Source organism: Mastacembelus armatus, chromosome 19 (genome assembly GCF_900324485.2).
Source record: "Mastacembelus armatus chromosome 19, fMasArm1.2, whole genome shotgun sequence".
Lineage (NCBI taxonomy): Eukaryota > Metazoa > Chordata > Actinopteri > Synbranchiformes > Mastacembelidae > Mastacembelus > Mastacembelus armatus.
In genome coordinates, this window is record NC_046651.1 from 2,095,528 (window position 1) to 2,383,885 (window position 288,358).

Consider the following 288,358-nt stretch of genomic DNA (forward strand, 5'->3'; position numbering starts at 1 on the left):
CTGTCCCTTTTCAGGAGTGGAAGCCAAGGGCTATGTTCAAAGATGGATGGGAGAGTTTCCTGTGATGCTTCGAAGCGGACAGCTCCCATGTTTCTAATTTGTACCCTCCCTCAGAGTGCCTGTTCCACCCACCCCTACCCCACCCTACCCAACATGACATACAAAAGCTGTTTATTACAGAGCACAGCCACCGCAAACCACAACTCTACAATGATGTCTGGTAGCAGCATCAGGGGCCACCAGATCTCTGGCAGACAGGACCTGCTGACCTTTTAGCTCTCACAGCAGACTTTAGCACTTGTCAAATATTAATTTCCAGCCTTTCTTCTGATTTCTATTTGCTCAGACAAATGTCAGGACACTTTATTCATATACATTTTTTGGAATCTACAAAATGCAGACAACTTAACAAAACTAGCCAGAAAAGCAAAACTATACTACTGCAGTCCATTAGTGGAAGACAGGCTCAAAAGATTCTTACTATCTGAAGACTACTCCATATTTTCCACAACTACGTAGTGACATGTCTGCTGGATCAGTTATCCCCACACATATTAATGCACACACACGCACACACACACACTCCGCATCATGCCTGCTTCATCCAGCAGAAGGGGAGGGTGGGAGACATCTCCTCACCTCACCTCCCTCTTTTAAACTGTAAAGACACATAGCACACCTTCCTCCAAGATTTCTTTTTTTTTAAACATACTTATTATATTACACACATATAATATATAATATGTATATACATACATTAGTGTTTGCTCTTTTTGAAAATCATGAACTTAAAAAAGTTTACAAAAATAAAATGTTTTATGGTGACCTTTCTAATTGGTCTCCTCCGCTCAGCAAGGCTTGTTTTCAGGGGTCAGCAGGTTCCCCTCTCCTGGACTACAGGCTCAAAGGTTCAGGCTGTGGCCTCAGAGCAGGCCCAGAAACATCCTCCATCCATCCTTTCAGATCCCTTTAAGACTTGATAGGCGGGCTTGATTACAAATCTGCTGTTTTTGTTTTAGTTGATGTTTTTTTTAAAGTCCTTTTGTGTTGTTCTTCTCTTTTTTTAGTTGAAGTCCATCTGAACTCATGCCTCTAGTGTTTTATTTACTAAAAAAGAGAAAACAGGTAAATCAGTGTAAATAAAACATTCATCTATACTGCGGAAGCTGAATTTGCTTTTACACAGTGTGCAGAATACCATTCTTTTTTTTTTTACAATAAAAAGTAAAAAGACAAAAAAAAAACTAAAAAGCAGAGGAAGAACTGCCATATAAAACCTTTAAATTAATGACATCAAAACAGTATTCATTGAATAAAGACACATGTATCAGGAATCTCATAGTAATCTATTAAATACCAGCAGCAGCAGCAGGATTAGACTTATTGATTTGATAACATTGAGTTCTTGAATCAGCATGGGCCTGTGTTCTGTGATAGCACAATGCAATTATCATTGTGTAATTAATGAATGAATGAATTAATTATTATACTACTGATCAAGCACTCGATATCTATAGGGGTGGGGTACACACAGGAAAATATCTGGCTTCATAATCTCTGTGTCTCTACCTGCAACCCTGTCCCCTAGTCAGCCAGACATTAGGCCTACATTTGTGTACAGCTACAGCATTACGAAAATGTAATGCTGCCTACAATATGACATTAATCAACCTATCCGCAAAGTTGCAAAACAATTTGTTAAATGTTTCCTGTCAATATACTTTATTAATTTTCCTAAACTTTCAATTAGATAATTATGTAGTAATTATACATTTTTACGGCTCTGCTTGGCCAACTCAAACTCTGTGGTTAAGGTGAGGGAAAGATGTCCACTATCATCGGAACTGCTGTCAGTTTCTGATGGCACAGCTGGATCAAAACTGTTTTAACAGCTGTGGTGTTGTATCTGTGTTGTTTCCCTTTAAAGAAAGATCTTTGATAAGCATCTGCACATTTATCAAAAACCTGGATTATTCTGAATGTTTACAAAAACAGAAGAACAGAATAAAAATACACAAGAACACACGCAAAACAGAAATTAGCTGATAAATTACATTAAAAATACTTTGATGTAAATCCATCCATCCATCCATTTTCTATACCCGCTTATTCCTTAACCTGGGTCACAGGGACCTGCTGGAGCCTATCTCAGCTCTCTTTCGGGTGGAAAGCAGGGGTCCACCCTGGACAGGTCACTAGTCCATCACAGGGACACATAGAGACACACAAAGACAAACAACCACACACACTCACACTCAATCCTATGGGCTATTTAGAGCCGATCAACTTAGCATGCATGTTTTTGGACTCTGGGAGGAAACCGGAGTACCCAGAGTAAACCCACGCAAGCACAGGGAGAACATGCAAACGCCACACAGAAAGGCCGGGTTGCAAACCCAGGACCTTCTCGCTGTGAGGCAACAGTGCTAACCACTCAGCCACCATGCTGCCCCTTTGATGTAAATAACTTATTTAATATGCATTAAATTAAATAAATCTAAGTTAAAAAAAAGTTTAAAAAGGGTAATTAATCAAAGGTTTTAGGTCTAGATTTAAATGTATCAACATATGGGGCCAATCTTAAATTTTCAGGTAACAGATTCCAGAGATAGGTGGTTTAAAGCTAGAAGTTGCTTCTCCATGTTTGGACTTAACCTGCAGGACAGTCAGGAGACCAGTTGCAAATGTTCCAAGTGCTCTAGTAGGTTCAAACAAGTAAAAATATTCTAAAACTAAAAAAGCCAGTGTAAAGCTTTAAGAATTGATGTAATTTGTTTAATGTTTCTTGTTCTAGTAAGCATCCTTGCTGCAGCATTCTGAAGAAGCTGTAATTCTTTCGTAGTTAGAATAAAAATATTAAGAATAAACCTGCTTTTCCAGGTGGTGTCTAGACAAAAGTTCAAATTCGTCTAAAATTGTTCAAGTGATGATTTCACAACAGACTTGACCTGACTGCTCACACTGAGGTCTGCATCCAACAGAATACCAAGATTCTTTATAGTGGAACTGGTACTGTAGCATGAAGCCCTCAGGTTATCAATTTACATTACTCCCTCTTTTTTAAACCAAACACAGTACCTTCAGTTTTATCATTAAGTTTAAGGAATTTTGATGCATCCAAACAATATTTTGATTCATACACTGCAGCAAGGCATTAAGTGGGCCATGAAAATTTGGCTGAAGTGCTACATAAATTTGTGTATCGTTAGCAAATATGCAATATTATTACATATTATACAACCCAGAAGTAACATATATAATTTAAAGAGCAGAGGTCCCACATTTGACCCCTGCAGTACACCACAGGTCAATTTTTCCTAAAACATTATTTCTTAAAACAGCAAAACAATCTCTATATTCTAAGTAAGGTTTAACCCAATTTAGAACTTTAGATCTCCAGAAATCCCCATCCAAATATGCAGCCTTTCCAATAAAATTCCAGGGTCCACTGTATCAAATGCAGCACGAGCAACAATGTGCAAGAACGAGCAAGATCATGTAGCAGTTTTCTTTTTCTGTATTAATGCAAATATCATTTAAAACTTAAACTAGAACAGTTTCGATACTATGGTACAGTATAGGCCTACAATCCCAATTTGGAGTCATCAAGAATATTTAATCAATATATTAAATAATTATTGAATAATCCAGGTTAAGGCTATAATGTAAACAATGTTTAGAAATTGTTTAGCAGCCTCAATGTTGCATGGGAAAGTGGAAATATACAGTACTGTGCAAAAGTTTTAGGTAGCTTAGATGTTTTAGATTCTTATCACACACCATCATTCATTGTGCATCCCAATGTGCAAGACAACAAGCTCATAAAGTACTTATTACAGTTCATGAAGAACAATTTTCAGGGGCAAGAGGAACCAGGAGTCCTGCAGCAGATGGTCTGATCCCCACAGAGCCCAGATTCCAGCAGTGTGGAGTCAGTCTGGGATCACATGAAGAGACAGAAACACTGGGACAGCCTGAATCTACAGAACTGTAACAGCTGCAGGTCAACTGCTGCTGGTTTAAGGGAGTGCTGCAAATACCGATTAGATTTAATTTCTTTCCCCTTCACTGTATGAAGTTAACTGATAAATGAAAAACTAATATGTCATTTATGTTAAAAGCATCTCCTGTGTATTTTTAGTGCCTAAAACGTGCACAGTACTGTACATGATATATTTCTCACACTAGAAGACGCACATGATTTTCAGTCTTGCAAGTAACTGATTGGAATCGATGACAGACCTGATAAAAATGTCTTTATTGCTGGACATAAGACGTCACATTCCACCTTTTCCTGACAATATTATACATAATAGTGATTAAAGGGGAACATCACAGATCATAAACATATAAATATTTCTAAGGAATGTTAAAAACTATAGTTCTTTTGTTAATTAGATGGGCAGAGCTCATTTTAACCAGCTTAGTGAATCAGAAAACACTCATCTGTAATATACATTGTAGGAGACAAGGTTGCGTTCTAGTAAATGTACCTGTTTATCCAATAAGTCAAATATTTTTAGGCCAACTGCAGATGGATGTAGCTGAGGACTGCCATGCAACTTTTTTTTTTATCAAAATGAGGGATTTATGTTTGTACCAAACCACATCAAATGGAAATATACATTTTTACCAGTTCTGTACAACATAGGTTAACACTGATCAGGTAGGTTGTGAAAATCATAAAAAATCTCAGAGCAACTCTTTCAACAGAACAATATCAGTCTTTAAAATTGCATTTCAATTAATTCCTTAGTACAAGTATAATTGTTGAGAATCACCAGACCAAGTGTGAACTGCAGTTTTTTTGTTCTGTATTAGATGAGGAAGAGGAGGACTAGAGAGAAGGAGAAGGGAAGGTCAGCTATGTCCTGGGAGGCTCTCATCTCAACAGAACCTCTTTAATTTTGGGAGATGAGTTGCTTAAGTGAAGGAAGGAGGTCTGTGTGAGTGTGTGTCTGTGTCTGTGTGTGAGATCTGTAGAGGCAAGAGCACAAGACTGACTTTAATTTCAGCATCACTTTGTAGTTGCACTGCCCCTCCAGAGACACAGAGAGAGAGAGATGGGACCTTTGCAGCTGCACTGCTGAGCCACCAATCACAGTCAATAATGGTGTTCTCTTGTCTCAGCTTAATGGGCCTGCTCGCTTTCCAATGCATTTTTGTACCAGGGCCAGTGTAGAAATGGGGCCTTGTCGGGAAGAGAAGCAGAGAGCAGCAGGGGATGAGCAGAGCGGTAGAGCTGGGACTAAGGATGCAGTGAGCTGAGAGCTGCATTGATGTGATATTAATCAGCTATATATTAATCACTTTGGGTAAATACCTCTGCTAAGTTAATAGGTTAGGAAGCCTTGCCCTGCAATTAAAAAAATCCCTATAGGCTTCCCCCACTTCTCTACATCTGCCTGTGTGTGGGTTAAAATGTGTGTGTGCCTGCACGTGTCTCTGTGTCAATGTGTGTGTGTGTGTGTGTGTGTGTGAGACTGTGCGAGCAAGCATGAGCAATCTTGAAAAGAATGGACAATCTTCAATCAGTCAATCAAGCTGACAGGTGTCTCTTTAAAGACATATATTGTTAATTGAGAATAAACTGTTAAACATAATATTTATATGATGTAGATATAGAGAGATATATGTTTGTTTAATAAAGACAATAAAACCAAATAAATTAGTGCAGGAGTCACTGATACTAGGCAAACGAGGATTCTTGTATGCCCAGAAAAAAAAAATGCAGCCTAGAACATATCCATCAGAAAGAGCAAAACTGCACACAGAAAGTTTTCAAAGATTTAGCAAAGTGTTAGAATAAGCCACTTACATAATTAAGATACATCTGTCAATCATCTAAACCTACAAAAATAAATTAATTCAAAACACATCACAAATGACATATCTTTAAACTAGAACCACAGAGCATTTGTTTGGTTACTTTTTCATATGAAACATTTATCTCTAAAAAGGTCTCTTCACATGTAAACCCATAACTTCAAAACTAGTGAAGAACACAAATTTTAAATCTGTCCTAAGTGAAAAAAAAGTCTACAAATATGAAAAACAGTCTCAGAATTGCAGATGTGGTAGTTTTCACATCTGCAGCTCAACTCTGCCTCTGCTTGGAACATTGCTATGATCATTCCAACTATGGCTTCCTGAAAAATATGCGGTCTTTAAATTGGCTCCACTGTGGCTCCTTTGATAGTAGAAACCCACTGCCTTCATAAGTCTCTTAACTCAGACTCTGTCACACACAGTCCCATGGGGGAAGTCTGTGTTGGCTTAGTACTATAGCCGTAGTCTTTTAGAACACAAACTGACTCTGAAAGTACACCACCACCACAAGAGTGTCATCTGAAAACACCCAACGGTTACAGTGGAGCTCTGTCCTCTTAACAAACTGTCATGTCTGCGATAGTTAGAAGAAGCTGTAGCAGTGATGGAAAACAGCATGACACCTATAGATGTGCTGGATGGACTCCTAAATGACATTAAGCCAAAATATGACATCCTCTCAGGGGTTACCATAAATTATTAATGATTAATTGATTAGTGATTGTTAACATGTTCAACTATTGATTAATATAAATGTAAAATTTGCGAACCTACTTCTAGCACCAAGCTAAACCTCTTCCTCCCTCTGTAAATGCAAATCCATCATGGCTTTTGATCAGAAAGATTCTATTACACATTCCACAGCATTTCTTATCAGGACTGCATTTACAAGATATTACCCTGAAACCACTTGTGGGCAAGAGAATGTGACCAAATAGCAGCACCGTGGAGCAGTGGGATGGAATCTATTCCCATAAGAGCAAGAAAAGCAGGAAGTAGACAGGGAAAATGGTGTTGTGCAAGCCACAGAGGACCAGCACTAAACCCCAAGGGCTAACCTTCTCTTTACTAATTTCAGTCTTTAACTAGCATGTCACAGTTTGATCTAATTAGTTTGCATGCAACATGTTATAGATACATCCTTACAGAGGTGACTGTTAGGTTAAAATGTCTACCCCTTATATGTCAGTGTGAAGAGAAAAAAAAGAAAGTGAGAAAGAAAAATCCAGAGTCAACCATTTTGTATTTGGATGGCGGCCCATGGTGCCATCTTACAAATGACTGCATTAACAGAGCCAATTATACCGGCAATCATTTAATGGCTTCCTACACAGCCATGCAAGATGGAGACGTTCATCAGGTCAATCACCAAAGAGACTGAGACTGTTAGAAGCAGCCTTAAAGTCACAGCTGAAAGCTTTTACAATGCTTAAAACTAACAAATCCTCCAACCTAAACAACCATATATGTAATTTGTCCCTACCCTCTAATACAATCCATAGGACCATTCAGTGTCTCTACCAGCAATAAGAGATGTGCCACAAAATGTTAAAAAAAAACAGCTTTTATGATGTGACAATGCTACGGTAATGGCTTAGGCTGGGTATTTTATATATATTTTATATATATTTTGCATGGAAATAAGTACTTTGTTAAGGTTACAATAATAAGCATTAAGGTTAATTGTAGGGTTATTGAATGATTGTGGCCATGGTTCGAAGAAACAGCACTGACTGACTTCATTGCATTCTTCTGTGTTAAAGACCACCCTGACCCCCACCCCACACCCTACACACACTGACACTACATTACATTTCCTGACTTCCTTTGTTATAAATATTATGCCCACTAGAGGGTGCTTTCACTTGATTATAAACCTTATTTTGCATTTGCTGAAACCACCAATCCTGTGTCACCCAACTGCTTACATCGCTAACAGTAAAACATAACCATGGACATAATAAAATGCATGCACAAATGACCTCTGGGAGTGTTTTTAATGGAGGACCGTCTGGCCAAAACAACTGCATTGTTAACTGGCCAAGGGAGCCCTGGGCTCCTGCTCTGTGGAACATGGAAATGAAACTTGAAAATTATCATTTTAAAAGTAATTGTTTTTTGTGTGTTTTATGAGACACAATGGCAGAAATCCAAAGGAAAGAGTGTTTATATAAACAGTGCTATTAAAAGTCTTTTCTCCCCACCATGTGTCAAATTACATCCCAAAATGAAGTCTTCTTTGCTTCATCTCACTGTGGAGTAGCAGGCGGTAATGAGGAAGCAATTAAAATTTAGGGGGTTGGTCTTTTTTATGCTTGCATTTCACCATCATCATCATAGGAAATTGTTCATTGAGCCTAGTTTCCCTAACAGAGCTGGCTGCCATACCTGGGCACATTTGTGCAGACATTTATCATTCTAAGACAGCATAGCGATCCTCTGCAACCCACCAGTTGCTTCACATCTAAGCACAGATTTAGTGTTTTAGCAAAATTGCAAGTAACAGACTGATGGTCATTTAAACTTGCACGCTCCATTTTTTCCAACTGAAATGAGGTTAAACTGAAAAACTAAACAGAATGACAGCAGATTAAAAAAAATAGTGTCTTGCCTGAGAGCTGGGAGATATAGAGGTTATTTAGGAAACATTGCCATAGACAGTAATAGGCCTATGGTTTAACAAAACACACCTCATAAAGTGTGATCACAGACACATAGAAAGACATCAAATCTGGACATCAAAAGCAGTTAAAGCCATGTCATATAAAATGTCAAATGCAATTATCTATTCCCTATCCACTAATATATAACTGTACAAAAGGAAAAACATATATTTTTCTCTTTTCATATGTATTTTGTTTTTTATAGTATAAGAACCTTATGTCAGTATCGCTCTAAACAAATGATAATGAAACCTACACTATTACATCTTTCTGTCACACACAAAAACAGGTAAATGACTCTCATAACCTGAAGACAGACATACATTTACAAATTGTAAAGTGCATGGAAGAACAATGAACAAACGAAAACACAAAAGTTTTATTTACATTGACATTTATGAACAGCAGCTGATATCCCATTACCACTGAAAGTAGATTCAGCTCTGTGTCAGTATGTTCTGTGTGTCAGAAGGCATATTAGAACAAAATCAAGGTGCTGGACACCCCTTTCTGACCATAGCAATGCAGGAACATGCAACCTACAGGTTGGAAATTAGTGGAAAGTGGAAATTATACAGGTCTTAAAACTTATATGCATCAAGATCAAATGATAAAGCAGGCCCTTATCATGTCATTTATATTGCTTTAATAATGCATATTTCAAAATAGTTAAAATCAAATCAACTTTTTTTTCTAATTATCTTTTCTGTGACATGTCCCTTGGCTCTCTAAAATGGGAATCTGTAAAAGCAACATTTAAAAAAAAGGATCAGTAAGTTCCTAAAAATAACTGTCCACTGTAGACTTTAGCTAATTTTCCTCAAACATACTAAAGATATGTCAGGTATATGATCTGTTCCTCACTGATTCTGCATTTGTAATGGGATTTGTTGATAGTGACAAAAATATCTATTCAATGCAATAAGTCTGAATAGCATATAGGAAGGACTATGGTAAACATGACTGCAATGTATAATAGTCTGACTCACTACTGAGAGGAAACTAAGAGCAGGAAAGTTATACTATTATAGAGTGCAGAGGCTGCAGACATTTGGGATTAAGGCTACATTTTGTTTGTGCAAAGAAAAAAAAGATGTGCTAAAACAGGAGTGGGAGATTTATCCAATCCATATTTACTGTAACAATGGCCTTATCCTCATTGGAAACAGTAAGACAGCAAGAGAACAGACAGTGTGCAGACAGATATACCAGTGACAGCAATAGACCAACTAGTGTGCATGTGTGTGCAAGTCTAGTCAGTCTGATATATCTTCAAATGAGATCAGTGCTTATTGACTGAACTCTGTTATCTCTAATCTGTGGGATAAATTGCCTCAGTTGTAGCTTCTCCTCACATTTCCCTTTCTTCCTGTGCTACAGACTCCCCTCTTTACAAGCCCATCAGACACAGTAGGCACAGATGCTATTTACTGGTGGGAGAATTTGTGTGTGTGTGTGTGTGTGTGTGTGTGTGTGTGACTGGGAAGGAGGAAGTGAGATTGGTGGGTAACTGAATGCATGGGTGAATTAGAGAGTGTTGCCTATGTTATTTTTACCGTATGTCCTGAGCTGTGCAGTGTGTTGAGGCTAGACCATTAAAAGGCTGATACACTGGGCACACCTAAACCCCCAAATTTCTCCTAGTAAATTTATATTTTCATCTTTCTGTATTTGCATGGCCTTCTCTGGTATGTCTTTTAGCCACCAAAAAATCAACCTGTTGCATGACTATGTTTGCTGACTGTAAGTAAATTACAGAAGCGAATGTGTGGAGAGAGATTTTTAGTCACACTTCTCTAAATCTTGTATTAAATGAATGCTGCTTAGTTCTTGCATTAATTTGTCATCAATAGTGAGCTTTGATGAATATTTTGAGACTTGGGGGATGCATTTGAGCAATACAACAAAATCAGGGATTGTACAGTATATTAATGATCCCATATCAGGAAATTAGGAAGCGACAGCTCTGATCCAAAGCAGGTCCTAGAATCCATAAATTTCAGAATGTGCTTGTTGAGGGTAGTATAAATAATATTTGAGAGGATGTAGATTTTATGATATGCCATGGAGTTTCTAACCACTAAATTAACAAACACAGTATATGTGATCACATACAGTATGTGTGATCACATATTCTGTGTTTGTGATCACACATACTGTAAACTGTGTTTGGGAATTTATTGGTGCCAGTTTGGAACAGATTTTTACTAATACTGTCAGACAGAAAGGTGGGAAGCTGCTGGCCAGATCAATGGTTTGTGTGTGCCACATGATTATGATTTTGTTTTGCTAAACACTCAAGCACATGGAGCTTGTGATCACATTATTTGATTCCTCTATAGCACACCTGTAATTTGTCCCCCAGATTAACAACCAAACCTAATTAAACTTGCTCTTCTTCCTTCTAGAAAGCCTAAATAAATGTTAATCAGATTGATGGTTGGGCCAGAGCTGGGCTTCTTTGGTGTGCACATGGCCCTTTATTCATTTTTATTATTTTCTCACAGCGTCTAGAGAATTTGGTACATGGTATTTTCTGCCTTGTGGTCTCATTTTTTAAATCCTTAAATCCACTGTATGAGAGATTTCTCAGTGTCACTGAATTTGAGCAGCATGTTTTTGTATTAACTGCACCAACTGATCTCAGCATCTATCTATGCTGGCTTCACTGCTCTGTTTTGTGTTCCTTTTGCTTTCTTGTTTTTAGTGCTCTTGAATTAGAGTTTGTGGTGACAGCTGATCCAACCGGAAACTGATGAAACTGAAGTGAGTGAGATCTAGAGTTTGCATTGAGAATCCTATATTTCATTCTTTTACTTGACATCCAATAAGATGGTGTGAGGCTGTTTTTTGTGGGTAAAGATGAATATCACTGTTGTCTGTGCCTCCATCATGCTTCCTCGGCATGAAGACAGGTGCCTGGAGACATGGAAGCATTGATTCAAAGTTGTACTTTCCTTTCTGGAACTACACCTGTTTCCATTTTAGCCAGTCTATGCCAAAACACACAGATATTCCCCCTGTGAAACTCCTGAGCTGATTGGGGCAGGTTTAACAAAAATATATCATTATTCCTATATACAGCAAATTTGGTATCACTGCTTAGTATGTGCAGGGCGTGAGGACATGAAACAGTGAGAAGCATTGTGTGGAAGTAATGCGGTTTTCTTCTTTAAAGCCATTCAGCAGTAATGGGATACCTCCTGCCTCTGGCACTATGCCAGCGATCAATGTGTTCTAACACACTGCTGCCCATTTTGCAATAGCTGCTATAGCTCTTGCTCCTCACCCTGCTATACATCACTTCCTCCTGCATTCAGATTCAGTAATGCATCGTGGTCTTCCTCTCAGCTTCTGGGTTTTATAATGCATCACTTCCTGGTAGCCATTTCTTATAGTTTTGCCTCCTTTGGGCTGAACAGCTCAGAGTCCCATTAAGTCAGTCTGAAACTCAACTCCAGTTATTGGCTTACTTAGAATGAAGTAAGTTCTCTCAGGGGGTGGAATGGCTGTATCATTTACTTAATAAATCCAATCTGAAATTTGTTGTTGAAACTGGAATTGCTGAACATTAGTGCTCTTAATGTATATGGGGGAAATGACTAATTGAAACAATAAAGGTAAGGAAATAAGGTGGAATTAAAATTAAAACGCAACAGGCCACCCCAAAGGAGCTGAGTTACAGACTAATAACTTAGTGGAAAAGAATGAGACGGAGGGAGACTCCTGATTTTTTTCAGCTCCTTTTCCCCACAATTCAATGCAAACACATTCAAGTCAATACAAAGCAACAAAATGTTATTTTCCAAAGTACAATAAGGACATTACATCAATAAATGCATACTTTGTAAAAGGGGATGAATAATTCTTGCACTTCAGGGTCACATTTGCCATCTAGAAGCATATTGTTTTTAGTTTTCCATGAAGACTGTGAAGATTTTTTTTTGTTGTTATTTCATTTGTTGTTATTTTTGTCTGTTTTGCGGGGAAGGAAAAGGGGACGTGCCTCCCTCTTTTCTAGTAGGGAGTGAAGCGACTGCACCCTCCTCTGTACAGGCTAGCCTGCAACATCAAAGATGAAAAAGCTCCAATCAGTATTCAAAGTAGAAGCTTTGCTTGTAAGATTAATATTAAAATGAACTTCTCTCTTTCCTCCAAAGAAACTTTCCTCCCTTTTCCACTTGACTTCTGTTTATTTGAGACTGACTTTTGCACAAAGTAGTGTGGAAATTTGTTAAGTGAAAGAATGTAATTGTATTGTTTTTACTGCTGTATATACACAAGCACAGAATTAGCCTTGTAGGTAAGGTAAGTTTTTCGTTTTGATTCAACTAAGTGCATTAGACTAAGCATTAAGCAGTGGAGAAATCTCTTTAGCCCATTCTTTCATAGATCATTTAAAACATTTTTTAAAAAGTGTTAATATCTTGAGAGGCAGATTAGAAAGTACTGGGCAGTTAAAAGAAATGAAAATTATATATTTTCTTTTTATTCTATGCATCGTCTTCCTTGATTGCCCACAATTTAACACTGGAGGCTCAGGTGTGTTTTGCTGGTAGTTGATGATCATGCGGTGCAGGCTGCAGAGATCTGGTAAGCTCACTTCTTTATCTCGTCAAACTTACAGTCTACAGCCTGAGTGACATCATTTGAGGACATTTGTCAGACTTTCCTCTGGAGACAGAGAAGACTTCATAGATATTTTTTCACAGATGCAGTAGTACTCTACATCACCTACAAACCCAATGATGTTTGATGACTCACATTAAAAATCTAGAGTTCCTCTTTAAGGTCAGGTATAGATTATAGCTTTGGCACATAAATTGTGTTTATGGTACTGATGTGACAGTTTTGTACTAACAGACTTGGTTAAATTTTATGAACGATCATATTTACAGCTAATAAAAAGGTGAGTGTTATAACTGCAGGTCTGACATGTCTGACTGGCTACACCCAGCTTCTACATCCATGCTTTCCAACTCACTACTCATAGGACAGACTCCCTACTTTGACAGTCAATGCTGGCATGCAACAGACAGCTCTTTCATATTGGTGTTACCATGACTCTGGTAGTCAAACTGGACTCTAGCTGGGTTTTAGTTAATTGTCCACCTGGTGTCTGAAGCATCACAGCCACATGCACTCAGACCTGGTAACCCAGTCCTGTATCCAGATGTCTGACAACTTTCCAAAAGAGTAGGCCAAAACTAGTGCAGAATGTCTCATCCAGCCAAAAACCAAAAAAGCCCACATGACCTGAAAGAAATGCTAGTAAAAAATATTCTTATTTTATCTCTTAATGTAGAAAATAAACTTGCAACACAAAATCCCCAAAAAACACACAAGGTACGATAAGTAGATACATTAGCATTTCAGATTTTTCACATTTAGAGTAATTAAGGGTACAATAACTCACTTATATAATCCCTAATTGTACCTATATTAGTCTGACGATTATTACTTAGATCTAATCAGTTTGGGCTTATTAAGTTTTATTTGGGGCTGCAGTTAAGAATGCAAGATCCTTTTGAAATGAAATGAGTGTTTTTTCATTATTGCAAATCAGGAATAAAATGTGGATAAAATATGGAAGGTGGGGAAAAGGGAGGAGTAATTTGAAGAAAAAGAGAAGAAAGTGTAGAGCAATAAGGAGGGAAACACAGGCCACTGTTTTAATTAAGTAAATGAAGAAGAAAAAATGGTCGTAATTAATGAAGGCTTTTAGCTAGCAGCTGCACTAGGGGGGAAGGGTGGTGTTTGGAGGAACGCATGAGGGAAATGGCAGGGCTTTCGATTTCCATCACCACAAGCACATCAGCACTCAGCATCAACTCTCATCTGTATGGAGTCCAAGATGCTGCAATGAGCTACAGCTCCTGCTGCAGTTGGTTTGTTTCCAGAAACTCCTTCTACTTTTCCATCTTTTGTAGTCTATCTTTCTGTGTTTCTACTTTAATCTCCCATGGCACGGTGAAGCATGTACTAGATGGTCATTAATCTTTGGAGGAAGTCCCTACCCACACTCACAAAAGAAAACAAATTGTACTTTATGTTTCTCCCCCGTCTTCTGGGGTGCTCTGTTTCTTTTTTTGAACATTTTTTTTCATCTTTGATGTTAGCTGCAAAGCTAGCTAAAAACAAACATTAACCATTCGACTATCTCCCCTTGCACAATTTGAAGAGACTCTTTCCTGTTGGGAGGAATACTCAGTCTCGATTGGATTTCAAGCAAGTAGCTTCAAGCCAATGAAATTGAATGGGGAGTTTGAGAATAAGGCAATGTCCCTTTTTCATTTACTGAAGTGGCAAAGATTCACATTAAACATTAAAATGGATCTCTCAGAGGGAAATACAATTCATAGGAACAACCTGTCGAAAAGTAAGAATAGGCTCTTTTGATGTTGATCTTCCTACTAATATAAAGAATGTCAGCAATTGATTTGATGTGAGTTATTTTTTCTTGTTAATTAGTTGTTTATATGAGTAGTTCTGTAGATCTTTTCTGGTGTAAAATAAGTCTCAAGCAAAATTTATCATCCATGTTTTATGTTGCTACAGTATGTTATCAGAGACAACAGTGTGAAGGTGCCGCACCACTTTATCACATTATCTCATACAGTCTGGAATTATATTCAGATGGTTGGGAGGTAAGAAAGAGGGAAAAGACTCACCATAGTGCCCACACTGTATGTGGTTGTAGGACCAATTGTATGGTGATATGGGTCAGCTGTTGCATAGACTCTGCCATAACTAGAGAGGAGAAAACAAAAGAGTGTTGAATAAAAATGACAGACTCACTGCAGCTGCTCTGAGACCAGTGAACAGACCAGACCAGTGTAGTTAAATATGGACATATCATCAGTATGCTTGTATTTAACAAGGATACAATATCCCTCTAGGGATTGTGAATGGTAGTCCACCAGTACTGAAATCATTGCTCCAGTTTATTCCAGATTACAGTCTGAGCTAGAAACTGTAAAGGTGCCTTCACTAATTAACAACACTAATTAACCCTCCTGTTGTCTTCGGGTCAATTTGACCCATTTTCAAAAGTTAATATGTGATAATTTTGGTTTTCTTCCATATAATTAACTAAAAATGACACTGATGGTTCCCTACTATGAGTGTAAAATATATGTTATGTTGGAAACAAGTTCACTAAAAAGGTGAAACTAAAAAAATGGTGATCATTTTATACCTCATGCTTTATAAGAATGGACAAAAGGTGTGTCATACTGTCTTCAAATTAAACTAAAATGATCAGTCATTTTTTAGTTTCACCTTTTTAGTGAACTTGTTTCCAGCATAATAACATATATTTTACCCTATATTTTACACATTGGCTGATCCGAAGACAACAGAAGGGTTAAAAAGACCCACTGTCTACTCTTCATTGTCTACAACATCAAGGCCGGGCTGGACCAGTTAGCAAGGATACCCAGGGCTAAATTTTGCCTGTGGGCTACTATTTACCCCACACTAGTCCCACTGTCTTTGAACTGTGTGTATCTTGTATCTTTAAGTACTCTTCAGACACTCATAACAGCAAACCTCAGCTTACCCCTGGCAGCATTAATACATTTAGACCAGAGCCCCAGAAACCATTCAGTAATCCTAATGTATATTGAAAAAGGTTCCTGTTTTACTTTATTGTGATTTGATGAAACAGATTTTCATGAAGAAATAGGTACCAGGGGAACCTAATATCTTCTGAAATAATGAAAGTTATAAAACTTAATCAAGTCTTGTGTCAAGGATCATGCATCCATAACAAATTATATGTGATAATACAGTTGTAGGAGATTGCATCCCAAACAACATAAGTTTAAATGCTATCAGTATTTATTTGAATAGACGTATTGTAATTTTAAATGAATTTTATTTTCTCCACTTCCCACAGTGTGAGTGTATATTATTCTGTATTTACTATCTGCTTAGAACTCCAAAGAGAAACTAACAGGTTAGGACAGCTCTGTGTGTTTTTGCTTATGAGGCAGTAGATTTACACTCAGAGTGACATTTTGACTTATTCCCTAAACATAAAACTGTATGGATTCTTTGAACCAGTACAAATCAAAGGTGAATGTAATCAGTTGGGAAATACTGTTAATTGTTTCTCTTTCAACCACTAGACCTTGCACATGTTGGCTCTGATTGAACAGGCTGATAATGGATATGGAGTGCCAACCAACTACAATGCCTTTGCATGAGACACATAGGGCACTGGGTCTTCGATTTTAACTGGGGTCCAGAGGAGAGATCTATAATCATTTCCCTCTCTCACTCACGCTAAGGACAGGCCTATGGGATAAAAATGCAATCAATGTTTCCCTATTAATGTACGTTGTAAGGTGAGTGTATGATTGCGATGATTTGTTTTACCCATTTCAATTTATAAGGAAAAGGAGACAAGTGTCTTATCTTGCAGATGATGGAGAAGCATTGCAATGAAAGTAAAATCAGTCACAGAGAAAAAAAGGGAACGAAAGAATGATAAGAATAGTAGATGGCTGAAGGGGGGGGGGAATAAGATTATGATCGACAAGAAAAAAAGAAAAAGGTTATCCCTTAGGTTGTGGAAACAGAGACAGAAAGCATAGGGAAGAAAGGAAATACATGGTTGTAAAAAGAAAAAAAATATTTAGCAGAAAGACAAAGTTGAGAAGTAAAATAACAAAGAATTTTGCAGAATTATAACATTTCTCTTATGATGTCTCGTCTACATCGGGTTCTTCACCTCATTCTCTCCTTCCATCCTTGATGCCTCCACTAGCTGCCATCTCCCTCTATAGCTCTTTCAGTCTTTCTCAGGAGGATTATTTCCAGTGTTTTCACTAGCACTGATTTGGAACTAATCCTTTCCCTTAACGCCTCTTTCTTTTTTCCAGTCCACCCCTCTATCCCTCTTTGCCTGATGCCAACAGATCACTTTCTTTAAATTCCTTTCACTGTCTCTTGTTCATTTGTGGGTACTGTATACAGAAGACAACTTCAAGAAGGGACAGTATAGGCGGCTTACCGGGAAGGAGGAAAGGAAAGATGGACGTATGTTAATGTTTTAGATGGAAATAACGTTTTTATTCTCAATAATAAATCACTATTATTATTACTATATTATAGCATACTGTATACACAATGCATGCTTCAGTGTGTAGATAGTGATCACTGATCTGATCAAGGCCACAGCTAAATCAGCATGTTATCATCTCAAACAAATAGCAAGATTTAGAGGTCTTGATTGGTCTTCCCAAAGAGACTGTTAGACAACTTCAGCTCATTCAGTGCTTCTCCTCAGTGGATATTCTGATCTCCCTGAGCTCCACCAGGGCTCTTAGAGAGCTCTGGTAAGCCAACAGCTGGTAGAGCCATGAGTCAGAACCAAACAGACACTTTCAAATCCAAACGGCTTTTTTCCTGTGCCTGTGATTGGTTAGCGTCTCTGCTACATTATTGTTAACTCTGGTGCATTCAAAGCAAGTTATTACTGCACTATTGCTGTGTGTCTGATCTGCTATTGTCTTTGTCTTTTAATTTATATTTTATGTATTTTATTTCATTTTAACAATGTTATTCATTTTGTCTTAATCAACTGTATGCTAGTTATGAATGCCTGTTCTTGCTTTTTGCATACATAAAGCACTTAGATTTTCTTGAGTTATATAAATTAAGTTGCCTTGTCTTGCCTAGATTACTTTGTGGTTGGACCAATAGTCCAAAGCCTAAAAACATTCAATTTACAGTCACACAAAACAGTTACAAGCTAAATATTGTCATATGTGTTAAGATGTAATCAGTTAGCTGGTTTTAATATCTTTCTTGATTCATTATTTAATGATTAACTTATTAATTTTTTTTCTTAAATTATTTTCTGGGATTGGCAAAACAATTAACCACTTTCCATCCACTGCTCCACCCATAAGGCCAATATGATGGACTGGCTATGGTCATGTTATAGATAGAACTCTGCTAATTACTGATTCCATAGTCAGAAACAGACAGCACTACTGTAAAAAACCTTAGAGTTATTTTTGACCCGGACATGTCCTTTAACTCACACATAAAACAAATGCCTTCTTTCACTTTTGCAACATTGCCAAAATTAGGAACATCCTGTCTCAAAATGATGCAGAAAAACTAGTCCATGCATTTGTTAATTCAAGGTAAGACTACTGTAACTCATTACTACTACAGACCAGTGGCTCTGACATCTGTGGTCATGAAGTCCTTTGAAAGACTGGTGTTGGCCCACCTGAAGAACGTCACTGGACCCTTCCTGGACACCTGCAGTTTGCCTACCGATCTAATCGGTCCATGGATGATGCAGTCAATATGGGGCTGCACTACATCCTGCAACATCTGGACAAACCAGGGACTTATGTAAGGATTCTGTTTGTGGACTTCAGCTCGGCATTCAACACCATCATCCCATCACTCCTCCAGAATAAACTCTCCCAGCTCTCCGTTCCCGACTCTACCTGTCAGTGGATTACAAGCTTCCTGACGGATAGGCAACAGCTAGTGAGGATGGGGAAATTTACTTCTGGCTCCCACATCACCAGCACCGGCCCCCCCCCCAGGGGTGTGTTCTCTCCCCACTGCTCTTCTCCCTCTACACAAACGACTGCACCTCCTGTGACTCCTCTGTGAAACTCCTGAAGTTTGCAGATGACACCACTGTCATTGGTCTCATCCAGGGCGGTGAAGAGTCTGCATACAAACAGGAGGTGGAGCAGCTGGCTTGCTGGTGCAGTCACAACAACTTGGAGCTAAACACACTCAAAACAGTGGAGATGGTTGTGGACTTCAGGAGAAATGCCCCCACCCACCACCCTCTCACCATTATGAACAGCACTGTGGCACTAGTGGAGTCATTCAGGTTCCTGGGCACCACCATCTCTCAGGACCTGAAGTGGAACTTCCACATCGACTCCATCACGAAGAAAGCCCAGCAGAGGTTGTACTTCCTGCGCCAGCTGAAGAAGTTCAACCCGAGCCACCACCTCTTCCAGCGCTTACCCTCTGGCCGGCCCTTCAGAGCTCCAAACATCAAGACAGCCCGGCACAAAGGAAGCTTCTTCCCTCAGGCCATCCAACTCTTAAACTCGTAGCTCTCCACCATTTCCTTCCACAACCTGCACTATGACACTGGCACCTTTTTGCTCTTTGCACACCAATTAGTTCCCCTTTCATCCTGTTTTTCAGGTTATCTGTGCATTTTTTTCTTTTAGTTTTTTGTAGCATTTCGGTAGCATTTATGTTCATTGTTGACCCTTTGTAGCATTTGTATTTATGTCTGTTTGCCCTGGAGTACCCCCCCCGTACCTAAAACAAATTCCTTGTGTGTGTGTGCACACTCACTTGGCAATAAAGCTCATTCTGATTCTGATTCTATTTGGATGTCCCAGTATGTCCATAAAAAGCCTCCAGTTAATCCAGAATGCTGCAGCCAGAGTCCTGACAGAGACTAGCAAAAGAGATCATACTACTCCTATATTACCTTCTCTTCATTGGCTCCCTATAAAATCCAGAATAGAATTTAAAATCCTTCTTCTCACGTACAAATCCCTTCACGATCCAGCTCCTTCATACCTTAAAGACCTCATAGTACCATATTATTCCAAAAGACCACTTCGCTCTCAGAGTGCAGATCTACTTGTGGTTCCCAGAGTTTCCAAAAGTAGAATGGGAGGCAAACTCCTCTCCTGTGGAACCAGGTCCCAGTCTGGGTTCAGGAGGGAGTCACTCTCAGTACTTTTAAGGCTAGACTTAAAACCTTCCTCTTTGACAAAGCATATAGTTAGGGCTGGCTTCAGGTAACCCTGAACCATCCCTTAGTTATACTGCTGTAGGCCTAGACTGCCCGAGGACTATCGGTGCACTGAGCTCCCCTACCCTAACCCTCCCCTGCCCCCCCCCCCCCCCCCCCCCCCCCCCCCCACGTATATTCCACCATTGAATGTTACTAACCTTGTGCTCTCTCTCTCCCCTAGTTTGTGCTCTCTCCCTCCCTCTCTCTCTCTCTCTCTCTGTACCTTCTGCAGGTGTCCCTGGTCCTGGAGCTGTATATCACTGATGTGCAGTTACTGGCCCCACCAACCTGCAGTGTCTATTTGTTGTTTATTGTTGCTGTTCTTTTCTCTCTCCTCTATCCACTCACCCCCACAAGTCGAGGCAGATGGCCGCCCAAACTGAGCCCGGTTCTGCTGGAGGTTTTTTCTTCCGTTAAAGGGAGTTTTTCCTCTCCACTGTCACCAAGTGCTTGCTAATAAGGGATTTCTTGGGTTTTTTTGTCTTTTGTAAAGTGCCTTGAGATGATTGTATTGTGATTTGGCGCTATACAAATAAAAATTAATTGAACTGAATCGAACTGAATACAAAGGCTTCACGTCTCTCACGACTCAGTTTGTCAGAGTCCTCAGCTTATCAATTCCTCCCTGAACTCTGTTCATTGTCTCAGCATTTACAGCATCTCATGAATATACTAATACATAATTGTATCAATAAAACTAATGGATCTCTCTTCTGTACCTCTGCACTGCAACAAAGGGCTAAGAAGAAAGGACCACCGTTTTTTGCCTGACTACTAACATAGCCCACTCTTGTTCATGTATGATGTGTTAAGTTTTATTGTTAGCCACACAGCTTTAAAGGAACTACAAGGCAATGATTTCTTTGATTCCAATCATCAACCCTCTGGAACTCTTTCATTGCTTCAAAAACACTGGACCCAACCAGAGACACAAGGCCTTTCCAAACTGAGGAGTCAGGAATAACAGGACTGACACTGAGGCAAAGTTAGCTACAGGACTGTATAACTGATGCTAAAGGAGTATATTTTTATGCTGAATTCTTAACAGGTGCAAATTTATTTTGTGTCTTGTGCCTGACCAAGTAGAATTCTTTGCTCATTGTAAAGTTGTCTCTGTTGTAGGCAGAACTTGCATGAGTTTTCTCTCTTTTTCTGACATGCCGTATAAGTCTATACCTCATTTTTGGAATATTGTGGAGTATTTATGACTTAGTATAGAACAATTTGTTCAGAGGAAGGGTTGGACACTTCAGTCTCCTGCCTCATTCACATAATTCTTTGTTGTACTTACTCAGAAACACACATTTACTCTCTCACCTGCTGCTGCTCTCCCTAACTCCCCCACCCTCACACACATGGATGTACCCACTCTCTCATCCACACACGCACAAATCTGTTGGCAGTATCAACCATCTACTCAGGTTTCCCTTTAAATCAGGAGAGCTTAAAAAACAGGAGTGACATAATATAAAAGATGGAATGTAGAGAGAGTGAAGGGGGATATACTCTGTAACACAGCAGGGGGAAAAGAGTGAGAAAGAGGCAATGTCAGGGAAGAGAAAAACAAAGGGAATGAAATAAGTTTTGAGGAGAGAGACCTGCCCCCTCACCTGCTCCACTCTCCTCATAATTCTCCTGAGCACGCTGCTCACTCCTCATCTCTGATAAATCTTACATTATCGGAGGCCTACAGGCTCCTGCTGTGGCTGTTTCTTATCAGGTCTGACATGCTCAATCTCCCTAAGATTAGCTCCCCAAGCACCTTTACACACACGCCAAGACAGCAATGGTAAGCAAGTGTGTGTAGCGCTCCCAGACACGTATGCACACACATTTTTCTCCTTAAACACATATCACTTTTGATCTGGAACAATCACTAGCAGCATTGCAGGCTGTGAGAGCTGAAGACAGCTGCACAGGGATGTGAGCAGCAGTCCTGCGAAGAGTGGGGCCCAGGGCAGGGGCCAGAGCAGGGGTGGTACAGTATGATAAAGACCCTAGAGGTTCACAGATTAGAGGTGCAAGACAACCTGTGCTGTCTTCTCTTCTGTGTATCCACATTGTTCTACAGCCTTGTGAAGGATGTTAAACTGTTTTAGGTTATGGTCACTATCTGTCCTGGTGAGCTTTCATAGAGATTGGTGGGATGTGTAAGGCAACATTTACTCCTGCAGCTTGCATCATAAAGCAAGATTAGTGAATTGAATGAAATAAATGAATTACAGTATTGAGTCAACAATTATAATTATTCCTACAGGATCCTGAAATGGATGCGAGAGTTTTCAAACAAGCTCATTAATTAATAAAGTATGAATAAAAACATTTATAAAATATTTATATCGATCTATCTTCAGTGTTAACATATTTGAAATTTACCAGTTATGTTAATTAACAGCATGTCTTCATTACATTAATAGAAAACTGCTATTTGCTATTGTGTTTCCTACAAAACATAATTGCATAACGCTGCATAACAACAGGGTTGGAATTCCTTCATGCTCATTACTTTAGCCTATAATGATCTAGTGACAGGATTTAGATCTACTACCACTACTATTATTACCACTAAAAAAAAAAAAAATAATACTAACAATATCAAATACAAACCTGCTCTCATTAACCCTCTGGGGTTTAAGGGTGTTTTGGGGCCCTGGACAAGTTTTGACATGCCCTACTTCTCCTTAGGTTCATACGGATTAAATAAAATGTGGTGATTCGTTTTTGACTTGAATTGTTTCTTTTAAAAGAAAACATTTCAAGCTTTCTAGCCATATAGTTCTTATTTTATGAGGCAAGTATTCACTGAGATTCTTGTTTTATTTACGTTTTATTTACGTCTGTGAAGCGAGGTCACAGAGAGAGAGAGAGAGAAGACAGAGAGCGCACCCTGTCTGCTTTCTTTATTTTACAAAAGCACCACGTTTTGTTGTTATTATGATGGTATACAACTAAAACTAGACCCTTTACACATTTGAATGATATATTGCTTTTATCTGTACGATCAAAATTGATGGAGTAATTAAGTTTGTTTCGGTGTTATCAGGAGAAGATGCCACAAAACCCTGGGGGTTAAACCCTACAGCTATGAGAAAGTTCTTCCTCCTTGTTCTATGAATGATCTACATGATGTCATCACATCCAGTCAGTTTTCACATCTTCCACTGAAAAGGACCTATTTTTGATTGTAGCCACTATCAAAATGTTTGTGCAGATCTTTTAAAGCCAACAAGATACACAGTGTGTTTTGAGAAACCTGAGAAGGAAACAGGAAGTAGACATACCTGTCACTGTATGCAGCCGCAGCAGTACCAGTTGGCTGGGCATATCTGTAAGCTGCATACCCTCCCTGAGATAAGACAGAGGAATTCAATACCATCTTAAATTATGAACAAAAAATCACCAAAAGGTACGGAGCCCCTTAAGTATTAGGTGGAAATTATTTTTTTAGACTTTGTTTTGCGTTACCTCGCAAAAAGATTTACATTCTGTGCATTACATTAGCTTACCTAACACTACATTAATAACGTTAATTAGCCACTTGCTAAAAGCCTCCCATTACAACCCATTGCTTGTTGTCACATTTCGTCCGGGTAGGCTATTTTGCTGGCTCCCTTCATTTCAACAAAATGAAAATGTAATATAACACTGCGGTTGCAGATTGACTTTAAACTGTCTTTGTCTTTTTTTAAACCATATATTCGTTTTCATACTAGCCAACTTAGCTGGAAGTAGCCCGCAATAGCTACCATTCAAAATGTGACGGAAGTGAATGTGTCCTGCATGCTGTGTTCAAGGGCTCAGCAATGCTAATGTAATGCACACTATGCAAATCTTTTTGCCAGGTAAGACAAAAAGTATTGCAAGCGAACGCAAAACTATTGCGAGGGAACACAAAACAAAATCTAAAAAAATAATTTCCACCTAATACTTAAGGGGCTCTGTAAAAAGGAAACTGCAAATACAACATCTGACTTTATGTAAAGCACTGGATCAAATGCTCAGCACACACAGTGCCCCACTAACCTTTAAATGAACAACTAAATAAGGAATATACACATATTAAAACATTTTCACTTACATATATTTCTGCCCCATAAAAGCCATCCTGGTAGACCACGCTGTTGACAGAGGATACAGAAACAGTAAGCTTTTTTTAAACACTGAAGTGAAATGAAACAGAGGGGTGACGTGGCCTTTTAGTAAAGAATGTATGAACTTAAGAAAAACAACTCAACTTCAACAATTCTGATTCAGTAGAAATTCAACCTAACATAAAATGCAGGAGATTCAGTTTGTGCCTAGGATTCCTGATACACTCCTCAAAACAGACTGTGCTTTAACAGCCAAAAGAGAGAGAAAGCCATGGAGCAGGATAATGAAAGCTTTTTAGTAGAGGTGGGGAAAATAATCATTTTTTCAATGCATCGTCGTTCACTTTGGAACGATTCTGAATTGATGCAGAAAAGTTAATAATCATTGTCAATATTTGATTGAATAAAGTCCACCAGTCAGATACATTTTACCACTATGGACTACAAGCAGCCTACATTTAGGCTTGTATGTTTAAGTGTGTGAGCTAAATGAGAAAATGGCAGCGCCTTCTTCATTAAAAGCTACAGTTTGGAGTCATTTTGGATTTCATGAAGTTAAATCAGAAGGAAAGCAGGAGTCTGCAGAATCTACCATCTGTTTGTCTGTTCATGGTAAATAAATGGTGAAAACAACCGGAGAACAAACGGAATTAAAACTTTTTAATGAGGACTGAAAAATGAAAGACGATGGTTTTATGGATTTTACTCAAGGATGATATGTCTTGTGGACTAAAAACTTGGAGGCATTTTGTTCCCTAGAGTCTTACGAAAAAACTGATATGCAGCACTTTTTTGAATTTCAGTACATGTGTGGATCTGTACACATCAGCAAGGTAAGAATTACTGTCTTGTTAAACATTAAGGAACTCTTGTCGCTGTGATAATTCCATCCTAGATTGGTTTATACCATTTGAAAGGTTTTCTGCTTTAAATGATTCCGTATATAGTTTGTCTGACTTAATCCAAATTTGGCAGACGATCTTTGGAAATATATTCGGAAAGTTCAGTTTCTGGCTTGAACATGGGCTGTGGGGTTTTAATGACGCATTGGTGCATCGGTACATAGATGCATCAAATTGTGGGCCTCCAAATTGAAATCGAATTGAATCGTGGATTCCCACTCCTACTTTCTACTATGTTGGCATGAATTGTTCATAAGTACAATTTCAGTTATTCCAGGTCCTCTCTAAGGTGGAGAGGAAGTACCCAGTTGAAAGCACAAAGTAAGTAAGTAGGTAAGTTCTCCAGAAACAGTAATTTCTAGTCTGAAAATCTGATGAATAGCTATTAACATGTCTAATATCAACAAATTTCAATGACCAGCTATCAAACTGCACCACTCTTATCTCAGCAACACCCTCCAATAGCAAATTACAAAACAAATGAGTTATGAAACTATAAACAGGCCTAAAGTTGAGTGACCATTCTATTTATTTATTTTTACAGTACTTGGTTATTCATTGCAGCAATAGCTTAATGAAACCTCTCTCTATATTGCTCTTTCTTAATTCCTAAAGGGGTACAAAATTCTAACAGGTACATGACCTCCAAAGCTGGAGGCTTTTGCTATGCTTTGTTTTACACGTCTTTATAAACGCGAAATACATGTCTCTAGCAAATCTTTTAACAAAAGAAGCATTGTTTTGAAAAAAGCTTCATGTGATAGTGTTGTATGGTTTACTGTACAAATAAAAAAAAAACATGGTATAATGTGTTTATGTGCAGCTTATATTCCTACATGCAGCCATCAACACTGAGTCAAAGAAGCACTCTGATTTCTGGAATGTAAGGCGTCATCATTTTGCTAGATTTTAGTTATATATTCACTTACTGACTTTAAACTGAGTTCAGACAGGGCACTGATTTCAAAAGAGGGCAAGTATCTCAATCTCATCTCATCATGCTGTTTAAACTTAAACACAATCACCAAGGACACCACATTGCCATGCCTTGCATGGCATGTAACAGCACTTGTTACTGCTTCACATTTCGTCTGTAGTGTTGCCAGAAGTATGGAAAAACAATGCCGTGTCAATATGTCAAAAATAAAAGGCCTTGTGTGCACTTGTAGCTCCTGCACCACACACAGTCCCATGGAATAAACATAAATGAAAATCTCACAAGTTCAATTTTTACTATACTATATTATATTATTAGCTCTTGTTTTTTTAAGTTTTGAACTATGAAATTTTAACAGCTAAATGAAAGAAAATGCATTTGTACTTTTTGTTTTTTTCTATATTCACATTAGGAGTACCACTGTGCAGTAAATGACTAATTTTACAGTTCTGTGTGGTCAATCTACACCATACATCCATTATTCTTCTCCCATCCCTCTGCCTTTACTCTCACCATCTTGGTCTGCATTCCCCTTGCTCCCCTAAGACACTCAGATATCTGTTCTCTCTCCCCCTTCACATTCACTAGGCTTCTCTTGCTCTCTGAAGCAGGCCTATTGGAGTGTGCAGGAGCAGGTCATAGCAGTCTATTCACAGCTGAATAAAGAATGACACATTAGAAAAAAAGAGACAAATTTGGCCATTCTGGAATCAAAGAGCAATTTTCCGCTCTATTAGAAGGAGGCCTTTTTGTTTCCCACTTGCTATTCTTATATTACTGCATGAGTGTGTATGTGTTGGAGTATGTATATATTTGTTATTTATATTTGTGTGTGTGTATATGTGTGTTTGAGTAAGCTGTGAATTAGATTTGTGCAGAAGCATGTTTTCAGTCTTGAAGACTTGTTGTATAGTGTTCATTTAATTGTGTGTTTGCCTTGGTTGGATGTGTGTGTTAGCAGGGACTCACGCTCCATAAGCAGGAAGAGGTGGAGGAGGGGGTGCAGCACGGAACGTGTTGTATACAGCCCGACCCCTTCCTCTCAAATGGGTCCCTCTATAGGCCATGGCTGCTCCTGTACTGGGGTATGGAAAACCTGTCACTGAAAGAGAGACACCCAGACACACACAGAAGCAGAATGTGTTACAACAGTAACTTCTGTCAAGACTAAAACAGCAATGTGTCAGTGCTTTCCCTACCCTGTCTGTGTCCCTCTCAACCTCAAGTTCATCAGTTCAACAGTGACGTAGTTAATTTGTAAGGTCTACTTCTATACATGTACTACAAAATGCCCTTTCAGGCGTTTTAATTCATTAAGTCACTTTTATTTGTATGGCACCAAATCACAATTCAATCATCTCAAGGCACAAAAAACAAAAAAACCCAACAAATCCCTTATGAGCAGGACTTGGTGACAGTGGAGAGGAAAACCTCCTTCTAATGGAAGAAACCTCCAACAGAACCGGGCTCAGTTTGATAGTGTGTCATGATTCCCTTTTTGGACTTCCTGCCGGGGACCTTTATTTTGTGTTAAGTTCCTTTTTTTCCTGCATTGGTCCCTGGCAGCTTTATGTTATTTAACCTTTATTAGTTTCACCTGTTTTCAATCTGCCTTTTCTTCTTACTCCCTATATATGGACCCTGCTTTCCTTTGTGGGAGATAGATAGAAACTGTAGACATGAGTACCAGCTGTTGTGGATGCTAAATATCTTTGTTTGTATTGTTCCTGTGCCCTGGGAACTCCAGGAAAATAAAGCCTTTTTCTCATCCTGTACTTGGGTTCTACGCCTCTCCTTCACTCCTTCTCTAGAACACCACTGCAACATAACAGAATGTTCCCGCCAAGTATGGACCCAGCGGACTCAACCACGGAGGACCGACTGATCTCCGGTTTCCTGAACACCCTGGATGCTATCATCCAGAACGCCCAGGAATACACGGAGGTACTGAACTTTTGTTCTGTATTGACGAGGCGCTTGATGCACCCTCAGCCTGAGTCCTCACTCCCTCAGCCCGAGTCCTCTCTCCCGCAGCCAGAGCCCAGCACTGTGTCCTCGACGGAGCCCCGAGCTGCCTTCACGCCTCCAGTGCCACAGCAGACCAAGCCTCCAGCACCGCAGCCCGAACCTCCTGTCCTGCAGCCTCGACGACAACGGCGCCACTGCCGTCCAAAGAAGCAGGTTCCAGAACCTCAGCGTGCCAATGAAGCCGTCCCCACTGAGGACCCTTCCTTTCAGCCCCATTAACCTCAGTGTGCCGACAACACCGTCCCTGCTGAGATTAATCTTCAGCATCTCAGTTCCCAGTGGCCCGAAGAAGACTTCACGGAGCCACTGCCCGATGACCACTCGCCGTCCCGGCCTTATACACCAGAGTCTCCACCACCCTGGCTCGCAAAGCCAGAGTCTCCAGTGCCGCCCGCCTACTTGGCCAGAGTCTCCAGCGCTGCCACCTCAGCCAGAGTCTCCAGAGCTGCCGCCTCAGCCAAATCCGTAACAGCCAGGATCTCCAGCGCCGTCTACTTGGCCAGAGCCGCAGCAGCTAAAGCCTCCAAGCTCTGCCACCTCGGCCAGAGTCTCCAGCGCCACAGCCAGAATCACCAGACTCCTCACCAGGCTCCAGGCTCCTCGACGACAGCATCACCATCGTCCCAAGCGACAGAACCTCAGTGTGCCGACGACAGCTTCCCCACTGAGGTTCCACCCAGGCTTCGAGAGCCTCAGTGCGCCGATGACAGCTTCCCCACTGATGTTCCACCCAGGCTTCGAGAGCCTCAGTGCACCGACGACAGCGTCCCCGCTGAGGGTCCCGTCCAGTCTCTGGCCAGCCTCTCACCTGAGTTTCCAGCAGGTCTCTCACCTGACTATATAGCAGGCCTCTCATCTGAGTATCTTTGTTTGTATTGTTCCTGAGCCCTGGCAACTCCAGGATAATAAAGCCTTTTTCTCGTCCTGCACTTGGGTCCTACACCTCTCCTTCACTCCTTCTCCAGCACACCACCACAACATAACATAGTGATTGTGGTATATGTAATTATTGAATAGTGTGAGTGATATAAATAGCCACTGCTGTGCTTAATGGTCATGCGTAATAACAGCTGCTGGAAAACCTCAATTGCACAACAAAAATCAGTAAACCTGCACTCTTGCAATTCTTCTCATTGACAGGTCTAATGAGTGGTGGATTGGGCATAGGTGTTGTTATGGAAATTGATGTTTAAGGACATTTCTACATCCATTTATGGTAGACTATAATTTGATTGCCATGTTAGTTTGTATCATGCTTTTTTGGTTTCAGTGCCTGAAGTAAGCACATACCTGTGGAGAATTTTTGAACACAAGAAAAATATGTATTTTAGAGGGATAGGTGCAGAAATGAGGGAAGCAGGGAATAGTAAGTCTCATAGTCTCATGTCTGGCCTCATATTTGTATCTTGTTGCAATTATGCAAAAGGTTGAAAATTCCATATTATAATCCACCACTGTGACATATTACTAAATAAGAAGTCTTCAAAGCTGTAAAACAAAATTAAGAGTATGAGCCAAAAAGATTTTGTAGACAGTTAAAAGTTATTTTCATATCTGCTGCATTCACCTCATCCGACCCTTAACCTTTTCCACCATTCCATGATGAATACACATTGAATACAATGTGTAATACTGCCTTGTCATCCCTTAATGACAGAATAATATAAAAATCTGAAAAGCTCAGTATGTTCCCCTACAAGTATTCAGAGACCAAAATGCTTTGTATCTCTATTCCTGTCATTCATTTCTCTCTCTCCCTCTCTCTGTGGGGTGATGGAAGTTCTCCACCATGTCCTCTTCCTGCCTGTGCCACTCACGCAACAGCATCGACATGTCACACAGCCAGCACATGTCCATTGGTGACATATTCCTGCTTGTTCTTAATCTCAGGCAACCGTATATTCATTCCTCTGTGTGTGTGTGTGTGTGTGTGTGTGTGTGTATACATGCAACTTTTTGAAGACATGTATATGCATGTCGTATGATGTACAGTATATGAATGCAATTTGATGATGAGCTGTGGGTTCTGCATACTACAGTGCTGCTATAATAATCCAAGAATAATGGCTTGGTCTCTTCCTGACAGTCAGCAGTCCCATAAAACAAATATCATCCACAGAAATACACATGCATAAAGTACTACACAGAGCACACTCAAGGGTAAATACACACATACATGCACACACAATCTTGTAATGAAAGTGGTCAATGAGAATTTGTTTGTAATCTTAGCTGGAGTCATTTACAATAAGAACAAAAGTACAGTCATAAAATATTATTTGTGTGTTTTATGCATTTGTATATTTGTATAGGTTTCACTGTGGTTAATGTATCACACTTCAATTGGAGGACAGTGACAGAACACACAAGTTTCATTGTGGGGCATTTAATTAGGTACAAAATCTACATGCTACATTACAGCAAGACTGCAAAACAATAGAGTGACTGCAAGACATTAGATTATATTTATTTTCAGTGAGCACTATAATCTGACAATGGTCATGTCAACTGGAGTGGCAGAATGAGCTGTGATAAAAACTGAAACATTTCAGGCTTGAGAGGGAGGAAGCAAAATGAAAGGCATTTTTACAATGCACTTTACATAAATTGTTTTACAGAAAGCTCACAGTCTGTCACTGAGAGTTGATAGGATTCCAAATGCCATATCTGACAAACTTGGATGGGATAAAGCTCTAACACACCACCATATTCAATCACTATATCATCTGCACTGTGTCCTATGAATCTGCTGTTACTAACTGGGCCTGCACTGATTTATCGAACAACTGGACTCTGCATATTGGCATTTTCCATCTTGTTTTATCAAATGTTAATGTCACAACACAAATAATGGCTGAATATGTTGAGCAGCATCACTAAAGTTGTAGCAATTCAGAAATCACTGCTTGCTTTTTTAATCAGTCCAGATTGATTCATTTAGATAAGGCAGGGTCAACAGCTGACAGTAATCTCAAGATGGCCTTGGAGCAATGATGGGCGACAATATGACAAAGCCCAGAGTTGATCTAATGTCACCCTTCCAACTTACAAATTTTTCAGCATACACTAAAAAGACCTGAGCTGTTTCACTTGTTACTTCCTTGCCTGTATTTTGCATTTTAATCTTATTTGTCATGTTCTAGAGAGCAGCTCTGCCAAGCTCTGCATACACCTCTCACAACACACACACATGCACGCACGTGCACACACAAATACACACACACACCCATTTGTCCTGCTTTGCATATACCCAGTCTAGGACACAGTCAATCAATCAGTATTACATTTCCCTCATTGTCCTTCATGCCCATGCAGTCTATTTTACCCAGTCACCCAAACACACACACTCTCTGGTCTGTGATGCACACACACTTCACACAGGCTATTATGCAAACTTTGATAAAAAACATTACAGATAGTCTGGACTCATCAGAGTCTATGCCACAAAGCTTCAGCATTACATATTATATGTTTGGGTGTGTATGCACAGTACATCTCCAGCTGTGTTATGCTGGAACACTCAACCTGTCCTATAAAAGGCCATTAGACAGTGTTTTCTTCCTTTCTCTTTTATTCCTCATGTGTTTTTAGTTCATTATATATTTTTAAATTGGCCTCCTTGATTTCTGATCAAATCTCATTTTTCATTTTAAGTTAAGGTCTTTGCAAAAGTAAGATATTGTATGTATCCTTTCTTATGATTTATGCAGCATAAGCATATCCTACAAGATGTGTTCAGTTTCATTATAACAGCCTAATACAGTGAAAGGTTAATGGATTTACTGAATCTAAACCTGTCTCCTGGAAATGCTGTTTAAATAGCACTGCAGTAATTTGCAATACAAATACATTTGAAAGTAAAATGTTGCTGCCTCGATTATGTTTTTTTACTATGACCGGCCTGTGTGTCTGTTACACCCTAGGCAAGATAGAGACCATGGGCCCCCAGTGCACAAACTGTACTGTACAGTGATTCAGAACATAAAATGCTTGTGCAAAAGTGTAAACAAATGAGTTCAAATTAATTTTTCTTTTATTTGGTCCAGATTCAACTTGTTTTTCAGACATGTAGGTGTCACTTCTGGACAAGCACCAATGATGTGGCTCACAGAAGCTCCAAATGTCAGTAATGGTGTGAGGTTTTTTGAAGAATGGATTAGTTCACAGGTGTTCTTATTAAGAAACCAGGAAAGGTTAAACCTGGTCACAGTGGTTAGGCTGACTGGAATATGTTGCAACATTTTTATTAATTACTGGATTTCTGATTTGGATGAATAGGTTACTTTGGTGAGAGACACAGCTTAGAGACTGAGTGAGACAAAAGATCTTTAGTTACTTAAAGTGCAAGCAGTGCTCTCTTATTTCCTACCCTTGGTGGGAGGAACAAACTGAACAAAGCCTATTCCATTCAAATTGGGACCACCTTATACAGTACATGATGGTTATCTACTCTTTTAAAGTTGTCTTTAAGACCAACTTGGAAAATCCTCAGCTTATCCTTTAAAATACATTGAAAGGACTGACAAAGTACATGCATAACACTTAGCTGTGGAAACAAATGTTAGGTTTGCCAGGGGCATATTATAACCAAGAGAGGTTCAGTTTAACGGTCTACATGTAACTATTTTTTTTAAATTGAGAATGCAGAACAATACAACATTCAATGCAACAACAGACTGAAACAACAACAAAACTGGTGTGAGGTGTGAGGTGTGTGGTGTGTGTGGGTGTGTGTGCATGAGTGCATAAGAGAGAAAATGTAACTATTTTAATTTATTAATATAATGACATGTTTAGATTGATTTGGGATTTAATTAGTTTGGGTAGTGGCAGCACGGTGGCTATTGCCTCATAGCATGAAGGCAACAGTTCGAAACTTGGTTCGAAACCCAGCAGGGGTTTGCATGTTCTCCCTGTGCTTGTGTGGGTTTACTCCAGATACTCTGGTTACCTCCCACAGTCCAAAAATGTGATTGGTGACTCTAAATTGCCCATAGGAGTGAGTGTGAGCTGGCCGGAGACTGGATTCTACATAAAATGTAGAATGCCCTTTCATCCTGCTGTGCTGTTGTCACAGTGACACTTTCCCTGTCTGACATTTTTTTTAAGAACATGCTCTCTTGTATCATCAAAACCCCATGTGCACAAGGCCAAGTAAGATGCAATTACTGTGTATGTGCATTATTTGAGCTCCAGCTTTATTTGACAATCCCTACAATATAAGATGTGAGTGTGTAACTATGAATGTCTGGTTGTTTTGGTGCATACCAAAGCATGAATGTACCAGAAAGGTGGTACATTTGTGCTTGCATTCCAGCCTGTGTACTTGCATATGAGTATTCTTGAGTGTGTGAGCATGGGTGTGTATGCATGTGGAGGTCATCCGTCACTCTTCTGAATGGAATTTGTGCACAATAAACCTGTAGCTGAGCATGGCAATGGAGATGGAGTGCACTGTCAGCTGGCCAGGATTTATGGAGGTCGATTCAGCTGATGGGTGCTGGGAAAAGCCGACTGATAAAGGGTGATTAATCGTCCTTACATCCCACTTTACATCCTGCTTTACTCCTGCCCCAAACTAGATTAAATGCAGTCATAATTATTCCAGAAGAAATCCCAATTGCATGCACTTTCGCTTACAGGTGGGAATTTTTCATTTTTCATAGGATGGTGGTGACAGTGTGAGGAGGGTAGCAAGAAATTAGAGGGAAATATTCTGCAACACATGGAAGAACACAGGAAGCCCACCATGCCAAGTGGAAGCATAGGATATAAGCTGCACTGTCTGTATGAATGAAAGCCAGTAGACCTGAGCCACAAGAACAGTCCATATAAGAAATTCTAAACAAATAGAAAACAGAGTGGTAGAAGAATACAGGCATGTAAGTCTTCTCTTTTTTCCATCCTTGTCTCCCTCCCTCTTCTTGGTTCATTTAGGCTTGGCAAACTTTAGTGGTGCATTTAAGACCACTCCAAGCATTGACATCCTATAAATTAGCAAGCTAGACTGAGTATGGGTGAGTGTGCTTTTTCACTGGTTCACTGATCATAGCTCTGTATCCAGCCATGGAAAAATAGAAAACTATACTGACATTACTAAATACTGTCAAGATCAGCTTTAGGGTATGCTGTGCATGTATGGAAAATAACAGATTGAGAAAAGTATTTCATTGCTGACCTTACAATATTGTTGAAGGAAAGAATATTTTGGAACTTCAATCAGAGGACAATGGGGAAACATTACACAGCCAAACATTGTCAGCTCAAGAAGTTGTTCAGCCATTTTAATCAGAGAGGAATCTTGCAGTAATAACATAAGAAATTCTTTAATGCATTTTTTTTCCTACACCCATCACTGAAGTGCCTGCATTGTCATACATCTTAATGAAAGGTGCATTATCTCTCATTGTTGTGGTATGCTTTTCTCTCCCTTATGGTTTGTAAAAAATTTTGCCAAAGGTTTTAAACAAACTTGATACAGAAATTGCAGTCTCTTCCCCTGTATTCTGCAACCCTAATCAAGAACAGCTTTAGGCCAGTTGTGTTGCCATCAGTCAACAAGCGCAAAAACAGAGCTAAGACAAATAGAAAATTATATTTTTATTTAATTTTGAGGATGTACTGCTCATTTGTGAAAGAGTTCTTTAGGTTTGAGCTTAAGAAGGGTGCTGGAAGAAATTAGTTTTACCATGTTTTATTAAAAGAAAGCAAATGCTGAGAGGACAGGTTCAGGCGTAGATAAGCAGCACAAACTAAAGAATCTTCAAAACTAATTTATACCAATTACATGACTAACTTTCATTTACTAGGGAGAGTCAAATCAGGAATCCAGCTAGAACAAGAAAATAAGACAAGTCGGGTACTAAGTAGAAAAAGGAACACAAAACTAGGCCTTGTAACAAGGACCAATCAGGCAAGAAAAATAATATACTCCCTACCTGTCCAGGCTAGACACCTGAACGTAAAAATAATACAAGCTCACTCTAAATCAAAATATTTCCCCAGGTTATGTCAGTTAATCTAATTAGCTTTACAGAACTCACATCAGGCAGCCAAAGGTAAGGTCAATTACACAGAGTCAGGTAATGCCTTTAGGGATCTGATAAGCTCTTCAGATATCAGCTAGTTCTCAGGAAACAAGTTAATCTTTTGAGAGTCCAGCAACCCACAGGTTCCAGTACAGGAAATGAGCTAGGTCCTCAAGGTTGAAGTTGGGACCTCTGGAATCCAGTCAGGTCCCCAGGAATTACATTAGCTCCACGTAAGTCCAATTAAGACTTCAGGAATTGAGTCAGAGCCTCAGGAAACAAATTAGGTCCATGTGAGTCAAATTAAGCCCTCTGGAATTGAGTCAGGTCCTAAGGAATCCAATTAGGTTCTCATGGGTCAGACTAAGACCTCAGGAATCAAGTTGGGCCCTCGTGAGTCAGGTCAGGAATTAAGTTTAATCCTCATGCATCAAGTATTGCCTTTAAAAAAAAAAAAAAAAAAAAATCTCGTTCTGCCTTTAAGTGTCCCTTGAACTGCCAGGTAATACGTTTGGCATTCAATAAACCAATAAGGCATTCAAGGGTCAAGTTTGGCCTTCCAAAACAGACTTGGCCCCCAAGGTTCAGGAATCAAGTGTCGAGGTTCAAATAATGCCTTCAAACATCCAGGTCGAGAACCGAATAATCCAGAGTCAAGTAATACCATCAAAAGTTCAAGTTACAGCTCCAGGAACAAGAAAGGCATTTCCAGGTGCAGGTTAAGCCATCAAGTGTCAAATCGTGGTTCGGCAGAAATCAAGTCAGACAGGGCTGGAGGATGAGTACCATGTGACAACATCACAAACTAGCAAAGACATGTGGCCGCTGCTCTGCACCAGTCCCAGGTGTGGCAGATTCAGGTGATTACCAAGTCAGGTCCAGGTGAAAACAATCAGGATAAATAGATAAGCTACCAAACACTAGGTAACAGGGACACAGGAACTGGATTTTCAAAATTAAGGTTCGAGGCAGGAAGTACAAAATCCCTGATCCTAACAGTTGCAGGCTAAAATTTTGACCAGAACTTTCAAAGCCAAATCAGTATGGCTGATTATTAGAGAAGTGATTGGAACTTCATTTAAAGCAACAATTAGAAGAAGTTTTGGACCTAAGTTTTAATATGTTTGGGATATTTGGAATAAGCCAGATTGTAGTACAGAAAAAAGGAGGACAATCTGGCAATAACAGCAAGTGGACAGACAAAAATAGTGAGTGTGGTGTGGCTTTTTGATTTGTAGAGACAGATCAGGCTGAAGAGGTAAATCAGCCAGAAAGACAGTTATTTAGGTATTCTGGATTCTTACTTTTTAAATCCTGTGTATATAGACTGAATCAGGTTTGGAGGATACAGGATGAATGTTGACATTGTTGGATTAGTTAGTCTAACAGCAATGTTATACAGTATACTGTAGATATATGTGCATGTGCGATAAGACAGATGGAGCAGGTTTTGTTTTGTATGCATCTTTAAAGATGTGCATTAAATGTCTGAATATACACATCAATAATACGCATCAATAAAACACACACACCATCATGCCAGATAAACCCATGTAAAACCTGTCAGCATTCCAAAAGCATACACCTATCACACAGGTCTGCATGTGGATACTGTACTGCAGGACTGGATAGGTAATGAAAACAAACACTTTATCTGGTAATATTTTACTGATCATCAACATATCTGCATATGTTCGTCATTACATTAAAATTATATTTACTTAAAAAGAAGCTGACTATTGCAAATTAGTTGTATATGCTGTAAATGTCATTTCTACCAGATAGACTTTGTGCTACATGGTTTGGAGGAGGGCATCAAAAGTTGCTGTTTGGTGAGGTTGGTGGATGGAAGAATAGAAACAGAAAAGAAGGAAAAGAGAGAAGAAGAAATAAAAGAGATGGATGGCCTCTCTGTCAGAGCGGATATTTAGAGGAGTGCTATAAAGCTGTCTGAGAATGAACAGATTTCAGACTAATGAGCAAAAAGGAGAGCAGTTAAGAGAAGCGGACAGTCTCAGCACTTCTACCAAATGAAACCAAGCTGCCACATCAAAGTACACACACAGCCACACATACTCACACCCACCTCACATGTATGTATACACTGAATAAATTGTTGCACTCAGGTGAGCACACGTAAATCTGTAATCTGTTTCAGGGGTTGATGTCATGCACACACTTCTTCCAAACACAAAGAATAAAAAGAGATGTAGATTTAGAGATGGACTAGTAAGGATTCTACAGTACACTTTATGTTCTGTACTGCACATTTCTTTTCAGAACTGTGTGTTCTTTACCTGCATAAAATTCAGGACCATATACTGCTCCAACCACTGGGTTCAGCTTCCAGCCTGCATGAGACACACACAAAGACATAACAGGTTGAGTGTAATTATGGCTGAATGAAGTTATATCTGTCTGTAGTTCTAAAACAATACACTGTTTTTGTTTATCAAATACAGACTTTCACAATATCAGGCATTGCTACTATATTTGTCCATTAAATAAGATTTTATATTATACTGTATGTCTTCACTATGTCGCATAAAAATGCTCAATCTAAAGTTGTCTCTTCATATGATTTTGCAATACCTTTACTGACTGGTATTTATATTATGTGTGTTTCCATAAAACTTGTCCCACAATTCTATTTAACATTTAAAAGTAGCTTCCCCTGTACTCCAGCATTCAGTCCTCTAGAGATTCATTACAAATCACACACTGACACAAATCATCTTGAATCTTAAAACATTTTTGCTGCTTTGTCAATAAATTTTTAAAAATTTGAAACCAACTGACTCTTCTTGCTCTTTGGTATATACAACAGGTGTGTATGTGCTCAGCATTGTGTGTGTTTGTGCTTTGGGGCCTGATGACAGTGACGAATGAAAAACCCTTCAGGGCTGATTCTCTCTTTCTCTGCACCCTCAAAGAGTATGGATGTATGTGTGTGTGTGTGTGTGTGTGTGTGTGTGTGTGTGTGTGTGTGTGTGTGTGTGTGTGTAAGAGAGGTGCTGACATGTCTGGCCATTTAATTCCCTGCCTTGTTCATCCATCCCCTCACCCTCTTAGCTTCTTTTACTTTTCACAGTCTCATCGTTCTGCTCCTCTCTCCTTCCACCACTTTTCCATTCTATCCACATGAATGACCATCTGTAAGAGAGATGGAGGAGAGAAACACACCCTAAAGGGCCTTCTCTCCCTCTTTACGAAGGACCCCTGCCTCTTTTTATTGGCTCTATTCATTTACCCATTCACTCACTTGTCCATCTTCCAAATTCTCCTCATCTTCCTGCTTCAAATCCATCTCTAATGTTCCTCTTTCTCCGCTGCCCTTTTCTTTTTACGCTTTTTAACGCATCTCCCTGCCAAGTAAGACAAAATTTCACCTTGCTATTTGTGCGATATTTCAAACCAAATCAATTGCCTCTTTGACAAATATTGATTCCATTAATCAAATGTGAACAACTTTTTTTGTGTGTATGTGAAAGCCACATCTACTGACTGACTCCTATTTGCTCAGTCAGTAGAATTAGATCGATGATTTACTTCTTTTCATATATAGCCATAAGATCTGTTTCTCTGTAATGCAGCTAGGTCTGATACTGGCAGTGAATTAAAATGACAAAGAAGAAAACCAGATAGTGGACACAACCTGATGACTGGAAGAAGACAACAGTGGGCCAAATGAAAAGAAGCCTGCAACTATAAGTTATGTTAAAGAGCTTGAGGGATATGAAGAGAAAGCTGAAGTCTTACCATTTGTGTAAGGGTTTGCCACCTTTTTGTTGGTCATTACTCTGGCTGTGGCATTGTTTACCTGTCAGCAGACAGAGAGACGTTAGTGTGTGGACAAATACACAAGACACATAAACAAGCAAGCACAGTACATACTGGTGGTTAATCCACATCAAAACCACGTTCCATGACATGCTGGTGTTTCATCATTTCAGCAAGTGAGGCTACATGCAGTGAATCAAAGATCTGATATTAAAACACAATCAATGACATAACATTCAAGAACCTGTGTGCACCAACTTAAATGACCATAGAGGTTGTCTGCCCCTGCCCCCTGATATGCCCCATTTGATCATTTATTGAATTGCCACTGATAAATGGTTAGGCAACAGATGATAAATGTTGTCATTGATTAAAGAAATAATGTTGACTGTTGGAAACAGTGAACAGCTCAGTGTTTTGTACCCTCCTTCCTATGTGGAGTTTTTCACTTGTTACCTGATTTCCTCCTTCATCCCAGACGACAATGTTATTTTAACATAAACATGTCACAACTGCTAAATATTGTTTAACAATAAAATATAACTATGGGTTGTAACAAGCAGCTTACTCAAACAACCTATACAGTCATTTTTTATGTAGGGACAGACTGTAAAATCAAACAAGTGAGCGAAAATAAAAACAAATAAAAAACTGGAGCAAAAAATCAGACAGTGAAGCTTCATATTTAAGATAAGTGCTTTAACTCCAGTTTTGGAAGTGTGATTGTACAACCTACATCCATTCCATCCATGTGTGATTCACACAGCTGGACTTTGCTGCAGTCTGCTGGAAATTCCATTATTGTTCAGGTTTATAAAGTGAGCATGATCTTGGTGACTTGGAAACATCTAGGTACAAAGTTAAATTTGGCTGCATTTTAGCGTTTTTAGCGGTGGGTTTGGAAAGCCACAGAATTTTGTGTTGCCACATTTTCATGTACAGCCACTGTTACATTAATTTCAGTGATATGCCTCCTGGTGCGACTGAGACATGAAATCTTGGAATCAGGTATTTTATAAGTTTGTTATTGAATCAAATTTGTTGATAATTTTTCAATAATAAATAATAATAAATATTTGCCAGCAGGATATTTGTACATGGGTCCTAAGCAGAATTAACCCTGTGTGAAATTTTGTCTTTAAGAAATCATGTTGCTATGCCAGTAGTTTAGCAAGAGCAAAGATGTTTTGGATGAAATGTATTGCCAGTCGATTAACATAATGTTCATCTACATATTTGCCAATTCACTATAAATGTCAGCATGTCATTATTGCATTTTGTCCAACAATATTTGCTCTTGCAATAAAATATCAGCTCATAGTGACAAAAGCATTATTCATCTTATGGTTCTGTTTAGGTCAAAGCTTTTGTTTGATGTTATATGGCAGTCTGGGTTCAATATTTAAAAAAGTGACAGGGGTGTCTTTCTCTCTTTAATCTTTCTTTAACCTGCTTTAAAGTACCTAACTGCACACACAAGCCTGGGCTCTGGTGTCAGCACCCTCAGCTTTGAACACACAGTAGGAAACACAATGCAGGTGGCATTTATGTTTCCTACAAAGATGATAAATGGAAAAAATATAGTAGCAGTATAATATACAGTAAGTGCAGATTCTAATAGACAGGGTTGCTGCATCTAAGTTTCCCAGGTAAATAATTATTAAGGAAAAAAAAGAACCCTAATGAGATATAAAAGGGAAAAAAATTAAACAGGAAAGTGGACAGATTTTACTCATGCACGAGTATGGTGACATCAAATGGAACAATGCAGATTATAAAAGGTGTGCATCAAAGTAGAAGAAGCTGATAATGCAAATTAAACACCACTGTGATTTCATGCACACACCACAGACACAAACACACAACTCCATCCATTATGAGCAACTGTGTCCAAAAACACTGCAGCACACTCACACACTGCTGAACTGGTCTGTCTTTGTCTTTGTCACACACACTTACGGATCAGGGTTCGGCATGCAGCGTTCAAGGTGCAGCAGGCAGGTGGGAGAGAGGGAATGGATGTAGGAAGACAGGGGAGGGAGGGAGTACTGCAAGAAACGTCAGGCAGGCAGAGACAGGGAAAGAGAGAGTCAGGGAAAGGAGGGGAGTAAAAGAAGAAGAGTGGGGACAAGAAGTAAGGAGAGACAGGAAAAGGAAGGCACCTCTATTTTGCGTCCCTCTACGATTGTACCATTTAGTTTCTCCCGTGCACGGTCAGCATCTGCACTCGTTTCAAAAGTTACAAACCCAAAGCCCTGCAGTGGCCAGGAGGTGGGGTTGAAAATCAAGCGACAGAAAAGGGAAATACAGAAATGACACAATGAAACAAATGGGAAAAGGAAGAGAGAAGAAAAAGACACAAAGCAGAGATGACAGAGCTGCAGATCAGGAAGAGATCTAGATTTAGAAGCAGAAGCCAGAGACAAACATGAGTAACAGAGCTGGAATTACAGTAAGGAAAGTTGGGAACAAAGCACCTCGAACCGCAGACAAAAGCTCTGATTAGACTTAAAATACCGCCTCACCATCATCTGTGTCTCCTATGTGTCTTTCAATTCTCATAGGCTCAGCTGCAGTTTCAGAAACAACTGCACTTAACTGAATTAGCAGATAGAGTTAAAGCCTCCACACAAGCAGCTATGTTTATGTATGTGTGAGTTGTTTCTATGGCAGTATGGACAGATCTTTGTTCAAAGTCACTGCGAGGGTATTTTTCGGTATACATTGTTGTGTCAATATTGTAGCAGGTCCTCATAACTTCTAAGGTCTGGTGGAGAGTTAGGGCTAAGGTTAGAAGAAGGTCTAGGTTAAGAGTTAGGTAAGGCTCCATAGCATAGAATTGTCAGTGAGTGTAGGTGAAGTTGTTCTGTTGGTGTGCTGAGGCAATGTGGGAGAGCAGATAAGTGCTATACAATTATTATCTCCACTGTATTAGTCAGCTGTGACTCTGAGCCCTAGAACAGAACTTGCTCATGAGACCTGGTCTACTTCTCACACTGGGCTTGGAGATGCAGCATAGTCAAAGAGCCCATATGTGGTAAAATATGCCTCCAAACCCTCAAAGCTGGAAGATCATCTCTGCTACAATTGATCACTTTTAAATGTTCCATTCTACCTAACCAGTGTGGTTGAACCTAAATGTACCTATAAAAGACATAAGACATAAAGGCCACTGTTGTCCTCCTGATTGATATAAGCTGTTCTACATTATGTGTACAGTATATGGGTTGTAATAGTTCAGTAACACATACTTAAAATCAAATTTGGAAATCATAATTGTACACCAGTCACAAGAAAAAATACAGATGGCACAGGAATTACTTATAGCAAACTCATAGTAAAAAAACATCAGGTAGAATGTAAACATGTTAATCTCATTTTGAATTCACTACACGATTTGTTCCCAAGCAAAAAAGATATATTATGGAATTGTTCTAGAGTGACTGTTGTAATAAGGTATGTAAACCCTGATTTCTGATTATTTTCTACTGGCTTTAATTTTTTTTACTGCCCTGGTGCTTTCTTGATATAGAAATGTAATAATCACAATTTGTAAGCACGTAGAAATGAAACTGGTTCAATAGCCCACCTAAGGAAACTAAATCCAACAGTGCAGTGATACATACTTTCCCCAGTTTTAGGATGAAGAACTGACTGTTCCTTCTCGACTTCAGGGAAATGTGATTGGTTGTGCAGAGGCTGATGGTTCCTCATCCTAGCCCTACCTTATCAGTCTTTTTACTGCCATATTTACCCTACCAAATCATAATAAAGCTAGATAATTTTTTACTTAAACTCCAGGTACTGGTGGAAATATTTCCCAGCTCTACACAGTTTTCTTCAATTGGATTTTTAATTGTATACTCAAAGTCTATGCTTCATAATATCTTGTACTTTTTACAGTCTATGGTTACATTACCCCATGTGTTTTCTGATTCTGATAAATTAACATTAAACCAACCTGCCCAAAATTACTGATTTGTTTAATTTGATGTTTGAAATAACTACTGCACAGAATGCTCCTTGTTCCAAAACTATTGCAGACCCCTGGGACTCTTTGAAGGACCAGATGCCAGTGTTCTCAGGGAATGCTTTGTCCATGTTATTTTCTACATAACCTGGTGTATGCACTTAGCCTCTGCATATGTCCACAGGATCTGCCTGTGTCACATTCTAGCTGTACTTTAGTATCAGGAGTGGAGGTGTCTGTTCTGAATACATGTTTGCAGTATGTTCAATGGCAGTAGATCGTCTCTGGCAGCTGCAGTGAAAGTGGCATGCCAAGTAGCTGCTTGTTATGGACACTGTTGTTTATGCTGTGAAGGCAGAGAATGAAATCCATTAGATATGCCTGATGGACATACTGTTGGACCAGGAATTGTACCTTTTAGCTTATGCTTCCTGGGCCTGTCGCTGCCCTGTAATTTTGTTTCCAGATAATGTGTGCAAATGGCACCAGGTACTATGATCTTATATGCATATAGAGGACTCACTGCCTTCTGCTGAGCATAAATAAGACATAGACCTGCCCTTGAAATGGGGGAAAGATAAAAAATATATATATAAAGTGCAAATGTAATCCCTGTGACATTTTGTTCCCGCATTTGGCTACATTCACAGCTCTTCACCCTAATGCTGATAGTCTGCTTTATTTTCTTTGTTGTGTGCAAACTATTAGTGTTTCAGGCAATGGGATGTGACCAGACAAACACAGAACTGAAATAAGACCTTTTAAATGTGAAAGAGCTTATGGAAATAATCAGTGGGTGGGTTTGCTAAAATACAAGGCAGGGAGCTGACTGCTATTTTGTCTACCTTTAAATAATCAAGCTAAATCAAAAGCTCTCCTAAAAACATTACAACCTCAAATACACTTTCATTTATGCCTTTTACATTTACTCTACTGTAAATAACCAGTAACCACTTTGTTGTTACTTCCCGGTGTCTGACATGAATATGGTGTTAATCACAACGATAAAAAACATCAGGCTATATAGATGGTGATTAATCAAAAGGAAAAACTGACAGGAAGTGACTTACAATACATAACCGATGTTCTATCTCATTGTAGTACACACACAACCAGAGAGCTGGGCTCCAGTAATGGCCCAGATCAGTGGGTCGCACACCTCCACCTCCACAATGAGTGGTGATCCAAGCATGCAACGGTGGTTTCCCAGCTTTGTCATCCCGCAATAAAAAAACAAAGAAAGGAATACGGGGAGGCCACCACTCAGATGATCACTACTGATGTTCCTGGGAGGAGATCCGCCCTTTGCGCATCAATGTGAGCTTGAGTGAAAGTGTCACACAGTGAGTAAGACAACTGCTCTCCTGAGAAAGGGGAGCCAGCCAACTAACTGACTTTACAGTGAAACAAAATGCTGCTGAGGCCAGTGATTATCTGCTGTGCGATCCAGCACGCGCAGGGCAAGAAGATGAGAGTCTGCCCCCTACTCTAAAGCAAGAGGGGGGAGAATATCTGAATGAGCTGCTGAATGCATTTAGGCATGAAAGCAAGATTAGAACACAGTATAGCTGCATAGCAATCTTATCTAAATTGTAAATGCAAAGTGCGGATACCAATATAGCCAAGAGATCACTCATTCTCTTGCCAAGGCGAAGCCAATATGAGGGTGGCTTTTCAGTAGAGGAAGAAACATGGCATGGCCTACTGCAGGGGCTCAAAGCGCACAACTAAGCACTGCTTGTACACTCCATTCAAAAAAATGCTTAGTGAGGGAGTGACTGAACACTGACCTGTTGCTGGATTCTAATGACAGCAGGAAACAGCCCAGGTGTTAATGGTGCTAAAAACCAACTTCCTCCCCAGGAGTAACTGGGGGGAAAAAACCAAAATCAGAGGGAGCAGGCATTATCCCTGCCTAGCGAAGACATGCAGCAGAGGTGAGAGTGCTACTGATCTCTCTCCATTGAGGTGAGCCCTCATACTGAGCACTTGAGACTCCACACTCAGATAAACAAAAACCTGAATGGACTGAGAAGAGCTCTTTTCCCAACTTAACAGAACACCCAACGCAATCACACTGGGACACTAGCTCTGCAGAGCAGCCTGTGGTCTGTGTGGTGCACAACATGTAACACTAGTGTGTTTTTTAGCAGAGCATAGTTCAGGTGGAGGCCAACATAACGTTAGCTCCCATGCCTAGCATGCTAGCTAGCATGCCTCTGCTCTGGCTCCCTAGATGGAAGGGGAGACCTCTGGAGAGGGGCCAGGAATGGAGGCAGAATTGTCCGATTCCATGTCCAAAGTGAGCTTGAGTACCGCTCTGACTCTTGGAACAGAAGGTTTTAGCGGTGGGGTCACTGGAGGGTAATGAAAACTGTAGTTATGTAAGCTGAGCCCCCAGAACAGCATCAGTGCTCCTTGTTAAAAATTCTTAAAGGATGTGAATGAACAGTACTGAGTACCATACTGAGCCTGGTTCTGCTGGAGGTTTCTTCTGTTAAAGGGAGTTTTTCCTCTCCACTGTCGCCAAGTGCTGCTCATAAGGGATTTTTTTTTTTTTTTTTTGTAAAGTGCCTTGAGATGATTGTATTGTGATTTGGTGCTATACAAATAAACGGAATTGAATTTAATTGAATTAATCTTCGTCAGAACATTCCATTTGTTTTAATGATGGTGGTAAAGATCACTGTAATGTATTTCTCTAAAATATCCAATAAATATCCCGTTGGACTGAAATCTGAAGACCATCCTGTATGATTTTTACTCACCCTCATCAAATAATTTATGTTCGTGGCCCACATGCACGCCTCAAATTCAATACACTTTTCAATCACTTTTTTTTCTTTCACTTGCCAGTTGTTCATATTCCGGAGAATGACTGATGATTCATTGAGAAAATTTCCTATTACAGGCATATAAAAAAAATAGAGAACCCATTACTATCTACAGGCTTTTACTGTGGTGTTTTTGCATTGTATCACCTACAATCACTTGTCATTGGAAAGTTTAAGTAATACCATAATGTCCTGAATACTCAGGGCAGGCTGTCGATGTGTCATGATCCATGTGTCGACTTCCTGTTCTGGATCATACAGGATCCAGTCTTCCTGTTTGTTTTACTTTGACTTTGACTTGATTTTGATTTGTTTCACCTTTGACTTGTTTTACTCTCTTAGTTAAATACCCCCTTCTCCCATAGTCACTTGCCAGGTCGTTAGTCGATGTTGTCAGATGTTATCAGTTTTTCCAGCCTTGCCAGAGTTTTTTCCCCATTTGGAATTTGTCTATGGAGTGTTTTGTTAGTTAAGTAGTCCTTCTCTTTATGTGTGTCTTCTAGTTCCTCACTGTGTATTGTGTTTTCCTGAACTCTTTACCCTTGTCTTGTGTTTCACATTTTCCCTGTCTGAGTGGATGTGCTTTGTCCCTGTGGTGTTCTCGTTCATGTTTTTTTGTGTAGCCTGATGCGTCTCCGAAAGTGTCTGTGACCCAGGCTGTATTCCTGGTTCTTCCGAGTCTGTGTTCTTGAGTTTGTATCGCCTGCTGTGTCCCCGAGTGAGTGTGTTACCAGGCTGTATGCTTAGCTCTGCCGAGTCTGTGTTCGTGCGTCAGTGTCGCCTGCTGTGTCCCCGAAAGTAAGTGTGACCCAGACCGTGTTCCTGTCCCATGTCATGTTCATGACTCTCTGTTAGTCTGGTTGTTCCCCGAAGTGTGTGTGACCCAGACCTTCGTCCCTAGTCCTCTTCGTTCGTGTTGTGTGGTTTCTTCCTTTCTGTTTTCTCTGTGTCTTAAGCCTTTGCTCCCTGTGTTGTTTTCTTTAAATAGTCATCCCCTGTACTGAGTACCAAAGTGAGCGTATTTTTTGGTCCTTTTAAAATAAAACCCCTGCTTGTGACACAATGGTGTTATTTCCTCAAGAAAATAGTCAGCAAGTTTCTGAAATTTTTCAAAACTCACAAGAAAAAAAAGTAAAAGAAAAAAACAAGAAAAAAGTAAAAAGGAAATCTGCAGTGTTAGCTAATGCTGTGAAATATAATGTTAAATGATTCCATTCATATCATTATTAAACAATATTTCAAGTGGTGTCAGTTCAGATATTTACATTTATTGTCCTTATTTCATTTCTTAGTCATGTTTTATTGCATAACTACAAGCAACTACTTTGTTATTATTTGCCAGTTCTAGATTCTAGCTGGGTGGAGCATATGAGCATACAGTTTATTCTTAGTTGGTGTCACTACTGGCTGGGTAAGAGAAGTGGAGGCGATTTGTGGTATGTCAAAATGTATGGCAGGTTGGTGGGGAGGTGTAAAAGCTGCCTGGAGAAAAGTGTCACTGATAGGTCTGGAAGTGTTAGACAGAAGGAAAGAAAGGTCTGAAGACAGTGAGAGGACTGGAGAACTGCAAGAGAGAGGGCAGGAGAGAAATACAGTCACCCAGAAGATGTGTGCGTGTGACAGAGTGTTCATGAATGTATGGTTACAGTGCACTTACCTTGGAGCCTCGCTCATTAAAAATAATCTCCACATCTAAAATCTTGCCGAATTGCTGTGGAAGACAGGAGGGAAAAAGAGGGCAGGGGATAAAATGAAAAGCAGAACAAGGGAGGAAATAATTAGAACATGGTGACCTGCACTGTTCTCCCCTATTCTAAAATTAAAAAACTTATTCTGTAAACCCAAACTTATAAAACACTACACAGCTTCATACTTGAACACCCTCCCCCTTAGTACTAATAAGGTCAAGCAGTCAATGCTCCAAATTAACAAACTCCTCTTCACCCCCTTCACCACTCCTCAGATTAATAAAATATCCATTTACTCTTAATGCTGTTTAATGCTGTGTTTGCTCTGTCATGGTAATAAAGTGTGTGTGTGTGTGTGTTGGGGACTTGGGCTATGCAATGTTAATGAACATTACGATGGTGGATGTGGACGCTATAACAGCACAACGCCTCAACACGCACCACTGATCTTAATGATGCCTATCATCTTGCTTTTCCTCTCCCTTTCAAAAAAAAAAAAGAGCAGAGTCAGAGTATTTTCAGTAGATGCAAATATCCTCTTACTTAGAACAGGAAATGGGGGATTGGGTTAGGGGAACGAGGGGTAACCCATCAAGACTAATGATAAACCATACATTTGTTTATCTGCTTGCAATGTAGACCATCATAGTAATTACCTGCCAAAACCCTCTCTCACCAGTTTAAAGTTGCAGTTGGTGCTTATAGGTTCTCTGATCTGGCTCTTAATGGTCTTGATTAGCTCCATGCTTCACTTTAATTGGCTAATTATGTAGAGTGAGACTCGGCGCTGGCAGGCACGCCTTCTAGCACATGATGCTGGTGCTGAGTGTGTGGCTGTCATACTTAAGGGTTTAAATAGGACCTGACCCTATGCCTTTTAAAACACTCTAGCAACTATTGCAGAGACAATTTCTCTCATCACTGGCTTGAATGTTCATAAAATGTGTTGATAAAATGTGAACTGATCTTTATTTAAATATAGTTTAGTATAGACAAACACAATATGCTTAATAGTAAACAAACCATTAGATGTTCACAGTCATTTGTTACCAGTCATAATTCTTATTGGTAACAATAATCTCAAACAAGCATCTCCTGTAGCTAGTGATCAGACCTGAACAATACTCAGGTAGAATTTTGGTGAGAGGTGGGGTACACTCTGGACAGGTCACCAGTTTACCATAGGGCTGACACAAAGACAGACACTCACACTCACATTCACCCCTGTGGGAAATGTAGGGTCACTGTTTAGCCTAACTGCAAATTGCATGTGTTAGAACTGTGGGAGAAAGCCAGAGTACATGAAGAAAACCCACACAGACATGAGGAAAACATACAAACTCCACACAGAAAGGCCCTGGGTTGAATGTAGCCACTGAAAAGAGTTCAGTCCCATTTGTTTCTAAAACAAGTAACACACTGACGATAACACTATGAAAATGCAAAATTCATTTTAAGTATATTTAATTTCCAAATTAAAGCAGTGTAAAATATCAACTACTTTAAGCTTCAATATAAAATGAGCCTGTGCCGAAGGAGCAACTGGGATGAACTCATGGCTACGTGAAGTGATACTGCCTTGCCAGGCAGTATGGAAATATTCAGCCTTGTGCTCCCAATAACTAGACCTTGACTCAAGTAGTTTATTTCAATAAATAAATAAACATGGAGAAGGCAGAAGAGCAAAGGCAAGGTCACAGCAACAGCACCAGCCATGAAGGAAGTCCATGAGCAGAAAACCAGTCACGTGTCTGATCATATATATGTGCATCTACATACATGCTACAGCTATGTTGTACAACAACACACATTATATTTATATTTTAAGGATGAATAAATGGACACACAGCTAAAGAATACTCTGACAGTATTAGAGTTCAGGGCTGCATATGGCATGGATCAGAGCTCTGTGCTTCTGCCTGCATCTCTCTCCAGCACTGGGTCTTTCTCTGTCTGGGTCTCTCGCCCCAGTGAGATACCAATCCGCAGCTCACTGAACAAGTCATTTAACCCAGCTACTTCTGTTTTCTCTCCACTTCTCCCCCTCCAAACAGAATGCTGCATCTAGGAAGTGTGTCTGATTGTGTGTGTGCTTCACAAGAGGCTGGCCGTTCATGAAAGCGAGGACAAGGTTGGGCTATGAATAAAAGGGGTATGCAATACAAATAGTCCATTTTAACAAGTTACAGAGACAGTGTGTGTATGTTTTCATTATATGTATGTTGATTACTTCCATATTTATTAAAACATATTTATGCATAATTATAACAGAGTAACCATACTGTGCATGTGCAGCATGTGTACAGTTGTAAGAACAGACCCGAGAACTACAGACCCTAAGGGCCTTTTTCTGTTCATATTCACACTCCCAGCAGAAACACTGAAGTTACATCAGCCTGCTGATGGTTGCTATAGTGAAGTCACTGCTGCACAACATTCAACAACAGACTAGTGAAATTTTTCTTGTTTCGTTTTGATTAGTCAAGATCATTTTCTCTCAGTAATGTAGGCAGTCCTGGATTTCTGTGTTGGTACATTTGTTTGTGTTTTTCCCAAGTCAAAAGCTGCTGTTTACACTAAAATGAGCTTTTAAAAATGCTGGTTGCTGGTGCTGCATTGGTTTAAGTTAGTGCTTGATAAATTAACATAAACATATGTCACTCGTGGTTCTTATTGTGATGGGAAGTACCTACTCCAAAGTAGGAAGTAATAAAGTTTCATAAAACAGCGTTCTAAGAACTATTATAGTTCTCAGCTCCTGTGGAGCAGACACACAAAAAAGGGCAACTTCTTCCAAAGGCTCTGAGAACTATGAAAGTATTCCTGTGTGTCCAAAAACACGTTAACAGACCCTTCACTTCCTCCTGTGGAAGTAATCAGCAGCAGTATCTACTGGTCTTGGTCAACTGGTCAAATTTCCATAAAGCACGGCTTATGGTGGCAGCATGTTGTGTATTACTGGCTTGCATCATGTACCATGCTGTGCATGGAATATTTGCAGTGATGGTCTGTAGTTAGCTAAGTACACAAACTCATCATTCACAACATTAAACCAACCTGCCCAATATTGTGGAGGTCTCCTCATGCTGCCAAAGCAGCTGTGACTCTCCACACACCAGGTTCCTTTGGTGACACCAATATGTCAGCAACACATGCTTTAAATCTTGGAAGTTGTGATGCTCCTGTGATCATTGTAGGTGTTTTGGTGTTGGAAAGGGGTCAGCAAGGGCATTTGGCCACTCTGTGACTACATAATCATACAAGGTGAGCTGTGGTGGTTGTGTGTTTTGAGACCTGTCTGTCACAGCCAGCACTAGGTTTTTCAGCACTTGTGCTACAGTAGCTCTGTGGGACTGAACTGAACAGGCAAGTCTTCTCTCTCATGCACATCAATAAGCCTTGTACCTTATCCACTGTAGAACAGGAACATCCAACAAGACCTGTAGATTGGGAGATGCTCTGACCCAGTCATCCAGCCGTCACAGTTTGGCCCTTGTCAAAGTCACTAAATCTTGACAATTTTTCCTGCTTCACCTTCACGAACTAACTGTTCATTTGCTGCTTAATATACAGTACTCCATCCCCCTTGCAGGTGCCATTATAATGACTAATGCAAGACAATGGCCCTCTGGGCACAGAAATACAAAAAGCCACTCCAGCCCTCCTACACTGAAGCAACACAAAGAAACGCACTACAGGTGGTGTAACGCATGTCATTTGTGGTGGTTCTGTGTCTCTTTGTGTTGTTCTGTCTCTTCTTTAAGTCACTTTGCGTTTATTTGGTCATTTTGCATTTCTTTATTATGACTGTCACCATTCTGGTTCTCTTTGTAATTGGATTGAGTGTTCTTGTAGTTGTTTGTGGTCATTTTATGTCTCTGATTATAAGACTCTTATAAGAAACAACTGGGTTCATGGAATCAGGGGGCCCAGTCAGTATTCCTTCCACTGATTTCTGCTACAGTGGGAAGTTTGAGAAAAATAAATATCTTAAAAACATTTTTTTTAGTGTGTCATGCACCTACATATATCTGTTTGTGTGTGTGTGAGTGTAAGAGTAGAGTGGATGTGTCCTTCAGATCACATCATGAAGAATTTAGGAAATAAAAGTGCTCCTCCACTAAACTTAATGAGTGGGATGAAATCTAATTGGTGTCTACTACATTGGCCATGTTATTTCATTAAAAACAATTATTCCATCAGCCATGCCATTTGTCCAGCAGACCAACACACACGCACACACACACGCACACGCACGCACACACACACACACACACACACACACACACACACACACACACACACACACAGGTGCATTCTTGTCACAGAAGTATAGCCCTAATTAGCACAAATTCAATAGTCTTGATCAATGAGCTAGTGAACTAGAAACAAAGAGGTGATATAACAGTGAAGTTTGTTCACTGTTTTCATCTTTAATGCTGTTATCACACTATGGTAATCTTTTATGAAATTAGAGAGAAAGTTAAAAGTTAAAAAAGAGTGAAAGCTATAGAGGGAGGTTATAGGTGTGGCCTTTTTAGTTTATTACTTTGTTTGGGACAGCACTCTGTGTCTCCTCTGCTGCACACAAAGCACTATGCTGTGTAGATGCACAGCTGGAAAACACTGCTGACCACACCCATCCAAAGCCATTAGTGATTAGCGAGGTAAAAGAAACATATAATGCTGTGACACTGCTTTTCAGGCTACTATGTAGTCACTTTTAAAGAAACAGCAGTCTCCATCAAGCTGATAAATTTTAAATCCATACAGCATGTGGAGCAACAGAATTGACAATAGCTGCTGTTACAGTGCACAACTATTTGGAATTAGGGCTGTGCAAAAACAATATTGATATTTAGATATATATCAATATTGTTTAAAACAATAAAATATCAATATTCCAGCCCCTAATATCAATAATCCCTCTGGCTATAAGGGGTTGCTGTAGATTCCCTGGCCAAAGCAGTACCTATTTGGGGCCGGTCCTTCTTGTACAACACACAACGTTGTTATTTTACACCAGAAGAGCGAGTAAATGAGTGAAATGGTGAAGATTTTAGCAGTATTTACAGTCATTTTGATGAGTGTTAGATGGCACTCTTGGCACGATTGACTCAACTGAAAATAATACTGTACTGCTGAAAAAGTAAAAGCAGTTATGTTCACACTAAACACAGGTGAAATTGCCACCCAAAAGAAAGAGCTGTACTGCAGACTTCAAACTGCAGGCAATAAAGTCTGCAGCTGAAACAAAGTTTGGAGTGAGTCGAGGAGATGCTGTTTCATCTCTCCCACACCGATGTTGGTGCAGTTGTTTACGTTATTTGACATGGATAAATAATTTCGTAATGCACTTCTGCTTGTTGTTATGCCTAACCTACATTCTTCATAGGCTAATTTAGACTGTTATTAGTATAATTAGAAATATGACTTCTAGAGGTTGAATCATGGCAACTGCACTTTTAGCTTTTAGGTCGAAACGTTTCACTATTCATCCTAGTTGCTTAATCAGTCATCCTCAAGAGAAAGCTGGTATGGAAACTCAAATTTATCTTTCAGGTTGGTTTCACTCCACCCCTAGCCCAAATATGCTCCTTAGGTGAGCTATGTAAATCCGGAGAGAGTTGTTAGACCCACACTGCTGTTAGTTTCACTTCACACCTGGTCTGAATACGATCGTTAGGTGAACCATAGAAGTGAGCTCAGGTGATGGTCATTAGGATCTATTATTATGGTAGAGTCATGTGACTCCTCTTATTCACCAACTGGCTGCAGAATGTGTCCTCTCTGGAAAACATCTGATGTGTTCCTTAACTTCCTGTGACAGGAAAGGGCAGCCTGGTAGATTGAAGACAGGTTATGTCTGAGCCCTCCACCCCTGTTAAGGGAGGGTTTTCCCACCTGAACATATATAGCTTCTCTAACCCTTCTCTCAAACCACCTGTCTTCTCTGTCCAAAATATGTGAATCACTGTCTTCAAATGAGTGACCTGTTTCCTTTAAATGGAGGTGCACAGCTGACTGTGGTCCTGAGGAGATGCTCCTCCTGTTAAGTGGTTGTTTGGTTTCTCCAATGTAGAGTTCTGAGCATCCTTCTTTACACTGGACAGCATACACCACATTGCTCCTCTTTTGTTTTGGTGTCTGGTCTTTAGGGTGAACCAGTCTCTGTCTCAGTGTGTTGGTGGGTTTGAAGTGAACTGGTATCTGATGTTTCCCAAAAATCAATTTAAGCCTCTCTGAAACACCTGCTACATAGGGAATGACCAGGTTTTTCCTCTGTGGATCTTGAAGCTCAGCTGTGTCTCTTGTTTTTCTGCCTGATGTGGATGTTGCCTTGTTAAAGGCCCACTTAGGGTAGCCACAGGTTTTGAGGGCTGTCTCCAAGTGTGCGTCCTCCTTTCTCTTGGCCTCCATAGAGGTAGGGATGATGTTTGCTTTATGGTGTAAAGTCCTGATGACTCCTAGTTTGTGTTGCAGTGGGTGATAGGAATCAAAAAGAAGGTACTGGTCTGTGTGTGGGTTTTTCTGTAGACTTCTATCTCTAGGTTACATCAGACCCGATGACATCTTCACAGTCCAAAAAGGCCAGCTTCTTTTCTTTGGTGTCCTCTCTTGTGAATTTGAAGGCCACTTTCATGTCATACTAAATTTGAATGTGAGAACATTGACATGCACTTTTTTTCATACCGGTATATCAAACCATACCCCACTGCATTGTATCGAAGTATGTATTACGTTGTGACATACCTAATGAAATTCAGTCCTATTTGGAATATCAGTAAATAAGCATCTTTGTTATCTCCTATGAGTTGTTTATGTGCCCAGCTGCACAACAGCTGTATTGTTGTTTAATAATAATTTAAATTATTATTATTGTTATTGTCACTACACCAGAAATTCTGGGTGCATCTTTTCAGTAGTCACTGCTGTTTTTCTAAATGTATCTCTGCTTAAGTGTGTAACGTAGGCAGGCGGACACAGAGGTAAGTGAAGTCACACCGAAGTTTTATTGACACAGGAATACACAGACTGGAACAAACGGAAAACAAAGGAAACAGGACTAGGAGAATCTTAGTTTGGTTTTAGCTTGCGGGAGTAAGGTCCACATCGTGTTTACGAGATCGGACGAGGATAGGAGTGTGGGAAGTGCTTTTATCTGTGGCTGCGATAATGAGGTGCAGGTGATCGCGGTGAGGACTCAGGTGAAATGGATTGTGCTGATTGTCTGAGGAGGGAGCCTGGTCGAACCGTGACAAAGTGTGTGGTCTCTGATGGCAGTTATCTCCATTAGTCCAAATTAGAGTTGTTTTCCAGGGACAAGTGTAACTCAGCCTCAGTGAGCTTACAGAAGCAGCATGGTGCTCTCACGTTTATTTTTTATTTAATTATTTTTTTAACAGTCTATTTTTCTAATAAGACTGCTGTTATATGTATGCTTTTGTGCTTCTCAGAAGAAAACTGTAACTGCTGATTACAGAGCAAAATATATAACACCTTTGAAAATTACTAGCTAGGTATTACCTTATTAAGTCAAAGGAATTCATGAAAAACAAACATTACTTACAAAACACATCTCAAAATTGATTACACTACCCAAAATCACCAGTAAACAGAGCAATAATTCCTATCATTGTCCCTCTATTCTAAACACTGTGTTGTCTTAAGACAAACACACTGCCACCACAGGGGGGCACAGCAATGGGAAAGCTCAGGTTTTCTAACTACCCACTCAATGCAAAATGGCCCCATTGCTGCACTGATGTGTTGATGTAAATTAGCAGATTTTTAGATTATAATTACACCTTGCCTTCTCAGAGGCAGAGCTAGTTAGAGTGGAGCCTTATGGAATAATTGGGGAAGCAAATGAGAGTGCAGCTATGAACAGGAGACATTAAAAAGAATTCCCTTGCTGGGAACACTGAGCTACCTGGAACGCTGGAAGACTCCAGAACAGGTGATTAGGCAGAAGTAGGTGTCATTAAAACTCCATTAGCACAATACCCAACCCCTGCATGCATGCACACATGTGTGCCTTCACGGACACGCATGCTTGTGTGTATATGTGTGTGACACAGTGAACGCACATTTATGTGTGCTGAGTATCTAATGGCTCATTTAGGACCTCTACCTCTGGGAATGTGACAGTAAGGGCCCTCTTGTGGGTGGCTCACTAAGTGCCTGCTTATTAATTAAACACAGCTGAGGCTCAAGGGACAGCAGCAGTCTGCAAATCATCTCGTCACTTTTCACTCTGTGTGGGGCTAAATGAACATGGCCCGGTGAGTGCAGCCTAGCTGCATCCCCTGGTAGACATTTTGTTCTATGCATCAGAGATAATTACAAAAAATTAATGAAATGCCAACAACAAAAAAAAAAAAAACAAAAACAAACCACACACACACACAAACGCTGACATGTGGTCAGAGTACAATTGTTTCCCCACTGTTTGAGTGATGTAGAAATCCAAATAACCCTGGGTGTATAGGTAAATAAGCCGTATGAGTTCTCAATTTTAGGGAATTATTTGAGGTGCAGTACTAGATTACATATTTCAACCACATCTTGAGAATGAGAGAATTGAATCAGTGGAGTGCTGCTGTGAATGCCAATTATCATTCTACCATTAAAACCCTCTTCCCTGGCCTAGTAATTTCCCACTAAATGTGTTTTTCTAAGTATGAATTAAACTGAAATAAGCTTGGGTAATGAACCCAGTTTTATTCCTTTTGAGGCCGTACTTTTTCTCTTCTCTGTTGCTGCAGCCATACCCAATCTGGCTTTATTCCTGTGTCCTGAGCTGGATTTTCAGAGGTGTCTGAGGGAGTATTACTGTGTATTACTGTGTAACACACAGAGATAGACCTCCAGGTTGTGGCTTCATCACCTCTGATTGAACTTCTTTATATGGCTTTGTTTAATGCTCTCGTATTGCTTTTCTATTACAGCTTTTGCTGAAATGACACAGAATTCCATTTGCTGTAATGCCCCAGCTATTGCCTTTGTTTGCATTGTGGTGGTAGTCTAGCAGAACCGTAATGGGAACTTGAGCCAGTTGCTCACAAGTCCCATTTTAAGTGAATGGAGGAGAGTGCCACTGGAGCCCATTGTGGTGAAGGCTGAGCCCAGATGGAATCTGGCCTGCAATGCTACTGCCCTGCCCACAACCATTAATCCTTAAAGCTGGATCATTAACAGGGAGAAAAGAGAAGTAGGTGTGTGAGAGTGAGTACTGCATGTGCCTGTGTATGTTTGAGCTTTGACAGCCTTTTACATCCTCTGCTAGCAGAAAGCCACCATACACCATAGATCAAAACTGCTAAACTGTTCTGTTGAACTGACAAAAAAGCAGTTTGGGAAGTCACTGGTGGTTAGTTACTTTCAATACTTTTCCAGTAACCCTGCGGCATTCTTAAATAAAAGTTGGAGAAGACAGTAAAAAGAATTGTTTTGCCTCAGTCACACAATTTGAGATGTCTCTGCTGCCAACTAAAATCCATAAAATGAGTTTAAACTACTGTGATGGACTGGTGACTTTTCCAGGGTGTACCTGTTTTGTCTTCCATGTCCTGTCAACATCCTATGTTTTGTCCAATAATATAATTGACCTAATGCTAAACCAACTTTCATTTGATAAATTTGTGATTTCAGAAGTAGATGATAGGTTATCAGATGGGGGATCGGTGGACTTATATTGTACAATGCTGTAATAGCTGTATTGCACACATCAAGGTAATTTCAGTGCAAACCGATCTGATATAAGCATACTCTCCTTCTTAACTCCACAATAGCTCATTCAGTGTTTCGTAATCACCTCATTCCCATCACATTTTCTTTGTATTTTATTTTATTTGTATTTGTATGTTATAAAGTGAATTTGTGCTTTTCAAAAATTTTCTATTTCATTTCTATAATGAAGCTTACCTGAAGAACAAATGTGTACTTGTTCTGATGGAAAAAGTTTCATGGACCTTGTTCTCCTGGAGGATAAGACTTGCATGAGCCTGGTTCTGCTGGAGGTTTCTTCTGTTAAAGGGAGTTTTTCCTCTCCACTGTCGCCAAGTGCTGCTTATAAGGGATTTGTTGGGTTTTTCTTTTTTGTAAAGTGCCTTGAGATGACTGAATTGTGATTTGGTGCTATACAAATAAACTGAATTGAATTGAATTGAACCTTTACTCTTTGTGATCATGCTCTTAACAGGCCAGGATGATCTCTGAGCATTGAGATTGTAGCACTGAGATTGTTCTACAGAATGTCTTATGTCTTTTCTAATTCCTCTCTTTATTGTTATTTTATCACAGTCTTTGTCACTACTGGATGATGCCACGGGTTAACTGTGGTGCAGTTCCATACGCCTTGGAGACCTCACTAGGTGACTTTTTGAGAGAAAGTTTAGACTGTTCAAGAATACACACACTTGAACACAAACATAAACCCAAACACACACACCTTACCCATAACTGCAGCTGTCCCCTTATATTCACCTAATGAGGATAAACTTCCTTTTAACCTGCCTGAGGAATCCCATTAATTCTATCTTCACTGACAGGCCCTTCCATTCTCTCCTCTTCATACCACATCAAGAGCTCTGAGGCTGGGGGTGGCTTGGGCACCTGCAGTACCAGATATTACACTCGACTCCTCATGCTGCCAAAGCAGCTGTGACTCTCCACACACCTCTGAAGGTTCCTCTGGTGTCTGACACGAATATGTCAGCAACAGATGCTTTCATTCCTGGAAGTTGTGAGGTGGGGTCACCATATACCCGACTTGTTTTTTTAGCACACCCTATCTCTTTCCAGGTAAAGGATGCACACGCACCTGGTTGTCTAAGTGATATAAAAGAAAACGTGACTAATCAGACCAGGTCTCCCTCTTCCATTGTTCTATGGTCCAACTGTAATGCTCCTGTGATCATTGTAGGTGTTTTGGTGTTGGAAAGGGGTCAGCATGGGCGTTTGGGCCACTCTGTGACTACATAGTCATACAAGGTGAGCTGTGGTGGTTGTGTGTTTTGAGACCTGTCTGTCACAGCCAGCACTAGGTTTTTCAGCACTTGTGCTACAGTAGCTCTGTGGGACTGAACTGAACAGGCAAGTCTTCTCTCCCATGCACATCAATAAGCCTTGTACCTTGTCCACTGTAGAACAGGAACATCAAACAAGACCTGTAGTTTGGGAGATGCTCTGACCCAGTCATCCAGCCATCACAGTTTGGCCCTTGTCAAAGTCACTCACTTGCCTATTTTTCCTGTTTACTTACCTGTTTTTTGATATTCTCTTCAACCAACAGTGGTTTTATTGCTGTCGCTGATGTATGTGATGTGTATATAATAATGAACCTAACTGGTGGGTTGACCCCAGAGGGTTAAAATACACATTCTATTTTTTAATCTAGAAGTATCAGCTAATGTCGTTAATGTCTTTGATGTTACCACCTGAAAGGTCACATGTAAACCTGCTATGTGGATTACCCCTTTGGGGTCTAAGGGTGTTTTGAGGCCCTGACCAAATTTTGACATGCCCTGACATTTGTGCTTTTTTCAGTTGCTTTTAAACACATTAATGGCTAAAGTCTGATAACACTGTAATCAGCACAAACTGGGTTACAATAATATGTGAGCAGCAAGTTTATACATGATTGTGTTTTTGAGAAAACAGCCTTTATGCATGGTTAGTGGAAAACTAAAATGTTTAAGTCACTGAAATAAGGCTATAAAACACATACAGAACATTGGTTCACAAGACTTTTGAGAACTGGATCTTGTAGCCTAGAGTGTTTGCTTCACAAACAAACAATATACTGATTTAAATTTTCTACGACACTTTTCGTTTAGAAAGGGTAAATGCAAGAAGGCGTGCCTGATCATGAATAATCATGTGATTCACCTGAGAAGACAAAGACCCGCATAATGAGCTGCATAATGAGCCTTTCAGTTAGGAATGTGGCTGAGAGGGAATTACCCGTCAGGAATTGTATCCTCTGCTGCGACTCAAATGTAAACGTTCGTCATCTGAGCCGCGTTTTCCTCTGATCAGAAAGTAAACTCTTTGTAGCTCTCCAGAACCATCCAAAGTGCTTCTTCATCTGCGTAGCGTGCCATCATCCAAATGCGCAGAAAAAGTAAGTAAATTCTATGACGTTTTCTGCCATTTCTCGGGGGAATGCACATACAGTGGGTACGGAAAGTATTCAGACCCCTTTAAATATTTCACTCTTTGTGTCATTGCAGCCATTTGCCAAAATCAAAAAAGTTCATTTTATTTCTCATTAATGTACACTCAGCACCCCATCTTGACAGAAAAAAACAGAAATGTAGACATTTTTGCAAATTTATTAAAAAAGAAAAACTGAAATATCACATGGTCATAAGTATTCAGACCCTGTGCTCAGTATTGAGTAGAAGCACCCTTTTGAGTTAGTACAGCCATGAGTCTTGTTGAGAATGATGCAACAAGTTTTTCACACCTGGATTTGGGGATCCTCTGCCATTCTTCCTTGCAGATCCTCTCCAGTTCTGTCAGGTTGGATGGTGAACGTTGGTGGACAGCCATTTTCAGGTCTCTCCAGAGATGCTCAATTGGGTTTAGGTCAGGGCTCTGGCTGGGCCAGTCAAGAACGGTCACAGAGTTGTTCCGAAGCCACTCCTTTGTTATTTTAGCTGTGTGCTTAGGGTCATTGTCCTGTTGAAAGGTGAACCTTCGGCCCAGTCTGAGGTCCTGAGCACTCTGGAAGAGGTTTTCTTCCAGGATATCTCTGTACTTGGCCGCATTCATCTTTCCTTCAATTGCAACCAGTCGTCCTGTCCCTGCAGCTGAAAAACACCCCCACAACATGATGCTCCCACCACCATGTTTCACTGTAGGGATTGTATTGGGCAGGTGATGAGCAGTGCCTGGTTTTCTCCACACACACCGCTTAGAATTAACGCCAAAAAGTTCAATCTTGGTCTCATCAGACCAGAGAATCTTATTTCTCATAGTATGGGAGTCCTTCATGTGTTTTTTGGCAAACTCTATGCGGGCTTTCATGTGTCTTGCACTGAGGAGAGGCTTCCGTGGGGCCACTCTGCCATAAAGCCCCGACTGGTGGAGGGCTGCAGTGATAGTTGACTTTGTGGAACTTTCTCCCATCTCCCTACTGCATCTCTGGAGCTCAGCCACAGTGATCTTTGGGTTCTTCTTTACCTCTCTCACCAAGGCTCATCTCCCACGATTTCTCAGTTTGGCTGGACGGCCAGGTCTAGGAAGAGTTCTGGTCGTCCCAAACTTTTTCCATTTGAGGATTATGGAGGCCACTGTGCTCTTAGGAACCTTGAGTGCTGCAGAAATTATTTTGTAACCTTGGCCAGATCTGTGCCTTGCCACAATTCTGTCTCTGAGCTCCTTGGGCAGTTCCTTCGACCTCATGATTCAACGATTCTCATTTGCTCTGACATGCATTGTGAGCTGTAAGGTCTTATATAGACAGGTGTGTGCCTTTCCTAATCAAGTCCAATCAGTTTAATTAAACACAGCTGGACTCCAATGAAGGAGCAGAACCATCTCAAGGAGGATCAGAAGAAATGGACAGCATGTGAGTTAAATATGAGTGTCACTGCAAAGGGTCTGAATACTTACGACCATGTGATATTTCAGTTTTTCTTTTTTAATAAATTTGCAAAAATTTCTACATTTCTGTTTTTTTCTGTCAAGATGGGGTGCTGAGTGTACATTAATGAGAAATAAAATGAAGTTTTTTGATTTTGGCAAATGGCTGCAATGACACAAAGAGTGAAAATTTAAAGGGGTCTGAATACTTTCCGTACCCACTGTAATTACTTGGCTCATCTCAGATTATTTCCATATGAACAGTGTGTTTAGTGTGAGGCAGGATCACATTAGCTATAATGAAGTGAGACAGGAGAAAACCGTTACTGCTCCTTACTTTCATACGGATTACATAAAAAGAGATTATTTGTTTTCAATTTGAATTGTTTCATTTAAAATAAGACATTTCAAGCTTTCTATACATACTGTATATTTCTCGTGTTTGAGGCAAGTATTTGCTGAGATTGTGGTTGTTTTATTCACGTGTGAAGAGAGTTGACAGAGACAGAGAAGACTGCTTTCTTTATTTTACAAAAGCACAGTGTTTTGTTATTATGAGTGTATACAAATAAAAGTAGACCCTTTACAGATTTGAATGATATATTGCACTTATCTGTACGGTCAAATCTGACTGAGTAATTTAAGTTCGTTTCAGCGTTACCAGGAGAAGATGCAACAAAACGCGATGGCGCGTACATCGACCCCAGAGGATTAAGTTAAGGCAGATATTGACAGTCTAAGTTTTTTTTTTTTTTTTAATAATATGTTGTAAATTAAGTAAGAGCTGCATTGCTTATTCCCTGCATTATACTTATACATGTTATGTTTCTTTTGCCCAGGTAAGGAGAACTGGAGCATCTATTACTCCAACCCTCCAAGGAACACTTAAGGACGGGCATGGAAGATGAAACATTAATAAGCCCTTCCTAATTTGAGTTAAGGGGCATACAGAGGTAAAGGTGTGAATTATTTACAGCTTTACAGAGTGAGGCCTGTGGGGTACTTCAGGGAGGTTTCTCTACTACATTCAAATATGGCATACTCTACTCAATGGAGAGCCTGTCCCATTAAAGTGTTCCATTTAAAATGATGTTCAGTGATGCTCTGCCACTGCAGCTGCTGCATTTCTATTTTGCAAACAGTGCTATAAAACATCGCTTCTAAGGTGCTGAAAATGCTGTTGTTGCTCATAATAGTGCTTCACTAGCCTTATTTCTGACATGTCCAGATTCTCCTGGGAGGTAAAATTACCACTGTCATTCAGCTTGATGTTTCCTCATGGAACACGATGAGAACAGAGCCTAGACAGCAAACACAGACTTTGATGGAAGAGATGCTCTAAAATCAAAAAACTTATTCCAAATGAGTTCCTAACAGTATGAAGAGGTTCAACCCTTTCTTAACAGGTGCCACTTCTTTTTTTCAAGGTTGCATTTCAACTCCAATGAGGCTTTTAATGACAATCAGCTGTCACTGTAGACAGTGTTTCACTGACCACTGTATGTGTGAGTGGAGTGTCTTGTGACTTTTAAAGCTAGCTTTTTGCAAGATCAGCTTGTGTCTCTTAAGTGTGACACCCACTTGTAAATGTACACAGATGCTTGCAGTACTGCATATTTACTGTATGTCAGGTTGATTGGTGACTCTAAATTGCCCATAGGAGTGAGTGTGAGTGAGTGTGGTTGTTTGTCTCTATGTCGCCCTGTGATGGACTGGTGACCTGTCCAGGGTGTACCCCTGCCTTTCACCCAAAGAGAGCTGGGATAGGCTCCAGCAGATCCCTGTGACCCTGCTTAGGAATAAGAGGGTATAGATAATGGATGGATGGATGGATAGAATTTCTTTTATTTTATATAAAATCATATAGACGCCATGCTTATAAAAACAACTGGAACTGTGTTCATGTGTCTTTCTAAGGTTTCATGGACAAATTTTATTTCAAAACCAACATTACAAAGGCATTTTGAGCAGTCCTCACATGTTCAAAGGGTTCAGACTTGGTTTTCAGGGTGTAGGTTAGAATTGGGTTAAGGGTAAGGGATCGGACTAGAGATTTTGATTGGATTTTATGGTTGAAGGTGATAGTTAGAATTCTGGTCTAGGGAATGCATTATGTTAGGTGATTGCACTCACAGCTATAGAAAGCATCTATGTGTGCATGTGTATGGTGCAATTATCATCTCACCCCAAACATTTGCCGGAGGTCAGGGTCTCGGAAACGGAAAGGGATGTTGGAGACGTGTAACCTCTTGGGCTGCTGCTTCTCAGATGAATCACTGGGCTGCAGGTGAAGTTGCTGGGAGCTCTCCGTCTGTGCACCCTCCTCTGTCTGCTGCATGGAAACACACAGCTTTCATGACAATGTGACACATTTGACTAGATTTTACAAATCTGTTACTATGAAGTTAGCGGCTCTGCTAGTTCGGGAAAGAAACAGGTGAGATGGTTTGGGTAACTGATTAGGATATTTCCATGTTCTAGACAGCAGACACCAGCAGACACCCTGAACAAGCGTGTGGGATTACATATTCCATCTGGCCTGGCATGGCTTCAGGACCCTCCATGAAGTGCTGGAGGATGTGGAAGTTTATCTGTGTTACCATCCCTGGCCTGCCCCCACCACAACCCATACTAGGAAAGATAAATTCACATAATTGTAACTCATATTTTCAATGATTCGTAATCAATTCACATAGGCCAAAATGTCACAGAATAGTCCTCAGACAGTGTACATGACACACACACTAAACATAGAATGCTATTTCATCTTCTGAAAATGAAATGTGGAGACTTTTGAATATACTGCATCACCAACAGGCTAACATTAGTTGAGGAAAGCACTGACCCACCTTACCAAATGGAAGCATCTCAGTAACATTTACTGCCACACTTTACAGAATTTCAGTTAGCTCAAGTGCGAAACAGCTATCTCTGCGAATGCGTGCGGAGGGGGAAAGAAACCCTACAGCGTGATCACTCTAGAACTAGTGATGCATTTAGGCATATATGCAGGGTTGGGAAGCATACAAGTGGGGACATGCGACGGGGTGCTGCCTGCACACTCTCCTCAGAAAACGCTTGGTGAGCAGATGACTGAACATGGATCTGTTGCCGAACCCCTAATGGCATGAGGAAATAGCCACGGCATATGTTTTTATGGTGCTAAACACCAAATTTCTCTCCAGTAAAAACTGGAGAATAGACAGAATCATGGTGACAGGGCATGCAAGAAGAAGAAACACCATTCTCTGTACACCATCTCTTAAACCATTTCTCCCCATACAATGCTGTAGTGTACTGGGAACACGCACCTTGTATGGTGGTGACGACGACGCTTAGGTTGAAGAAAAGAAAGGAAAGAGCTCGCCACAGGTGGGCATAAACGGATTTCTCTTCAGTACGCAGGTGCGACGAAATATGACCCATAGCGATAGCCCAGAGGATTGCATCCTAATGAGACAGAACTGCTGTTATATGCTGGATTGTCTCAGGAGCATCTTTGCACAGCCTGCACCTGGTGTGGTAGACCCCAGGCATGTATTAAAAAAAAATTTCCCTTCTCACCCCTATGGGTGGTGTGTGTCTTCCTCAATCTCGGGTCCTCTACCAGAGGCCTGGGAGTTTGAGGGTTCTTAGCAGTATCTTAGCTGTTCCTAGCACTGCGCTCTTCTGAACTGAGAGCTCTGATGTTACTCCTGCAATCTGTTGGAGCCACTCTCACAATTTGGGGGTCACAGTCTCGAAGGTGCCGATTACCATGGGGACCACTGTTGCCTTCACCTTCCACATCTTTTCTAACTGTTCTTTCAGCCCCTGGTATTTTTCAAGCTTCTCATGTTCCTTCTTTTTGATGTTGTTATCACTTGGGATTGCTACATCTATCACTAGGGCTTTCTTCTGCTGTTTGTCCACCACTTGGTTTATATACACTCCAAAAGTATTGGATAGTTGCAAATCCTTTGCTTACCATAACTGCATCAAGCCTGTGACCCATTGGCATCAACAAACCTTTGCATTCTTCTTTTGTGATGCTTTTCCTGGCTTTCACCGCAGCCTCTTTCAGTTGTTGTTTGTTTAGGGGGGTTACTCCCTTCAGTCTCCTCTTTAGCAGGTAAAATGCATGCTTTATAGGTTTTAAGTTTTGAGATTGACTTGGCCAGTTGAAAACCTTCCACTTCTCGCCCTTGATAAGCTTCTCTGTTTTTTTGGCAGTGTGTTTTGGGTCATTATCTTGCTGCATGATGAAGGATCTACCAATCTGGGGCCTGTTTCAGAAAGCAGGTTCAACAAACTCCGAAGTTAACCCTGAACTCTGGGTTGACTAACCCTGACATGGGAAATGGTTTCAGAAAACCAGATCAGAATAAGTTAAATCAACCCGGAGTTAACTTACTCTAAGTGAAGCGCATGCCTGACAGCATATAAAAGCTCACATCTGTGAAACACAGATGCAATGATTCACCATGGCAACGGAGAAGATGACGTGTTCCGCAAATTCTTCCTCAGTTGAACTTGAAGTTTAAATCGCCTCCTATGCAGAACATGAGTATATATTTTCGTTTTTAAAAAAAGCAATACCACAGCAAAAGAACGGGAGCTGGCGTAGACTGCTGACCGTGTCAATGTGTTTTTTTTTGTTTTCATTTCAACATTAATGTGCTCCTCTGAGCATGTTCAATGTCCATGCAGGTGCAACACTACAGGTGCCAAACCAACGTGGCAGCAAAATACAATGAAATGAAAAAAAACTTCCTTCAAACAGATAGATATTATTATTATTGAATTATTTATCATTACATATTACAGAGTAATGCTGAATGTAGTAATGAAGAGGAGACATCCATCTACATCCATATCCACTGCCCAACTAGCCACTGTAAAATTGTGTCTCTTGTTGAAAAATGACTTGCAATAACACTAAGTGGCTCTGGCACTATGAACATCATTCTTTCTGTGTTCTTCTAGCTCCCAGTGAAACAACTGTATAAATTATACTTGGAACACAAGTTAACGGTGGGTAAGGTGATATGGTGCTACTATGGATGATGGTTTTAACAAAATAAAATGACCATTTGTTGCATCTGTACTTACAGGAAATAAAGAAGACTTGATACATATATGTTCTCTTTATTTTATTCTGTAAAATGATTAAAATAAATTGTGTACCTAATTATTGTGCCATCTGGCACATCTTGAGGGTAGTCAAGATGGACTGTTTCACTTTCTGTTGGAGCAGGACATTGCTCTCTTTGTATTGTTGCTATGTTGTGGAAAACCATATACACAACAATAATGTCACAGGCCCTGTCTGGTGTGACCGTGAGCCTCCAGAGGCACTGGAACCAGGCCTTGACTATGCCTATGTCATTTCAGTTCTGGCCCGTGTCCTGCTATGGCCTTAATTGAAATTGTGCTGTGGGCCAGGTGCAGGATCAGGATAAGGTATTAAATGATGTGGCTGACGGGTATCCTCTGTCACCAGGGAGGTAACCATCAAGCTCTCCTATAAAAAGGAGAGTGTGCAGTTTAACATTTTAATATACGTATAGAGATACATGGATAATGGAACATAGGGAGGTGTATGTTAGTACTCATCACGGGCAAATCTGTGGCTTAGTGCAAAATTTGTGAGAGGGCATAGATCCAGGTCACTTTGCGCCCATGTTTGCTATCATATGTGATGCATCACATATGATCTTAAGCACACAGAACAAAACATCTGCTTTAGCTGTGATGGAATTATCTTTTATAATGAATACTAAAGGCCACTATTTACCTGTACAGGAATGTTGTGGAAGGACTTCTTATTGACATAATCACGGGGAGCCACGACAGGGATATGAGTCTCATCTATGCAGCTGATCACGCCTGGAAACCCTAAAATATACAAATTGACTTGTGCATAAAGTGTCAAAGCTTCAGGCTGAATGTGTCAATTGTTGCTTGTAGTGATAACTGCAATTTTGTAGAATTCCTCTTTGATAAGACGCATGGGTCTGTGATTGGGGGAAAGCACAAAGCCGTACAGCAGATGTTTGAGCACAAGGGTCACATTTCTGACTGTGCAACACACAGTTGCTTTTGAAATGTGTTCTGCATCACCAATGTTATAAAGGAAATGTCCACTTGCAAAAACATGAAGAGCTACTGAAACAATTTGCTCTGACTTTGAAGCGTGTCCACGAGAAGTCATATGGGATATGTAAGGGCTGAGGATATTATGAAGATAATGAAGCAAACTTGCAGAAAACTGTATCGCTCATAAAGATATTCTCCAGGAAAAGAAAAGATGTCTAGACAGGGTTTTATTAGCCTCTCGAATTCTGCGAAATAAAAGGGCACATCATGTCTCCTCCTTCTTCTTCAGTCTGAATGCCAATTGGCTCAGAAACAACTCAGGGTTTGTGAGGATTTTACAACAGAGCAAATGGTCACTGACTTAAACCAATGTGGGTGTTGAATGTTTGCTTGACACTTTCATGGTATGTGGTTCTGTCTGTTTATTGGTTTAGTGTTTTAGGGTAGAAGGTTGTAAATAACTGTCAACAATTTGTTTCTTTGATGGTAAGAAGACTGAAGATAGTACCTGAACAAACATGTGGAGTCTGTTCAAGATTAGTCCACCCCTTTCTTGTCAAAGTGTATATAAACCTGGTGTTGTAAAACAGAGTCAGAGGATTTCTGCAAGGACGTCCTCTCCGGGCCCATGATTAAACCTGAGATGATTCATCACACTTGTGGTTGTTTTCTGAGAATTAGCAACTCTCAAACTTGAAGAAATTTCTACCACAGGTTTATAAAACCTGCCAGTGAGCGGGTTTGGTTCACGGAGTAAGTTACAGCAGTAAGGGATTCAGAGTCACTCTGAACCCGCTTTGTGAAACCAAAAACCCTGAGTATCCCTCATCACAGGGTTAACAAACTCTAAACCTGCTTTCTGAAACAGGCCCCTGGTTGCATCTTTCTTTAAATTGGCAGACTTATGAGTTCATTTTGCTGCTGCCATCATTTGTTACATCATCAATGAAGATTAATGAGCAGTCTCAGAAGAAGCCCAAGACATGACATTACCTCCACTGTGTTTCACAGATGAGCTTGTATGTTTGGGATCATAAGCAGATCCTTTGTTTCTCCAAACTTTAGCCTTTCCATCACTTTGGTAAAGGTTAATCTTTGTCTCATCAATCCATAAAACTTTGTCTCTTGGTGAGTAGTATTCTAATTACTAATGAGTGGTGTGCATCTTCAGGAGTAGCCTCTGTACTTCATGAAGTCTTCTGTGAACAGCAGATTGTGATACCTTCAGTCTTGCCCTCTGGAGGTTGTTGCTGTTGCCATTAACAGTTGTTTTAGTTTCTTTCTTTAATGCTCTCACAATGTTTCTGTTGTCAACTGCTGCTGTTTTCCTTGATCTACCTGTTCGAAGTCTGTAACTTAGTACATGAGTGGTTTCTTTCTTCTTCAGGACATTCCAAATAGTTGTACTGGCTATGGCCAATGTTTGTTCAGTGGCTCTGATTGATTTTCCATCTTCTCTCAGCTTCACAATTGCTTTTTTTTCACCCATAGACAGCTCTGTGGTTTTCATGTTGGTTACTGTAGCGAATTTAAATCTATATATATGTATTGAACATGAAGGTTTATTATGTCTGGTTTATGAATTATGAATATCATGAACCATTTTAATAATTTGGGGCACCAGATCCTTTAATGGCAGACCAAACAGTCAATTAATGAGTAGATATCAGTCTACAATCTGAGGGAGAGTTCTCCCGATTCAGGGATATATTTACTGTGTGAAATAACATTATTGATACCAGTCACAGTTGTCTTTTTAAGATTTATTCAGCTATTTATAATATATACATGCTATTTACATAGGGTGAAATGGGGGGAGAACTGATCAGAGGAATTAGCTGAATTAACAGTCTAACAGTAGGTTGTTTGCAGTGGTGGAAATGAAATCTTAAAAATAATTTATGTTCTGTGTTTGAGTCGAAGGTGTAAACATAGTTTGGAGGAAACTCTAAGTAATTATGGAGACCAAGTGAGATTATGAGTGACACAACCAGCATAGCCACAGGGTACTTGCTTGTTCTCGGGTTTACTGAAGCTCAGTCCATTCCACTGTGCGCTGGTCCGACTGCATTCTGCTGGCGGGTTTCTAGGAGAAACGTAAGCGTTCCCCGGAGTTGTGGGCTGCAGGCCTCGTGTCCGTTCATCGCCCTTCCTCACTCTCCTTCTGGCCGCTGCAGGGTCGTCTCATGGAGTTTGGTTGAGGTGAGCTGCTTGTTGGAGGACAGCCACATGCAAGGAGGATGTATTTGGTTGTATTGTTTGGGCAGTAAATGCAGTCTCTTCTTTTCATCTTCTTCTGTGCGGTGCTCTCTCTGAATCTGTCTAGAACTCTGTCCATTTATGTTCAGAACTCTGGAATTCTCTTCAGCTATTCTGTTATCTTCTTCTTATCAGTTCAGTTCATTTTCTTCAGGGTGTTCAATTTCCAAGTGTGTCTGTCTGTGTACTGTCTTTTGTGTCTTGCCATGCTGGGCAGGGAATGCATCTGATTTGTCACGTGACTGTGCTTGGCATGATGTGATTGGTCTAGGAAGTGCTGCATCCTTGCTGGTGATTGGTTTAAATCTCATTGGTCATATGTGAATCAAGAGAGTAACTTATTGTGCTGTAAGTTTTAAGAATGTTTTTCTAAGATGGGAACAATAATTTCTTTTTCCACCCAGCAAAGTTCAAACATATGACAAATGTAGTAACTAATCAGAGTCAATAGTTCGTCAACAACATAAATGAATATCAGTAACTTCATAGTTATATGGATTAACCCTCAGGGGTCGACGAACGCGCTGGTTCTTTTTGTGGCATCTTCTCCTGATAACGCCGAAATGAACTTAAATTACTCTGTCGGTTTTGATCATACAAATAAGAGCAATATGTCATTTGAATCTGTAAAGAGTCTAGTTTTATTTGTATACAGTCATAATAACTGTGCTTTTGTAAAATAAATAAAGTAGACAGGGTGTGCTCTTTGTCTTCTTTATCTCTGTCACCTCTCTTCACAGACGCATAAATAAAACAACCAGAATCTTGGTGAATACTTGCCTCGTAAAAATAAGAAATATATGGCTAGAAAGCTTGAAAGGTCTTCTTTTAAATGAAACAATTCAAGTCGAAAACAAATCATCTCTTTTTATTTAATCCATATGAAAGTAAGGAGTGGTAACATTTCTCCTGTCTCACATCGTTATAGCTAATGTGATCTCGCTTCGCACTGAGCGCACTGTTCATATGGAAATAATCTGAGGTGAGTTGAGTAATTATGTGCACGCCCCCGAGAAATGGCATAAAACGTCAAGCTTCATCATAAAATTTACTTACTTTTTCTGCGTGTTTGGAAGCGCTTCGTATGTTCCAGACAGCGACAAAAAGTTTACTTTGTCCTTAGAGGAAATGCGTGACTCAGATAATGAATGTTTGCATCTGCATTGCATTGCACTAATTCCCCTCTCAGCCACATTCCTGAACTGAAAGGCTCATTATGCAGGTCTTTGTCTTCTCAGGTAAATAACATGATTATTCATGATCAGGCATGCCTTCCTGCATATGTCTTTTCTAAACAAAAAGTGTCTTAGAAAATTTAAATCGGTGTATTGTTTTCTGTGAACAAGATGACTTTCACATCTTTTTGAAGCAAACACTTTAGGCTACAAGATGCATTTCTTAAAAGTCTTGTGAACCAATGTCCTGTATGTGTTTTTTGGCCTCGAAAATTGTAGTTTTTCACTAACCATGCATAAACACTGTTTTCTCAAAAACACAATCATGTATGTGGTTATTTTACAGTGTTATGAATAATTTCTTTTGTATGTTTGTATGTTTTTGGTAAGTCTTGAATAAGGCAAATCCTAGGTGTGTTTTTAGTAGCCTTAAGAGACAAGGCAGTCACGTGATTTTTGTAATCCCTTCATGGTAGAGAGACCAGTGAGTCTGAGGGGCAGATTCCAGATGACAAAAAAATAATCCTAAAAAACAAAAAACAAAAAGGGAAAAAAAAGAAACGAGAAAACCCCATTGGCTGAGGATTACAAAAGTAAGTCTTCCTTTGGTAAGCAATATGTTTATTAAGGAAACGACCCGTACGAGGGAAACATGAAAATTAATACAGTACTGTAGAAGTAAGCTACTCTTGGTAGTTAGGAGTAAGCTATTATTGTCTATGAGAACCGTCTTAGAATATGTCCCACATAATGAATTGGGCATATGAATGAGGTGATAATTTCATATGCTTTGTGGTGACTTCTCCAGTGTCTTGTATGCACAATGTGTGTACAATAAGGGTACGTTGCTCGGAACAAAAATGTCATACAAACTACCTGGCTGGAGTGAGTCATCCAAAGTTAGTGTTTGTGTGATAAGATCAGTGCTAGTGAGAACTTATTGTGTGTGTATGTTATAAGCCCAATGAAAGTTTAAGCACCCGTCCCAGTGAGTCTAGAAACATGGGGAATAAACCAGGGAAATGAGAAGTCTTATCTGACACTCTTACAGGCCCTGCTAAAATAATGGCAGATAAATTGGGTAATGGTGTGGTTGTGGAATATTGGTACAAGAAAGAAAAGCGGAAGTGAAAAAGAAAAGGGAAGCAAAGAAGGAAAGAATAGATTGGCACTTTTTCCCAAAAAAGTGGGAGAGGGAGGCAGAAGTAAAAGGAAAAAATCTGCTGCAGGATTAATGGTAAAATTAGAAAAGTCTGATGTTGAGGAAGATAAGAAGGATAAATAACAATGTAGGGCAAGAAATAGGAACCTGCCTGCTCCATATACTGTCTCTATGCACATCGCTGTTCTGCCAGCAGCACAGCCTCTCAGACCCAGATGGCTGCATCAGCAAGTACCCAGAGAGTTCAGGAGAAGAACAAGAACGTCTCACCAGCAGCTACATGTGATTACTGGCTGAGAAGCCAAATCAACAAAGGGGACATACACCAGATGCTGTGTGTCACAGGTTCTTCAAACATCAGACCTGCAACATGGTCAATCACAGCAACAGTGGGATCACACCAACTCACTGCTGTACTACCAGCAGGGAACTACACAACCTCACAGAAGGAGCCTGCAATCTCAACAGAACAAAACAAGAGGATGTCAGAGGAATCAAGCATTTCTGCAAAATCAGCTTCAAAGAGGACAGCTTAACATGGATGTAAAGTGTTACACCTGTGAAGGACATGGACACATATCCTATAACTCAATCAACAAATACTGCTGAAATACAGTTGAAGACTGTGAATGATTGGGCCCCAGGAAACCCATATGACAGTGATCTAGATATGGAAATACCATGACTAATAATGTAACATTTTGCTTTCTCTGATGGGTGATGTTTTATGATTACTAAGTGTGTTGACACTTAGGGGAATGTGGTTATTTTACACAGCATAGAACAGGGGGTCAAAAGGTCACTTAAATAGATTGGGCTAAAACATGCATGGTATTTGGTTTTTAAGGGTTTAGTGTTTTATTAGTGTAGTGTTTTAGGGTTTCCACTGTAAATAACTGCCAACAATTTGTTTAGTGCTGGTAGAGGCCTGAAGGTAGAAGACACCTGAACAATCGTGGGGTCTTTTCCAATATGAGTCCACCCCTTTTTGTCAAACTGTATAAACCTGAATCTGAAACAGAAAGAGAGAATTCTGTAGACTTCTCTCCGGGCGCCCATGATTAAACCTGAGATGATTCATAAGACTTGTGTTTGTTTCTGAGAATTAGCAACTCTCAAACTTAAAGAAATTTCCATGACAGGTATGAACATGCTGCTCACATATTCTAGCCCAGTTTGTGCTGATTACAGTGTTATCAGACTTTAGCCATTAATATGTTTAAAAGCAACTGAAAGCACAATCTCAGGACAATTCAAAACTTGTCCAGGGCCACAAAACACCCTTAGACCCCATAAGGTCATCTACAAGCATGAATAACAGATAAACAATAGCACAGCTTCTATATCACACCGTAGTCTGACAGCAATGCTCTGTAGTTCTGTAATCATGAAATCAAATCAAACTGTGAGTTAAGATAACTATCCCCCGCCCATACCCGAATCTTCTTTTCCTTTCAGCTGCTCCCTTCAGGGGTAGCCACAGCGAATCATCCGCCTCCATTCAACCCTATCCTCTATACCCTCACCAACTATCCTCATGTCTTCCTTCACTACGTCCAAGAAACTCCTCTTTGGTCTTCCTCTAGGCCTCCTTCCTGGCAGCTCTAACCTCAGCATCCTTTTACCAATGTATTCCCTGTCCCTCCTCTGAACAGGTCCAAACCATCTCAATCTGGTTTCCCTGGCTTTTTCTCCAAAACATCTAACATGAGCTGTCCCTCTGATGTCCAATCCATCCTCGTCACTCCCAAAGAGAACCTCAACATCTTCAGCTCTGCTACCGCCAGCTCTGCCTGTTGTCTTTTTCTCAGTGCCACTGTCATTAAACCATATAACATTGCTGGCCTCACCACTGTCTTGTACACCTTTCCTTTCATTCTTGGTGACACTCTTTTGTCACACATCACACCTGACACTTTCCTCCACCCGTTCCAACATGCTTGCACACGTCCCCTCACTTCTTTTCTACACTCTCCGTTGCTCTGGACTGTTGGTACTTAAAATCCTCCACCTTTTTCATCTCTACTCCCTGTAACCTCACTGTTCTACTTGAGTCCCTCTCATTTACACACGTACTCTGTTTCACTGCGGCTAACCTTTATTCCTCTCCTTTCCAGAGCAAACCTCTACCTCTAGATTTTCCTCCACCTGCCCCCTGCTCTCACTACAAATGACAATGTCATCTGCAAACATCATGGCCCATGGAGATTCCTGTCTAACCTCATCTGTCAGCCTGTCCATCACCACAGCAAACAAGAAGCCGATCCTTTGTGCAGTCCCACATCCACCTTGAACTCACCCCTCCAGCACACCTCACCACTGTCTTACAGCTCTCATACATGTCCTGCACCACTCAAACATACTTCTCTGCCACTCCAGACTTCCTCATATAAAATCAAAGCTCCTCCCTTGGCACCCTGTCATACGCTTTTTCCAAATCTACAAAGACACAATGCAGCTCCTTCTGGCCTTCTCTGTACTTCTCCTTCAGCATTCTCAAAGCAAATATTGCATCTGTAGTTCTCTTTCTTGGCATGAAACCATACTGCTGTTCACAAACGCCCAGTAGCCCAGTCAAAGTAGCCCAGTCAAAAACTCTACTGCCACTTCACCTAAACACTTCCATACCTCCACAGGTATGTCGTCAGGATCAACTGCCTTTCCACTCTTCATCCTCTTCATCGCCTTCCTCACTTCATCCTCACTGATCTTTGCTACTTCCTGCTCCACAACAGTCTCCTCTTCTACTCTGTGCTCTCTAACATTTTCCTCATTCATCAACTCTTCAAAGTATTCCTTCCATCTTTCCATCACACTTGTGTCACCTGTCAACACATTTCCATCCCTGTCCTTAATCACCCTAACCTGCTGCACATCCTTCCCATCTCTGTCTCTCTGCCTTGCCAACATGTACAAATCCACCTCTCCCTCCTTAGTGTCCAACCTATCATACAACTCCTCTTACGCCCTTTGTTTGGCCTTTGCCACCTCTACCTTCACCTTACACTGCATCTCCCTGTACTCCTGTCTGTTCTCTTCTGTCCTCTCAGTGTCCCACTTCTTCTTAGCTAACCTTTTCCTCATCCTACACACCACCATCCTATGCTGTCTGGCTACACTCTCCCCAGCCACTACTTTGCAGTCACTGATCTCTTTCAGGTTGAAACTCCTGCACAAGATGTAATCAACTTGTGTGCCTCTGCCTCCACTCTTATATGTCACCCTATGCTCCTCCCTTTTCTGGAAAAATGTGTTCACTACAGCCATTTCCATCCTTTTTGCGAAGTCTGCCACCATCTGTCCTTTTGCATTCCGGTCTGCATACCAAACATACACATCACTTCCTCATCACCTCTGTTTCCCTCAAAAAACTGTCCGTTGAAGTCTGCCCGAATCACCACTCTCTCACCACCAGGGATACCCTGAATCACCTCATCCATCTCCCTCCAGAATTTCTCTGTCTCTTCTAACTCACATCCTACCTGTGGGGCATAACCACTGACAACATTCAACATCACACCTTCTCTCTTCACCTCCAGAACATTCCTAGGAAAATCCTCCTTCAGGATAACTCCTACTCCATTCCTCTTTCCATCCACACCATGGATGCTTGAACACCTTGAACCCTGCTCCTAATCTATAAGCCTTGCTACCTTTCCACCTGGTCTCCTGAACACACAAGATATCCACCTTTCTTCTCCCCATCATATCAGCCAATTCTCTAGTTTTCCCTGACAAAGTCCCTACATTCAAAGTCCCTACTCTAAGTCCTACATGCCTTCCTCCTCTCCTTCGACCAACAGTAGTCCAATTTCCACTGGCACCCCGTCAACAGCACCAATGGCAGTCGTTGTTAACCCGGGCCACAACTGATCTGGTATGTAAGTCGTATTTGTGATTCGCATGTTTGATTTGGCTTATATTATACGTCAGATGCCCTTCCTGATGCAACCTTCTGCATTTGCGCGGACTTAGGACCGGCACTTGAAGACACTGGATTGTGCCCCCCTGTGATTGCATTCCCTGCCCATACCCAAATAAAAAGTGGAAAATTAATAGTTGGACGGGTTGCCATACTATGTTACATTCTGGGCATTTCAGAGGTCAATCCACTGGCTGGATGTTGTACAGCACAGCTGTACATTAGACACAAGTGCCAGGAACAGCACTGGGCTCCATGATGACTTTGGCCACAGTGGGAACTGCAGATCATATGATGCTATTAGATTGGAAGGAGCAAGAACACCAGCACTCATAAAATTTTGAGTCTAAAAGACACTGTTTCTTAGCCTGGTCAGCCAGACACACTCACTTTCTTAGCGAACGAATGGGGGTCTGGAGCTCTTGCCTTAAGGAGTCTCTTCCTGTGGCTTCAAATGAGCCAAGCCTATCACAGTGATTTATATGCAATATGGTGGGTTTTATGTGATGAGCCATACTTGAGTGACAGAGAAGAGAAATCCAAAACAACCAAGATGGCGTGTGTAACAAAAACGACAAGTCATAACCTTGGAGTTATTTTTGACCAGGACATGTCCTTTAACTCACACATAAAACAAATCTCTAGAACTGCATTCTTTCACCTGCGCAACATTTCCAAAATTAGGAACATCCTGTCTCAAAATGATGCAGAAAAACTAGTCCATGCATTTGTTACCTCAAGGCTAGATTACTGTAACTCATTACTATCTGGATGTCCCAATATCTCCATAAAAAGCCTCCAATTAATCCAGAATGCCGCAGCCAGAGTCCTGACAGGAACTAGCAAGAGAGATCATATTTCTCCTATATTGGCTTCTCTTCATTGGCTCCCTGTAAAATATAGAATAGAATTTAAAATCCTTCTTCTCACATACAATTCCCTTCATAATCAAGCTCCTTCATACCTTAAAGACCTCATAGTACCATATTATCCCAATAGACCACTTCGCTCTCAGAGTGCAGGTCTACTTGTGGTTCCCAGAGTTTCTAAAAGCAGAATGGGAGGCAGAGCCTTTAGTTATCAAGCTCCTCTCCTATGGAACCAGCTCTCAGACTGGGTTCAGGAGGCAGACACTCTCTGTACTTTTAAGGCTAGACTTAAAACCTTCCTCTTTGACAAAGCATATAGTTAGGGCTGGCTTTAGGCAACCCTGAACCATCCCTTAGTTATGCTGCTATAGGCCTAGACTGCCCGAGGACCATCGGTGCACTGAGCTCCCCTACCCTAACCCCCCCCCCCCTTCCCCTCCCCTCCCCTCTCTTCCTCTCCTCCCACCTCATGTATATTCCACCATTGAATGTTACTAACCTTGTGCTCTCTCTCTCCCCTAGTTGGTGCTCTCTCCCTCTCTCTCTGTTCTCTCTGTACCTTCTGCAGGTGTCCCTGGTCCTGGAGCTGTATATTGCTGATGTGCAGTTACTGGTCCCACCAACCTGCAGTGTCTATTTGTTGTTTATTGTTGCTGTTCTTTTCTCTCTCCTCTATCCACTCACCCCAACCGGTTGAGGCAGATGGCCGCCCAAACTGAGCCCGGTTCTGCTGGAGGTTTTTTCTTCCGTTAAAGGGAGTTTTTTCCTCTCCACTGTCGCCAAGTGCTTGCTCATAAGAAAATTGTTGGGTTTTTAGTTTTAGTTTTTGCAAAGTGCCTTGAGATGATTTGTATTGTGATTTGGCGCTATACAAATAAAATTGAATTGAATTGAATTGAATTCACTAGCCTCACTACTCCAATGCACGCCATGTGGGATTAACGCTAGGTTTGATTGTTGATATTGGTCTCATTGTTGCTTTGCTTGCATAATATCCTTTGTTTCTCTGATTGGTTTATATTGCGTTCACTGGCTCGCCATCAGAAATTCGATCTAAACCTATGAGATTCCACACTAAGTCTTTGTACTGAATAGAAAAAAAGTCCTGCATTTGGCAACTTTGGCAAAAGAAGGACAATAACAAAAATACTCTGCAGCAGTATTTTCATAGGAAATAATTTTAATCCAACTTTTCATTTTAAGTGAATACAGAGAGTCCAAAATAATTTTCCTTCTTTAGCAAGAACCCTTACATAAAGATAAAACTATATCCTTTTTCATTTGTTAATGGGCTATATACAGTAGTAGTGGTTCAAACTGTCACTCTCTGCTGTGGTAAGTTGCATTTACTACCATTGTTCGTCATTTATACCACAGCACAGCATGTGTTACACTATAATGTCTGTAGGTGGCACTCAGCTCTCATGTATAGCGCCCTGCACATGCACAGACCATACTGTAGCCCATACTATAATGAATGTGTACTTAGAAACTGTTAGGTAAATTGGGAAACATTTTCATTTTCTCTAACAGAAACTGAAGTAAAGGTTTGCTGTAGACTGTAATTATTGTGTATGGGTCGTGTTACTTTACTTTAATATTTTGGAAAATTTTGTATGACTTCATAAGGTTAGCCAGCCAACCCCCTTTCCTAAAACATTCCTGTGCAATTGCACTTTGAATGCGGATATGTTTTGTAAGGAACCTATGTAATTGTTTGATTATATTCTGATATAGCTACTTTCTGAATGAATGACATTTTACCTTCTCCTAGAGTAATAATAATAATAATACTTTTATTTATAAGGCGCTTTAAGAACAGCAAGAGCTGACACAAAGTGCCGTACACCAAAACAAAGAATTTACATATACATATATATATATATATATATATATATATATATATATATACACATACATATATACACACACATACATGAATAAGAATTTTAAGAGTAAGTTAAAAGTTTTAAAAAAAATAAAAACAATAAAAACAGTCCATGATCACTCCATCACGCCGATCCAAAGGCTTGAGTATACAAATAGGTTTTAAGTTGTACTTTGAACATAGCTAATGTAGGGGCTTGTCTTATGTTCAAAGGCAAATTGTTCCACAGCCTTGGGGCAGCAATAGAGAAAGCTCTATCTCCACGGAGCTTCCTCCTCGTTTTTGGTACCTCAAGAAGCTGGAGGTCGGCTGATCTGAGGGAGCGGCTGGGAGTATAAGGGTGAAGGAGTTCAGTAAGATAAGGAGGGGCAAGACCATTTAAAGATTTAAAAACAAATAATAAAACCTTAAAATGAACCCTAAAAGACACTGGCAGCCAGTGGAGTGCAGCCAGGATTAGTGTGATGTGCTTGTATTTTCGCGTTCCAGTTAAAAGACGAGCCGCCGCATTTTGGACCAGCTGGAGACGTAAAAGGGATGCCTGACTAACCCCAAGATACAGAGCATTACAGTAATCAAGACGTGATGTAACAAAGGCATGAATTACTAGCTCAAAGTGCTGCTTTGACACTAGAGGTCGTAGTTTTGCCAAACGCCTTAAGTGAAAAAAAAACGGATTTTACCACTGCACCGATTTGCTTATCAAATTTAAGATCCCTATCCATTTTGAAACCTAAATTAGTGACCAGTGGTCTAAGATATGATGTCAAGGGACCTAGATTAACACCGGAAGATACACTAGAGGCACTAGAGCCAACCAACATTACTTCTGTCTTTGCCTCATTAAAATGAAGAAAATTTAACGCCATCCAGGCTTTAATGTCATCAAGACATGCGAGCAAACGTGCAATTGAGAAACCCTCCTTTTTCTTCAATGGAAAATAGACCTGGGTATCGTCTGCATAAAAATGGAATGATATGCCATGTTGTCTAAAGATGTGACCCAGAAGAAGCAAGTAGAGGGAAAAAAGTAAAGGACCCAAAACGGAACCCTGGGGAACCCCGGAGGACAGGGGAGCAGAGGAGGATTCAAAGCTGGCAAGACCCACAGAGAACGTTCTAGCTACCAGATAAGATCTAAACCACTCCAATGCAAGACCACGGATTCCCACAACGTCATGCAGGCGGGAAATCAAAATGTTGTGGTCAACTGTGTCAAAGGCAGCAGATAAATCAAGAAGAATAAGAACCACGAAATCGCCAGTATCAGAACAAGTAAAAATATCATTAAAAACTTTAATTAAAGCTGACTCTGTGCTGTGGTGTGGTTTAAAACCGGACTGAAAGATCTCTAGAATCTCATGCTCATCCAAAAACGCTTTCAGTTGAGCATAAACAACTTTTTCTAAAACCTTTGAAAAAAACGGTAGTCTAGAAATAGGTCTATAGTTTGCCAACACAGATGGATCCAGACTAGGTTTCTTTATAAGCGGTTGCACTACCGCATGCTTAAAATTAGAAGGAACAACACCAAACGATAAACTACTGTTAATAATGTTAAGGACCAATTTGCCTACACAGGGAAAAACTTCTTTAAAAAACCACGGGGGAGCTGGATCATGTGGGGAGCCTGAGGGATTCAGAGAGCCAACCACATCCTCTAGTTGTGACATAGATATTGGTTGGAATTGAACAAAAAAGACAGCACAACAAGGAACAGACACAAAAGGAGCAGAAACAGGCAGTGAGATAAGAGACCTAATAGTGGCAACCTTATCCACAAAAAACTGAAGGAAGTCATTACACAACTCAACAGAAGCTTCTAAGCAAGTAGACTGTGCACCATGAAAAACAGAATCAATAGTGTTAAAAAGCACTCGTAAGTTGTGACAGTTTGAGGAAATGAGATTTGAGAAATGTAGCCTTCTGGACTCTTTAACAGTGTTCTGGTAATTATTCCAGCAGTCCTTCCATATTTGGAGAGAAACTTGCAGTTTGTCCCTTCTCCACGTACGCTCAGCCTTGCGACACTGAGAGCTCGGGTTCCATCGTTGAGCCAAGGGTCAGATTTTGCTTTTGGCCGCATTGGGGCCACAGAATCCAGGACAGAGAGACAGGAAGAATAAAACCAGGTAGTTAAGTCGTCACAGTGAGCGGAGATGGAGGCAGGTGGGGGACCAAGGCACTCGAAAGCAGCAGAAAAGCAACCAGCAGAAGAGGAGTTCAATGCCCGGCAGCGTTGAGCAGGAGCAGGGATTTTGACGGTGTGGGTGGAAAACCCCACCTCAAATAAAACCGGCATATGATCGGAAAATACTGGGTCGCCAATCTCCAAGTTGAGTACGGGCAGGCCAAAAGAAAAATCAAGGTCCAACGTGTGGCCTTGTTTATGCGTAGGGCCAATAACAGACTGCACCAAATTAAAAGAATCAGCAATATTTAAGAAGTCCTTCACCAAGGGTTTATCAGGGCAACACACATGAATATTAAAATCTCCAAGAATGAGGACACGGCCGTAATTCGGCATAATCTCGGAAAGGAAGTCAGAAAAGTCATTAATAAAATCCTTATTATATCCAGGAGGCCGATAGATAACAGCACACAGCACAGGATTAGACCGACCGATTTCAATAGCGGCCAGTTCGAAACTGTGAAATGTAGATATAAAGGAAGGCAGCTTACATTTAAAGTCCTCCTTAAAAACAATCGACATACCTCCTCCTCTGCCTGATGTCCTTGGAAAATTAAAATAGCCACAGCCAGGTGGCAAAAATTCAAAAAGAGCCATGGAGTCTTCGACTGTAAGCCATGTTTCAGTCATACAGAAGAAATCCATGTTTTGAGAAGTGACAAAATGTCTGAGTATAAAAGATTTATTAGTCAATGATCTGACATTTAGCAAGCCAAACCTGGTGGGAAATAGATTCTGGGCCTGAAGTCCAACAGCTGGCGGGGCACGGGGCAGTAGCCTCAGGTGTCGAAGATTTATTCCACGAGGGCGGAGACGGGGAGCCGCCAGATACCGAAACTGAGGCCCCTCATCCTCCAAGAAACCCGCAACTGGAACCAGACAGCCGCAGGTCGGGCCCAGAAGGCGCCATGACACACAAAACCGAGGGGAACATCCACATCCAGTCCCGGAGGCAGTTGAGGCACCACGCAAACCAGCCCTCGATCGCACCAACCAACCCGCACGACATCCGCGTCTCCGTCTTCGCCGCCTAGGTGGGAGCATGCGATGGCACAGGTAGTACGGTGGTCCGGAAAACAGCGGAGGCAGCGGGTTTTGTCCACAACCGTCAGACAACAACACTTCACGGGCAGCCGATCGGAGATTTAGTAGTGTTTGACGGTCATAGACCAGGACCGACGTGATCATTTGAGGGTAGTACACTAAAAATATTAACACAGCAGACATGAGAAGCGAAAGACGGCCAGCCATACACAGCGGCGCCATCTTGGCTTCGCTTGGTGGTGACAGTTAACACGTAGATACTACAGGGAAGGTTGGCAGAGTTGAACAACGTTGCACTTTTATGACGTTCAGTTGTATATTAAAGTCCCTGATTGAAACAAAACATGGCGGGAGGTATTCATCGAGATTTACAGCAACACTATGTAGTTTTTCAACCCTAAGAAAATGTCTCTAGAATTATTTGAGTGGTAGAACAACTCTTAAACATATGAATTCTATCGCTGCTGCAGCCTGACCGGGCTCACATTGGCTGCAACAGCACTACACAACTTTCATGTTCGGGTAGGATCACTTAGCTCCGCCCATCGGCTGCCAGCGGAAAAATGCGACCTGCTTTACGGCAACGTCACATGTTTTACTCATAGACTGGGTGGAGTTAGCCAGCAGCTAACTATAAGACGAAATGGGCTAACATGGGATTCTCAAAACGAACCCCATGGCAGAGCCACTGAAAAAAACAGAGAGGATTTTGTCGGGGGAAACAAAGAAAAGAAAGGGAGAGAGTGATCGGACATGAGCCAGAACACAAATCAATATCGGACGGGCTTACACTCTGGATTCGCCGGTTCCATCAGCTTAGTCAACAAATTCATGTGTATTGCACTGCCCATGGGGAAGCTTCTACAGTGGCAGTATTTAGGACACTGGTAACAGACATCTGCACTTCTCAACCAGATAGGGGAAACCATGAGCAAAAGTTAGTGTTGCTTTAAATGCAGATGTCAAAAAGTATGCACATTGTAAATAAGTAAGCACATAGAGTACAGCATGGTGCAGAAAAATTCCCTGTTAAATCAACACTAAAAAGTGTTTATATGTGAACAGTTCTTAGTGTTAAATTAACACTGATGTAACACTGATTTGCTCTGTAGTTCACGTCTATATCTCAACCATTCAGAATTAACACAAGAAATGAAACTATTTTACTGCTGGTATGTACCTAATGCATAATCTGTGCATAATCTAGCGCAGTTCTGCTTTGAAGTCTAACAATGTGCTATTATTATATATAATCTTATCTACCATGTTTATTCTGTAGCCTATTTATTGACATTCAGTAGGACTTCTGCCTGCAGACTTTAAAAAAGGTAGAAACGCTTATTGAAGTTACAACATAAAGATTTCAGTAACCCCCCTTCCCACAAACACACACATGAACTGTAAAACTCTGAAAATATTCATCTTACCAAACGTAAATAACCAATATAGTTTCAACAAATTGGAAATAACCAATAGTTTCATCATGCCTTAAATGTGAATGCACAATGCAACAAAGTTTCTGTGTAATTTCGACACATTTCCACTTATTTTTTCAGGGTTTATACACTGATTATAGCATATTTTTATTTTATTTGTATTGTGTATATTCTTATTACTGTGGCTGTTATTTTTTCTTGTTACCCATGCATCAGCCTCCTCACTGTAATGAAGTGTATACCTTGGAAAAACCACTGCATATATTTAAAGAAAATATGGTTACAGGTACCAGGTAATTAATGAAGTTACACCATTACATGTGTGATATGAGGACTGCTGCCAGTTTCAGTCTATATGACCTTTTCTGTCGTCTGTGTAAAAATATTAATAAAGAGAAAATAAAACATAAAAATTGACAGCCTTACTGTCAGAGGAGAAATTACGCTTTGTATCATCGCCATCCTCACTGACAATTAGCTGTACGCTGCTGTTTCTTAGGAATGACACGGTGTGACTGAAAAAGATGATCAAATATTAATTTGTGAGTTGGTTTAAAGTAGACAGTGCAGTCTTACACTGTTAATCCTCTACCCTCTGTGTGGTCAGCTATATTGTTTTAATGAAGCCCAGTTGAAAATATTGTTGTTGTTAAAATTAAAAACAACATATGTTTGTGTCATATGTCAGATTTGAAATGAGTGTTCATAAAGTTTTAACTCTATCAAACTGTACATTTTTCACTTTGTGTACATGGCGATTTTAGTAATTTATGGTGTTGTGCTCCATGTTTGTTAGATCTTTGACTAGATACATGAAACCTGGTGTAACAGATTATAATTATTTATCTGCCACAGTGTATATTTGCATATCCGCAAACAGACTAATAAGTTTTATGACCCCTGGTGGCAGAAAGATGGACTGCATGTTGGATTTTCTTTAGCCCGGTGCAGGATTAAAACCACTGGATTCCTGACGGGTGACATTATTAATCACTATATGTGTATAAACCAATTCAATATCAAGAAGACCAGTAATGCTATTGCATAATAGTCTATGAATAAAAATAACGAACAATTAAAAAAAGATGTAAAATAACATTCTGAAAACACCACGAATACACAATCCATAAAACAAATGATAAACAGTCTGAGATATCTTGGAAAAATACATGGAATTTCAACTGTCAGACTAATGAGATAATGTGAAAAAAAGGTTAAGGCATCTCCTGCCTTCCAGTCTTTTACAAACCTTTCCATGAGAAATGTGAATTCATCTTTCCATGATTCCTGGAATTTGCCTCAGTATTTTTGGCTTTTGCTCTCCATCTTTCACAATTTCCTAATAATTTGTTCAGAAAGAGAACCCAAAATATTTCACACAGTCCCTCTACTGGGAGCAGGTTTCCACAGGTTTGTGTGAACACACAGACCCCTTGCTTAAATATACACAACACAAAGTTTAGAAAAACCTTTTGTCAGTTCAAGGAAAGAGGACATCAAAGTGATCAGTCTAAAAGGTTAGATTTAACTCTACATTGGGGTTCTGCCAAGTTCTGTGCCAAATGACTCCTTCCTTTGATATTATGTTATGTAACAATTCATTTTGCCAAATAGGTCTACATATTTGCTGCATCTCAGGATATTGGCATCAGAGAACATAATTTTCATTCTTATGAATTTCACACAAGATTTCACAGCTTTAGCCAATCAACCCACTCTGACTAAAGCTGACCAAGATGTTTCAATGTCTTGAATGTCTTAAGCATTAAAACTTCTTGGTTAGCTTTAGGAAAAAATAGTGACTTGCATTACATCTGTTTACAACCACCACAATCTAACACTCCTCAGTTCCATTCATATCAGGGCTGATGCTGCTAATTTCCATTGACTGCTGACTCTCATTGCCTCTAGCAGGTGTAGTAGGGCCCTAGTGACCTATATATATTGAACTGATGTATGCGAATAACACTTATGAACATTACAGGGTTACATGCTGCTACAGTGTTTTTCTTAAAGACTTTTCTTTTTCTTCTTTTCTTTCTTTGTTTTTTTCAAGTCATCTACATGGTGCTTTTTGCAAATTGCCAAAGAACAGTTAACATGGAGGCTAAAGTACACAATGTAAGCTTTGCTAGTGTTTCACTATGCTGACTCAATTCCCATTGCAAGCCTGCCTGAAGCCTTAAGACCATGACCTGAGGCAATACATCATCAGAATTAACCGGGGAGCAGACCTCTACTGCTCTCTATGATATTGTGTAATGTGAGGTCACTGAAAACAGAAATGGAGGAACTCAGTATGAATACCAAGGCAAGTTTTGATGAATATCAAGAATTACTGTGTTTTTTGGTAACCTAGATCAATCAAGACATCCCCAACTCCATGGTTTAAAAATTACAGTTTCTGTGAGAGAGATCTGATGTATGTATTTATACAGTATAGCACTTTTCATACAAGTTCATGCAATTCAAAGTCCTTTACAGATGACTGTGAAAATGAATAATTACTGTATAAACAATAAAAACAAACAAGCAGCATGCACAAACAGTTTAATATTTCAATTTGTTAACAATTAATTGTAGCATGCAACAGGTTTTTCTTTTTTTATTCTGGGTAACAAGAATAACTGGTTCATAATTGGTACCCCACTTATGAATGGTGTCAAGTACATAAGGAATTTACCCACATAAAGACAATCCACTGCAATAAACATAAAAAAATTGTAAAACTCCAAAAAAAGCTAATATTGTGACGGACACCATCGGAGACAGGAACAAGGAACATGTTAAATGTCTTTATTTCGATACTCACAGAAATCAAGAAACGAGGAAACAGGTACGGTGTGTCCAAGGGAATGTCACTGGGATCAGACAGTGAGTAGGAGTGAGGGAAGTCCATATATACTGGAGGGAGAGTGCGGACGAGGTGCAGGTGAGTAACTAGGGAACAGGTGAGACGGATTGTGGTGATTGCCAGGGGAAAAGTCGGGCAGGATCTTAACAAATATGGAATTTTTATTTGTGAAACTAATTATTTTACAATTCAACAGGATTTTAAATTACAAGTGACAGTGGCACCAGGATTGTGGTAGACTGCCATAACTTCCAGTTCAGACTGACTGCTCTTTCAGTTACAGTATATACTAAAAAGTCCACCGGCACTGACAGTAGCTCTGCCTTTCTAGTGAAAACATGTGCAGAGGATCTGACCCTAGACTTACAGTGCAACATTCCGGATTTACTGTTTGTTTGTTTTTTTAATTAGAATGAAATACCATTCCTCCAAGGCCAACAATGCACTGAAAAATATAAACATATATAAAGTATAAAGTGTAAAAGTTTGAAGGTTTAATATCTTACTGATTGGCAATGATGTGGAAAAAAATGTTTTTAAGTTCATTCATTGAATGTAGGAACTTTTAAATTTTTTGCACTTTGTGAAATTAAGTTTCTGTGTGGCAGTAAAGCTGACCTGGAGACGGATTACTAATTTCCACATGAACAGCTCGCTCAGTGCAAGGTAGGATCACATTAGCTGTAATGAGGTGACACAGGAGAAACCGTACCTCTCCTTACTTTCATACGAATTGCATAAAAAGAGATTATTTGTTTTTGACTTGACTGTTTCATTTAAAAGTAGACATTTCAAGCTTTCTATACATATATTTCTCATGTTTTGCAGGCAAGTATTCACTGAGATTCAGGTTGTCTGATTTATGTGTCTGTGAAGAGAGGTGACAGAGAAGACAGACAGCGCACCCTGTCTGCTTTCTTTATTTTACAAAAGCACAGTGTTTTGTTATTATGAGCATGTACAGATAAAAGTAGACCCTTTATAGATTAGAATGATGTACTGCTCTTATCTGTACAATCAAAGCTGAGAGTAATTTAAATTCTTTTCAGCATAATTAGGAGAAGATGCCACAAAACACATTTCCGTGTTCGTTGACCCCAGAGGGTTAAACTGTAATCAACAGATACTGTTGAAAACACACGTGAATAAGAATCTTTTGCAGGCATGCCTAATGTCATAATAAAATAAGTGTAATCCTGAAGATGTGCATTGCAGAGTTGTATGTGCATATCATATTAGGAAATTGCAATTGACCATGAGCAGCTTTACACATACCTGCAAAGTGATGTAGATATTTGAATTTGTTTTCCTACTGTCCAGGCAGCCACTTGTTTCTATTCACTTAAAGGATCAATATGTAATTTTTAGAGCGATCTATGGAAATGGAATATAGTATTCAGAAATATGTTGTCATTAGTATATAATCACTGGAAAATACCAACCGTTGTAATTTTCCCAATCTTAAAATGAGCCTTTAAAGCTACATAGCGAGCGGGTCTGATTTCACTGAGGCAGCCCTATTGCCTAATTATATTTCTACAGTAGCCCAGAATGGACAAACCAAACACTGGATCTAGACAAGGAATCGACGACCCTATTCTCCCTTGCTCCAGGCCAGTGTTAATTTCGTTGACAATGTATTTTTGTTATAATTTTCATCAACGACAAGTTTTCACTGACGAAAACGAGACGAACGAGAAATAAAAATTAAGTGATGACGACGAAAACTAAATAAAAATATATTGACATTTTCGTTGACTAATAGAAACGAGACGAAAATGTGAGTGAGGGACGTTTTTAGAAAAGATCCAATCAGAATTAATCTTCTTAGACGCACATTTGAAAAGTAACTGATCCACCTAGTGACGTGGGATGCGCGAGTACACGACATCATCATAGCCTACACTGGGTTTGTGTCTGACTTAAACTATAATGAAATGGGTCAGTATATGAGTCAGTTTCATCTTTGATGCAGTGTCATTACTGCTAAATACAGTTTTTCTCTTAAATATTTTGGAGTTGACCTTTTGCTTTAAAGAATGAAGAATGTCATATGCAAGTTATAAACGATGCATATCTAATTTTTGGTCTTTTATGGAAAGGCCATATTCCATATATATTTAATAAAACTTGTTTTTCATTTAATTTTAATTTAGAATATTTTGTATATTACAATAGTTTAACTAAATTACACTTAAATTAAACCCAATATATTTTAGTCAACTAAATCTACAGTAGTTTTAGTCGACTAAAATCTTATGCTATTTAGTCGACTAAAATTAGACTAAAACTAAAACAAAGCAGATGACTAAAATATGACTGAAACTAAAATTGCATTTTAGTCAAAAGACTATGACTAAAACTGAATTAAAATCTGCTGTCAAAATTAACACTGCTCCAGGAAATAGAGGCATGGGGGGTGAGAGGTGCTCAGAAGGTTGCATTCTTGTCCAGAATCCAGGCTCTTCCCTTGACAGATTTGCTTTGTATTGTTTAAGAATAACCTGCATGATAAGAGAAAGTCATATTATATTCTGTGTTCAAATTACCAAAAAACCTACCTGCCTGCAAGTTATTGAATATTGCCCGTGTCCTGTCACTCTCCACCCATTTGCCAGATGTCCCTGGGTTTTCCTTCCAGTCATTTGATTTCACAGATTCATCTGCTCCCTTGCCTCCTGTTACCAAATCACTACACCTTCCCCACCCACCTATGCAACTGTTTCAGTTTTCCTCATTAGCTTCCTGAGTCCTTTTCTTTCCAGATGTTCTGTTTTTCACATTTGTTTTCTATTAAATTGTTCCCACAAAGGTTTTGTTTTGTGACTTTCATTAGCATCTAATATGCGTTTAGATTTCACCCTGAAACCCTGACAACAAATGATTAATAAATAATAAAATGCAGCCATTATTAGTATTACATTGTCATTTACATGGTGAGATGACTATACTTTCAGTATGTGAAATCATACTGTTCAAAGTAGCCAATGCCTTATAAATCCCCAAACAAGTTTCTCTTGTTAATCCCTGTTCCAATGGAGACTTCTATCCAGTATATGTGTTGAGCATGTGCACCTGTCTGTAGTCTTGAAGCTTAGCACAGTTTGGAATGGAACAATTTTAAGGCTCTAAGCCCTGTTTCGCCAAGGTCAGAGACCTAAAATCCATGTAGGCACTTCTTTCTGTGGTCGTCAAGCCACCACCATCCATGGTGTGTGTGCACCCAGGCAGGAAGAGGAAATAATTACATAAATATTATCATACACAAGCAGACTGAGCTTCTTCCCTGTCACCAGGGAAACACTGCCGTGTGTGTTTGAGAGAGAATGAAAATGTATGCAATCCGTCTATGTAACCAAGCTTGATTTATATAAGCTTGATGTATATAAGCAGCCCAAGCTGCACCAACCACCACCTGATTACAAAGGCAGATAAATCTGCCAGCTGTGTCATTACTGTATTTTTATGTAAACACATGTACGTGTGTGTGTGTTTGACTTGCTGAGCTCAGCAGTACCCCCATGAGCTATATTAGAAGTTATCAGATGAAAGTGCTGCCTTATAGGTAGATTACACATAGACAGCTATAGAGCCTTTTCCAACCAGGGATTAGACCAGGATAAGCACACACTCACACACATGCATGTTTGTCTGTAGTTGTGAGGACATTGATGTAACAAAATTTCAACCTGAACCCTAACACTAACTCCTAACCCTCAAACAGCACTTTAAAGGTTCAGGGACCAGACGAAAGGTCCATGCAGCAATGGTATCAAACTAAAATGTGTTCACACAAACATAAAAACACACTTAGATGTAAAAGTAAACCTGATGCCAACTTTTACTTGTAAATACAATTGATCTAGTATTAGTTGTGGGACTCAAAATAAACAGAATAGTCATCTAAGCGAGCTGAGCCTGAAATATTCTTACTTTTAGTTGCTAATTAAGCTCAATGGTCTTCACATTCAGCATGTGAATGACATCAAATGTGACAGCTGTGGGAAACACTACACCAGTGAAAGAGCATGGACCACCAACAAAAGAATAAATAAACATCACAAAGAGACATCATCAGACCAAAATTACCAACAGCATCCATTTGAGAGAGGTCAAAGGTAGAAGTGGAAGATTAAAGAGGGCATTCACTTTTGACACGAGACCATTCTTCAAATGAAAAATAGGGCCTCTCCCCTTAACCCATTAACATTTTGCATACTGTAGGTACTATATGTTATAATTCTGCCTCACTTGGAGCACCAAAGTAAATTGTAAGTAATACTGTTGTTCAGTAATACAGTATGTCTCATAATACCGGTCTCACAAATGATTATAGCTGGAATTTTAATTAACACTTAAAATGAACAAAAAAAAAAAAAAAAAGAAAATCTAGTATAATTATTTGCATTTAATTATAATTTTAATTACATTATAACCAGATTTAAAACAAAAATGGAACACTCATGCATTGATAGTATTTTAGCAGGCAGATGCCACCTGAGGGCTTGAGAGATTACACAGAGAAGGATGAGGAGTTACTGAAATCCTAAGCTTGAGAGGTAAGGGATTTCCAACTCATGTATCTAGATGTTTATTTTCATGTTTTCTCACTCTTCCCTGCGAGTTCAACATGAAAAAGTTTGTATTACACATTAGTTCAAATGCAGAGGGAGTGCCAGGCAAAAACTACCTGATAATAAGAATGAAACCTTAAAGACAACACTGTTTGTCATGACTGTTTGCTTTTAGGTCAGTGACATGCTGAAAGATGAATTGTTGCCTCAGTCTCAGGTATTGACAATTTGAAGGAGGTTTTCTTAAAAGACTATGCTTTATTGTAGGTGTTAGAATAAGGGCATTGTAAATTGCTAACTGTGTTATGAGAATTGTCATTTTGTAGACAGATTTATGTAAAGGGTGTAACCAGGCATGTCATAGTTGAGGAAACCCAGGTTTTCTGTGCAAATCACCAAGACATGCAAATGTATGGATGTGAACTCTGTATGAACTCTGAAGTTAACCTATGTTTCAACTTTCCCCTGTTGTGTAAAGTGAGACGGTGCCTGGAACCCATGTAACCACCTCCAGATATAAATTAAAGTGTTCTAAGCGGGCTCGGGGCTGCAGCCGGGGATAGCACCAAGTGTGCATCTCCTAAAAGTCACGAGCTCAACCTAGAAAAGAAAGTCTCTGTGTAGATGTTTGATTAGAACCAACATTTATTGGTGTTTCCGCCCGGTTTCCAATACAGCATCAACGGTGAAGAGGAGGACGAGGACGCTGGAAAACTGTGCACAGTCGGTCCCATAGGGGACCGAGGAAAATCCACCCTCGTGAATTCGACGGGAGGTCGGTGTCTGCTCGCCTGAAAAGATCCTCTTCACTTCTGCTGCTTGACGGAGGCCGGACAAGAGACGTATCTGCAGAAATAGGTGAGCTGCGTTGACTTCTATGTCAGGGACATAGCAGTGTCAGGGACACTAGAGAGCAGCTGCAGAGTTCGTCAGGGACGAAACCTATGTCAGGGACATAGCAGTGTCAGGGACACTTGAAAAGTAAAAGCGCTATTCGTCAGGGACGAAAAGAAAGTATCAGGGATACTGAAACACGTGTGAGTGAATGAGAGCGTGTGATTGATGGTAGTTGACGGACTATTGTCGGCTGAATAGAGCAGCGTCACTACCTATTAAAACTGTGTGTTATTTGTTGGGCACAAGTAAAAATTGAAAAGTTGAGTGTGGTGGACGGCTGTATCCGCAGGTAATTAGTACCTGTAGAAGCCTGATACAGTGGACGATCCACACGCTGTTGTGACTGATCGTTTGCTTGTGCCAAAGTTGCAACTATGGGAAAGGGAAACAGTAAACCCCAATTAATAGGGGATCCTAAATTTATGAACACTTATTCTCCTGGATCAGCGAGATATTTAGGAGAATGGAAGAAAAAGTATGAGTTTCCTGGAAAATTGGAAACCTGCGCATGCGATAAATTGGTAACTCAGTTAAAAGCAGAAATGGCCATAGTAGAACCTAGGAAAATTGATAAATTTAAACTTCAGCTCATTGAGGCAGTAAAGTGGCAAGAGCAAGCTGAGAAGAGAAGAGAAGAGATAAAAAGTCCCTCATAGCAGCCCTCCAAGAGGACCCAGCTGATTTTGTAGGGCGTCCACAAGCATTAATTCAACAAGAAGAAGCGGCTGCTGCGGCTGCCGCACCTGTGACGGGGGCAGCAAAGGCAGCCGCGACCCCGCCTCCTACGGCTGGACCTGCTCTAATCAGTCCTAGCCGCACTAGATCAGGAAATCTGTATGGTCCTTTAAGTGATGAGGTCCAGGGACTGGCAGAGGCTATGTCAAAATTAAGTCCGTTTAGGGACTTCCAGGGCGATGGGTTAAGGATGGGGCCCCGTCCTGATCCGCCGCCCTGGCCACCATTGATTGACCCAGCCAGCATCTTTCCAGCCATAGAAGTGCCTAACCCTCATTTTGGAGTAGGGAATGACAACAGGCCCCTTCTCCTGGTAAGGAGCTGGAGGATGCAGTAAAAGGGCTAGGGGACCCCTTCGTTAATGTTCGTCAATGGATTGAAAATCTGCAACAACTTAGACAAACTTACAATTTGGACGGGCAGGAGATTGACTCAGTGTGCAGGAAAGCTTTAGGACACAGATATGGAGGAGTGAGGGGAGGATATACAGGGCGGACTCCGGCGGGGGAGGTTTTGGCCCCCGGAGACCCAGTCTTAGACAACCAAGTTACATTACTGACAGATAGAGAAAAAAATGCATTTGTTAAACCTCCTGATTACCAAGCTATTGCCCAATGTAAACAGAAAGAAGGTGAGGATGTGTAGTACTATAGAGGACGGCTAGAGGAGGTGTTTAAGACAAACAGTGGTTTGGATCCCTCTGACACTGTCGCTTCCCCCTATCAGCAACAACTGAAACAGGCCTTGCTGAGTGGGTTTCTTCCGTCCATCACCCACCACATCCGAAAGCTAAATATTAATACACCCACAGATGGAGTGACTCGAATAATGAATTATGCACAGCATGCCCAAGACTTACAGAAACATAAATCAGAACAACAATCAAAAGCTGCAGTGTTTGCACTACTGGATGTCATGGGTGACAGGGGGAGAGGAGGTCCTTCACAGTACAACAGGAGAGGATTCAGAGGAAGAGGCAGAGGTAGAGGGAGCTCAGGAAGAGGTTCTGGAAATAGGAAATGGAAGGATGATGTATGCTATAATTGTGGTAGACCAGGACACTTTGCCCGTGATTGTGATGAGCAGAAACAGAGCTCAGGGAGAGATGAAGGCAGATGATCAGAAGAGTATAGGAGACCAGGACCCTTTAACCCCCAAGCATGACTAGGCCCTACTGTAGATGAAATGCTGGACCTTGAAGAAATTGTAGACACTTATTATAATTCAGAAGGGAATAAGGTAATGCCCATTAGAATGCTAAAAATTAATGGAGTGAAAATAGAGTTCTTGTGTGACACAGGAGCAGACAGAACAGTTTTGAGGGATAAAATTCCTGGAGTGACAAAAGGTGATAAGAATATTTTTGTAAAATCAGCGAATGGACAGGTCACCCCTTGCAGTTTCTCCCAAAGTTTTGTGATTGAGGATGAGGCATCTGGCTTTCAGGAAAAGGTAATGGCAGTTTTGTGTCCTAACTGTCCTGTGAACTTATTGGGCAGAGATCTGTTGAGTAAGTTAAAAATATCTCTAGTGCCTACTACAAACGGGATGGCAGCCATAGGCCCGGGGGAGGAGATCCCCTCTTATGTAGTGCTGAAACAAGGGGCACCACATTACTGGTGGTCCCTAGATCTGCCCATGCCTGACCCTGGACGCACAGGAGAGCAGCTCCTGCGCCTGCTGCCTGATCCTCAACCACCACACTCAGAAAGCCTCTCCCCAGAGCAGATGCATGTCACCCTCTATTATAAACACACTCCAGGTCCAGATTTTGACTATGTACGGAAGTTTGAGAAGTTAGGGCCACAGAGAATAACGCTTAAGACCCTTTATACTGATAGGAAAGGAAAGGCAGTCTGCTCTGTTAGTCTTCCTCCAGAAGCTAAGCGCCTCATGAAGGGATGGTCACCTAATCCTCACTTGTCAGTGTCTAAGACGAATGACATACACTGGGAGGAGTTAAAGCAGTTTTTGAATAAAGCTGAGAGTACTTGTGATTGGCATGAAGAAGAAGGAGGCTGGTTTAGTAATAGTGTGGGAAGCTGTTTTTACAAAAACTTAAATTGGGTTGTAACGGCCACTCCCCGTGCTCACATGGGGGAGGATGACCGAGAATGAGTGTTACTTCTGGAGGAGTTAGATCCGTGTTTGGCTGAGGTGCCTGACAGTTTCTGGTCTCGAAGCAAAACTGATGTAGGCCTAATGACCACAGCTCCAGAAGTTATTATTAAGGCTAAATCTGATTATAGACCTAGGATAAAGCAGTATCCCCTTAAACCAGACGCCCTTCAGGGAATCAGGCCTGTAGTACAAGAGATGCTTGATGCAGGGATCCTGGTGAGGGCACCAGAGGCTCAGTGTAACACCCCTATATTTCCAGTGAAAAAGGCTGATGGGAGGAGTTGGAGGATGATTCAAGACTTAAGGGAAGTAAATAAAGCAGTTGAAAGTAGGGCCCCGTGTGTCCCAGATCCTCACACTTTGTTGAACCATATAAAACCTGAAATGAAGTGGTTCACGGTTGTGGATCTCAGTAATGCTTTTTTCTCTATCCCAGTACATCCAGACTCACAGGGATGGTTTGGGTTCACCTTTGAGGGAAAGAAACTCACCTACACCAGGTTGCCACAGGGTTATGTTGATAGCCCTACTATATTTGCATCAGAATTGGAAAATTGCTTATCTACATTCCATGTGCCTACACATAGCCAAATTTTGACCTATGTGGATGATATTTTAATTACATCAGACACTCAGCAGCACAACAAAGACACGGCGATAGCACTGTTCAAACATTTAGAAAGAACAGGTAACAAAGCATCTCCAAAAAAGCTACAGTGGGCTGCTGCTGAGGTTGTATTCCTGGGTCATAAATTAACACCAGAAGGCAGAGCCCTGACTGAATCCAGGAAAGCAGCTATTCAACAAGCCTGTAAGCCTATCACTAAGCAACAGATGATGCAATTCTTAGGGCTGTGTAACTATTGTCGACAGTGGATTCCAGATTATGCTCAAGTAACACAACCGCTGTTAGACTTGATTTATGAAACACCGATGGCCATGAAGCAGGAAATACAATGGGCTCGCAGAGGAATGAAGACAGCTGGAGGACAGTCAGTTAGACATGCTCCACTTTTGCAGGAGTTATTACAAGCTGTCATGTTACCAAAACAACTTGCGGTCTGTATATGTGCCGCACATACGAGGAAATTAGATCCAATATCTAAAGGAAACAATAGAGCGGATGCTATAGCAAAAGCAGCGGCGCAGGGACAGTTTGGAAAATGTGACCTTTACCTCATGGAAGTCGTGAAACAGCCTATAGACCATGAAGTACTTTCAGACATGCAGAAAAGAGCTCCACCGGCTGAACAGCAACTCTGGCTCAAAGAAGGAGCCATAATTGAGCAAGATCTTTTTAAGATTATAGACAAATTTTGTCTGCCTAGAAGTCTCTATCATACGGCAGCTATTTTGACGCATGGGCCTTGCCATGTGTCAACAGGAGGGATGGTATATGCAGTGAAGTATTTTCATGCACCAGGTTTTAATAACTACTCAAAAAATGTTTGTAAATCCTGTTTGACTTGCTGTAAGCATAACCCACAGGGAAATCTCAGACCAAAGAGAGGGAGATTCCCCAATCCGGACTATCCATTCCAAGTTATTCACATGGATTTCATAGAGTTGTCACAATGTCAGACATACAAGTATTGTCTTGTTTTGATAGATGCATACTCTAAGTGGGTTGAGATTGTGCCCAGCAAAAGTGCTGATGCACTGACAGTGGCCAAAGCGCTATGCAAAAGTATAATCCCAGATCATGGGATCCCACAGCGAGTCTACAGTGATAATGGTCCACATTTTGTAAATGAAGTAGTTACGCAGATGTCTAAACATCTGGGTTTTGAGTTGAAGAACCACTGTTCATACCATCCCCAAAGTGCAGGCCTGGTAGAAAGAACTAATGGCACTATAAAGATGAGACTGAGGAAAACTATGGAGCAAACGGGAAGGACATGGGTGGAATGTCTCCCCCTGGTGAAAATGTATATGAGGGTCACGCCAACAGACAGAGGCCTGACCCCATTTGAAATCCTTTATGGAAGACCTTTTACACTTCCCATTTGTGAAAATGTGTGTGAAAAACCTCAAGGAGAAACTACTCTAGCTGAATGGATGAGCAAGATGTTGCAAACTAGAGAAGTCATGAGTGCAAATAATCTGCCAAGAGATGTTTTGTCTCCACAGGTGCAGAGAGTCAAGCCTGGTGACCAAGTCCTGATAAAGGTCATCAAGAGGAAGACCTGGTCCACTCCTAAGTGGGAGGGGCCCTATACAGTGATCCTGACCACTCCCACTGCAGTGAAGATTCAGGAGAGACCTACGTGGATTCATCAGAGCCACTGCAAGATACTACAGCCACTAGGAGCCGAGTAAGGTGGAAGTCGGCCGGTATCAAAACCCTTGGCTGCTGAAGAGACCATCTGATCCTTACTCCCAGCTATGGCTCTCCATCGGCTGATTCTGTGTCTAGGGACACTAAGTATTGTCTGTTATGTAAGCACAGAGGTGACTGTAAATACCACTTGCTCCCTGGTCGAACGCCTAATACAGCGAGCGTTGGGCCCGGTGGAGCAACAGGTGGATCAGCTGTACCCTCTCCTCACAGCCTTGGACCACTCTGATGAAGATGATAATGAACAGTTTGTGTAAATACTGACTATGTGTAACTGATTGTGCTCTGATAGAGGACCAGAGGTGGTCGCCCAGGAGCCTGGGGGCCGGTTGGGAATTTTTCCTTTACAGAAGGTTTTCGCCCAACCCCTCACAGAGCCTTGCTTCTCCAAATCTTGTTTAGTCATAATGACGAGTTTCCAGAAAATCCTACAAGGAAGATGGAAAACTCTGATACTATGTTGAAAATGACAAACAGGAGGGAAATGTTAGAATAAGGGCATTGTAAATTGCTAACTGTGTTATGAGAATTGTCATTTTGTAGACAGATTTATGTAAAGGGTGTAACCAGGCATGTCATAGTTGAGGAAACCCAGGTTTTCTGTGCAAATCACCAAGACATGCAAATGTATGGATGTGAACTCTGTATGAACTCTGAAGTTAACCTATGTTTCAACTTTCCCCTGTTGTGTAAAGTGAGACGGTGCCTGGAACCCATGTAACCACCTCCAGATATAAATTAAAGTGTTCTAAGCGGGCTCGGGGCTGCAGCCGGGGATAGCACCAAGTGTGCATCTCCTAAAAGTCACGAGCTCAACCTAGAAAAGAAAGTCTCTGTGTAGATGTTTGATTAGAACCAACAGTAGGGATGATATTGGGCAGGTGATGAGCAGTGCCTGGTGCTCTCCAGACACTGTTTTGAGTTCTGCCTACAGAGTTAGTTTTGTCTGATCAGACAAGACAATGTTTTTCCTAATGTGCTGAGTCCTTTTGGCAAACACCAAGCAGCTGTCATGTGCCTTTTAATCAAAGTGGCTTCTGTCTTACCACTTTATCATGCAGAGGAGTTCAGCACTGTGTTAGAAAGGCAGTTGAAGTCTTGCTCACCTCCCTGACTCCTGGTGGTTCCAAACGTCCTCCATTTCACAATTTGACATGCCTAGGAATACTATACCCTTGTCCTGGTCTCTGAATCATTACAATTTTATGATGGAGGTCTACAGAGAGTTCCTTGGACTTCATGACTTGGTTTTGGTCCTAACATGCAGCGTGAAATGCAGGTATTTATATATACAAGTGTGTGTCTTCCTAAAGTCACTTCAGTTTGTCAGAGGTGGATTCCAATAAAGTTCTAGAAACCTCTGAATAAAAATGAACCAGACTAAACTAGCACACAGATAGATGTTGAATTTACAAAAAGTAAAGTTTAATGAAAATGAAAAATAAATGTACTTAGCTTCCACCTCTGCAGAGATCAGAACTGAAATTATCAGATTTTGAGGAGACAGCCAGTTTGTCATAAGAGCATTTTATAAAATATAGTGTGTTATGTAATTGCGTCAACACTGGGATGTCAGAGGCAAGGCTGATTAGCACAAACTAATATACTGCTGGGACAGTATATTTTTGACAATAAATGTATTAAGTGTCTCGGTGAATGTGTGTATGGTGCCTTATTCCTTTATCCTGCAGTAACTATGTCTCTTGACAGTAACAATTACAGTGTGTGAAAAACTCTCCACAGTGACTGTAAAACACTCCCAGTAATGCTGACTGTACTGTGTCTTCTTTTGCTAGGCTCCCTGACTCTGCCATCACTGTCTATATACTCCCATGCCTTCCCACCATTCTCCAGTCTTATTGGGCCTGACAGTTTGAAGGCTCCCCAACTAGAGACAAGTGGCGGTGCAGTTAACTATAGTCTGGACATCCTTAGCACTGCAGGTGTGTGTCTGTGTGTGTGCTTTCAATTCTGTGCTGAAATGCAGCTGATATATGGTTTATTTTTCAGTGATATGCAGCAACCAATGTGTCCATGTGTGGACATCCAAGTATGTGTAAGTATAGTTTGTGCCTGCATTTGCACACTTGCTTGATGTTACAGCGAAGTTCCAAGAGATGATTAAAAATCCCTTCTAAGTGAAACTGTTCTCTTCTCATTTACTTTCTTGTTTTAATCATTTTCTTCTATTAGGAGGAAATGGTAGTGGTACTTTGTTAGTTTCAGGTGTCATGCTGTTAGAAATGTGGTGTCAAAGAAACTTCAGAATGAGTGAGAGCAGTTTCCTTCTCAGCTCCTTGCATGCTTTCCAGCATACACCCACCACTACAAAAGCATTTAGGTTGAGCTGATTGCAGTGAGCAAACTGTCTCAACTATCACCAAACTATAAACATTTCCAAGAAAAATTAACTGAAGATGTACTCACAGTTTTTCATGGACATGAAATATTTTGTTCTTTGTCCCATTTTCTTATGACTGTGTTGTAATGGTCTATACTTGAAATGGTCTATACTTATTCAATTGTCATATTTCAAGAAATCACAAAATAATATGAATGAGACACTTTAATACCTTTTGACTTTGTAAATCAGCAGAAGCTGTTAATACACATTTATGTGACTGAAGACTTTCTCTTGTTTTTGCACTGGCCATCTGATTTAAACTCATTGATGTTAACGTCCTACTGAATGAAAATGCAGAAGAACATGCAACATTCTGTATGGCTCATGAAGTTGGGGTTAGTTTCAACTTGTACCATTGAATTCCATTGAACTATGCACAGAAACAAACAAAAAAACAAAGAAACAGACAAATCGGTATGGCTATAAACTGTGGACTCACCGTTACTGTATTTGCTGTGAGGGTAGGGGTATTGCTGTCGTTTCCTGGCTGTTCACTCTGTGTGTGTGTCGACGTGTACAGCGCCAGGGCATGCTCGGCTACTGTGCTAGGACCTGTATAGTCAGCTGGTGGGTGGGTGTGAGGTGTGGCGTACTCAGTGGGGATCCCATTCTGAGGTGGAGGTGGGTACTGGGCCGGCGGGAATGGTTGGGCCATGGCTTCAGGGGGAGCTGGGGCCTCTTGGTTACCCTGCATGGACAGAGGAGACAGGGAGAGGGAGAAATGGAAAGAAAAGTGGAAATTGAAATGATTTAGTGGTTGTTCTTGTGGCAAAAAGTTTAATCTGGTTCAACCTTTGCTGTAGACAAGGTAATCTCATGTGATAAGGCACTGGCATTGGCCTATCATGAAGCCGTTTACCTCATGTGCGACAGATAAAACAGTTGCTGCTGTAATAACTTTCCAGAGTTATGAAATCCTGTCTCTGAGTATTAAAATCCCTTGTTTTGGCATCCAATAAGCTTTTAACCACATAAATCACTTCCTCAAACTGTACTTTGATCGTGTCATATTTCATTGTCTCACCAGTATGGCACACCATCAAAAATGCACCTCCGTGTGTGCACTGTCAGTGTGAAAGCAGTCTAAAGTCTTAGTATCCCTTAAATTAAGTGATTGTCAGACAATCTAATAGCATCTGACACACCCGTTGTAATGGTGGAATTAAAAGGCTGAATGACCTGGTATGAGCTGGTGTGAGAACAGATTTGTTTGGACCTTACTCTCATTCTTCACACAGCTACTTCTGACACTTTTCATGTGTACAACTGATTGCAACCCCTTCAAGGCTTTTGAAAAGAAAGTATCAATAACTGTGCACTTTGCTATAGTTTAATAAAGCATGCATGTATGCAAAAGCATTCAAACAGCAGAGGTTTTTTTGCTGCAAAATGGGGATTTTCAGAACAAATATGAATGCCATGTATAAGGGCAGAGATATACCAAGATGACATCAAGAGCTAGTGCCGCCACTTGGCCAAAAAGAGGCACTAGAACATAGGCCAACTAGAACATATATTCTGTACCTGAAGAAAAGGAAATAACCCTGCATACTAATAGGTGGTACTAGTCAGTATTCATCATTCCAAAAGGCAAAGTGGCAGACCTATATTGCAGATATACAAACCCTAAGCTATTGTTACACCACTTTCATTCACTACTGATGATTTATATGGGTCAGTTCTCCTGAGGGGATGCCACACGAATGACCCTGGACTCTATCCCGTCAGAGCCATAATGGTGGCTCATTTTGCCATTTGGGGCGTCCTCATGGAGGACGTGGGGGAAGTAGCCTGAGCAGGGAAGTCCAGACTTCCTTTTCCCTGGACACTTCCTCCAGCTCTGGGTCTTTCCCGGGGCCTCGTCCCGGTGGGACATGCGGCAGGGAGGCATGAGCCACCTCAGCTGGCTCCTCTTGATGTACTCCTACCCCGAGCTCCTCCCGGGTGACCGAGCTCCTCACTCTATCTCTGTAAGGTAATGTCCAGCCACCCTGCGAATGAAGCTCATTTCAGCCGCTCATTTCCGAGATCTTGTTCTTTCGTTCATGACCCAAAGCTCATGACCATTGGTGAGTATAGGAACAAAGATTGACCGGTAAATCTTCACCGCAATGGACCGGTACATCGACCGCATTGCTGCTGCCGATGCAATGATCCATCTGGGGTAACTAGGGGTTATGTTATGGCCTAGTGTTTTCTGTTTCTGAACTTAGACTTTTATTTTCATTTCTCGTTTCCTGCCTTACCTAGTAAATAGTCTAGGTAGCTTTGTTTTATGATTCTGGAAAATTTGTTTAAAAAATTTGTTAAAAAAATTAGTTAAATTAGTTTTTTGTTCTGATGGATAAATACCACCTTCTGTCTTTTGTTCTTTGTTGGAGAATTGATAATGTTAGTTCCTGTGTCCGTGAAGGATCGCTATGTTTTGTGTTTCTACGCCAAGTGGTGGAGTGTAGTATGTTTTGTTTCTACCCTGAGTGGCAGAGTTGGTCTGCCCTGGACAGGTCACCAGTCCATCACAGGGCCACATAGAGACCAACAACCTCACACACTCACACTCACTCCTATGGGCAATTTAGAGTCACCAATCAACCTGACATACATGTTTTTGGACTGTGGGAGGAAACCAGAGTACCTGGAGAAAACTAGGGCATCTGTTTTATGACAGTGGCTGATGATTGGCTGGGTGTGTCACAGGCATAACAGGTATTAAGTACATTTCTGCATGGTCAGACAACACTTCATACACACTAATTTGCTAGAAGTACACTAATACATTTAGGATGTACCTATGCTAGTGAAAGTAGTTGAATTTCTAACAGCCTAACAATGGATGATGACTCAAGAAACAATGTGTCTGCACTTCAGTAAACACCAACAGACATGATAAAAAATGTATGTGAAAATTCCAATGCAAGCAGAAGATATTGACCATATTTGTAGTACATAGTCTGCTTGATCCCAACATAAACCACTTCACCCATACTGAAATGTCTCTGCAAAAAGATGTTCACTAAACACATATACACAAACACACACACAAAAGGAATGAGAAACACATAGACCAAAGGAAGGAAATGCAAATTACATTCTTTGTAAGAGATGAGAAAGATCAATTATCTGATAGTCTTTTGATGACAGGCTCTGTTTTGAAATCCATGTTTCTAATGAAAGTTGGCAGTTCCCACTTTTCTCCATTTAGTCTTCACTTGCTTTAGTTGCAGTGATTTCTTTTCTATTCCTAGTTAAGGTGGGAATCATGCTCTTTCACCCTTGTCCAGGCTCCTTCTAATTTACATGCCTGTCAGATAATCATTTCCTTCAACCAATGATGATAAATCCATCTGACATATTAGTATCCCACTTTTCTTCCACACTGCTCCAAAACCTGATGGAAAATGGCTCAAAAAATTTAAAAATCAATCTCTACAACTTTTTGAGGTGGGATGAAGCTCTGACCTTAGCTGTTTCTAAAGGTTTCACAGATCAATAGCAGTATTGAAGTTGGCGATTCTTATGCATGGAGATTGATGGTGTTGAGCATAACAAAGCAGTTTGCCGATGGCTCCCTGACTGTAGCCATCGAGTCATCGTCAACTGTTTTGAAGTTGCAGTTGCAATTTCAGGCAAAGTTATTTTCTGTATATTATCCTTCCAATTAGCTGAGGTTGTGTAAACCTTTATGATCACTTTAGTATTACTAATATTTTCTTATTTTCATTCTTGGGTCCTTGATGAAGAAAGAGAAGCATTGTCACTTCTAAAAGAGCCATGATCAAACCATTTCCCATTCATGATTATCCAGAAGTGAGCATCAGAATTTTACCAGAAGAGCCAAAGTCCTGACATCACTTCCTAATCTCTGTGTTCACCTATTTTTTTTTTAAACTAAACGGTCTCACCTTAATGGTTTCTTTCATTAGCTTTTTACAAATAACTGAAATGCAATTTTACTAGTCTTAAATTTAAGATACCTAGTGAACCCCATTTAAAAATAAAAATCTTTTACATTCTATGAAAACTAAGCAAATTCCATCTGCTGTAGTAGTGGATGTTTAGCCTATTCTGTTGCTTTTCACAGCCACATGACTGGCCTTGGTCTGTCAAACTGTTGACTATTCACCGATGGCAGTTTCCAGGCATGTGAGAAATGGTGGTCCTTATAAGCTGCTAAAAGCAGATTACATTGTGTTTTTAAAAAATGCTATCTTTGTCTTGACAAAATGGAGTGAGCTTCAGCAGGGTTACAATGCATTTCTTACTTCTGGAACAGAACATTAGGTGTTCCAGTTTCACTGGTACCCTATTGTACTTCTACATATGCGTTTAGCCCTGATTTCTCTTATTGTTAGTTTATGCAGGGTGTGGATGTGGCCCAGGGTAAGTCTTCGTTCAGTAAAACAAACAGCCTCATCGATAGGCCTCCCTGCCTTGCAGCATCGATAAAGACCTGAGTTGATATATGGCTCCACCTGGTCAATACACATGCTTCAGAGAAGTACATACACTACCACAACCACACATAACAGCAGTGAGCCATGAACAAAGACAGCTAAGTTAAATAATTGAGTGCCTAACTTGAGAGCTGCAAAGAATATGCTTCCTGGAAATATTCTTTTTAATATGCCTAAATCATGAACTAATATGTGATTCATCTCTCTGTATGCATGCACACACATACGTATACACAGCTTTGCTCACACACTGAGATAGAGATGGTTTTGCTCTACTGGGGTTTAAAGCAGCAAAGGGGGAGCAGGAGTAGAGGCTGAGGGAGAAAGAGAGAGAGCCAGAGGCAGAGTGAGGGAGAGAGTGTTAGAGTCAGTGAACTTCCATCATCCATCAAAATGACTGAGGCGCTGACATACTGAGACATCCCCAGATCCTTGTCAACAAATTGTGCTGGTAAATGATTTCTTCTATCAGTTAAATCATACTATCCATCCCTCTCTCCCTCCATCCTTCTATCTCTCTCTGCATCAGCCACCCATCTCTCTCTCTCTCTTTCTTTCCCTCATTGAGTTTCTTTCCTTTCAGCTCAGTTGAGCACCATGCCTGATGTCTGATGGACTCTTACTCCATTTACACATCAAGCACATGCATGATACACTTGGTCCAGGCAGTTTGTTTTAGAAAGCACTGACAAAGGACCATAAAGAGAGAGTACAGGAACATTATGGGAAAATGCAATCTTATGTGTTGAATACAAACGCTGTGTGTAGGGTTGTATTTCAAAGCCTACTAAATGTGTTAGAAAGTAAATAAGTCAAATACACATACATGCTGCCTACAGATTGGAGTCTTTTGCCTTATGCAGGTTTTTTGGCCAGACTGTGTAAACATGCTAGAAACTTGCTGCTTTGGGAGTGATTAATATAGATGTGCACTGCAGACATCAGACAGAAATGAGGACAGAGGGAAAGAAAACGAGAGGGAGAACGATTGGAGGAAAGCACAGTGTGCTGACCTAAAATGCTGCAGAAATTGTGTCAGTAAACAAAAAGAAAGATTGTTGCTTGCTGGATTCCACTTTATTAGGTTTAACCAGTTGTCTTATCCTGACTGGTGACCTAGGATATGCTCAGCAGATCCATGTGACCCTAAAATAGGAATAAACAGGTATAGATAATGGATAGTTGGAAATTGTCTCACTCAAAGTGCTGTGACAGAAGTTTTGCAGAAGAATTACAATTGAAGAAAAAAAATAAAGCGAATACTGCTTTGTTTTTGCTTTTTCCGATTATTGGCATGGTTTTCATTTTCAGCAACAGTCATTAAGTTCAAACACTTCATGCTAATCCACATAATATTTTGAGTACTACAGTCAGTGTGTTCCACCTCTGGCTTAATAGTTATGATAGAGTTTGATTTTCTGTTTATTGTGTAATTATGACACAATCGATTTGTTTGTGGGGAGCCCTAAATCTGGTCTCTTTGTAATAGAACCCATTTCCACTTGGTATTAACATTCTTCCAGTGTCATTTGGATAAGGAAAAACAGATTAATGCATACACAAAATGTTTTAATCAGAGCGTGGTCTAACCAGCCACACCACATTTGGCACTAAACACCAAGGAATCAGAATGAAGCAGCACTTTCAGTGTAACAAAGTTGGAAACAGTTTGACCCCCAGGGCACATGAGGCATGCCAGGTCATCAGGGTGTAAGCTACACAATATGCAACTGACTGTCCATTCAGTCCAGATGAAACAGACTGACCAGATGCCCATAGCCAATACTTTACCTTTACTCTGTTGTTTTAAATCTGGAACATCCAGTTCTGTCCTGCAGTCAAACTTTGACATACTGTAAAAGCCTGGTGCTGTTTTAACTGGATTATTTCTCACTACTTCTGAAGTTTTATCTGCTCATAACCAAACAGAGGTTCATGAGCAATCTTTAGTTTACAGTTAACAAAATATGGAAATTAGTAGATTTTTGTAGTATCCATTTCACAAAAACATAAGAAATCAGAGCCACTTTAGTGATATGGTCAGCCTAAATGGTGTGTCAGACTTTATCATGCTGAACCATTAAATAATCTTTTGTGAGGTTCTGGGTAACAAAAACATCTGTATCAATGTGAAAGTGGCAGCCTCTCTTGCTTTATGACTCAACTGAGTACCACTTATTTTCTTGCTGTGACTTTGTCATTTTTAGTAATGTTTATTCATTTGTGCTGTATCCTGTTAGCTTTTACAAAACTAACAATGGCCTTAACAATGGCAGCCTAAAGAACAGTTCCAGTTACCTGTACACACACACACGCACACACACACACACACACACATCAGTCCTCTTCTATTATCAGGGTAAGCATCCCCCACTGGTCATATAATTATTAAATAATAACATAACATCTGAAATATACCGGCAATGTAAACTATCCTCCATCTGTTCATACCATAATACAGTCATGAAATTAAACCCCTTGCTGCTAAAAACACACAGATTTTCCATTTGCCTTAATTATGGAAAGATGAGCATTCTGGAGGAAGAGAAGAAGAAAGATGGAAAATAAGTAATCCACATTATGGATTTTCCCAGTGTGTACATCTAAATATTAGCCAAAACTGCTTTACAGTAGCTCTGCATCATCATCATTATTATCAACATAAGGGCAGCTGCAGTTTTGCACAATTACTGATTTACCCCAAGAACAGTCTTCTGCAATGAATATCAGTGTGTGATAGTGACCCAGTCCCTGCGACTGAGTTATGCATGAGTGTGTGACACACTCACATACAAACACACACACACCCACAACTCTGACAGAGAGGCAACGGAATCTAATTTAACACTTGGCTGAGCAGAGATTGGCCGACACTCCCAGTCCCTCGTTGGCCAAGCGGGGACACTCCACGACCCAACTCTTGTGTGTGACTATGAGTGAGTGTGTGTGAGAGAGAGAGCAAGAGAGAGAAAGTGTGAGAAAAATCATGTTCATGAACGAGTAGAGTGGTGGGGCTTGGTGGAGAGGAAAGACTGCTTAGGATTCAGTGTGTGTCACAGGTTTGCTGGCTGCCAGCTCCCTCTAGGCCTGCTACATGATATTCACTAACCTCCATAACAATGGCAAACATATGTAAATCTGCCTGTGTGCCCGATTCAATCAGACCCCAGCACAAAGCCACTGACACTGCTGGCACACCTGGTGGAAGACACATTTAAGGCAGACTCACTCAAATGGAGAAAAGCTGTGCATGTGTGGTTGTCATTTTATTCATACAGGCACACACTGAAAGTCTTGTGCTTGTCTAGTATAGGGTTTTGCAATTAAATTTTTTTATTTATCTTTTATTGTTTTTATTTTTTATTTATTTATTATTAGCTATTCTCAGTCATTCTTGATAGGAATCCAGTTATTTTTTACAAATTATTTTAGTAACAGCCTGAATGAAAGTGTCATTTTTTACTCCTTTGTATGACAATATGCCTTGTACATTTTTTTTCCACTTCAATCAGGAGCCACCAGCCAATAACATTAGATGACAGAAACAGCCATGAGCCGCTCCCCAAACAAAACCACCTCCCCATGTCATGTCATGCACAGAAATGTCAACTGAGCACAGCCGAGGGAAGTCCACTTGACGTCTTGACTATCAAAAGGAGTTTGACCATTCCTTTTAGTCCTCCTACCAACTTCTTCGTGAAAATAAATAACATATTCTCTAAGTTTATCTGGAATAATAGATGGCCTAGGCCATGATTATCTTTGCTATACCTCCCCTCTCTGATAGCCTCCTGAGAACCGAGGAAAATAAGTGTCTTCCAATTTCTTCTTTTTTGTAATTTCCTACCTATTTTTGGTTAAAAAAAAACATGTTACAATTTAGACTTTTTTAAATTTATTTTTATTTTTAATTTTATAGCATGTCCACTGTAGTGGACCATAGGACCGTTTTTGTGTGAACAAACTGTCCACTACAAAGGACACAAGTCAGTGGGCTGGGTCTCAGGAGGATAGAGGTCTGAACCTTCCAAACCTTCAGTGGTATTATTGGGCTGCTCAACTTTCTACCGCATCCTGCTGGACCCACTACCCTCATGGGTAAACATGGAAAGCAACTCTATATCTCTCTTACCTCTCCGCTCATATTGATATTTTGCTAAACCGGACGAATTAAAGAAACGCTCGCACAATCCCTTTGTAAAAAACACAATTCAGTTATGGTATGAAGTACACAGACATAAGAATGACATACAAAAGATTATTGCAGTTCTCTCCCATGTGGGGCAATAGTGCCTTTTCACTGGGTAAAAATTATTTGGATCTTAACCTGTCAAACCCTGGGCCATTTTCAACCTTTGTTTATATAAAATCAACTTATAATCAATCGTCATAATGCAGCATTTATTTCTGCAGTTCTTTGGCTGGTCTTTCACTGAGTATTTGTGGTAGAGAAATAGGACTTGTACTGCTGCTTAGGGTTAGTTTGGGTGTATAGCTTGTCTCATTAGCATGCAATTTGAATTATTATGTTTAAAATATGAAGTTTTATGAAATTGTTCACAACATTTTTTAGATCTTGCACCTTCAGCATATTTTTAATACATGCCCATTTAACTGCTTGTTGTTTGAACTGTGTTTTGTTTTCCTAAAAGCTTTTAGTAGACTTTCTTCTGGTTATGTGGCTGCATAGTATGTGAGTATTGCTACAGATGTGTCATGGCTAGCGTTGTAAAAACAAAAATGCAGCCGCAGGTTGAGTCTGGGCCAATAAAGGCATACATAAAATTGTTGACCTGTTTGATAAGGACATACATGTGTTGAAGAGTTGAGAATATTCGCCCAAATCACTATTTTAAATATTTACGACACAGAAACTCTTAGTATTACCTACTCTTACCTTTTTTGAAAATATCGCAGTGAATCACCACTCTAGCAGTGCTTCAGTTGTCCACTAAGAGAGGCACAATTTCTCGTTTCTATGCCATAATTGTTGCGGATTCCTAGAACTTCTCAGAAAATAACACACTGGGACTTAAATTGTTAAATCTCAGTTGAAGACTAGCAGAAGGACTGTTTGAAAGCCCAGACCATGAATTCCCACTTTAAATTAATCCAACATAAGTAGCTAATGAGAGCTTATGCATGTCCAACCTTTTTGCATAAAATTAATTGAATGTGGATTAAATGGCAAACTAATTCAATGTCTGTGCCAATGCCCACACATCCAGACTTTTAAAGTTTTAAATATGCTCTCGCATGTAACAGGTGTAAAGTTAGCACTATGCCCCAAAAGTTGTATCTTGGGAATTTTTTCCAGTAAACATGACTTTCCACACTGTCTTGGCCCTGGAAAAAGTTATTTTCAGGATCAGAGATAAACCTTCTACCTTTCACTGGATCTGGAAAAAACTTTTTAACATTCTTATTTTCCATTCAAATTTTCCAAACATAATTTTTTGTCTCAGACAACAAATCAAGTGCCTGTTCAGCGTTTTTCTCACTGACACTCATGCTGATACCTACTTTGGACTTTTAATTGAATCACTCCGTGGCATCAATTTGTACACAAATGAACTCTGAATGTCTGTGAATCTTCTCTGTAGCACCTTGCATGTTCTTTTTGTATTTTATGTTGGTGTTATGTGGTTTTATGTATGTTTGTGAAAAGTGTTGTAATATTTGAAAAAGCAATAAAAATTATTTTTAAAAAAGTGTGAAATTTCAGATTTATATTTTTCCCCTGGTGTTTTTGTGCCCTATGGTTTTGATATTGATGGAATGTCATAGTATATAACTAAAGGAATCAAATTCATCCTACATTAATTTCCTGGAGACTAACCCTAACCTTAACCATAACTGCTACTTGCCAAACCCTAACCTCAACCTAACCTGCATCTGGTCCCCACAAGGAATACTGAGTCCCCACAGTCTGAGTGTGTAAAATAAGAATTGGTCCCCATAGTGTGAGTAATGCCAGAAACAAATGCTCACACACACACACACACATATATATACACACACACACACACACACACACTGTATCTCCCTGATCTCATTATGAGGAGGCAGTGAGAATCAGCAGGGCCTTAAGTGTATCATGATCAGAGATAACGGCAGCTGGATAACTATTAGCCATCTACAGCTTCCCTTTGGGACCTACCCAGATATCAGCAGCCCTTATGAGCTACCACTCTCATCTCAATAATGACTGGCCTCATTCTGTTTGGATCTATGTCTGTGTACTCAGGTAAATTGAAATTCTAAAGTATTTGTTTGCATTTGGATTATAGTTTTTCTGTCTCTGTCTGTGTCTTCCTTTAATAAGTGAAAAAAAAAACCCTCAGGTGTATTAGACAATTGGATGACTCTCCTGATAGCATTAGCTGACCTGCCAAACAAGACACACACACACACATTCATACTGTATTGATAATCAGCCATGGCCACTGAAAGCCACTAGGCTAAATGATTCTAACCTGGCTACACAGATAGGCTGTGGTCAGCTAAATCGAACGAGAGTGCCTCGGATAGGGGAACTTCATCAAAAGTGGACAACTGAAACACTGCTGATACAGTTCAATAAAAGAGTAAGGGGAGAATTCAACCCCTCTGAATTCCCACCAGTCAATCAAAGATGGATAAGAACAGGCACAACTAAATGTGTGTTTTCTTTGGTATGAATGACTAAAATAAGCTGTGCTTCTGGAATTATTTTTTTACAAAGATAGTGAGGGTGTAAATATGAATTTAATATTTCTCAAAAATCATTTGTACTTTTATTTCTTCTAGGGCTGCAGCAACTGTTAATCAATTATGTTTACCGATTTTTACAAGGGAATGTAGAGATATCTGTTTTCAATGATTTATTGTGAAAATATAAACCTTAAACAACAGTTTGATACATATGTAATAAAAAAATAAAACAAATGGTAAATATTTTGTGTGATGACATTTAAACAGATCTTAAATTTTATTACACTAAAAAATACACTTGTTTACCAGAATTTCACATTTAAAGCAAAAGTGAGTGGCACATTTGGCAAATGAAGTCACATGCTTTCAGACTTGAACATTGCTAGACATTATCCTAGTGAGCTGCATGTAAAAATGCAACTGTCCAAGAATATGGACCGGACATTAGCCGGACTTTGCTCCTAACAGCTTGCTTGTAAAAAGTCTGGGTAGTACCATGGTGTGAGCCAGTGGCGGATAAACTGTAAGGAACACCGGGACAATTTTTGGTGGCCTGTGGGTGATAACATAACAGGAGGATAATTCAACAGAATCATTGTATCAAGGCTGACTTTCACTCACTGCGATCACAAAAAAGAGTGATAGCATCTCTCAGCAACGCACATAACAACCACAGTGCATAGCAACCATCCACCTGCTTGTCCAACAATACCATTCACATTTAGAGTAGCCCGGGCTGGAGTCAAATTTCCAGCCTGAATCAACTGGATGTGGACTACCTGTGTATGTGAGCCTCATGACATTGTCAGGAATTTATATGTGAAAACAGAAACATTTAACCAACCTGACTCTGACCTGAATCTGTCATCAGAACAGTGCTGTGTGTCCCATTTTCATTTTCAACAGGACAGACACAGGGGTTAAAAAAGATGGTTGACCAATATAGGCCATAGCTGTCTTCAGAAATTCACTATATACCTAATAACTGTGCAGTTTTAGGGTGACATGGGTCTCCTGTTCATGTCTTAGAGTCACTGTGGAATGACATCAGATAAAACAGAGGTCTGTCTCCTCAGTGAGATACGCAAGTTACTATGTGAATTGGCCTGCATGACTGATTATCTGACCACATAACAGAAACACAAACAAGAAGTCACCACCACTATTCACAACAGTGTAATTATGGAAAGTGTGACATTAACTCTTCTCCGCTCCTGCTATTTTCGTCTCTGCAGCTGTGTCATCACAGCTACATCACTAGCTCTAACTAATCTATAAATACTTATTAACTTATTAGTCATGGCTGAACCATATCAATTAGTCTCAGGCTGAAATAAACCAAAATCATCCTTTAACAGTGGTGAGAATTAAATTTTAAGGTTTATAACTGACATTACCTGAATAAACATTATAGCCTGACATACTATTGCTTGTACTACTGGGCCAAGAACATGTTTGAATAGAAAGTTGGATTGCTGAAACTGCTGGCCTAGGCCTCTTCAGGAGTGCCTCTCTTTAATGGAGAGAGAGAGGCCCTGCTAAATGTTTGATGCTTTAAGACCGTTTCATTGTAAAAGGAACCAGAGCAGAGTGATAACAACACTGCATTATTCATAGAAGCCCTCTATAACTGCACTCTTTCTGTCTGAGGCACAGAGATGGCAAGGTAGAAGAAGAGATGAGAGAAACGACAACAAGGAATGATGAAGAGTGAGAGATTGGGGGAAACAGACAGAGGGACAAAGAGCTTGGGAAAGCAGTGAGAATGACAGGGAAAACATACCACTTTCACTTACAAATGAAGAACTGATGTACAAATCAAAAGTCATCAATATCACCAACACTAACCTAAACTCATGATGCAGAGTATGTAATCCAGCTTTACACAATGCTTTAACCTGCACACTGAAGACAAGAACTGGCAAACTGGTCTTTTACATAGTTAACATATTTTGGGAAGAAAATTGAAGTAAAACAGATAATATTCAGTTATTAAAGAGAGTTTAGGACTTCAATACTATCTATACCCACTTATTCCTTAACCAGAGTCACAGGGATCTCATGGAGCCTATCCCAGCTCTCTTTGGGTGAATGGCAGGGGTACACCCTGGACAGGTCTCAAATCCACCACAGGGCTCTGTATGGTCAGTCAACTTAATTTTAGTGACTGCACAAGGTGTATGGCGTGGAATTAGTTCACGGCAGGAAGCTCTTTTCAGTGAAAAAGCTTTGACAAATTTACTATACATCAAGGGTGGCAGAATGGCATGCTATGTACATTACATTGAATGAGTGTGTATAGTCTTTAAGCTGTTCTAAGCAGTGTAGCTAAAGGTGTACTCACACCAGGCATAGGTCCATACCGCACCCAGGCACATATGACCCCTAACGTCCAGTTCGTTTTATTACTGTGCTCTATGCCGTGCCCTGGCCAGCTTGAAGAGGTGGGCAAGTGAGAGTATGAGTACCCCTTAAGGCAACTCCTAAAATGCGTGTGTGAGTGTGTTCATGATCATAAATCATGTCCAAATGTGCAAGACTAAAATGTAGATTTTTTTTGTTACATACTTAATGAATTGATGAGAAAACAATTTAAAGAACCACACTGACTTACAATACCTAAATAGACATTACAAGCTGGGTTATCTGATAATGATGAGCTCAAGATGTTATCTTGCCAGGTAACAAGAGGCCAGTCCCGTACAGCAGAATGAAGCAGAGGAAAATGCTGTCCTTCCTCCCTGATGGTACTTTTATAATTGGATGTACAGCCCCACATCTGTGTTCCACCTTCTGGTTATCACCAATCCATGTACTTGATCAATATACCTGCCCCACAGGGGGCTGCTGGATATGCTAATCAATTGCCAATCTGGGCACAAAGAGTGAAAAGGTAGGCATGCAAATGAGAGGCTTAAGTTCAGACTGCCACAAGGGAACCTGGGACTTTATCACAATTTATCAATGACCAAATTTAGTCACTTACTTTACTGAAGGCCTGCATGATCGGGCTTGGTTTGTTGTTGAAAAAAACTTCAGAACCATTATGGGGAAAATGGCACACATTTTATTTTGTTTGTCTTGTAAATTGTGTCCACAAATGATGGGTGACATTTAAACTTCCCTTTGCTAATTTCTCTAATCCAGCCAAACTTCGTCCCCATAAAAATTGCATCTACATGCTGTGTACTCATCTGCTATAGTAAGATTAGCACTAATGCTAAATCATAAAGTAGTCATTCTGCAAAATGTGGGTAATAACCTCCTTTTTCAAATCTGTACCAGAATAGAACTCCAATATTAGATGATTATTGTTAATGCCCTAATGTTTAATAGATGCCTTCTTTGCACATAACATCTACACTATAGTACAGGTTATGGAAAGCTCAATTTTAGAAGAGTACATATGTTGCACAGAAAGCATGCATACTGTTTGAAAGGTAAGTAAGGAAATGTCACATACACAGAGAAACACAAATTTAAACACACACGTTCAAATTAACACAGGCCCACACACAGTGCATAAGGCCCTTCCACATGAAGTGATACAAGAGATCTGGCACAGTAAATAAAAATACAATTTCCCAAAGTGACACTTCCATTCTGTTCAGTGCCCAGTCAAGTGCCTGTAATTACCTTAAACATTCACAAAAATGCCTGTGTGTGCTTCCCACCCTGGACTATCACATGCACTTACACACACAGATGCACATATAGTCCTACAAAGTCTAGTCCCCCTTCACCACACAAATTCCCCAACACACTCACACTTCATCCCTTCATTTACCCATTGGCCCATTTTTTTTAGAATGGCTCTACAGTTCCCTATAATAAAGAGGGAGTGAGATGCCTGTTCAATCTCCAAGCCATTCACTAGTCAGCCACCCAAATCCACCCTGTCACCCACACAGTGTTTATTACACACAACAGAAAAAATGCTGGAGAGTGATGCGAGGAAAACATCTCTCCACATTGATTTGTTTTATATTTACAGTATTTTGAAACAGGATCTGATCACTGAAGAATTCAGTGGAATTCAAGAGGATCCCAGGAGTGCTTTTAAGAAGTGCCCTGCAAGGAAAATGTCCCAATTCAAGGGCCACAGCCTTCGAATGATGTGGCTACTACTAACTGATAAAAAATTTTAAAAAATAATTGTTTGTCAAAGGGATATATTACAGTATTAGCCCACCATATTTATATTTTTAAGTCAAATAGTCATTCTTTTCTCTTGTCTGATAGACTTTCTGGTGAATTAAATTTATAAAAAACTCGTGATACCTTCTGTGTGTTTACTGAGCAGGACCCATATTAGGAGAACAGAGAATCTTCAGTGTATTTTATAGATTTTGTAATAGTCTCAGTAAGCATGGTGGCAAATACTGAAATAGACCTTCTGTTACTTAGGATAGTTAAGTGTGTGCAACAACACATTCTGTATGGAACTAAAACACTAACCCATTGTTTGCTCAATTTCAATTTTCTGTTGTGGCATGTGTACAGTTTCTGTTTCTTTAAACAAAATCCCCAAATATTTCATGGGTACCTCTAAACCATGCAACCTATTTTTAGCCTCCTTTCATCTCTTTTCCTGTCTCCTCCCTCTCTCTTGACCCATCGTTCCAATGCTCTACTGCTGTCATGTCCCCGTCTGTCTGCCCTGACTAATGGGTACAGAGTGCTTCAAAGTGCCCTGGTGTGCCCTTTTGCATTCCACCCACAGATACTTCATCTCTCTCTCACACACACTGAAGCACATAGGTGTGCCTGCTATAGCTGTGAGGCCAGACATTGACATAATGCATCTAACCCCAACCCCTGTTATAACCCTCAGGTTTGAACATTCAAGCAGCCCTTTGCAGGTATGTCAGAATATAGTACTTGTACTAGTAGTACTAAAATGTCCTCACTGTTACAGTACAGAATTTCAGTAGATCCTCATAAAGATAGCTATACAAGTACACACACACACACATTAATGTCTTAAGGTGCTTGCCTACTCTGGGGGGCTGGGTGGGGGTGGGAGTATGTTGTGGGGGGCTTCCCACCTGCTGAATATATTGCATAATGTGTTTCTGAATAATGCAAAAGATTGTGTTTCCGGGTGTTGGTTACAGCATGTCACATGCTTAAATGACTGCACTGTACTATTTATGTAGAAAACAAAGAAAAGAGGAATGTGGAGCAGAAGTCAAATACTGATTGGTTTTATTAGCATGACTATTTTCGCCAGGGCAGTCTGTATAATTGTCATTGACAATTACTACAACACCTATTTTAAAATAAATGCCAGAAAGCTTCCAAAATATAAGGAACATTGCACCATGTATGAACATATTTCTTCAGACACCCATAGGTGCAGCAATAACAAATGACTTCTGCTTGCTGGTCTTCTCTTTTTGGGTGGTTTGCAACTACATAATAGAGTGAAGCCACCAGAGAGCTCAGATTCATCTTCTGTCATTGTTGGCTACAACAATTCAACATGCAAAACATAGCAGCGGCTCACCTGTTAAGATCCCAGCTACATATTTTTAACTGGACAAACAAAGGCCTATGGAAATTTGTTGGACATGCACCCAATACAGTGGTGTGAAAAGATGTTGGCCTCCTTCCTGATTTCTTATTTTTGTGCATGTTTAAATACTTAAATATTAGTCAAAGATAACACAAGTAAACACATCATGCAGTTTTTAAATGAAGGTTTTTATTATTAAGGAAAAACAAAATCCAAAACTACATGGCCCTGTGTGAAAAAGTGTTTGCCCCCCCATGTTAAAACATAACTTAACTGTGGTTTATCACACCTGAGTTCAATTCCTCTAGCCACACCCAGGCCTGATTACTGCCACACCTGTTCACAATCAAGAAATCACTTAAATAGGACCTGCCTGACAAAGTGAAGTAGACCAAAAGGTCCTCAACAGCTAGACATCATGCTGAGATCCAAAGAAATTCAAAAACAAATAAGAAAGAAAGTAATTGAGATCTATCAGTCTGGAAAAGCTTATAAAGCCATTTTTAAAGCTTTGGAACTGCAGCAAACCACAGTGAGAGCCATTATCTACAAATGGTGAAAACATGGAACAGTGGAGAACCTTCCCAGTAGTGGCCTGCTGACCAAAATTACCCCGAGAGCACAGTGACGATTCAGGCCTCACTTGCCTCAGTTAAGGTCACTGTTCATGACTCCACCATAAGAAAGAGACTGGGCAAAAATGGTCTGCATAGCAGAGTTCCAACACGAAAACCGCTGCTGAGCAAAAAAAACATAAAGGCTCATCTCTGTTTTGCCAGAAAACATCTTGATGATCCCCAAGAGTTTTGGGAAAGACAAGAGACAAAAGTTGAACTTTTTGGAAGGTGTGTGTCCCATTATGTCTGGTGTAAAATTAACACCGCATTTCAGAGAAAGAACATCATACCAACAGTAAAATATGGTGGTGGTAGTAGTGTGATGGTCTGGGGCTGTTTTGCTGCTTCAGGACCTGGAAGACTTGCTGTGATTAATGGAACCATGAATTCTGCTGTCTACCAAAGAGAATGTCTGGCCATCTGTTCGTGACCTCAAGCTGAAGTAAACTTGGGTTCTGCAGCAGGACAATGATCCAAAACACACCAGCAAGTCCACCTCTGAATGGCTAAAGAAAAACAAAATGAAGACTTTGGAGTGGCCTAGTCAAATTCCTGACCTGAATCCGATTGAGATGCTGTGGCATGACCTTAAAAAGGTGGTTCATGCTCAAAAACCCTCCAATGTGGCTGAATTATTCTTGGAATTCTTCAAAGATGAGTGGGCCAAAATTCCTCCACAGCGCTGTAACAGACTCATTGCAAGTTATCGCAAAAGCTTGATTGCAGTTATTGCTGCTAAGGGTGGCCCAACCAGTTATTAGGTTTAGGGGGCCAACACTTTTTCACACAGGACCATGTAGTTTTGGATTTTGTTTCCCCTTAATAATAAAAACCTTCATTTAAAAACTGCATGATATGTTTACTTGTGTTATCTTTGACTAATATTTAAATTCTCCTGCTGAACCACAATTCAAGAGCAATGTCTGATTTTCATTAATTAATTTTCAGTCAATTTTTATGTATTATTTCTTTTGTCAGTTTCAATTTATTTCAGTGACCGTTGTGGGTTTTTCTAAATGTACCTTAAATGAAAACTTTTCAAGTTCTTAATATTGCATGCAGGACACGAACAGACTTTATTTTCCCTGGATCTTCCAGGGCTCAGGCGAAAATGCAAATTATCTCCGCCAGGAGATGGCAGGACAGGCAGGCAGACAAAACGCCAGTTGGCGTACAGACACAAAACAAAGTCTGGAGCTGCTCGGAAGGACGGCCCCTCAGACAGATAAGGTTCTGAAGCCGTTCGGGTGGACAGCCTCGCAGGCAGGCGTGGGTCCAAAGCCGTTCATGTGGATGGCCTTGCAGGCAGGCGTGGGTCCGAAGCCATTCGGGCAGACGGCCTCTGGGACGGGCGAATGTCCCGGGCCGCTCGGGAGGACGGCCTCTGGGACAGGCGAAGGTCCAGGGCCGCTCGGAGGACGCTCCTCAGACGGACATAGGTCCGAAGCCGTTCTGTAAAAGCGGACGGCCCCTGAGGCAGATGAGGACATCGCTTGGGAATATGACCTCTGAGGCAGACGTGGATCCTGGACCGCCTTGAAGATGCAGGACCAGGAGGCGGCACTGGTTCTGAGTCTGGCTCTGCCGCGCTGGACTCTAGCTCGGGTTCTGGCTGCGGAGTGTTGAATTCTGGTTCCGCAGCTCTGGACTCGGGTTCATGATCTGGTTTGGGTCCAGCGCTGGGCTCAGGCTCCGCAACACTGGGCTCAGGTTCGGGTTCTGGCTCTGCAGCGCTGGGCTCTGGTTCGGGTTCTGGCTCTGCAGTGCTGGGCTCTGGCTCCGCAGCGCTGGGCTCTGGGTCAGGCTGCCCTGGAGCCTGGTGCACTGGAGAATGGACGGGGATTTGCCTCTTCGGATGGCTGCTGGTCCAGAGGTTCTGGCTGCTGGAATGGAACCTCAGTGGGGACGGCTACGTCGGTGCACTGAGGTTCTGGATCCTTGGTGGAACCTCAGCAGGGACGGCTTCGTTGGCGCACTGAGGTTCAGGCTTCTGCCTCTTACGGCAGCGGCGACGCCGGTGCTGAGGCAGCTGGACTGGAGACTCGGGAGACTGGAACACCGGGGACCGGAATTCTGGCGATTGGAACAGGGCGAGGGAGCTACACAGCTCCCAGGTTACTTCAATGGGAGCACCACTTAGAATGGCATCTGGTCAGCCCTCTCCCTCGATACGAAGCTGGGTGGGCAAGTGACACTCCGGGTTAGCACTGAGCAGAAATCAAAAATACTCCGGTAGCACAGGGCGTTCTGAATAATGCATGACACAGTCTGTAGTAACCCGGAGATCAGTCGGTCCTCTTTCATAGTGTCCGATGGGTCCTTGTTTGGTCGGAACATTCTAGTAGGGAACTGGATGGTGGTGTGTGATGGTGAAGGAGGAGGTGAGGACCCACGTGCAGGACATGAACGGACTTTATTTTCCCTGGATCTTCCAGGGCTCAGGCGAAAACACAAATTATCTCCTCCACACGGCAGGCAGGCAGGCAGACAAAACGCCTGACATACGTCGGCGTACGGACACAAAACAAAACAAGAACACTCCTTCAGCGATAAACGTCAATGCTATACACCGTGCAATGCTGTGAACAAAAGAGATATATATAGACAAACTAAGACTAATTGACACAGGTGACACTAATGAACTAACGAGGAATAAAGTTAACCGAAACCACACGGAAGAAAAGAGGAGACGAACCAAAATAAGAGCCCAAAACCGGAACTCAGAATGCACATCATAACACATGTGCATGGACAAACATGGATTCTTTATGCAAATGTATGATTATTATTAGTGAAACCACCATAAACATACAGCATAAAGAACATAGACGTGTTTCAAAGACGGTAGATATGTTTTTCAAAGAACTTGTTCATGTCTATTAAACACATGGAAAAAAAAGAACATAGAAAAAAACACAAGTTCCCATTAGTTCTCTTTCTTTGCACTGAGCCAGTTGCTCAAACAGACAAACCTGTTTACATTTTCAGATGACAGGGCAGCTCACGTTTTTTGAACAACATACCCTGACAGTAAAAACAATCTTTCACAAGGTATGTATGTGGCAGGTGTATCTGCAGACATTGTTTTGTAAATGAATTAACCGTTCAGAAGACCTTTTTCTTTCTCCATTTCTGTTTGCTGCTGCATTCTTTACTGTCCATGGCTGCATTTTCAATTTGTCCTACAACAGGCTAGGCCATGGGTCAATCTCGCGTTAATAAAATTAGTGCCGCTAAAATGAGTTTGCGTTAACGCGTTATTAGCGTGTTAATTTTGACAGCCCTATAAACTGACTGGATTTTAGTACTGAGATTTAGCATCCTGTGATAGTACTGGAAAGGCTTTTATTTTCTCACACTAAGGTGGCCATGAACTCTGCCACAGGACATTTACAGTTATAGCATGTGGCAGCAGTGCTAGGAGAATTAGACTTGCCTTTATAGTATAGTGAAATATATATTTTTTAACTGATGTGTATGTGGGTCTTCACCAGTCTAGCCAGCGTTATCTGTATGCTCCTCCCACAATCACAGAGTGGTGATTTTTTTCCTTTAACCGCTACTTTAAATATTTCCACCATCCTCTCTAGCTTTTGTCATTTCTAGAGACTGTCACACTAAGGTGTGAAGAAGACTAGAGGCAGGGAGTGTTTCTTTTTAAAATCCCTCAAAAAAAGCCATTTGTTATCAAAAGCAGGAGCAAAGAGGGTGATAACTCCTGCTCAAGTTTGTGGGAGAGACTGAGAACAATGGAGAAAAAGAGGGAACAAAAACAAAGAAATATTCAGGAAACAGAAGTCTGAGTATGAGGCCAGTTTTGCATGTTGGTCTCATGTGTAATAATCCAGTCCACTGACAATACGGCACAAGTGTCAACTGAATGGTAAATGGTCTTATATTTGTATAGCGTTTTTCCACACTCAAGCGTACTCAAAGCGCTTTTACAGTATTTGTCCATACAATCATTCACTCACACATTCATACACCGGTGGAACAGTCACCAGGGGCAACTTTGGGTTCAGTGTATTGCCAAAGGACACTTCAGCCAGGGAACCAAACCCAGGGAACCAAAACCAGGGAAGCCAATTTTAAGATTGACAAAATATTCTAAACTTCACACTTTAAGATGCTATTGACCATATCCTCCTGTTTTTCATCTATCCTTTTCTTCTCACCAGTGCAGAATTCATCATGTCAGATGTTAATATCCCTAAAGGTCAGGGGTAGTCATAAAAGAGGAAAATATGCTTTGTTAAACTTTCCCTGTTGCCACCCCCACCCTGCTAACCTTATACCATGCATGTGTGTGTAGTGGGGGGAAAGAGGTGACCCGGGCTACTGTGATCTTCAAAGGCTGATTGATAACAACAATAACAGGAGTTGGCGGTCAGCATGGCTCTGAAAAGGAAGATTTTCTCAACCACGCATGCACGCACGCACGCACACACACGCATGCACGCACACACACACACACACACACACACAAGCCAGTGTGAATAAGAAGATGGACAGAAAAATGCATGTGAAAATATGCAAAACAGTTCTTTTTTAAATGAGTAGCTCTGTCCTAGCACTGTAAGATTTGGCTAAATGTGAACTCATAATATGGGAACAAAGTGATTTAGTCATAAGTTGTTTGCTTGAGTAGGAGCAGAGATCTTGGTGTGACATTATAGAGACACTTGTGATTACTATCCAATACAGTGTCTTTCAGGTAGTGAGACACGTGACAGCCATACCAAAGGCCAACAGCCCTTATTTAATCCTCATGGTACTGTTGATGTTTTCATCCACCAAGGGTCATTTTTCACTATTAATTTGGCCATAACTTTCACTGTATTTCAGCAAATGGAATGATTTTTGGTGGCAAATCTTAATTTGATATGCATTTTTGGAAATACGATTTTCCAAAATTTTTTTTGAAATTTTCCATAGGTCAGTAATACATTGGGCAAATTCACTACCCTTTCATTATGTTTGGGATGAAAACATCCACTAAAATAAGCTGCTGTAAAAATATATCAGATAAATATATTTTTCAATTTTTTTTGCATAAATCTGTTAATTAACTTCAGTTCTGACCAAAACTACAAAATGTTTTTAAAAATTCCAGGATTTTAAATGCCAGTTTCATAAGTGATGTCACAGATTTGGGGGAAAAAACACACACACACCTAATGACTTATTTTCAATATAAAAAGTTTTCAGTATAAAAAGTTGGAGGTAAAATTTATGATTTTTACTTTTGACAACCAAGTGGCCCCATTAACCCTTTACATAGGCCTGTGCATAGAAAGCTTAGTTTCTGGCTTTTATATGGACTATATCAGCGTATTATTGTGTGTGTGTGTGTGTGTGTGTGAGAGAGAGAGAGAGAGAGAGAGAGAGAGAGACCTTGCCTGGTGACCCTGAGGTGTCTAAGAAAACCAGAATATGTACCTCAGCCCTCAGAGAACAAAGGCATTGAGCAAACAAAACAAAGTGTATTTATGCACCTGTTGCCTTTTGATGGGAAGAAATACAGATTAAACAAAAACAAGGTAAGTGGATTTAAACACTGGCATGCCATCCTGCTGGTCATTTCATGGTGAGAAGAGCAGCAAGCACCATGAGTAGTGGCTTCACTTGTACCAAAGTTTTGGAAATGATTATGCAGCCTGACCCCTCCAAGCAAGCTGCAGAATATATCGTCTTCTCCCTCTGACACAACAGATTCGGGAGAGTCCTGATTTTGTTGTGGCACCCTCATTGTCCTCTCCAGCTTTTTCCACTGAAAGCAAGGAGGATTCAGATGATCCTGAATCTGGGTGGACTGGGAGAAATGGCAAAGTGTGGTTTCCCACCAACACAGAGACAACTTTCAGCTTGACAGAGGCGTGACGTTATGGCTGATGCATTACTCCATCGTGAGGATGCAGAACGTGGATTCTGCATTCAATCTGTTAACAGAGATGATAGACCTCAGTGATGTCATGCTGACAATGGGCGCCTTCATGGGCACTGCACAGTGAGAAAGAAACTGGACCGGGGTGGACTCCACAGACCTCTATGACTACACTGGGCTACTGATTTTGGATGGAGACTACAGGTCTAGAAGGGAGTACACACGCTGCCTGTGGAATGATCATAGTGGTCGTACGATTTTCAGAACCACTATGTCCCTCTCAAGATTTCATAAAATCAGCAGAGCTCTGTGCTTTGACAATAAGCTGCAGAGACCAGCTTGTCATAGAGAGGACAAGCTTGCTCCCATCAGATCCCTGTGGGAAATGTGGACACATCACCTTCCCCTCCTATTCAACCCCAGCAAAGATGTCACAGTGGATGAACACAAATTTGGGTGACTGCTGATGTTGTCACACCCTATGCCTGGAGGTGTAACATCCATCCATCCATTATGTATACCCGCTTAGTCATTAGGATCACAGGAATCTGCTGGAGCCTATGCGGCACTCTATGGGTGAAAGGCAGGGGTACACCCAGGACAGGTCACCAGTGGAGGTGTGACATTTACTTGGAAAAAACTGGTGATGCTGCAGCGGTAGGCCAGGAGATGACAGAAGGACTTCAGAGGCCTCACTGTCACTTGTGACAAGTTTTACCTCCTACTCACTTGCTCACGAGCTTCTGCAGAAGAAAGTTGCCTTGGTCGGGACAATCAGGAAAAATAAACCAGAGCTTTTGTCTTTGTAGGTTGGCGGCACCTATAGCTGCAGAAGGAGGACCAATCAGTAGCCACAGATATTATTTTTAATTTGGTGGACATATCAGCATAGCTTTCCCTAGAAGAACTGGGAGATTTTCTTCTTTCTGCATCAATATTGTTGAGCACCTCCCTCGCGCACTAGTTGCTGCCACACTGGTGTGAGGGACGCAGTCTTCTGCAGGTGTGCCTCCAGACACAGAGCCACAGACACCAGCAGATACCAGAAGATACCAGCAGACACCAACCGGGGGAGTAAAGGAGTAAAGAGGGGAACGTGCACGTTGTGCAAAGGACAAAAAAAAAAAAAAAAAAAAAAAAAAAGAACAGCCAGCACTTCATCTGTTGTGGTAGCCACACTTCCAAACAGAAGGAGGTGATATCCGGCAAGTCCTGCTAGAAAGACTGAACACACACACACACACTTTAATATGCTGATATAGTCCATATAAAACGCTACATAAAAGCCAAAAACTAAGCTTTCTAGCTTTCTATGCACAGGCCTATGTAAAGGGTTAATGGTGCCACTTGGTTGTCAACAGTAAAAATCACAAATTTACCTCTTCTCAACAGGGGAAACCACCAACCAAGAATACATGATTATATTGTGTCATGGCTGTGCAGTCAAAAATGTTGTTAAAATGGCAGTCAATGGGGCAAAAACATCCATTAGTCAGAAGAAATTTAAATCTGATGCTGCACAAAAACTAACAATGCATCAAAATCAGTGCTGTTACAAATCTTTGACATATCCAAGACTGTAATAAAAGGTAAAAAACAATCACTTTTTATATTGAGAATAAGTCATTTTGTGTGTCCCCCCCCCCCCCCAAAACTGTGACATCACTTATGAAATTGGCATTGAAAGAGTTAAAATCCTGGAAGTTATTTGAACATTTAGCAGTTTTGATCAGAACTGAAATTGATTAACAGAGTTATGCAAAAAAAGTTGAAACAAATATTTATCTGACAGTTTATTTTAGTGGATGTTTTCATCCCAAACATAACAAAAGGGTAGTGTTTTCGAACAGTGCACAAGGGTTAACAACAGCTTATAACATTACGCTGGGAGAAGTCAAACGTCTCAGTATTCTGCAGTGCAAATTTCAAGCTGTAAAAATATGTTTTCACTGCAGCATCACAGCAAAGAAAAAAAGCGAGTGGTAGCTTTGAATCAGTGGCAGCAGCAGACTATGTTACTGTGGTGACACCTGACTACATCTATCCTACCAGACTGTATATCACAAGCATACCATTAACCACGTAATATAATCTCATCATTAAGACAACACTATGTAACTTTTGCTCACGGTTTCCCCAATTTGATTGAGAAGTGCAATTGATTGAGAAGTGCAAGTGAAAAATGTGAATAGCATAATACACGTGAATTTGCTGACTAAGCACATGGAACTGGTGAATCCAGAGTGTGGGCCCGTCCAATATTGATGCATGTTCAGGCTCGTGGTTGATCTTTCTTTTCTTCCCTTCTTTGTTTTCTTCACTGCCTCTGCCATGGCGTTAGTTCTGGGAATACCATGTTAGATCATTTCATCTTATAGTTAGCTGTTGGCTAACTCCATCCAGAGTAAAACATGTGACATATGTCATAAAGCAGGTCGCACTCTTCCGCTGGCAGCAGATGGCGGGGCTAAGTGATCCTACCCGAACATGAAAGTTTCATAGCGCCGTTACAGCCAATGTGAGCCCGCTCAGGCTGCAGCGGCGGTAGAGACTACATAGAGTTGCTTTAAAATTCGGAAGATGGTTAGCAATATGATACAAGGTTATGCCAAGTTTTGCATTATACAGTTTTAGCACTACTCGACTCGGTTTTGGTAATTTTCCATTACAATTGAGTCCCACCTCAACGTTGGCTGGGCCGTCATGGCCCAGCGGTGTGAACTGCTGTGACCACCATGCACAGAAATGTCCACACCACAGTGTTGTTTTGCGAGTAGTGTTGGCTATTTGCCTTACTAAAGACTATAAAAATGGAAAATCAAACGTTAGCTGTTGCCAGTTTTTAAAAATGGTGGGTTTGATTCTTCTGCTCTGTGAAGCTGCTCATCAGAAGTATCATCACTGCTTCTACCATACAACATTTAATCCTCCACAGCTCCACCACAGCATGCATTTGTAGGCCCTGACTCTTAATCTACCCCGAAGGAGACCAGGAGGCTTAAATGTATGCTGCAGGGAGTGGACAGCTCATGCAGAACGGTATCTACAAGCCTTCTCCAGCTTTCCAACTAAGCATGGTTTTAAGATAAATCATTTAAAATGCTTGTCTCTGAGTCAGACCAAATTTCTTTTATCATGGAACACATGAAAAGACTATGTGTTCCACTCAATTTTTACACCAGCTAGTACAGTTACAGTTCAACCCCTCAGAACAGCCTGAGGCTGTTTCCCACAATATGTAGATTTTTGCTCAGCAAGTGTTGCACTCATATTCTTCACAAATTCCCAGCGTCAGTCACTTCATTTATAGATGAAAGACATTAAGTTGGTAGGGTTGAATGCTACACAGAAATGTAGATTTATACAATGAGTTATAGCTTTTCAATATGGATCGCAGGGAAAAGAGGTGGGAGGTGACTGTTGAATTTGCATGGATGTGCTTTTACCCTTTCATTCCCCATTCCATTTTATCATATATCTCTATGTCCTCTGCTGTAAACTGACAGGGACTGTGAGGACAGGCTGAGGAGAAGTACTGAACATGACAATCATGAATAAGACATTAAATAAAAGAAACAGACTGTGTAGCCACCATAGGACCTGGAGCAAATGAAACATTGTTTTGTTAAAAACATATTAAGATCTCCTTCACTTAGTAAGATGGAGCAAAATTGTGAGACAGAAAAATATTTGGAAAATTACAGTTTACTCTGCATCTTAATAGAAAACAGAGTAGGAGAGGGGGAGAATGTGTTAAATATGTATGTATTTCTTAGTGTGTGAGATGCTAAAACACACACACACACACACACACACACACAGCCTAATTAGCGCTAATTTGACCACTTGTCTCTAAGGAGAATTGCTGAATGAGAGAGAAACTTGAGAGGAAAGAGGAAATCAACACAGACATAAATTATATGCAGTAAATACAGCAACAGTAGTCTTCCTCCCCTCTCTGTCCTACACACACAAACACATGGACACCTTTCTATAGTTGTGAGGACACTGATTCACATAATTCATTCCCTACCACATACCTTAATCTTAACCATTACAACTAAATGGCTAACACTAACCCTAAAACCAAGTCTTTACTCTATAATTTAATAACTTACATTGAAGGGGTTTACTTTATAGTCAAGTGAACAGTATAAACAGACTCATGTCCCCATGAGAACACGTAGCACTCATTAAGCAATGATATAAAGAGAACACACACAAAATTAACAAAAATGCCACATCATATTTAGAATACAGGATAATGGTTTAAATCGGACCACACCAAGGTAGGAAAGCATAACTGAACCAGACAGAAAAGAAGATGTGTTCAGTATTCTTCCTTCTCCACTGCTTCTTCATCTCTATAAATCTTAACGAGCTTCACTGGGCCCTATCATCAGAATGTACAGTAGGTGTTTGTGTTGTGTGTGTGTGTGTGTGTGATGGTGTGTGTTGGGGGGTGGGGGTGTTGGGGGAGGCTTGAGTGGCTTCCCTCCACTGCTAAGCAGAGATATAGCACTTCATCAGCATCTGTGTGTGCAAAGGAGGGAGTGAGCTCAGGCAGGATGGGAGACGGGGACGATCAATTATTTAGCAGGGAACATTTTTCACTTATTACTTAACTAAATTCTCAACATCCACTCTGCCTCTCTCTCAATTCATCACCCTCCATCCACTTCCTGTGAAGGACCATTATCACAGGCTTCATATCTGCAGTCTCTCTCTCTCTCACACACACACACACACACACACACACAAAACAAAGGCTTTCCCCAGAAAACGCCATCATTAGCAATACTGCAACTAAACTGTATTTACACTACGACACATAATTTGACAATCACTAACATGAAAAAAAAGCAGTTCTTCTCTAAGAGATGGAGTTCTACACACAGAGGAAGAGAGAGAAATGATCTAAATGAACTGAACCACAGGTATTTTGTTAGCTTAAGGCCTGGTGGAAGTGAAGTGTTATGCTGCCTCACTTTACCTTGTTGGCCACAGTAGTGCAAGGCCAACTAACAGGACATGCAGTTATTGAAGTAGAACTTCAATAAATAATTTGAGTCTTTAGATCTGAGAAACACACACACATCAGTTGTGGTTTTTTGTATTGCTGAAATAATTAGCTGGCTGACAGCAAGGCATTCATCATCGACTGTGTTAAAAATCTATCATTTGTCAAAAAAAATGCTGACCAATTAGTTTTCACTTTCTCAAAAGTAAGGATTGCTTGTTTGCTCTGTTTTTAGAACTTTTGTGTAACTATTTTAAATATACATATCCATTGAACATGAAGGTTTATTATGTCTGGTTTATGAATTATTAAGTTCATAAACCATCTTAATAATGTGGGGCACCAGATCCTTTAACGGCAGATCAACCAATCAGTTAATGAGTAATAGAGGATATCAATCTACAATCTGTGGGAGAGTTCTCCTGATTCACTGACGTATTTACTGTGTGAAATATCATTATCAATACCAGTCACAGTTGTCTTTTTAAGATTTATTCAGCTATTTACAATATATACATTCTATTTACATAGGGGGAAGTGGAGGGAGAACTGATCAGAGGAATTAGCTGAATTAAAGAATAAAACATAACAGTCTAACAGCAGGTTGTTTGCAGTGGTGGAAAAGAAATCATTAAATTAATTTATGTTCTGTGTTTGAGTCTGAGGTCTAAACACAGTTTAGGAGGAAGCTCTAGTAATTATGTGATTAGTGTGATTAGTGTGAGGCAACCAGCACAGCCACAGGTTACTTGCTTGTCCTCGGGTTTACTGATGTTTGGTCCGTTCCGCTGTGGGCTGGTCTGACTACAGTCTGTCAGAGGGTTTCCAGGAGAGATGTAGGTGTTACCTGAAGTCCTGGGCTGCAGGCCTGGAGTCCATTTGTCGCTGTGGGGTCATCTCATGAAGTTGGTTGATGTGCAGGACAGCCACACGCAGGGAGGATGCCTTTGTTTGTCTCCTCTGCAGTCTCTACATTGTTCTTCTGTAGCTCTCTTTCTGTGCCTCTTTCTCCTCAGAGCAAGAGGACTTTCTCTGAATCTGTCTGGAACTCTGTTCATTTCTGTTCTCTTCAGGGTGTTCAATTCTGGGCGTGTCTGTCTGTGTGCTGTCTTTTTGTCTTTTTGTGTCTTGGTGTGCTGGGCGGGGGAATCCATCTGGTTCGTCCTGTGACTGTACGTGGCACGATATGATTGGTCCAGGAAGTGCTGCATCCTTGCTGGTGATTGGTTTAAATCTCACTGATTATGTGTGAATCAAGAGAGTAACGTATTGTGTTGTACGTTTTAAGAATGTTTTTCTAAGATAGGAACATAATTGTTTTTCCACCCAGCAAAGTTTAAACACACGACAAAGCAACTAACCTATGTCAATAGTTCAGTAATATCATAAATGAAAATCAATGAAACTTCATAGTTATATGGACACAAGCATGTATAACATTATTATCATGTTTCAGGTCTTGCCTGAAAGAGAGTAGTTCTAAAGCAATTTATAGCAGGATGTAAAGCAAGGGGGGTTTCTTTGTCAAGAGGGTTCTCTCAGTGGTTTGCTCTTTATCAAATGGAGTCTTGACAGTGCAGTGCTTGTTGGTCAGGGCCTGTGCCATTCCCTGTTGTTTACCTTAGTAGGTCACTAAGAGTTTTACAGCCATAAATTGTCTAAAGGATATCACTCCTGCCTCAATTGGGAATGTGAACATATTCTGCTGCTTTAGGTCCGCTACATTTGCCAATAAAATATATATTTTAGGGTTTTACACTGTTGCACTGAAAATCAAGGAGATAACTGGAAAGAAAATGGATATATCAAACAGTTATGATAATAAATAGCTTGTGGTCCTAGTCTTTTGTGTACTCACAGATCAGCATAATACCAATCTGAGACAAAAAAAAAGTATCACTTCTTTGTCTGAAGAAGATTGCAGTCTGCACTGGCATTAAGTGGACATTAGAGAACATCAAATCAACACAAAATAACTTCAAATACAATGAATTATTTTTATTCCTTATTGACAATAACATTAATACTGAAGAAAAAAAAAAGAAAAAAATTCTGGACCCACAGAATATGTTACCTTAAGGACTCTGGTACTCAAGTCAAATTGGGCATTTTTTCAAAAGGCTGTTGAATACGGCATTGTGTGATAACACCAGTTATATCATACTGCAGAAAGTTGCAGAAAAGAAAATGCTATGTTTCTCCCAGATGAGGACCTGAGATGAGGGATGACTGTTTTCCAACAGGCGGGCAGTATGAATGAAGAGGTGAGTGTGTGCCAGCTGCTTTGATGATCTTCCAAAAACAAGTGACTACTTTAATTAAAAGTCTTTTCCCACTCATCCATCATCTTCAAAATACAATCGGTCACACTGAGAAGGTAATAAACAGTTGCCAAGTAATGAAGTGCTGTTATTTTTTCTTTGCATGAGAAATGCATTAAAACACTACATTTTTGTGCATTGTATTTTATATATGAGGTGTGAGTCATTAAACATTAGATAACTCTAAGTTGCTTTTCATGCTAAACATAATTATCAGCAGGTCACTCCACTTCTACTGACTAAATTCTTTGTGTATGGTTAAGTTGAGCTATTATAAATTAAATTTAGCATGTACATGAAAGTGAAGTTATAATATACATTAGAGCTTTTTAGGCTGTTTCATTTGAACCATACACTGACTTCATTGTCAAGCTATGTGAAATTCACTGATGAAAATAAGCTTAGAGTTTTCCAGGTAGTTTGCATCCATAGCGACAGAGCTGGGAGTTTTTGATGAAAAATTACAAGGTCAGCAGTGACACAAGATGACACGTTTACCTTCTCTGTATGGGAGAAATCTATTTAGTAGAGTTATAGTATATTGTTATCTTTGCACAGGGTTATGGACAGTGTCAGTTTGTCAGAATTAAGTTACACATAGACCTGTATTCACAAACTGAAGCCTGACCAGTACCGGAAAGACTAGGATGCTGAAATGTAAACTGCCAAACTTACATACTGTTCCCACATCTCTCAAATTCGAAGAGTCACATTTGAGTCAGCACGTCATATAGTGCTGTTTTTCAGGTGGATGTGTGAGAGTGTGAAGACCAGTGCAAAAACCACGCAGCAGCTCTAATATTTTAATGTTCCATATGATCTATTACATGGTTCAGTTCTTTCGAGCTACTGGTGGTCTAAATATCAGCTAGTATCTTCTGGCCAACATTCAGTGCGTAAATGACAACTATACAAAACATAAGACATACAAACACCACATATACTCACAGGCTGAATGTCCCAAGAAAAAGTCTTTGATCCACCAATGTTCTAAAGCTCAAATCCACCTACTGCTTTACACTCACACAGTGTGAAGTCTCTCACTGGTTGGTTTCCTTCTCTGTCAGTCTGTTCCAGTAACATTTGTCAGCCCTTATGTGGAAAATGGAGTTTAGTTTTATGGTGTGATGAATTTAAAAAGAAAATGTTTCGTTACATCATTAAACTAGGTGGGGGTGAAGATATCAAGGGACAACAGAAATAGAGGATAAGGTAAGAATAAAGGGAAGGAAGGAGAGAAAGTACTTCAGGCAAAACTAATCTCCATGACCATCTAAAAATCAGTACCCACCCATCTCTCTCCACTCTCATGTGATACACACATACACACACACAGATACATACACACAGCTTTCATTCCCCATTGACACAGACTTCTAATAAATTCAGGACACTTACTTAAGTCTTAAGTCGAAGCCTTGCCCTAACCTTAAGCCCAGTTATCACTCTAATGACTTACATGGCAGGGAGCTGCATCTGGTCACCAGAATGAAATGTGTAAATAGGTTTCAGTCCCCACAGTGTTCACAATACACACACACCCACACATATTACATTCAAATCTAATGTGTTGGGCTCAGAGCACTGTAGCAATCTGTTTTTACATTAGTGTAGTTCTAAGACCATTTCCCCAATTAAAAAGAAGTAATTGCACTTGGAAGTAAATATCTGGGGCTTTGCACCAAATGGTGGATTAGTGATTAGCAGTGTTGCCTCACAGCAAGAAGGTTCCTGGTTTGAAACCCAGCAGGGGCTTTTCTGTGTGGAGTTTGCATGTTCTCCCTGTGCTTGTGTGGGTTTTCTCCAGGTACTCTGGTTTCCTCCCACAGTCCAAAAACGTGTGTCAGGTTGATTGGTGACTCTAAATTGCCCATAGGAGTGAGTGTGAGTGTGTGAGGTTGTTTGTCTCTATGTGGCCCTGTGATGGACTGGTGACTTGTCCAGAGTGTACCCCTGCCTTTCACCCAAAGATCCCCGTGACCCTAAATAGGAATAAGATTAATAGATAATGGCTGGATGGCTTTGCACCAATATACAACAAACTATAGTAAACTATCATATTCACGGTCAAATCCTCATGTGTAATATGAATTTTAACCTGTATGTAAACTCTGACCCATGCATACGCACATTCAGGAGATGAGGGGAATTGGGAACATAGATGGTGAGGTGGTGAACTGAAGTCAGATGGTAGGCAATAAATGTGGGAGGAACGATTGACCTTCAAATAGTTAGAAAAGAAGAAGAAAGCTGTACTGTAGTGTAGATCAGATCACTTTATTACTGAGTTCTGCCACTGTTCGTTCTGTCCCACTGACACAGTTGACAGCAGCAGCAACATGTTGCCACTCGCACTGCGTCTTTTTATTAGTGATCCTGTGGCCATCAAACAACATTGTTTTCTGGGCCTCCACCTCCCCTACAAATGTCTCTGTCTCAGTGTCTTGAAGTTACATTTCTCTGCTCCTTTCTCACCTGTCACCATGATTCACTGTAACAAGAGAACAGGCTCATTAATATGCGGATCAGCATTCAGGAGGTGCTTTGCATTGACTGGTTATGATTAAAAATGGGCAATTCTATGTGATCTGTGATTTGTAAAGAGAACACTGTTTACAAGCATGCATGTGAATTGTTTTATAGAGCTTAATATTTTTTGGTGCATGCCATTTTTCAAAGACTGTTCGACCCTGAGACCTTTCTGTGTGGAGTTTTCATGTTCTCCCCGTGGCTGCGGGTTTTCTCCAGACAATCTTGCTTCCTCACACATTATAATCTCATGCAGTTTGGTGTTAGGCTAAATTTCCCATAGGTGTATATGTGTTTGTCTCAAAGTATCAACTCTGTGATAGTTGGGCGTCCTGTATAAGATGTACCCTGCCTTTTGCCCAGTGTTACCTAGGATTGGAGAGTGTCAACTTTAAGTTGCACAATGTGGGCGTTGTGGCGCAACTTGTTTTCTTTTTACTGTAAATTTGTTATACACTGTTCTACTATCATATGCTGTATGTAACATTCAGCACAAGTGGATTGGAGATGAAACATTATTTGTCAAATAATTACAGCATTTATTTTACTTTGTGCTCACAAAGTATCATAGATTTGCAGACTTACTTTGTCATAATTAAGGATTTTGAGTTTACTGACTTCAGGTATTTATTCCTTTGTGTTTTCATAGTTATCAGTGTGTGTTCTGCTAGGTCTAAATAAAAGCCAGCCAGAGGACAGCAGCCAGACCAGAAACTACCCATGAGGTGCTCAATCAGCATTAGAGGACCAACTTGGGACACTGGTGGCGTGCTGTGTGCAAGAGGAACACCATGGAAATGTCAGCAATGTGATGTGCCAGTGTGTGCAGCTAAACAGAAATGGCCATTCTGCCTGTCACCACCACTGAATAAAAAGAAAACACCAGGGAACAAATCAGACTGTAGACAGTGACTGGGTCCAGAGAACTCACAGTGAAAATAGAGACTTTGTTCATTTTTAACTGTTCATACTAGCCAGAGTTTGATTGCATGGTAATGTTAAGGTTTAACATGTTGATAGCACAGCATATAAATATTTTAACCTAAAAATCACAGCTATTCTTAGCATTAGATTTTAAAGGGTCAACATTTTATTACAATTATTGTGCATTTGCTTGCCTGTTGAAAACAGTCAGTATTGTATAGCTTTACTATTCTCTTTTCCAAAATTTATGGAAACTGTTACAACTGATCACTTACAAAGAACTATTACACGTCACATATTGTATATTTGTAAACAGTTACAGTTACATGTACTGATATGTGAGCTCGCTACATGAGAAATGCTCTTTTGTCCTGACACACAGACAGTCTCCAAATTACATGCAAAAATTATTATAGCACATATATTTGAAAATATTAGAGTGGTATTTTTTTTTGTTTTTGTTTTTCAGATTTCAGTGCTTTTGATAGTCTTCATGTGCACAGTATTTCATTTGATTAGGCTAAATGATGTACAGGTATATTACAGATTCTACTAATTGGACACATTTCCTTAATCTGGTAAAATGTGTTGTATGACATTCCTCATAATTCTATCAGTAGCAGGAGATAAATATTAATTTGTCTGGAGACTGGTGGATTTTAGAGTTGAAGTTAAATGTTACAGATAAACTTCTCTTAAATTTTGATGAGGTTCATAATATCAGTAGCTAAGATGGCAGGTAGAAGGATAACCTGCACAGCTCATTAGTTTTGATTATCCCTACATTTTCATTCTTTTCATTTTTGTTACTACTGTCTTTCACATACTGCTGCTGGTCTGTTTGCCAATATAATATAAACCACTGTACCACACCATCATAAAACTAGAGACCCATGTGTTTTTCTGAAATATTGTCTTCAGGGTACAAAATCATCTACAGTACCTATTCAAGGATTCCCAAGATAACAACTGTTTTCTTAGACTAATTTGTAGATTTGAATCACTTCAGTTTACTCTGGACACCTTTAACCAGCTCCATTCCAAATTAAGCTTGTACAACAATTAAAGATGCACAGCCAAACAAGCAAGCACATAGCTGTGAATCAATCCCAAAAATCAATTGCGTTGACCTCGTCTTACCTTGCTATCTCTCAGACGAACACCTGCATGCACCCCTCCCCCTCCACATTACACACAACTCTCACTCTGCGCACTTTTTCAATAACACATTTATGATGTATACCATTAGGCCTTTTGTTTCTAGTCTTGCCTCAAGCAGCTGCTACGCACCACTGAAAAGTCTATATCTATATATGTGTTTGAAGACATACTGTCTGTGAAACTATATATGACCAGATGAAGATAAGATTATTTTGTTTCGCTATTTTATGCAGCAGCAGTAAGACTAATACATTCAATACACAAATAAATATCTTCTTTTGGTGCATATTTGCATGGGATGTCTTTGAGAGTGTATCACAGGATAACAAGAGGGACATCTCTGTAAATTTGCTTTATTTCATTTTTTAGCCATTATACATGGCTAATTACACTCTTACACAATGTAGTGTTCTTCCTAGTTTTATCACCAACCACAAAGTATCTCCTCTTTGGACAGTTAACATGTTTCAGTATTTTCTTCCCACCATTCCTTAACCACCTCCATGCCAAAACACACAAATCCTCACCCCTTACTTGCGAGAGGTTATGTACAGTACATCCAGGCTTGTACTGGAAGTACAGTATGTGTTTATGAGAAGGTAAAAAAGTGAATAAGAGTGTGTGTGCATGTGTGTGAAAGAGAAAGAGTGTTTGACCATGCCTGATTTAGCAGTGAGTGAGCAAGAATATGATGTTAAAACTAAGTGTGAGAGTGATTAAATGAGTCAATAAACGAGTCTTGAGTGTTTGAGTGTGTATTTACTAAATACGTCAGTAACAGTACACTTCACAGTACAAGTGAGTAAAACAAAGAACAGAGTAGAAATATGTATGAACAAGTCTTTAAAGAGGTGTTTGAATAAGTCAATGTGTGTGTTTTAAATAGCAAATGAAAGTGTGTAAGAGTATGCAAATCACACTCCAGACACACACAGGTTAGGCTAATTCAGTGGTTCCCAAAGTGGGGGGAGAGGAATTTGCGGAACTATTCCAGGAGGGTGCAAAGCATGCTTCAGTACTGACAGTATGACATGAAGGACTTAGAGGACTGGAGGAACTATTTCATAGCACTTAGAACCTTTGGAGGAAGTTCCTCTTTTTTGTTTGCCCCACTACAGTAATTGGGAACGTTAATAGTTCTTAGAACGCTGCTTTGGGGGACTTTTTTTTTAGCCATTACTTTAGAACTAGGTACTTTTCAGTAGAATAGGAACCATGAGTGATGTATTTTTATGTTGATTCATTAAACAATAAGCCAATACACCACCAGCAACCTGCTGAAAATATCCTTATCTAAAAGGGGGGCACTGCAGAAAAGGTTTGGGGACCACTGGGCTAACTGGTGAGTCTAAATACTGGAACATCTGGACTCAAAGGAACAGTGTTTATCTGTTCCTTTGTGTAAGCTGTGATAGACTGACAATCTGTCCAGGGAGTACTAGGCCACCAAATGTCAAATGGGATTGGATCCAGCACCCCCACAACCTCTACAGGATAAGCGGTATTCAGTAGATAATAGATAAGATTGGATGGATGGATGGATGGATGGATGGATAGAAAACCATCAAGAGACTGAAGTTCCATATGGTACTGTATGTCATGTGTTGATCACAGAACAATCAAGGCTATGTTCATAATATAACACAATACCTTCACCTGTTGTTCTCCTCAGTGCTGGACAAAAACACTGGTTCAACTGTTTTCTTCATGGCTCAGGCTTACATGAACACCCACTAAAACAAATTAAGTAGTAGAAGTTAATGTTCTTCACTATACTACTAACCTCAAAAACAAAATGTCTGATTAAATACATTGTCATTTAAATCAATAATTGAATAAATTTGATTTGTTGCACTAATGAACAGCATGTAGCATTTCTGTACTTTTATTTAAATATTGCTAGTTCTTGGAATGGAAAAAAGTAATTATTTATGGACTAAAGGCATCTTTAATCCCATTACAACATCAAAACAACTGGGAAAAAGCACAAATACAGGCAGGCAAACAAGCTGACATTTACAGAAAGGAAAGCTCACGCTAACATATCATTATCAAGAGCTATACAGCATGTAAGTATAACATTAACATCAGCAGCTTTAGTCAGCAGTTTGTGATGCTTAGCCTATAGGCTTTCTTGTCTTTGAATGAGTGCAATATTATAGTTGGTTGTCAACTATCTAAATATTAGATACATGTTCATACTCTGCAGAGAGCACCCCTAACAAAAATATTGCTATGTAAGCAGGATTGACAGTGAGCAAATCAGCTCCGTGTGAATTATTATGGTCTGCTGTGAACAGGTACAGTAAATACTGCCTTAGCCATTAACCTGTGGACAGTGGAGAACAACAAATGTAACCATGATGACTGAGCAGTTGGAGTTGGGGGTTTCGTAATGGCCAGTCAAATCATTTGCTTTGCCCCTTTTTAAAACCAGCATGGAGGTCTCTGAGACAAACAACCTGAAGTTCCAAAAAATACACTGCACAACACTACACTGTGGTTTTGTCTTTGAAAACAAAGAGCCATAATTTGCCCCTGTTTTTACTGAAAATTAGAATCTCAGCATATCATTTTACTGCAGCACCAAACACCAAGAAGAAGAAACAAGTAGTGCCAACTATCCACTACTATGCACTAACAATTATGCACAGCCATTTGAACACAAGAAATTTGGCAGAAGTGGGCTGCAGTCTGCAGATCAACAGTCAGTGGCAAACCTTGTCTCCTGTAGACGTTTGATGTTTGACATGCAGATTGAACAATGGCCCTCATCACAGAGATGATAGAAAAGTACATGCTACCTATTAACTTTATCTGGGGGTTGACTTTTCAAAGGTTTGATGACTGGAGTTTATGGTGCCATCAAGACAAACGGTACAACTGAATAATACATTCTGAGTTAAACTCATTCCTGTTAAATTTCTATCAGTAAAACCTTCAATTCATTATCTATACCTGCTTATTCCTATCCCAGCTCTCTTTGGGTGAAAGGCAGGGGTACACCCTGGACAGGTCACCAGTCCATCACAGGGCCACATAGAGACAAACAACCTCACACACTCACATTCACTCACCAATCAACCAGACATACATGTTTTTGGACTGTGGGAGGAAACCAGAGAAAACCCACACAAGTACAGGGAGAACAAACTCCACACAGAAATGCCCCTGCTGGGTTAAGAACCTGGGACCTTCTTGCTGTGAGGCAACAGTGCTAACCACTCAGCAACCGTGCTGCCCAGTAAAACTTTTCCAGTGTGATATTCAAGAAAACACAGAGCATCCTTTCCTGTTGAATCCTAGCTGATCCTGTCACCATGTCTAGAGATTTAAATAATTAATGAAGCTGCTGCTTCTTCCCCATCCATGTCTTACATTACACACAGCCCCTCTGTCAATTTACACACAGTAAACAATGCACATGTATCATTTCTGCTGCCGTGTGATGAACCTACAAGTGTTTATACCACTGCACAGAAAACACCAGATATTCTGAACTTCTGAACTTTGTTGCAGGCAGCTCAGTCATCACAGTGACAACAGCCATCTAATCAGCATACATCAGTGCAAACAAGTTTGTTTGGTGCCGTAAAATTACAAAATAGGCACAGACCAGTTTGGTTATGGGATATTGTTCAGAGATTCATTAGATGCAGAAAGTACTGGACTGGGTGATTGATCAGTGATGAGGGGCTTGCTCTGAGCTTTATGCTTTAGCAAGCAAGCATCAGTAAGAACACACAGTGTCACTGGGATATCTCGGAGAGCTATGGTGGACTGACATATTTATAAGATTGAAAATGTATCTGCTCTAAGATAGAAAACTGAAGGAAGACTACAATGCTTCAGTGTGGATTGGTCATTATACAAAGATACACTTATGTATTTACACTCTCCCTCTCCCATTCAGCTTGTATAAAACCACTCTAATGGGCACATGAACTGGATTCAATAGGCAACGCAGCGAGAGGAGGCCAGCAGGTCCACACGATGAAAACCATTGTGTTCAGAAAGAATCAATCACTGCTTTTCAGTGTAATTCGATTCCATTCACAAAGGGCTGGGAAGCAATTTTGAAATGGAAATGCCACTTGACTTCAAGTGGAGAAGAAAGGGAGGAGGAGGGAGGACTGAACCTATTCGTTTGATGCTGCTGTATGTTAAGGTATCTCTCTTTCAGCACAGTGTGGTTACACACAGTACTGTGAAACGAGCCGTATGAGGCACCGGCAGCTTTTGCGGATGTGTGTGTTTTTCCACTTGTAGACCATTTGATGCAAATTCACTGTCCTCATGGTCTTTGTCTTTGGCTTGTTCAATTAAAAAATAAGCTGCTGCTCTCTACACATTTTAAACATTTATTGCACATCCTGGTGTTAAAATTCTTTTGTGTGAAAAACACAGTTTAGACAGTTTAGCTTGAGGCATTTTATCATGTTTAAGGTACCTACTAGCTCATCGTAGTTGTCTGCTGCTATGCAGAGCCAGTGTAATGTAAACTATCATTACCATGTGACATGCAGTTCTTGTACTGTCTGTATTGTCATTCAGAGCACCACATATTTAAATCAACAGTCCATGCATTAGGTGGCACCAAAATGAGGCACCAAAATTTGCAACCCCAAGTATCACTGCATCACCATGCTACCATAAAATAGATGTATGAAAATGAAACACTGAGATGAGATGAGACAAACCTTATTAATCCCTAAAGTGAAATTATTATTATTATTATTATTATTGACCGGCAAACCAGGTTAGCTCTGTTTTGGTGTGTTAACAGTGGGATAGACAAACTTTTTTTTTTTTAAATTTACTGCCTAATGGCAGGGAATAAATTAAATCAACTGACAGCATAAAGGAAAAAATCCATAGTCATTGGCAGTAGCAGGGTTCAAACAGCATGACTAATCATTTTATTCAGCCTGAACAAAACCATTGAATGGCCAACCAGCATGTCAGCCTATTTCCTACTTGACGCATTCTGCCCTTGCACTCATCACGCAAGCCAAGAGTTTCCCACAAGGTGAGTAGGTACCCACAGCAGCTTTCGTTCTCTGCTGTTGAGAAAGCTACAACTAAAAATATGTATGAGGCTGCATGAAATAAAACCAGAATGAGTATTGGTTTGGCTTTTGAATTATGGCAACAAATGAGAGAGGCATGAAAAGTGACGCATGGCCGTATTTCTGTTGGACAGGTAATTATCAGTCTCTTTTGTTTGGTGGGACCTGTTATTTTCCTGAAATCTGTAGTTAGCCAACATAACTCTGATGAATATATTAGCCCAAAGCTAATATTACCTTAGTTAAATCTGAATGACCCATTATATTTGATGTGACTCAATGCTCGCTGGAGAAAAAAAAGAAATTACTCCCCATTAGTTGGGCAGCGGGCGGTCTGGTGGAGTGACATTGAAGTGAAGTCTGAACCAAAGCATAGTATTTCCTTCAGTTGTCAGCTTTCAAAATTGAGCCTTGTCTTGCTGGTTTTTCCAGGGTGGCCTGGAAGTTAATTTTGGTAGTGCAAACAAATAATTTCTGACATGGAAAAACTCAATTCACACATAGTGTAAAAGAAGTGGGATTTGTATTTGTTTTTTGTAGGTATCAATTAAAACCTGCAGTTGTGCATTTCTTCCACCAGTTGACAACAGAGAAATCCTACCAGATTAAATGTGTGTGTGTGTGTGTGTGTGTGTGTGTGTTGGATTCAGTGTAATTGTAGTGGGTGGTAGACCTCAGAGGAGTGATAATGTTTCAGAGGAGGTGAGGTAATCGAGGGATGGGGTGGCAGAGTAGAGTAGGTGAGGGGTGTTTAAAAGACATGCAGAGAGAATCTAGTTTGAGGAGGTGGAGGAAGAGAAAAAAGAACAGAGAGAAACTGTTTTAACAGTCAAGAAGTTAAAGCTCCTTTCCATACAACTGCAACTAAGTTTTTGCAAATCAGTGACAAACTGAACCCTGTGTGAGGTCCCTCTCATCTTCATTGGTTTCTCTTGATGGCAGGCCAACTGGCCATAAGCAAATCAGAACCACTCATTTTTCATTTTGATTTTGACCGATTACTTTACCTATTAATTAGTCAGTAGGAGTGATACTGGGTGTGCTCCAAAACCCAACTGGCACAGACCTGGCTCATGCACCACTAGGCATGGCTTGCTACTCCTGCTTTGCTGAACTGCATAAATGGCATGTGAGGCAAAAATGAATAACAGAGCCATAACAGTAACACAAACAGAAACCAGTAAACATATTTCTCACAATGTCCATCATGGCTATGTCTATGAGTCCAACTTGTATTAGCTAAATATGTATTCTTATTTACATGAAGTATATTTTGAGGTTATGTGATTGCATATAGTGTGAAGCACAGGCACAAATTTGCTTTGTGGCATAAATTGAGGGAGAGTTATTCTAGTGTGAATTTTCTGCAATAATGGTCATGATTTATGAATTTAAATAATAAATGGACAGAATATGGAGAATATGTATGGACAGAAATGTGTCATTAGAAAATGAATTTGAATTATTTAGAATTAAATTTGAACTGCTCAACTTGAATTATTACATTCATAAACTGAACCTGAATAGTTTAATTATTCAAATTAATTTTCTACAGGCAAATATTTCTGCCATCAGTACAGAATCAACAGAAAAGAGAAGAGTGATTTGGAGGCAAATCTCAGAGGGATCCTCTTAAATCTTAACAGTGGAAAGAAGGAAAGGCAAGGAAAATTTTACTACATTCAGGCCTGAAGTTCAACAAGTCCTCCAAACTCAACAATGAGAATATCAAAGCTCAAAACGTTCAACTTTGTGACAATTAATTGGAGTAAACAGGCAACTGCAGTAGTTGCTCTGGGCATATCATATTACTGCACGTGGTAAGCAATAGAGTTGATTCAAAACCCTGCATGTCCGTGCAGATGTCCTAGATTACTTTGCATGTATCTGTGAAACACCAGTGGGTTTGACAAAGCATCACCATTTGATGACATGGGAATGACAATGGATTGCACAGTCACACAAACACACACACACACGTGCGGTGAGCAGTCCACTGTCCGGGAGTGCTAAGGTCAGCTGTGTGATTAGTGCTTAGTGCCGGAGGTTAGCACTGGCAGGCAGTTTCCCCTTAATGAAGCCATCACTGCCTAGAGAGACTGAGAGAAATACTACCAGTCAGCCCAGCTGGACCTGCCTGATTTACAGCTTAGCAGTCTACACATCAGCCATGCTAAGGGGATATATACAGTCAGGCTAGAGGAGTAGTTAAACTGTCAGTGAATGACAGACTGATGATATAACGCTAGCTTCTACTTCATCGGCACTTGAAATGTGACACATTAACGCTTTCTTTTTATGCTCATACTATATGATTTTTACATTGAATATGAATGTGCATATTGACTGCATGGTAAACACTTCAGACTGGCGCAATGTTTGAGTGCCAAAAATAAAAGTACAAAATAACAGTGTATTTATTAAACTAGTCATTAAGTATGCAGTCTAAATTTCTATCATTTTAATTTTGTATCAGTGAAAAGCACAATCATTAGATATACTTCATGACACTTGTCATGTCGCTGATGTATTTAAGGCTGACTCTACTGTCTGTAGATGGCTAAATTGGCATTTGACTATTTTTATGCAAGCATAATGGGTAATGCTTTACAGTCCCCTAATTACTAAGCATTTACTTGGTAAATAAACTTACAGTATGTGATGGGTAACTACCATCTGTAACAAGTAGGTAAATACAGTGTAACTATAGATGAAATACTAAGAAAAACCTCCATTGTTACCCATCAAGATCTTTTCAGTTGTAACTGGATTATGTTGGTAATAACTCAGATATATTTATACTAAGTAAAACACAACTATTACCAGCTAGGTAAGTGAGCTGAAACTGAACTGTAAAAGAAACAGATCTTTAATTGAAAGATATTGCATAGAAGTTTAGTTAAATGTTCTTAGAGTGTAAAAGAAAGTCTCATCTGTTTCCCAGAAATTACCGTGTTCTTCCCACATCCTTTGTAATATGTTTTTCTCTTTTCCATGCATTCAACACGAACGTTTACTAAGGTCATTACTAAGTCAAACACAACAATTTACTAGGTAAGTGAGTAAGTTCTGTTATGTATGATCATAACATCAATATGCTTGTGTGATTATGATAAAGTTAAGTTCTATTCTTACAGTATGTCACAATCTCTTTTGTAGTTCAGAGTCCAGAGGATGTTGTGCACAGATACCAAGCTGTCCTAAATGAGTTTAGGCGCACCAGGTTGTGAGCCTCAGCTGCGAAACCCTGAATGTGGACAGGAACACAATTACACTTTGCCTTTGTGTGGCAGCATACTTTGTTAAAAAAGTGTTTTGAAGGGTTCTGGCTCTTTATGTGTTTACACTCTAAGAACATTTAACTGAAGTTCTATGCAATATCTTTCAATTAAAGATCTGTTTCTTTCACAATTCAGTTTCAGCTCACTTACCTAGTAAATAGTTGTGTTTTACTTAGTATAAATATATCTGAGTTATTACCAACATAATCCAGTTAAAACTGAAAGGTACTTGATGGATAACAATGGAGGTTTTTCTTAGTATTTCATCTGTAGTTACACTGTATTTACCTACTTGTTACAGATGGTAGTTACCCATCACATACTGTAAGTTTCCCTTTATTTATCAAGTAAATTCTTAGTAATTAGGTGACTGTAAAAGGAAGGGTTACCAGATAATGAATAAATAAAGAGTTGAGTATTTCATCATCACAATCACATTTCTGGCAGAAAAGCATTATCTATATGTTTGGCAATGAAAAATTATGTTCATGCAACCTTTTTATTGTAGGGAAAAAGAACTGCGTCATTGAAAGTTATTGAGAAAATATGAAGTTATCATGGTTACAACTTAGTGCTTCTGTTGGGTATATGCAGTAGACTTTCAGAGAAAACTTGTCAAAAACATGATTGAACACCTAAAAGGGGGGATGCCCACTGACAGCCTCAGTATTACTAAAGGCCTGGCTATAGCCCTGGTTGAGTGGTTTTATCTACCAGGTATCAGGAACGCTGACTGTGATATTATACCAATATTGTATTGTACTTGTGTTAGGCAACAGGCTACAGGTTCTGCTCCCTGAGGCACTGTCTGTGTGAGCGCGAGTGTGTGGCAAAAAACAAACCTCTGGTGTATACAGAACAGAATGCAGCAGACACACATCACTGTGATACAGAATATGCATAATGCACAAGGCAAGAAATGTCATTACAAATATGATTTAATATATACAGTATAATACAGATGAGACCAGGGAGGCTGAAGAGAAGGAGGAAGAAATGGGTCCAACCAGTAACATCCCTGTGAAGCAGGCAGAATTCCTAGATCCCTAGGAAACATGAGAAAATGTTTTGCTGTTTAAGGAAAGTATGTTGTGGAAGTACATGCCTGAAGATGTTCAGTTCAGCTGACAACTGTTTTTGAGCACTCAACTCATGTTATAACAGAAGACACAAATACTATTGTGCTTTGCTTAGATCACTCTAGTTAATTCGGCTACCTGAGGGGAACTTTAAGTACTAACAGCATTTTAGAATATTCTGATAGGACTATAGCTGCCTTTCGGGACACACTGTCATGTCTGGTGTATTCTTTGGGAAAACTTTACATAATTGGTAAAAGAGGTACAGAATCTAAACTATGATGTATGCATTGTGCTTATACTGTGTGCTCTGCAGTGGAACTCACTATACCATGGCAGCTGTTTATATAAGAAATGTAGCAGTATGGCATGCATACTGAAAGGTGACATGAAATACCCCTATTTAGCTAAATAAAATCATTTCTCTGATGTTCTAAGAAGACCTCTGTCACATGCTTGTGTAAAAAGTCAACAAGGGTCATCCACCACAGCCCACCTCTCAAAGCCCCAAGTGAAAAGTACCATCCAGAATGACTACTTTTTAGGGCACACTTACAGCTTTGAACATGAGCAGAGCAAATCTACACAAATGCACGGACTTTATGAATGCAAGGACAGGGTTTCGAAGGAAGGTATTGAAAAATCTGGACATAAAATCCAGAAATTACACCCAAACTTATAACACAGTGCTCCTGAATAAAGATGGGAATAAACGTCAATAACCAGATGATCTACAAGTTTTATTTTTATACTCCATAAGGCTATTGCCTCAGGATTTCTGGTAGCTGTATTTTAAATGGTAAGAAGGTACTCATACCCCTTCTTTGATCTTGGTAAGGATCTTACATAATCAATTATGCTGTGTGCAAAAGACTGCCTCCACAGACAAAGGCTGTAATTTAGCCACTGGTAAAATTATAGAGGCATAAGAAAAATATGGATACACTTGAGTATTGCAATATTGTGTTGTGTGATACTGTGTCAATTTGTAAAAGCCCTATATTGATTTTTAATTATTAGATGCCATGCAGAAATCTAGGAGACTAAGGAGACTAAGGAGAGGTATGCTGTTTGCTAAATGTGTTGTGAAAATCAAATTCTTGCCAGCTCAAATCTGAGAGCACACCTATGAAAGTTATGCAGACTGTTCCCACTATTCTGACAAAATAAGAATCGCAGCAAATCACCTTATTACAATATTACAACATATTGCAATATATTGAATCACAAATGCCTGTGACATTATAAGTATTGTATCACCAGTACCTTGCCAAAACACAGCCCTGGAACATTGTACCTGGCTCTCCAACCACTTGACAAGGACAGCGGCAATAAAACACTAAATCATGAGCTAAAACTCAACATCTCAGACCGATAGCACTGCAGCAAAACCACCTGCTCATAAACGGCCTTTCTGCATCAGTTGGTCCTGTTTGTGGCCTCAATTCTCTAAATAGGATAAATTAGCATCATGGCACCTCACCCACCACGTTTCCTTCATGACTCTATTCAGTAGTGCTTGGAAGACTGAAAATATGCCATGCTGCAAAATTATATGTCTAGGACTAAACATCCATATATCGCTCTGAATAGGTGAGCTGTGGGGCATACCTAGACTTTTGTCCCCAACCAAATCCATGTTCCCCCAGCCCTGTGTTCACAGTTTCAGCACATGTAGACAACGGCTACATCGTCTGCAGTTAGACCATGCCCACCTCCGCTCTAACAGCACATTCTCAATATTATCAAGTTACTGTATAAACCATGACACTTTCCCTAATATTTAGAAATTTTACAATTTTTACTTCACTGTCTCCAGAACAGTGTGTAAATGGTGATACTATACACTTCCACAGTGTGAACACAATGACATTGTGCTATAGACTGTGAGCTTTGTATGTGTTTTTATCATCCACTGCTGTGTTTGGCACACATCTATTCTGGTCCGCTGGCCTTTTTTCTGATATGGAATCCAAGAGGTGATTGCTCTTATAATTCTCTGTAATGAAACAACACCACAGCAATCCTGGGGCTCAACACTCTGACTACACACACAGATACACACAAAACATGGACTCAATATTTCCAATGGGCACAGAGGAAGTATGTGAAAAAATGTTTTCATAAGGAAGACCACTGGGTCTGTAGGTATTGAAATAGAAACCAATGAGATAATAATAAAAGTAGATCATGTTGGAGCAGGCCGCACTGCCTCTGTCCCTTAATATGGCTTATACAGCCAGTAGGGAGATAAAAACAGACTGGACAAAAGATGGTTTAAATCACACACTCACACACACCCGAGGGTGGGAGAGTGAGAGAAAGGCCAGTGCTGAGTTGGAAGAATTAATTGAGGTAGTTTGTTTCACAGCGGGGAGTCTATTAAATGCCATGTCACCACTCGGCCATGGGGGAGTAACACACTAATGCTGGGAGGGAGGAGGGGATTGTAGTGAAGTCTGATGCCAGTACAAGCTATTTCTTAAATTCAGCACTCACATCTCACCTCATTCATCTCCTGATCCATCTTTCTCGCTCACTGACCACTTTTCTTTCCTTATCCCTTCTTCCTCTGTCTCTTGTTGTCCAACATAATCATTACCACCGTTTTCCTCTCTGCCACTCCTTTATAACTTTCTTGATTTACTAGAGCTTCTTTTTTCTTGTGTATCTCCATCTCTATCCCTTTTACACAGAATTGTAAATGTTTTAAAAATCCTTTTCACTTTCAGTCAGTCCTCCATGTTGCAATGATTCTTTCTTTTCAGTTTTACATTTATTCTCCATCTTTCTCCTTCTCTCCCTCCGTTAACACACAAGACTACAGACACAACACAACAGGTACCACAATGCCTAAATGTCTTCACAGTGCTAAAAATGTCCTTGTTTACAACTAATCTTCTTCTATGCAACTATAGAAGGACATACACACTCACACTGTCAACAATTAATTTCTACAATAATACAATTAGACCATTAACTGCTAAACAGGCGGGATCTAAACAGTGTCAAAGATAATGTATGCAAATTACTGTACATGCAATGGCATGGCAAATGGCATGATTATATGGTTGCCATGGTCACCAACTAGTCATGAAAAAGTACAAAGTAAAGTGCATACAAATACAACTAAAGTACATACAAATAAAAGTAAACATGCAAATAGTAATATCTGAAGCAAAGAAAAACCCTTAATTTTTATATAAATATATATGTTATATAATATAACATTAATGTTACATGACTATGATGTCCCATCACAAGTTGTTAACAAATGTATATAATGAAAGTGATTTTTTTATTTGGATATCAGAAATTAGATATACCTCATAGATATATACATATAATACCAAATCAGAACAGTTTGTATCTTCAGTTCAGTATCTTCTATACAGTATTTTATCCTATAGCCCTAATACTGCATGGCTTGCATTCAGTCACTAAGTGCGTTTGAGGTAAGAAGGGAAATCTGGATGGATGCCCACCACCTGTCTGGAGCCTTACCCACAATCCTATGCTCTTTTCCTTTGCTGGATGGAAATATTGACTGGCAAGCACTCTGCCCAATCAAATTAATTTTCTGCAAGACATGGTAAAGGTGTCACCTGAGAAAATGGAGGTTACATGGGGAGGGGATGATAGGGAGGGAAGGTGAGTAATGGAGACTGGGGAGTGCATGATAAGATATGCATGATAAGAGCTCAGAGCTGAATGTGACAGAAAACAGAAAATTGTGATCTAGAGATAGTGGACGTAGAGAGAGATGAATGGTTAAAGCGAGAAAGCTTGAAAAAATTAAGGAGAAATACAAGGAAAGAGTTTTTCTACCCTATTTATTTCTTTAGCATCCAAACAACCTGCCTCCCAGGAAGAACAGTGACAAGACTGTAAGTGAATTCACTTCCTATTGCAAGCGTGTTGTGCTGTATAGTTCGTCTACAGATTAGTAACAGACTAGCTTAAAAAAAATTAAACTCTCAAAATTCATTAACTGCTACATTCCGCTCGTTAGCCTACCAGTTAGCTTAGCTAGATAGTAACATGGCTTCTCCCTCTCTCTTTCTCTCTCTCTCCTGCTCGGTGTGCCACATGTTTAGTTATTCCTCTGCCTCCTTTAGCGATAAAGATACCTGTAATAAGTGTAAGGTTCGGCTAGCTTTGGAGGCGAGGATCACTGATTTGGAAGTGGCGGCTCAGCACCTTTGAACAAAAGCCAGCTAGCCTAGCCCTGTTAGCAGCTGTGGAGCCACCGAGCTCAGGGTCTGTTAGCGGGTCCAAGAATTTGCCTGGGTGACGGTCCGACGGAAACGTACTCCTAAGCAGAAGCCCATGGCTCATCACCTGCTGTTCACGTTTCTAATAGATTTTCCCCGCTCAGCAACACACCCGCTGAGAAACCGACTCTGATAATTGGCGATTCCATAGTCAGAAACGTGAAGCTAGAGACTCCAGCGACCATAGTCAAATGTTTCCTGGGGCCAGAGCGGGCGACATTGAGTCAAATCTGAAGCTGCTGGCTAAGGCTAATCGTAAATATGGAAAAATTGTTATTCATGTCGACAGTGATGACACCCGATTAGGCCAATCAGAGGTCACTAAAATTAACGTTGAGCGATGACATGTTTAGCCCCATGTCGTCACATGTCTAGGTGGTGTCCAGCAAACGATGTGGGGTTCATATACAATTGGGTCACTTTCTGGGGAAAACCCGGTCAGGTAGCGAGAGACGGCATCCATCCCACTTTGAATGGTGCAGCTCTCATCTCTAGAAATCTGGCTGAGTTTATTAGCCAATCTTTGTTTGACAAGTTTGACAATCCAGAGTGGAGATGCAGAGACAGAGACTCTCTCTCTCTCAGTTTCCTTAGAGCTGTCACCCCCCCCCAGTATGTCCATAAAAAGCCTCCAGTTAATCCAGAATGCTGCAGCCAGAGTCCTGACAGGAACTAGCAAGAGAGATCATATTTCTCCTATATTAGCTTCTCTTCATTGGCTCCCTGTAAAATATAGAATAGAATTTAAAATCCTTCTTCTCACATACAAATCCCTTCATGATCAAGCTCCTTCATACCTTAAAGACCTCATAGTACCATATTATCCCAATAGACCACTTCGCTCTAAGAGTGCAGGTCTACTTGTGGTTACCAGAGTTTCCTAAAGTATAATGGGAGGCAGAGCCTTTAGCTATCAAGCTAGTCTCCTGTGGAACCAGCTCCCAGCCTGGGTTCAGGAGGCAGACACTCTCTGTACTTTTAAGGCTAGACTGTCTGAGGACCACTGGTGCACTGAGCTCCCCTACCCTAACCCTCCCCTCCCTTCCCTTCCCCTCTCCCTCTCCCTCTCCCTATATTTCACCATTGAATGTCACTAACTTTGTGCTCTCTCTCTCTCTGTACCTTCTGCAGGTGTCCCTGGTCCTGGAGCTGTTTATCGCTGATGTGCAGTTACTGGTCCCACCAACCTGCAGTGTCTATTTGTTGTTTATTGTTGCTGTTCTTTTCTCTCTCCTCTATCCACTCACCCCAACCCTTCGAGGCAGATGGCCGCCCAAACTGAGCCCGGTTCTGCTGGAGGTTTCTTCTTCCGTTAAAGGAAGTTTTTCCTCTCCACTGTCGCCAAGTGCTTGCTCAGATTTGTTGGGTGTTTTTTGCTTTTTGTAAATTGCCTTGAGATGATTGTATTGTGATTTGGCGCAATACAAATAAAATTGAATTGAATTGAAAGACGCAAATTTTAAAAAATATGATCATGAAAACATTGATGAAAATCAACACGTACTGTATGATTTCTGCAGATTTTTCATTAAACATTCATCCTTGCCTTCGGCATTGTCATGCACTTTACAAAGCTATACCTTCTTATTGTATATTTTCCATAATTTATTTAATAGCATTAATAATATTAATAATAAGACTTTTATTCTCATTTAGTATAATTTAATATAAATGTTACTCGATGATATATTGTATAACTGGAATTTAGTCAAATTAAAAGCCAGGATATTTGTGTACAAAGCCAAACTAAAAAAAATGCAGTCAGTAGAGTTATATAGCTTTTAGCAGACTTTGCAATTTGGCTTTAGAGCTGATAGAACTTATTTACTGATCTGCTTATGACTTTCACTGTTCTATAAAAATTGTCAAGCTACTTCTAGCAGTGGAAGACAATAGAGAACACGCATAGCACAGAGGTAAGATTAATTGCATTTGCAGAACATAGGCTTGGGTTTAACAGTACAAACAAGATGAAAGATGAACCAAGATGAAAATAGCAGCAGCTCATCAAATTTTTATTAGATAAGTCAGATACGAAAACCGGCCACAGAACCACTGTTCTGTGTGAGGTGTGTATTTGTGTGTGTGTGTGCGTGTGTCTGCTGTGCTGAATAGTATATTGTATGCGTGTCTATTACATGTCTAATTGCTTAATTTCACAAAAACAAGTTTTTTTCATTTATCTTTCAGATTGCTCAACAATGAGACAGAACAGGAGGTCAGGCAAACAAAACAGCTGACATGAGTAGTGAACCCATGAAATATCCCCTACATAAATGGTGACATCACACCATCTATCCATGCTCTTTTACAGACTATGGGTGACATGAAATAATTAGTTGTGTAATTGATTAGTAAATAAGGCAGTTTAGTAGGAAAAAGGAAAATGTAGGGGTTAAAACAAAGTACAGCAAGAAAATAAGATCTGGCACTACTGAATTTGAATTCTATTCTACGCATTTCTTTTTCCTCCACTTTTAGTCATCATTCACAAACTGCACGTTTGTGGTTAACTGCACATACAAATACATGTGTGTGTCAGGGGTAAAAGCACAATGGTAGCAGTCAATCCTGGGCATCCTGGCAGCACCCAGGTGCTAGATGATGCACATAAAAGTTAGCTGAATAATATATGTGCCGGATGCTGCCTGTTCCTTGCTGCAGATGTGAACACACGAACTCAGAATGCACATTTGCACACACTGCTCTCATGGTAACTCATGTATTTGCGCATCCTCGTTGTATCCTCTATAACTGAATACTTTAATTGTTTTATTGAAAGAAAACATGGCATATGGCACTATGGACACACACATTGTTGCACCAGGCCAGTCCGTGTAATTGATCTGGACATGTTGAGAGGAGACCGTTAAAGTAAATTGAGGTGTAAAAAAATAGAATGGATGGAGGCATCTGTTTATGCCTAAATTACACAGCAATTACACAATTACAGACTACACAACCCCCCCATTTCATTTTCTGTTTGAACACATCCCCATCCCCTCTGTGCAAACTGGACTGTACATCTTTCTCAACAGGAGGAATAAGTAAGCTCAGAAACAGAGCAGAGGATTGAAACAACAGACAGGCAGCTTATGCCTGGCTCCTATGTGACTTTAAGTTTTCAAAAATTTTTCCCCTTGGTATGAGACAGTCTGTTATATGCTAACTGGTTTTCTCCACCAACACTGCTATTGCTAAGTGTAAGCATTAGTGCACCACACTGGCTACTACCAATTATTGTTTCAATTAAGTTGACTTTTGATTAAGTAGTAATATCACAACGGCTGGAAAAATCCCAGCTGACATTGTGTCAGAAAGTCACAAGGCTGACTCAAACATTTAATTCACTGGTTTTTACCAATTTTAGAGCAGATTTTAGCTGCATAAAACTGAAACGCTGCTTCTCCCTGTTTAGTCCTGACTCTGGGCACGAGCAGAAGGCCTGTCCCTGATGTTCTCAGAGTTCGAGATGGTTCATATGGCACCAACATGTCAGAGATATAATGTGGTGCTGAGCCATGAAGAGACTTATACACAAGCAGTGCTGTTTTAAAGTCTATTCTCTGAGCGACAGGGAGCCAGTGCAGAGATCTGAGAACAGGAGTAATGTGGTTGTACTTCCTTTAAAGCTTAATGGAACTGAAAAGAAGAAGAGATAACAGGGTATCTACAGGTATAAACACTTGAATGTAAGAGTTTTTAAGATCTTTTTAATACCACTTTAAATGAAATGTAAGACCAAATTTATGAAGGAAAAACATAGGCTACAAAAGTGAAAAGTACTGAAGTCGGTTCAAAATGAACAGTAGGGTAGGAGTTTAAGAACATGTGTTTAATATTGGGATGTACTGATACCGATACTGGCATCGGGTATTGGGCCAATACTGTGCCCATATACTTGTACTCGTACTTCACTGATACCACACACCAATACCACTTAATTGCACTAGTTTGTGAAAGACCGCGACTGCAATCAGAGGGCGGCTTGTCCTTTTTGCTGTAATTTCTAGAAGGAGATGTGGAGAAAACTGGAATCAGTGTGGTTAGGAGAGAGTGAGACTGGCGCCATTAGCAAGCAGGTATTATGTGACGACAATGTGGAGGCTTTTTGTTTACACAGAAAAAGTTTCTTTTAAATGTCTGTTTTATACTGATTTTTTATTTAACTTATCATTTGCTGTAACAAGCAGAGAACAAAATAAACCCTGTCTTCCAGTTCATTGCATTTTTAGCCTAAAAGTTATTTTTGTGATAGAAATATATGGTATTCAGTATCTGCAAGTACACAAATGAAAAAACTCGTACTTGTACTTGTACTCGGTGTAAAAAAATGGTATTGGTGCATCCCTAGTTTAATATGAAAGGAAGGCACAAAAATATTATTTATATTTGTTTTCTTGTGTGTTCCATGGGTTTTATTACACAGTTCTGCACAAGACAGAACAATATTGCTGTTCTGTCAGAGTTTTGAACTGTACATCTTCCTTTTCCTTGCAGGTTCCTCTCTGTGCTCTTTTTAAATAAAGCGTTTCCAATGAGTGAGAGAACATATGCCCTGTATGGATATGAACGCAAGTCTCATACGCACTTCACATGAGATGCCATGTATCGCATACGCTACACTTGTGGTATAGACAAGCGGTTACACCGCATGGGTAGCGTGTGTTATGTGTAACATGCAGGTTATGCATGTCTCATAAACTCAGCTGAAACTCTTAAAGGGTAGACAAATTTTACATGTGGCTGTCACAAAATCAGACTGCACATCTGGTCTTGCTTCACAGCACATCATTTGGGAATGACTCATTTAAAATCACCTAACTTGTGGGACTGTGAGAGGAAGCTGGAGTACCTGAAGAAAACCCACACAAATACAGTGAGAACATGCAGACCCTACACTGAAAGGCTCCACAATATTCTTGCTGTGAGGGGGTAGTGCTAACCACTGCTCCACCTCTCTATGGCTACAACAAACCACACTTTTAACATTAAGTCACATTCTTTAGATTTCAGATGCTAGATATCAGATACTGGTGGTAACAGATGTTGCCTTTCATGACTCCCTGTCCTCCCCTTCCTCTGTAACACTCCATTGGACTGTAATTCCTGACCCCAACATAGTAGGAATAATATACATCTCAGGTAACGGGCACGACATCTATTATGAATGAGACATACACATTGCTGCTAGCACTGGTAATAGATTGACTGGACCCAAAGCTCAACACACCTGCCCACACACGCACACACACACACACACACACACACACACACACACACACACACACACACACACATACTCAGTGGCTAGGGATAGCAACACTAAGTCATGTTTGGGGTTATAGCAGGGCTGACAGCCTTTGCCCATTCAGCAGGACTTGTTTCTCACTAACAGAGAAAAAATGTGCGAGAGGAGGGGAACAAAGAGGAAAGATAATATGAAATTTGGGGGAAGTGCTTTGGGCCAGACACAAAATGGGAAAGCGCTCTCTCTCTGTTTCTCTCTTTCTCTCTCTCTCTCTCACACACACACACACACACACACAAACATACACTCAATTAGTACTATTATATTTCCCAGACTATCAGTCGCACTTCTTCTACTCCTCTGGCTTGTCCTGCAACTTATATGTGTCGAATTTTGTCGAGCAGCCACTAGCATTGATGGCACTCTTGACTCAACGTACTTCAGAAAAAGTAAAAACATTTATGTTCACGCTAAACTACAACTCCTAGTGTCACAAATGAAAATGCCGCCAAAAAACAAGCTATACTGCAGACTTCAAAGTACAAGTAACAAAGTCTGCAGCTGAAACAAAGTTTGGAGTGAGTGTCGACATTCAGACAACCTGAGAGAGGAGGAGGACACTCTGCTTCATCTCCCCCTTCCCTCCAACCTAGACCTCCAACTCATAGCTGAAAAGAAGTGTGTGTATTGGACAGTGTGAAATCATAGATGGACCTGAGTTCAGCATAAATAGAGATCAGGGTGCAGCCATAAGGTGGAGAAGAGGGAAGCTGCAGTGCCAAGAAAACCTGCCACAGCAAGAACCCTGACAAAGGACAGGATTGAAAAGTAGCCAAGAGGATGGTGAGATGTGCAGAAGCAAAGGCAGGTGACAGGTCCACATGAGAATCACAGGAGCAACTTTCTGAAGTAACAGACTGTTTGAACACAAAAGGCAGACCAACAAAGAAAGTGGAATTTAGTTGAAGAGTGGAAGACCTGAAAATGTAGATCTCAAGGGATCTATGAGGCAAACTGAGTATTGTTGTCACTGAGTATTATATGAATCAGCTAAAGTAATGACATTAAAAATGTTACATGACACACACACAGACATTTGATAGCCAGCACTTAGTTAAACGCAGTATCGCTTCAAAAAATATCCCACAGATGTACATTGCTGCTAAAATTCCACTCTTTATGTTCTCAGGGTCCTACAGAAAATTTCAGCAAAGAGTTTTGACAAGTTCATCATGCCCCACTACGGTTACAGGGAATGGTGTTGTACCAAGCAAACACGCCCTACTCAAATTAGTAATTTTATTGGTCTGACATATTAATGCATAATAGCAATTGCTCAATCCTTCAAGCCATACATATTGATCACAATCTGCCTTCTATATTATCTGAAAGCTATTGGGTTCATAAAATGAGGGCAGCAGTCCAGCAAAAAATAAGGTGGTGGACCCGCTCCTTCAGTATCTTTTTGTAACTATCTTTATTCTGCTTTTTACTTTGATTGTCACCCGTTAATAATCTTTTTGTTATTCTCAGCATTATATTGAATTTTTGCATGTGTAAGGCCTTTCTGGCATCAGTGTTTCCTCAGTCAGTGGTGAAACTTCATTTGAAAAGGATGTTTCTAATGAAATGTGTTGATTAAACACTGCAGTGCTTTAAAACTTTTATTATTTAATATGGCTAATTTATAGTGAAACAGTGTGGACAAAATGGTACAATGATTTTGGGTCTTTATATCTACTATTCCCCAAATTGTTTTACTCTTTGGAAAGTTATGTAATTAACTTTTGTAATTTTTATATTTTCTACATTGTGTTGCAAGCAGCTGTTATTAAGAAGCATCAGGTCAGTGCAATAGCTATATTTTTTTCTTTTGATGAACTTGCCATAAAACAATCACTTTTCATAGCCCTTTTGCTTGGAAAAGAAACACACAGTAGCCCCCTGGTTTTAATAAAACAACCTCAAACTAAACAACATTTCAACATCTTGTGTATTAAAGCCCCAGCAGAAAAAAAAGTAAGTCTCTGACTTTAAAACTTTAAACACCTGCTTTACCTCTGTCCCTTTATGAGGGCCTGTCTGTTTATCTATGCAGTCTCTGTTGTGAGGAAATTAAACCTTTAGATCATCACAGATGCTCTGCTCTACTACTACAGTGAAAGAATGACTCTGCAGGGAGGGAAGAGGTGAAGGGAGGATGGGAAAGAAGGTGATAGATGTAAGGTAATGCATATCAATCTATCCACAGCATGTGGAAGTGATTCAAATAAACCAGTGAAACAATCCAACATGAACCGGTAAGCGACATTAATTTACTGGGGTGGAAGATTTATTTGTCTTTTAAATAAAATAATCAGATTTAACAGAAAAGGGTCTATACTATTTGCAGTGCACACACATGCAAACACACACACACACACACACACCATCTCTCTGTGGTGTGCTGTGGTCTGATCTGATTGCTGTTTCAGCCATGGACCACCAGTGAAGTGGTGGTCTAATATTATCAGATCTATTCAATTAATATAATCTCATTTCCTCTTAAGTGCTGCTCCTCTAATTAAGTATGGGAAGACGCAGGACATGGACCGCCTACTGGTTAGCAAAGCATGACAGAGTACATCTGTGTGTGCGCATGCAATGCAAATGTGGAAAAGAAGATGCAGTACATTTATATGTGTGTATGCACTGCTTGCACACACTCACATTAATAGGACTGGTACAGATGAAGCAATATCTGGAGGCTGGTGTAATTAGAGCCAATTCAATTGGACTCTGATACTTCATTATACACCTGCCAACAACACCAGCGATTGATAGCCATATTTTCCTACTCCATTTCACTTTCTTGCTCATTAATGGCGTGGAATTAATGAAAATGGCTCTGAGTGGCCTCACTCACTGCTGGAGGAGAGCTTTTTGCACTGCATGGTCTGCATGTGTGTGAAAGTGTTTTTGTGAACTTTTAACCCAAAGGGTCTTAATCACACTGTTTTTCTAAGATAGAGAAAACTTTACTACATAAGATGTGCATACAATAACACACAAACCAGTACGCACAGATGATGGTATCACACCTTTACCCACACAGGATGTGCACATAACCACACACTCTAAAGTGTATCAGTAAAATGATATGGGGCAGCATGTATTTTCTTGTGTGACTCCCCCCCCCCACAACAAAACAAAAATTCATGATACTGTTTCAAAAGGACTATAGAAATAAACTTTGATTTGACTTGATTCGATTTGATTTGATACTATGTGTCCACAAGGTAGGACAGGAGCAAAGTTAAGACATTCTCTGCACTATAGCATCTATGTTAAAGGGCAGTTTTACTTTTTTTTTAAAATAACTTGCATTTCCACTAGCACTTCCAGACTGTTTCCAGGCTTAACCCCTTGTAAACTATTGTTGCACATTTGCCTCAAACCACTTCTGCTGTGAATGCAGCAGAGTTGAAAAAAAAAAACAACAAATTATTTAAAAAACAAATAATTCATTATTTTTGTATAATTGTAAATAAATTTGAGCAGTAAGGGTTTAAGAGCAACTGGACAAAGTTGGGAAGGACACCTGAATGGCTTCATCTCTACCTTCTACAGACTTCCAATTCTGTCTTGTGTTTATAAAAATATTATTTGTGATAAATACAAAATAATTTGCATGATAAAATTATTTTAAGATTGCTACATTCTTTACATCAATGTAAATATAAAGTCTGTTAAGTTTTTCAAAAGATTTTTGCTGAATTCCATGGTTTTCCTGAACAGTGAGGAGTTTTGAAGTCTAATCAAAAAGGCATGGACATGGCACTTCTCACTGTGAAATAAAGCCAAAGTGCATGTGATATGTGATTTTACATTTTACATGTGATTTTTCAGCCAGCTCCACAATCACCATTCATCTAAGAACATCTGGAACATCTGTGCCACTCTCTGGAGCAGGGGCGGTTCTAGGATTCCATCCTTAGGGGGGCTTAGCCCTCACTATTGTTGCTGATGTATGGTTAATTTTAGATGGAAAATTTCCATAGACACTGTACAAATTGATTGCACAAATACAGGCTCAAAAACAAACAAACAAGAAAAAAAAAGAAAATACCTTCTATAACCACCTACGCGTCGCAAGACACTTCATCATCTCCCGCCTCCGGCTGACATACAGCACAAGCCGTTACACTTCTAAGGAAGAGCTATCACACGTGCAGAATAGCAAAGAGAATTAAAAAAAAACTTGGATCTTTGTTTTAATCGACATGTCCTGCATTTCTTAGTTATTTTCATTTTTATTTTAAAAAGTAAAGATTATACTTTCAATAAATTTTGATAGTTTGATAGTTGATCGTTTTAGGGGGCTGAAATGACAGACAGGGGGGCTAAAGCCTCCCTAAAAGGGTGTAGAACCGCCCCATTTCACTGTTGTCAAGAATTCATTTAATTTTAGTGCCACCATGAAGTTAACACCTTTGGTTTTAATCAAAATAGCACAAACGTTATTGGCTGGATTTAAGGGAATATATGAGTAGACCTTAAGTGGATGGTAAAATAGATTAACAAGAACTCCATGCTTTTTTAAATATGTCTGAACACTGATCAATATGTGAGCTTTATGCGGTTGCCAGATCAAAGAGGCTACCTGTGCATGGTTGCTAGAGTCAGGAACTTGATGCCCTTTTCATGAGCCTTAAGTGCCCCAAAACATTGTGCTTATTAGATTGCACTTATATGAAAGACACAAACACTATCATGCGCCTTCACACCCCTACGTCTCTAACTTTTTATAGTTTGCAAGGTAGGAAAGAAACTTTCAGTCTCATTGTTCATCCATTGTCTGTCACAGTATTCTGAACGCAGGGTTTTAATTTTAGTTTTCACTGTGAACACACACACGCACACCCACAGAGCAGCAGCAGCCAGCAGTGAGGTCAGGTTAGCATCTTAATTCCTAATTGTTACTAATTACTAATTGGAGTCTTTTGGAAGCACTGGGGCAACAACGCATCCTAAAAACAGCTTTGTCAATTAAAATCAATATTTGCCTTCTTCTTTTGATTCAATTTAAACCTTATTCTTACATCAATGGACATTTAAAACTAATTATGGAGAAACAGAGCTATACTTGGTTAGGCTTGTACATGAGTCTATCATGCATGTAAGTCTTTATGTTTATGGGAGCAGAGTGGGACTCTAAGATAAACTAACAATATTATGATGACACACACACACACCCGCTCACAGATGATTTCATTCCTGATGAAGACTTTACCTTCACTTGTAGTACATTCATAGCCATAACTACTACTTGCCTAATCTTAACACTTACATTGACCTTTAACCAAGGTGGTGGGAACCAATATCTGGTTCTTACAAGGTTGTGTCCACACAACGTGTGTGTGTAAACAGATTATCTCACCACAATGTCAGCAATAACAGTACTGTACACATGCACACACACAGTCATGCAGCACCTTGACCATCCACTCGGTCAGCTGTGTGAATCCAGAGATAAACACTGGGAGTAATTCAGCGCTGCCTCCCTTCAGCACAATTGGAAAAACCTCAGGACTCGTACCAAAGTGTGTAACCTTAAACAAATGACAGCTGGGTCCTCCCCAGATGTCTCGAGGTTGCGACCTGTGACCCTGCAAAACCTCTCTACTGTTTGCTGTCATATCACTACTGCACTAACAAGCTGGCTTGTCGAGATAACCTTTAGCTGTACAGCTGTCCGACTGCCCTGAGACCTTTAGCTAACACAATACCTGAAACCTTAGGTGTGAGAAACTAGGGACACCTGCCTTCATCCCTCTCTCTGAGATTTACCTCTACCTTCTTTCCATCTTCCAGTGTTTCCTCTTGTTTCCACTGTATTTTTTGTTTTTTTATTCATCTCATTTTGTTGCAATCTGTCAGTGCAGCTCTTTTTATTGCCCAGAGACAATTTTTCTAACCTTTATCTAAGTGAACAGAGGCTCATGCTCTTTTCCAGCAAACAAACATTCAGCTGGCACATTAAACATATAAAAGAAAGTACAGATTACAATGTAATTTGATTGTGAAATGAGGAGAGCTGGTTATGTTGAAAAAGCACTAGCTTGTAGGATCACACTGGAAAGCAGAAGCATTTATAGTTGCTGTGAACTGTCACACTAGAAGATATAGTAAAAGCCTGACTCGCACAGGCTGGAACTTTGTTATAAACTTTATTTTGTTGAGTAATAGATACTAAATGTATTTTGTAAAGAATAAAAAAGGTTTAAGGAACAGGTACTGTAATAGAATAAAACTAGAGGAATGGAAATTTCATCCATTGTAATGCCTTGTATTTTCTTCAGCCTGAGGTAGCAAGCCTTTGAGCTAATGCAAAACTTCTTATTTCACAATTTCTTTACTCAGGAGAGGGCACTTGCTTTTATCACGCCATTCAATGGTTTGTTATCACTTGCTATTTGAGCCACAGTTATGACTAAATCAGGCCCTACTCTACCTTCTAAAGGTTGTTATTGAGCCTCAGACTGTTGTTGTCATTGATACACTAATAAACACAGAGCATACTATCTTTACACACAAAAACTCAGTTAGGTCCAAGAACAAAAAGGACTTGGTTATGGTTGAGGGAATTATCATGGTACCACCCTCATAGTTCATAAGTACTTCTTTTATGTAAAAACATGTTTCACACCAACCTCTTTCTAATGTGGACTTTATTGCTCTATATCCTTCCTCACCTGAATTCCTTGTTTACACATAATTGGAAATAGAGCCTACTAGTGCGCCGTGTCCATGCTGAACCATACCCACTGCCATGATAACAAGTAATAACCACTGAATGGTGGTTCGAAAAGGGTTAAGTGAACGGAATAACACTTGTTTCCATGTGAGTGCCAACATGGTACCATGGGGTGAACCTCCAGGGTGGGAAGAGAGTAGATGCAGTCAGAAGCTGGCCGTTGTCATGACAATGTTTCTCTCCCCTTTTGGACAACCCGACCCCCACCCAACCGAGCCGTCATAAATAACAGCTGAACAATGACAGATTTATGAGACAAAAATGTCCCAGTAGCAGCCTATCATTTCAGCATGGCTGTCATAGTAACTCTCAGCAGAGCAAGACAGCATGGTGTACACACACACACACACACACACACACACACAATTTTAGATATACACAAAGATATTCTATGTTTTTTGCTTTTCACGTATAATTATCTCAAAAAAGTCATCTGTTTTTACTGTTCATTAAGCTACATGTAAGTTATTTACAACTTTGGCAGTGTTGTGTTTTTTAACCAGTGAGACTAATATATCAAATTGGACAGTCAAGCAGCATACAATGAAATTTTCTCTCCACATCAGAAATGTTTGAGGACTGAGCCCTATAATTCTAAAAGCCACATCCTTAGTTGTCCGCTATTAATAAAAGCATGACTTCATATCTTCATATATATATATATATATATATAGAGAGAGAGAGAGAGAAAGAGGAAGGGACACAAGAATAAAAATGAAAATGAAGCAAGAAAGAATAGACAGGAGATGGGCGAGCAGGATGAACAGAGGTACAACTTAAGGCCAGGGTACAGTCCAATTACATTGTTCTTGTTTTATAAATTGGGACACGGGTGAGAAAAGCTAATGAGAAGCAGAATGCATTGTCTGATGAAGATGTGTAAGCATGTTTAATCAAGTGTTTGTACCTGTGTGTATCTTTAAAGAGGGTGAAAGAATGACATTAGCAATTCAGCTCTAACTGTGAGATGTAAAACATGTTCAGTGTTAGCCTGGCCTCAGAACAGATGGGCTTATCAAGGCTTAGGAAAGACGGATCAGAGCAAGGGGGAGGATGGAAGTGGTGGAGACAGACGGAAAGACAACATCAAAGAGAAAGAAAGAACATTTTTTATCAGTTTGCCATATCTGTAAACTCTTCACTAACGACACAGAAGGTCTATACGAAGTATAATCTATCTGCTAAATATTCACAGGCCAACAAAATGGATTTCTCTTCTGCAGTATCCTTTGAGGATAATCAACAGATTTTTTATGGTTCTGGCTGCTATAACACTCCTTGAAATTACATCAATGTAATACTTATTTGATATTGTGCTCTTTTTTGCACACTTCTAACAACCTTAACCATTACTGATAACAGAAAATCCCTCTTCAGTTGAACCCTCACCACTTGGGATAAGGGGTCTAAGCTCTGACATTACTTGATATTAACAATTCACAAGCAGAAAAAAATAGTGAGGCTGTAGGAGACAGAGCTGATACATAAGAAGCAAAGTGAGAGTGGGTCAGACATGGAGAAGCCAGCAGGTGGAGGTACACACATAGTGTAGGTGGAGTAAGTGATGACCTGTACTGGCACTGAAAACCTAAATTACAAAATGAGACATTTATACATTATTATTATTATACAAGTATTGTATTTGTAATAAAATATGTACCTTATATGGAACTACATAATATAATAATAGCCATTATTAAATAAATACATGTCTTTAATGAATATGGGAATACAGAAAAAATAAGATCAATCTGTATAAAAATCTATATATCTATTATCAATATGCTTTTAATGCACAATTAAAGGGAATACTTTGATCAGGTATTTGCAACTATGTGTGTGCTGTGTTTAAAGCTCCAATTGAGAGATGTAAAACGTTTTTGTAAAGTGCCTTGAGATGATTGTATTGTGATTTGGCACTATACAAATAAAACCGAAATGAATTGAATTAAATTAAAAGGAATCTTTTACTCTGTTTTGGTTAATATTCAACCACATCAAAACACTTCATTTATTATTTGCTCAGATAGTTTTTGATCTTCTTTATAATTGAATGACTATCTTTACTTTACAGGACCTTTACATTTACTTTACTATCACTGTTTTACATGTTTAGGTGCATTTATATTAACAAAGACAGATAATATTATATTAGATTGTGTATTATGTAATAAAATTCTCACAAGTGATGCACATAACTGGACAGTGACTGTGACTTTAATGAGTCAGTGACTAGCCTGTGCTGAATCTATCTAGAAAGGGTTAACATAATGGATCAGCTGCTCTTGTATTGTGTTGTGTGTGAGCGCGCATGCACCCAGAAATTGACACACACTCTCTTCCTCTCTCTGCGTATGCAATTGTACACCTTGCAGAGAAAGACACAAACACACACAAGTGGTGTCACAGATGAAGAGGGAGGCAGTTCTTAATGGGTTATAAAATAATTACAGCACAGAGAGATAAATCACTTTGTTCATCAATAGAAAACACTGGGACTCCTCACAGGTTCATCTCCAGTCTGTTGTCCATATCTATGAGAGAACTATCCTTGGTTCTGAACCAACCTCTCTCTCCCCCAAATCTTTGGCGCTTATATTTTCTCTTTAATCAGTATCTATGCTCTTTTTCTGAGATAAAAATGGTTACATCTATGCAGTGATTAAAATATATCAATAAATGTGTACATGTAGTATCTAGAGTATTTAAAAATACTGTGAGTTTGATGGTATCAATTTTGTGAGTATTCTCCTTATTTTAATAAATATCCAAACAAATGTCCACATAACATGCAGGCACAAATAGTGTCTGCTGCACAAAGCAAATCAGGTTCTAAAAGACAAAGAAAACAGAAAGCACTTATAGTAGAGATGAGTGGGAAACAGAGAAAAAGAGCAAAGAATGAAGTGAGCAGTGGGCAGTTTATTTCTCCACATTCCTCACAGTACTCTGGCCTGCAGACAGAAAGTGTTTAACTATTAGGTGCTCCTTGGTAAAGATTCTTCCCTCCCTCCTTGGGGAAAGCAGAGAAGCTTGCACAAGCAGATTTAACACATAGTATTGACTTAAGAGGACTTTTTATTCCAAGGCGATGTCTTGGAAAAAAAAAAAAATTGAAAGAGAGACAAAGGGGCGTATGGAAGAAGGGAGAGAGAATTGAAATCCAATACACAGGGATGGAAGAGATGAATGCATTGGGGGTAGGTTTAGCTGTGATCCATGTTGTCTGTTCAAATGGATGGATAGAGAAGAAGCAAAGAGATAAATAGTGGGATCCTACTGAGGGTTTAAACAGTGTCAGAGGCAAAAGCAATACACACACTGCTTAGTCAGGAGTCACACTGGCTGATACGGGCTATTCAAGACTGACACAGCTAGATTATTACATGAAGTCAACAGGACTGACTTTTTATTTTTGTTTTTGACCTGAAAATTCTAAATTTCTTGTCATTTCAGTTTTTCAAAAAAATCCATCATTGAAACATGTCTACATATTTTAACCCTAACCCTAATATTTAAGCAACTGAGATCCATCAAGGCATATTTGGTGCGTACAGTACAGTATAACTGTGGACTGTTCCATGTCCCTTCTACCTCCATGTTTCTTGTCTTAAAATATCTTAAAAAGCAGGCATTTCTCTATTCCGTGCACTGCCATAGTGTGCTCACTGTGTAGCGACTGATTCTGGTTAGTTTAGGAATCCTGTATAAAAATCTTTGAATTGCTGTCATGTCAATATCTATCTCTCAGGTTTTTACTCCACACTTAGTTGATGATGAAACAAAAAAGCTTGAAGAAAGAAACAAATATATGGAAAAGTAACTCGAAATGTGAATCTTACCCTTCTAATTAAATCTAACTGCAAGAAAACATGACAACACATTTTTCTCTAAAGCAGAGAATTGTGAACTCCATCGTGGAAAGAGAAGATGTAGCATAAGCAATGAAAACAAGTAGATGAGCACACACACTATGAGCATAACAGACTGCTTCCCAGAGTGCTCGTTTGTGTCACCGCATGGAACTAAGTGTGTGTGTGTGTGTGTTTGTGTGTGTATATGTGTGTGGATCCCAGCTAATGCATGCTCTGTGTGTATGTGTTTGCATGTGGGTGTGTTGCCATCAGGCGGGTGGTCTGGGCCACCCTGTAAAGGTGATGTGTGGTGGCTATTTGGAGTCTGGACATGGCAGGTTAGCTCTCTGCAGCCCAGTCATATTTTATACGACAGCCCTCTCCAGTCTTATCATATTTTATACAGCCGTAATAACAAACTGTCTGGAGAAAAAGGGGCCGCCTGCCACCACACATGCTGCCAGTAGTAAAACACACACAAACACACTTAGAGGGACATGCATAAATGTGCTGGTGCATAACATGACAATTGACCAGTGCTGTGTCAACTGAGCACATTTACAGTAAACAAAGTGAAGCGCACACACAGTGGTAACTGAAGAGACATGGCACAACTAATAGAAATGCAGCCATCTGAACGATACACACTCCAAGAAGTGAGCCAGCAGTCATTCGGTTCTATTGTCTAATTCAGTTCTGAGCTGACATCTGTCCCTGTCCTGATGCCCACTCAACACACACAAATATCACAAACACACACATCACACACACGCACGCACACATACACATTCATGTCTCACTATAGTTGTAGGGACACTCATAGCATTCCCTAGACCCTAACCCTAATTATCACAACTAAATGCCTAACCCTAACCTAAACCTAGTTGTAAACCTAACGCTAAAGCCAAGTCTTAACCCTCAAAAAACCATTTGAAGTTGTGAGGACTGGCCTAAATGTCCACACAAGAATGGTACACACACACAAACATCCAAAACAAACACATCACATATGCACACACACATGCACGTGTTGCTGCTCCATGTGATCATCCATTCAACACCACTGCCAGCCTGCAAGAGTGATGAGGTGACACATGACGAAATTAAGCTGAGTGTTTTTTTGACAAACCTGCTGATCGAAGTGTAACTTCTCAAAAGAAATGATCATCTTTACTAAAAAGAGGTGGAAAGTTGAGGACTACTGTAAGAACATACAGGATGTTTTAGGGGAAGTCAGCTGGGTTGCAGAGCACTTTGATGAAGCGATGGAAATGAGAACTAGACAATGCAAAAGTACAGTGGAAAAACCAAGTACGCCTGGAAGTGGAGTAGGAAAAAACAAATACAACAGAAGACGTGTGAGATCAGACGGTGTGATGTGCTTTCTTACCTGGGGCAGATAGAGAAAGGCAGGGGAGCATTGCAGAGAATGGGGTAACATCCCGGACCCGGACAGCAGCATACAGCCGGAGTTTGCCATAGAGCACAGCATGTGGAGACGGGACACCTTACTCATAGAGACTCAGTTACACCTCCGTCTGTCCTCTCACCTCTCAACCTCTATGGACCAGTCTGTCTCTTCCTACTTACTGTCCCCTCCCTCCTTGTTTCTTCAACAGTGTCAGCAGCAGCGACGAGCCACCACAGTTACTACTTCAGCGGACGCAGACGAGGGATACCCGCGCAGACACACACATACGCGCACGCGCGCGCACACACACCTCTGCGGCTGCCAACACACACTGAGCAGCCAAAGCTTCGTACCGATCGGGCGTGTAAAGAGTGTGTGTGTGGGGAAATGGTGTGTGCAAACAGGCAGAGTGATGCTTCTGTTCTTCTCGCCTCTGTTTACTTTGAGAAAGAGGTGGAGAAGCCAAGGCATGCGAAGGGGTACGGAGGGAGAGAAAGTGGGCTGGAGGAGGGAAAAGAGACCGGAGTGTAAAGGAGGAGGCAGAGGCACGGAGGCAGCACAAAGGAAGCTTGGGAGGTCCTTGAGAAAAGAGCGAGAGCGATTGGAGAAAGGAAGAGGGGCTAGGAGGGCTGGGCGGGAGGGATTGGAGGGATTGGAGGGGAAAGTACTGGCTGGGAGAGGGAGGGTGAGGAAGAGGAGGGGGATGGAGGTCTCTGGGGTATTCCAACATCAAATGGGCAAGCACGAGAGGGAGAGAGAGTGAGAGTCTACTTCTGTGCGCGTAGACACGCACACATAACTCTATGAGAGCAGCTGATCCATGGCATTAACCCTTTCCAGAGAGGTTCAGGACAGTCTGTAATAGCAAACTCATAGTACTCATGTAGCACTGCTGCTGTTTTGCCAAACTGAAAACTAAAATAAATCACAAGCCTGCTCTCCTCAACACTGCCCACATACTCACATAAAAACAACCCTCAAGTGATGTCCTCCTCAATCCACTATTTATCCTGTTGATTACCTTACCATAGCTGTCTTCCACCAGGATTTGCATTAAACCAGCTGCTGTATGGCTTTGTTCAATACAAAAAAAAAAAAACAAAAAGATTTGATTTTTCTTTCCCCTACATACATCTCACTCTCTAATGGCTGGGATGAAAAGAAAGCATAATTGCAAGGTGGAATACTCGTTCCCCAAAATAATTTCATTTTATTTAAAAAACAATTAAGGACAGAAATAATTACAGTGTGTGTTTAACACCTTTGCAGAAATCACAGAGCTGATGCAACGGCTTAATTTAATTTATAGCTCAACTGGAGGGAGGATATTTTCTTTAAGCGTAGCATTTCCCTAGAAAGAACAAAGCTAATGGCTGAATAATGAGATACAGTAAAATATATACCGCCCGCCCCCTTTCTGCTCTTATTCTGTGCTGCCCCAGAGGGCAAGACAAACAGTGGGTTTATTTATATTTTTGTTACAGCTTTTGTTAGATAAACTACAACAACTGACTAAATGATTTAGTTTAATCTGAGGCTGGTGGAGGGAAGTCAGGTTTCTACACCTGCTCCACTGAGAGGATGGGGGAGAAGGACATGGAGGGAAGGAGAGGAGGGATATGTTTAATGCAGACAGCACCGATTGTTCATTCCACCACTCCATCTTCTACTGGTGTTATCCTTACTCTCTCTATGGCACACACACGTTTTAAACTTACCGGGGTAAATTAGAAGCAAAATCTCTTACCATTACAGACGCATTATAGTTTTTAAATAAAAAGAAATTATTCATAATTGAAAGATAAGACAAGAATGTGTGTAGGTGTACATAAATGGAAATGCACCTATTTAGACATAAAAAGAGATATATAAATTTAAATCTATTGCCTCTTCTTTAGCCTTTTTTCTAATCAATCAATATTGCCTCAGATTGTATAAGTAAACTACTCAATCTATAAGTAAACTACTCAATCTATGTGTTCAATTTAAGGATTTATTGAGCTGAAAATGTTAAGCTTTGCTGCAGGAAAAAGCAGCTTTGCGAAGTCAACAAATGAAAGAATGCATTATTGTTACTGCCAAATATTTGCTTCAGTCCAAAACTAATGTCATCTTTACAAACTAATATTGATTACACCCTGGAGGTAAAGACAGTATGCAATCAGATGAAACACAGCAGTAAAACATTACAATTCATTAAAAACCATTTGAATTTTGTAAAGTCAAGGTTTACAATTGATTTTGAATTTGTTTCAAAAACAAGTGCAGAGCAAGTAAGTTTGTTTGGATTCTTTGTTGTGACTGTATATCAACCTACATTTATTTCATGGAGACTTACCTAACATTAACCTAAACCTAACCTTCCACTAACCCCACACAAAGTCACCACCATAAAATTGGATGAGTTTACATGGTGGGGACCAGCAGATCCCCAAGAGGTAGCTGAGTACTCATTATGTGAGTGTGTAAGCAGGTTTCAGTTCCCACAGTGTGAGTAATACCAGGTGCAATGTGTAGACACTATACAGCTGTAGGACACTCACTGACATAATGCGTTATCTAGGCCCTTATTCTGACTTTAACCATCATGACTAAATCCCTAATCTCAGACATTACTCTAACCGCAGCCTAACCCTGATTCTAACCTGAACCCTTACATTTTTCCTCTGTCCACAGATTATAACAGTCAACAAATGCTTTCAACTTCTCGTGACACATCTAAAACTAACCTATTAAAAAAGTTTTAATAGAAAAAAAATGCTCCTCAATTAATTCCATTTTGTTTTTAGCTACAGTTTTTGTGTGCGGCTCATTTCAATTTCAAAAGAGGTATGAGTCACATTTTCTTGTCAGTTTCATTCCAACATGGATTGCAATATCAAAAACAGCCATCAAACCACAAAGAAGACAATAATGTTGTCAGTTATTGATAAAATACTAATGTAAAATAAAAGAAATGAAATAGGACAATAAAAACTGGGGGAAAAAAATCCATATATAGCAATAGTAATGAAGCATTCATATTTATCAATAAATTTGAATAAGTAAGACTGGGAGTGAGATCAGACAAATAATGATATATTTGACAAACTACACATAACTCATATAATTTGGGCTGGTTTACCTTCTATAGACATTAGATTAAGTTCAAGAAAAGTTGCATGTGACATCTTTATCCCTGTTTCTTCAATTTAGACTCCAGCAATTTGATGATTTTTCTCTTCCGTTGTGTACCTCTCCAAACTCAAGATTTAACTTCAACCAGAAAAGTCACTTTATGATTTTAGCTGAAGTGCGTTTTTACATAAAAATCTCGATGCAGCGTTTATGCAAACCTGACTTTCTGTCATCTCAGTTGCTCAATAAACTGTCACCAATTACTTGTAACCTCCAAAGCATTTTATTGCTAGTAATGCATAATGTCATATCAGAGGTGAGGCAGTAGCATGTTGATGAGTCGCCTCTGAAATGTAGAGTAGACCATAGACGACATCACTCACTCCTCTTCATGTTAACCAATGCAAATGACACCTACTCTTCTTGTTGTCTGTTAGCATCTTTTATTGATGTTTCCCACCAGTCTCACCTCTAAAGGAGATTTACCAGCTAAAAGTTTTTGCAGTGTTATCTATTTATTTATTCACTCTTTCTTTGAGTGTTACCTGGGGATGATGAAAACTTAAAAGGTCAGTGACATTGAGGCTTTAAAGCCACGCTTCAGTATCAAAGCCAGTTTGAACATATAGAAATATTTATTGTTTTTATTCCTAGTAAACAGCTGGTTATTTTCACAGCAGCCAGATAGTTGCTGACACCATGGGAGGCATACTGCATGCTGAGGGCAAGGGTGCGAATAGGACATGAGGTCAGTGTGCGTTGGTTTGCACTTTTTCACTGGTTGAAGACGACAAATAAGACAAATGACTCAGGGTGCAAACAAAATATGACAATGCAGAATTGTGCCCCAGAAAGAAAAGGACTGTAACTGAGAGACAATGAAAATTAGTTAACGCAAAAGAGACATGGGACACAAAAGACAGAGAGAAGGGACACAGGAGCCCCACTGCAAAACACGGGCAGGTTGACTCGGCAGGGAAAGTGACTTTGAAAGCAGTGGCCGGTCCCTGCTGGCGAGATGAGGCAAAGCAGTGTTTAGAAAGAGAGGGACTGTTGAGAAGAATCAAAGCAGCCTGAGACTTCATCCCCTAAGGTGGTTGTCCTCTGCAAGGTGGAATCACACTCACAAAGTCGAGGAAGAAACAAAAAAAAAAAAAAAATCACTCTCTCTTCTCCTCATTTCGATTACACACACAGCTTTTCTTTCCTTCGTTCCGTCTCACCTGCCTCTCCTTCTCACTTTAGTGTCTCAATGTCTTTACAGTTCCATTCATTAACATGTACAATAAATATGAACATTATTCCATAGGCTGTCGTTTCGGCAAGTTATGGAATGTATGGAATATCAAAGTTCTGCTAGGGGACATCTTTAAATGTTTATTAATGTAGCCTGTATCAGGTAACCAACGATCAAACAGATGCTGCTCAATCAGGAAGCATTTGCTGGGGACTATTTTCAGAAACACATTAATTAGCATTTGGGAATAGACAGCAGGACTTTTAATAGTTTGTGGACAACAAAGGAGCTCTATGGTACAGAAGTTGGTTTGGAAATATTTAGAGTATCACCTATCCCTTAAACTGACCAAATTTTATTTTGGATTAGAATTAAAACAGCCTCTTTTTTGTAAATGAATGACTGTGGTATCAGCTCAATGATAAACTAAGGTGTCTGCATACAGAAAAGAATGGACTGATTAAAGGAAATGCAATGACATTTCACCTGCTCAGGATTTTTCTTAAGAGTATATGGGAACACTTCAATGTGCATTATTATTCACATACATCATTAATTCATAAAGGTAATGAATGATTTATGAAGAGCAGCCATTAACATGTACAACATCTACATTTTTATTACACTATGTCAGAATGAAGTCTTTTGAATACATCTACTGTAATGTGACATATTGAACAATCAGGCATATTAAAAAGATTCACACACTGATGAGGCATTGTGAGAAAAGAAGCAGAAAAACAGCTTTTGTATGAAATAAATTTCCCTAACCTGGTCTGGCCTGCCTTAGCATGGCCTGGCTACTGAAGAGAGAGCCTATTCTCACTGTGTTGCTAAACCAAATTGAGTTTGACCCCACACTGGGGCTGATTGCATTAGAGAACGACTCCAACGTGATTATCCTGCTCCAGTTGGGTTATTAGGGAATAATAGTAAATGTAATTGGAAGGTAATTTGCGTGGGATTGCTCACTGTGTAGCACTATGTGTGTGTGAGAGGTTGGGTGTCCAATGTTAATTAGAACAAGGTGGAAGGAATGTCCCCTAAAAATGTCTCATTTTGACAGCAAGAACAATGCTGAAAAATCTTGTCAGACAAGCATTGTATACGCAGAGACCAAGAGATCGACAGGAGACAGATTGCTACACTAAGATGTACTCACTTTCCTCACTGTGTTTTATGTCTACCTCCTAGGGTAGAGTGAGTATTATTTAAAATCTTTTGATATTTGAGACAATATGTTACTTGACTTTGAGAAAAGACTCCTCATATTTTTTGCTGACTTTCAAAAATTGAATCTTCTTTTCTTAAAACCATTTTTATTCATTCATCAAAAGAAGCTAAATATCTTAAAAGTTAAAATATTGTTTAAAAAAGTAGCTGTACAATAACATTGTATAAAAATGTTGTAAATAAGGGACCCATATTTGTCAAATTTCTGACAATCACACTTCCACATAATCACATAATATTTACAAACAATAATAATTTACTCTACATTTGCATTCTTCATCCTTGAAAAAATCCCTACATTTTGTCACTGTTCTTCAGAAACATATAATTGATTTTCAGGTTTTCAAGTTTATTTTATTTGAATAAAACACTGAATATTTACACTAATAAATGTAACACTTAAATTAACAAAGGTCAACTAAAATAATATTTTGTTTCCAAACATGGTAACCTGGCTGGTGAAATACAATTATAAAATCCTTTCTCACTGCAGGTATAAAAACCTCATAGTGAAAACCTCACAGGGAAAACTAGCTAAAATATGCTGAGACTTCAGATTGTGCAGATTTGTTAAATGTGCTATAAACACTTAATTACCGAGCCCCTTGATAACCACTACAGATGTATGGGGAGCAGCCCAGGACAGAGGCCCCTTCGGTGGGCTGTGAGGGAGTGAGAGCAGCGGAGGGATGGAGCCTTTAATTTTCAGCAAATCTGTTAAAGGAACATCCATCATCAGTGCCCCAGCTGCCCAGCAAGAGGCCAAGGCAGATGTCAGATACTCATCACTCCTTTCCTTTTCCCCCCATTCTCACTTGTTTTCCCCTCACCATTGTCAGACAAATTGTCTCTTTCTGCATGTGCAAGATCATCCCTTTCTGTCTTTTAATGCACACATTCGCACAAAAAGTGTAGTACACTGCCTCACATACACACACACACATATATACACATATAACAACTGCTGTCTTTTTCAGTCAAACTGGATGAATTGCTGCAGAGGACAAGAGAAAGGGGTAAAATAGAAGAAATTTGCTTCAATCTTTATGCATTCAAAAACAAAATAAGTCTCTGGGCTTCAGGACGCAGTCCAGTGGCTTTTTATATTTTGACGTCACAGGAATGCAATTCTCAATCCAACCCGTTCTGCTTTAGCACTCCCAATGCTCCGCCGCAATATATCTCTTACCCATATAGCCATACAAGTACACACATACTGGCGCACACACACGCACAAACACACACACACACACACACACACACACACACACACACACACACACACACACACACACACGCACATACAAGGCATTAGGCAGTAATATATCTGTGGGAGAATTTAAGTGCACCACCACCAACATTTGCATTTCTGTGGAATGAGTGCATCTGATTTATAGAATCAGAGGCCTGAAGCATCTTGGGAAATGAGGCGGGTGGATGGAAACTACGTTTCCCAGAGGCAAGATGTTTTGGCCATGTCAGCAGAAGGCATTTTAGAGATGTTGTTTTGCAGTGCTGGTGAATTTTTGAAACAACAGAGAGTGAGAGAGAGAGAGAGAGAGAGAGACAGAGAAAGAGAGAGAGAGAGGGAGAAGAAATGAATAAACAGCAAAATAACTTTCTCTTTAAGTATGAATTTTCAAGACAAGCCAATTTTTCTGTTAAAGGAAGGTTTTAGCAGAGGGAAGTTGGGGCTGGTTTCCTCAAGCAGAATGATTTGTTCTTTGGAGCATCAAAGTGTGCTTCCCAAATGGATATATAAAGTTGTTTTTTGAAGAATGTAGAAAGAAGAGCAAAGGGAAAGAAGCAACAAACTGAAGCAATATTGAAATAAAATAAAACTGGAAAGAGAAAGTGGGAAATAATGAGAAAAGAAAGGCCCAGGAGGAAACCAGAGTGAGATGATACTGAGTGGTGAGCTGACACAAAACAACAAACCTTTTTTGTCATGCTATCATTACTGCTCCTCCATTCCTGTTTACCACTAAGTAAAAAAGAGAGGGGAATGAGCAGGGGAACAAACTGTGCAGGGAGGAAATTACAGAATGGATGGACCAGGAGGACATAGTGGGAATGGGGGATGAGACAGAAAAGTGAAAATACTAAAGGCAGACAGCCAAATTAGTTGCCATAAGCAGATAGAGGGATGAGGAGAAGAGGAGTGACAAGAGCGAGGGCGAGAATCCCCACCGAGTTACTCTCTGTATTATCTATCAAGTGTGACTTGTAAATTTCCTGTGTGCACTGCAAGATGATTTATCCGCAGTCAGATGGGTAATTCTGGCTCCCTGGGGACTGAAAACCCCACCACCCCGCCCACCGCCTTCTGACTGTTGCAATAGTCCTCATCCCACAGCCCAAACTGCCTCATCTGGGGATTTCAATGAACACACACTCCATTGTATAAAATCCTTCTTTTGTGAGTAATTTACTTCATCTGTAGTGACTTAGCTTTTTCAGGGATGTCCAACACTTGTTCAATAAACATACCTGCATACTTGCTATATGTAGGTTCAATGTCAACAAAGCACTAGAAGTAAAGTTTTTTTTTTTTTAGTTTATTTGTTGGAAATCACAACAATCAGACATATACAGACATAATGAGCCAAAAGGCTGAGGCAGAAGCTACTGCTTTTATTTGCCCTTCATACAAGCCACACTCAGAGATCACAGCTTGAACATAATTCCAATAATTAAATAAGAGAAATGCATAATGAACAATGAAATAAGAAGTATATATAGGGCAGTATGGGATGGTTGGCTGGGTTAGACGCAGGTGCATCTTGACTGGTATTTTAGAATACTACTCATCTCAGGCCAGTCTGTCGCACAGCGTCAGTGCACAAGGACGCTATACGGAGCTTCAGCGTGAATACCTTAGTCATGCTGTTGTGTGTTTAGTTAGCCAACCAAAGAAGCCTGTAAGAATTCTGTTCTCTGGAATAAATCATTGGTTTCCTTCCTTTGTCTTTGTCAAGGTCTTGGTTATATGTTAGCCTTTTAGTCAGAAACTGTCTAACTTACATTAGAGATTGTCCTAAGTGCCAGATATGAGCCCATAACAAATAAATACAAAAGCAAACAGGCCAACCAGAACAGTTGTTTTTTTAAAAAATATGTATAAATATGAAGCTTCCCTACATATCAATAAAGTAACACAGTTACTCTGTGTACTAAATAACCAGAGTCTACTAGAATGCATCTGATAATTTGGATGCACTGCTTCCAGAGTATGTTTAAAACACTCCAGTTTCACCATATTGGAGATATTATTCATCATTAAGTTTGCTGATGACACTGTCGTGGTGGGTCTGATCTCCAACAACGACGAGACGGCCTACCTACAGGAGATTAAAAACCTGGAGAGATGGTGCCAGGAGAACAACCTACTCCCGAACGTCAGCAAGACTAAGGAGTTAATAGTGGACTTCAGTACAAAGCAGGAGCGGTTATACCATCTGACTTCAATCAACGAGACCCCAGTGGAGAGAGTGGACAGCTTCCGGTACCTCAGTGTTCACATCACGCATGAGTTGTCTTGGTCTTGCCACACCAACACCCTGGTGAAGAAGGGCTGCCAGCTTCTATACCACCTAAGACGCCTAAGGGACTTTAAACTACCCTCTCAGGTTCAGGAACAACCAAAAAATATTCCCTTATAGACAGAACATAGAAAGTAGTATAAACATGATTAGTACAGTTTATTTACTTAAAGTAAAGCTCTTTGCTTTGCTTTATACTGTGTGCTTTTGAAACCATGAAGATCATTAAAATGAGGCAACAATTACCTAACTAGAACACAGTTGTGTATGGGTTGTTCTCCAATAAAGTAAAAAGAGTCAGCTCTATATGTAATAAATGTAAACAGAACCATAACAACAAAAGACCATAGAAAAAAACATATATTTTTTTGTCAGTTGAAAGCTACTCTTACAATAATTAGGTTTATGGTCACACAAACACACAATTGTGTAACAGTATGTGTGTAAGCTGTATCCAGGTTGTCCATCTTCAGAACATGTCTTCGGGCAAGATCAGTGTACATCAAGACAAGGGCGTGCGTGATGGCTCCATGATGTGCAGTTGCCCAAACCCACTGCTATTTTAACATTTAATCAAGATGATATCAGATTGGTCAGTCTTACTGTCTGGAGGACCACAAAGCCCAAACAAAGTCAAACTCTGCACCTACACCTCATGAAAAAAACATGGTGGCCGGTCAGGCCCTGCAGCATTCCCTCTTGGTCAAGGTTGTCATCTACAAATGAACTTGCATTTAGAACTACAGAAGAGCAATTCTTTGTTGACGTCAAATCACCTGAGTGACCCAACTCTGACCTCTGTCAGTTAGCTTCTCTGTCTATTGCTCTCTCCTTCTGTTTCTCCATATCTCTTTCTCCACATTGGACCTGATACAATATAAAATGACCACATTTGTCTTTGAATACATCTTCATAGAATGTAGGCATGCCTCTGTACTGATACCAAACACTAAGCCAACAGCAACCACCGTTTAATGTAATGAACAACAGTTTTTATGCAACAGTAAAAATTCAGAGATCTTGAAAGATCAAAGTGAAAATTCATGCTGTTAAATGTCGGGCAGAAGTGACGCAGCTATTGCAACCATCAGCAGGCTTATGTTACTGAAGTGTTCCTACTGGTGCCATGAAGGGACAATTGGGGTCCAGTTAAACATAACATAACATTACAGCAGAGGTTGAGTCTTCACCAACTCAAAGCACAACTTCCATAGCAAAGGGGAAGGAGCTCTGACTAGAAAAGTGTGTGTGTGAGGTGGGGTGGGAGGCTTAGCTCCTCCTCCATTGTCTGTTTTTTTGAAATTAAGATAAATTACAAATAATGTTACTAGAGGGGCAGCGAGGGGAGACTGCACAATCCCACTGAGAAAATCTACTTTCAGTAAGGCTATATTTTCAGTCAGAGAATCACATCAGTGGAGTTCTGTACCACAGAAAATCAGGAAGTCTACATAATACCATTTGTTCAAAATGAATACAACGAAATGGCTTATACACTCCCAACGATGTGTTCATTGATCCTGGTCCTGTAATATAATAGTTTTAATGATTTTAAATGACCTATACATTATGTCATACCTTTCTATGTGTAAAATGTATAATTTTGTATTTTATGTATTTTAGGTTGCCTTTGAACAACAGGCAAAGGGACTAACTCAGGTACATTTACATTTATTGAATTGTTGATTAATGTACACTGTCCCTTTCAAATAAACCATGAAGTAAAGTATGCACTACCAACAATGTTTGGGCATGCTCCTGACGAGTCAATGGATGGTGTCCTGGGGTACCTCCTTACACACCTTGATCAGGGCATCAATGAGCTTCTGGACAGTCTGTGGGGGCACATTGTGGTGTCAGATGCACATAATGTCTCATAGGTCCTCAGCTAGACTTAGGTCAGGGGAGCTTGTGGTCTAGTAAATGTCATGAGTGCATTTATCATCCAGGAACTGCCTACACACTCTGGCTATATGAGGCCAGACATTGTCCTGCACCAGTAGAAACCCTAATGTTCATCTGTGTATTAACAGTTTTACCCAGATTATACACATAAAGATTTAACATAATATTGTGTGTGTGTGTGTTCAGCCTCCATCCATGGCTGTGTTGTTTATATGGCTGTACATGTTAAACCAAGTGTACAATACTCTGAGCCAACACAAACTACAGACTGTGTATTCCCCGTTGTTCACCTCAGCACAGGTAAGCCACTGTTTGCCAGCCGCAATATGTGGGCAGTCTGCCTGCACCAGCGACAGGTGTGTGTTGTACTGTATATTGGAAGAGAGAGGTGGACTGTGAGTGTGAAATTAATTTGTATTTGTGCATCATTGTAACAGTTCATGTGCTGTACCAAATTGTAGGTGTGTGTGTCAGCCTGCCACTGCTCACAACCCTGATGCCCAGTGGCATCAGCAGAGAACCACATTGCAGTTGTTGAAGGGGAAGGGAACAGCTGGCACTGCTGAGAGAGGGAGACAGTTGGGGCGGAGAGAGCATGGGCAAGCCAGCAAGAGAGAGAGGTGATGGTGTTTATGTATGATAGAAGGAAGGAGCCAGAGAATTGTATAATGCATTAATTTGACATATGACTCGACACTGAACACAGACACACACACACACACACACACACACACACAGGTAAACACACTTTAAACATACATGTTGTATATGATAAAGCCGGAAACTTTATGCCACAGCCCCAGCCTTAATATTAGAATTAGCCTGGGTGACGGTCCGACGGAAGCATACTCCTAAGCAGAAGCCCACGGCTCATCACCTGCCTGTTCACGTTTCTAATAGATTTTCCCTGCTCAGCGACACACCAGCTGAGAAACCGACTCTGATAATTGCCGATTCCATAGTCAGAAATGTGAAGTTAGAGTCACCAGCGACCATAGTCAAATGTTTCCTGGGGCCAGAGCGGGCGACATCGAGTCAAATCTGAAGCTGCTGGCTGAGGCTTATCGTAAATATGGAAAAATTTTTATTCCTGTCGGCAGCAATGACACCCGATTACGCCAATCGGAGGTCACTAAAATTAATGTTGAGTTGTAATGTAACTTTGCTAAATCAATGTCGGACTTCGTAATTTTCTCTGGACCTCTTCCCAATCTGACCAGCGATGACATGTTTAGTCGCATGTCGTCGTTCTGTCGCTGGCTGTCTAGGTGGTGTCCAGCAAATGATGTGGGTTTCATAGACAATTGGGCCACTTTCTGGGGAAAACCCAGTCTGGTAGCGAGAGACGGAATCCATCCCACTTTGAATGGTGCAGCTCTCATCTCTAGAAATTTGGCTGAGTTTATTAGCCAAACTTTGACAATCCAGAGTGGGGACTGGGACTTAGTCTAAAACGCCTCTCTGCAGTTTCCTTAGAGCCGTCACCCCCCTCAAACCACATAGAGATTGTGTCTGCCCCTCGAACATATAAATCATATAAATCAGAAGTTAACACATGAGGAGTTACCAATGATCTTCTCTTAGCCTCAGATAATGAACTTGTTTCTATACTTGTCCTCCTAGAACTTAGTGCTGCATTCGACACCATTGACCACAACATCTTATTACAGAGACTGGAGCATGTGACTGGTATCAGAGGAACAGCGTTAAAATGGTTCCAATCCTATTTATCGGACAGATTCCAGTTTGTTCATGTCCATGATGAACCTTCCACACGAACAAAAGTTAGTTATGGAGTTCCACAAGGCTCTGTGCTAGAACTGATTCTGTTCACCCTGTACATGCTTCCTTTGGGATATGTCATTAGGAAGCACTCTATTAATTACCACTGCTATGCAGATGACACTCAGTTGTATCTATCTATTAAACCTGTTAACACAAACCAGTTAACCAGACTTCAAGCCTGTCTAACTGACATAAAGGACTGGATGACCAGTAACTTTTTACTTTTAAAACTCAGAGAAAACAGAAGTCATTGTATTTGGGCCAAAAAATCTCAGAAATAAGTTTTCTAAAATATAGCTTCTCTAGATGGCATAGCCCTGGCCTCCAGCACTACTGTAAAAAACCTTGGAGTTATTTTTGACCAGGACATGTCCTTTAACTCACACATAAAACAAATCTTTAGAACTGCATTCTTTCACCTGCGCATCATTGCCAAAATTAGGAACACCCTGTCTCAAAATGATGCAGAAAAACTAGTCCATGCATTTGTTACCTCAAGGCTAGATTACTGTAACTCATTACATCTGGATGTCCCAATATCTCCATAAAAAGCCTCCAATTAATCCAGAATGCCGCAGCCAGAGTCCTGACAGGAACTAGCAAGAGAGATCATATTACTCCTATATTGGCTTCTCTTCATTGGCTCCCTGTAAAATACAGAATAGAATTTAAAATCCTTCTTCTCACATACAAATCCCTTCATAATCAAGCTCCTTCATACCTTAAAAACCTCATAGTACCATATTATCCCAATAGACCACTTTGCTCTCAGAGTGCAGGTCTACTTGTGGTTCCCAGAGTTTCCAAAAGTAGAATAGGAGGCAGAGCCTTTAGTTATCAAGCTCCTCTCCCGTGGAACCAGCTCCCAGCCTGGGTTCAGGAGGCAGACACTCTCTATACTTTTAAGGCTAGACTTAAAACCTTCTTCTTTGACAAAGCGTATAGTTAGGGCTGGCTTCAGGCAACCCTGAACCATCCCTTAGTTATGCTGCTATAAGCCTAGACTTCCCGAGGACCATCGGTGCACTGAGCTCCCCTACCCCTCCCTTCCCTTCCCTTCCCTTCCCTTCTACTTCCCTTTTCTTCTGTTAAAGGGAGTTTTTCCTCTCCACTGTCACCAAGTGCTGCTCATAAGGGATTTGTTGGGGGTTTTTTTGTTTTTATAAAGTGCCTAGAGATGATTGTATTGTGATTTGGCGCTATACAAATAAACTTGAATTGAATTGAATTGAATTAATAGTAAACTTTAACACACTGTTGTCATGAAATAACATATATTGATTTTTCAACTGACAAGTTGAACCTCATAGAGTAGGGGTATACCACAGTTTTGCAACAAAATCCTGTTAACTATTAAAGGATAACTTTTGTTCTTTTATCCTGCTGCTGTTCCTCTAAAAGCAGGTACAGTGACTACCTGCATTGTAATGATTCTGGGACACAAGAATTCATGTTAAATTCTTAGGGGCAATAATGTTAGCCACTGAGGTGCTCAGAATAAACATGATTTCAGTTAAATCACTTTTAATGTTTATCCCCAAGTCAGAAGGAATGAGTAAGAATGGAAAAAAAGATAGTTCAGCTATTATGGTTACTAAATGAATGTAGATGAACAGATCCCTTCCTCCATTCTCTTCTCTTACATTCCTCTTTGTATTTGTTTAATCATCAGGGTCAGGCGAGGGAAGCAAGGGTGATTGCATCTCGTTATGTACGGAGGAGTAGATGACTTAGTGCCTGCTGAATATTAAAACACACACAGTGCAGTTTCCTGTATGGGCCAGTTTGTCAGTCTGTATCTGGAAGTCCAACAGGATCTTCTCCACCACCTGTGGAAGTGTATCCCATTTTGACTCGGACTCGGCACAGATGTTCCTGTATACTATAACGGCCACTTGGCGTTCCATGTACACCCTGTCTGCTAGCATCTCACAACCTGCTGTTATGTCCTGGATTATCTCTGGGGCATCTTTGCCCAGCCTGCACCTGGGGTCGTGCCCGGTGTGGTAGACCCCAGGCTCTATCGATCTTGTGCTTCGATTAGTGCCTCTGTGCTGTCCTTCAGTCTAGCCTTTTCCAGCTACTAGTAGGACTTTTCAATATTAGCCACTTCTTCTATCTGTTGGTGGTACATACCTTGCAGAGGTTTGTCCTGTCATGATGGTTCTTGCTCCTCTCCCTCTTCTGTTGCCTGAGATATTCACTTGACCGTCAAGTACTCCATTGCTCGGGGCCATCTTCCTGATGTACTCATGGATCTTTGCTGTTTCATCTTGGATGGTGGCTCTGATGTTCACCAGTCCTCGGTCTCCTTCCTTCCTCTTAGTTTGCTGTATTTTGGGTGAAACCCTCCATGCATTGGCATTTTGGCCAGCTTATTATGCCAGCGGAGTATCTGATGACCAGCAGGGCATATGTGTTGTTAGCTTGGAGCTTGTTCTTCCCATTTAGCTGGCTTTTTAGGACTTGCCTTACTCTCTGATATATGGCTGTGGCTATGTTCCTTGCGGCTTCTTCTTGGTTCCCGTTTTCCTGTGGGATTCCAAGGTAGCTTTCCTCAACATCTGCTATGCTGCCTTCTAGCAGTTCAATTCCTTCAATCCTGACAACCTTCCCTTTCTTTATCATCCGACCACACTTATCGAGTCCAAATGACATTCCGATGTCGTTGCTGTAGATTCTGGTGGCGTAGATCAGTGAGTCGATGTCTTGCTCACTCCTGGCATACAGCTTGATGGCATCCACATACAGGAGGTGGCTGAGGGTTGCTCCATTTTCGTAGTTGATATCCAAAGCCAGTCTTAGTGATGATCTGGCTGAGGGGGTTCAGGCCTATACAGAACAGTAGCAGGGACATAGCATCTCTTGGTAGATGCTGCACTTGAGAGCACCTGTGCAATCAGGTTGAGGTTGGCCACTAGGGTTGTTTTCCACAGTCCCATTGAGTTCCTTATAAAGGTTCTTAGAGTCCTATTGATGTTGTATAGCTCCAAGCATTCCCAAAATCATGACCATGCTTTGTCGGGTCGGAATTCTGTACCTACTGGAATGGCCATGGTAGTCATTTTGACCTCTCAGATATTATTTGCAAATAATTTCAATATTCAAAATAAAATGTAAATATGAATTGATCTGTAATTTTAAGATAGGTAATAATAAATATCATGACAAATCTAATAATCATGAAATTACGTCCCTGACGCAGTGGTTTTCATTTACTCACAGTCAATGTTCTGAACTAATACTAAACCTCCTTTACAGCCATTCTCCTTCTTCTTCTTTTGTTTTTACCTCAGAACTAGTTAAAGCTAGGTTTTAGCCATGCAGCACCGCAAGAAAAGACTCGAAACAGTAGTTGCTAGGCAACTGTGACGTATGTCTTGAACAGCGGGAAAAATAACACCATCTGCAGTGCATACGGTCAATGTGACGGCTGTGGCCATTCAAGGTAGAAATGCTCAGAGCTTTTTTATGCTTTGCAATTTTAATAAAATAACCATGTTAGAATAAAATATACATACATTTAGGAAAGGTCAGGATCCTATAGTTACATAAGATTTACAGAAGCCCAGATTTTAGTTCAACCAAGTTATGACACTGCAAAGTTTAAAAATGGTCAAAATGACTGCCTTTGTAGTTCTAATGTTAATGTTACCAAAATAAATATGTTACCTCTAAATGCTACACATCCAGAAAGAAGGACCCTTGCCTTCCTTTAACGCTTTGGCTTTTTGAGGTGGACAGCGTTAAAAGAAGCCCTGTTAGCCCTGGTTTTTGCCCTTTCTTTGTTCCACTCTCTCTGAGCAAAAGAATCTCTGGCAGCCAATGTTTCACACTTTTAGCTGCAGAGAACTCCTCCATTACTGGCTGTTGGAAATGACTGCCTGCAGTTTAAAAAAATCTTTTTATAACCTTGGCTATGTAGCAGGCAGGGCTAATTTACAAGCCATATCTGTACAACACAGTTTGAAAGACCTGGAATAACATCAGAATAGCTGTAGTACATTAATTAACATTTAATTATGTTGTTTATAAATGTACTTCAGGAAAAATTGTTTTCCAACAAAACATATTTTTGTTTTTAGCTTAGTTAGGAGATCGAGTGATATTGGCACAAAGTATGCTAACAGTGGAACACAACAGTATGGTGCCAGCTGGAATAGTTGAAAAACTGGAGAAGCAGTAGTGTTATTTATATACTATCAGTGTGGAATACTAATATATATTGAAAGATACTTCACAGCCTTGTTTAAACTGCTCTCTGTGAGATATTTTAAGATACCACTGGCAAAAAGTACATTAACAGATGGTATTTCATTCTAAATAAAATTTCAAAACTACATCATTATTATATTTTACATGTTGTTCCCTGGTTCAGTAGCCTATACAGTAAAAGAGAGAGAAATCTTCAAGATCTACAGTATGCCTAAGTGCTATGTGTCATTGCTGTGTGTGTGTGAGCTTCCAGATTAGAAGTGTTTAAGCAGGTGTCAGAGGGTGTTGGCTCCACGGCGTCTAAGTCCTGTAATCTACAATTATTATTCAGTCTTCACTATTAAACAACTAATTCCCCTGGATTAAAGGATTCCTGCAAATACAATCGCCTCACCCACTTTCCTCTTTCTCTCGACTGTTTTGTGAGTGAGTTTGCTCTGGGTGTCGCTTTAAATATTAATGACAGAATGAAGGGATGGAGCAGAGAAATTTAGAGGCATGTAATTTCAATTTGGGTAAAGAGAAGAACGGAGATGGGGTAGATTGATAGCTGGCAAACACACAAACACAAACACGCTATACTGCAGACTATTAACTACAACTACACAGAATCAGCCAAAAATGCCTGTTGATGAGTGCTTGGTGAAATCTTTGAAGAAAGATCTTTGTCCTCATTTACAAATTTAGGAGTAAGCTCATTCGAGTCTTAAAGACAGAAGATGACCTGATTGGTTTATTAGAGTTTCAAATCCCTCATTAATGCCTCATAGCAAACAATCTCTTCTTCTTAACTGTGGATGACTTGGGCGGTGCTTGGTTTGCAGTATTAGTGCAGAAAAAAAGATGACAGTTATTCCTTTTCTGCATGGTGAATGACAATTCCTCCACTTTAAATACCATATTTCCCCTCTAGGCTCTCCTCTATGCTATTACTTACTTAACATTGCCTTGAAACCCAATTACTGATGCTGATATTAATTCTGCTGTAATTACACATGAGGTGAACTAACTGGCTCCTCTGTGAAATCAAATGAATGTGAAACTACATTTAATTCGGTCATAATTTTGACTAAAACCCCACTATTGGCCCCTGCCTTCCACCCAAAAGAGAGCTGGGATAGGCTCCAGCAGATCCCCGTGACCCTGGTTAAGGAATAAGTAGGTATAGAAAATGGATGGATGGACTCTACTACTGGGCATTATTTGCAGCACAGTGAAAGTGCAGTGAGCAATACTGCTAATTGCATTAGTCAGATTTTGGTGATAAAGCGGGTTAGGTAATAAGAGATTTACAGATTATTTCTTAAATAAAAATGGCAGGTGACTTCACAGCTGCAAAAATGTTTTTGTCTTATGATTTCAAAGCCATCTACAGAACTGCCTTTACACAACCTGCACTGACAGTGATATTTCACTTTAGTCTCCTGCAGACACGCAAACCCGATCACCTGCTGAAGCCGTATAAAAAAGGACATTTTACTTCCCTGTGGAACAAATTCACTGGTTCATTAAATATTTAAACAAGTTGAGAAATGATTTCATAAATTCATGACTTCAATTTAATACTCAGAAAAATTCCTTGTAGTAAAAATCCAATGATGTAATAAATACATATACACAGCAGTGTTACAATGTGCTTGGGTAGATCAGATAAATAACACAGACGCTCCAGCTGTTAGGTGCCTCGCATTGTCTGGTCAAAAAGTGATATGAGATAGCGTCATTTACATGCTGTAACCTTGACAGCACAATCAATACTACTATGGTCATTTCTGTGGGAATGTTAGGCTATGCTATTAAGTTTAGAGCCATTCGATTAATTCAGTATGGGAAGTACTTTGTCTTTACAAAGTCTTTATGAAGTTTGAAGTTTCTGACAAACTCCTGCTGGCCCTGAAGCTTATATTTTCTCTCCAGAGCAGACTTGGATGTGGAGTAAAACATTTACTACTTCTCCTGTGAAAGTGCTTTTGAGCAAAGGGGCTGATCCCAGCTGACACTGGGTGAGAGATGGGGAACATCCCGGACAGATCACCAGGTCATCAAAGAGCTAACACCCACAGCTATGGGCAATTTAGGGTCACCAATTAAACGAAACCCAAAATGCATGGACTGTGGGACGCAGTTTCCTTTCACACAATGAAAAATCCAAGCAAACCAAAATGTAACAACACAAGTGATATGAGAACATTCCCTCCACTCATTGGTGAAATAAGTCTGGGACAGGAAGAACGTACACACAAGAACAAGGAAAAAGTAGCAGAAAGAAGATTCATATTATGTACTGGTGAATATTCCTATGAAACAACATGGAGAAAAAGAACAACTGGAATTTGTTCTGTAACTGTGGTAATTAGATTGGATGTATGCCAGCAGAATACTGAATAGATTTTTTAAAAAAGTCTTAAAAATGCAATACTAATGCACATTTAATGAGATGAGATCAACTCTGTCAATCCTTGAAGGATAATTCAGGATTTTTACATTTGATTTGATTTGATTGATTTACATTTTGCAAAGATGACATGCAGCCTAAAGTTAATTAGGCAGCTCAGCAAATACTAAGCATATACTACACAAAAACATGCTGAACTTCAACTTGTCGGGGTTGGATTACGTCCTCACCACAAACGCCTCCAGAGTTTGTTTGGGATGTTGCACTTTGGTCCGCAGTGTGTGTGTGCAGTTAAGTGTGAGTGCTGTTGTTCAGACAAATGTATTCCAAATTCGAATGTGCTTTGACAGTTTTACGTAATTTTAGGGGACTTCTAAACCTTGTATTGCACTGTGAGGTCACAACCAGTAAATTCAACACGTTTTTATGTCTGACTAACAAACAGGTTCTTCATGTTTTCAAACAGGGTGTAGCAACTCTGCTGAAACGCCTAGCTAAACCGGAGTCAATGCAAAGCCGAAGTGAAGTTGAGTAGTTTAATGATTCTTCTCATTGACATGACACCATGAAAACTGTAACAAAATGCATATACTCAGCATATTGAGCCGTTCTCCATACAAAAATAAGTAATTAAAAGTTTAATAGTTTATAGTTTAAGGATAAAGAAAAATGATGATTAAAGGCAGTCATTGTTAAGCTTTGGCAGGACATGCAATCCAAACCATGGTCTCAGATATCAAAGTGAGAGGCTTTTAAAGCATTGATTTGTTTTAACTGATGCTGTTGTTTTTTTCAAATGAGGATTAAGTAATAATTAAAAAAAATATTGCTAAAAATATTGTGTCATGTTTAAACACAGAATATAACAAAATACAAAAGAAACTTCTGTCTAATGCCAAATAAAGCAAAGTACATTATGGTAATATATATGGGTTATATCACAGTACTAAAGGTAGCGGCTGCACTGGAGTGCGAGTGCCCAATTGTGACTACTTTTGAAAGCTAAGCAGAGCCATGCCTGGTTCAAAGGGAGACCAACTTGAAAGACCAGGGGTCCCTACTCTCAGACACTGAGGTTGCATCAGGAAGGGCATTCGGCGTAAAACTTGTGCCAAATCGACAATACAATACATACAATAATGATTTGCTGTGGTGACCCTGAATGGGAGTAAGCTGAAAGGAAAAAATAAATAATATATCACAGTACTAAATGTAATTTTCAGCCTATAGTATTACAATATGTCTCCAGACAATCTAAGCCCAGGATAACCCAGCTGGATCACTGCCTAGAGTACACACAGATCAGTTCAAACCCAAACCATGATTAGCCCTGTCAAACCCCTGTGACTGCCATTCTGTGCCCAACTTCACAGCAAGCTCCTGAAAAATCCAGTAGGAGGCAGGCTGCCCCACAGTCCTCTGTGGAACATCCTTTATTAACATAATGAGAAACATGTTTGCTGCAAACTAGAGCAGAAGAACAGGCTGAAAATGATAATGCAGGGAGAATCTGAAACTGATTTTCCTCCAGAAAAACTATCATTCAATCAATATAGACTTTGACCTGTGACCTCAAAACTATGTGACCAATCACTGGAGGGCTGACAGCATTGAAATTCTCCAATGTGCAGGAATGTTAGTTGTTTTGTGTGTTCTCATTTAACAACAGCAACTATTAAACAGCGGGAACACCCTGCTGCACCCTGACACATTCTATAGGTGCATGTAAACACTGACACCCTGAGTGGAAGAACATGCTATGAACACACACACTAGCATAATACACACATGCACTCACACATGCATACACATTTGAAAATTCCAATACCAAACCAGCATAAAGCTCCTCTCCTCATACTGCATGTCAATTGAGCATGTGTTCAGAATAACAGTGCAACCAGCTAAATAGGCTAAGTGATGCATGGGTAAACATGCCTGTGTGTGCGTGTTGGGAGGGGGCCCATGACTGTGGCCTCTGCACTGTATATTTATGTGAAGTCTATAGAGAATATTGTTAGACTATTGATCATGTTAAGATTGGTTTCTCTCAATATGGTAGAAATGAAATTGCAAGCCTTGCTGTCATGTGGTCAATACAGAGAGTCCACACAGGACAGTGGTGATCATAATACATTCTGGCTTGAAATGCTAGATTAAAAAAAGTTACCATCGACTATGCTGTTATTGTTTCAGGTGAGACACAGAAACCAGCTGAATATTTTATCCACTTCAATGGCTTATTAGATGCTAAAAGACTGTACAGGAGTTTATAATTCAAAAACACACTGACAATAATTCAACAAAAGAATCACTATTCCAGGATGAAAGTATATCTTTGTTCCCAGTAATGTGCTGCTGTGCACATTTGATTGGTCAATGCAGCCTCTTGCTGGATGACATCACATTGTTTTGCAACAAAAGTTGAGCCAAGTTCCACTTCTTTGCCTTCTCTGCAATTTTTTACTGGCGAACTTTGTGTCGGGAGCCCTGCTGTGCTGACACAGTGGTCTCATTGAAATTAATAAGCAGCATTGCCGCTGTCTGTCTGAACACAGTTTTATGGGTTTATTTATCTTTTCTGGTGTCACAAAGAGCTCAGGGGGAAATTGGTTACATATGAGCATTATTAGTGGTGACTGCAACTGATAAGTATGGTCATTGTTTGATTGCTTGGGATTATACCCCACAATCAGTTCATGGGTCAAGTAAATGTAATTCCTGAATTCATGTCACCACACAGTCCTGTGGTCCCACTGAAATGAAGTGCCTGACATCACTCAGCAGTGCCTGTTTTTTAATCAGTCTTGGTTTAACGTTTAACGGCAGACAAAACAAAGCAGTTTGTTTGAACAGGTGAAGTGTGAAAGCTGTCTTATTTTCAATTGAGCATCTTGATATGACCTCTAAACCTGATCTGCCAAGCTGAACCAGACATGAACAAACATAAAAATAAACCCAGGTTTCTCTTGTAGAGATGCCTCTGAAAATATATCAGTGAAGAAAGGATGAAAAGAGGAAAGGCAGCTGAATAGAAAAGGTGCTTTCAGATGTAGCAGCAGCTCAATGGGAAAGCGGGTCTCCTCTTCTCTTCCCATCCCACAGCTCCCTTCATTCCTTGCCATTTCCCAGAAAGTGTGAGTCCAAACGGAAACCCACTAAAAAGGCTTTTAGAGAATGTTACTCAAACCAAGCCACACACACACACATACACACACACACACCATTAAATAGTGAGAGACTGATAGTCAAATCCAGACAGCCCCAGAGGGCCCCCAGCACACAAGAAAAAATGTCCAACAGAATCAGTGAGACAGACATTTTCTGATACCATACTACTACTGAATGTAAAAGACAAAATAATTATAATGATGCACTTTCCTCTGTTTTATTGCAATGAAATAACATTTTAAGATATTTTAAGTGGCAAACTGGCAGTGTCTCACCGGCATTAGGAGTAATGCATATCAAGTAGTCTGCTTCCACTGAGGGCTGAGCAAATTATGCAATATTCAACATCGCAACAACTAGTGATGAAGTCACTTTCATTACTGATCTGATTCTCTTTGTACAATCTGAACTCTACTTGAGTTATTGTACTCATGCCTGCCCTACATCCACTCTTCTTTTACACAAACAGAACCAGTCAAAAACACACAAATACAAAATTGTTTTTGTTAAGGGTTACCTTGTTACAATTTAGAAAAATACAAAAGGTCAGTTAAACTGAAAAAGGAATTTTAAAGGAATTAAAAGACTTATAGATATGGCTAATGAGTGTGTGAATGCTGTGCCTGAAGAGGTATCACTTCTGCCATGAACCTATTTCTGAGCAGTAGGAACAACGAATATATATATTCCACTGAACTTATGGAGGTTTTTCCTGCCTTGCTAATCTGCAGTATCAGTGTGTTTTAGTTATATTTTTTTGCAATGCTGTCCAGCATAGCGCTAAGTCTGTGTTTAGGTATGGTCAGACCAGAGCTTGTATTAACGAAATTGCACTTAACTGACTGGACATGAAAACAGGACCCATGCAGAAATTTTATTTGTTCATGGTATATATACTATTTACTAGTTACTGATTGTATTCGTATGCTCATCTCTCCCTAAACCACAATGTCAAACATTTAGAAAGAAGAAGCTCTACAATGCATAGCTCATCTCTTTCATGTGACAGGAAAATATTTTAGAGTCAAAGTTTGAATATTTGCTTTAGTGCATTTCTGAGAACTGCCTTACTCTGGGTGATTTTTCTGTTAAACTTAGAATCTGTCACTATAACCTTTCCAAAAAAAAAACAACACAGAGCATCATTTTCTGTTGATCCTAATCCTGTCACCATGTCCAGAGATTTAAATAATTAATGAAGCTGCTGTTGCTTCCCCATCGATGTCTTACATTACACACAGCAGATCTGTCAATTTACACACAGTAAACAAAGCGCATGTATCATTTCTGCTGCTGTGTGATGAATCTACAGGTGTTTATTCCACTGCACAGAAAACAGCAGATATTCTGAACTTTGTTGCAGGCAGCTCAGTCATTACAGAGAAAACAGCACTGATGTTTCTGCACAACCTCATAGTCAATATTATAGGTATTGTTCCCTCTTCTCATCAAAAATAAATTGTGATGCTATGTCTGAAGTAGATGAAAAAAGGTAGCGGACATGTGCCACATTTGACATGGATGATATCCTATACCAAGTAATTTCAGAAACATTTCCCCTGCATCTGTGATCAGACGTAGTCTTTTAACCCAAATGCGGTTTGGCACCAACATTGGTCTGTGCTGCATAATCAGCAAAAGCACATAAGCCACACCTCTCTTACAGCCTTGATGCAAAATGTTATGTTGGTGCAGAGGAAAATTGCATAATAACAGTATTTGCCCTAGTGCTGGCATTGTGCCTATATGAAAGCAGTGCCCATTATGCCTGAAGTCACTATCTTTATTCTGTATTAAACCAGGCCACAATCTTTCCTTAGCCTACGTTTTCCCTAACTAGTAAAAGTTTAAAAATGCAGTAATCACTACAAGTAAGTACTTGTATTGCAAGATTGGAGAGTTTGGCTGAAAACATTATATGTTAATATTTTACTCCCACATTCTATACCAACAAATTTCCAACTTGTAAATTAACAACATAGAATAAGATCATGAATATAAAACATATTTGCTGTTGTAAATTAGTTGTACATAAATATAATATTTGGGGGACAGGGTTGGGCAACGATATGAATGTCTTCTATACAAGCAGGGATTCAAAGTGTCAAAAAACACACTCAAAAAATGAATAATGGAAATCAGGCTTTATAGTATATTTCCATTAAGAAATGCAGTGGAGGATAAAATCACCTAAATTCAGTTTATCGCCTTTTCATACAGACATAATAGATGTTCCACTACTGTATATAGTACTGTAGTAAGTGAACTAAGTTATTGTATTTGTAAATAGGTCCACTGCATGGTTAAAGTATGAATCCCTACTGTCTGAGAGAAGGCCGTGATGCTTGCTCAGTTTGAAAATATAATAGCACAGGGCCACAGTACATGTATTGATGCAGGTGCAGATTGAAATGCACACACATTCCTATACACACACAAACACCTAGTGCACATACAGCATTGATGTGAAACTGTTGGGGGCTAGGGAACAAAGGGAAGAGATGTGAAAGCTGCAGATGACTTCAAACAACAGCTATTTCCCAGGTTGACCTGGCACAGGGGGTAAGATAGGTAAGATGATGGAGCTAGGGATGGAGAGAAAGAGAGTAAAATAAAATAAAAAATGTACACAAGGAAACAAGCCACTCCTGAGTGGTATAAAACTTTGGTAATTTATATAAGCAACTGTGTAGCAGCTGTGTACTGCACAGGGCTGTATGTACAAGAGAGTGTGTGTGTGTGTGTGTGTGTGTGTATTTCTGAACAATCTTATTTCTACCTTGCACTCTCTCTCCTCCACAATGTCTTGCCCTGCCCTATAAATCCTTTAAAATTGTTCAATAACCTATAACATTAATGTCACTGGGCTGCTTTTCCATTTACTGCTGTCCCAGTGCGTGTGTGTGTGCGTGTGTGCATGTGTGCGCTTGTGTGTGTGCAAAACAAGTTCTTACTACCCTACTGGTCTTTTAGTGTATGTGTCAGTGTGTAGGTAAAGAAAATTTACCCTACGATCCACATTGTTTCTCAAACTGTTCATTGTTATCCATGGTGAAAGGGTTCCTGTTGGCGGGCTAAAGGGGGAAAAGGTCAGTCAGAGACTGCCACTATTTTATCACTGACTTTTTAATTCACACTGAAATCTTCGTGACATGTTCACTGGAAGACTTCTCATTAGAAGTAATAGTAGAAGTATCAGAATAAAAGTTATGAAACTCTTTCAAAGTAATATTTGTTCTTCTTTCATCATAGAATGGTTATAATAATTAGCAGATGTCAGACATGGAATCTGGACACCAAAGAAACACGCGCATAAAAACGTGAGTAAATCTGGACATTTGGATTCAGCCTAAATAAAATCTACCATAAACGCAAACGCAAACAAACGAAAACTCATGTTTTCGATGTTGTGGTGAGAGTGAATTAATATAAAGATATAACAACAGATTCAGTGTTGCTGCTTGAGTTTGAGAGGCTCTGTATGCCATTTTGGAACCTCTCGTGGGATAGTGTGAATAGGTCTGACACCAGCAATGCAGCATATCTAAATATAGCTTTGTAAAAACTCTTTTCAACTGCTTACAGATGGCTATTTGTGTATGTTTCCGTAGCATCCTGTGCTCTGAGTGATTATGTTGATCACATGGCTCTCTGTCCTCTGCTCCATCAAACACACATATGGGATGGTGACCCCATAGGCTGACTTTGTACTGCCTGCAGGAGTGGGAAGAGAGACAGATACATTTACTCAGGTGCTGACATTACATGAACACACAGTATCACTTTAAGTGATACATAAAACCATTTTGTTCATTAAATTCATGGCTAGATCTATGTTTTTTATTTGGAAATCTATTAAGAATCTGGCCTAATCTGATGTAATTGCACCCTGTCACCAATCACACATAAGAGCTAACTATCTCAGAATGGTGTTTAAAAGGTTAATGACCTTGCCTGTTTGATTCATGGGATAGTCGCATTATTTTTTCAAGGCCTTAACAACATCCTCCACAAGTCCTAAAATGTTGACCAGATCCACAGAAAACTTGTGGAAAATGTAACAAAATAATGTGCATAAGTTCATTTTTTGGAAAAAGAGACACTTTACACACATGAGTGGAACATGAGTATTTTCAGAAATGGTCCAATAAGCCCAATTGAAAATGCATCAGAACAGATGGAAAAAGAGAAAGCACCCTCTCAGCAACTACACCATTTAACTAGCAAATACAGTTCAAAAGAGCAATAGTTCAGATGTTCCCTATGCCCTAATTCTTCCAGGTCATCTTAGGAGCCATGTCTAGTCTCATCCTTCCCCAATTTTTTTTTTGCCTGGTGACATCATATTTTAAAGTGTATCTACACAATCAGTTATGGTATGTTTTATGTATGTGTAGGCAATGGTCATAAAGAAGCAATGATATGCCATTTCAACATCACTTCATATAGGACACACTACTGCACTGGCAGGAATCTTGGCATTAAACATAGTCTGTGACCTGTATGAACACAGAGATATGAGGGTCCTGCACACAGACTCAACAGTCATATTTAAAGTATTCAATTACCTTCCTCACCCCACTTTTGTTTAGGGTTTGAACCAACAAACCATGAGCTCTCTGTCCTGCAGTCCATCTGGTTCTCTGCCCACACTTCATGAAGTGCCTGTCTGTGTTTAGGACTGGTTTGGGGTCAGACATATGGAGCAGGTAACATTCTGGACTGTGGCTGTGGTGAGAGAATACTGTTGTTGAGGAGATAAGAGAGTGTCTGCGCACTGACCTTTCCCTTGTGGCCCTTCTGTAAATAGTGCTAATGATGGCTCCCAGCGGTAACAACCCAGCTACCCTCACCCCTTTTTCTTTCTCTCTCCATCACACACTCTCTACTGGCATCCTGCTCCTACTCTGCTCATTCCCTCTACGGTATTTAAGCCTAGGTTAGTATCCCATCACTCCTTCCTTTTGTAGTCACAGAAGAAATCTGAAAAATCCCTCTTTCCTGCTCATCTGTTTAATGTCCTTATTGCGTGTAGATTACAGGACTCAGTGAATAGAAGAATAAGTAGCAAAGAGCCAGGCACCAAGTAGAAACTGCTGTACTGTAATATCGTGGGGCTTGAGGGATTACAAGGATCTAAAAAAAAGATAGCTATAGAGGTCCTCTGAGGGCTTAACCAATAGTGTCAAGAGTTTTGATGTTCCATAAGTAGATTGCCAGAATGTAAAATATATACAAAAAAATATATATACATATATATATATATATATGTATATATATATATTTTTTATATACTATATACTTGAGCTTCTCATGTTCCTTCTTTCTGATGTTGCTGTCACTTGAGATTTCTACATCTATCACTACAGTCGCCTCTTTGTCCACCACTACTATATCCAGTCAGTTAGCCATTACCAGTTTGTCTGTATCTGGAAGTACCACATGGTCTTAACTTGGTTGATGGCTCTCAGAGTCCTGTTAATGTTGTACAGTTACAAGCTTTCCAGGATCCATGAGGATCAAAAAATCAGGGCCAGACTGGGTACACACACACAATTCTGACTTCTGCAATTACAGGTGGCCATAAATAGCTGGAGACATAACCATTTCACCTTGTGTCTGTTGCATCAGAAAGATTGTGTTGGTGTGGAGATTAATGATGCCTATATTGAGTTTGTAAATGCTGTTGTATTATAAACATTGTGATATATACACTGAACACCTTCTTTTGTGGACTTTGTCATGCTACATACTTTGTCACCTGACTTTTTCTGATTATGATTATGGTCTCAAGAGGTCTTATAAAAAACATATAACATATAAGATATTTACTTTTTCTGTACAGACAGTTTAAATACCAGTTCATGTGTAAATGACATTTACAGGGTTTTGGTGCACACAGATGCTTAATTTTAGATAAGCTTCCTTTTTTGACTAATTTTAAAGCAGCTACTGTCTACCAGAGCTTTACTCATCACTGCTCAATTGCTGCATTTGGACGTGGCTTTGACGAAAAAAAAACATGAATCAATAAAACCACTACTGAGTGGACACCACCAGTACCATGATCATTTAATGGTTTGACACCATTCTTTTCGTGTAGAACCATATGAATACACGGCTGATTGACAGGGCCTGGTCTCTTCCACATATATAGAGGAGGAGACATTCACAGACAAGCTGATGATTATTATTAGCTTGTTTTCTAAATGAATATTTGTTTAATAAATCAAAAAGACTGGAGCTCTTTGAATCATTTAAACAACATTTATTTATATAGCCCTTTACAACTCTCAACTTGCTCCAAAAAAGCAAAATAAAACAGAAAAAACAGAATCATAAGACTATAAAAAACTAAAATGGTAAACAATAAAATACATAAAAATGCCACAACATTACTAGGTATTAAAAGCCAGTCTGATCAAATACGTTTTAAGCCTAGATTTAAAAAGCCCCAGGTCAGTGATGGTGCGCATATCAGGGAGAAGCTTGTTCCAGTGTCTGGGCCCAGCAACAGAGAAAGCCCGGTCACCCAGTGTTTGTATGTTGACCTTGGGACTTCCAGCAAAAGTTAATTTGTTGACCTCAGGTCCCTGTTTGGATGACGAAGAGCCAGCATCTCAGTTAAAGTGGGGCAAGGCCGTTAAGAGCTTTAAAAACAAATAATAACAATTTAAAATCAACTCTAAATGAAATTGGAACCCAGTGGGGTGAATAGAGAATTGGGGTGATCTGCTCATGTCTACGTGTAATGTTAAAAAACAAGCAGCAGCATTAAGCATCAGCTGGAGACAATTAAGGGACGACTACGAAACACCAACATAAAGTGCATTGCAATAATCTATTCTTGAACTAATAAAAGCATGGGTAGCTTTCTCAAGATCAGGATGATTCAAAAATGATCTGACTTTGGCCAAAAGACATAGTTGAAAAAAGCTTGCTTTAACCACGCTGTCAATCTGTTTATCAAATTTAAAACTACTATCAAAAGTCACACCAAGGTTTTTGACATTTAGTCAGGTCTGAACTCTGAAGTCAGCGCACCCGAATCTGAAATTACAGACTCACCAAATAAAATATACTCTTTTGTTCATTTAAGTGCAAAGAGTTGTGCTCTAACCACAGCTTAATGTCATCAATGCAATCCATTAGCTGCCCAGCTGCATTAGCTTTTTTGGCCTCATAGGCAAATAAATTTTCAGATCATCTGTGTAGCAATGAAAAGCTAGATTGTGCCAAGCAATAACTGACCCAAGAGGCAGCATGTAGAGTGAAAAAAGGACGGGTCCGAAAAGAAAGCCATGTGGCACCCCGCAAGAGACAGGGAAGCAGTGGAGGAAGACAAGTCACTGATCACTACAGAAAAACTTCTGTTGGTCAGATATGACAAGTAGGAAATAAAAAAGTCATTTATATTAACAGTTTTATTTGTGATTAATCTGGCGTTAATCAAGGCAACACATAATGTGCTGAGGCCAGACTGCAGGAAGACCCATGCAACTGGGCAAAGATACTTCTTTACGGAGACCCATCTGCAGATTCTTACAGGCCGTCGACCGGGATAACCTGCCGTAGCCACCAATAACAGTACTCTGAAAAGCACCTCACGACGTTGCCATCATACCATAGAGAGAGCCCTGCGAGGCAACGAGGATCTTACACCAAGGACAGGGTCAGATATGCTCTTCTTAATCTGACAAGTCTACCCCCTCTTCTGCTATGTCTTCTATACCGATTATTGCTAGGCGGCAGGTAGGGTGCACGCCTCAGGTATGATGGTATGGACACAATGAATGGCGGTGGCGTCTTAGACTGTCTACTAGAGCGACAGATTGTAGGTTCTAGGCACAGAATCTCGGATATTCAGAATGGTCTGGTGATCATACACTAGCAACGGTGACAAATTCTATATGACAAAATTAACAGTAGCAAGAAAACACAGAGCAAAGGTAGACAGCCAACCATACACAGTTGCGCCATCTTGGTTAGCCTCTTTAGCCTCTGATTAAGAGTATCTTTCACATAGTAATAAGCAGGTATAGATAATGGATGGATGGATAGATACGTTTTTTATGTACCTTTTACAGTAGATATGATCTGTTCCCTGGTGTGACTATTCTCTGATAAATGAATGCAGTTTTTTTTACTAAAATTTATCATTATAGTACTGATCAGTGTTGGTTGAGGTAAGGACTTAAACTGCAAAACATTTTCATGTTTGCCATTTGATTTATGATCACTCTTTGCTCTACTTATGTGACGTTTGTGCATTTATTTTTAGATTTTTTTTGTTGTTTGACTATCTCATTCAGCAGAACAATACATGAATACAGTTAGTATTTTGTCTGATTGTCTATGATGTCTGAGACATTTAGGTGTAGTATTAAAATGGTTGTTTAATATTAGGAGTACTACAACACAGCAGAGGTATTTGTATAGGTGGTATAATGTAATACCAATAATAAATAATTATTATGAGTTACTATACTGTATTTTATGTTAATAATATCTTTATGATAGCGTCAGCCAATCAGCCTACCAGATAAAACAATTTATGGTTATTATAAGAATAACTGTTGGGCCTGACCTAAATTTTTATTTAGGCTAAATGTTTTTCATTCACACTCAAGTAGAACTGGTTTAAAAATACACTACAACTGTTAGCCTTGTAAACACAGGAAATAGACTTGAAGGATAAAAATGTGCTGTGGTTCTATTCACAGCCATATAGCAGAAGAATTGGTTGATTGAAACAGAAACATATTAGACACATGCAATATGAACAACTGAAAAACACAGCTTTGGTATAGACATTGTATTACTGCCACGTTTGTGCAAACCACTGCTACCACACAGCACTGTAGCACACTGTCATGACAGCAGAGATGACAGTCCAGTCTAATATCAGCTTCATGGTGTTATATGGCAGGACTATGTCTTCAATGTGTGCTTTTGCAAAGCACTATAAAATACAGCAGAAAAGTTCAAAGACTACATGCTTCTCTCTTAAAACCTCAGTGAGTAGCTGCATTAACTCTGTTGGAGTATACCTTAACCTAAGCCCAGCTCAAGTGAAGCACAAAACAGCAGGACTGAGGAGGGCTTCATCCTGAACACCTTCAGATCAGCAGACAAACAGATAAAGAAGGTGAGTTTAAAGGATCTGATCTCTGTTCTGGAGCAGGTCCTCATCTCACTGTGCAGCACTCTGTTAGGCCTCCCTTTCCTCTAACCCATGCAGTCCCCTGCTCAGCTCACTCAATTATTTATCAGCTTACAGACGCACTGAGGAGAGCAGAGATGAAGGAGGAGGAGGAGGCAACTGCAGACCTCATTTCTGCTTTTCCTGTTGCTTCTTTCTCTCTCCTCTTCACAAGTGACCATCCTTTCATCTGCATGCTCCTATGTACAGCATAAAAAATTCAAATTATTGTCCCCCCAGGAACAAACAGCAGGAAGACAAACATGCTGGTCATCACCTTTTCCCCTTCACTTTCTGTGTCTCTGATAAGCACCCAAAACCTGACCTGCACTCTAGCAGTGCTTTCTATCATAATCCTTTCCTCCTTCACTTTTCCTTCCACCTCCACCTTCAGTGTACCTGCTTATTAGTTCCGGCTACTTGCTTTGCTTCCTCGCTTCCATCTAGTTACTTTCTTACATCCTTCACACCGGAGGTCTTTGTTCTCTCTGAGTCTCCAAAGGGACAGATGGAAGTACCTTAACTGTCTTACTGTTGTCAGAGCAGCATCAAGGAGATCACTGAAACCTTGGCACCGTGTGTGTATGTACAGAAGCACTGCAGTACAACTAGCTCATAATATGTTAGACTGAATATATTTAACAGTCTATACATTTTCAGTCAAGTAGTAAAAAGTGTAAAATTTATTCAACTTAAAAATGATCTTACTGCCATCGTGATTATTACATTTTGGTAAGAATATGCAGGTGTGAACTTTTAAATGCATGTGCACACTGTATAAAATCAGAACCTACAGTTGTATGCAAGCATAAGCCTACAATATGTATGCATGCCTCATGTTTGTACTTATTTACAGTCCATTTGTGTCAGTAAGCAGCAGTGATGAAGAAGAATAGCTAATGTCAACTGCAATGGCTGGATACATGTCTTCATGAGAAGAAGAGATAGATAGTTACATTATCTCTTTTCACTCTTCCTTTCCTCATTTATTTACTTTACTTTTCTCTTATCTTGGTAAATAAAACATTCCTACTTCATCATTTACAGAAATTCAACCCCACTTGCAGCAGTGCTGGTGTGGAAAAATGTGACACCAATCTTTATCAAATTACACTGTTTGTTGTAAGGCAGATATTCTTTTGCCAACAGCCAGTTAAAGGCAGTGTGGCGTGGGTGGTTCAGGAGGGAGGAGACCGTGTGCTCAAATAACAGGTTTTTGTATCTTTTAGGTGATACAATCAGAGCAATTTCTGCAATTTCAACCTCTAATGGCTGCATGCTTCCAATTATAACTGTACTGTAGACTGAACATAGGGACTCATCACTAAATAGGGTACAGTAAACCAGAGGGAAAACAGTTTACATTTAGAGCTGCTTCCCATAATGCATTGCGTTGATTTTAAGCTTTAAAACTCTGAAAAGCCTGACAGCAACTTAAAGCTGTGATTCACAATGCAATATTTGTGCTTACTTAGAAGAAGAAAACAACAGCCCATGTCAGCAGTCAAACCACCGCATGGAAAGCTTGGAAACACATGCTTGACTTGCTGGGCATCTCCGCACACCAGAAAGCCAGGGAGAATGTACTAGAAACCTCCTTTAGACTCTGAACTTCTTTAGGTGAAGGTCACTACATACTGCATCACTGTGTTTCCAGCTCTCACACACTATATGTCAATAAAAAACCTTTACACACGTCCAGCTGAATCTCCTGAATTTTCTTGTCTAGGCCCAGTCCCCATGACAGGCTTTGTGGAAACACACACTTGCTGTCACTCACATGCTTCCACAGAGCGATGGTGCCGTTAATCCGCATGATGTTTAGCCCCAATATTAGGATATAGCTGAAGCATGCCTGAATCCCGATAAATGACAGATCAAAATTACGTTTATCACTTTGTATGCTGACTACAGGTTTTATTAAAGAACAGGAAAAAACATCTGAAGCAATGATAGGCTGTATGTAAGCAGACTAAGAAGTGAAGTCTGTGATTACAGCATTTGAGTGTGGATCTTAAGTCATGCATTTCAAAATGTAACCTCTGTGTCTGTAATAAAAAGCTGTTACTGTAACCTTACGGTGAAACAATGGTCCGTATTATGCGATCAGCTTAGTTGGAATAACCGGTCCAATGGACATCTCCCAAAAATGCAAACTGATCTACTAATAATATGGACTATTTTGCTGAAACATTATTAACAGTTTGTTACTTTGACAAGCTGTCATGCAATGATGCCATGCCTTGAAAAAGCAATTAATCACTGTTATCTTCACCTCTCTGAAACACCTCTTTAATTTACTTGTTTTGATTTACTTTTGGCAATTCAGAAATTGAGCCAGTGCATTTATTTGCTGATGCTGACAGTTATTAGCCTGTTTTTGAAATGAATATTTGTTTAATAAATCAAAAATCCTGGAGCTCTGTGGCCTCTGATTAAGAGTATCTTACTGCAGAGTGATTGAAAGTATCAGAGCATCAAACAACATAATCACAACTTTGCCCAGAAGTACAAGCAAACAGCTGTGTTGGTGTAGACAGCAATCTGATCCTTTGTGCCTAGAGTGGAGCAGCCAGAAGTAAAGCACACTATTACACACTTTTAGTCAAGATGTTAAATCCTCCTTAAATCCTTACAATTTGTCTGTAAGGAGAAATAAATACTTTTAATATTATTAGCTTAAAAGTGTGCTTTTTACATTTTCATCATTTTTTATAAACGTTAATTTCTAGAAATTAACGGATATATTTAGAGTAAAAAAGAAGCATGTTGTACCGGTGAGCAGGACAGGCTTTGTTATGTGAACAAAAAGAGAGAAATTAATTTTCTTCCATCATTCTTCATGGTGAGAAACATGCAAAGTATGTTGTGTGAGGCAATAATTAGTTTTTCTTTGAAAAATGAAAGTTAAATGCTAAAGCTTTTGTTTACTGTTTATGTGACACTATTATAGGCAAATCCCATATGAATCTACTCTACTGCCAGAATGCAAAAATAATCACTGCATTAATTTCTTATCAGCAGTCCCAAATTCATATCTTAAGCAACATTGTCTCATGCAAAAATTTCCCAGGTGTGACCACTGCAAAACATCACATCATATACATGACTGCATTAAATTAGCTGAAATGACAGCCAGTGATTAAAACACCTTCAAATGACAATGACGCTATCTGAAACTTGTATCTGTAAACCTCACTTTATTAAAAGGTTACGGAGGCCTCAATGTACTCCTTTAAAATAACCCTTGTTGTCAAAAGAAAAACCAGTCTTTCTGACATTATGGAGATACAAGGTTTCTCCTTCCTGCCAGACCATACACATCCCTATTTAAGATCCAATTCTTACACATGACCTCTATTACCAAGGATAAATGCAGTTTCTGCTGTATCACCTGCAGTAAAAGCTCTAAGGTCACAATCGTAAAACAAGACATCATGCTCTTGCTTACTACAGCAGCAGAGAGGGAAAGTATCACTGTAAGAGGGGTGTACTTTATCAATGTCAATAAAAATGCTGGATCATTAGTACAGGTCTGCGTGAGTGGGGAATGATATAAACCTTTATGTCTTGTCACTTTACTCACTCTCTCTCACATCATACAGGCAGCAGTTCAAAGAAGTCCTCTGTAAGCACTTCCTGGTACAAGATTATATATTTTAACAAATAACATTAATAATCAATAATTACAACACTTTGATTCGCTGGAAATAAAGAGATAAGTATAAAGAACAAGGAACTGCTCTTTACCATCACACAGTGTATGTTCGGTGTACAGAGTCCCTTAGCTGTAATGCCTGTGTCCCTGGTCCTTCAGTAGTATTGAGGGGCCTCAGTACTCACCCAGAAATACATCATCATCTCGGCTGAGACGGGATGGGAGACCAGGGGGTGGAAGATGGGGGTATGCAAGGACACTGAAGAGGCCAGTGCTCTTCCGCTTTCTCTTTCTGTTTGTCTCTGTTGGTGTATTTTTCAGGACGTCTGTCCTGTTCTGCACTGATCTTCCTCAGTCACTTGAGTTAAGTTTTTTCTCTTGTGGGGGTTTTTTGGCAGTACTGTTTGCTCAGTGTTATCTGGTGCTCAGCTAATTGCCCCCGTGTTTGTGATTTTTTTGCAGCAAAGTTACAAAGTCTCTTTTATGTGTCCCTCTCAACTGAAGATGGGCGGTCTTCCTCTCCCGCCGACTCTTCTGAAGTGTGACTTCGCTTTTCAGTCAGAAACCGGTGAAGCTTAGTCACTGATTCTCCTCCCCCCAAACCCTTCAAAAAAGTCTTCCTCTGCTTCTTCGCTGAAGGAGGAAGGAAGATAGAAGGAATCAGAGAAGCACCAAGGAGAGAAAGTGCTGTGAGGTGTTGTTAGTGTACCTCCCTTTGCTTTTTCTTTTTACCTCACTTCTCTGTGTTCTCTTCCTCCTCTTCTCCAACTTGCCACCCTTTCCTGCTCTGCTCAGCTCTTCTTGACTCCTCTTTTTTGCCCTCTTTCTTTGCTCGCTGTAAACTATCCCACTCCCAGTTTCACTGTCATACACTGAAAGCTCTCAGTCTGAGTAGCACACTGCCTTCCCTTTGATTTTCTTTGTCTCTTTCTCGAGTAGCTCCAGTCCGGCAGCTCTGTTCTGTGGGTAAGTCTAAGACAGACTTTCTTCGGCAGCGTTCCTGGGTGACGAGTGCTGGATAGGCTGGGGGGTGGGAGAAGCTGGAGATCACCACACGGTACAGTAGCACAGAGGTTTTCAACCGGGGAGAGACAAGTGCAGAGGGGAAGGAGGAGGAGGGTGCGGGGAGTGAGTAGAGAAAAGCAAGAGAGAGAAGAGAGAGAGGAAAGAAAGAGGGAGGAGGGAGGAAGAGATGAGCTGGTAGAGGAATGCAGGAGTTGCAGATACAAGCTGCAAGTGGAGGAGGGTGACAGACTGCATAGAAGTTGTGGCAAAACCGATGGAAGAACCAGAACAAGAGACAAGGCAGTAGTAGCTGAGAAGGAGGACAAGAGACAGAGAGCTAGTAGAAAATAGGAAAAGACAGGGCAGCTTAGCATGTTCTTGCTTATGCTAAAGAGCCATCGATACCAGCCTGTTTCATCAAGTTGCACTGGGAGCATCGGGAACGAGGAGGAGGGGTGAAGGTTCGATGATGTTGTGTGTGTGTGCGGGGGGGGGGAGTGGGACAAGGCAGCCGTCAAAACAAAATACAATTTAGACCACTACTACCACTAATGTAACCTAAGATGAGAAAAGGGAGAGGAAGAGTGAAAGACATTGTGAAACCTAAACTGGAACTGCTCCTTCATTTTTTGTTCTCTTGTTCCCTCCATTTTTCCTTCTCTGCAGAGGGAGGTGGTGTTGGTTGTTATTTGAAGGTGTGTATTAATGTGTGTTGTGGTGTAGTGGGGTGTATTGGCTGGGTTGGTTGAGCAGTCTGGCCCACAGTAATGTAGAGGTAATATTGTTTGGCTGCCATGCTCTGTACATATCTGTGTATTTGTGTGTTTTGCATGTTTCTGTCTGAAAAATTGGTCTGAAAAATGTATGTCACACACACACACACACACACACACACACACACACACACACACACACACACACACACAGTAGTCAGAGCTATCTTTTGTATTTCTCAGTGCCAACTTTGCCTTTGCATTGTCATGCACATGTACATTGTGTGTGTGCCTGCAGCATTTGATGCATATTTGCAATGTGGCTGGATCAGATAGGCAGATAGAGGGTGAGAGAGAAAGAAATAAAGGGGGAGAGGTGGGTAAGAGTTAGATGCTGTAGCCTGCCTCAGCACATTTACCACACACACACACACGCACGCACACACACACACACTCACTCACCAATACAGTCAATACATTATCTTAACCCCTTCACCGCCTGAAGTACTGCAGTGCACAAACTGGGAGCACTGGTAATGCTGAACTGGGAGAGAGTCCTAGCAGCTCCTTTGTTTCACACTCCTATTAGTCAAACTCTCATTTTTGTTTCAGAGCTGACAAACATGCACAAAATATTTTATTGTCAAGAAATCATAAGTACTGTGCCTCCTTGTTATTTTAATTACATGTAAGTTATACAGGCGACAAAAAGAAAAAAGTCATCAATTTCTATTTCAGCACAGGTAAAAAATGTAGTGTTAATTCTTAATGGTTAAAAATCATTGCTGTTGATCATCTCCCCATTTTGGCATAACTAATGTCATAAATGTAAAATCTCATTTTCTTATTCTTGAAAAATGAAATTTGCAACACAAATGAATAATAGCTTATAGGCGTTTGTAAATTGTAATAATGACTGTAAACTATAAAAAATAAAATAAAATCAAAGAGTAGACACTACAAGACAAAGCATGATTAGAAACAAAGTGGCATGAAGAGTCAGAATATGTCTTTTTGGAAGTTTTTGGAAGGCTATTTGATCCTTCAATAAAAGATTACCCCATTCATTTTGAAACAAGTCTCAACACTGCAAATATTTTTACATTTCATGCTAACTGGACTGTATTTGACAGGGAAACTACTGACATCAACCATGTTGACATTTTGGCAAATGTAAATGTAAAAAAAAACAACAAAAAAAAAAAAAAAAAAGGTAACCGACAGTTTGAATAAATATAATTCTGATTTTTCTGCTGGCTTTTTTTTCTTTTTTTTTGCTGAAAATGTTTTAGGATGTGCCTAAAATGAGGCCATTTACATACATGTATGCATGCCTGGTGTGCAGTCTCAGCTTTCACTCTCCTTAATGTCTACCTCTGAGACGACCAAGTGCTCAGATAGGGGCATCTCTCTGTTTTTCCCCTGCACCTACCATTCATAGCAGAACAATTTCCTATCAAATCAAGGTACATGCTATTCAGGTCTGGGTCTTGAATAAGTTAGTCCAGACTGTGCATGTGAGTGAGCTAATGCCAAAAAAAATAAATTACTGGTGGATGGGTGTTTTCAGTGTCAGTGCCAGTAAATTCTGTCATGAGGTTTTGATGAACTGTCCAAATGATGTGTGCATCCAGTGCTTGAGGTGTGCAGACTTTAAGAGAGGTGGACAGCCAGCCTTTTTCAAATTAATATCTTATGATTCAGCTACAGTAAAAAGTTACTGACCACTAATGAAGCCCTTAGTTACAAATAATAAACCTATACAAGGTTCTATGTAACGAAGCAGTGCCTGTTTTGTAAAAAAAAAAGCATGATCCATTCATTTAGTATGTAGTACAGATGTACGCAATGTTCAAAACTGTACTGGAGTGCCCAGGGCAGTATAAAAAAATAACTGAGTCAATTTACTAAGACAATGGTGGTGCACAAATATGTGTTGGTGTTTTCACTCAGTTTGGGTCTGCAATCTGCATGTTTTCAGACAGCAGCTCATTACACAGCATCTGGGAAAGCCCTGCAGACACATTCTGCCATTGCAGGAGAGCTCATATTTGCAGTTCAGCATGCGATTTCTAAGATCAATCAGTGCTGAAAAGAATGACATAATATTTCTTAATGGCAAAATAGTTGCTTTGACCACCAGAGACAAAACACTTTTTAAAAAAACAATAATCACTAAAATAATGATGTTTTAAACTTTAGATTATATCTAATTAGAAATACAGGCTAAAAGCACCTCCAGGACAAGGGAGCAGGTAGAGGCAGAGATGCATTTGATATAGATGTCAGGTTAATGCATCCGGATGCGCACACAAAAGTTTAACTGAAGCCCATAGTGACTGATGGTCATGTTCATGTAATTTTATGAGCACAAATCATAACTCCAGATCCAGTGTTTGTTTTTAGTTTTACTGTAGCCTATATTTAATGTACATTTTGTTTCTCTCTAGAGGCTGCCTTTTGGTTTGGATAAATCCAATATACCCTGTGTTTATATTTGCATTTCAAAGGCAGAGAATTTCTCCACAAAACTATACCAAATTGAGTAATTCAGTAAATCCAGCAGATTACACAATAAATCTCTGTTACCATGTTTCCTCTTATTATTTGTGTGATCCCCCTAAATGCATATGCAATGAGGAGAGAGGCACACAATGCAGACACTTGCACAAAGCATGACTCCAGCCTGCTGTGCGTGTTTGGTAAATACACCACACATTTGTCAAATCTGCAGATAAACTAAATTGCAGTACATCTGTATCTACAGAATGGTGTACATTTTGGACCATACCTGAGGCTTCTGCCACTAAACCACTGAAAACAACAGGTCAGGCTTCTTCTAAAAAATCTGGTGGTTTCTACAGTTCAGTGATGCAACTTTCCACTAAGCTCCTTCACTTTTGCCTGTCTTGCTTGTTTAAAATCTTTGATAATAATTTAGAATAATTCTGTAGATCAAAGGCAATATTAATGCATTCGACACAATCTGAAAATATAGTGTTGTTTTGGCTCAATGCCAATTAATAGCAGTGATAGGACAGTTTATTTTAGTAAAGGTTTTTCTAACGTAAAATGTTTAAAATTAGAAAAGTAAAAATAATTAAATTACATAATTTGTTAATTAAACACATTTGTTTAAGGAATACTTAAGCACTGCTTGCACTTAAGTACTTAAGCAAGGCTTGTGCCACCTCCACACACAGTTTCTTTCAAGTGTTTTATATATAGAAGGCACTAAGCAGTAGCTGCTGTACTGCAGCAGTGTTGGGCATGAAAACTGCAATCAGTTATACTTAACACATTGCTCTGTGAAAAAGTAAATCTTTAGTATGCTACCTCACACCCTTATCTGTCAGCCATCCGAGTCTGCTCTTCAGACAACTTGCCTTTTGGCTAGTTGTCAATGTGAACCTGGCCCCACACACACACAAACACACACACACACACACACACACACACACACACACACACCATAAACTAGCCCAAACAGACAATCTAACCTTAACGGTAAAACGAAGTTATCAACCACAAATTTACTGATTTACATGGTGATCTGGTTGCCTTTAGAAAGGCTGAGTCCCCACAGTGTGGGTGTGTAATCAGGTTTTGGTTCTCACAATGTGAATAATCCCAGGTGCCCACACAATCGCACACAGACACCCACAGAGTTAAATTCTCCTGGTTTAACCTCCTCAGCCTGGATGCCTCCAGTTTGGTTTCAGTGCTGCCAGCAGGCTGCTATCACACCGTTCGAGAGCTGTGTTGCCAGCTCCACCTGATTTCAATCCTTCTGTCAGAGTTCCTTTCATTGATTCAGTGTTTGCTGCCAGGCACACCAACCAGTCTCTCACCTGGAAAAACTCAGCAGGCTAATTTGGCTCCACCACTGTTTACCTCTTCAGGAGAAACAAAGGCAGGTTTATTGTGCATTTGTACCAGTATGTGTTGCATCTTAATAAAAGTGTCTTTTGGTGTATTGCATATTGGCTTTTCCCTAATCTCTCTTTTCCTATAGCTGTGAATATCTGGGCACAATACCAATTACTCAATGTCCAAAAAAGTGGATGCAGATTAAAAAGACCAAGGGGGGAAGGTGTAAAGTGTTTGTTAAAGGCACACAAGACAAATATGGAAAGAAAAAGTTTGATTGAGTACAGTGTAATTTTGACTGTTGGCTGAGATGAAAGTTAACAATCATCTCACAAGGTGAGATCTTTGGTCATCAGTCTAACACAATGGTCCTATATGTCACTGTGAGACATGTCCACAGATGACTGATTCAGAGGTTTGGAGACAAAACTTTGACAAGTGCCAAACTCTGACAGTGTCAGAAATACAGTTTCCACAATGAATTTCTGTTACAACCGAGGTCTACAAACTAACCAATCTGTATGGAACATAAAATACAAAAGAAAACATAGCTGACATTTTACGTACACATCAACTCATGTCAGTAGAGACTACATAGATGTACATATGTATATATCCTCTATATATCCTATCCTAAGTTCAGTCTTTCTTTTAGGCAGCACAAGGCCCCAAAGCCCTATATGAATAAGAAAGGACAGTCTTTATGTAGCCTGGGAGGTCTGATTACTGTCAGGTGACTTAAATAGGTGGATAAACTTTTCTGTGTTCATGGAGATTCTCAATCTTCAAGGTTGTGGTCTACAACTTGTACCTGTTCTTGTGTTACGCTAAAGTTCTGGTGTTATGCTGAAGTTTTTTAGCTAAGACATCCTTTCCAGATTGGGTGAGCATTCTGTCTGGGTTCTCTGTCTGACAGGTTCTTTAGTTATATCCCTGTGCATTTCAAATCTAGCAACACTCAGAGACAGATGCTGGTCCACCTGAAAAACAAAACACCCAGATGTAAGCAAACAAAAGTACTACATTTAGTTCAATGCAGTGAGGAATGCCAAAATTTTTACACTGGATAAACAAAACCATCACTTTAGGAGTGTATGGACATGTTGTCTAGAGAAGACATGATTTGGAAGGGGAGTGAAGTAAGTCATCTACAGTATGTCAAACTAGAATGACCATCACTTACCACAATTTATCATTCACTTTTCTATTCTCTTTGTTAGCCCTGGGGCAAACTGCAATTCATCATGCAAGCATCCAAGATTTCATTTATTACAAACTGTTCATTCATTACAAACTAGGATTCACTCCAGGCTCAACTGTGCACAGGTTGCACCCTTACCCTAACCTCATATATATTTAGCTGATGGGTAAGGGGCTAGAGAATGCATTATGTCAAAGTATGCCCTCACAAAAATAGTAAGATGTGTGTATTTAAATAAAACATGACTGATGTTGCTAATAATAAATTTTGATGATATCAGCTGCTTTATAAATAGGCTCAGTTAAGATATTCACAATGCTGAAAACGCACATTGTAGACGCCCCAGTGCATCATCTGTCAGTCCTATTCCTCAAAATCTGACAACATCTGGGTTCCAGTTTCTAAAGAGTGATACATGTTTTCAAGTTATACAACACACAAAAAAACTAAATAATTATTTTTCCATTAAACAAAATCAGCTGTCTTTTATCACAGACATTAAACACACAGGGAATATCCCCTGGGGTAGCATGATGAGGGGACCGCAATGATATCTATCATTTATCAGGAATTCAATAAAACAGAGCCATGCAATTATCATGTGACATAGGAGATATCCAAGCCTAATTCAAAGTTAATTGAAATACCACTAGTATTGCATTAATTTGTGTCATGAATTTAATTATTTAAAGGGCTGATCATCATGTGGAAATGTCAGTTCTGAAGGCACACACACAACCTTATCTCCAACAAGAACCCTGAAAATACCGTAACACTCTTCCAGAGTAGTTACGGGTACCTACAGCCACATCTGAGACATTTCAAACCAACTGCCAACATCAACCCTTCTACTTTAACTGGTGTGCAACTATATACAAAATATTTTAAATGTTGGTTTCTAATATGTCCACTTTAAAAGTAGAAATTGAATTTCATGTGTGATTAGTGAATTTTTTATGTGTATGTGTTATTTATATTTATTTTAAATTAACTATCAACAACACGGGCACAACCTGAGGGACTGTTATGACCTGCAAGGTGAGTGCCACATGACCAATGGAGGTAGCAGATCTTACAGAATTTAGTTGTATATAAATGTAATTTCTAGGATACAGGTTTGAACAGAGTAACAGTACCAAAAAGTAGACCACTGACCAAGTCTGTCATGTGACTTTGACATGCATGTGGTTCCTTAAGAAGCATCCCTTAATAATACTGGGGAAACAACAGCAAAAAACAAATTATTTTATTGAAACTAAACTTTCAGTAAATCTGTGAACCTGAATATCATGTTTGATGCATTTGAATCATCTGTCCATCTTGGACTTTATATTTGGAAATTTAACACTGGATAAATGAAACTTTACAATCTTTACAACAACAATACTTTACAAAACCAAGCCAAGAGCCAAAAGAATGCTAAGACATGAAGAAGGCATATTTTTTTCTTTGGTCCACTCCAATATTATTACGGCAAAGACTGCTGTTGAACCTATTACTCTAAACTCTTGGCTTTAGCAATACAAGACAGCTGATGACACAGCAAATGAAATCTGGATAGTGGGTGTGTAGGAAAAGTGAAAGACTGAAAAGGAACTGACCAGTCTGGTGACAAGGGGAACCCCAGAATGCCAGAAGTGCTCGTTGAGAAGCCCGCTGTACACCACGTTTCCAAAAAGAGCAATGCTTCCTGGTTTGCACAGACCACTTACTGGCTTGGTTTCTGCAAAATAAAAGTAAGTAATTTCTTAGCACTGGATGCAGTCAATAAAAAATCTAACACATATAATAAATACAACAAAATTCACGACACCCCTGTGCAATATCACCAAATTGCTAAATGATTCCAAATCATATCAAGGTACACTGTTTTTATTATTTTACATGGTGTGCAGGGAATTTGATCTTCTGTATCATTACAAAGAAGTTAGATAAACTGTGCTGAAAATATACACACCAAAGTACAACCTCAATGTAAACAACATTAGTCTACCTGTGGCCACTGCAACAAAGTTAATTTACCTGTGATCAGATGCAATTAAGGCTAATTGCATAAAGAAGGTTAGAGAGGAACTTTAGAATACAAAAGCTTTTTTTTTTTTTTTTTTTGTCCTGTGCTGTGCCTAATGCAACATGACTCCACATAGCCAAGAATTATCTGAAGTAAGAAAATGTGGGTAATAAGTTCAATTATGAAAATTAGGGAAAATTTATCAGAACTATTACACATATCCAATTTAACAATTATTACAGTCTGACATAATGGTTACCTAGGTCTGATAGTAGCCTAGAGATAGAAGTCTAAAGGAAACCCACACTCACAATACCATCTTTTTGACTCCCATCACCCACTGCAACACAAACTAGAATCATCAGGACCTTATGCCACAGAGCAAATAAACTGAGCAATCGTGGGAGAAGAGACTTGGTGAGAGAGGTAAAGAAGAACCCAAAGATCACTGTGACTGAGCTCCAGAGATGCAGTAGAGAGATGGGAGAAAGTTCCACAAAGTCAACTATCACTGCAACCCTCCACCAGTCGGGGCTTTATTTATTTTTTCTAAGCGGCATGTGTGGAGAAAACCAGGCACTGCTCATCACCTGCCCAATACAATCCCTACAGTGAAACATGGTGGTGGGAGCATCATGTTGTCGGGGTGTTTTTCAGCTGCAGGGACAGGACGACTGGTTGCAATTGAAGGAAAGATGAATGCGGCCAAGTACAGAGATATCCTGGAAGAAAACCTCTTCCAGAGTGCTCAGGACCTCAGACCGGGCCGAAGGTTCATCTTTCAACAGGACAATGACCCTAAGCACACAGCTAAAATAACAAAGGAGTGGCTTCGGAACAACTCTGTGACCGTTCTTGACTGGCCCAGCCAGAGCCCTGACCTAAACCCAATTGAGCATCTCTGGAGAGACCAACGTTCACCATCCAACCTGACAGAACTGGAGAGGATCTGCAAGGAAGAATGGCAGAGGATCCCCAAATCCAGGCTTGAAAAACTTGTTGCATCATTCCCAAGAAGACTCATGGCTGTACTAGCTCAAAAGGGTGCTTCTACTCAATACTGAGCACAGGGTCTGAATACTTATGACCATGTGATATTTCAGTTTTTCTTTTTTAATAAATTTGCAAAAATTTCTACATTTCTGTTTTTTTCTGTCAAGATGGGGTGCTGAGTGTACATTAATGAGAAATAAAATGAACATTTTTGATTTTGGCAAATGGCTGCAATGACACAAAGAGTGAAAAATTTAAAGGGGTCTGAATACTTTCCATACCCACTGTATGTGACCACATCAAACTAGGCTTCATTTTGCCATTTTTATGTAGAGTTTTCCCTGGTGAATGAGAGGGTTGCTTCCCTGTGCCTTTGTGTCAGCGATAGGGTTCTTACTGTTGTTTCGGCCTATGGGCCGAACAGCAGTACAGAGTACTCTTCTTGGAGTCCCTGGGAGGGGTGCTGGAAGGTGCTCCAGATGGGGACTCAAGTGGTGTTCTGTTGTTGGACTTGTGTCCTAGTCACAGTTTGCCCATAACTAACACAATTTTCAAGCATAAGCATGTCCATTAATGCGTGTGGTACCTGGACACCCTAGGCTGGAGGTCAGTGATTGACTTGGTCGTATCATCTGACCTTCGGCCGTATGTTTTGGACATTCGGGTGAAGAGACGGGCAGAGCTGTTAACTGATCACCATCTGATGGTGAGTTGAATCTGCTGGTGGAGAAGGAAGCTGGACAGATTGGGAAGAGCTAAACGAGGGTCTGTTCGGAAGTCTTGGCCGAACCCTCTGTCAACTCCCACCTCTGGGAGAGCTTCAACCACATCCTGAGGGAGCTTGTCCATTGTCGATACAGCAGCTCTGAGCTGTGGTCATAAGGTCTCTGGTGCCTGTGGTGGCGGCAACTTCCAAACCTGGTGGTGGAAACCGAAAGTAAGAAATGCCATCAAACTGAAAAGGGAGTCCTATCAGACTTGGCTGGCTTGTGGGACCCCTGCCAGTACCTGAGGCAGCTGATGCATAATGGCAGGCCAAGTGTGCAGAGGCAAAAACTTGGGTCTGGAAGGAGTTTGGTGAGGCCATGGAGGAGGACTATGGTTGGCCTCGAGAAAATTGCAAACCGTTCAGCACCTCAGGAGGAGGAAGCAGTGCTCAGCCAACACTGTTTACAGTGAAGGTGGTGAGCTGTTGATCTTGACTGGGTACATTGTTGGACAGTGGAAGGAATACTTAGAGAATCTCCTTAGTCATGGCAACGGGAAGCAGAGGAAGCAGCACCTATGAAGACGGAGGCTGATCCGTTCATCACCCAGGCTGACAACATTGAGGTAGTTTGAACGCTCCTCGGTGGCAAGGCAAAGATGTGATCTGCCTTTACACTCTCAATCTTGAGGATTTCCCCAAATATTATAGCTTTCTGGCTGCATATTCATATCTGTAAAATATCTTATTGTTGTGCAGTCACATCTATCTATCAATCAACAAGTAATCTGATACAATAGTGAGATAGTAACAGAAATTTATAAACTGTATTTAAAAAACAATGTACTTTTAAGATGTATATATAACTTTTATATATAACTGTTTCAAAGAAAGCAATGTGTTTGCTTATTGCTTTGCTGTTTCATTACATCATGCCCTGGCTATTGTATAGAAATATAATTATTATTGATCTGCAGATTTGACTGTGCTAAATGCTTTGACACAATGAAACCATTTTCAATACAATTATCATATTGAATCAGTGCTGAACAACGCCTCATTTTATCCATCTCCAGAATATGCAGATTTAGTTATTTTAAGTGTCACACTTTTTTACTGCAGTATGTTTGCAGTGCTCTGATGGTGGCTTTGCAACAGGAATGCAAGGGTTTTAATCCTGTGCCAGCCTGAAAGAAATCTAGTATGTAGTCCCTCTTTCTGCCACCAGGTGTTGCAAAACGTTTATGAAAATAGGCACTGACGCAGAAAAACAAATTATAGTCTGTTACACCAGGTTTCATGTATGTAGTCAAAGATCTATCAAACACGGAGCACAACACCATAAGTTACGAAAATAGTCTTTGATGAAGTTCAATGAAGTTACTGAACGTTCTATTGAATGTATTTTTTTATTGATATTGATTACGTGTCTATTGAGATATGTACCATTGTATCACCCAGCCTTAAAACATTGTATCCAAACTGCGCATAGAAATTTTGTTACATTGTCCACTCACATTTCAGGCAATATGAAACTGTATTTGTCATTTACATTCAGTAAACAATTTACATTCAGTATAGAATTGCAATAACAGTCAATCACAGAAATCACTTTTCTCTTGTTCCCTTCATTTTAAACCAGAGTTTAAAGACCTCATTATATTGTATAACTTAGTTATACTGTGTTTAAGTCTGCTTAGTCTTATGTCGGGTTTCACGATCTGTCTGTACTTTAAAGAAACATTTTGGAACTTCATTCATAAATTAAAATACATTTTCAGTTTATTGCCTGATCACACACACCTGCAGATTCTCAACAGTCTTTTTTCTTTAGCACTGCAGCAAAGTTAGAAAAATATTCATATTCTACCTGTAGTAAGAGAGACAGCAAGCTACAAGTTAATCTTTATCAAATTAAGCCATCCTCAGTGCAGGACAAACTGTGCAGCCACTGTGAGACAAATGCACACAGCTTTTTCTGATGAAATTTGGCTTTAGCTAGTCTGTTTTACAGCAGTTGTGAAAGGCATTGTATGTGTGTTAAAGTTTCTCTCTATCTCTCTCTCTCTGTTATATATATATATATATATCTATCTATCTATCTATCTATCTACCAAGGAGATGCTCTGTCCCCGCTGCTGTTCTGCATAGGCCTGAACCCCCTCAGCCAGATCATCACTAAGACTGGCTTCGGATACCGACTGCGAAATGGGGCAACCATCAGCCACCTCCTGTACATGGATGACATCAAGCTGTATGCCAGGACTGAGCGAGACATCGACTCACTGATCCACACCACCAGGATATACAGCAATGACATTGGAATGTCATTCGGACTGGACAAGTGTGGTCGAATGATAACAAAGAGAGGGAAGGTTGTCAAGACTGAAGGAGTTGAACTCCCAGAAGGCAGCATAGCGGATGTTGAGGGCAGCTACAAGTACCTTGGAATCCCACAGGCAAATGGGAACCAGGAAGAAGCCGCAAGGAAAGCAGCCACAGCCAAATACCTACAGAGAGTAAGGCAAGTCCTAAGAAGTCAGCTAAATGGGAAGAACAAGGTCCAAGCCATCAACACCTACGCCCTGCCGGTCATCAGATACCCCACTGGCATAATAAGCTGGCCAAAAGAGGACATAGAAGCCACTGACGTCAAGACAAGGAAGCTGTTCACAATGCATGGAGGACTTCACCCCAAATCCAGCATCCTGAGACTGTACGCTAAGAGGACGGAAGGAGGCCGAGGACCGGTGAGCATCAGAGCCACCATCCAAGATGAAACAACCAAGATCCATGAGTACATCAGGAAGATGGCCCCAAGCGATGGAATACTTAGTGAATATCTCAGGCAACAGAAGCCCGATGCAGAGGAAGAGGAGCAAGAACCATCATGGCAGGACAAACCCCTGCACGGCATGTACCACCGACAGATACAAGAAGTGGCTGATATCGAAAAGTCCTACCGGTGGCTGGAAAAAGCTGGACTGAAAGACAGCACAGAGGCACTGATCGTAGCAGCACAAGAACAGGCCCTGAGCACAAGATCGATAGAGGCCGGGGTCTTCCACACCAGGCAGGACCCCAGGTGCAGGCTGTGCAAAGATGCCCCTGAGACAATCCAGCACATAACAGCAGGTTGTAAGATGCTAGCAGGCAGAGCGTACATGGAACGCCATAACCAAGTGGCCGCAATAGTGTACAGGAACATCTGTGCTGAGTATGGGCTGGAGGTCCAAAGGTCAAAATGGGACACGCCTCCGAAGGTGAGGGAGAATGACCGAGCTAAGATCCTGTGGGACTTCCAGATACAGGCCGACAAACAGGTGATGGCTAACCAACCGGACATAGTAGTGGTGGACAAACAACAGAAGAAAGCCGTAGTGGTAGATGTAGCGATCCCAAGTGACAGCAACATCAGAAAGAAGGAACACGAGAAGCTGGAGAAATACCAAGGGCTTAAAGAAGAGCTAGAAAGGATGTGGAAGGTGAAGGCAACAGTGGTCCCCGTGGTAATCGGCACCCTCGGGGCTGTGACCCCCAAACTGGGAGAGTGGCTCCAACAGATCCCAGGAACAACATCAGAGATCTCAGTCCAGAAGAGCGCAGTGCTAGGAACAGCTAAGATACTGCGAAGAACCCTCAAACTCCCAGGCCTCTGGTAGAGGACCCGAGATTGAGGAAGACACACACCACCCATAGGGGTGAGATGGGAATTTTTTTTTTTTTAATTATATATATATGTATGTATATATAATTTTCTGACTTTACATTGCTGCAGCAGCAGAACAAATAAGGAGCTACAACCTAATTAACCTGTCAGAGGTGGCAGGATTAGTAGTTTCAAGACTGTTTATGTCTAGTAGATGAATATGACAGCGTCTACCCTGCAGTTATGTTTACAGTTGGCGCTGCTGTTACACACTATTAACAGCAAACTCAAAGAATTAAAAAATGATAAGATGAAGTCTGTAAAGCTGATATATAATTTTTGACTACTAATTGTGTTGTTTTAAGAAGTGTTCGGGGATTCAAATAAAATTTGACAAGAAGTGGATGCTGGCACATAACGTTTTGATGTACATTCAGCATTCATACAGCATCTATTCTAACTAAATTGTTAGTTTTAGAAATAACAGTTTTTGTCCTCACAATTACAGTCCTCAGAAGTTAACACACGAGGAGTTATTCATAAAAACCTAATAAAAATTGAGACCACTCCTCTTACTGAACAGAAAAACAGAACAGTCAGATGTGGATTATTAAATATTGGGTCTCTTTCATCTAAATCTCTGTTAGTAAATGATTTGATAACTGATCACCAAACTGACTTACTCTGTCTTACCTGGCTGCAGCGGGATGAATATGTCATTTTGAATGAATCAACCCCCCTCAGTCATAAAAATGTTCATGCTCCTCACAGCACAGGTCGAGGTGGAGGAGTAGCTGCAATCTTCCACTCAAACTTATTATTAAACTTTCATCCTCAGAACAGTTATAACTCATTTGAGAGCCTCACTCTTAGTCTCTCACATCCAAACTGGAAAACACAAAAACCAGTTCTACTTGTCATTGTGAACCATCCACCTGTTCCTTACTCAAGAGTTTTTAACTGAATTTCCAGACTTCCTATTTCAATTGGTTTCAATCAAAATGTTAATAAACCCACCCACTGTTTCAATCACACCCTTGATCTTGTTCTGACCTATGGCATCAAAATTGAACACTTAATAGTTTTTCCCCAAAATCCTATTTTGTCAGATCATTCTTTAATAACTTTTGAATTTAAGATGATGGATCATGCAGCATTTGGAAGAAAATTCCACTATGGCAGATGTTTTTCTGACAATGCTGTTAATAAATTTAAGAAAATGACTCCATCTTTATTTACATCTACGCCATGTGCTAACACAGTGGAGGGCAGCTGCCTCAATCCCACTCCCTACCAAATTGATCATGTTATTGACAGTGCTGTAGCCTCACTGTGTGAAACTTCCTACTGTGGCCCCTCTGAAAAAGAAGTTAGTGAATCAGAGGAGATTAGCTCCATGGTACAGTTTACATATTCATACCTTAAAGCAGGCATCACGATGGCTGGAAAGGAAGTGGCGTTCCACAAACTTAGAGGAAGTTTTTCTAGCCTGGAGGCTACTACTAACATATAAAAAAGCTCTCCGTAAAGCCAGAACTGCATACTATTCATCACTAATAGAAGAAAATAAGAGCAATCCCAGGTTTCTTCATTTTAGCACTGTAGCCAGGCTAAAACAACTCAAGTGATGACTTTGAGTTTCTTTACAAATAAAATCACAAATATTATATAAAATTCATCAGATGCTTCCTATACCTGCCATAAATGCATCTTCTACTACAGTAGCTCTTGAATCATCTATTAGACCTGACTGCTTCTCTGCTTCTCTTCTGCTTCTCTCCTATAGATCTCTCTGAATTCACGTCACTAGTTGCTTCATCTAAATCATAGGTCACTAACAGGCGGACCGCGGTCCCATACGGACCCGCACCTACAGCCAAAACAGAAGATTGTGATTTAAAACCTAACGGGGCGCTTCTATTTCCACCGGCGCAACTTTTTTTAGACTTTACGGTAGTGGAAACGCACAGACCAATTGCATGCGAGTTGAGCCATCCCACGTGATACCACTCAGCCAATCAAGTCTGTGCATCCCAGGCGGTAAACATTACGACTCAACAGTGTAAACAGCGCTAGAGTCAGGTAGTGATTACATGCAGATGTTGCAAAAACTACTAGGCTACTTAAATACATATCACACTAACTAGTTAGACATTATGATCTTCCGGACCTTTGCTTCAAGAAATTTTCTCTAACTGGACCTCTTTAAATTTTAGTTGAATACCCCTAATCTAAATCATCAACGTGTCTTTTAAAGACTAGACTGCTCAAAGACACCCTGCCATTAGTTGGCTCATCTTTAGTAAACTTCGTAAATATATCTCTAGTTTCAGGCTACGTACCACAGGCTTTTGAGACTGCAGTAACCAAACCCTTACTCAAAAAGTCTAGTCTTGATCCAGGAGTCTTGGCTACTTATAGACCAATATCCAACCTACCATTTATTTCTAAAATCCTTGAAAAAGCTGTTGCTAAGCAGCTATCAGACCACTTACACAGAAATTATTTGAATATTTTCAATCAAGATTTAGAGCACATCATAGTACAAAAACACTGTTAAAAGTCCTTGTTTTCTTAATGTGCTTTTACATCTTATTTTAATTTACTTTATTTTATTTAAATTTATTTTATTTTAAATATCTTTGTTTTTAAATGCTCTTTTCCATACTTCTAACGTAATTATATGCCTTGTAAAGCACTTGGAATTGCGTAGTGTATGAATACTATACAAATAAATTTGCCTATTTGAGATGATTGAATTGTGATTTGGCGCTATACAAATAAAACTGAATTGAATTGAATAGTCACGCCTTTAATGGGAAGGTCTACCACACTGCATTTTTACATTAGCATCCCCAAATCAAATAAGTGTAAGGGCAGATTGAAAATTTTGGCACAGCCTGTAACTTTAGCTAAGCCTGACAGCCTCTCCCACATGCCCATTTGTCGATAGTGCGCAACAGTAACATGTTATAGTTAGTTGACATGTAATGGCCTGAGGGTTAGGGATTAGGATTAACATTAACCCAACTTCTGAAAAAAGCTTGCAAATTCAGGCCGAGGGTGCAAATGTTGGTTGCTAGTTTTGCAACATGGTTCTAAAAGTAAAAAATTATTTGGTAACGTCAGTGTTTAACAGTGTTAAATATTGCTAAGCTCAGACAATATTTTTCTGATCTTATTAGGAAAGCAGAGTGTATAAAACAGTTAGCTATAACCTTCTAGTTTTGCTAAACATTACTTTAACAAATAACAAACATTCCAGATAGCTAAATGCTGGACAACAGTTAATAACCTAGTCATTTTCATGATACATTGGTAAGTATAATATGAGTCAGGTTTACACTGTTACGTTACCTCCAGGAAATAGCCATACACTACACTCCAAAGTTCAGTATGACAAAAGCATTCATCTACTCCTGTCTCTCAGCTTTTTTCTGTTTAAAAGCAAACAGAACCGGGGTAACTAGGTGGTTAAATGGTGTTATAAACATCCTTGACTACCGAACAAGAAGGTTTAGCTTGCTTCAGCAATGTGGTACGTGTCAAACTTTAGTCATGTTTTCTGTTTTATGTAGTCCATAGTTTAATTTTGAAAGAACAGACATTTTGTTTTACTTCCAGTCAATATTGGCATAACCTATTACTCAAAATAATTGACACATTTAGAGGTCCAAACCAGGTACAGTAGCTGTTGTTAGCTGTTGTCTGTTCACTGCTAAAGATTGTTTTTTAACATGTCCTGTGTAGCAGCTTGAGAGCACAGAATGGTAGGTCTAAATGTGTGGTAGTGCCAGACGGAGTAGCCTGATATACTCCTCCTATATGGCATTACACCCATATAAAAACTAGGGGGTGCAAAAACACAGGGTGAAAAATAGACCTACACATTTTAACAGCTCGCAAGTGCAAATATGCCACTTGCAAATGTGAAACTTGCGTGAACACAAAGAAAAGCTGCGTGTATGTTTATCAGAATATCACACTCAAACTGTGTTTTATCCCTCCATAAATGTGTTTTCACTCTCATTTGACCATCGAACACACTACAGTGTAGCGCTCCTTATGTTCGTACGGATTAAATAAAAAGTGATGATTTGTTTTCGATTTAGAATTGTTTCATTTAAAAGAAAACATTTCAAGCTTTCTAGCCATATATTTCTTATTTTTATGAGGTAAGTATTCGCTGAGATTCAGGTTCAGGTTTTATTTACATGTCTGTGAAGAGAGACGACAGAAACAGAGAAGACAGAGAGCGCATCCTGCAGGCTTACTTTATTTAACAAAAGCACAGCATTTTGTTGTTATTATGAGTGTATAGACCCTTTACAGATTCAAATGATATATTCCTTTTATCTGTATGATCAAAACCGACGGAGTAATTTAAGTTTGTTTAGACATTATCAGGAGGAGATGCCACAAAACGTTCCGGCGTTCCCCCTGAGGGTTACGCTGAGCAGTGGCGGCTCGTGACAAATCTCTCAGGGGGGGCAACTGTTGCCATGATTTCTAGGGTGACCCATTAAATGGGTAAATGAACAGCTAGCAAACTAGACATTGTCACACTGCATTGAACAATTTGTTTTTTCTGATCCCTGCATATATGAAATCAACCAGAGTAACAGCTAGATGAAATCAACCCAAAATTTTCTCCATCAGCTACATAATCTACAGTATTTTGTGGACAGCTACATCCTGGAGTTCATTGTCAATGTCTTGAATAATAATTCGGCTCTACAATGAATGAACATATCAGTGATCATCAGCAGTGGGTTGCCATTTATTGGTTCACTCTCAGAGACACGTTTAGATGTAAAAGCAAACTGTCAGGTGTGTGACCTGTCGTTGTCCATGTGGTGTCCGTGCCGGTGCCTCCATCAGGATGAAACAGAAAGCAGGGGTAGTTGCCAATTTATCCTGATTACTACGACGACTGAATGGTATTTCTCTTAACGATTCGATCGTGTTGCTCTGAGAAGAGGTAATGTTAGCCATGTTGACCATGAATCCTGCTAGCTTGCTACTCCCGCAAATTTTAACACCAGGTTATGTATGACGAAAGCACATTAGTGAAAACCCTCTCGGAATCCATACAACATACATTGCAGCGTCTAAAGTTTAAAAAAAAAAATTAATATGACAGTCTGTGAGAACTATCTGAGCGATTTTCACCCAGACTGAAATCACCCCAAATGGGGCGGGAGCGGCACTCCACAGAGCAAGCCTTGATGCTGATTGGACCATATTCAGAGACAGGCAGGATTAACTGCCTACAACAGTGACAGATAATGTTAATGAGATTAAAAATCTTAATGTAATTTTTTTTTTTTAAATCCTCTCTTTAACCCTTTGGTGGTGCGTCGCCCAATCGCCCTTAGGAACAAACCTAAGGGCGAGTTTGAAATGAAATTAAAGTGTTTTGGGAGCATATTTGGGGCATATTTAGGGTTTATACTATAAAAAGAGGCATTTGTAGGCATTTTTTTCACCACATCCATATGAGTGTAGCAACACTGGGCACACCTTATCTTATGGTAACATTAATTATTTATTATTTATTGGTGTCAAAATGTAAAGTGTGGTAAAAATAAAATGTATTATGGTTATTATTATTATTAGTCATACACACCTTTAGAAGAAAACTGTCTGACTAATAAATAATTAATGTTGCCATAATATAGATAAAGCACAGAGCGTATTAAACCTACACTTGTTCATCCTTGTCTGCCATTTTGGACTTCTGGATAAGTTGTCAATCAATCATTCAATGTACAGTCAATCACAACAGCATTTACTGACAGAAACATCCATGAGCAGACCCAAAAACTGTCAAAATCACCCCTCGTGTTTTGTCGCACACAAAAATGTCAGTTGAGCACAAAGAGGAGTCAAAGGAAATCTACTTGGTGAGCGAGGACAACTGTCAAATGTGTGATATTATGTTAAACACACACACGCAGCTTTTCTTTCTGTGTGCGCAAGCTTCACATTTGTGGGATATTTGCTCTTGCAAACTCATAAAACGAGCTGATCGATATTTTTCACTCTGTGTTTTTGTGCCCCCCCCAGTTTTGATATTGATGTATTACCATACACCTATAGCATGTTTTTTTATTTATTGAGATATTCTTCGAAATGCACAGGCTAGGAAAGACAGAATAGAGAATAGGGGAGAGGGGAAACACTGGGGGGACAATACTGAACAATACAAAAAGGATAACAAATATGTTATACAGATTCCTAAAGACATAACTGTCATAATCCTGTCACATAAATTTGTATATGTGTGCTTAATAACTGTGTGTGTGTGTGTGTGTGTGTGTGCATGTGTGCCTGCAAGTGCATGCCTTTGTGCTTCGTGTGTGTTTGTACACCCAATGTGCAATGCATCGACAGGCAAAGGATAGTAAGCAAAATCAACTCACCAGCTATACCAAGCCCACCTGACCCATTTGTATCATTACAGTCTAGTCAGCAAGCATGCCAACTAGAGTTCTTCCAGGAACTGCAGTGTCTCAGTGGGAGAATACAGGACAGTCTTCCTGAGTGTGTTCATGACAATACGTGTTGTTCCTGCAAGAATCCAGGACCTGGGGCAACAGCAAGGGAAAAACCACAGCTACACTCATCTTAAGCAATCAGCAGTCGACGCACCAAAGAGCCAGAATAGCCGTAACCCCACCGAGTAGCTGGGAACCCAGGGCAAGCTCCAGGGGGAAACCAGGCACACACCCCAACGGAGACCACCAAGGGATAGCCAGGGAGGCTTCCCAGTGGAAGCAGAAGGTCGCAAGGCCCACCCTGATGCACCGAACAGCCCAAGCTAAGCCCTGGGCATGCCCAGGACCACCCAAACCCCAAAGTCCTTGTGTTTGAATACACAGAGAGGGCAACAGCTGAGGTCACCATACAGCAACTCCAGCCATCCTCCCTCAAGCCATGTATCCACCACCATAAGCCCTAATGTGTATGTAGTGAGTTGTGTGGGATGGTATGTGTGATGCGCTTTGTAGATGTAGCCTAATGTATAGGGGTTCAAATTTAAAGGTAAAATTCGGACACGGGCATCTCACCGCTTGTAAACAGTGGGTCCCATGATTTACCCCAAACACCCCCACAGTCCTGTGCCTGTGCAATTAAAAAAGCTACAGTTTATTTATGGATTATAAGAAGCATCACAGTGTTGCACCACTGTGCAATTACAGTTATTATTTTTTTGCGTATATTAATAATAATATTATTATATAAGGTTAATATTAATAGTTAACAGTAATTTACAGTATAATCATCTAAGCCTTTACAGGATAAAAAAAGCAAAAAAATATATCTAAAGGACCTTCAGAAAATTTGATAAACTGTATATACCCATATATTTCATGCACAGACAATAAACTGACAAATATTAACCATCTCCTGATCGAACACACTTCGGAAAACATCCAGTGCCTACATGTTACTTCTCTCACTGTTATTAGTGCCACCCGTGTTTCAATGGCAATGTTCTTTCCCAAGTAAACAAAATGAGACAGAACATTTTCTATAAAAATGTTTCTGAGAATTCAAATAAACAAACCAGAGTCCAAATAAATCTCTCCAAATACTTTGGCACAAACACAGCCTTTATTTAGGTGACCACAAGAAGCTTTTGTGAGTTACAGGCCACTGACTGACTGGATGTGAAGTGTCAATCTACAGATGTAATTATAGTAAAATCAATGATATTGAATGTGATTTTATTGTACCACCATGAATAATGAGATCTAAATAAGGAGAACGGGTAAATGTAGCTGTCCTCTGGGGTTGCTAAAAACATTACAACCAGATCACTCTGTGTTATCACTGCACCAGCTTTTCCTCTGTGCCACGATCTGGACTTTGCTGGTTTGTCCTGGCTCTGCTTAGAATAGTCCTATCTTACATTCCATCACTCTAAGTAGCTTGGCACAAATACATGCACACATACAGCGACACACACACTGTTATGGCGTGTTGGCTTGGCTATGGCCTGGATCTTTGGCAAATGTGTATCTGCTAGGCTTGCATCCCAGTCAACACCCATGGGTTGGGTGTGAGACAGAGGAAGAGAGAGGTCTCTGCTCAGACTGCTACCCCACTTGGCTCACCTGATACTGATGGAGGATATAGAAGGACAGGAGGAAAAGAAAATATGAGTTGGGTATACGGACATGTTTGGAGGCCCATGGTCTTTTGCAAAGGTTTCTCACTCTCTCACACACATACACATACACACATTTCCACCCTCTGTCATCTTTAGAGGGTTGGAAGTGTCCAGTACAATCCCACTCCAGACCAATTTATTGTCTCTTCTCTGACTGTGTTCAGCACCACTCTCTCTCTAAGCAGTAGCTCAATTCCCAGGATTTATCACTCTCCATCCTCCCACTAGCGAAACACAATTCACTGGGAATGTGTGTGTTTAGGCAAGAGAGAAAGGAAAGGGATGAAACACACACACACACACACACACACACACACACACACACACACAGTGGTTAAGCCCACTGACTTCGGTTTTAGAGATCAAAGGGTTGGGTGTTTGAGTCCCGACCAGGGCATCACCAGTGTGGGCCCTTAGGCAAGGTCCTTAACGCTACTGGCCTAATGAGCAATAGAAACACAGGAGTCATACCAGCTTGGACATCACCCGGGTCAACAAGGTCCGCATCAGGTGCTAGGGAACCAGGGCAACCTCATGAGAATTGGGCTACTGGAACACGATACTCATGGTCGAGGGCGGAGAATAGAGAACTGTTGGAATGCTACTACTTGAGTAACCCCAGGAAGAGGGGTTACATGAAGAGGATGTGGGACCTATGGAAACTTCAAAACCCACCATTTAGACTACTGCTGAAACAACTAGTAGTTCGTTGTGCTCCAACATCTGCAAACGGCAACTGCTATCACAACTAGAGATTGACGAGATACAACACAAATGCTACGGCAAGGGGGAGCCAGGACGAGAGGTCAGTGGGGTGTAGTGATTTTTAAATATATAGCTATATGTATTGAACATGAAGGTTAATTATGTCTGGTTTATGAATTATTAATATCATAAACCATCTTAATAATTTGGGGCACCAGATCCTTTATCGGCAGATCAACCAACCAATTAATGAGTAATACAAGATATCAGTCTACAGTCTGAGGGACACATTCTCCCAATTCATGTATTTACTCTCTGAAATAACATTATTGATACCAGTCAGTTGTCTTTTAAAGAGAGGAGCCAGCTGAGGTGGCTCGGGCATCTATACCGGATGCCTCCTGGGTGCCTCCCTGGGGAGGTGTTCTGGGCATGTCCCACCGGGAGAAGACCCCGGGGAAGACCCAGGACACACTGGAGGGACTATGTCACTCGGCTGGCCTGGGAACGCCTCGGTGTCCTCCCTGGATGAGCTGGAGGACGTGTCCAGGGAAAAGGAAGTCTGGGCATCCCTGCTTAGGCTACTGCCCCGGCGACCTGGCCGTGGATAAGCAGAAGAAGATGGATGGATGGATAAATCATCTTAATTTAGGGCACCAGATCCTTTATCGGCAGATCAACCAATCAATTAATGAGTAATACAAGATATCAGTCTACAATCTGAGGGAGAGTTCTCCTGATTCAGTGACATATTTACTGTGTGAAATATCATTATTGACACCAGTCAGTTCTTTTAATGATTTATTTAGTTATTTACAATATATACATGCTATTTACATAGGGGAAAATGGAGGGAGAATTGATCTGAGAAATTAGCTGAATTAAAGAATAAAACGTAACAGTCTAACAGCAGGTTGTTTGCAGTGGTGGAAAAGAAATCTTGAAATTAATTTATGTTCTGTGTTTGAGTCTGAGGTCTAAACACAGTTTGGAAGAACCGAGAAGTAATTATAGAGCCAAATTGATTAGTGTGAGACAACCAGCACAGCCACAGTTTACTTGCTTGTCCTCGGGTTTACTGAGGCTTGGTCTGTTCCGCTCTGGGCTGGTCCAACTGCAGTCTGCCGTCGGGTTTCTAGGAGAGAGTAGGCATTCCCCGAAGACCTTGGCTGCAGGCCTGGAGTCCGTTTGTCGCCTTTCCTCGCTCTCCGTCTGGCCGCTGCAGGGTCATCTCATGGAGTTGGTTGATGTGAGGTTGTCAGCTGGAGATGAGCTGTAGGACTGTCACATGTGAGGGAGAGTTGACAGACATCATGTCTGTCAACTCTCTGTGTGAATGCTACCTCCCTGTGTGACCTGTGTGAATTCAACAAAGACTTTTGACACTGGTTTGTATTCATTAGGAAGCAGACAAAAAGTCATAGACACGCTAATTATATTATGTATGCCGCCATGCCAGGTGACCATGTGAGTGATTCTGATGTGTAAATTAATGCTGCTGAGCGGATATAAAAGTTGATCATTTTCTGTGTTCGGGGCAAATCGGTATTGACCCGTTCTGCAGATCGGTTTGACTCTGCTGCTTTTGCCTATTAACCTTGCCATCCTATAACCTGAGATTTGCCTCCTAGTACTTTTTGCCACGACAGATTTGGTGTCAGAAGTGGGATGGATGCGCAGTCTGGACTCTGAAGGACGGAAAGTAACAGTAACACTATATAGCGATTCCTCCCCGGAGGTTGAGAAGCTTTCATCGTAAGGAGCCCGGCCACTGATCCAACCAAGTACAGACCAACGGTGAAGCAGCAGAGACACAGGCAGACCCGTAGCGTTACAGTAAGAGAAAATGCTAACTCACTACATGGTAGTTGACGAGACGTCATCTTAGTACAGACCGTTGCGTTATTGATTAACTGTTGTATGCAGCACAGTGAAAGAGTCTGGGTTGCACCAGGAAAGATAAGACGAGAGAACGGCTACTAGAGAAATGGGATTAGTACTGGGTACTAAAAAAGAAGCTAATGTCTGGCCAGTTTCCAGTGTACCAACTTCATTGTCACCATTGTGTGAAGAAATGAGAAAAAAGTACAATGGAAGTTGGAAACAACTAACTATATGGTGAGAGTTTCCTGTGGAAGGGAGTCTGAGTAGTAGACAATTAGTGCAATTAAAAGATCTTGAAAAGAAGGAAAGAAAGCGTGCACAACAACACAGGTCTTTTTCCAAAAGACAAAGAAGCAAGCACAAGGTGTTCCAAGCTGACTGGAAAGTGTATTGCATGTGGAAAGAAGAATGTCATGAGGGAGAGTAAGATGATGAGAAGGCAGTATGTAGATGGAGACAAAAAGTCTAAACAGAAACAAACAGAACCAGAACATATAGTATATAGACAAAAAGATTGTTCTGACACTAAATCTCTGTATCCTGTTCTGTCTGAGTTACATGAGGTGGATCCAGACCTGGACTCTGCTCCTCCACCTCCTCCATATCAGACTTCACTACAAAGACAATACACAGGAAGAGAGTCTCCAGCCAGTGTTCCCCCAGCTGGAGTTTGACGCACCAGGAAAAAACACATCAGAAACACCTCCACCAGAGACTGACTCTGTGTGAAGGGACACACTATGCAGACCAGATCCAAAGGGCAGAGCCACTCGTCTGGTGAAGAAGAGGAAACAAAAGATGGTATGCATATTTTAACATATCCCATGATAGAAGTTGCAGGGGCCAATGGTCCCCAGCTTGTATTCCGTCCCTGGACAGACACAGACATGATGGAAGCCATGGACAAGATTACCCACGCCAAAAAGAATGCCAACAAATGGGGAGAGGACTTTCTGAACATAGTGCAGGACTACAAACCAACATTTCAGAAAGTGGAACGTCGGTTGAAACGACAACTGGGATGTGAGTATTACAAAATCAGATACCTTTTCACCAACACAAACCTCATTCTTCACTTGAAACAACAAGACTGGGGACACATGGACAATGAGACAGAGATGCCATCATTCAATTGGTACAGGGGGTGCAGGCCACATTCCCACTCAAACAAGATATAGGTATGATCAGCAGGATGCATCAGAAGTCGGAGGCATCTGTGGGAGCTTTTCTTTCCCGACTTACTGAAGCTTATGACATCCATAGTGGTCATGTCCCACCTGAAGATGGGCTGGACGGCAACCCAATGAGTACCTATGAAGTCCACCTGAATGATGCCTTTTTAACAGGAAGAAACCTGAGGTCACTGAAGCAGTGAAACAGACCTGTTTGACTTGGAAAACCTGCACACTTAGGGACATTCTGTCATGGATGCTGAAGGGGGGTTAGAAGCCGGACCAGGGAAACGCCCACTCTGGTACTCAGGGTTAACAAAAGACTTTATTTAACACAAAAAGGAGAACAAAGGACGAACTAAGCACATAAGCGCGGGGAGGTCTGGGTCACACACACTCAAGGAGACGCTCCAGACACACAGGGAGACATGAACAAGAATACAGAGAATTGGGGCATGAGGTAGTCTGGGTCACACACACACACATCCAGGGAGACGCACCAGACTACACACAAACAACCAAGGGACAACGGTCTGGGGTCACACACATACCTCGGGGACACACCAGAATTCACACGGGGTTCACGGGTCTGGGGTCACACACATACCTCGGGGACACACCAGACTTCACACGGGGTTCACGGGTCTGGGGTCACACACATACCTCGGGGACACACCAGACTTCACACGGACAACAAACAGGGAACATGAAACACAAGGCGAGAACAAAAACAGAACTACTTAACTTAAACCCAGGAGACAAAAGGCAGTGACGGCAGATCTGGCAGAACAAACGCATGTGAAGCAGAGCAAGCACATGTAGGGCAGTAATGGCAGAACAACAGCATTTTGGGCAGATGACCTGGCAACCAAACAAAGACTGAACCAAGGTATAAAAAGGGAGGAACACAAACGAGGGACAGGTGAAAACAATCAACTAATTGGGTCAGAGTTAAGGGAACAGAAAACCACAAAGACTAGTTCCTGTCATGATCTTTCAAAATAAAACCAAAACAGGAAACCAGGAATACGAATCATGATACTACCCCCCCCTAAAAAGGCCGGCTCCTGACGGCCTTCAAAACCCGTCCAAAATCACCAACAGGGTGGGCGGGGGACCTCAGGAGGAGGGCGCAAGAGGGCGAGTGGGCGGGCAAAGCAAAATTCAGGACGAGTTGTCCTGACTCACGAGTCTATTTATGTCCTGGGAACCACAAAACCAAAGTCTGGAGCCACTCGGCTCTCCAATAAAAACAAGGGTCCAAAAACCATTCTGGCGGGCGGCCTCTCCGGCGGGCGAAGGTCCTGGACCATTTAGGCGGATGGCCTCTCCGGCGGGCGTGGGTCCGGGACCGCTCTGGCGGGCGGCCTCTCCAACAGGCGTAGACTTGGGGCCGTTCGGGCGGACGACCCCTCAGGCGGGCGTGGGTCCGGGACCGCACTGGCGGGCGGCCTCTCCGGCGGGCAAAGGTCCGGAATCGTCCGGATGGATGGCGTGGAGACTGCGGAGACTGCGACTCAGGAAGCACAGGTAGCTGCTGCTGCGGCTCAGGAAGCACAGGTAGCTGCTGCTGCGGTTCAGGAAGCACAGGCCGAGGCGGACCAGGAAGCTGAAGCCGAGGCGGATCTGGAAGCTGAAGCCGGGGCGAATCTGGGAGCGGAAGCCGAGGTGGATCTGGAAGCTGAGGCTGAAGCAGATCTGGAAGCTGAAGAAGACTCGGGAGTTGAAGCCGAGGCGGATCTGGGAGCTGAAGCCGAAGCCGAGGCGAATCTGGAAGCTGAAGCCGAAGCCGAGGCGAATCTGGAACCTGAAGAAGACTCGGAAGTTGAAGCCGAGGCGAATCTGGGAGCGGGAGCCGAGGTGGGTCTGGAAGCTGAAACTGAGGCAGATCTGGAAGCTGAAGAAGACTCGGGAGTTGAAGCCGAGGCAGGTCTGGGAGCTGAAGATGAAGCAGCCTCGGGAGTCGAAGATGAGGCAAATCTGGAGGCTGAAGATGAGGCAAATCTGGAAGCTGAAGCTGAAGGTGAGGTAGATCTGGAAGCAGAAGTGGAGGCGGATCTGGAAGCCGAAGCGGAGGCGGATCTGGAAGCTGAAGCAGAGGCGGATCTGGAAGGTGAGGAGACTGTGGCGATTCGGGCCAGTCCAGTAGTTCTGGCAGCTGAGACGACGGTGGGTACTCTGGAGGATCTGGCTGCAGAGGAAGCTCTGGCAGCTGAGAAGGCTGTGAAAGCTCTGGTGACTGCAGAGATGGCTTAAGAAGCTGTGGAGGAACTGGCTGCTGCAGGGGAAGTTCTGGCAGGTGAGACGGCTGTGACCGCAGTTGCGGAAGCTCGGACTGATGTGGTATCCGTGAATACACTGGTAGCTGAGGTGACTGTGATTCCAATTCCTGTGGTGGTGGACCGGGAACTTCTCTTGGCACGGTCGACTGCAGTGGCGACTGGAGTGACTCAGACAAACCTGCGAATTCTGGGAGTTCGGGGAGCTGAGGCGGCTGCGAGAATTCAGATGGTCCTGGAGGCCAGAGAAACTTGGACAATCCAGGAAACTCTGGAAGGTTGGGATGCCATAGGGACTGCAGAGGTTCTGACGGCTGTGCGGGCTGTGAACTCTTTGGTAGCTGTAGGTTTGGATCTTCTGGTGGATCTGGCCATTCCGATAGCTTGGACAGCTCGGGAACTTGCGGATGTTGCTGGTGCTGAGGTAGCTGTAGGGGTTCCAGAGGCGATGACTGGTGAGACGGCCCTGGATGCACTGAAGGCAGTGACTGGCGAGGCGGCACTGGAGGCGGTGACCGGCGAGGCGGCACTGGATGCACTAAAGGTTCCAGTAGCTGCGGCGGTGCTGGAGAATGCGGTGCTGGAGAATGTCCCTGCTCTTGTAGCTGTGGAGGTGTGAGAGGAATCTCGGCGGTGGTGAGTTCGTCGGGACGCTGAGACTCTCGAGCTGGTCTTTTCCGACGATGGCGACTCCGTCGCTGTCGTCGAGGAGGCAGGCCAAGTGGATGTTGTGGCGAGGGAGACTGTGGCAAGGGAGACTGTGGCAAGGGACAGACTGGATGCTGTGGGACTGGATGCCGTGGACGAGTCATACTCCTTCGAGGTAGGATCCCACGCCTGATTGCCAGGCGGGTTCCCAGGAAGGGGTCTCGATGGGGGCTCCAAACAGGGTCGTCCTCATCGAAGGACTCCTCATCGAGGGTCTCCCAATTCGAACCGCTGGAGGCAGGCTCGGACACAACGGTGTTCCGGGAAACAAGCGAGGTCGTAGGCACTGAAGACTGTGGCTGGTGCTTGGCAGGATGCACCGAGGGTTGCTGCTTATAACGGCGGCGTCTCCGGCACCTGGGGCGTGATGTGGACTGTGATGCTGGTGGACCCCAAGTACCAGGATCATCGAAATAGTGCCCTCCAAAGTGCACTATGGGAACGTATGTGGCGGGGTCATCCAGGGAGTCGTCGGACGAGTATTCGCTATCCAGTGGGTCATCCAAAAAGGACCCCTGGGGGTACCATAGGTCATGTTCCTTGGCCTGATTGCTGAGAAAAGTTAAGGGGTGGACATACTCATGGGTCAGAGGCTGAACAGGGGTGGTGTCTTGGGGGAACGGTGCGGGCTCGATGAAAAGGCCCCCCATTCTCAAACAGTCCACGGCTGAGGCTAGTGGGGGACAAGAGCGAAGCTGTTGAATAACCTCTCTCTGGTTTTGCCTGAGGTGTCGAGAGGACATGGTGGCAAATAACAAACAAAATCGTGGGTAGTTTGTGGTAACACTGTGGGCAAGGCAACACAAAAAACTACTGGGCGCGGTTTGTACCAGGGAGGTGGAAAAAATGGGCGTAGTCTGTTTGCTTCTTCTGTGTTGGCCAGGTCATTCTGTCATGGATGCTGAAGGGGGGTTAGAAGCCGGACTAGGGAAATGCCCACTCTGGTACTCAGGGTTAACAAAAGACTTTATTTAACACAAAAAGGAGAACAAAGGACGAACTAAGCACATAAGCGCGGGGAGGTCTGGGTCACACACACTCAAGGAGACGCTCCAGACACACAGGGAGACATGAACAAGAATACAGGGAATTGGGGCATGAGGTAGTCTGGGTCACACACACACACATCCAGGGAGACGCACCAGACTACACACAAACAACCAAGGGACAACGGTCTGGGGTCACACACATACCTCGGGGACACACCAGACTTCACACGGGGTTCACGGGTCTGGGGTCACACACATACCTCGGGGACACACCAGACTTCACACGGACAACAAACAGGGAACATGAAACACAAGGCGAGAACAAAAACAGAACTACTTAACTTAAACCCAGAAGACAAAAGGCAGTGACGGCAGATCTGGCAGAACAAACGCATGTGAAGCAGAGCAAGCACATGTAGGGCAGTAATGGCAGAACAACAGCATTTTGGGCAGATGACCTGGCAACCAAACAAAGACTGAACCAAGGTATAAAAAGGGAGGAACACAAACGAGGTGTTAGAATAAGGGCATTGTAAATTGCTAACTGTGTTATGAGAATTGTCATTTTGCAGACAGATTTATGTAAAGGGTGCAACCAGGCATATCACAGTCAAGGATGTTCTCTGTTTTTCTGTGCAAATCACCAAGACATGTAAAGATATGGATGTGAACTCTGTATGAACTTTGAAGTTAACCTATGTTTCAACTCTCCCCTATTGTGTAAAGTGAGACAGTGCCTGGAAATGATGTAACCACATCACTCTTTAAATTAAAGTGTCCTGGGTGAGACTCGGGGCTGCAGCCGGGGATAGCACCGAGTGTGCATCTCCTAAAAGTCACGAGCTCAACCTAGAACAAAGAAAAGAAAGTCTCTGTGTAGATGTTTGATTAGAACCAACATTTATTGGTGTTTCCGCCCGGTTTCCAATACAGCATCAACGGTGAAGAGGAGGACGAGGACGCTGGAAAACTGTGCACAGTCGGTCCCATAGGGGGTCGGGAAAAATCCACCCTCGTGAATTCGACGGGAGGTCGGTGTCTACTCGCCTGAAAAGATCCTCTTCACTTCTGCTGCTTGACGGAAGCTGGACAAGAGACGTTTCTGCAGAAATAGGTGAGCTGCGTTGACTTCTATGTCAGGGACATAGCAGTGTCAGGGACACTTGAAAAGTAAAAGCGCTATTCGTCAGGGACGAAAAGAAAGTATCAGGGATACTGAAACACGTGTGAGTGAATGAGAACGTGTGACCGATGGTGGTTGACGGACTATTGTCGGCTGAATAGAGCAGTGTCACTACCTATTAAAACTGTGTATTTTGTTGGGCACAAGTAAAAATTGAGAAGTTGAGTGTGGTGGACGGCTGTATCCGCAGGTAATTAGTACCTGTAGAAGCTTGATACAGTGGACGATCCCCGCGCTGTTGTGACTGATCGTTTGCTTGTGCCAAAGTTGCAACTATGGGAAAGGGAAACAGTAAACCCCAATTAATGGGGGATCCTAAATTTATGAACACTTATTCTCCTGGATCAGCGAGATATTTAGGAGAATGGAAGAAAAAGTATGAGTTTCCTGGAAAATTGGAAACCTGCGCATGCGATAAATTGGTAACTCAGTTAAAAGCAGAAATGGCCATAGCAGAACCTAAGAAGATTGATAAATTTAAACTTCAGCTCATTGAGGCAGTAAAATGGCAAGAGCAAGCTGAGAAGAGAAGGCAGAAGAGAAGAGATAAAAAGTCCCTCATAGCAGCCCTCCAAGAGGACCCAGCTGATTTTGTAGGGCGCCCACAAGCATTAATTCAACAAGAAGAAGCAGCTGCTGCGGCTGCCGCACCTGTGATGGGGGCAGCGAGGACAGCTGCGGCCCTGCCTCCTACGGCTGGACCTGTTCTAATCAGTCCTAGCCACACTAGATCAGGAAATCTGTATGGTCCTTTAATTGATGAGGTCCAAGGACTGGCAGAGGCCATGTCAAAATTAAGCCCGTTTAGGGACCTCCAGAGCGATGGGTCAAGGATGGGGCCCCGTCCTGATCCGCCGCCCTGGCCACCATTGACTGACCCAGCCAGCATCTTTCCAGCCATAGAGGTGCCTAACCCTCATTTTGGAGTAGGGAATGATAACAGGCCCCTTCTCCTGGTAAGGAGACCGTGGTCTTGTAAGGAGCTGGAGGATGCAGTAAAAGGGCTAGGGGACCCCCTCGCTAATGTTCGTCAATGGATTGTAAATCTGCAACAACTTAGACAAACTTACAATTTGGACGGGCAGGAAATTGACTCAGTGTGCAGGAAAGCTTTAGGACACAGATATGGAGGAGTGAGGGGAGGATATACAGGGCGGACTCCAGCGGGGGAGGTTTTGCCCCCTGGAGACCCAGCCTTAGACAACCAAGTTACATTGTTGACAGATAGAGTAAAAAATGCATTTGTTAAACCTCCTGATTACCAAGCTATTGCCCAATGTAAACAGAAAGAAGGTAAGGATGTGCAGGATTATAGAGGACGGCTAGAGGAAGTGTTCAAGGCAAACAGTGGTTTGGACCCCTCTGACACTGTCGCTTCCCCCTATCAGCAACAACTGAAACAGGCTTTGCTGAGTGGGTTTCTTCCGTCCATCACCCACCACATCCGAAAGCTAAATATTAATACACCCACAGATGGAGTGACTCAAATAATGAATTATGCACAGCATGCCCAAGACTTACAGAAACATAAATCAGAACAACAATCAAAAGCTGCAGTGTTTGCACTACTGGATGTCATGGGTGACAGGGGGAGAGGAGGTCCTTCACAGTACAACAGGAGAGGATTCAGAGGAAGAGGCAGAGGTAGAGGGAGCTCAGGAAGAGGTTCTGGAAATAGGAAATGGAAGGATGATGTATGCTATAATTGCGGTAGACCAGGACACTTTGCCCGTGATTGTGATGAGCAGAACCAGAGCTCAGGGAGAGATGAAGGCAGACGATCAGAAGAGTATAGGAGACCGGGACCCTTTAACTCCCAAGCATGACTAGGCCCCACTGTAGACGAAATGTTGGACCTTGAAGAAATAGTAGAAACTTATTATAATGCAGAAGGGAATAAGGTAATGCCCATTAGAATGCTAAAAATTAATGGAGTGAAAATAGAGTTTTTGTGTGACACAGGAGCAGACAGAACAGTCTTGAGGGATAAAATTCCTGGAGTGACAAAAGGTGATAAAAATATTTTTGTAGAGTCAGCAAATGGACAGGTCACCCCTTGCAGTTTCTCCCAAAGTTTTGTGATTGAGGATGAGGCATCTGGCTTTCAGGAAAAGGTAATGGCAGTTTTGTGTCCTAACTGTCCTGTGAATTTATTGGGCAGAGATTTGTTGAGCAAATTAAAAATATCCCTAGTACCTACTACCAACGGGATGGCAGCCATAGGCCCGGGGGAGGAGATCCCCTCTTATGTAGTGCTGAAACAAGGGGCACCATATTACTGGTGGTCCCTAGATCTGCCCATGCCTGACCCTGGACGTACAGGAGAGCAGCTCCTGCGCCTGCTGCCTGATCCTCAACCACCACACTCAGAAAGCCTCTCCCCAGAGCAGATGCATGTCACCCTCTATTATAAACATACCCCAGGTCCAGATTTTGATTATGTACGGATGTTTGAGAAGTTAGGGCCACAGAGGATAACGCTTAAGACCCTTTATACTGATAGGAAAGGAAAGGCAGTCTGCTCTGTTAGTCTTCCTCCAGAAGCTAAGCGCCTCTTGAAGGGATGGTCACCTAATCCTCATTTGTCAGTGTCTAAGACGAATGACATGTATTGGGAGGAGTTAAAGCAGTTTTTGAATAAAGCTGAGAGTATTTGTGATTGGCATGAAGAAGAAGGAGGCTGGTTTAGTAATAGTGTGGGAAGCTGTTTTTACAAAAACTTAAATTGGGTTGTAACGGCCACTCCCCGTGCTCACATGGGGGAGGATGACCGAGAATGAGTGTTACTTCTGGAGGAGTTAGATCCGTGTTTGGCTGCGGTGCCTGACAGTTTCTGGTCTCGAAGCAAAACTGATGTAGGCCTAATGACCACAGCTCCAGAAGTTATTATTAAGGCCAAATCCGATTATAGACCTAGGATAAAGCAGTATCCCCTTAAACCAGACGCCCTTCAGGGAATCAGGCCTGTGGTACAAGAGATGCTTGATGCAGGGATCCTGGTGAGGGCACCAGAGGCTCAGTGAAACACCCCTATATTTCCAGTGAAAAAAGCTGATGGGAGGAGTTGGAGGATGATCCAAGACTTAAGGGAAGTAAATAAAGCAGTTGAAAGTAGGGCCCCGTGTGTCCCAGATCCTCACACTCTGCTGAACCATATAAAACCTGAGATGAAGTGGTTCACGGTTGTGGATCTCAGTAATGCTTTTTTCTCTATCCCAGTACATCCAGACTCACAGGGATGGTTTGGGTTCACCTTTGAGGGAAAGAAACTCACCTACACCAGGTTGCCATAGGGTTATGTTGATAGCCCTACTATATTTGTATCAGAATTGGAAAATTGCTTATCTACATTCCATGTGCCCTCGCATAGCCAAATTTTGGACGTATGTGGACGATATCTTAATTACATCAGACACTCAGCAGCACAACAAAGACACGGCGATAGCACTGTTCAAACATTTGGAAAGAACAGGCAACAAGGCATCTCCAAAAAAGCTACAGTGGGCTGCTGCTGAGGTTGTGTTTCTGGGGCATAAACTGACACCTGAAGGCAGAGCCTTAACTGAGTCTAGGAAAACAGCTATTCAGCAGGCCTGTAAACCTGTCACCAAGCAACAAATGATGCAATTTTTGGGTTTGTGTAACTACTGTCGACAGTGGATTCCAGATTACGCTCAAGTAACACAACCGCTGTTAGACTTGATTTATGAAACACCGATGGCCATGAAGCAGGAAATACAATGGACTTCGGAAGGAGAACAGGCTTTCTGTGAGTTAAAAGAGCAGTTAGTGACCACACCTGTCTTGAGTCTTCCAGATTATAGTAAACCCTTTGTTCAAACTGTAGATTGTAAAGGGAAGTTCATGACCTCGGTGCTAACTCAGTTGTCAGGAGGAAAGCAGAAGCCAGTAGCCTATTATTCTAAGAGGCTGGATCCTGTGGCTTGTGCTTTGCATGCCTGTGTCAGAGCTGTGTGTGCCGCTGCAATGGCAGTGCAAGCCTCGGCAGAAGTAGTACTTTTCCATCCACTTACACTGCTAGTCCCACACTCAGTTGACTTACTTCTGACAGAAACTAAAATGTCATTTTTGTCACCAGCCAGACATCTGTCAGTCATGGCGCACCTAATGTCCCAGCCACATTTGACTATAAAAAGATGCTCTACACTCAATCCATCTACATTATTACCCACAGCTGAGGAAGGCACACCACACTGTTGTATTACAAACACTGAGGAGACGTGTAAACCCCGTAGTGATTTGAAGGATGTAGCCTTAGCTGAAGGGGACGTGTGGTTTGTAGATGGTTCTTGTTTTAAAAATGACAAAGGAGAAAATATGTGTGGGTTCGCAGTAGTGTCACTACAGGATGTCTGTGCGGCAGGGCAACTTCCTTCACATTTCTCAGCACAGGTTGCAGAAATAATAGCCTTAACGCAAGCATGTAGGCTAGCAGAGGGGAAGAGTGTTACAATTTACACAGACAGCCAGTATGCTTTTTCAACTCTTCATTTCTTTGCTGCACAATGGGCTCGCAGAGGAATGAAGACAGCTGGAGGCCAGTCAGTTAGACATGCCCCACTCTTAAAAGAGTTATTACAAGCTGTCATATTACCAAAACGACTTGCTGTCTGTAAATGTGCCGCACATACGAGGAATATAAATCCAGTATCTAAAGGAAACAATAGAGCGGATGCTATAGCAAAAGCAGCGGCGCAGGGACAGTTTGGAAAATGTAACCTGTACCTCATGGAAGAAGTGAAACAGCCTATAGACCATGAAGTACTTTCAGACATGCAGAAAAGAGCTCCACCGGCTGAACAGCAACTTTGGCTCAAAGAAGGAGCCATAATTGAGCAAGACCTTTTTAAAATTAAAGACAAACTTTGCCTACCTAGAAGTCTTTATCATACGGCAGCTATTTTGACGCATGGGCCTTGCCATGTGTCAACTGGAGGGATGGTATATGCAGTGGAAAAGTATTTTCATGCACCAGGTTTTAATAACTACTCAAAAAATTTTTGTAAATCCTGTTTGACTTGCTGTAAGCATAACCCACAGGGAAATCTCAGACCAAAGAGAGGGAGATTCCCCAATCCGGACTATCCATTCCAAGTTATTCACATGGATTTCATAGAGTTGTCACAATGTCAGACATACAAGTATTGTCTTGTTTTGATAGATGCATACTCTAAGTGGGTTGAGATTGTGCCCAGCAAAAGTGCTGATGCACTAACAGTGGCCAAAGCACTGTGTAAAAGTATAATCCCAGATCATGGAATCCCACAGCGAGTCTACAGTGATAATGGTCCACATTTTGTAAATGAAGTAGTTACGCAGATGTCTAAACATCTGAGGTTTGAATTGAAAAACCACTGTTCATACCATCCCCAAAGTGCAGGCCTGGTAGAAAGAACTAATGGCACTATAAAGAAGAGATTGAGGAAAACTATGGAGCAAACGGGAAGGACATGGGTGGAATGTCTCCCCCTGGTGAAAATGTATATGAGGGTCACGCCAACAGACAGAGGCCTGACCCCGTTTGAAATCCTTTATGGAAGATCTTTTACACTTCCCATTTGTGAAAATGTGTGTGAAAAACCTCAAGGAGAAACTACTCTAGCTGAATGGATGAGCAAGATGTTGCAAACCAGAGAAGTCATGATTGCAAATAATCTGCCAAGAGATGTTTTGTCTCCACAGGTGCAGAGAGTCAAGCCTGGTGACCAAGTCCTGATAAAGGTCATCAAGAGGAAGACCTGGTCCACTCCCAAGTGGGAGGGGGCCTATACAGTGATCCTGACCACTCCCACCGCAGTAAAGATTCAGGAGAGACCCACGTGGATTCATCAGAGCCACTGCAAGATACTACAGCCGCTAGGAGCTGAGTAAGGTGGAAGTCAGCCGGTATCAAAACCCTTGGCTGCTGAAGAGACCATCTGATCCTTACTCCCAGCTATGGCTCTCCATCGGCTGATTCTGTGTCTAGGGACACTAAGTATTGTCTGTTATGCAAGTTTGTGTAAATGCTGATTATGTGTAACTGATTGTGCTCTGACAGAGGACCAGAGGTGGTCGCCCAGGAGCCTGGGGGCCGGTTGGGAATTTTTCCTTTACAGAAGGTTTTCGCCCAACCCCTCACAGAGCCTTGCTTCTCCAAATCTTGTTTAGTCATAATGACGGGTTTCCAGAAAATCCCAAAAGGAAGATGGAAAACTCTGATACTATGGTGAAAATGACAAACAGGAGGGAAATGTTAGAATAAGGGCATTGTAAATTGCTAACTGTGTTATGAGAATTGTCATTTTGCAGACAGATTTATGTAAAGGGTGCAACCAGGCATATCACAGTCAAGGATGTTCTCTGTTTTTCTGTGCAAATCACCAAGACATGTAAAGATATGGATGTGAACTCTGTATGAACTTTGAAGTTAACCTATGTTTCAACTCTCCCCTATTGTGTAAAGTGAGACAGTGCCTGGAAATGATGTAACCACATCACTCTTTAAATTAAAGTGTCCTGGGTGAGACTCGGGGCTGCAGCCGGGGATAGCACCGAGTGTGCATCTCCTAAAAGTCACGAGCTCAACCTAGAACAAAGAAAAGAAAGTCTCTGTGTAGATGTTTGATTAGAACCAACACGAGGGACAGGTGAAAACAATCAACTAATTGGGTCAGAGTTAAGGGAACAGAAAACCACAAAGACTAGTTCCTGTCATGATCCTTCAAAATAAAACCAAAACAGGAAACCAGGAATACGGATCATGACACATTCTGCAGAACGCAGAGCACACAAAAGAAACACAGAGGCAGAATGAAGAACAAAGAAAACAGAAACGGCAACAAAAAGCTGATCTCACACTCTACACCATGTTCAGTGCTATGGCCAACCAGACCACTCATGGCAGAGGACGAGGAAGGGGCCGTGGCAGGGGAATAAGGCATTACCACAGAGACCCGGAAGTCTGTTTCCAATATGGAGAGAAAGGGCATTGGGCAAGAGACGTGAATAAACAAAAAGCTGACTGACTTGGAGAGGGGGTGGAACACATGCCAGGTCAGGTGACACCTATAAAGGAACAGATGCCAGACCAGGTAACTCCAACCCACATATCTACACATAGGAAGATAGAACCGAAGTAAATATTGCTAAATTTTTCCATGTACTGTGATTCTGACAAATATAAGATATTCCCAGAACTTTGTCTTTTTACTGATAAACATGAAGTGACATTTCTGGTTGATTCTGGAGGTACAAGCTCTGTACTGAAAACTTACTACCATACCCTCATAAAATGAGTGGTAAGTCTTGTCTCACAGTAGGTGCTAGTGGAAAACCTATTTTGGAAAGCTGCTCTGTTCCTCCCAAATGTACTTTGGGTAAAAAGACCACCAAACATTCATTCATTATGTCACAAAATTGTCCTGTAAATGTATTGGGTGGAGATTTTATGTGTCAGTTTGGCATAATGTTACACTCAACACCTAATGGAATAAAGTTCCTGAAACAGGGAGATGAGGATTATCCAACACAACTCACTCAGATGGTTAACGTCCTTTCACAATTTGCATATAAATGGCAGGTTGTAGGTGAGACTCAACAGACACAACAACTCATACTCTTTGCACACTCACACTGTACACAAGCAGGTACCCTCACACAACATAAATCACTACACTGCACAGCACATGTAGATGTAGGACCAGAAAAGGAGTATGAAAGGCAGTGGTATGTAGAAAATAAAGAAGTGGAAGTGATAAATTTGACACGTCTATTAAATATTAGACTGCTGCTGTTGCCTCTGTTCTGCTCTCCCCTACCCAGAAAGAACCTTTTACAGGAAACACTCCACACATCCCACTGGCAAAACCTGTTGACTGGAGTTGGAAAGACCTGAGTCGGAAGAAATTACTTCAATACTGGAGAGCCTTGATAAGGATGTCAGCCAGTTTATTTTAAAGCAGTCTTTAAGCAGTCTCACTTTCATGTTTACCCAAACCTCTATGACCTTTTTTTCTTCTATGGATCATAAAACTAATGATAGTGATCTTGATGATACAATGGCTTCAGAGTAAGTGTCTAAAAAGTAACCTGTACGATTTGTATGTCATATTCCAAGACTTCTGAAATCATACAATGTTTTTGTTTGATGAAAACATAAAATTTAAGTCTTTGCTTACAATAACGTTTGACTGTATTAGCTTCTACATAAATATCAAACCTCATTGTTTCTTGCAAGTCTTTTGATCAAATGTCATGACAAGAACTAATGAGGTTTGATGTTGTATTGTGTCGTAGTAACATCAAAACTGATATGATCAGTTCATCACTACTTTTACTGCCAGCACTACTTTTTTATAGTGTTGACTTAACAACCTAGCCAATGTTCATTTTCATTGTATGGAATGAAGATATGAATATTTTTGCATGTGTTTGGAGTGGCATGTTAGTGAGTAAATGACAATTATCAGCTTTGGTAACCTATCCTTTAAAATCCTTTAAAGTGTTGTTACAAGCCCAATGATTTTAAGGCAGGGGTGCCCAATCCTGCTGCTGGGGATTCAAGATCCTGCAGAGTTTAGCTTTAACCCCAATTTGTTTTTATTTTTTATAAAAAGCATCAAAAACAGAGGGAGACGTAGAAAGGATAAACGAATAAAGAAAAACAAAGGACTGAACGAATAAAGCTGGTACTGCCAGCCTATATTTTACAGACAACAAACCAAAGGATGCGGACTGCAGCATTGCTGGGCCTGTCGTGGTACAGGCGAGAGACTCCTTCAAACTTCATGAAGATATGCGAGGTAAGCTGAAACATGTAAGTCAAAAAGGCAAAAGAAGGGAAAATTGAACATTACATCTCTTAATTTGCAGGGGTCTGGGGACTACATTTGTGTAATTGCTTTTAATAGTACCTTGTTTTGTTTACATTCCATAAAGCCCAATGACCGTGAAGAGGATGTGATCAAGGGTGTGGTGATCGGAATACTAGTGGTTGTGGAAAATGTGACAGAACCGTCCCTGCGTTCTACAATGATGTTGCCCTGGTGATTGAGGAAGAAGTGGTAATGCGTCACCTGAGTGATATACCTAATGCTTTTCTGAACCTGATGGGCCTGGTGTACGCATTAAACCTCGACTACCCAAAGGAATTCAAATTTACTTTTGAAGTGATACAGTGCCTGTTTATTGGAGTTGGATCAGACCCTTGCACCGCAAGAGATCACTCTTTGAAGAGCAAGTTGCTGCGATAAGACAGAAAACAAACAAAATCCTTCCCTTTCTGCCCTTTTTTTCCTTCTTGCTGCTGTTTAATTGTTGTACTGGTTTAAAGTTTAAGAGCATTATTGTTTTAGATCTCATTGTTTTAAATGGAACATTGGTATTCTTGATTTGTTTTTTCAAACTGACTGTTTTGTTGTTACTTTGCACTGTTTCCTCTTTCTTTGTCATGTTTCTACAATTGGGAATTGAAGACAGTTTTTGAACAGTTTAATGTGAAGTATATTTAACACAGCTTATTGTGAATTCTTCATGTACACTTGTTCCTGCAATGAAAATATCTGATAATGACAAGGAGAGTTATTTGTTCTATTTTGGCGCTAAGATGTCTGTGCATACAGAAGTTTGCACGTGTTTGTGTGAGCTGTGTGTATATGAAGGTTTTTCTTTGCAAGAGAATTCTTTGTGTCTGTGTTTTTGGATGCAGTGTATCTGTTTAAATAAATGCTGGGAGTTTCAATTTTGCAGTTTTGGTTCATAAAAAATCTGGTTCCAGATAGATATCCAGAACTTCTTGTCAAAGCAATGAAGTCCAGTAAACTCAAATAGTTATGATGTTGAGAACAAATTACTATTTTATGTCAGTTAGACTTAGGTCGTAGTTGTGAAAACTGCAAAAAATTAAGTTCAACCAATATGTTTTTTAGTTGATTTAACAAAAACATTTAAATGTAATTGATACAGTATGTTGACTCAACTTACTGCAAGTTATTTCAACAACTACATATGTGTTGAGTGAACTTAACACCTAGTGTTTGCTGAACTTAACTAAGTCAATGCAACAAGATGACTTGACTAAGTCAAGTTGTGTCAACAAATCATTTTTTACAGTGTAGTTATATACTGTATATTGTGCTCTGGCTACTCAACAGTGAGTATGTAGTTTTCTATGTAAAGTCTGTCACAGGTGTTATTCTACTTGTTAAATGTAACACTGCAGACAAATATAACACTGCACAAAAAATTTCCACAAATAATTGTATGCTCACAATCACCACACCCAACCTGATAGTGGAAATTATGGTAACAGCAGAATGAACACATATCACTGAGCATTCTCTAATTTACTCTGATGAACCACAGCATTCATGTTTGACCATTTTCGCAATAAAATAAACAGAGGCCACAAAATAAACATACATGTAGGCCATCTGAGGTGCTGAAGCTCATTCTGTGCCATCACTTCTGTAACACTGCAGCACATCTGGATAATGTCAGGTAAATGCCTAAAATGTTTAGTACAGCTCTCCCAGAGCTATTTGTACTACAGCTCTTTGGAAACACACTGAGGGGAAAAGGATATTTCTTGAGCTCCTCATTAAGCAGTTCAAAGGAGCAAGTAAAGACATCATAGTCCATCAAACCAAACTGAAGATTGGTCAATTTTGTTACTAATAACGGCTGATAAATATGATACAGGCCAGTAAAAGTCCATGAAGGACCTGCTATGGTTTTCTATTGCCTGCCAGTCATCTGAAAAATAACGCGTTTAGGACAGCATCTTAACTACCAACAGCTGTGATTCACTCAGCACGTCTGCAGCATTCATGGCCTTAGGAAAGAGATTTTTTGCTGCAATGAAGGGATTATAATAAAGTCAACAAATGTATGCTATGCTGAATCACCTACTGACATACTTTAATTAGGGCTGTGAATCGATTAAAATATTTAATAATGATTAATCGCATGATTGTCATGAGTTAACGTGATTAATCACAACTTAATCACACATTTTTATCTGTTCGAAAATGTACCTTAAATTAATACGTTTCAAGTTTTTAATACTCTAATCAACATGAGCATAGACAAACATGGATGCTTTATGCAAATGTATGTTTATTATTAGTGAAACCACCATAAACATACAGCATAAAGAACATAGACATGTTTCAAAGATGGTAGATATGTTTTTCAAACATGGAAAAAAAGAACAGAAAAAACACAAGTTCTCAATAGTTCTTTCTTTGCAACTTAATTCACATCTGCAGTAAACAAAGACAACTTTTGTCTTGACGACTGAACCATCAGACATTGTTTTTTAAATGAATTTACCGTTCAGAAGACCTTCTTGCTGCTGCACTCTTTACCGTCTATGGCTGCATTTTTGATTTCTCCTACTGGCCACAGGTCAAACAGGCAATGCACGCTGCTTTAATCGCACGTTAATAAAATCAGTGCCGTTAAAATTAATTTTTGACAGCCCTAGTTTTAATACAAGCCTGTGGAATGGTAAACATGGTGTTTCGATATGTTAAAGGGATGTTCACCTGACAACACATAACTACAGAAAATATTTATCTAAAAAACATAATTTCGGTGACCAAAACATTTGTTTTGCAATATTAATATTCAGAGTGCTTTTTGCAATTCTGCATCCTGGCTTAACCTATCAACACTTGGCTAAATCAATGTTTAGCATCTTTATGGATTAACTTCAAAACATAAGAAACCCCTTGACAAGCCATGTGGAGGAATTAATATGATTCAATTATGCTCACTAACCTTCCCTCTGGTGTAAACACACAAACGCACACACCCCCACATGCTGCTGTGAACAGCAGCCTAATAAAACAGCTTTTAATTGGCACATACACTAGCAGGGCGGACTATGTTTATTTAACATGGTGCTGCACTTAAAATAAATAAATAAAACAACTAATTGGTTACTGAAGGACAGTGAAGTCCTGGATGCATGTGTATTTCTAGCATGTACGACATTATGCATACAATACATAATGAACAAAAGAAGCATTTCACTACAACAGAATGTATACTTAACGTTTCGGAGGATAACATAAGAAAAAAAAAAATTGCGCGATCATGTTATTACTCCTAAGCCAAATAACACACAAGACCCAGTGTGGGACAAGCTGTTATAGTTTTTTGCTACAGTTTACCATTAGGCCTCCAGTTCACATGACTCTGTGCTATTTTAACTACTGCTGCATTTTAACCTATTTCCACTGCTCTGACCTTTCCTCCTTTCTACTACTCCTTCACTAATCATTCCAACTTACCACTCATTCCAACATCTTCACTTATGTCCTTCTTTCTCTTACTCCTTTTCTACTAGTTTCTTTCCACTTCATCTTCCCTCCTCTATGGCCTCTTCCCATTATGGTTCTCTCATGTTACACTTTCCGTCTTTTCAGTCTATTTGTAACTGTTCCAGCATTCATTGCTGTTTTCTTCTTTCTTCTTGCCATGTTCCATCATTTAATATCCTTCCTGTGCTTTTCCACTATCTCTCCTTTCCTCCCTATATTCCTCGATCCATCCTCCCCTCTCCCTTGGTTAGGTGACAGTTGGTTAGGTGGGTCTGTCTGCTCCTGAGAGTTTATCTGGCTTGGCTGCCAAGCCAACAGGGCTTTGATCCACTATCAGCATCCTCAAACCTCAGCAGGGCCACAGCCTAGCCAAACCATGGGCCCCTAAGCACTCAACCTCCCCTCACCATGGTACCTTGGCTATAGATATTGTGAAGTGCCCAGCATCACCCACATTCATGTAAATGCTGGCTTTCTCCAAAGTCCACTGAGATGGAGGTAAAGGAGGAAGGCAGTGTGATAATGGGTGAGTGGAGGGCCAAAAAGAGCTAATTGTTGGGGGATTATCAGCAAAGAGAGCCAGTGAGCAAACAGCTTGTGATGAAGATGCCAGATTTTAAATTGAGATGTGAAGAATGTCACAAGTTTAGATACAAATGCAAATGCACACACATTCCCTCTGCGAGGGAGGGGGAGCCACCAAAGACCTCTGACAGGCAGACTGACATACAGAGTCACCTACTGGAGAAGGGCACAGTGACAACCCAGTAGCATCTGACTCAGAAACTTAACCTACTGAGGTAAAAGAAGATTAGCAGACTTGGATTACAGGGCAGTTAATAACCATGTTCAAATGCTAGTTTTCAGTGCATGAAGATACTACAGTAAAGAGGCCAAATAGGCTGTTATCACCATCCATCAACAACTAAATATCACTGAAACTGCTGAACAAAAGTGGTGGTGTCACATAAAAGCTGCAGTGCTCAGCATAGGTGTACAGAAACAGAATGGTTGCCAAATTTTTATGATCTAGTAGTATTCCATATAGGTTATGTAAAAATATGATTGGACAGAATCTAGAATATTTGGCTATTAAATAACTTCTCTACTTGTCTAAGGTACCATGGGGTATATGCTGAGGTTTAGGTCATCTGTCTCTATCAAAACATGAGAAGTGACTAAATAAAGCCAATGTTTTGGAATGCTGTCTTATCTTTTCTCATGTGGGAAGGTGTTTTCTGACTCATCCATCCAAACACCATTTCCTCCTAACCTGGGCTTGGTTGCTTTATATACTACCTCCTCCCTTGCTCCTCATCTGTCACTAGTTATTGTTGGTCATAATAACCTGGTGGTATTAGGGTTTTTTTACTGGATAGTTGCAGTATATTGTAACACTTTAATAGCCCCAGTATTCTTTACTATGCTACTGCCAATATGCACAAACTGTTCAAGAATCTGCAGATTCTAGTGAAAAGCTGTTCCTTGCAGTAAGAGTATTTGGAGCAATCATGCACAATCTGACCAGTGCCTCTCAGTGCAAGAGAAGCAACCTGGCATTAAACTGCTGGTATTAAGGCCTTAAGCTGAATTACCATGAAACGCAAATAGTGTAATAGTAACACAGTATGGTGTGTGGATTGCTTTCAAATTCCATTGTTACGTTAGATTGGAAATGTGCCATTCTCCCCTGACTGGAATCACCTCGCCTCACCCGCCTCTGTCAACAGCTACTTTGAAAGAATTCCTGTGGGGCTGCTGGGGGGGATGGGGAGGGGTCACAAAGGTTTGTATTGGCTTCTGCTCATGTTGCTTGTTTATTCCAGAGACTAAGCACTACAAAGCCAGCAAACTGTAAAACAATTAGATTAGCATAAATATGTTCAATTATATATGTAGATTTAAAGCCTTGTGCTTTGCAACAGTGAGAAAATCCACTGCATTATTTAGAATGTACAAATATTGGTTAAATCAGATTGAAACAACAGGAAACAAATAGGGCTTCATTACTCCACAGTGGTATTAAAATGAACCATATGCCTCTGTCCACACTGGTTAAACATTGTATATTCTGTCTGGTCACTGTAAAGATTTTCACTTTGGCTTTTCAGAAATGCCATCAGTCATGAGGTCAGTGTTATCACTGGAAATTCTCTCTTCTCCTACTCTCCAACAAAGCACACCTCAACTGGTAGTTCTGTTTTTGTCCATACAGGTCTAATCTACTGTGTTTGCTAGTAGACTCTTGGAATTGTGGCTCCACACAATATGCATTATTTGTGTCATTTACAATTATTGCTGTTCTCTTGTTGAATTAACATTTTGACAATGAATACAAATTTGAATTAATCAAAATTTGTTAAAGATGAAACAAGATCTGGCAGTATGCTGAGTTAAAAGAGGTCTATAATCAGGTTAATAGATGGAAATTGAAGAAATTCATTTCACTGGAAAGAGTTCTGGTTTCAGCAGCACTGTATATGTGCAATGTCTCTGTAATGAAAAAAGGTAATATTTTCTTATGGTAGTCAAAATGGTGAAAAAATATACTGAAGCTGTTATTCTGTTGTGTCAGTGCAAGACACTGAGCAATGGCTTTCAGACCTGGTGTATATTATGAAAGTGGTCAATAGTGAAAACATCTGCTGTAACAGAAGATACTGTGTACATTTCAAGAAAAGATATACACACACACTTGCGCAATTGTACACTGCTGATGACAGCAATAATATGCAAAGGTGAAGGGAGCCATAGTTGATGTGGTTGGTGATATGTATGTGTTGTCTATCTAATGCTTGCTCCAGGGAAATCACTAAATACATAACAATAGGATGTATGCACGTGAATGGATTTTGTGTGTGTTTTGTGGTGCTAAGGTCCCAGGAACCCACAGTTGTCATTTCATGCAAGAAATACCTATCCCATTGGTCTTAAAGGAGAAAATCAACATTGGAAGGATGCATGGATGAAGAAATAAAAAGGTGTTGGGACAGAGCACAGAGGTTTGGATAGGAAATGTGGGATAGACAAGAGGGGGGTAATGCAATATAAATGAGTTTAATTTTAGAGTCAGGGGTAAAGACAGAGCAAGTTGTAATTCTCACTTCATCTTTAAAGACACACTAGACTGCAGCAAATAAACACTGACTGCAAAACACTTCTTTTTTCCCCCATTCTCATGCTGAGTCTTTTTTTCTCTCTCACTGTCTCCCTCTTGCCACATTTCTGCACTCACTCATTCATGTAAACACATAAACACACACACACACACACACACACACACACACACACACACACACACACACACACACACACACACACAGTGTCTTTCTAGTACTGCTCCATTACCAGCAGTTCACAGTGAGTGAGGATTCCTATGATAATAGTGATGTGGGGCTGCCCTGGCTGCCAGGTGGCTCATTCCATGACTGATACTATGCTTGTGTGTAGATACTTCCATGGCTATCTTTGTGAGGACCAGTTTGAGGTTTATACCATAGAAGTGAGAACATTTTGGGAAAATGAGGATATTTTAGCTGGTCCTCATTCTCTGTCACACCATGCCAAGTTAATGTTTAAGGGTTAAGACCTGGTTTTAGGATTCAGGTTCGAACCAGCTTTAGGTAAGGCTTAGGGTATGGGTTGAGTTAGGCATTTGGTTGTTAAGGTCAGGGTAAGGGGCTAGGGAATGCACTTTGTCAGTGTCCTCACAACTCTATAGACAAGTGTGTGTCTTTGTGTGTGTTTGTAAGCAAAGCAAGACAGTGAAGAAAAGACAAATCAATTAGCACCCAGTAATAGCAGAAGGTAGCACAAAATGTTTAGGTAACACTAGAAATTATACTGAGAAACAAGTAAAATAAAACAAAGTGAGCAAACAACAAATAAAAGTTAGAATAGGTGCAATGCATAGGTGAAACCTCCCAAAAAGGAACAGTTTTGAATGTGGTGGCCACAGATAAATCCTCTCTCCTTGTCCTTGACTGACTCTTCTCAGGTTTTGTGCTTATGCAGTGTCCTTGTCACTACTGGTAGCATGAGGCAGTACCTACAGCCCAATCAGACTGCATAGGTAGTCCAGTTACTTTAAAAGGACACATCAGCAGTTAAAAGAAGGTTTGCTGTGTCTCACAGCACAGTCTCAAGAGCACCGCGGAGGTACCAGGAGATCAGCTGTTACCCAAGGAGAGATGGGCCAGGCTGTAGAAAGACAACAACCCAGCAACAGGACTGGTATCTGCTCCTTTGCACAAGGAAGAACAGGAGGATCATGATTCTCAGATGTCCTCTAGTGCGACCTGTGGTTGCTGCCCAGTACTGTGCAGCTCTTTGATGGAGGGTCAGTGATGGTTTGGGTAGGCATACCCTTGGAGGGACCCATAGACCTATATGACATAACCAGAGTAATTGTGTATAGTGTAACAGTAAGCCAATCATACAGCTACATGAGGATGCTTTATGTCTCACTGACTGCAAACTGCATCTCTTACGTGAAGCAGGTTACTGTGTACTCCAGCGGAGCAGGGTTAGATTATACAAAATATCTAAGCAAAGATTCCCCTGTTATCCTTTGTTCATTTAATTCCCCCATCTTGCACATTCTTCACCTATTGTTCCCCTTCTTTCACCTTCTGTTACACTCTGTTTCAGCATTTTCCCCTTTCTTTCTTTACCTTTTTTCTTTTCTTCAAATATTTTCCCTTCTTCAGCTGTTTCTTTATTTTTTAGTCTTTCATCATAACTTTTTCTCTCTTTCAGTAGTTCACACACACACAAATACACACATGTGGGTGCTCAAACAGCCTCCAAGCCATTTCAATCTCTTCCTGTTACACAGAACTGGTTTTATTTCCTTTTGCCTCTTTGATAATTACTCTCTCTCTGTCTCTCATTCTTTCTTCCTCCACTCTCTTTTCTCGTATAATGTACCACCTGCCAGCTTGCTCCTGCCAGTCCACACTACACCATTAACATACTGTGGAGGGCTACAAAGAGGGAGGGACGGGTCAATGGATGAAGAACAAGAAAAGCATGACCCATAATGCCAATTTTGTATCCTTTACTTTCTCCATAGACCTACTCCTCTTCATCTTTATTTCAAAATTTACATTTATTCATTTATCAAATGCCTTTGTTGAAAATAATTTTTGACCTTATTCATTCTATCTGAATCAGTAAGTGCTCTTCTGTCAGCCCAGTATCCATAGGAATTACTTTTATATTCAAACTGAAAAATGTGCAATACCTGCAGTATGTCTAATAGCAATGCCTAAAGGAACAGGTTCTGTATATAAAATAAATCCAACATAAAAATATCTCAATTTGGCTGCAGAAAACTGGAATTCTTTTCACAAGCAAAGGGTTAATGTTGTTCATTACTATGTTTACTTCTGTGATCCTGTTGCTCCTCTCAGGTTCACCTCACAGGGCGTGTACTCTGTGATTAAAGAATATCAAGAGTGTGTGGGGTTGAGCTCGTGGTACCCTCACAACAAGAGAATTTATTCTCATTCAAACATGAAAATATCAATTACATAACAAGGTAATGCTTTTAAATGGTGCTATTAATGTTTCAACATACCTACCATGTATCTAATATACAGAGTTACAATAACCTTTCAAGGTAGTTGGTAATAACCCACAATATGTCCATAGAGTAACAAATAACACAAGTAAATGTCATTGTATGGAAAACGTTTCATAATACATTTAACCTTCGGCTCCCAAACAATTAGCTGGTTTGGGTTAGCTTCGCCCAATGAATAAACTGAAGATCATCAGGGATTAAAACAAACATCAAAAAATATAGGGCGCCTGTTTTCTTAAATTTTAAATTTTTTTCACTTTATCATTTTCTTTAACTTTTAACGATTTCTAAGCCTCTACAATCCTTCCCCTCCCTGTTCACGCTTTTCTTTCTTCTCCTCCCACTGCCACTGTTTGTCATGCAGCTATAGATTAAAGTGCTTTCTATCTGGGGTCAAAGGGTTCAGTGACCTATGATTACTCTCTCCACGGAATCTTGGCCGAGGTCTGGCAGGCAAGGCCCACTTATTTTGTCAGGCTACAGCAAGGCCTGGAATGGTTTGGCCTGAATGAGGATTGCCCTGGCCTGGACAGCCCTGTCCAGGTGGATATGAGCCATTTCTCACCTCTATCCAATGGAAAAAGAGCCACCAGGGGATCCTTTATGCAATAATTATTCAGTGGATGACATGATATATGTGTAATTACTGGGAATGACTCACAGAAAGAAGACGCATCATATCACACATGGCAGCCGCTGGTAATTAGCTGTAATTAGGTGTTGGCTGGTATGCAGAGAAATGTACAGCATTGATTGCTGTTATTATGCCGTGACAAATTAAAAGGAGACAAATCTGTATGTCATTAATGCCCATTGGGTTACTTGCTTACTGTATTTTCTGTCTGTCGTTGATGTTATTGCTTTCTATTTGAATAAAGTCATAGAGAGACAATACAGTGGGTACGGAAAGTATTCAGACCCCTTTAAATTTTTCACTCTTTGTGTCATTGCAGCCATTTGCCAAAATCAAAAAATGTTCATTTTATTTCTCATTAATGTATACTCAGCACCCCATCTTGACAGAAAAAAACAGAAATGTAGAAATTTTTGCAAATTTATTAAAAAAGAAAAACTGAAATATCACATGGTTATAAGTATTCAGACCCTGTGCTCAGTATTGAGTAGAAGCACCCTTTTGAGCTAGTACAGCCATGAGTCTTCTTGGGAATGATGCAACAAGTTTTTCACACCTGGATTTGGGGATCCTCTGCCATTCTTCCTTGCAGATCCTCTCCAGTTCTGTCAGGTTGGATGGTGAACGTTGGTGGACAGCCATTTTCAGGTCTCTCCAGAGATGCTCAATTGGGTTTAGGTCAGGTCTCTGGCTGGACCAGTCAAGAACGGTCACAGAGTTGTTCCGAAGCCACTCCTTTGTTATTTTAGCTGTGTGCTTAGGGTCATTGTCCTGTTGAAAGGTGAACCTTCGGCCCAGTCTGAGGTCCTGAGCACTCTGGAAGAGGTTTTCTTCCAGGATATCTCTGTACTCTATTCATCTTTCCTTCAATTGCAACCAGTCGTCCTGTCCCTGCAGCTGAAAAACACCCCCACAACATGATGCTCCCACCACCATGTTTCACTGTAGGGATTGTATTGGGCAGGTGATGAGCAGTGCCTGGTTATCTCCACACATACCGCTTAGAATTAACGCCAAAAAGTTCAATCTTGGTCTCATCAGACCAGAGAATCTTATTTCTCATGGTCTGGGAGTCCTTCATGTGTTTTTTGGCAAACTCTATGCGGGCTTTCATGTGTCTTGCACTGAAGAGAGGCTTCCATCGGGCCACTCTGCCATAAAGCCCCGACTGGTGGAGGGCTGCAGTGATAGTTGACTTTGTGGAACTTTCTCCCATCTCCCTACTGCATCTCTGGAGCTCAGCCACAGTGATCTTTGGGTTCTTCTTTACCTCTCTCACCAAGGCTCTTCTCCCACGATTGCTCAGTTTGGCTGGACGGCCAGGTCTAGAAAGAGTTCTGGTCGTCCCAAACTTTTTCCATTTGAGGATTATGGAGGCCACTGTGCTCTTAGGAACCTTGAGTGCTGCAGAAATTCTTTTGTAACCTTGGCCAGATCTGTGCCTTGCCACAATTCTGTCTCTGAGCTCCTTGGGCAGTTCCTTCGACCTCATGATTCTCATTTGCTCTGACATGCACTGTGAGCTGTAAGGTCTTATATAGACAGGTGTGTGCCTTTCCTAATCAAGTCCAATCAGTTTAATTAAACACAGCTGGACTCCAATGAAGGAGCAGAACCATCTCAAGGAGGATCAGAAGAAATGGACAGCATGTGAGTTAAATATGAGTGTCAGTGCAAAGGGTCTGAATACTTATGACCATGTGATATTTCAGTTTTACTTTTTTAATAAATTTGCAAAAATTTCTACATTTCTGTTTTTTTCTGTCAAGATGGGGTGCTGAGTGTACATTAATGAGAAATAAAATGAACTTTTTTGATTTTGGCAAATGGCTGCAATGACACAAAGAGTGAAAAATTTAAAGGGGTCTGAATACTTTCCGTACCCACTGTATTTGTCTATGAAAGAGCAGTATATGGTATTTCAAAATAAAGTACATTTATATACTTCTTTAATTTGCAAAATGCATTTTGGAAGAAAGCTCTAGGAAGGCTGCTGGGCTGTGAAGTGACTTTTGTACAATGACTCTCATCTAAAGGGGCTCAAAGTATAAACATAACAGTTAGCCATATAGGTTATTTTTGTAGCATCTATTGCATGTTGAGTAAGATGTCCTGATTGTGATACTCATTCTCTATAAGCCTGAAATTAAAAAACAGTTTTGGCATACAGTATGTGTCCAAAGAGTAACTTTAATTTCGATAATTATGGCATCACCTTGTAAATCCGATTCAAATCAAGGAATTTCACAGGAAGTTTAAGTTTATGTCACTAAACCACTTTAGGGTTAGCACAAAAGTTTTGATTTTGGCTTATACTGTAAAGCCAAGGCAACGGTCAGTCACTGATAGTGAACTATCATGCTTCTTTGTTTGGAAAAGAATCACTTTATTCACAGGAGACACTTTGAATTGTCTGAGCATGAGAAACACAAATGTACAGTAAGTAACATCATTAAGGATTTCTCCATTTCAGCAATTGTTGCAACAGAAGAAACAAATAATAATACATAGTCCAAATGTATGTTGTAAAAATGGTTATTCAAATTAAATCTCATTCCACATTTCTCCACTGGTTATATAGCCATATGTGTTTCCCTTAGTAGTGGCTCCTGTGTTCTAGCAAGAGGCCCCTTTCCACAAAGTTGAGTTTTTTGCTTCAGTGTCTAGGACATGTAATTCACCACCTTTTCAAAGTTCAACTTCCTGTAAAGCCTTTGCCCTCCATCACTCCTTGCCTCGTAGAGGAAATATGTTGTGTATGAGTGGGTGTCTACATGTAGTGATACAAACCAGAGGAAAAGGTGATGAAAGGTCACCCTCATCTGGGTCCTCTCCTGCTGTATATGTGCCAGTGTGTGCTCAAGAAAACAAAGGAGGCCAGGCAGCGATGTGGACAGCTAATCAATAGTGAACTTACTGCCTCATAACTGGACTGGTTAGAAACTCTGTCTCCATCTCCTAGCACATGTCATCACCACTCCCTCATCAGCGAGAGAAATAGGCAGAGGGATACTGGAGGGAGGGACTGAGAGAATGTTTGGTTATTCAGCAGAAAAATGCACACAAGGAGAAAAATCACTCAAAAATGACCAAAGGCCTGTGTTATTTACATTTCCTACGCCCACAGATAAAGGACAAAAAACAGATAATGTTATGTCATACTTTTACTACCACCTAAAATATGCTAACTTGAACAATTAGCTAAGGCACTGCAAAATACTGTACCAAAATGATCAAACTGAACACTACAAACATCATATTGATTACTCTAAAAATTAATATAATGGTGAGCTTTTCTTTCAGCCTCTTTACATATATATTACGACTATTATGACTAATCAGACTAGATAATCACATTATTTTTAAAAAGGACAGTGTGTGGCTTACACTTGGAAATAAAAAATAAATGACTGGTAAATGACTGATAAATAAATTTGTTCCATACTAGAGTGACAAAATAATAAAATGAAATAAATGACATCAAAAAGAAATGAAAGAATATATAAATAAATAAAGTGATAAATAAAGAGAGGAGGGACTGTCTGCCAGCTCATACCTGCCCTATGGCAGGGGTTTGTGGATGAGCCTTGCCCTCTTGCTGCCCCCTTACCCCCCACAATCTTCCTCATCCTACCTCTTCCCTGCTCTAATCTATCACTATGGCAGCCCCAGCTGGAACAACAGAGGACTGCTGGATAATCTCACAGACCCCTCCTGACTCTAAAAGCATCAAACGTCTAGTGTGTTTGCCTCACTAGTCTGCCTAAGGTTTCACCGGGCTAAATATTGAAATTTATCAAACAAAGCCACATGTGAGTGGTTTATGGGTTACCTTTGAATCTTGAACGAATGATGCAGAGCCATCAAAGTTAATATAAATTCCTTTCAATGCCACAGATTTTTTGACATATGCATGTCATGTTCTGTGAGTCCTGTTTACCTTTCCTGCTTCAGCCTCCAGCCTGTAGTCAGGAAGCACAGGGTAGTCTTCACTTTGGATTTCAATCCCAAAAATTCTTCTTCTAGCCAACTTTAATGAATCTTAGTTACTAGCATAGCATTTCCTCCAGACTAAAACATAAAATACGGCATTTCTTATTGCCCCCAACAAATCAATAATCGCTTTTCCTGATGTGATTGACGTAACACAATGACATTTCAGTGACCTCCAACAAAAACTACTACACAAATACATCAAATGACTTCATTTTTTTTTCCTTACATTTACAGTAGTTGCAAAAACCACTGTGGAAAGTAATCTTTCCCCATCCTTGTTAAAAGAAAAACTGCTTTGGTGAAGTAACATTTAATGTCGGTGATGAATTGTGGTCAGTCATGTCTTTCACCCAAGCCCTCTTTCACCTTGGTTCCTGATAGACAGGAGTCAATATGTACACACCCACTGGTCCTTATCAAGGAACCTTAAGCATACACTACATTTAGGCATTTGACTGATGCTGTCATGTTTATTAGGAGGACAGGTTCAGTCTTTCTGGCTTTACAAAGATTTCATAATTGCACTAGGTTTTACTGCTTAGTTGCATTTTTTCTTAATTAAATTGCAGACAGTGACCTGGATTTGGGCACAGAACTTAGGGTGTGAGAGGAAATTCCCCACTGGCTGACTGCTGTTTTCCCATTACACCCCCAGCTGGGATTCCTGCCGGGCTCTTCTTGCTAATAGGGGAACTGTTATAGGATGTAATTGACTTCATCAGTTAACAGACAAACGCCACACATCTGCTGGGTGTAGAGAAGTCTTTGTGTGTGTATGTGTGTGCTATATGTTTTGTTTAATTCACTTCAGCATTATTTTCTCTGACTCTTTTCAGTTCTAATTCTACAACAAGTTCGCAAAAGAGTGGACAGAATACCAGGGTCACAGGGATCTGCTGGAGCCTATCCCAGTTCAGCTTTCCTGACTAGCCTAAAACATCAGAACAAATATTTCAACAAATAGTAATTTTGTATTGGACAGTGCAGTAACCAGAGTATGACTGTTCCTTTTTTCTGTCTTCCCTCTCCTTTCCCCCTGGCAGAGTGATAAAAGCACCCATCCAAACTTCCATTGCCCTCCTGATGAATTACTACAAAGTGTGCAAGTATTGTGCCCAAATAGTTCAACATTCATCTAAAGCACAATATCTACCACAATGTACCGTGTAGTAAATGTCTCACAACAACAAAAATGCCCTGTTATAATCCTAACAGCTGTTCTTACCTGGTATAGCACTGACAACCAAGATGGCTGCCATAGCCCGGGGAAACAGGAAGTGGGAGGGTGGAAACAGGGTGGGTGTATGGGGAGGGTGCTGATAGTACAGGAGACAACAGCTGGCTGACAGTCACAAATGAGTAAACAAAGTCTGTGTGACTCAGCCATTTGTTATGGCATAAGTAGGCATTGTTGTTATTGTTGTCGGCAGAGAAAAGAGGATGGAGGAGGTGTGTGTGTGTAGGATTGTTCTAAAACAAAGTGAAAAAAGGGGAAGAGAAAGGAAGAGAATCATGTCAGCTAGAAGTAGACTTGAAAATCAATTATCGAACATGCCCTGCTGCGACAAGTGCCACAGATGCTCTGCAGTAGTGACTGACACAGGTGATGCACACAAGAAGGTCAAACAGACACACACTAACAGGGAGATGAACAGCTTCACATGCTCAGGCAGAGGAAGAGGAAATACATGGTGCAAGTTAAGCCCTCTGCTTCTTTCTTCTCTTCCTTGTTAAATGTGATAGCTGAAAGACCCTGTCTTTTATCTGGAAATGTTTTTTCACAGGTATTATGGGCTGAAAGCTGAGTCAACTCACTGAGTGCTTACAGAACAAAAACGGCACTCAGCTTTTAGCAAATAAAAAAGTAAACAGTACAAAAAGAGCATAATTTGCTGTCTCATAGACTAAAACAAAGACAATAAATTTTTCTCTGTGTAGAGAAGCATGTATGTGTATGCCATATGCATTTGTGTAGGAATGGAAATGCAGGGGTGATACTTATGTGAATTACTGTGTATGCAAAGCCTCTTAAATAACCTTGTCATAAGCAGAGCTCCAAAATCAACTGTGCTGTACATCCCTAACATTTGCATACATGTCTGTTTCTCCTTGTGATGACATGAAACTTTGTATGCATTCTGCTTTTTGTGTCTGCATTGGTGTTCAAACATAAAAAAGCAATAGGAATATCTGCAGGTCTGCCTTCAGATTTCTTCGTGTCACAAATAAAATGGCCAGAATCTGGGGCACCCTGATAGCTCAGTTATGTTGGTTAACATTACAAATATCAGGAAACTAACAGATCCCCCCCAAACAACACATCATGGCCATATTTCTATCCAGCCGAAACACAGCCTCGGTGGGGTCACTTTTAATGCCGCCTTTTAATTGTCACCATCATTGAAAGGCCTAACCAAAATTAATTCTGGATTTAGTTCTTTCTGCCTCCAACTTCAGTTTAGTTGTAGCTTTCTCAAATACAGTCTTCTGTTTTTAAATGAAAACTTGCTATGGGTACTTTCCCTACCAGGAGCAGAGCAGTGACACATCAGTGTGTATGTCTGTGAGATAAGGTAGAATGGATCTACAGCACGTATGGTCCAGCTAACAGTTTTGGTCTAGAGGTCAAAGGGCTGCACAGCTTCATGTGCTCAGGTGGATAATTAAGGATTTCCCACTCTGCCATCAGGTAAATCCACCAGAATGGCAATCCTCACATATACTGAAATTCACTCCTTTAATAAAAACAACATGCCATAGATATGCACAATCATGTAAGGCAAATGTCTCTATACATCAAGTAAGTGTGAGGATGTAACAGCAATTTGGTCTTCCAGGAAGGTGAAAGAGCAAAAATACTTCCCGTCTCCACCTGAAGGGCCTATGCTCCCATCTCACATTCACCGCCATGTGTCTGCCTTAAAGTTTTCTTACCTTTCACTCTCTCATGCCATATATCAACTCATATCGACTCTCCCCTTTCCCCTTGCTCTGTCAGTATTTCTCCTTCCAGAGCAAACAATGCTGACATCCACTCCACTGCAGTTTATTCTGTTCTAGTCTCCCTTTTGTCTTTGTAGCTCAGTGCTGTTCCCTCTTTCCCCTCTGCCTCAAAATCCTCTCTGCCCCGCAAAGTGAGTCATGTTCTGTGTTCCTGCTATAGAGAGCTTTCAGGTGCACGTCCATTTAATAGCAATAATAAGAAGAATAAGAAGGTGACATTTGGACTGTCCTTGTCTTTGAGAGGGAGCCATTCATTAGACAAAAGCAGGGTCTACATTTCGACTGATGAGCCTTGCTGTCACTCCCACTATGGGATCAGAGAAGCCTGGTAAATTTGTGCTGCAGTGACATTAAGACAACATCTTCTGTGGGACGCCATGGAGAATTGATTTCGGAAAGGCATCGCTGCTATCCCAAAGGCACAGTGCTAACAAATAGGGAAATTTTGCATGAATGACCAGGAGGACAGGTGGAAGAAATAAGAGGTGTGGAGATCAATATATTATAGCATCAATGAGGGAAAGGAATTGAAAAAATAACACAATAGAAATATGGTAAAAACCACTAAAACACAATGCAAAGACTTTTTAAAAAATTGGAGTAGGACAAAGATTCTGGTCCACTCAAGAGGGATGTTTGCACTGGAGGCGATGAGACTACTGAGGTGCTGCTGCCTCAGGCAAAGACCTGGGGAGCCTCCAGTACTAGCCAGGTCTCCAACTTCCTACTCCTCCAAGCCATTCGACACAACATTGAATGTAGCAGCTCCTGCCCAATGCCAGAATCAATGGTGCCAGATTCCAGCTGCGGTGTATAGCTCTGAGTTATTTATTTGGTGGACCTTCAAACAAACACATAGGTTTCCCCCAGAGGACCCAAATGATGGTGGTGAGCTCACCCACTGTAGCTGGGTTTGATTCAAAACTCCAGTTTAAGTAGATTACTTTTAATGCATGCAGAGCAGTTAAGTGATGCTTGTTAATGAATTCTAGTGGTTTCAGTCAAACATTTTTCTACCACATCCTACTTTCATTATATTTATAAAGTCCCATGTGAAAATCTTCTCACAGTTCACCCAGTCTCTAGTTCACCCAGTCTACAGGCCATCTGTATTAGAGTTAAATAAAATACAGCGAATTAATCAAAAAATTAAAATCAATCAATAAAAGCATTAGTTAAGACCTTTGTAAGGTGCAGCTTAAAGTCTGCTGATGAGGAGTTTCCAACTAAACTTGCTGCCTGGTGTTTCTGGAGACAGACACATGGGCAAAAAGCTTATTTAAATTCAAAGATTTGCTGTAGCCAGGGTTCAACAATGGCCTCCCAGCTAATTTTGGACACAGGAGCTATTTGTTCCATGCTGTCTCAGTTGGACTGTTTTAGCATTCTCCACATTAACGGGCCCATCATAAATCACCCAAAATAACAAATGGACTTATCCTCTGCAGATAGTGCTGCTCCTGCCGATGCTCAGAACAAGAAAAGCAAAGGTCAAATGATTAGCCTTGGTATGCCTGCATGCCTTTAATGATTGTGCCGAACCTTTGTGTTGGGCGCGTGCCTCCTCAGCACATGTAGCGCTTGTTAAATACAGGACAGAAAGATAAATTAATGAAGGCTTCCTCCTGCTGCTTCTTTAGCCTCTGCATAACCTAGTAGTGATGACTGAGCAGAAACGTGGCCACAGTAGCTGCACTGTGTTTAAGTATGTACAACTACGCCAAAGTCACTTACCAGCCACAATGTAATTAATGCAACATTGTGTGCTTCCACAGCAGAACTTTGTTTAAATTTTCACTCGAAATAACTGACATGCAGTGACAATTATATAACCTTGAAGCCCAATAAATATATATTTTTGTAAATATTGGAGTTAGGCTGTTGTTGGCACTTATTATACATTAGTATCCTTTGTATGAGATTTTCTGTGGCAACACTAAGCACAGATTTATTGTTCTATATATCTAGGCACATGAAAGAGAAGGTGCAAAAAATGCTTTAAATTTGTTTTGGATTGATTCCTAATGTTACTATATGTGGGTGACAGGAAACAGGAAAAGATACTAGTATTGAAGTGCATTTTTGTATTTGTCATTATCACAACCGAGATGAGCCTGTACGGGACTCCTCTTCATAGAATAGGTTTCTGACCATATCTTGACATCACATTAAGCAGCTGCACTCATGAGTGTCTGCAGCTCAGTAGTGCACACACTTTGATTATCAAAAAAGAAGTCAGTTCCCTTGCATATTACTTCCTGCTCTTAAAGCAGCACTTCCTGTTAACCCTCCCACTGCCAGCGCACCAGTGTAATAAAGTAATTCAGGGAAAAACTGTACCAAGTGTTTTATGTGCTGCTTTAAACACTTGCTGAGGACTTTATCCTTACCTACTCCATTCTCTGCACTGTCTCCCCAGGCCTCCATGCTCAACATTGCACCCATTTACTCTGTTTCGATCCCCAGCTTATGGCCAATTATTAGCACGGCAATAGGACGCAATTCACAGAGTCAGCAAAAAATACAGTGCAAACACTCATTTAGTATGCCATCACAGGCAGGGAAGGAGAAGAGGGAGGAGGAAAGAAAGGAACGAAGAAATGCTGCTTCCCCAAATAGGATGGAAATGATAGTGGTGAGAGGCGGGGGACCATATACCACACTATACAGAGGCAGGCTGCAGAGAAAAGATCATACCAAAATTGTGCAGCTAGCAAAATGCAAATGGAGAATACTCTACTATGCAGGTAACCAATACCACAAAAAAAATATTTCCATTCCGTAGGTGGTTTTATAAAATGAGGAGTTTTTAAATTATGAAAAGTAAGGGTTGGTGCTGGGGGGATGTTGAAAAAAAAGTTTGGAAGTCCTTACACTGGAGAACCAAACATGAAAATGTGTTCTTCATAACTTCAGTTCATGTGCAGAGATGTGCCTCTTTTACAGGATAGATGCAAAACATATTCTGTACTTATGTGAACTGACTGCAAGTTTTAAAAGATACAGTAAATGTAATAGGTATTATAATCTAAAAAAGAATGGTGTTGTGTGTTTTTGTTAAGCCTTTATTTATTTAACCAGGCTATATTTACTATGACTGCTCTTCTCCAATTGCACCCTGCACAGCACACATCTCAATTATACACATTGACACCTGGAGTAGGAGCTGCCCAGTGCTACCTCAAGGGCATAATAGCAGTGGCAATTAAATGCAAGATCTGATGTTTTACTTTCAGTTCTGGGATTAACATGTCAACCTTCCAGTCGTAATCCTGCTTCTTTCATCTTTAAGCCCCTTCTGGTGCTTTAACCAAGTTTAAGCAACAAAAGGTTTTTGTTTTTCTTTTCCATCATTGCTATCTGAGAAACACTATCATCACTACAGACTTAAATTCTAATAACTCTCCAGTTCATTTTGGTACAGCATAAGATCAACATGGCCACACTAATATACATTTGTCTGTCTGTTGATCAATTAAGACAAAGTCAATAATCATGTAAGAATATTTCAAAAGGCTCCCTGCTCATTTACAATAGCAATTTGAGTACTTTGGCAGAAATGAAATGGACCCACCCCTCTTGTAAAATTAAAGTAATCTCAATGTTAAAACTTGTTTTATTGAAACATACCACTCAACAGGGCAAAATGAATTCAAGCCAATTAAACATGTTATATCTCAAAATCACATGAGCGACTAGACATATACAGTAATTTAGCCTACCATGTACAACTGGACTGGTCAGGCTTTCATCAGCAGACACCATCCCCAGGAGGATGAAATCATTAAACATAGCCTTTATTGTTATCACTTTATAAATGTGACCAGAAGGACATATGGGACTGTAACATCATCTGCCTCACTGAGACATGGCTGACTCCTCTCGTTCCAGACTATGCCATTCAACCAGTGAAGTTCTTTACAGTTCATTGCACCAACAGAATGAGTGAATCAGTAAATCAAGAGGAGGTGGAGTGTGTCTAATGATTAATAACAACTGGTGTGACAGTAGGAACATTATCCCTCTCAAACACTTCTGCTCACCTAACCTGGATCTCCTGACACTAAAATGCTGCCCTCACTACCTGCCTCACGAGTTCACTTCACTTATTTATATTCCACCCCAGGTGGACACACTGCACACCTGCACTGTCTGAGCTAAATGGGGCTATTTGCACCTATCAGGCTAACCAGTGTGATTGCAGCTCTCATCATAGCCAGGGACTTTAATAGTGCAAACCTGAAAAAGGTGATACCAGAGTTTACACAACATATTGACCGCCCCACCAGAGGAGAGAGGACTTTAGACCACTGCTACTCTCCTATCAAAGACGGCTACACAGCCAAGTCTCTTCCTCCTTTTGGAAAGCCGGACCACACTGCTGTCTTTCTCATGCCTCAATACAAATGAAGGCTCAGGCAGGAATCCCCTGCAGTGAGAGAAAGGACACAGTGGACTGACCAATCAGAGGCCTCTCTACAGTGTATCTTGGATTCAGCCAACAATGACATGTTTCGCAGCAGTGCGGGCAGAGACATCAAGGACCTCTGAAGCCGTTGTGGGATTTATTGGTAACGTTGTAGATGATACTACACCTAGGAGAATCAGCAGGACTTTCTCCAACCAGAAGCGGCAGGTTGACAAATCCACCCGTGACACGGTCTACAACTCGGCGCTCGCCACTGGGAACATGTAGGAATATAAAGCTACGGCGTAAGACTGGAGCAGCAGATGCAACAGTCTCACTCCAGGGGACTGTAGCAAGGACTACGAGCCATCACAGACTATGAAGCGGCACACACACACCCGGTGGGTGCTGATGCTTCTCTGTCTGATGAACTGAACAACTTCTCCACAGTCCACCTCCTACTGTGCTCCCAGCTGCAGGGGAGGAGACACTCCCCACCTGCTTCAAGAGTCTGTTATAGTCCCTGTCCCAAAGAAACCACACCCCAGCAGTCCCAATGGATATAGGCCTATAGTCCTTACATCTGTGGTGATGAAATGAAAACACTCATCACCTCCACACTGCCCACAACCCTGGACCCACTAAATTTTGCATATCAGCCGGACAGATCTACAGAAAAAAAAAAAAAAAAAGACTGTGACTGTGCCTGTCTGAGCAGCTGTCTTGCTTTTTTGAAAAAAGTGTATCTGTGAATGCATGTTTGGTGTATGTATCAAGATGTAGAATGTAAATAAGACATGGGATCTGACATGCGATGCCACCGGAGCTGAAGAGGCCGCTCTGAGGCGAGAGCAGGAGCTAGGCTAAAAACTAGGAGGTGGAAGTATTATCGTTTGTGTCATTATTCCTAATGGGAAATGTCAACTCGCTCATCACACTTGTTAATGAATAAGTGTGACAAGCTGGAGTCTCAGGAACCAGAGACTCATACCAGGAATGTAGTCTCATTTGTTTCTCAGAGACATGGCTGAATGACACCATCCCTGATTCCTGTGTGGACTTTCACTGCTGTGCAAGCTGCCAAAAGCAAAGGTGGGGGACTGATTGTTTTTGTTAACAGATGATGTAATTGTCACGTTCTAGGGGTTTAGTTGGAAAGGACCAAAAACGCTCACAGAAACTGGTACTCAGGGCAGGTGAGATTTATTAACAGAAATCAACATAGGAACAAAGGCTTGGGTCAAAGGAGAAATAAACGGTTAACACTAGACAAGACGAAAACATGGAGCTCAAAATACGAACACACGAACTCAGAAACTCAGACACACCGCACGGGAAGACGAGGAAAGCAGAAAGAGGGTCTGGTCACACACACCCTCGGGGACACAGACTCACTCACAGGACACAGAAGCAAAACAGGGAATACAGAAAGAGGGTCTGGTCACACACACTCACGGGGACACAGACTCACTCACAGGACACAGAAGCAGACAAGGGAATACAGAAGAGGGTCTGGTCACACACACTCAGGGGGACGCAGACTCACTCACAGGACACAGAAGCAAAACAGGGAATACAGAAGAGGGTCTGGTCACACACTCTCATGGGGACACAGACTCACTCACAGGACACAGAAGCAGACAAGGAAATACAGAGGAGGGTCTGGTCACACACGTTCACGGGGACACAGACTCACTCACAGGACACAGAAGCAAACAGGAAATACAGAAGAGGGTCTGGTCACACACACTCACGGGGACACAGACTCACTCACAGGACACAGAAGCAAAACAGGGAATACAGAAAAGGGTCTGGTCACACACACTCACGGGGACGCAGACTCACTCACAGGACACAGAAGCAAACAGGAAATACAGAAGAGGGTCTGGTCACACACACTCACGGGGACACAGACACACTCACAGTACACAGAAGCAAACAGGAAATACAGAAGAGGGTCTGGTCACACACACTCACGGGGACACAGACTCACTCACAGGACACAGAAGCAAACAGGAAATACAGAAGAGGGTCTGGTCACACACTCTCACGGGGACACAGAAGCAGACAAGGGAATACATAAGAGGGTCTGGTCACACACTCTCATGGGGACACAGCCTCACTCACAGGACACAGAAGCAGACAAGGGAATACAGAGAAGGGTCTGGTCACACACGTTCACGGGGACACAGACTAGGAGGAACAGGCAGCACACAAGAGACAGCAAGAGACTCAAAATACACATAAGGAAATGACTACTTAACACAATGGAGGCTCCAAAAACAAGAAAAAGTTCAAGCAAGGCTGGAACAGAAAGCTGGGTGTCACTGGCAATCATTATCTGACTGGGAGGACAAACGACCTGGCAAAGAACTGAGGGAAAAGGAGGGGTATTTCAGCTCGGGGAGAAAACAAGCCTCAAGTGAAACAAATCAAGAATCAAAACAAGGTAAAACAAAGACAAAAACTAGATCCTGCACAGTCCTTCGAAATAAAAGTCCCACAAAGGAAGTCCAAGGCAGGATCCTGACAGTAATTCTGGACATATTACAGTAAGGGATATTGAGCTCTTGGCAGTTGGTCTTAGACCATACTATGTACCAAGGGAATTCTCACACATTGTTGCCATTGTTGTTTACATCCCACTGAGGGTGTGCACGTCGGTAGCGTGTGACATCATCCAGGAGACTGTCACAAAAATACAGACCCAGCATCCCACTGCCTACATGCCATTAGTCACCTTATCGCCATTATAATAAACCACTCCTTTCAGGCTGGCCATCACCTGCCTTAAAAACGGCCACAATCAGGCCGCTACTTAAGAAACCTACGTCATCCTCAAAGGGAGACTGTTTCCGGGAAAGTGAATCACTCCCGATTGCAAGCATGTTGTGCTGTATAGTTCATCTACAGATTAGCAACAGACTAACTTTAGTCTAACACACCTAAACACTAACTAAACTCTCTAAACAATTCATTAACCACTACACATTCCGGTACTACTCAAGTACCTTTCTATTTTGACCGGTATTTATTGCTATTTTCAGACTTAGCGCTCATTAGCCTACCAGTTAGCTTCTCCCTCTCCTTCTCTCTCCTAGGCTTCTTGGTAAATTCTTCATGTCACAATATGCCATTTTAGTCTAGACATTGTCACACGTTGAGAACAAGAGAAATAGGAAGCAGAAAAGGCAGTTCTATTTCATCCCTACTAACCACCAGAGGCGGTGCTTGAAGCACTGGATGATCATCCTTGCGCATGCACAGGCCGAGTATTAATAAAAACAGTCACATGCGAATGAATCTATAAGATCATGTGACACGCAGATCTTGCACACAGGTTTGCTGAGTGTATGTGTGGCTGTGCTTAGCGCCACTACCTACTTTCATTTGTTTGTCGCCAGTAGCCTCATGACTGTATTACAGTTGGAGATGTGGGTGCATCTCGCCCTCCAGGGGCTGCGCAAACTAAATTAACATTACAATATACCCAACGCTGGACAGTTGTTTTCAACAGCTGGTAAGTCATTTTCTGCTTGTATTAATACATTGGCCGTAGCGTGTACTGCTCCGCCAATTATATTAAGTTAAGAGTGTTTTTCCTGGTTGGTGACAGGTCGTTTTCATCCCCTCTCCCAATCTGTGTTTTTTTTTTTTTGTTGTATTGTGCAGCTGTGTGCCTAAGTTAGTTTATGTGCATTGCCGAGTCGGCATTGTTTATGTGGTATCGGCAGTGGCGTTTTTTGGCTCGACCTGATTCCGAAAGCGTGGAGTAGTGTTTAAAGGCTGGCTTGTTTGCACCGTCAGCCGCATTTTTTGAGTCAATAGTGACGCTCTCTGCTCGACCCGACTCTTTAAAAGAGTCTTTCCTTAACTCACTCCTACTGAATAAAAATGTAATTGCTGCATAATGCTTGAATCCCTGTGCTGTAGGATTTGTTTTCAGCCCCTCCAACCTGAGGATGGACATGATTTGTGTCCCTCCTGTCTTGGAGTGGACCATCTCAGGGAAGCACTCTCTGAGAACGCATGTACCAACTGCAGTATTTTGCCCCAGTTCGCACGGGCAGCCCACTTGGCTGCATTTGAACAGCCTACTGTCTGGTTGGCAGAGGGGCAGTCGAGCCAGTTGTTGGCAGGCCAGACTGCGGGTCTAAAGCGTACTGCTACAGCGGGGGCATCTATTCCAACCAAGCGAACAAGGAAGGAGAGCTCTGGGAAATTGTCTGCTCAGGTAAACCATCTCACTACGGAGTTGGCCCAGATGAGAGCCCTCCTCCAGACTATTCAGACGGCTGGTGACCATGGGACCACTGTCTGTGAAGAAGATGCCATCTCATTGGCGGCATCTGATACGCATTTTCACGAAGGTCCAGTAGATATAAATCTAGGACTTCAGAATCGGGCTCCCATGCCTCCACCAGCTCTCAGGGCGGCGGGCATGAATCTGCGGCTTCAGCTATCCGTACAGTTTTTGCCCGCTTGCAGCGGGACATTCCACAGACGCAATCAGCTACTTCCAGTGCGTTCTTTAGGCAGCAGGATGCCGCATCCTCCTTTGCTGTCCCCCCTTCGGTGGAATATGTGAAGGAACTACATGCCTGTTGGGCAGACATTAACCCTCTGGGGTCTGAGGGGGTTTTGGGGGCCTGGACAAATTTTGACATGTCCTGACATTTATGCTTTTTTCAGTGTCTTTTAAACATATTAATGTCTAAAGTCTGATAACACTGTAATCAGCACAAAATTGGCTACAATAATATGTGAGCAGCAAGTTTATACATGCTTGTGTTTTTGAGAAAAAAGTGTTTATGCATGGTTAGTGCAAAACTACAATTTTTTACTCACTGAAATAAGACCATAAAACACAAACAGGACATTGGTTCACAAGACTTTGGAGACCTGCATGTTGTAGGCTAAAGTGTTTACTTCAGAGTGTTGTGAAAGTCATCTTGTTCACACATTCACATTCACAATACAATGATTTAAATTTTCTAAGACACTTTTTGTCCAGAAAGGCCATATGCAAGAGGGTGTGTGTGACGGAGTAGACCATCACTAAGCCAACAGGAACAACCATAGCCTAAATACATAGCATAAATTTCAGCACATTTACACTTATTTACACATATATGAACATTGCAATTATAAACTTACCTTTGCCATAATTTTCTCACCAATCACCAACATTCCACATAGGTTTCAAGGGTGCACACTTGTCATTCTATTTATCCAATATTTCCATAAGATCAAATATTCGCAAACACTTGTCATTCTATTTATCCAATATTTCCATAAGATCAAATATTCGCAAACATTCCATTACAACACGCACTGCATTCCATTCCTGAATTTCCTGTTTCAACCAGAGCAAACATGAGTTCCGGGTATATATAGCCCCACCTAATTAGTATGGGATATGACGTCAGAAGGTTAGAGGCCTTAAAAGACGCCTCATTCCATTGAGAAAAGGTGGTGGAAGAGAGTTGGATAAGCTGTATGTTATATGTGCTAAACGATCGACTGTGCATCACAAATGGTGAATGTTTCTGTTTGTTACAAACAAAAAGGAAGGATTACTGAGAGACTTCTTTGTTATTCTTTGCATGGATATTATAGAAGAATATCCTAACGAAATACGTTGCTTTGTTTGCTGTACCTGACAAGGACAATTGCAATAAAACTTTTAACATCTAAAAGCTACGGACTCTGCCAAGGTTCTTTCGGATAGGACCCCGTCACAGTGTGTCTGAGGATGAATAGTCATGTGATTTACCTGAGAACACAAAAGACGCACTGAACGACCAGACAAAGACGCGCATAATGAGCCTTTCAGTCAATGTAGATGGGAGGGGATTAGTGCAGCACAATACAAAACAATGAGGAGCCAAACGATCCTCATTTGAGTTAAAATCTGTGTTTTTACTCTGAGGACAAGCTAAACTATTTGTCTCTGTGTGGAATTACAAGAAACGCTTCTTCACGTCCGTGACGCGCCATCATCCAAACGCGCAGAAAAAGTGAGTAAATTCTATGATGAAGTTTGATGTTTTATGTCATTTCTCGGGGGTGTGCACATATTTACCTGGTTCACCTGAGATTATTTACATGTGAACAGTGAACAGAGCACAAGGCGGGACCGCATTACCTGTAATGGGTTAAGGCATTTTCACGGGCCTACATCAGACAGACGGACTTTGGTGTCGTTGCAGGATGCTCCAAAATGTGGATTGGGCATATGTCGGCAGTTGAACCGGCCATAGCCTCTCTAATTGTGGCACCAGATGAGGCTCTGAGGACCAACGCCAGGTGCCCACGGCCACAATGTCATATTACAGATGACCTGCGGTCTGTCATAGGGCGTATGATGTGGGGGCATGTATGGGCCATATTGGGAATTCCCTTTCCCATTTGCTTTTGGGTCTCTCAGCCTCACTGGAGACCTCTCCAGTCGATGTGCCGACGCATAGTTTGGTCGACGCTTCCCTGCAGGCCTTTGTGTTTATGTCCAGGGAGCTTGGACGTCTACTCTCCACGCTGACGCAAGCTCGACGTCAGGTATGGCTGGAACAGTCGCCCCTGACGGAGGCTTGCAGAAAGGCCCTGAGGAGCATTCCTGTAGTTCCAGGGGAGCTTATTGGTGCTGCTGCGCTCGAGGCTCTGGAGCATACAGCCTAGGCTAGGCGGACAAGGCAACAGCTGGCTGGTCTTCACAATGGCAATAGTGTGGTCACGACTACTCACCAGGGATACTCCGTTCAGGCTGACCGCTTTACAGCCCATTACCGACGAGACCAGGTCAGGCCGCCAACCTCGCGCCTTCCTCGGGCAATACCACCTGCTCGGCGTCCCCCCAGGCTCTCAAAGGGCCAGAGGGCCCGGAATTGAAATGATTGGGCTGGTAGTAGGTTGTTTTACCCCAGAATAACTCAGTTACTGGGCCATTCACACCCCAGATGCCTGGGTACTGTCCACCTTGTCTCAGAGATACCACCTATAATTCGGATGCCGGCCCCCCATTTCTGGCCAGGTCAGGATAACTATCATCCACGATCCGGCAAAGGCCCAGGCACTAAGTCAGGAAATTTCTACCCTGCTGGCCAAAGGTGCTATAGTGCCTGTTCCTCCATTTTGTTTTTCAGGGGAGACACTTACAATTCAGGGTCCTTCCATTCGGACTGTCTCTGGGTTTTCCCCAGGTGTGTGGCAGCGGCCCTGTCTCCCCTGCAGAGACAAGGCTTAAAAATTCTGCCTTACCTGGACGACTGGCTGATTTGTGCACCGACCCATGACCAGGCCCTTCGTGACACACAGACTGTGATCGACCATATAGGCCATTTAGGCCTCCAGGTGAACCTCAAAAAGAGCAACCTGATTCCGTCACAGGAAGCGACGTTTATTGGAATTGCTCTGAACACCATCGCTATGGCTGCTTGCCCCTCACCGCAACGTATCAGCAATATTCAATGGAATATTGGAATGAATCATACTATGTTTTCCATATGCAATGGAAATGCTCCCTGTATTCCAACATGGCAGGATGTTGCCCTTCCTTCATTATCTTCACAGACTGACAGCGGCTGCCAGCATAGTGCCTCTCGGGTTGCTTTCGCTGCACCCCTTGCAAAGGTGGCTGAACGGCCTGCACCTAGACCCCACAAGACAAGTGCACAGTCGTGCATCCCATTTGCAGTGGAGAGACATAACGTACATTACAAAAGGGGTCCCCCTAGGTGCTCTTCGTTCTCAGAGGGAGCTTGTATATACAGATGCATCTCACACGGGCTGGGAAGCAACATGGCAGGGGCGGACAGCACAAGGAACATGGTCCCCACAGCAAACGAGAACACATCAATGTACTGGAATTGATCGTTGTGTGGTTGGTTCTACAGCACTTCCTCCTAGATCTACAAGGCAGGCATATCTTGGTCTGGTCCAACAACACCTCTGTAGTCTACCATATCAACCACCTGGGAGGGACCAGATCAATGAAACTAACACTGTGGACTCAAGAGCTGCTAACTTGGGCAGCTTCCCACTTTCTCAGTCTGCAAGCAGTTCACATTCCGGGGGCACAGAACCGGGTAGAAGATTTCCTGTCCCGACAGATGCCGCTACCAGGGGAGTGGAAACTCCACCCGCAAGTGGTGGAGTACATTTGGGAAGTTTACGGCAGAGCAGAGGTGGACCTCTTTGCCTCAAGAGAAACAGCACAGTGCCCTCTCTGGTTTTCCCTGACAGACAGCAGCAGCCACCTAGGCCAGGACGCACTAGCGCATGACTGGCACACTCCAGAGAGTCCTTCAGGAGGCTGCTCTTGGTGGCTCCTTTCTGGCCAGGGAGGACTTGGTTTCCACTGCTGCGCAGGCTCTGCTACAGCTCGCCGAAGCGCCTCCCCTTCAGGAGAGATCTCCTATCCCAGCAGTGGGGTCGGATACTACGTCCCAACCCCGATCGCCTCCAGCTCTGGGTTTGGCCACTGCAGGGCCCGGCACTTCCTTCTCAGAGTACCCTGGGGAAGTAGGTCATACGATAAGTAATGGACGAGCACCGTCCACACGTCGGTTGTATGCCAACAAGTGGAAGCTTTTTGATAGGTGGTGTCGGGACAAGGGACTGGATCCTGTACGCTGCCCGGTCTCATCCATCCTAACATTCTTACAAGAACTTAATCAGGGACGTTCTCCATCTACTTTGAAAATCTATGTTGCTGCAATTTCCTGTTGGCATGATGAAGTAGATGGTGGTACCATTGACTGTAACAAGCACATCTCCTTGTTCTTGCAAGGTGCCCGGCGACTTCACTCACCTATGCGCCCCATAGCACCGACATGGGATCTCTCACTGGTGCTTAATACCCTGCGGGCCCCCCCATTTGAGTCCTTGGCAGACGCAGACTTTAAGTGGCTATCGATGAAGACAGCAGTCCACGAGTCCTGTTGCCAGTGGAACCCTGATGGTTCGGGCGTTACACTCTGGCCCAATGCATCATTTATTCCTAAGGTGGTTTCATCAGTTGGCCACATTCGTCCACTGCAGCTTGCTCGTTTTTCGACACAGGGATCTTGTGTATGGAAGGCTGATATGCCCTGTTCATGTGCTAGAGGCATATATTAGCGCAACGGCAGCTGTTCTGATTGAGTGTGATTCTCAGTGAATCTCAGTGATTGTGTGTTTCTCAGGCCCTCGCAAAGGTCAGGCACTCTCCAAGCAACGCCTTGCACACTGCGTGGTTAATGTAACACCCCAGGCTTATGCCTCACAGAGCAAGCTACCACCACCTGGAGTGAGGTGCCTTTCTACTAGGAGCCTCACAACCTTGTTGGCTGCAGTGAATGGAGTACCTCTGGATGTCATATGCGGGGCAGCATCCTGGACATCGATGGACACGTTTGCCAAGTTTTACAGGGTGAATGTGGTCACACCCCATCCATTAGAAGGGATCCTGCGACAGCACCCTGCTACATTCCAATTCTAAGGTCTAAGGATTCCTCGTGACCTTGTTGGTATAAGTCATCCAGTGCTTCAAGCACTGCCTCTGGCGGTCAGTAGGGATGAAATAGAACAAGAGTTCCGACTGTAACTGCGGTTCTATGAATCCCAGATGACCGCCAGAGCACTTGGTCCCTCAGAATCCTTGTGTTTTCACGAGAAGAGCAAGGGACTGAGCCTCCGGTGTCACATGATCTTATAGATTCACCGGGTCACCGGAAGATCACAGGAGACTTTGTTTTTATTAATACTCGGCCTGCGCATGAACAAGATGATCATCCAGTGGTTCAAGCACCGCCTCCGGCGGTCATCCAGGATTCATAGAACCGCAATTACAGTCGTAACTCTCATTTCTTGTTGGACAGCCACACAGGCATTCTTTCTGGGTGCATCACTCTGTTTGAGAAGAGCGAGTTATCTTGTTTCCTGTAGTTTGAGGTAATCTTTAAGCTCCAGCTTTGGTCTTCCCTTATTTATCACTTCCTGTTTTGATTGAAAGTCCAGTTTTGAGAAATTTTTAAGCTTAGATATATAATCTTCCATGTTTGACAGTCAGTCGAAGCAAAACAAAATTAAAATGAATGGATTGCTGCAGTGCACTTGGCCATCTGATTGTAGCTAAATTATTTGCCTCAATCCTCTCTGCATAGAATAATGGCAGTGACATTAACAAGTGGGCTCACACATGCCCCCTTCAATGTGACAGGGTACTGTTTGCCTCACCTTCTTACTTTTTACTGTGGTTTTATGTCCGATCAACAAGACTAAATATAATACACACACATACATTAAAAACGTTTGCCAGACTATTGAAAATCAGAGCGTACAACAAAAGTGTCTGCATATAGTATATTGGTGACATATAGAGAGAGACAGCAACAGGCACGCGCCAATTGCAAGCCAGAACTGAGGTTGCGATGGATTGTGTCTAGGTGAGGCTCGGCTTCTCACAGCCTGACTTCGTGGCTTCACCGTATTTGAAAAGGAAATAGAAATGCTTAAAAATGTGATGAATAGGAGAGAAAACTTTGTGAAATTGACATAACCTCTGATGGGAAATTTTGATTTCTACCTGCAGAGGTTTCGCACCTTTGAATGCTTGGTAGGAAGCTGGACACTGAAGACTGTGGCAGAGAGGGCGACACTGATAAAACAGGAGGCTATTTTGAACAATAGCAGGCACCCTATTCACAGTCTCTTGGCAGGGCAGAGGAGCAATAACAGTGGGCGGCTTCTCTCACTGTGCTGCCGGACTGAGCACTTTAAGAGATGTTTTGTCCCCAAAGCGATAAGATTCTTAAACGCTCCGTGACACCACATACGCATGCATACACCACAAACCCATGTGATGCTGGTTGGACTGTGGTATCATTCTGTTGTCTTGTGTTCTATTTTTATGTTATTTATTGATCCTTTTTAAATCAGATTTTGATTTATTTATTGATGAATGTTTTTATGAATGTATGGCAGCTGCAGGAAATCTGAATTTCCCTGTGGGGATAAATAAAGTATTTATCTATCTGTATATCTACCTAGCTATCTATCTGCTCCACAAGACCCTCTCCCAACTATGGTAAGGGGAATTATGTGAGAGTGCTCTTTGTTGACTACAGCTCAGCATTCAAGTCTATAGTCCCCTTCAGACTAGTCTCTAAGTTGTACGACCTGGGCCTGAACTCCTTCCTGTACAAGTGGGTCTTTAGCTTCCTGCCCAGTAGACCATACTGTAGGTGGTTCGAGTAGGTCATCACACCTCATCTGCCCTGACCCTTAACACTGGGTCCCCCCAGGGCTGCGTGCTCAGGCCTCTGCTGTACTCATTCTACACCTATGACTGCAAAGCCACTTCTGACTGCAATGTCATAAAGTTTGTTGATGACACTGCTGTTGTGGGTCTAATGACCACACTGACCACTAATGACCACAATGACGAGACAGCCTATAGGAGGAAGGTATACCATCTAGAGGACTGGGGCAGGGAGAATCACCTCCTGCTGAACGTCAGCAAAACAAAGGACACTGTGACACTGTGGACACTTTCACATACCTGGGAGTGACCTGTCCTGGACTCAGCACTTCAACACCATTGTGGGAAAGGCCAGACAGCAATTCTACCTCCTCAAACGACTGAGAGACTTTAAGCTCCCTCTCAAGGTGCTCAGGAACTTTTACACCTGTACCATTGAGAGCATCTTGTGTGGGAGCATCTTCACCTGGATGGGAAACTGAACCAGACAGAACAGTTACACCAAACGCTGCAGGTTAAAGTCCAAGAAGATACTGAAACAACCCAGCCACCCTGGGCACTCTCTCTTCTCCTTGCTGCAATTAGGCTGGTGTTACTGCTGCCTGAGGATTAATGTTGAGAGTATGAAGAACAGTTTCTTTCCTCAAGCCATCTGCCTGCTCAACTAAACTGGATTAATACGCACATTTATCAATTATCACTTAACTTTTTTTTTTTAACTTATCTCTTCATTGTCCCACACTTTACCATGCACCTTATTGTTACAGCTGCAATATGTGCATTATGTAAATCCCAAAACTTAAGCTACCCATCTACTGCCATCTTATATATTTTTATATACAAATACATATTTATATTTTTACGTTTTAAACTTTTATACTTTTGTGTGGAATTGTTTAGCCTAACTATTGGCTGCAGGTACAAATACACACACACCCACACACACACACATAGATCTAGATATACGGGCTTGGAGGCTATGGAAACAGGGTCAGGTGAAAAAACACCTCAAATGTCTCTAATGTCTCCAGTACATGATTGACTAAGATAAGTAAAACGGGTCAAAGCTGAAGCAGGATGTCAGCCAAGTAAACTGTGGAGATTTTGATTGATAATGGTGTGAAGGAAATTTTCACCTTGGCAGACAGTTCGTCTGCTACCTCCCTGTGTGACCTGTGTGAATTCAACAAAGACTTTTGACACTGCTTTGTATTTCAGTAGGAAGCAGACGAAAAGACAGGTAGTCACACAGACTTGCTAATCATATTACTGACCACTGTGTATTCACCTATGTGTATGTCATGCTGGTGTGATTAGCATGTGACTGACTGATGTGCAAATTGATGCTGAGTTGATATAAAAGTTAGCCATTTGTCCGGGGTCAATCTGTATTGACCTGTTCTGCAGATCATATGCTCTGCTTGTGACTGCAGCGAACCGTGAAAGAGAAAAAAAGTCTGCTGCCACATTATTATCTAATTCCACCCATTGGTGTGAAAACAAATACACAACAAAAACACTTTGATTAACATTTGATAAAGGCAAATGTTAATTCCTTTGCTAAGAATGCACAAGTTGTGCTACGTGTTACTCCCCGTTTTGATGGCATGAAAAATACTCCGATTTTATGTATATGGCATATTGTTCTTTATGACAGTTTTCCTAAAATGAATCTATACATATATATATATATATAAAATTGCAATATATGGCTTTTCTTGCTGTCACACTCTATTGAATTCTACTTTGCCCCTGATTCATGCCAATGCGCAATCTACCAATCAGCCCTCTCATGGCGCTGAACAATGGCTAAAGGTAAAGAGGGAGATTCAGATGAGACAAAATATCGTCAACCTGACTTTGTTTCAGCTAATATTAACAGAACAAGGAGCAGAGAGCAGTGGGCTCCAGTTGTGAACACTGGTCTGACATCAGTACATAAGACAATGACAATGAATAAACAAAGAATACTAATTGCTGTTGTGTCCACGCTGTTTATACTATATACAAATAGCATGGCTCTTTTGATTACTACTTCTACTTGTAGTACCTGGTTTTATAAAGTAATAGTACTTATGTATAAGTTATTCTGTAGCTGACCATAACCACTGACATTGTGTAAGGGTCACCACAATCACATAAAAATATTCTACAATTACATCATGTACATATATATGCACACAGTACATAATATATAACATCAGCTTCTCCCACATAGCACCAGTGACTATACAGCAGCTCTGGTTGTCATCATCTTGTTTGTTAGCTGCTGCATTTGCAGCAAGAGGAACTACACCCTGATTAACAATCAAGGCAGAGCTGCTTATTTTCACACTTGTGTTTGATTCATGATCCATAGGCTGCTGCAAGTCAGTGCAGGGTCACAAAGTCTTTATATGAGTTATGAGAGTATTTAGTGGGAACTAGAGAGCCATTAGGACAGGCTAATCACCACCAGGTGTGTGTGTGAGCCTGCTCTGTGGGTGAGGTTAATTGCGAGTAGGAAGTGAATTTCAGTGAGGGTTCCAAGTAATGCAGGGGAGGTGAAAAGAAGTAGATAGGGTCAAATGTCAGAGACCTGCTTAGGAAAACTTCTACTGTAATTGCTTTGCAGAATCAGGGTGAGACGAAAAGTGTGCTACTTTTGTTGATAATGAATTAATGAACTACATAAACATGAATTGATACATCATAACTTATAAACATATATTGAAAGAGCATTTGTGAACTACATTCTATTAAAATATTAGGCCACATTAAAAGTGTACAGAAAGTGTATCATAAGATCAGTGATTGACCATAAGGGGAGATATATACTTTTTTCAAACTATGGTCTGTGTGCTATTTATTGATAGATATTGTTACAGCTGTTGCTACACACATTCACAGCCAAGGTCTTTACAGTAACCAGTGCTGTAGCATGTTTGCATTGCTTTGCCAGGTTGAGTCCTTTGGGTAAACAACGAATGTACTGCAGCTAAGAGACTTGCCAGCAACACAGTAGACATGCTGGTACCTTCTGAAGTCTCTCCACCCTTTTTAGGCTATGTTAAGAAAATGTGCAGCAGGACTTGTGCTGAGAAAATAGAAAAGGTTTGACCAAAGCAAACTCTAAAATATTCACTTGACCTGCTTTGTTTGCTCTCTTCCTCCCTGAGGCGTTACGTCTTCTCACTCTCCCTTTCGTTTTGCTTTCCTTATTGCCTTTCTTCTTTCTTAACCTGCTTTTGAGATTGTGGGTAACACAGAGACCTCATACCAAATCACATCTGGCATACTCTGCAGGTACTCCACAGTGGGTAGATGAAAGAACATCACATTCATAACATTAATATGTGTCTGAGATTTACATTTAGAAATGCAATTTTTCTCTTACTTTCAGATTGTTGCACACATCAATTGATGTTTCCATCCTATGTACAGCATATATAATGTATAAAAAAATTCTACCTCCGTGTAACTGCTGTCCAATGTCTGTTATTTGTATAATAATAGTGCATTAAAGGGATTTTACCCAATTAAAACTGTAAACTTTTTCTTCTCCTTGGTGTGTCCAACTTACTAATACAGATGTGGCTGAAAAATAAACAAATATGGAGGCCTCATGTGATCAAAAGATCCATCCATTATCTATACCCGCTTATTCCTATTTAGGGTCACAGGGATCTGCTGGAACCTTTATCAGCCTTTCTCCCCTTTGGGTGAAAGGCAGGGGTACATCCTGGACAGGTCACCAGTCCATCTCGAGACAAACAACCACAACCAACTCCTATGGGCAATTTAGATTCACCAATCAACCTGACATACATGATTTTGTACTGTGGGAAGAAACCAGAGTACCTGGATAGAACCCACACAAGCACAGGGAGAACATGCAAACTCCACACAGAAAGGCCCCTGCTGTGAGGCAACAGTGCTAACCACTCATCCACTGTGCTGCTCCCATCCATTCCTTATAACGTTTTAGTCACCCTTGGAGCGGATCCGAGCCGATATTTGTATGTCTAGATATGTCACAAAAAGATCGTCGGAAAATGTGTATACAGTCTAAAAAATTGTATGTCTAATAAAACCTTAAAGTCTCACGATTCAAATGACATAGCGTTAAAGCAATTTTGGATTGAATAATCACAGCGACTACAGTTTCTTAATATTTAACAAAAGTACAAATACAGTACAATACGCTGCTCCTTACCTTTCTGTCGCGTTAGTTCATATGTATAGTCAAACATGGAGTGTGGCATATCGTTCTGTTCGTTAGAATGTTTTAGTCCAAAAAGACGTAATATTGTACAGTAAATCCATAAATCCATCGTCCTCTTCATAAAAAGCCGTAAACCGCTTCGTTTTACGGCTGATTTGTCCGTTTATTCCATGAAGTTTGACATAGCTAGCTTCTGTGAATCACATGAGGCCTCAATCAAACCTGTTTGTTATGTTTGACAGCGTCACTAACGGTAAAACCAACAGAATTCACATCCTCAGAGAAAATCCCAGGCAGGAGGCATAGTTTAACTTCGATTGTAAACTGTAAACGTTGCCTTGACAACACTGGGCAAACAGCGCTCGACGCTAGAGGGGGAGGAGTCATGTTTCACATTTTACAGCGCGCTGATAGAAAACTGGGACGCTTTTGCTTCAAACGACACCAAGGTCGTCAATATAACTCTTAAAATGTAAGAACAACAGCTAGTTTAATTTAGCTACGTGTTGTTCGGCCGTGTGCCGAAAAAAGGGGGCGGGGGAGACAACACATAAATATGACATAATCATAATGGCCAAGTTCTAATTAAATGCAGTCAGTGTTGAAATGATTCTTTGATGAATGATAATTTAATTAAACCAAACGTCATCATTTGAGGACGATATAAATGAAATAAATAAACATTTTAAAATATTGATTCTGTGTAAACAACAAATGCAAGCACAAGGGGGCAGAATCCAGTGTCTTCATGTGCTGGTCCTAAATCCAGGTAAATGCAGAGGGTTGTGTCAGGAAGGTCATTGTAAAATTGCGTAAAATTTAAGCCACATCAAACATGCAAATCACAAATATAACTTCCATACCGGATCGGTCGCGGCCCAGGTTAATGACCACCACCTGCGCTGGTGATCTACAGGGTGTCAGTGGAAATTGGACTACTGTTGGTATAGGTTGGAACGGGTGGAGGAAAGTGTCAAGTGTGATGTGTGACAAAAGAGTGTCAGCAAGAATGAAAGGAAAGGTGTACAAGACAATGGTGAGACCAGCAATGTTGTATGGTTTAGAGACAGTGGCACTGAGAAAAAGACAGGAGGCAGCGCTGAAGATGTTGAGGTTCTCTTTGGGAGTGATGAGGATGGATAGGATCAGGAATGAGTACATCAGAGGGATAGCTCATGTTAGATGTTTTGGAGAAAAAGCCAGGGAAGCCAGATTGAGATGGTTTGGACATGTTCAGAGGAGGGACAGTGAATACATTGGTAAAAGGATGCTGACATTAGAGCTGCCAGGAAGGAGGCCTAGAGGAAGACCAAAGAGAAGGTTCTTGGATGTAGTGAAAGAGGACATGAGGATAGCTGTTGTGGATGAGGAGGATACAGAGGATAGCGTTAAATGGAGGCAGATGATTGTGGTAGAAATTTCTTTAAGTTTGAGAGTTGCTAATTCTCAGAAAACACGGGCCCGGAAGTCCTCTCCAGGCCCGTGATTAAACCTGAGATGATTCATCACACTTGTGGTTGTTTTCTGAGAATTAGCAACTCTCAAACTTAAAGAAATTTCTACCACAATTTGGCGACGAGGATGGGATGGACATGCCATTGACCAGCGCCTGTTCTAGACTGAAGGAAACCACCGGTGGTAAAAGTTAAACACAGGGAAAATTCCGCTCCGACAAACGGAGGAACTGGATCCCACCTGAGGTCAGAACGGGTGGCGGACATTGGATGCTCCATTCATTTACTGAGTGAGTACAGTATTATGAATCATTTCTTCTGTATGTTTTTGGTATAATTTTGGTCTGCATCAAAGAGAAAACCCTAGGTGTGTGTGTTTGGTAATCACGTGATCTTTGTAATCCCTTCTGGTAATGAGACCAGTGTGTCTGAGGGACAGACGCCAGATGATGAAAAAATAATCCTTAAAAACAAAAAACAAAAAAGAAGGAAAAAAAAGAAACAACGAAAAAACCCCACTGGCTGAGGATTTCAAATGTAAGTCTTCCTCCGGGAAGCCATATGGTTTATTAAGGAAACGACCCGTACGTGGAAAACATGAAAAAATTAAGACAGTACTGAAGAAGTAAGCTATGATTGTTAATGAGAAGTACGATAATGTTGTTAATGTGAACTAAGCTGTTAATTGAGAAGTAAGCTATTGTTAATGAGAAGAACGCTATTGTCTATGAGAAGTAAGATGTTATTGTCTATAAGAATCACCTTAGAAATTGTCCCATATCATGAATTGGGCATATGAATGAGGTGATAATTTTATAAGCTTTGTGGTAACTCCTTCAGTGTCTTGTATGCACAATGTGTGTACAATAAGGGTACGTTTTTTCGGAACGAATGTGTCATACAAACTACCTGGCTGAAGAAAGTTACCCAAAGTTAGTGTTTGTCTGATACGATCCGACCATACGATGAGATGGGAAGATCAGTGTGAATGAGAATTTATTGTGTGTGTATGTTATAAGCCCAATGAAAGTGTAAGCACCAGTCCCAGTGAGTCTAAGAACATGGGGAATAATCCGGGGAAATTAGAAATCCTATCTGACCCCCTGACAGGCCCTGCTAAAATAATGACAGAGAAATGGGGTAAATGTGCAGTTGAGGAGATTCCACTATGGCACGCCATTACTGAAGGGGTGTTTCCATTGCAAGGCACAGACTGTTTGAAGCGGTGTAGAATATTGCTGGAAGAAAGAGAAGCGGAAGTGACAAAGAAAAAAGGGAAGAAAATAAATTGGCAATCTTTCCAGAAATGGGAAAGGAAGGCAGAGGTAAAAGAAAAGAAATCCGCTGCAGGGTTGATGGTAAAATTAGCAAAGTCTGACATTGAGGAAGTTAAAAAGGGAAAACAGAAATGTAGAGTAAGAAAGGGTAACCTGCCTCCTCCATATGCTGTCTCTATGCCCATGGGGGGTCCAGCAGCAGCGCAGCCTATCAGAGCCCAGGTGGCTGCAGCAGCAAGTGCCCAGTCACAGGGAAGTTCAGACGAAGGACAAGAAAGTGAATCTGAGTAACTCTATCCTGACCTGTCTTCTCTTTACATAACCCCTAAACCAGCGAAAACCCAGACTGAGAAAAAAACTCAAATTTCACCTGATCCTTTGAGCAGAACAAAGTCTCCCCTAGGGGAAATACACCAGATGCCCATGATGACGTTCCCTAACCCTCAGCCTATGCCACAAGACGCACAGGCACAGGCCAACTGGAATCCAGAAGTGCTCGTCTACAGACCATGGCAGCCAGATGAACTGAAGGAGGTTGCAGATGAACAACCGGACCCCCAAAAAACTGGCGGTGAGAAATGGGTAACAGCAATGCAGCAATTACTCACTATGTATAACCCTACATTACAGGAAGTAGAAGCTGTGTGCCGCAGGTTTTTCAAACTCCGGTGGGCAAACATCAGACCCACAACATGGTCAACTACGGCAACGGTGGGGGTCCCAACAGTTCACCACCATGATGGACACCCTGTATGGCGCTGTGCGAGCTGCGTTTCCTTTGAGAGTCTGCTGGCCTGAGATTCACAATACCAGACAAAAAGAGGGGGAGGGCAGCTGATTATCGCACCCGCACGGAAACGATATTCGCTGCGCATTCAGGAATCAACCCAGGTAATGCGGCATACACCCACCTGTTGAAAACTGCATTAGTAAATGGTCTTTATCCTGGCTTAAGGAGCTGCGTGATGACATCATATGTAGGCTGGGAAACAGAGACTTTGCCAAATGTATGGACACGTCTTACACGCAGAGAGAAACCAAGTGGAGGCTCACATGAACCAGGTAAAGACTCTCCAAACTGCTCAGTTGATGTATTACCAACAGGGAACACAAACCCTCAGAAGGGGCCTGAGGTCACGACACTACACTCTAAAAGGCCAAAGATTTCAAAAAGGACAGCCTAACACAGAAGTACGGTGTTACAGTTGTGACGAATAAGGACACATATCCCGTAACTGTCCTACAAACAGGAGGAGGACTTCACAGGAGACACAAGTGCAAGAGAAACCCTGGCCACATGCTCCGCCCCAGGGACTTGCTGTGCATTCACCAGGGTTCCAGGCTCCTCAAGCATAGGAGACAGGGGAGGCAGGTCAGAACATCGCACTACACGGAGACACACATACAGTTCTACAGCCACACACTAATAGACCAGCTGTTACATACCATCAATACATACAACTAACATCAGACTTAAAAACACCACCTAGATTAACTCTTAAGATACAAGGAGTAAATGTAACATTCTTAGTAGATTCAGGAGCAGAGATTTCTGTCATTCAATCTAAATTGCTCCCAAACGCACAGAAAACAACATAATACCTTAAGACAATAGGAGCATCAGGCATTCCTGGTCTTGAACCACTATCAGAGCCACTGACAGTATGTTTTGGTGATTACAGAGGTGACCATGTGTTCCTTTTGTCAGATGTATGTCCTGTAAATTTAATGGGCCAAGACCTCATGTGTGCACTAAGGGTTGATGTGAGCCCACAGGTATTAACATAACTTGTGCAACAGCCGGTCTCTATCCCTTCTCTTTGTCACAACCTGCCTGTTATTTCTCATGGGATCTCATACAGTTCCCTGACACAGATAAATTGTATTCAATGGTGCCACAGATAACACAGGCACCTGCAATCCTACAATGTATTTCTCATGTTTCGGCAGACAACAGAGATATCACATATGAAGAAGCTTGGACTACAACTGACAAAGACACACTGGAAATAACCTCAGTATTAATTGGACACAACTGTGCAGCAGCTGTAGTAAGCCTCTCTAAGTCACAATTAGCTGTGTTTACAGAAAGGGGTTTTGTCCCACACATTGCATTGACAAAGCAACCATATCAGTCCTGGGAAGATATAGGTTTGTGGGTTAACACAGCCCTAGAGGTTACAGACTGGCAACCAGAGTGTGATGGTAGATTATATTGCAAATCATTGAACATTACATCCTGCTCCTTACATATCCTAGTACCAGTTATACGATCTATTCATAGGTTGTATTCACAGCATAAAGAAACGTTACTCCTTATGCCTCTGACAGCTGATGAGGAAGAATTACTTTCAACAGTACCTAGCAAATTGTGGGCTACAAGTAAATTTGATTTTGGGGAAATAAAAGGTGCAACGCCTGTTGTTGTACAGCCAAAGTCTAATTTTAGGCCTTGTAAAAAACAGTATACACTAAGTCCTGAAGCTGTTGAAGGCATTGCTCCTGTCATTCAGTTACTAATAGATAAAGGTGCTATTGTGGAATGTCCTCAGTCACCCTGCAACACCCCAATCTTGCTTGTAAGGAAACCAAATGGTAGTTGGAGGCCGGTTCAGGACCTCAGAGCCGTGAATGCAGCTGTTCACCAAGTGGCTCCTACAGTTCCAAATGTAATAACACTAGTGTCTCAAATTCCAGGGGATGCTCGTTGGTATTCTGTTATTGATTTAGCAAATGCATATTTTAGCATTCCTGTTCATCCTGACTCACAGTTCTGGTTTGCATTCACTTTCAATGGTAAACACTACACATGGACTCGCATGCCCCAAGGGTTTTCTTCAAGTCCTACTCTGTTTACAGTGGCAGTGGCTGAAAACCTCTCACATTGGGAGAGTCCATCTGGTAGCACACTAGTTCAGTATGTTGATGATTTGTTAATATGTTCCCCAACAAAGCTAGCATGCCAAACAGACACAGTGTCTCTACTAAGTTTTCTGGCAGAAAACGGCCACAAGGTTTCAAAAGACAAATTACAACTTGTCTCACAATCTGTGCGCTATCTTGGCCATATTTTAACTCCGGAGGGTCGCAAATTGGGCCCTGAACGCATCCAAGCAATTCTGGATGTACCAAAACCGCGAAATAAAAAACAAATGATGTCATTTTTAGGATTAGCATCCTATTGCCGTCCATGGATTCGTAACTATGCGGAGCTCTCCCAACCCCTTAATGACATCACACATGGGGGAAAACATCTGGCCATGACTGACGATTTGACTTGGACTTCGACTGCAGAGACTGCTTTCACAGAACTAAAACAGGCCTTGTCAAGCACACCCTGTTTAGGACTTCCAGACCACACTAAACCATTTAATTTATTTGTATCTGAACGAAATGGCTTCATGTCTGCTGTCCTCACCCAGCGACATGGTGACAAACAACGACCCATAGGTTATTATTCAAAATATCTTTCTATAACAGAGAGAGGTATGGTACCATGTTTGAGAGCAGTAGCAGCTACTACTGAAGCTGTCTTAGCTACAACTGATATTGTTGCCATGAGTCCTCTTACAGTACATGTCCCCCATGCAGTCCACTCTCTCATTCTGCAAGCAAAAACAGCTAATCTTACATCAGCTAGACAGATGCACTGGCAGAATATTTTATTAACAATGTCACATGTTACTCTCAAACGCTGCACTGTTCTTAACCCTTCAACCTTGCTCCCTACAGCTGAAGACGGAGAGCCTCATTCATGCTTAGAGCTTGTAGAAGCTACAGCTAATCCACATGATGATTTATTTGACACACCTTGACACACCTGAAGCTGTATTCTTTGTTGATGGGTCTTCAATGAGGAACCCATCAAATGGGGCACCATGTGTTGCTTGTGCAGTCTGTGCTGAATATGATATAATTGAAAGTGCTAGATTGCCTTCTCACTTATCAGCTCAGGCTGCAGAGTTGTTTGCCCTAACCAGAGCTTTCATTTTGGGTGCTGGAAAACGCATCACAGTCTACACTGACTCTCAATATGCATTTAACGTTTGTCACAACTTCCATGCTTTGTGGAAGAACAGAGGTTTCCTCACCTCAACAGGTAAACCTATTGCTCACAGAATTCTCATTATTAAACTTCTGAATGCCTTATTGCTCCCTACTTCAGTAGCAGTGTGTAAATGCCAGGCCCACACTGGGGCAGCTAAGGCAGCAGCAAATTCACCTGTCTCCCCAATTCTACAGATGCCCCTGTCTATTCAGGAAAATGTTTTTTCCCTTGATGATGTCTCCTTATTACAGACAGGAGCTGATGTGGGTGAAGGAAACTGCCTGGAAAAGAAAAGGGTGCACACAACGTCCCTCGGGTATTTGGGTTAGCCTTACTGGTCTCCCGGTGCTCCCTAGATCCATATTTCCCTTCTTGGCGAAATTGACTCATGGGCCTGACCATGCGTCAAAAGGGGGGATGGTGGATATTGTAAATAGATTTTGGTATGCACCAGGATTTTCAGTGTTTGTTGAAATTTTTTGTAAAAAATGTGTGATTTGTGCTACTATCAATATAGGTAAAAGTTTAGAAGTAACTATATCTGCGCATCCAACCAGAAGGCCCATTTGAACACTTAATGATGGATTTTATTGAACTCACTCCATGTAATGGCTATAAATATTGCTTAGTAATATTGGATATGTTTTCAAAATGTATTGAGTGTTTTCCATGCAGAAATGCTACTGCTGTTTCAGTGGCAAAGGCATTACTGAAAGAAATCATTCCACGATGGGGACTCCCTTCCAAACTAAGTAGCGATAATGGGTCACATTTTGTAAATAATGTGATACAGAGTCTATCAGTAAGTCTTCAGATTAATTTGAAGACACACTGTGCATACCATCCAGCTAGTGGTGGTGCAGTTGAGAGAGCTAATCAGACACTGAAAACCAAACTTACAAAATTAATGGCTGAAACACAATTGTCAAGGGTAAAAGTCTTTACCTCTTCATAATGTTTATGAGAGGCCGCCCACATAAAACAACTGGACTCTCTCCTTATGAGATACTCACTGGACGACCCATGCGAATGACAAATACACCTTTCCCCCAGAATAAGTTAACTTTAACAGGAATGGATAATGAGATGTTACAATACTGTTGTGCACTTAACCAGACTCTCAAGCTCATTTTCCCCAAGGTAAAAGCTGCCCTTCCTGAGCCTGTGGTAGGACAACTCCATGCCATCCAGCCAGGAGACTGGATAGTGGTTAAAGACCTTAGGAGGAAGCATTGGAACCAGCCCCGTTGGACAGGGCCATACCAGGTGCTACTGACGACCCCAACGGCTGTCCGGATTGCAGAGAAGGATACGTGGATTCATGCATCCCACTGTAAACCCTTCCCACAGGGTGCCACCGATGAGACGACAACGAGGAGCTGAGAAGATGCATGGACTTTGGGTGCTGTTAGCAGTTTTCATCACTGGAGTGATCACCACTGCAGCCATAATTCAGACTGCATTCAGAACAGACGAAACCACGAAAGGAAGAAGCAAAGACATGTCATCCAGACTCCCAGAAGATGATATCTTACAGGCAAACAAAGAACTCTTAATAAGACACAAAAGACAGTTGTTTGAACAGTCCGAGTGGAAACCTTGGGGGTTTGATGCAGAGGAAGTGCTATCTCAACCCTCTGTTCATGTTAATATTTGGTCTTCCTACATTCAGTGGCATAAAAACAACCTTTACGGACCTTATTCTAACATTCTAGCTATTCAGGGTTCTCCTGAAAGTTGGCATTCTCTTTTTCAATTAGAAAACACAGCATTGCCCTTGTTTGGACCCTGTTATTAGTTTAGTACAGTCTTTTACAAAATATACATCTGTAAGCGAACACAGCAGGCAATACTGTAAATATTCCCATCAAATGTGGTATGGTGCAACCGCAGATGCATATGGACATACACAGGAACAGAAATCTATTTATTTATCATGTGTAGATTGGTTTTGTGATCACATGTTGCCTGCACCATTTTCGTTGAATTCTACTATAGCTGACCCTGTGGAAGTACCTATGCAACCCACAAATATTTCACATTCAGTGTGTTTGTGTTCAAATGGCACAGGGCAGTTTATGGGAATATCACAATGTACAAACCCTGTTGCAGGTCTTACAAGTCGAACAATCATGACTGCACATGGGACTAAGCACCAGCCAGCTTCTGGTTCAGTTAATATCACTTTCAAAGATGGACAGACAATATTAGTAAATGATTTCCTTCATGCTCCTGCATATATGGGTATACCACCTATTGGAAATTTTTATTGGCTTTGTGGGAACAGAGCATTTCTTTTCCTACCGTCAGGATGGTCAGGATGTTGCTATTTTGTTAATCTTACAATTGTTAACTTGGCCTTAGTTCCTGTTAATTTAATGCATAGTGGAAACCACATTGAGAAGCGAGAGATAGCAAAATTCTCAACCCTTGAAGCTTTCCATTGGCGTATTTCTTTAGGTGAAAAATGGGGAATTGGGTTGTTACCTTGGTACGTTGTAACATTTTTAGCCGATCACATTGACAATATTACCGATTCAATGTCTGCATTTGCCAATGAGACTATAAAAGGGTTTTATTTACTTCAAGCAAATGACAAATCTCATAGACTAACATTATTAAAACATGAAATGGCTTTAAACTATCTTTTAGCCAAAACCGGAGGCCTGTGTTTAACTTTAAATTTGACAGGAGATGCTTGCGTCACTCTCATTCCTGACAATTCTGATAATATGACAAATGTTATAGCAACATTACAACAGATTCGGGATGCTTTTGGGCCATCCGAATCTGCGGGTTTCAGTTTTAGAAATTGGTTATCAGATAAGTTTGGTCCTTGGGGTGCTGGAATTGTGCAAATTTTAATCCCTGTAGTTATTATGTTTGGTATGCTCATGTGTTTTTGTACATGTGCACTCACTTGCATGCGGGCCCTGATGTATAAATGGTTAGGAGGAGTACTTGGAGGAGAATACACTTCACTTTGTTAACTTACCAACTGAATCGACAAATACTGCTGAAATACAGTTAAATGATTGGGCCCCGGGAAACCCATACAATGACAGTGATCTAGATATAGAAAGACCCTGACTAATGATGTAACATTTTGTTCCCTTGATTGCTAATGTCTTGTCTTGAATGTGTTGACACTTTGTGTCAAAAGGGGGAAATGTGAGGATTTTACAACAGAGCAAATGGTCACTAACTTAAACCAATGTGGGGGCTGAATGTTTGCTTGACCCTTTCATGGTATGTGGTTCTGTCTGTTTATTGGTTTAGTGTTTTAGGGTAGAAGGTTGTAAATGCCAACAATTTGTTTCTTTGATGGTAAGAAGACTGAAGATAGTACCTGAACAAACAATGTGGGGGTCTGTTCAGGATTAGTCCAAAGTACGGTATATAAACTGCTCTTGTAACACAGACGGCAGAGGACTTCCGGGCCCGTGATTAAACCTGAGATGATTCATCACACTTGTGGTTGTTTTCTGAGAATTAGCAACTCTCAAACTTAAAGAAATTTCTACCACATGATTCACTGTGGCGACCCCTGAAGGGAGCAGCCAAAAGGAAAAGAAGATTCAGTGTAAACAACACCCACAAATTTAACTGAAGATACAATGACCCACCTTTTCTGACATTGTACATTAGTACTGCAGGTATTCAAACTACTAAAAACCTGGTGCTTCTGGGGCCCCTTGGGGGTGCAAGGATGTTGGGCAGTTGCCCTTTTTACTCAATTGGTAATCCATCTTCGGCAGCAGTAAAGGGCTTGGATGCACCTTTAACTGTCACTTAAGTTTCACTTTTGTCTGTTAGCAAAACGTCCCACAGGCAAAAAGCTATAATCCAGTTCAAATGCAGTAAATCTACTGACTGAAAGACCATTTAGTTAAACAGTGTCACTTGGTCCTAAAATGTTGCCTTTGTTTTATTATGACTATTTTCTAACCATAAATCCAACAGCTGAATGTTTTATTATATCCACAAATCCAGTAGTTTTCATTGACAGAACTGTAGCATTCATGTTACATTAATTAAAATTAGTAATGTATTCAAATGTTTAGTATGCATAAATTCTTGTCTCTACTGCAAAATACAGTCTAATGACCCAGTGTAAATATAGAATGTCACTGGCATACAGTATTTGCCTTTTGCAAGTATGTAACTGTTGTCCTGTTATACATCCAGTCTTTTCAGCAATGTAAATTTTTGTGACAACAGGTGTGCAGCAATATGTTGT

At 40.8% G+C, this 288,358-nt stretch overlaps 1 protein-coding gene across 2 annotated transcripts; it reads right to left on the reverse strand.

Moving 5' to 3' along the window:
- Positions 1 to 550: 550 nt before the first annotated feature.
- rbfox3a (RNA binding fox-1 homolog 3a) lies at positions 551 to 165,364 on the reverse strand. Of its 2 annotated transcripts, none has more exons than XM_026314676.2 (11): positions 165,215 to 165,364; positions 99,539 to 99,787; positions 63,338 to 63,484; positions 47,529 to 47,582; positions 39,047 to 39,107; positions 37,585 to 37,638; positions 27,201 to 27,333; positions 24,380 to 24,419; positions 23,583 to 23,647; positions 15,164 to 15,242; positions 551 to 1,107 (listed from the first exon to the last, which is right to left on the reverse strand). In XM_026314676.2, exons 1-11 carry the CDS (start codon positions 165,338 to 165,340, stop codon positions 1,105 to 1,107), a joined length of 1,011 nt encoding a protein of 336 aa, XP_026170461.1. In that variant the 5' UTR covers positions 165,341 to 165,364; the 3' UTR covers positions 551 to 1,104. The 2 variants fall into 2 exon arrangements, with proteins under 2 accessions (XP_026170461.1, XP_026170462.1); XM_026314677.1 differs by lacking the exons at positions 551 to 1,107; positions 165,215 to 165,364 and adding exons at positions 12,510 to 12,554; positions 41,230 to 41,322.
- Between the last annotated feature and the right edge of the window lie 122,994 nt (positions 165,365 to 288,358).

What these genes read in the sequence shown, in the direction of transcription:
- rbfox3a (XM_026314676.2), bottom strand. Translation starts at nt 165,340, where the DNA reads ATGAGTAAGGTGTCCCGTCTCCACATGCTGTGCTCTATGGCAAACTCC. An exon ending in TCACAGCAAATACAGTAACG is followed by an intron (nt 63,485 to 99,538) that starts GTGAGTCCACAG and finishes GTTTCCATGCAG; the next exon opens with CAGACAGAGGAGGGTGCACA. An exon ending in CCTCTTCCTGCTTATGGAGC is followed by an intron (nt 24,420 to 27,200) that starts GTGAGTCCCTGC and finishes CTCTGTCAACAG; the next exon opens with CGTGGTCTACCAGGATGGCT.